At 39.5% G+C, this 251,604-nt stretch overlaps 1 protein-coding gene across 5 annotated transcripts; it reads left to right on the forward strand.

Moving 5' to 3' along the window:
* Positions 1-6,170: 6,170 nt before the first annotated feature.
* opa1 (OPA1 mitochondrial dynamin like GTPase) lies at positions 6,171-130,838 on the forward strand. Of its 5 annotated transcripts, XM_073041164.1 has the most exons (31): positions 6,171-6,263; positions 15,474-15,791; positions 16,221-16,317; positions 22,156-22,260; positions 23,779-23,832; positions 25,763-25,839; positions 27,565-27,675; positions 34,112-34,165; positions 36,025-36,129; positions 44,968-45,054; positions 47,181-47,294; positions 48,174-48,254; positions 52,152-52,226; positions 52,757-52,828; positions 53,456-53,555; positions 57,300-57,430; positions 61,862-61,934; positions 62,154-62,226; positions 68,368-68,483; positions 73,194-73,258; positions 73,338-73,414; positions 82,640-82,805; positions 85,382-85,534; positions 87,691-87,799; positions 89,556-89,635; positions 92,862-93,002; positions 94,152-94,268; positions 97,137-97,230; positions 100,548-100,658; positions 128,070-128,133; positions 130,067-130,838. In XM_073041164.1, coding segments are annotated over exons 2-31 (2,979 nt in total). In that variant the 5' UTR covers positions 6,171-6,263; positions 15,474-15,515; the 3' UTR covers positions 130,068-130,838. The 5 variants fall into 5 exon arrangements, with proteins under 5 accessions (XP_072897265.1, XP_072897267.1, XP_072897266.1 ...); XM_073041166.1 differs by lacking the exon at positions 27,565-27,675; XM_073041165.1 differs by lacking the exon at positions 23,779-23,832.
* The last annotated feature ends 120,766 nt before the right edge of the window (positions 130,839-251,604 follow it).

A 251,604-nucleotide genomic window follows, 5' to 3' on the forward strand; every position in this document is an offset into this window, starting at 1 on the left:
ATCGGTAGCTGAGCGAAGGGCGCTGAGTAGGCTACGGTCAATTATGGAAAACTCTGAACATCCTCTACATAGCACCATCCAGAGACAGAGAAGCAGTTTCAGCGACAGGTTACTATCGATGCAATGCTCCTCAGACAGGATGAAGAGGTCAATACTCCCCAATGCCATTAGGCTTTACAATTCAACCGCCAGGACTTAAGAACTTTTTAAAAGCTATTATTAATGCTTTTTGAGATAGTGATTTAGATGCATATCATATTTTTTACTGAGTTAAGTATTGTATGTAATTAGTTTTGCTACAACAAGTGTATGGGACATTGGAAAAAAAGTTGAATTTCCCCATGGGGATGAATAAAGTATCTATCTATCTATCTATCTAAAAATCTTTCTTTTATGTCTTTTTTATATCTCCTTCTAAATGTGCAATTTATAGCAATTTGTAATAAATAGTCTGTACAACAGGGCAATCAATATAGCATAGAAATACAATCGTATCAGCATGAGTTAATCATGAATTAGTGATGGCCTGGTGGAAGAAGCTGTCCCAGAGGCTGTTGGTCCTGGCTTTTATGCTGCGGTACCGTTTCCCAGATGGTAGAAGCTGGAACAGTTTGTGGTTGGAGTGACTCGCATCCCCAATGATCCTTTGAGCCCTTTTTAAGCACCTGTCTTTGTAAATGTCTTGAATAGTGGGAAGTTCACATCTACAGATGTGCTGGCTGTCCACACCACTCTCTGCAGAGTCCTGCAATTGAGGGAATTACAGTTCCCATACCAGGCAGTGATGTAGCCAGTCAGGATGCTCTCAATCGTGCCCCTGTAGAAAGTCCTTAGGACTTGAGTACTCATGTCAAACTTTATCAACCATCGGAGGTGAAAGAGGCACTGTTATGCTTTTTTTCACCACATGAGATGCTCAGTGATGTGTATGCCGAGGAATTTAAATCTGTTCACCCTCTCAACCCCAGATCCATTGATGTCAAATTGGGTTAGCCTGTCTCTATTCCTGCTGTAGTTCACAACCAGCTGGTCATTAGATGCAAAGTTCCCCTATATAAACTTCTCTCACCTGCCCTGCCTCATTCCCTAATAGCAGATCCAAGTATCACACACTCTCTCATTGGGACTTCTACGTACTGATGAAGGAAACTTTCCTGAACATATCTGATAAACTCTATCCCATCTAGTCCTGTTACAGTACGGGAGTCCCAGTCAATATGTGGTAAGTTAAAATCACCTACTATAACAACATTATGTTTCTTGCAACAGTGTGTGATCTCTCTACAAATTTGTTTTTCAAAACCCCTCAGACTATTGGGTGGTCTGTAATATAGCCCCATTAATGTGGTCTTATTCCTTTCTTATTCCTCAGTTCCATCCATGAAACCTCACTAGATGAGTTCTCCAGACTGTCCTGACTGGGCATTGTGTTACATTTTCCCTGACCAGTAACGCCAACTATCCTTTAATCCTACCCACTCTGTTGTATCTGAAACAACAGAATTCCAGAATATTGAGCTGCCAGTCCTGCCCCTCCTGCAACCAGGTCTCATTAATAGCTACAATATCATAATTCCAGGTGTTGATCCATGCCCTGAGTTCATCTGCCTTTCCTACAATACTTCTTGCATTGAGATATACGTAGCTCGGGTGATATGTCACACCGGGCTCAAACTTTTGATTCCTGACTTTGTCTGTGGTCTTATCAATATCTGCCTCCATACCCTCTCCACTAGCTGTTCTGGCACTCTGGTTCCCATCTACCTGCAACTTCAGTTCTTTTTTTCTTGTGATCATTAGACCCTGTTTGACATTGCTGATGTAGAACACTGCAAGTCTGATTCACCGAATTATTGGTGGACAGCAGGGTCAGACAGTGGGGGAGCTGTGTGGCCTTGGTCGTGGCGAGGACTAGGCTTTGGGTCGTGGTGCTGCCTGTTTGTAGTCACCCAGAAGAGATGCATCGGAGCTGGTGTGCACCACCAGAGTGCCAGGGCAATGCGGAGCGGTGTGCAAGCTGGAGTCAATTCTGCCCTCAGTGGTTGCTTGGCAGAAGTCAGGCCGAGTGGTGTTAGACTGCAGACTGCTGTATCATTCATGGAATCAGGGTCTTGGACTAAATATTTTTTGTGTGGCTGAATTTTTACTGATATCCTACACGTGCCTGCTATCTCATATGTGCCTGGTGCTGTTTATGAATATTGGTACTATGTTTCACACCTTGACCCTGAAGAAAAGCTGTTTGCTTTGCTGTATTCATAGATATTCATGTATGGTTGAATTTGAATTAAATTGAATTGAACTGAATTGCTGTACTTTCAATGGCTGGCTGCTAAGAACTGTTTGTGCTTTCCAACAACACCCATGCACCATCAATTTACAGGGTATGTTACTCAGGGACTTGGTCTACGTATGCGCTCTGGAGTAACGCTGCCTCCTTTGGCTGTATTCATGGGCATTCATTGAATGATTATTAAACTTGAACTTGAATAATCCAAGACCACAATCACACCAAGTATTCTCTCTACTCCCCTAACCCATCTAGCAGATGTTACAAAAACCTGAAAGCACGTACCACCAAGCTCAAGGAGAACTTCATCCCACTGCTACCAGACTCTCGAACGGACCTCTCGAATGATGAGATGGGATCTTGGCCTCACGATCTATCTAGTTATGATTTTGCACTTTATTGCTTACCGGCACTGCAGTAGCTTTTACCATTTATTCTGCATTGTTATTGTTTTACCTTATTCTAGCTTAATTCTCTGTGTAATGACTTGATCTACATAAGCAGAATGTAAGGGACGCCTTTCACAGTTCCTAATACCCTAGTACCAGCAGACATAACTGTAGACAACTGGCCTACGTGCTTCAAATTAAGCTGATACCACTGAGAAGCCACTGCCCCAGTGAACATCCTTCCTAAATGGGAGTTCTTATCCACCATCTTATGATTATTCACATGAAAATATAACTCAATTTAGAAAGAACCGCCCATTGACATTTGGAGTGGACTTCTAATGTTTCAGTTATGCCTCCTCAATCCATTCAAAAGCGAATCCATTGGACTACCAAAGGCAACATAATGTAGATGCTGAAAATCAGGGAATACTCAACAGTTCAGTCAGCATCTGTAGAAAGAAAGAGAGAGAATGATTCAAGTCAAAGAGCTGTATTTGACTGCCAGGTTAAGGAAGTGGAGGGATGAGTTGGTAAATTTGCTTCAAGACGTTTCCAGATTTTTCATAATACTGGTAGCTCTTGATTGGTTTGCAAACTGTTACAAAATGTTGAGCATTATTCCCATTGAGTCCAAATAGAGTTATAGAATCATTGAAAAATATTGCCCAGAAACTGGCCCTTCGTCCCATCTAGTCCGTGCCAAATGATTTAAACATTTAAATCTTGAACTGAGAGCAAAACAACATCCCAGCAGTGTCTTACCTTTACTGCAGCATTGTATACAGTATCTAATTTCCAAAATCTGAATTTCCTTTTTATTTGATGTATTCTGAACTATTTAAAAACTGTGTGCACCGAGACCTCTATCCCTCTCCTTAAATCAACAACATAATACAAGAGCATAATGGTGAAAGATTTTACAGCCAAATTATCAAACTGATACTTAGAAGCAGCAACCACTAGATGCCATGTGAATCAACATTTTATCCAGAATGATCTTTTCAAAAAAGCGAGAAAACATTTGTTTCCTTTCTTCGATGTTAATTTGACACAGGCTGTTTCCAAACAGGTCATTTCCAAAATCCAAAGTCAATTAATTTTAAAATAAAAACAGGAAATGCTAGTAACATGCAACTGGTCAGTCAGCATCTAGGTGAAAAAAGTAGGAACAAGAGGAACAATTAATTACTTGAAACATCCATTTGAATATGGTTCAGTCCAGTTCAACAAATTACCATCAGTTCTTCCAAGAAAGATTGTCTTCCATGATCCCATCATGGCCCCAGACTCAAGCAACTCTTGAACAATTTTCTAGTTTATGTGACTGATTTTTGCAAACTTATAGGTCCGTGAATGTATTCTTGAAGGATTGTAAAAATCAAATCAACATTGACTCCAATGAAATCCTGCTGATCATCTTAGGAAAAGAAGTAATGCATCTGCTATATTGGAATGTTCTATGTCTTGTTCAATTTACTGTGAAGGTTTCCTGTTCTGCCCAACACTACATCTCAAGTGCACCATCTACAGGCAGCACTCATAATCTGAAATAGCAAACAGGTAACGTCTAATATTCTGCTTGTCAACCAGAATCAATTCACATTTCCGATCTGAGAAAGGGGAACATCAAGCTAGTTTGAAGTTGTACAGAAGGTGGGGTAGAAACTGATAGGACAAAGGGAATATTTCTGATAGGGTGAGATGACAGCTACCATGTAGACAAATTGGGAAAGAATTACCTGTTTCATAGACTAATGGGGGAAGTTAAAGAGAGACAACAACACAAAGTGCAAAATACCAAGCTGTAGGGAATGTCTAACAGGTCAAAGAATACTCACGAGAAAGAGAGGAAAACTGTACAAGTATTACAGGTGGATGACTTGCAGAAATTGATCAGTTCTAATGAAAACAGAAAGCAAGCTACGTGATATCTGATTCCCCTGGTGCTCAAAAAAATCTGTTATTGTGATTGAATAAACTGAGTATTCAGAGTTTTGAAAGAATTCCAAAAATTTGAATCTTTTTCAGCGAATGCATTTCTTCTCAATTCAGTCTTAAATAATGAATTTCTTATCCTGAGGCCTGACGTCTAGTTCCAGCTTCCCCAGCCTGAGGGAAGTCTCTCAGCATCTACCAGTCAATTCCTCACAAAATGTTGTACATCTTGGTGAGATTCCTTTATGCTTCACGACCCCAGTAAGTATCGGCAAAATGTTCTCAATTTGGTTAGAACATAGAAATCCACACCACATCACAGGCCTTTCGGCCTACAATGTTGTGCCGACCATGTAACCTATTCTAGAAACTGCCTAGAATTACACTACCACATAGCCTTCTATTTTCTTAACCTCCATCTACCTATCTAAGAGTCTCTTAAAAGACCCTATTGTATTCACCTCCACCACCACCGCTGGCAGTGTATTCCACGCACCCAGAACGCTTTGTGTGAAAAACCTACCCCTGGCATCACCCCTGTACCTACTTCCAAGCACATTAAAACTATGCCCCCTCACGTTAACCATATCAGCTCTGCAAAAAGCCTCTAGCCATCCACACAATCAATGCCTCTCATCATCTAATACAGCTCAATCAGGTCAGCTCTCATCCTCTGTTGCTCCAAGGAGAAAAGGCCAAGTTCTTTCAACCTATTTTCATAAGGCACACTCTCCAATCCAGCCAACATCCTTGTAAATATCCTCTGCACTCTCTCTATAGTATCCTCATCTTCCTGTAGTGAGTCACAATGTCAGGTCTATTCATGGAATGTGTTACATTAGTTATGTGTTTCTTTTCTGCTGGGGTTACTAAAACAAATGAGTATCTTCTACCACACATAGGAACGGCAAGGGGATGGAATATGGGTGAAAGGAGTTGGAGAGGTGGAACAAGATTGCTTACAATTAATTCCAACATTTTGTCAAATTCTGAAGATAAATTATCTACAGTCCTATAGGTCATGTATGGAAGACAGCAAATAACCAGCCATATGAGTGTTTATGTTCTACTTAAATAAAAGATCCTCTCTGCCTTACAAAATTGTTCCACACGCCTGTAAAGAAATCAAAGTTTTATGAAAAATCATTGTTCAGGATATTAAACAGAGGACTGAAAATAATACAGGTTGAAGGTATTGCGTATGAAAATTCTGTTGAAGTTCACTGAAATCAATCCTTAAGGCACGATGATGGAAACAGAAGGGAAGCTAAAGTCATAAAATGTTCCTTTTATTGATTTTTTTCCATGAAGGAACTTCACACACTCAATACCTGTTAATACAAGTAGTCGCATTTCTCTTCCACGATATTCGCTCTACCTACTTTATGTTACTTACCCTCATTTAGAAATTATTTTATGAGATTTTGTAACGTAACTGAAAATTGCACACAAATCTTTGTGTGTTCTACAGGAAACAAGACCACTTCAGTTGCAGATTGCTCTCTGCAGAAAGAACTTGTGCATCAGGGGAACCAGCTGTTCCGGGCGAGGTTTGCTAGCCGGAGTTTGCACCATTGCGGAAGCGTCTGTTTGGTCCTTGTGAATGAGGCTCCGGGTAGATTGTAGATCGCTTGGTGGCCCTGCAGGTAAGAAGCGGCAGTAGCTGGGTGGGTAAGGAAATGGTACGGGCAAATTTCCGATCGCATCCCTAACATTAAAGGACGATACTTCATGCTGAACTGTTAAATGGAAAGCTCGGGCCGGCCGCTTTCCCGGGAGATACCGGGGCTGCCGCTTAAGGACAAGTCAGGCCCAAGCCTCAGCTGGTCGGTAGTGCCACCACCTACTGCCCTTTCACCGGTCCAGTGTAATTCATCCACTGAACTATCACCCTCATCGAATAATGCCGAGGCGCCCTCCTCCGCCCTGCATCCATTCCTCTTTGTGCCTCATCAGAGGTGTCGGCACCAACCCTACCCTTGCCTAACGCCCCATATCTGCGGGTGTAAATGTCTGGCGGATGCCCTTAATCGGCCAACTGTCCTTCCAGTCTCCTGATTCTGCCACTTCCAATAAAGCACAGTGGTTTATTTGGTTAATAATGGCTTGAAATAACCGTTAAGGTTTAATAGATTCTAGCCACGAAGACGTCCTCCAAATTATGTCAAAACCATTTATATATTTCAGACCAATCTAATCTTTTCCTTTGGTTAATTTCCCGCAACTTTTTTTGTTTTTGTTTAATTCCACATCTTGTAATTACATTTTTTTCTGGTAAAAAATTGTCTCCGATAACGCTGTCGGTTTCTACTGCAATATTTTTATATTTTCGGTACTTGAAAAATATCTTTAGCTGTTGTTTGATGACAACCCACTCCGTTTTGTTTAAAACATCTATTAGAGGGTTCTTTTCCCATATCATATATTGGTAATTAGAGATGTGATAGCATTCTTCAGTGAGGAAAGGGATCTTCTAGTGCAGGGGTTCCAAACTTTCTTATGCCATATACCAGTGCCATTAAACAAGATTGGGAATCTCTATTCTAGTGTCTTGTCAGATGGAAACCTTCACAATCCAGCAGCCTGTCAATTCAAAGTAGAGTAATGTGGTGGCTTTTGTGTCAGATATTGGTGAACATGCTGATGCATCGTAGTTTGGGTGAGAGCATTGGTGATTGGGAATTTCATAGGCTACTTCTGTGCCCCAGTTCACGTTCCATTTATTGTCAGTGAGCCGTACACATGTATACTGCCAACAGAAACAATGTTCCTCCAGACAAAGGTGTAGAACACACCCGCCCGCCAATGTTCCCTCTAAGGTGTGTGTGTGTGTGTGTGTGTGTGTGTGTGTGTGTGTGTGTGTGTGTGTGTGTGTGTGTGTGTGTGTGTGTGTGTGTGTGTGTGTGTGTGTGTGTGTGTGTGTGTGTGTGTGTGTGTGTGTGTGTACACATCGTTTGCTACTAGCACATGAAGGAATTTAAACTGCACAGAAAAGGTTGTCACCCTCTAATTCATTGGCATGTTAGGAATATTTCCTGATTGGACACAATCACGTTTCCTTTTCCAGTTTCTGGTGCAGATGATGTTGACAACATAGAGTTTGCGATGATTTGTCTGCAGATTTTACAATTGCCTTATACGGTTTTTACTGAAGAAGTTATTGATTCACTATGTCAAATTCCAAAGAAGCAAAGGCCGTGAAATGCAAAAGAACTGCTGTTCTTTTAAAGCGGAATGGCTTAATGAAACAGTAGAAACTGCTACATTGAAAGCCCATGAGGTCAGGAATGTGCAGCTACAAGAAATATTTATGTACAATACAGAAACTGGTGTTACCTGCATGTATTGTCGCTAAGCAAAAGTTGCTGGAAAATTTGCAAGTGGGAAGAAGTGGAGTGATATTTGAAAACTTGAGTTTTTGAAGGATTTTTTAGCAAGCAAATCACATATGAATGGTGTGCAGAAGCTCCTTCAATGCCTACTATGTATGTCTTATGAGAGTGCAGATGAATGAGAGCGAAAATGATCAAACCCAGAGGAGACCAAAGTTATTGACAGTGTTTTGCTAGCTGTTAAAATGTATACCTCTACGTATAAAATTCACTGTGCACATGTTATCTCTGGGCAAAATATTGCACAGCACAAGATTATTGCGCACACTGGTCATTACAAATTAGAGGGAATATTGCTGATAAAGTAATTTATCACAAATAAATCAACACTTTTTTGTTATTTTGTTAATTCATTTGCCCACCCAACCATTAATACTTTGAAATGACTTGGAAATTCATTCTGCATCCTCAATACACTGCCTAGTGCTTTCGTCACAATCCAAGCATGTCAAGAAGAAGTCAAGAGCTGTAGGTACTCTCCAGAACCCCAGAAGAGAAAGCATTTCACTCACAATAATTCTTGTCAAATTTTAGCGTTGGCTTTCTGTAGCTGAATTGTTTTATAAATCATCTTTCCATTCTCCCTTTAATTGAAGAGGTTTTACTTCCTTAATTAAACAGCCGTGTGGCATTATGTCATTTGAAAACTGCAAGACTCATTGGGAATGAGTCACTGCTTGAGTCTGTATAAAGAAGGGTGTAAATGGAGTGGCCATTGTTGGAGTGGGGCAGTGTTAGAGTAGTCTGTCTTTGGCTCAAAGAGGTTAGGCAAGAACAGGCTTGGACAAGCACAATCATAGGCTCCAAGTAAACATATCGCAAGTTTTTTTTTCTGTTAGTGATGCTGAAAATGTGTCTAGAGTTAGTGGTATGTTCATTATGTGAGATATGGGAACTTTAGGAGACCTCTAGTCTCCTTGATAATTGCATCTGCACGAAGTGCACTGGACTGCAACTCCTTAGAGGCTGTATTAAGGAACTGGAGCTGCAACTAGATGATGGGAGAATGAGGATGTGATAGATAGGGGCTACAGAGAGGTGGTACCCCTAAGTTGCACAAGGCAGCTACCTGGGTGACTGTCAGGAGAGGGAAAGGGAATAGGCAGCCAGTGTGGAAGACCGCTGTGACTGTTCCTCTCAACAGTAAGTATACCTACTGCTTTGGATGCTGTCTAGTGGGGGATCGACCTACCTGGGAGAAATCACAGTGAACAGATCTCTGGCACTGAGTCTGGATCTGTGGCTCAGAAGTGAAGGGAGGAGATAGTGATAGGGGTTTGTTAGTCTGGTTATTGTGTTGAGATTCTAAATTTGAGAAGGGTCAATTTTGATGGTATCAGAAAGGATCTGGCAATTCGGGATTGGGACAGGTTGTTTTCTGGCAAATGGGAGGACTTCAAAAGTGAAGTTTTGAGAATACAGTGTTTGTTTATTCCTGTCGGAATAGAAGGCTAGGATAACAGGTTTAGGAAACTGGTTTTTGAAAAATATTGAGGCCCTAGTTAAGAAAAAGGAGGAGGTACAGGCAAGCAGGAACAATTGCGGTCCTTGAGGCATTTAAGAGAACACTTACGGAAATCAAGAGGGCTAAAAGAAGGCATGAGGTTGCTCACACAGACAAGGTGAAGGATAATCTTAAGGTCTTCTACAGACATATAAAGAGCAAAAGGATAGCAAGGGACAAAATTGGTCCTCTGGAAGATCAGAGTAATAATCAATGCATAGAGCCAAAAGAAATAGGGATATTTTAACTTGATTTCATGCATCTGTATTTGCTTAGGACACAGATACAGAGTCTATAGATATGAGGAAATGTAGCTATGAGATCATGGACTCTATACAGATTACAGAGGAGGATGTGTTTGCTGTCTGAGGCAAATTAGGATGGCAGAAGTCCCCTGGGCCTGACAAGACGTTTCCTTTGACAGTGTGGGAGGAAATGCGGAAACTGGAGGGCCCTTAGCCATGGTGAGGCAACAGAGGATTGGAGGATAGCTAATGTTGTTCCATTGTGTAAGAAAGCTATTGGAAGGTATTCTAAGGGACTGGATATATAAGTATTTGGATAGACAGAGACTGATTAGGGATAGTCAACATGACTTTGTGTGTAGTAAGTCTTGTCAAACCAACTCTAGCCAATCTTAACAGATTTTCATAGGAGTTACCTGGCCAAGGCAGTGGATATTATCTATGTGGCCTTTGACAAGGCCTTGTGTGGGAGGTTGGTCAAGAAGTTTCTGTCACTCGGCATTCAAGATGAGTTAGTAAACTAGATTAGACATTGGCTTTATGGAAGAAGCCAGAAAGTGGTTGTAGATGGCTGCCTTTCTGACTGGAGGCCTATGACTAGCAGTGTGCTGGGTCTGTTGTTGTTTGTCATCTATACCAGTGATCTGGGTGATAATGTGGTAAACTGGTTCAGCAGTTTGTGGTTGACTCCAAGATTTGGGGGTGTAGTAGTCAGTAAGGAAGACTATTAAAGTTTGCAGTGGGATCTGGACCTTTGGAAAAATAAGTTGAAAATGCCAGATGGATTAATGCAAACAAGTATGATGTGTTGCACTTTAGGAGGACGAAGCAGTGTAGGTCTTAGGTAGTGAGTGGTAGAGCACTGAGGAGTGTGGTAGAACAGAGGGATCTGGGATTACAGATCTATAATTCCTTGAAATTGGTGGCACAGGTAAATAGCTCATAAACAAAGCTTTTGGGATATTGGCCTTCAGAAATCAAGGTATTGAGTACAGAAGTTGGGGTGTTACGTTGAAATTTTATAAGACAATGTTGAGGCCTAATTAGGACTTTTGTGTGTAGTTTTGTTCATTTACCTTTAGTAAGGATGTAAAGGTTGAAAGAGTACAGAGAAAGTGTGCTACTGGGATTTGAGGACCTGAGTTACCAGGAAAGTTTGAATAGGTTAAGACTTTATTCCCTAGAACATAGAAAATTGAGAAGAGATTTGACAGTGATATACAAAATTATGAGGGGTATAGATGGGTAATTGCAAACAGACTTTTTTCGGCTGAGGTTGGGTGAGACTACAACCAGAGGTCATGGTTTAAGGGGAACATGAGGAAGAAATTATTCATTCAATGTGGTAAGAGTGTGCAAGGAGCTGTCAGCACAAGTGGCAGATGCAGGGTCGATTTTAACATATGAGAGAAATTTAGATAGGTATGTAGGTGAGAGGGTTTTGTAAGGCTATGGTCCGGGCGTGGGTCGATGGGACTAGGGAGATTAACGGTTCAGTACAGACTAGATGAGCCAAAGGGCCTGTTTTTGTGCTGTCGTGTTTTATGTCTATATGACATTATCTGCCTTGCTAAAGTCCAGGCGTATGATAATAAAAACAAAGAACATCAATGTATCATTTTACTCTGGCTTAAATCTAAAGCTGCATTTGTTTTTGTTAATTATCATTTATTCAGTCATGTTAACTTACTGGAGACCACATCTGTGAAGCATTGCTATTCTAATTTATGATGTAATAGAATTTGGAACCTTCAAGACTTGCATCACAAAGTTTGACCTCTAAGTCATCAACATGGCTGCATTAAATTGGGCAGCTATACTTTAATACCTTTGAATACAAATCCACTGTTCCTTATAGGAAGTATGACAGTTGTTTTAAAATGCTAAAAGTGATCAATTTGCATCTTGGCTACACTTTCAAATAAAATTGGAAATGCTGTCTTGCGCCCCAGATCAGATAAATTTGCCATTGTTCTAGATACAGGGAGGGTGAGTGTTCAACAATGGTTTAGTGTAACTCTCTTATTCATTACCAGATTTCCACTGATGAAAGTGTTTATGTACTTTTGTCATTGGGCTGTGTGAATTTGCTTGACTTAAACTAACATAAGAAAGGATGTTATGGTTTATTATTGCACACTTGAGGAAATAATGACTGTAAAAGGGCAACAACCACTTTTTATGCTTTTGCATTCATTTTAACCCTGGGAAGTATCAATGTCAATAGGGAACAGCGGTTCAATTACAGAAAAGTGCAACATTTCAGTAAATGACAAGACGTGTAGCAAGCATTTTGTTTTAAAATTAATTCAGGTATCACATACAAATTGGTGACTGATTTCTAAATTGTAGATGTCCAAAGGGACTATCACTGGAAACTAACATGACTGTCTTAATTTGCTCAATTTGCTGATTTTGGGGATATTACAGCATCTGTCTTGCTGGATTTGGCGTGAACTGCTAAAGCTATGGCACAGTGAACTGGGCAGTTGAGTATATCTGCTCATCCCTCTTTAACAATTGGACTGAGACATTTTAAAAAAAAGAATGCTGGAGCTGAGTAAGAAGTTTGATTTGGGGTAGTTGAATTTATGATTAAGTTAGTTATATAAAGGGAAATAGAGTTAAGAAAATCAGTGGATTCATCAGGAGATAGAAAGAGACTAAGAAAAGTTAGTCAAAATTATATATAATATTCTAGGCAATTTCCAGTGCTTAGTAATTGAAGTAATGGCATTTTACACAATGTAATTGTCAACTTCTTGTTGATGCAATAGTTTATTTTCAAAAGCACATGATTTGTAAAGTTCAAAATTTGATCCTGTCAATGCTTTGAATTGTGTAATAGTCTCCTTATTTTTTTTTCAATTGGGCAGATCAGATAGCAACAATGAGCTATTCACGTTTAACTAATCTTGAAAGTGCAGAACCATGAGCTTTAAGCAGGCAATGTTCCGTTATCTATTCAACTTCAAAATAAATTCACTACTTCAGCCATCTGATTATTCAATCCATTCAAAAAGTCAATTTTACAAACAAAGAAATCAGAAGTTTCAGTGTTTTGTGAAACCCAGGGAATTACTTTAAGGTAAAGCTAACACTCCCCCCCCCCCCCCCCCCCACTGTCAATTCCTGTTGTTAACCTGTCAATCTTCAATCTCTCAGGGACTTGTACTCATATTATTTGTTGACTGTAGATGCTGGGTCTTAACTATATTTGCTGTGTGTGACTGTACGTACTGTGGTTTGCTCCTTGGCCGCAGAGGAAAGATGTTTTGTTTAGGGGTGTGTGTGGTTGAATAACCATATACAGGTTTCTCCCGCTATCCGAAGGTAGAGTGTTCCTATGAAATGGTTCATAAGCCGGAATGTCGTAAAGTGAAGAAGCAATTGCCATTTATTTATATGGAGAAAATTTGTGAGTGTTCACAGACCCAAAAAATAACCTACCGAATCATGCCAAGTATCACATAAAACCTAAAATAACAGTAACATATAGTAAAAGCAGGAATGATCTGATAAATACACAGCCTATATAAAGTAGGAATGCTTTTCTTCTATCATTGCAGCACTGTCCACTGTAGCGAAAATCTCATGCAAGCGCTCTCGGCAGCACTCGCGGCAAAAACACTCTGTGCAAGCGCTCTCGGTAGAAGCGCACTTTCTAGTAACTTTTAAGCTATGAAGCTGCCAAATCATACCAAGTAACACATAAAAATACACAGCCAATATAAAGTAGAAATAATGTATGTACAGCCTTACCATCAAGCTGAAGGTCTACCGAGCAGTGGTTCTCACCACCCTCCTCTATGCCAGCGAGACCTGGACTGTCTACAGCAGACACTCTAAACAGCTCAACCACTTCCACTTGAGCTGCCTCTGCAGACTTCTCCACATACGATGGCAGGACAAAGTCCCAGACACCGAGGTCTTGGAGCGGGCGAGCACCCACAACGTCTACACCCTCCTACAGAAAGCCCAAGCCAGATAGGCTGGCCATGTCGTCAGGATGTCTGACAGTCGACTACCAAAGCAGCTGCTGTATGGAGAGCTGAGCCAGGGCAAGCGCTCAGTTGGAGGGCAGAAGAAACGTTTCAAAGACTGCCTCAAAATGTCCCTCAAAGACCTCAACATCAATCCAGTAGCTGGGAATCGCTTGCTCTGGACCGCCCAACCTGGTGGAGCAGGACCACTAAAGGAGCGTATGCAGCAGAAATCAGACGCACCGCAGAGGCTCAGAGGAAACGCGCTGTGCACAAGGCTCGAGCTACCTCCACTTCCACTGCAGCACCTACCCTCATGTGTCCCACATGTGGGCGAGCTTTCAGGGCCCGGATTGGCCTCACCATTCACCTCCGGACCCACAGTCACAAACCCTCCACCTGACAGAAGTCGTGGTCGTCTTCGACTCCGAAGGACGAACAACAACAACAAAACACAGTGTACACTGTACAGTGAGCACACTGATGATGGTGTGTTAGGCTGAGTGGTCGGAGGTTGGGGTGGTGGGAAGTAGAGGAGACTGGGGTGTCATCTCATCGTTATCTGTTTCCATCAGGGCAGGCAGGTAACCTTCTTCTATGTCTGCCTGCCTCGATGTCAAAGGTTGAGGTTCATCGTCTGCTGTGGCTGATGTGGAAGGCTTTAAAAATGACAATATACATGACTGCTTAGCCTCGCGCATTTTTCTATTATACAGTTCTTTGTAAGCACTCAAGCCATCCTACAAATATGCCCTAAACGTACATACTCTTTCAAAATTAAAGTTATACGTTTCTGCAGTCATTGCAGTGTTGTCATTTGCAGTGAAAATCTCACGCAGTTGCTTCACGTTCAGTTCCTGGATGACTTCACTTTCGGGCCGTTTGCTACTGCGTTCGATTTCAGTTGTTATCCTTCCCTCTTCATCTGTCAGTTCTTGGTCATGGGATGCCAAAACCTCTTCAACATCATCTTCGTCAACTTCCACAAACCCAGCCTCCTTAGCCAAACTCAATATGTCCTTCCTTCATTCACCACGATTGAAACGCTTAATTATGTCTAGTTTTACGCGAAGTGTAACATCCTTACGCGCTCTTTTAGACTTTTCCGATACTGTACCTTAGAACTCATCTTGCTAATGGATGCACAAAATAAATTGACATAAAGCACAGATGCTCACAGGCATGTAATTAAGCAAAGCCAGCTAGAATGCAGTTCCAGGGGAGGAGCTTAGCTACTCGGCGCGCGCGCTGCCTTTTTTCATAACAGTGAAAGCACCTTCTGTTAGCAAAAACATGTAACTAATATAGGTCTTTCATAACAGTGAGGTGTTGTAAAGCGAACATTCGAAAAACGGGGGACACCTGTACTTGAACTTGAATTTGTTAGAAAATAACAGAAGAAAAAAGTAAGATTTTTTAAAATTTCTGCTCAAAAATAAGATGAACTTGAAATGGAAAGAAGCATTGCTGCCATTAATATTTAAATCCCACTGAGTTACAGAATGAACATTTATGAGTTCTTGTCATATCCTGTATATAGGATTCTCCTTAAGTTTTCAGTTCTTTTTTTTCTTGGAGCATCTTTTCATTTACTCTCAATCAATATCCTTTCCCATCTCTTAGACTTGACCACCAATTAATCTGGGGAAGTTCTTAACATTTTCACGGTATAAACTCAACATTGAACTCAATATATTTACATGGTACTAATACTTACTTTTCTCTCTTCCAGGCTTAGCTTGCTGGCAAGCACTGAAGCAATATTGGTTGGAAAATGAAGTTCCCTGTACGGAAACTCTGCTTACTGTCCAGAGCTGTACGCCACCTGAATGCCCCTCAAGTTCATTTGCGCAGGCTACACTGGAACTCTAAAGTTCAGTCGTATTCCACTTTCAACAGACTTTCTTTAAAGGGATCAAGGCCAGTCCCCTTGAAAATTGGATACTATCCCTATCGAAATTTCATTCTAGCCAGACTAGCAACACGACTGCTGAAGATTCGCTACCTTGTGTTAGGATCAGCAGTTGGAGGTGGTTACACAGCAAAAAAGGTATGTCAGAAGCATTTTAATTGATTAATTCGGTTAAAATTGGAACGGACTAGTGGTATTTTTATAATCAGGAGGAGACTTTGAGACTCTGGTGGCTATTGTTTCTAAGAGTTCTAAATGTATGACAGAACATCGAAAGTAAAATTTCATTCACATTTTGCATCTAAATTCTTGGAATTATTATTTCTATTGACTGCTTTTATTGATATTGGTGTTTTGGTGCTAGATCAAGCTAACTTCAGTAGTTCTATTTTTTGTAATGATTAAATTTTGTAGGCTATTTTGAGCATTGTATTTTGATAATCAAAACCAAAAGCACCAGTAACAGAGTTCTCAAGAATTCTAAAGCATGAAATAATATAACTGGCTTGATGGACGTATGTTCTTATGTTCCATGTAAAACACTTTAAATTTGATTGTTTTTCTCAGACGTATGATCAATGGAAGGATATGATGCCAGATCTAACAGAATACAAGTGGATAATTCCAGATTTTGTCTGGAAACTCGATGAAAATATTGACTTTGGTGAGCTGTTTTTAAATTCACAAGTACCAGAACCACGATGTTACATTTCAAAATGCTATTCATGCAATGGTGTAGTCATTGTTATTACTGTGTCATAATTACTAATATCACTGTTTTTGCTTTTCCCTTTGTGGTTAAAATAACATAATTTGATGGTAGCAATAGTGCATTGCCTAAGCATTCCTTATTAAACAGGTGGCTAACTTAATAGCTTTAAACTTTCCATTGTTGTTTCCTATGATCAACCGAACTATCTTGCCACATTAATATTTCCTGGGTTTTGCTTATTAGGTCAAAAAAATCCAAGTTTTGTACACTGGAAATGGTAAAACTTTTTATCCAGTATTGAGGCTTTTAGCAAACTGCACAAATTAATTTAATTAACATTTTGTGCTTGTATTTAATAAAGGAACTCATTTTAGTTTCCACAGATAGAACTGTTCGCTGCTATCCCAATAATAAGCCCTGGATCACTAGTCACATCAAAGGCCTCCTAAACCAGAAGAAGAGGGCCTTTAAAGATGGTGATCGGTTGGAGCTTAAGAGTTCAGAAGGAACTCAGAGTACAGATAAGGGGGGCAAAGGAGCAGTATAGGAGGAAGCTAGAACAAAAGCTGCAGAAAAAAAGCATGAAGGAGGTGTGGGATGGGATGAAGATCATCACCGGATACGGTGCAAAGCGGGGGGCAAACATAAGTGGAGATGTGGAGAAAGCGAACCAGCTGAACAACTTCTTCAACAGGTTCGACAGCTCAATCTCATCCTCACCGCAGAAATCCACACCAGGCTTACTTCCCTCACAGGAAAATAGCCACTCACAGGAGACCTTGCCCACGCCCAGGATTACGGCTGCACAGGTGGAAGGTCAACTGAGGAAGATCTGTACCAGCAAGGCGGCTGGACCGGATGGAGTTTCCCCACGATTACTGAGGGCCTGTGCGACGGAGCTGGGAGAACCACTACAGCGCATCTTCAACATGAGCCTGGAGCAGAGAAGAGTACCCAGACAGTGGAAAACATCCTGTATTGTCCCGGTACTGAAGAAACCACAACCAAAGGAGTTGAATGACTTCAGACCTGTTGCCTTGACGTCGCACGTGATGAAGACCATGGAGCGGCTGATAATACAGAATCTGAGGCCACAAACCAGGCACGCCCAGGATCCTCTTCAGTTTACGTATAAGGAGAAGGTGGGAGTGGAGGATGCTATCACGTATTTGCTGCACAAATCACTCTCTCACCTAGATGGGGTCAGTTGTGCTGTGAGGATTACATTCCTTGACTTCTCTAGTGCCTTTAACACCATCCAGCCCAAGATCTTAAGGCACAAACTAACGGAGATGGGAGTAGAATCTCACATGGTGGATTGGATAGTGGACTACTTGACAGATAGACCTCAGTATGTGCGGTTGGGAGACTGTAGGTCTGACACGGTGGTCAGCAGCACAGGAGCGCCGCAGGGAACCGTACTCTCTCCGGTCCTGTTCACCCTGTACACATCAGACTTCCAATATAACTCGGAGTCCTGCCATGTGCAGAAGTTCGCTGATGACACGGCCATAGTGGGGTGTGTCAAGAATGGACAGGAGGAGGAGTATAGGAAACTGATACAGGACTTTGTGATATGGTGCAACTCAAACTACCTGCGTCTCAATATCACCAAGACCAAGGAGATGGTGGTGGACTTTAGGAGATCTAGGCCTCATATGGAGCCAGTGATCATTAATGGAGAATGTGTGGAGCAGGTTAAGACCTACAAGTATCTGGGAGTACAGTTAGACGAGAAGCTAGACTGGACTGCCAACACAGATGCCTTGTGCAGGAAGGCACAGAGTCGAAAGTACTTCCTTAGAAGGTTGGCGTCATTCAATATCTGTAGTGAGATGCTGAAGATGTTCTATAGGTCAGTTGTGGAGAGCGCCCTCTTCTTTGTGGTGGCGTGTTGGGGAGGAAGCATTAAGAAGAGGGACGCCTCACGTCTTAATAAGCTGGTAAGGAAGGCGGGCTCTGTCGTGGGCAAAGTACTGGAGAGTTTAACATCGGTAGCTGAGCGAAGGGCGCTGAGTAGGCTACGGTCAATTATGGAAAACTCTGAACATCCTCTACATAGCACCATCCAGAGACAGAGAAGCAGTTTCAGCGACAGGTTACTATCGATGCAATGCTCCTCAGACAGGATGAAGAGGTCAATACTCCCCAATGCCATTAGGCTTTACAATTCAACCGCCAGGACTTAAGAACTTTTTAAAAGCTATTATTAATGCTTTTTGAGATAGTGATTTAGATGCATATCATATTTTTTACTGAGTTAAGTATTGTATGTAATTAGTTTTGCTACAACAAGTGTATGGGACATTGGAAAAAAAGTTGAATTTCCCCATGGGGATGAATAAAGTATCTATCTATCTATCTATCTAGTTTCAGAGTGATTGTGTAGTAACCAGAAGTCTTTGTCAAAAATTACACACTTCCTCAATATGGTTTGCTGTATCAATAAATGGCTGTTTTTCTAATTTAGAATGAGTATAATTGGAGGTCACAACCTACGGATAAAAGGTTGGTCAGGTAGATTAAAATGAGCCATTTACTCACAGGTGTAGAAGCACAGAAAAACAGTTACATTCTCCACTGTCTAGAATGATAGTGACGGACTATCTCCATACTATAGTCTTGCTCTCTTACCATAGTTCCTTATGCCCTTTGTAGCTAGAACACTATCAACTTATTAAGTACTGTTTTTCACTGACTTGGTCTCCACGGCCCCTGGTAGAATGCTCCCTCGGTTCACTGTTTCTGAACAAAGAAATTTCTCCTTAACTGGCACTTCAATATCTTAACATGTATCCTGAAATTCAGGTTACCCAGCAAGGAAAGATCTTGTCCATCCATCAAGACCATTTAGGCCTGTGAGAGTTTTGTTTATTTCAATATGATCTCTATTCTTCTAAATTGGTAAATTAGTTTATCATTGCCACATGTGCCAAGGTACAATGATAGACTTTATTTTGCATGCCATCCAGACAGATCATTTAATCACATCAATGCACTGAGGTACTACAAAGGCAAACAATAACAGAATACAAAATCAAGTGTTATAATTACAGAAAAAGTGCAGTGTAGGCAGTCAAAAAAGTGCAAGGCCATAACAAGGTAGATTGTGACGTCAAGAGGAAGTCTTATTGCACTAGGGGATCATTTTATAGCCTTGTAACAGTAGGATCGAAGCTGCTGGGTGGTACGTATTTTTAGTCTTTTATTTGTGTGTGGTCTGGTGAGTCCAATCTCAGTTTAAACAATTGTTCTTCCATCAAAGGGATCAGTCTGGTAAATCTTAATTACATTATCATCATGGCAAATATTCATTTGTAAGTAAATTGACAGAATGATACAGAACATTCCAGTTGTGCTCTCACTAAGACTTTCTCCCACATACTCTCAAAATCTCTTGAAATGAATGAAACATATAATTTGCTTTGTTAGCTGCCAACTATATCCATATGGTTGCTTTCAGTGATAATTGTACATCAATATTTCCTAGTCTGTTACCACTAATTACGCTTGGTTCTGGTTTTCCTACCAAAATGGACAACTTCCCTATTGCACATTAACCATATATCTTCCTAATATGTTTAAATCTCTTTGTATTCTCCTTAATACTATTCTAATAATGATATATTCAGTATTGAATATTACATTCAGTTCACTCATCCAAGTCATTGATTGTACCCTGCTATATCTCACAAGTCATCACCTACCATTTATTTCTGATGTTTTCTGTCCATTGACCAGTTTTCAATTCAAGCCAATACATTATTGCGAATCACAAAAGCTTAAATTTTGCATGCTAACCTCTTGTACTTTATCAAAGGCCTTTTGAAAGTCCAAATACAATGCATCCTCTGGTTCTCTCTGATCTATCTCTCTCATCTATTCTGTCAATTCCATGTGGTGAGGCGGGTGGGTGGGAAATCTCCAAAAGACTTTGAAACATGATACTCTTTAATAAGTCAATATTGATAACTTTTTAAGTGCCATGTTACAGGCTGGGTTATGAAAGCACAACTTGTGGATATCTGCACATATGAAAATGTTCCCATAATATTATTAAAATGATAAGTTAAACATATCTGCATACTCCTACAAACTCTATCTCAGTATTTTCCCCTCACTTTTTGTACTACTTATTTAAGTTTCTTCTTTTATATATACTTATTGTTTTTATTATGTATTGCAATGTTCTGCCACAAATCAATGAATTTTGTGATAGATGTCAGTAATATTAAATCTGATTCTGATTCTCATTATTAATAATGGCCACCTCTTGTATACTTTCATCAGGCCTAGGGATTCATCAGCTTTCAGTTATGTCTATTTCCCTAGTACTACAAATATATCTTTATTATATTAATTTCTTTCCATTTCTCCTTTACATTAGAGAAGTTATTTGTGTCCTTTTTGGTCAAGCTAGAACCATAATATTTATTTAATTGGTCTGCTATTTTCTGCTCCATTATAAAATCTCTGTTTCTGACAGGGATCTACATTAGTAAGTGAGATAGATTAGTCTTCACCTTGCTTTTTATTTCTAAATACTTTCAGAAGCTTTCACAGTACTTTTTAACCTTTCTAATTTTGTATTCTAATTTTCATTTCTTATTCAGTTATTTGGATCGTTATTGCATAATTCTGAACTGCTCTCAGTCCTCATACTTTTTCTAGCAACCTCATATGACTCCTCTTGAATCTAACACTGTCCTTTTGGGCATGGATTGATCACTCTTTTTTGTTATTGCAGCAGTAAGAAAAAACTGATCAAGTTTCTTGCATTTGATGCTCATGTTAGACATGCTGTCCATTGTAATGCTTTTCAATGAAGTTTCCAGTGTGTTGTGAATCTTAAGAAATTTCCTTCCTGAGGTGTTCTGACCCCTCAGGCAACAAATATCACTAGATCTTTAAGCTCTGAAATAAAATCATGCATGATCTAGATTTGGGTATTTTGTTTTTGCTTTGTTTTTAGCCGATTAGACTACTGTTATGCACTCTTTTCATGATTGCCTAAGAAAAATATAAATTGGCTTCAGCTTGTTCAAACTGCCGCAGCAAGAATCTTAACCAATAAAAAAGAAAAATCTGAGCTCATTTCACTGGATTTGGCATCATTACACTGGTCGCTTGTCTTCTTTAGGATCAATTTAAGAATACTCTTAATTGTATATAAGGCTTTGAATAATCTGGCTCCTCCATATATTTTGGAGTGTCTATCCCCTTACATCTCTAATCGTAATCTTAGATACGTGAATACTGGTTTGCTTAGTGTTCCAAGAGCCAAGCATAATAAGAACTGGTAATGTGGCCTTTTGCTTGTGCACCATCTGGAATACTCTCTAATAACTGAGATGGGTCAGCTAATATCGTGGAATGTTTCAAAACACTTCTAAAGACTTTTTTAATTTGACTTATTAGTAGGATTTCTTAATGCATGTTGATGTTGATTATATTATATAATCTGGCATACTTAATTTCATTTTATTCTATATAATGTTTGTTTTTACTTATTTTTAATTTTGTCTCATATTTTATGGCTGTATTTATTTATTGTCACGATCTATGTAAAGGATTTTGAGCCTGCATCTTTATGTATGAAATGTGTTCTATAAGTTATAGTAAATTTATGTAGAAATTCAGCCGCGATCTTACTAAATGTGCTAACAGGCTTGAAGGGCTGTGTAGTCTGCTTCTCAAATTTTAATTTTTAACTGATAAATGTAGGTCTGGAAAAAAAGTGAATGTAAATTTAAAGTATCGACATTGATGTATTTTTAACTATCTTTTCAGAAAAGATTAGGAAAATCTTTGATGATGTAGAACTTGCCAAGCTATTACCGGATTTTGATAAAGTTGGAGAAAGCCTGGATCATCTCAAAAGCCTCCTAGTGTCAGGTTTGTATATCAGTTGTGAAATGGGAGCCACATGTAGAAGTGTTGAATATCATGTCAGTTGTACTATCTGGTTAGTAGTTTTGGCTGTAATTGTACTTTTTGCCTTAAACATTTGTGTAGAGATTGGATCTAAGTCTTCAGTTTAAAATTGCCACTTGGTTCCTTCATCATTAACAGATCATTTGTCTGATTATATATTTTCACTGGCAGGATATCCAATTATCTTTCCTTGCTTCTTCAATTGATATTACATTTTCCTCAGATGTAATTGCAATGATTCTTTTAAAGATATCAACCAAATCCTAGAAGGCACAGTTGATGGCACAGTCAATCTGTATTTTATGGTTTCTCATCTCTCCTAACTGAATTCATTTTGTTACCTAATGCTGTCTCCACAACCCCTTCACTTTCAATGGTTTGGTTTCTCACATTTTCACCTGAGGCAACTACCAAATATCAGCTATATTTTCAAAGACCTCTGAGGTTAACCAGTATGACCTTGCATGGTAGATCTCGGGAAACCTCACCCAGCCCGGACACGGAAAGAATTGACAGATTGATAGCTCTTTCTCGATTTTGTGGGTGGTGGTGCATGGCCATTCTTAGTTGGTGGAGCGATTTATCTTTAATGAGTAATGTTTTGTGATTGGGTATTCTCCAATTGTTAAATTGCTATCCATGCATTAGATTTTACTGATTCTGACTACATTGCGAACAGTATATATCCATTGCACTCTCAATCTTTGTTGGTTAGTCTTCAATCTTAAAATCTACTGTACGTAGCCAAACTTCCTGTTGATTATTTTCTGACGACCATAACATTAGTTTTCTTTTACTTAAGAAATTAGTGCACAAGCCTCTATCCTTTCCCCTTATTTCTTATAAATAAAGATGTCTCTAATTTCCTGAGTCAATTTCCTTTTGGTTCTGCATTCTGTTCTTTCCAGAGCACATTTCAGCTTTTTCACTAGTCCTTGCCCAGCAAGCTAGATCTGATGATAAAGTTTGCAATAACAATTGTGAATAGTTATTGTAACTTATCATAATACTGTTTGGTAAATCTATTTCTATTAAATACATCATTGTAAAACATTCTTCCATTTGTATTGTGGATCTGCCGTGTTATGTACCAGAAACACTTGGTGTTCGAGTATTTTTAAGCTATTGAACATTCTTCTGATAGATGCTTATTGATCATTATCTTCATTCATTACCTATCATCTTGGATATTTTTGATGGCTACTGCTAAAAACAATATAGATGTATATATAATGAATCCAGTATAACCACATGAAGAAGAATAGATTGAACTCAAAGAAAGTGAGTGGAAAATTCTTTGCACACCTTTTTTATAAAATGACTAAAAAGTAGTCTATACAATGTAGCATTTAAAGTATGATTATTAAGTTATTTTACTGTCAAATTTAGGAGTTGTGTTTTTAGTCAAGGTGTGCATTGGGGCAGAAATTTTAAAGGTTTGGTTTATGTCTGTGTTTACATTTTGCTGACTTTTTACAGGTGAAAGTTTGTATAATGAAGTCAAAGGAGTCTCTGATCTGCTTCTGTTGTTAGGTGTGTAAATCCCTTTTGTTGTCATTTAACCTGTCATCTTAGTTTAAAAATAACCCTGATATCATTTACCTTAATTGGAATACCATGCATTGAAGGCTATTTGGCGATTAAAACTGATTACTAAAAGTTTCATTTGTTAATACTGGCACTGATAAAAGTTTCCCTTTGGGTAGTTATAGGTCATAATTTGGCACGTATTACAGTTAAAAATCACTTTTGGATCTTTACACATTAAGTTGTGAAATTTAGCCTTTATCTTCTCCATGAAGCGCCATCAGAGGGGAAAGAAAACATGTAAAATTCTATTAATTAATGAGGTTTTGCTGCACTTAACAACAGTTATTCTATTGTTTCCTTCCTATAAGAGATGTGTTTTTCAAACAGTGTGTGCTATAAAACCTTAACATGAACATTACTTCTAAACTGGCTACAAGTTTAATGACTCAGATATTTACCTCCTTTGACTTCAACAAAAAATAATGGAATGTTTTATTTGGCATTAAGCATAGTAATTTATTCATATTAAGCTCATTCATGATCCAATTGCCATCTGCTTTTACAGCGTAAAATATTTACTCCTTGTTTTGGTATTGGCATGTAGGTTTGTTTCAGAAAGAAAAACTAGAATATAAACAGAGCAGAGAGGGATTAACCAGGTGAATAAGGGCAGTATCTGTGCATAAACCTTTACTCAAAAATATGTAGTAAAGACACCAAATTATTAATATGATTAAACACCGTTATGTTTATAATAGGGGCCTATATATAGATAAATTATTGTCTTGCACGGAATTCCATTTTGTAATTAAAAAATTGCCTGCCTGTGTTATTCACAAATCTGATGAGGGTAATTGCCCAATTTACTTATTTTTGCATTAGTACATTGATGGAAAGGACCATGGACTAATCAAGTGTGCATGAGCAGTAGATAAAGGTATTTGATCACAAAAGTTCAATTTGGGTTCCATTCATCTCCAGGAATCATTACAGCCTAGGACTAGTTATGGATAAGAAAGCTGAATTTCAGAGGTGAGTCATCAAGGTTCCCCAGGAGAATTCCAGTCAACTGGGAATTGGAAAGAAACTAGCTGCTCTTTGTACATCGAAATATAATTGTAACTGCTGTAAGCTAGCTGTCTCAGATTTATAAAGTATTTCCTCAGACCACTGTTCCTTGCGCTGCAGTTTTAAGTTGCTTCATCAATGGCCTTTCCATCATCACGTCCAGAAGTGTGGATATTTGCAGCACTTAGTTCTATTTCCAAATCTTCTGCAGTAAGCGGATGCCTGCAGTGAGACCTAGAATATCTTCAAGCTTCAGCTTTAAGTACTAAGTAATATTCATGCCACTTAAATGCCACCTTACCCAGGTACAAGATAAAGACCAACTCTTCTAGAGAGTCTAACCACCTTCATTGACATTCTCATTACTAAAACCCCTCATTAGCAATATCTAAGAGATCAGCAATGGCCTGTAATTTAACCGAATTCACCACTTAAATACTGTGGCAGCTAGAATTAGTCAGCAGCAGTGTATTCTGTGATGTGTGGTCTCAAGTTAGGACTGTAATAGAATATGTACAGCTTGTTTGTTTGAGTACAGCTATATCAAAATGAAAGGAGTCTGCTTCATTGGTACTCAGCTACCTATGTGAAACATTCACTTACTCCACCACCTAGTGCACAGTGATGGCACACACTGCACAGAAGCTAGTAAGTGGCAAGCGCACAGATGCCACTCTCAATCATTTCTTCAACACCATCTCCAAAACCATCAAAGTTCCTGGAGAAACAAAGATGTGAAAACACCAAAGCTTGCAAATTCTATCAAAGACACTAACAAATTCCTGAATAAGCAAATTCCAGATTTGCTTTCAACATTCTAAAAGGTTTTTTGGAAACTAAATTAGTTCATTTTTTTGACTTCCAGATTCTACAGAAAATTCTGCTGCTATGAAAGCATCTGATTCTCAAGGGTTCGACAGTAATGGGAAGCAATACAAAAAGGCAAGTTTGGAATAAATTAGTTCATTGAAGCTTATGTTTTGATTGTATTAAATAATGAAGGATTGATTGAAACAAATTGAAAATTATTGCTGCTTCAAATTGACAATTTTAAAATTTTATTACATTTGTCAAACATGTGTTGGTAATAGAGCTCTTACTTAACCTGAATTGCTTTATCTGTTTCTGTGAAGTATTTCTGTTTTAGGTATATGGGGAATTTTTCTGAGGATGGGGAAGATTGTTTCACCAACAGTATACTGTATGAAGAAATATTGTAATTCTGTAAATTGATTTTACTCCTTTACTTTTGCCACATAGACACCCAGCTCACACAATGAAATTAAGAAATAAACTATTTAGATACTAAATTGAAATACATTCCTGATTGGGATGTGGATATTTTTGTGCAATGATTGAAGGATAATGGTGTTCAGCTACATTTTCCTGTGCTAAACGTATCTTCATCTATTTTGATGACAATTAATAAGTCTAAGGTGGTCCACTTATGCTGATAAAAGACCAGAATAAGATATAGGAGCAGAATTATGTCATTTGGCCTATTGTGTCTGCTCTGCTGTTCCATCATGGCTGATTTATTATCCCTCTCAGCCCCATTCTCGTGTCTTCCTTCTGTAACCTTTGATGCCCTGACTAATAAAGAACCTATCAACCTCTGCTTTAATATATTCAATGACTTGGCCTCCAGAGCCATCCGTGGCAATGAATTCCATAGATTCGCCACCCTCTGGCTAACAAAATTCCTCCTCATCTCTGTTCCAAATAGATGTCCCACTATTCTGAGGTTGTGCCCTCTGGTCCTAGACTCATCCATGATAGGAAGCATCCAGTCCACACCCACACTGTCTAGACAATTCAATATGTGATAGGCTTGAATGAGATTCCCCCCTCATTCTTCTAAACTGCAGTGAGTACAGGCCAAGAGCCATCCAATGCTCCTCATTAACCCTTACATTTCCAGTATCATTCCCCTGAGCCTTCTCTGGACCCTCTCAATGCCAGCACAAAAAGGCAGCAGGGTGCTTAGCAATCTCCAAATTCATGTCTGGAAAATGCAACTTGGAGTACTGGAAATCAGGTTGGATTGGGAAATTGTGAGAATAGTATTGAAAACAAAATGAGAATGGTATTGGGAGGTGAGAAGATTGAGAGCTACAAGAACTGAATATGCAAAATGAGGGACACTCCTGGAGACAAAAGCCATTAAATGTATGGTATAATGTAATGGTGAATTCTCATTAGAAAATTTTATATGTGCTCTCAGAATTATTGATTTATTGTATGTTTATTTGAAAGAGAATTTTGCAAGATGTTAGAAAACAATGTAGCTACTGTTTTTTATGTTTGCTACAATTTGCTCTGCAGTCATAATGACATCTGTAGAAGTGATGGTGTAATCCACGATCATTGATGTTTTTATTATACAGATGTTGTTTAAATTTTGCATCATTTAAGGTCTGGGATACTTTGGATAACATGACTTCCAGCGACTTATTCTGTTTTAACTTGTGCCTATATTATAGACAGGTTTTGCTGAACTCATTTGCTCTTTATTCGTGGTACCAAATGTAGCAGTCCTCTATTCATTAAGCAGTGCATACTTTCCTAGTCGTTTTATGTGTTCATTTGTCTTTTATGTTGTGTTATATGTTTTTTTTAATTTTCCTCCCTGATTACTTCCTTTTGCTCATTGAAAACTCATGGCAGGGTGTGCTTGGGGAACTGATTCTAATCCAGCAGCAAATCCAGGAGCATGAAGAAGCTGCACGCAGGGTCGCCGAACAGTTAAACTCTGGCTCCTCCCAACAGAAACGAAAGGTGATAGATTGAACTATCCTTTCAGATAACCCAGACATGGTTGCTTGGCACTGGTTTTGTTCAAGAGTGTTGTACATATTTGAATTGCTCATTGTGCTACACATTAAAGGAAATACTATGATTGCTTATTCAAAGTTGAAACATTTACACACATTGGAAATGAGTTGTGAATATATGCAAACAATTCTAACTATTTTGGATGTTCAAGAATTGTATGCATAAAATTTATCATCAATATCACTTATTATATGTACTCGATTATTCTTCCTGGATAAGTCCCTTTTTGATTGACATGATGTTGAATGTGTGGATGAAGTTCATCTATTAGATTTGAAATGGCACAGAAGTTGCAACTGATATAAACAATGACAAGTTAATGATTTTTTGGATAATATATTTTAATGCTTCATGGTGTTTTATGTACAGGCCATTTATCTTTGGGACAAAACTGGGAGAAAATTATTTCTAATCATAGTTTAGGTTTCTTTAACGAGTAACTTGTCTTCCTTTCTAAAGGCTCTCCATTTGTTAAATTAGCTTGCATTTATAGAAACTAAAATAAATAGAAGAGTATTCCAGTAAGGATTAAAAGCTGTTGCATAGGTGGAGAGTGTAGCACATGAGCTGCTCCATCTTGACCAGCTGGATGGAATATCTATTTCTGTAGATTCTCAGAAATTCGACTACCATGTATCTTAAATCTTTTACATAGAAACGTAGAAAGCCTACAGCACAATACAGGCCTTTCGGCCCACACAGTTGTGCTGAACATATCCCTACCTTAGAAGTTACTAGGGTTACCCATAGCCCTCTATTTTTCTAAGCTCCATGAACCTATCCAGGAGTCTCTTAAAAGACCTTATCATATCCACCTCCACCACCATTGCTGGCAGCCCATTCCATGCACTCACCACTCTCTGCGTAAAAAAAACTTACCCCTGACATCCCTTCTGTACCTACTCCGAAGCACCTTAAACCTGTGCCCTCTTGTGGCAGCCATTTCAGCCTTGGGAAAACGCCTCTGACTATCCACACAATCAATGTCTCTCATCATCTTATACACCTCTATCAGGTCACCATTATCTTTTAGATAATATTTACAATCTTGTGTGTACACTTATAGATGACTTACATAATTAAGTAGTGAAAGTTTGTCTTGTAAAATAGGGATATTGACTACAGCAATAAGAGACCATATGTTGTCATAGTAGCTTTGAGAGATATTTTAACATGTGTGGGTTTGTGCAGAGTGATGGGACAAGGAGATTAATATAACTTCCTATTCCTGTTGTTGCTGAATTCTTTAAAAGCAGTTTAAAGTATCTGAAAGTCTTAGGTTAGTGTGTAGGGAGGTGAAAATTAATTTCTAGTAGTACATAGATTTCTTTAAAGGTGTATATGTTGTGCACAGACTAGTAACTGGACTAGTTTCTTATTCTCTCCTAATCTACAGTTTCAGTAGGCATTGATATAAATATGCATGTGTTGTGCCTATTGAATAATTTATAAATGATTACTATCAGTACAATTCCCAGCAGAATGTTAATTATTACTTTTGTACTTAGAATTTCAGTGTCTTGTGTTTTATCATTTCCTTTTATTGTCATATTCTTACATCATTTTGTAAAGAATAATTTGTGTACTTAGTGATAATACTATTCAAGCTTAATATGAAATTGAAATGAAGAGGTCCTAAACTTCAATTTTCAATTTATTCTTCAGCTTGAATAGTATTAACACAAAGCATACACATTACACATACAGGTAGTCCCCGAGTTACAAACGTCCGACTTACGTACAACTCGTACTTATGAACTGAGGAAGGAGAACGCTGTCCGCCATTTTAAGTTGGATCGCGGTGGCGTCCGCCATTTTAAATCGTTGCCATTGACACTGTGTTGAGTGTGTAACTTTGTATTTGGCTTAAATTTTTCTTAGCAAGATTCACCCTGACCTCCCCCACCCCCACCCCCCCCCCCCCCCCCCGCCCCATTCAGGTCGGCTGGTGGCGCAGTGAGATCAGCACCGGGCTGGAGAATCCCAAGTTCGATCCAGTGACAGACCGCTCCCATGCCGGGTTGATGTCGATCCAGTGACTCCTGTACCATCCGTGTTGGGTTGATGTCGAACTCGCAACTCGACCTTGTAAAAAAAACTGCCACCTCCAGTTTAAATTTCCATGTGGAATATTGTGGAGGATCAAATACCTAAACCCAGCACAGCCCCCACTTGTCCCATTTAACCTGTCTCAGTGCGGTGGAGTTTAGGACCCGGGGAATTCAGTGCGGTGGTCCTTAGGACCCAGCGGACCTCGGGAGCCGGCGCAGCTCAGGACTCGCCACCCGCAGTTTTTCTGTTCCGTTGATGAGAAGCTATCGCAATTGAAAATAAAGTGGAAACAATAAAGCATTTGGAAAGAGGTGAAATGTCATCGGTCATTGGAAAAGCGTTAGGCTACAGTCGGTCAACAATCGGAACAATTTTAAAGGATAAAGTGAGAATAATGGAGCATATGAAAGGCCCTGCCCTGATTAAAGCAATGCAGCGGTTTAATTATTGGTATACATATATTTCTTAAGTGTTTTATATGCATAGAAAGGTAAAATATAAACTATATACTAAGACAAACGATTGACTAACTGACGCTAAATAATACCGGATGTACTTGTTCCGACTTGCGTACAAATCCAACTTAAAGACGGACTCAGGAATGGAACTCGTTCGTAACCGGCAGACTGCCTGTATAACATGATATTAGAATATGACAAAAAAAGGACATAACTATCCTGCTGGCGAATGTACAGTCTCTGGAAAATAAAATTGAAGATAAAGCAAGATTGCTGTGCCAGAGAGATACCAGGGACTGCTGTGTACTTTGCTTAATGGAAAAATGGCTCAGATCTGCAATTCCAGATGCAATATTGCCGCCTGAAGGCTTCACCGTTCTCTGCAGACAGGACTGCTCAATCTCTTAAAGGCAAAGGAGGTGGAGTATGCTTTATGATTAACTCATCGTTATGCACAAACGTGGCAGTTCTGTCTCACTCTTACTTTCCTGACTTGAAACATCTAGAGTCAAATGTCCTTTTTATCTGTCGAGAGTTTCCTGCCATCATCCTGGTAGTGGTATACATTCCACCTCAGGCTAATCAAATCAAATCAAGTTTAATTGTCATTTAAAGCATATATGGATACAGCGTGGCTCTGGGGCCAACGCGCAAAAACACATGTGCATTCAAAATAACAAGAAAGGAAAAAAAGAACATAAGTCACATTAGGAAATAAATTTTTAGACCAAGTTCCTGAGAAACAAATCCTGCAAATTGATGGTTCTTGTCAGTCCAGCCTGTAATTCCACTAATCCGCTACTGGAGGGCAGCACCAGCAGGATGCCACTCCACAATGCAAGCCGGAGGATTGAGGCATAGACCTAGCTACAACCGAGGCAACACTGCTGCCACCCCACCATACAAGGGAAGCGAGCCTACGGCAATCAAGGTCCACCTGATCTTGCGATTGCAAAGAAATGTCCCAGACAGGCAGGCACAATAGGAGTTGAGGAATGTAATCAGTAGGCATGAAACTGCTGTCTCTGATGTATTCCCTATCATTGTGAGAGATTTCAAACTGGCCAGCTTGAAGAATTCACTGAACAACTACCACCAACATATCACCTTGGACCACTGATACACCACCATCAAGAATGTTTACCGTCCCACCCCACACGCCACTTTGGAAAGTCCAATCACCCGGCTGTACCACCATTCCTGGCATTTAGGCAGAGACTAAAATCTGCAGCACCAGTGGTGAGGACCAAGACTGTCAAGGGAGGTGGAGGAGAGCTTACAGGACTGTTTTGAGTCAGTGGACTGGATACTATTGAGGGATTCTTAGAGTCTGAATGAATGCACCTCTGTTGTCACTGACTTCAAGAATGTGCCTTTGAAAACCTACTAGACATACTAGAACCAAAAGTTGCTGATGAACCAAGAGATACTTGTATGATTTTGGATCATCAGTATTGAATCCGTGTTTCAAGACCAGTGATCCAAACTATACAAGAAAATCAGGTACGACCTGGGTTTTAAAAGTGATAATACAATTCTGATTGAGGTTAGAGATGATCCATCTCTGGCAAGGTTTGCAGGCCATTACTTCCTACAAAGTGAAATCTGTCATCCTGAATGGTGCTCACTTCCAGATGAGTTCCATGCCTTCTATGCACGCTTTGAATGAGAGCATCAAACTACACCTGTGCAAATCCCTGCAGCGTCTGGTGATCCTGTGATCTCTATCTCTGAGGTTGAAGTCTGATCATCTTTCAAGAGGATGAACTCTCGCAAGGGATCATGCCTTGAAGGTGTACCTGGTAGGGTTCGGAAAAACCGTTTCAACCAACTGGCGGGAATGTTCAGGAACATCTTCAGTCTCTCACTGCTGTAGTTGGAGCGACAATTGTACCACTGCCCAAAAAGAGCAGGGTGAGCTGTTTCCAAGGCTATCGCCCAAAGTCACACATCTACTGTGATGAGGTACTTCAAGAGGTTGGTCATGACTAGAATCAACTCCTGTGTAAGCAAGGATCTGGACCCTTTGCAATTTGCTTTTCAGTACAATAGATCTGCAATGGATGCATCTTACTGGCTCCGCATTTGGCTTTGGATCACCTGGACTTAATGTCAGGCTGCTGTTTATTGATTACAGCTAAGTGTTCTACGACAATCATATCTACAGTTCTAATCAATAAGCTCCAAAACCTGGGGCTCTGTATCTCCGTCCACAACTGGGTCCTTGACATACCTTACTGGGAAATCACAGTCTGTACGAATTGAAAAAAAATCTCCTCTCTGACAATCAACACGGGCGCATCTCAAGAATACGTGCATAACTCGCTGCTGTACTCTCTCTACACCCACAATTGTGTGGCTAGGTGCAGCTCAAACATCAACTATAAATTTGCCAATGACAGAACTATTGTTGGCAGAATTGCAGATGGTGAAGAGGAGGTGTACAGGAGTGAGGTAGATCAGCTGGTTGAGTAGTGTCACATCAACAACTTTGCACTCAACATTAGTAAGACCAAGGAATTGATTTTGGGCTTCAGGACAGGGAACACATACCAGTCCTCATCACGCGATCAGCAGTGGAAAGAGTGAGCAGTTCCAAGTTCCTGAATACCAATATTTTTGAAGAATTTGGTACCCAGGGCCAAACATATCGATGCACTTACAAAGAATGCATGACAGTGGCTAGATTTCATTAGGGGTTTGAGGAGAGTCAGTATGTCGCAAAAGATACTCGCAAACTTCAACAGATGTACCATGGAGAGCATTTAACTGATTGCATCACCATCTGGTATGGAGAGCCCACTGACCAGAATTGGAAAAAGATGCAGAAAGTTGTAAACTCAGCCGGCTCCATCAAGGGCACTAGCTTCCCCCACATTGAGGACACCTTCAACAGGCGATGCCTCAAAAAGGCGGCATGCATCATTAAGGACCCCCATCATCCACGACATGCTCAGTTTTCATTGCTAACATCAAGGAGGAGGTACAGGAGCCTGAAGACACACACTCAACATTTCAGGAACTGCTTCTTCCCCTTTGCTATAAGCTTTCTGAATGGTCAATGAACCCATGAACCTCACTATGTTTTCCTCTCTTTTTGCACTACTTATTTAAATTATTTTTTAAAATATTTCTTATTGTAATTTATAGATTTTATTATTATGTATTGTAATGTAATGCTGCTACAAAGCAACATACCAGTAATATTAAACTTGATTCTGATATAATTTAAGGATAAAAAAGAGATTTGTAGCTTGTCCCCAGACGTGAAGATAATGTACCAAAATTAAATTCCTGTCATAAAATCTTTGCAGTCTTCATTACCATTAAGATCAGATGGGTTCTATAGCTTATCCTTAAAGTTCATTTTGTGCCTGATGGCAGCATGAATATCTATGTTTATTATTTCTCAACTAATTATATACTAATAATTGTTTATTACAACTTTCAATAACTGAAAAAATTATTATTAGATACAAACTTTATTATAACCAACTAGAAGTACCTAATATCCTCATTTTTTGGCCTTCGATCTTTGTGAAATCCAGGGAAGAGCTTGGGTCAGAAAATAATTGGTCTCTGATTAGTTGTCAGTTTATTTTATGTCAGTTCATTCATTTTACAAAGAAATAGATGAGATTATAATATATAGTGGTTGTAGTAAAGCTTGAATTTAATTATAATGTCATTTATGGGAAACTTTACTAAGTTTGTGATTTAATGTCATTGCACCTGAATCTAGAATGTTATATGAAAAGAATAATTTCATTGACTGTTAAGTTATTTCCAAGCAGTCAAATTTCTAGGGTTTATTTTACCATAATGTAATAATCTTTTTCGATATTTCATTTTCTTCTCTTTTTACTCAGATATCAGACAAGGACAAAGCTGAACAACTGCAAGAAGAGCTTCTGCGCACACAGGTCTGGAAAATGAATGCATTATAGATGTCACTTGTGCTGTGAGCTTTGGATTTAGACAAAATGTAGGAAACCAAAAAATGCCTTTTTGTCTGATATGATACTAAGTTCTGCCTCCAGTTATCCGACAGTATTGATACTGCAGTGGTACCATCAACAGTGGCTTACCAAGACATTTTCAACCACACATCAATTTGTGGCCTATGTCACCTGGAAAGGCAAATCATCTAGTGCTAGGGAGCACAAGTAACAAGTTAGTCTAACTTCAAAATAATATTGTCTTTCATTGATTGCCTTACTAAATGGAACTGCATACAGTCTACAGCCAGTAATAAACACATTCCACCATTGTTTTCTGAAGGACAAGAATGCCAATGTCCCAGTTAATGAATTAAAACAAGCTACTAAAATATTAAGGGCTCTGCTTCTTTTGAGGTTCACTATATGCCATTTTAAATCAAATCTACAGACATTTTAAAAGGAAGAATTCCCAGTTCTTTGATAACTGCTCTGTCTTTAAGGCATTTGTTGGTTTGATCATATGTTGCTGTTAGACTATTGGTATTTTGAGCTTTTTTAAAAAAAATCTATGGCACATCTTCCCTTTCTCTCTTGAGAATGATACAATTAACTCTGATTATCCTGAATTCTGCAGTAACCTCTCACTTTTCCACTTCTCCAAAAGTGCCTGTGCTGGATTTGGAATGATAATTTTGTTTCCCATATGACTCTGAGTAGCGGCAGAGTCTCAATCTTTAATAAATAAGTTGGCCAGAACAATAACAACGCAGTTTACAATTCATGAAGCTCTTCCCAGCTTTAGCTTCTACAGTTGTTGTAAATATCCCTGGCTTTGAAAAGCATTTAAAAATCACTAAATGGCTAATAGATTTAAAGCAGAGTTTTCACAATAAAGTCAACGAAAGCATTTTACTTTTAATTATTTAAAAATTATTACTTAAAAATTTTAAGTGATTAATTATTACTTTAATTATTTAAAATGGCCTTACTTTTGCTTATAGTCATGCAGTACTTGCTAAAATGAATGGACATGCTAGCTTAATCTCTAGGCTAATTTAGCAAAAATTCCAAACACAAATACCCCTCATAAGTACTGAGCAACTTCTGTAAGGCCCTAGGATGTCCAGTGGTTGCATGTAGCCAAGAGATTGCTAGTGAAGCTCCACCAACAATTTTTGGATACGGCAAGAGTCCTGATATCTGCTGGTCTAGTGCTGAGAAATTGCAACTATTCAGTATTGAATTGTTGGCTTTTACCAACAAAATCCAGTCTTTACTTTTAAAGCTTATTATTAGAGGATAGATAATGCCACAAAGCATAATGCTGAAGTTTTAGTGATGTGGAAGACAGAAAAAATACCGAGAGAATTTCACAATTATTGAGAAAGTCATTTCAATGTACCAATGTTATATTTACACACCTTAAGACAGCCGGAACAGTATCACTTCCAGGGACGAAATATTTCCATGAGATATCTGTCGTTATTGTTATATAATGGCATTACCTGCCCACATTATGAAAATGTTTCAGGTCACTGTTGACTGGATCAACCACATAAACATCGTTGACAAATGTACAGACAAATGTGGTGTGTATACTTGCACTATGTGAATGAGTACTGAAGTCACATTCATTGAAAGTGTTTATTGCTCATCATTTTATTTATGGAAAATTGATTCAATTTGTGGCTTTGGAATGATAAACTGTATTGTGCATTTTATGTCATTGTTCATTATCTTATAGTTATATAGTTACAAAAGAATGAACATGCTTTCAAATGAAATCTGACTTAATAAAGAAAAGCAATTATATTTTTCTCTTGCCATTTTCTTTTCCATAGTTAAAATACCAACGGATCCTTGAACGTCTAGAGAAAGAAAATAAAGAACTACGGAAACAAGTTCTTCAGAAAGATGATAAAGGCATTCATCAACGAAAAATGAAGGTGAAATTGATTTTCCCTCAGGGAATAGAAGTATTTAGGTCATAAAGTTTAAGCACTTTCACAAATCTGATTCTCATTTATGTTGATATTCTCAGTGGTTTATGATTAAAATATCTAATTTTAATCAGCCGCTGGTAGAAATATGAATATGAAGGTCTAGGTTAAGTTTGTTTTGCCTTCCCTTCTATATACCTACTCAGTTAGGGGAGTAGAGATGCCAGGCAGGAGAGTTGCATGCTCCTCTTGTGGGATGTGGGAAGGCAGGGAGACTTCCAGTGCCCCTGACGACTACAACTATGAGAAATGCATCCAGCTGCAGCTTCTAAAAATCAATGTTAAGGAGTTGGAGCTGGAACTGGATGAACTCCAGATCATTCTGGAGGCTGAAAGGGTGATAGATAGGACATACAGAGAGGTAGTTGTGCCCAAGGTGCAGGATATTGGAGACTGGGTGATAGGAAAGGGAAAGGGGTTAAGGAGCCAGTGCACAGTGCCCCTTTGGCCATCCCCCTCAACAACAAGTATAACACTTTGGATATTATTTGGGGGGGCAGAGATGACCCACAGAGGAAAGTCACAGTGGTCCGGATATCTGGCACTGAGTCTGCCTCTGTGACCCAGAAGGGAAGCGGGGAAGTGGTGATAGGAGATCTATTAGGGGAACAGACTAGAGGTTCTCTGGGCAAGGACAAGATCCTGGGTGGCAGGGTCTGGGATATCTCAAATTAGATCAACAGCCAAAAGTTGTGGTCCATGTAGGCACCAATGACATAGATAAGATGAATGACAAGGTTCTGCATTGGGAGTTCAGGGAGTTAGGTGCTAAGTTAAAGGGCAGGCCTCCAGGATTGTGATCTCAGGATTGCTGCCCATGCCACATACTAGTGAGGCCAGAACTAGGAAGATTATATAGTTTAATACATGGCTAAGGAAATAGGAGGGAAAGCATAAGATTTTTGGATCATTGAGCTCTCTTCCAGGGAAGGTGGAACTTGTACAGAAGGAACTGTTTGCACCTGAACTGGAGAGGGACTGATATCCTGGTGGGAGGGTTTATTCACACTGTACAGTGGGGTTTAAACTAAAGTTTCAGGGGGAATGGGAACTAGAATGCTAGAACAGTTAGTGGAGAGGTTGTGAAGGCAGATGTTGGTAAGACCTCAGACAAAGTTAGGAATGCAAAGGTTGAGTTATGGTGCAACTAGTGTGCTGAGCTGCGAATACTTCAGTGTAAGAAGTATCACAGGAAAGGCGGATAACAGTGTTGATGATGAGTTGCAATATAAAAGGCGGACAAAATTGAAAAGGCTGAATACAGGACTTAATTTGAATCCATGCAGTATACGGAATAAGGTAGATGAACTTGCAGCACATTTGCAGATTGACAGGTATGATGTCATCGGCATCAGTGAATCACGGAGGAAAGAAGATTATAGCTGGGAGCTTAATTTCACATTGTATTGAAAGGACAGGCAGAAGGGTGGCGCTGCTCTGTTGGTTTAAAAAAAAATTCATTAGAGCTGACATAGGGTTGGATGATGTTGAATCATTGTGCATAGAGCAAAGGAACTGCAAGGGTAAAAAGACTCTGATGGGACTTGTATACAGACCCCAAATAGTAAGGATGTGGCCTACAAATTATACTGGGAGTTAGAAAATGCATGCCAAAATGGCAATGTTATAATAGGATGGACTTCAATATGCAGGTAAATTGGGAAAATCTGGTTGTTGCCGGATTCCGGCAGGGGAATTTCTAGAGAGCTTACAAGATAGCTTTTTAGAGCAGTTTGTGGTTGAGTTGTTCTAGACTTGGTGTTCTGCAAAGAGCCAGAATTAATTAGAGAGCTTAAGGTAAAAGAACCCTTAGGGGAAGTCATCAAAATACGATCAAAGTCATGGTGAAATTTGAGAAGGAGAAGCTAAAGTCAGATGTATCAGTATTACTGTGAAGTAAAGGGAATTACAGATGCATGAGAGGGGAGTTGGCCAGAATTGATTGGTAAAGAACACTGGCAGGGATGATGGCAGAGCAGCAATGGCTGGAATTTCTGAAAGCACTTCAGAAGACACAGGATATATACATCCCAAAGAGGAAGAAGTACTCGAAAGGGAAGATGCCACAGCCATGGCTAGCAAGAGAAGTCAAAGCCAACATAAAAGCCAAAGAGCAAAATATGACAGAGCAAAAATTAGTGTGAAGTTAGAGGATTGGGAAGCTTTTAAAAACCAACACAAGGCAACTAAAAAAGTCATTAAGAAGATAAATATGGAATATGAAAGTAACCTAGCCAATAATATTAAAGAGGATACCAAAAGTTTCTTCAGGTACATCAAGTGTAAAAGAAAAACGAGAGTGGATATCGGACCACTGGAAAACCATGCTGGAGAGGTAGTAATGAGGGTCAGTGAAATGGTGGACGAACTGAATAAGTATTTTGTAATCAGTCTTCACTGTGGAAACCACTAGCAGTATGGTGGAGTTTCCAGGTAACATGGGTTAGGAATTGTGTAAAGTTACCATTACTAGAGAGAAGGCTCTTGGGAAACTGAAAGATCCGAAGGTAGATAAGTCACCTGTACCAGATGGTGTACAGCACAGAGTTCTAAAAGAGGTTATTGAAGAGAACATGGAGGCATTAGTAATGATCTTTTGAGAATCACTAGATTCTGGAATGGTTCTGGAAGACAGGAAAATTGCAAATGTCCCTTCACTCTGCAAGAAGGGAGAGAAGAGGAAGCAAGGAAACTATTGGCCAGTTAGTCTGACCTCAGTGGTTGGGAGGATGTTGGTGTTGATTATTAAGCATGAGGACTCAGGATATTTAGAGGCACATGATAAAATAATCCGCAGCCAGCATAGTCTCCTCAAAGGAAAATCTTGCCTGACCGATCTGTTGGAATTCTTTGAAGAAATAGCAAGCAGGAGAGACAATGGAGAATCAGTTGATGTTGTGTACTTGGATTTTCAGAAGGCCTTTAGTAAGGTGCCACACTTGAGGCTGCTTAACAAGCTATGAGCCCATGGTATTACAGGGAAGATTCTAGTATGGATAATGCAGTGGATGATTGGCAGGAGGCAAAGAGTGGGAATAAAGGGAGCCTTTTCTGGTTGGCTGATGTTCCACAGGGGTCTCTGTTAGGACCGATTATTTTTATGTTATGTGTCAATGATTTGGATGATGGAATTGATAGCTTTGTTGCACAGTTTGTAGATGGTATAAAAATAGTTTGAGGGGCAAGTAGATTTGAGGAGGTAGAGAGGCTACAGAAGGACTTAGATTAAGCGAATGGGCAAAAATGTGGCAGATGGAATACAGTGTCAGGAAGTGTATGGTCATGCACTTTGGTAGAAGTAAAGAAAGTGTTGACTATTTTCTAAATGGAGAGAAAATACAAAAAACTGATGTGCAAGGCGACTTTGGGAGTCCTCGTGCAGCATTCCGTAAAGGTTAATTTGCAGGTTGAGTCTGTGACGAGGAAGGCAAATTGGATGTTAGCATTCATTTCAAGAAGACTAGAATATAAAAGCAAGGATGTAATATTGAGACTTTATTAAGCATTGGTGGTGCCTCACTTGGAGTATTGTGAGCAGTTTTGGGCCCCTTATTTTAAAAAGGATATGCTGGAACTGGAGAGGGTTCAAAGGTGGTTTAAGAAAATGATTACAGGATTGAATGCCTCATCATATGAAGAGCATTTGATGGCTCTAGAATTCAAAAGAATGAAGGGTGACCTCATTGAAACCTATTGGATGGTGAAAGACCTTGATAGAGTGGACATGGAGAGGATGTTTCCCATGGTGGGAGAGTCTAAGACCAGAGGACACAGCCTCAGATTACAGGGGCGTCCTTTTAGAATGGAGATGAGGAATTTCTTTGGCCAGAGAGTTGTGAATCTGGAATTCTTTGCCACAAACAGCTGTAGAGGCCACGCCTTTATTTATATTTAAGACAGAGGTTGATAGATTTTTGATTGGTCTGGGCATAATGGGATATGGGGAGAAGGCAAGAGATTGGGGCTGAGAGAAAAACTGGCAGAGCAGACCTGTTGAGCTAAATGGCCTAATTCTGCTCGTATATTTTATTCTCTTAAAATATTGAAAGAAAGACATGTGATTTAGTTGGTCCTGTCATAATCTTGATGTGGCTAAGCACTTTACAAATAGTGATTTGTTGAAGTGGTGGTGTGGGATATGAGGTAACTAATTTATAGTTCAAAATTTGCATATGGGACATTACATAGTCTCCCTGCTAAACCAAAGTGTTGACAGATCAACCACAATGTTTTAGAATTCTTTTCTGCTGTTAGTTATGAGCTGTATTATTTAAAAATCCAGATGATCTCAGATCTACTATCATGTAATGGAAATTTGTCCTTCTTAACCTCCAGATTGGTTTCTTGGGGCAGTTAATGATGTTTTTAAGGATTTTCCAGTTTTCCTTGCCCTTTATTAACTCTTTGGCTCCTAAGGAATATAGGAAAGTTCTGATTCTGTACTGAATGTACTTCTGAATTCTTCCAGTCTGATGTCAGTGGTTTTTTGAGTGATTGTTTATAAAGAGCTAGTGGTTGCATTAAGACGGTACAAGAAAACTCATCTGGCAGACATTCCACTGCCCTGACATTGCTGGTTAGCTGCCCAGTGAGCCATGCTGCATCTTCCAGCATGGTACAAAAGTTTGACAGCTGGTGAGGCCCCACCCCCAAGCTCATTGGCTATCAAAGCTTTTTTAACATTGAGCATTAGTGAACAATTTTGACATTTGTAAGAATTCAAAATCACACAAGAATATTTTTAAACTGTCATTTCATTTTAATTTTAAAAGATGAAGTACACATAAAACCATTTTAATATATTTAAACCAACCGATTAAATCAAATAAACAGATAAATTTGCCTTTCTCATGAGAGCCATTTTCTCATTAATTGCAACACTCCTTCTCACTTTTATGGTGGAGGGTTAGCAGATGGATTTCTCTAGCCTTGGACCTGGAAACTCTGGGGGACTCCAGTGAAATTTCTGAGTTAATTCTGGAGTTCCACAGGTTGGTGGTGTTCAGGGCTGGATATCCAAAGTTCTACTAGAAGTCCAGATGGAACCTACAGAAGGCTACCATGAAAGTTAAAAGGCAGTTAGGGACAGAATCAATGCACAACAGCTAACGGCATGGTTTGCATGCCATTACTTCTCATAAGTTGAAACCTAATAGCAAGAATTGCAGTGATGCTTCACTGACCAATGAACTCAATGCCTTTTAAGTAAGCTTTGAAAGGGGAATGACACTATACCTGTGCAGCTTTCGGTGACCTTGTGATCACTGTCTTGGAGGCTGACTTCAGAACATCCTTCAAAAGAGTGAATCCACGCAAAGCATCGGACATATAAACCTGTGCTGACCAACTGGCTCGAATATTTAAGGACATCTTCAACCTCTACTGCTGTAAGAGCAGCAATAATACTAGCGCCCAAGAAAAGCAGGGTAGGCTGCCTCAATACTTATCACCTGGTAACACTCATATCTACCATTAGGAAATGTTTGAAGAAGTTGTTTATGGTTAGAATTAATTCCTATGTCAGCAAGGACCTGGAGCTGCTGCAGTTCACATACTACCACAAGACATCTACAGCAGATGCAGTCTTACTGATTCTCCACTCTTCTTTGGAGCACCTAGACAACAGTAAAGTACATAACATAAGAACATAAGAGATAGGAGCAGGAGTAGGCTAATCGGCCCCTCAAGCCTGCTCCGCCATTCAACAAGATCATGGCTGATCCAATTTTAACTCTAGTTTTCACCGAATCCCACAAGGCAACAGTGCCAACCAACAGGGCACCATGCCGCCCATTTTATTTTATTATTCATCCCGCCCAAACCCATGTGATCACCCGGGGGGAAAAAACCGAGTTGCCAATTGAGGAGAAAAAATCTGGAAAATTCCTCTCCGACCCATCCAGGCTATCGAAAACTGGTCCAGGAGATCACATGGCTGATCTAAACCTAGCCTCATGACCACTTACCTGCTCGCTCACCGTATCCCCTAATGCCATTTTTATCCAGGAAAATATCTATCTCCATTTTGAATTTATTGAGTGTAGTAGCCTCCACAGCTCTCTGGGGCAGTAAATTCCACAGCCCCACTACCCTCTGAGTGAAGAAATTTCTCCGCATCTCAGTCCTGGAACGGCATCCCCTTATTTTAAGATTATGCCCCCTAGTCCTAGTTTCACCCATCATTGGGAACATTCTCCCCGCATCCACCCGATCAAGCCCCTTCACAATTTTATATGTTTCAATAAGATCGCCTCTCATTCTTCGGAACTCCAATGAGTAGAGTCCCAGTCTACTCAACCTCTCATCATACATCAACCCACCCATCCCCGGAATTAACCTAGTGAACCTTCTCTGCACTGCCTCGAGAGCCAGTATGTCCTTTCTTAAATATGGACACCAGAACTGCAAGCAGTACTCCAGGTGTGGTCTCACCAATACCCGCTACAACTGCAGTAAGACCTCCCTGTTCTTATACTCCATCCCCCTAGCAATAAAAGCCAGCATTCCATTGGCCTTCTTGACCACCTGCTGCACTTGCATACTAACTTTTTGTGTTTCCTGCACCAGGACCCCCAGATCCCTTTGCACAGAAGCACTTCCCAGTTTCTCTCCATTTAGATAATAACTTGCTCTATTATTTTTCCTGCCAAAGTGCAAGACCTCACACTTGTCAGTATTATATTTCATCTGCCAAATGTCTGCCCAATCACTCAGCCTATCTATGTCCCCCTGCAGGGTTTCAATGTCCTCCGCACTCATTACACTCCCTCCCATCTTTGTGTCATCAGCAAACTTCGATACGTTGCACTTAGTCCCTTTCTCCAAATCATTAATATAGATTGTAAAGAGTTGGGGTCCCAACACCGACCCCTGCAGAACATCACTAGTCACCAACTGCCAGTCTGAGAATAAACCATTTATCCCAACTCTGTTTTCTGTTAGAAAGCCAATCCTCCACCCATGCCAGAATATTATCCCCAATCCCATGATTTTTTACTTTAAGTAATAATCTTTGGTGTGGCACCTTGTCAAATGCCTTTTGGAAGTAAGTGCTGTTGTGTATCAATTATAGCTCAACATTCAGTACGATCATCCCTTTAGTATTAATTACAAAGCTTCTAAAACTGGCCCTCTGTACCTCTCTTTGCAACTGGATCCTCAGCTTCCTAATTGAGATATCACAATATGTGTGGATGGATAATGATATCTCCATGCTGACAGTTCAAAACAAGTGCCCTTCAAGGATGTGTGCTTAGCTCAGTGCTTTCCTCTCCACATTCATGACTGTATGCCTAAGCCCAGCCCAAATACAATCTACAAGTTTGCAGATGACGCTACTACTATTGGTAAAATTTCAGATGGTGTTGGAGAGATGTACAAGAGTGAGATGCATCAGCTGTTTGAATTGGTTTGCAACACCTGAGCATGAGCAAGATCAAGGAAATGATTATAAACTTCAAGAAAGGGAAACTGGGGAGAACACACACTAGTCCTTGTTGAGGCCTCTGTGGTAGACAGAGTGAGCAGCTTTAAGTTCCTGTGTGTCAACATCTCAGAGGGTCTATCCTGGCCCCAGCACATTAATTTGGTCACAAAGAAGCTACATCAGTGGCTCTACTTCCTTAGAAATTTGATATGTCACCAAAGATACTTACAAATTTCCATAGATGTATTCTGGAGAGCATTCCAACTGGTTCCATTACAGCCTGTTATAGAAGCTCCAATGCATAAGATCACAAGAGCCTATAGAGAGTTGTAGACCCGCCTAGCCAACTTAGGCACAACCCTCTCAACTATTGAGAACATCTTCAAGAGGTGATGTCTCAAGAAAGTGCTGTCCATCATTGAGGATTCTCAGCATCTGGAACATGTTCTCTTATTACTGGCATTAGTGAGAAGGTATAGGAGCCTGAAGACCATCACTCAACAATTCAGGAACATCTTGCTCCCTTCCACCATCAGTTTTCTGAATGGTCTGTGAACCCATGAACACTACCTCATTTCTTTTTGCACTATTTATTTATTTTGGAACTTATAGGAACTTTGCCTTTGCACTGTACAGCTGCCACAAAACAACAAATTTCACATCAAGACAGTGGTAATAAACCTGATAATAATTCTGTTACAGTGAATATCAGCTGTCCAGCAACCTCTGCTGTGGAACAGCCCAGTTACCAGCATATTTGCTGGCACGTCAACATAAATTTTCAGTTGAAGATTTGCCCATAGTAAAGTAAAAGAGCTGAGCTAAAACCCATTGTTGTTTGGTTCTGTCAGAACCCTGACTTTTATCCAATCTCAATCGTAATTGCTACCCTTTATGTTTCACAATCAAATTAATTTCCCTAGTCTCTGTGAAAACAGATTACCTTTGATGCTAAGAACCATCTCAAGTAGAAAATTACTGGTTGGAAATTATCACCAATATTTATTAAATGTATCTGATGCAGGTCTATTAAAGTGTAAAGGCACAATGTGGTCAATTGAATAATACCAGTTCATTATATTTCATTTTGGACAGTTTATTTCTTTTACTAACACATACAAAGACCTCTAAACTACTTCTAACTAACAAAGTGAAATCTTCTCATCCATGGTATTAGATCAGTAAACTTTCCTCTAATTAGTCTGAGTTCGGAGGGAAACATCTATTTATTTGATAGTACCTGCAAACATTTTTTAACTCATTGTTAAACAGTTCAGTGTTCTAGAAGTACTTGCTTCTCTTGCACACTGTGGCGTACAATGTTAATATGTACTTCAATAGAAGAATTCTTTTTCTAGAAGTCTTTGATCGATTTATATTCGGAAGTATTGGATATTCTTTCGGACTATGATTCCAACTACAACACTCAGGATCATCTGCCGAGGGTGAGCACCAAATCGTCATCATGTTTTATTGTTTGAGTAATGTTTAGGACAAGATTAGATATATGAAAATTGATGGCACAGCCCATTTAGTATTGGCATTATTTTTCTTTGAGTAATGTTCTATGATAAAGGTAGACAATTATGTTAGTACAGGTTGAACACCCTTTATCTGAAATACTTGGGGACCAAAGAGTTTCGGATTTCAGATTTTTCAGATTTTCGAATACTTTGCATCTGTATAATGAGGTAGCTTAGAGATGGGACCCAAGTCTAAACACAAAATCCATTTACTTATTCAGCTTATACATATACCTTCAAGGTAGTTTTATATAATATTTTAATAATTTTGTGCTTGAAACAATAATGTTTATATTGAATCATCAGAAAGGTAAGCCTTCACTACCTTGGCTGCCCAGGTGGACAGTCAGTGGCTGTTTGGTATTGCTGTCATTTCCAACTCAGAATAGATAGATAGATAGATAGATAGATAGATAGATACTTTATTCATCCCCATGGGGAAATTCAACATTTTTCCAATGTCCCATACACTTATTGTATCAAAAACTAATTACATACAATACTTAACTCAGTATAAGTATGATATGCATCTAAAATCACCCTCTCAAAAAAAGCATTAATAAATAGCTTTTAAAAAGTTCTTAAATAGTTTACTAAAATACATTGAATGGTAACTTAAGCTCAGTCATAACCCCGGCACTTTAACATATCTTTCCCCTGGCGGTTGAATTGTAAAGCCGAATGGCATTGGGGAGTAATGATCTCTTCATCCTGTCTGAGGAGCATTGCATCGATAGCAACCTGCCGCTGAAGCTGCTTCTCTGTCTCTGGATGGTGCTATGCAGTGGATGTTCAGGGTTTTCCATGATTGACCGTAGCCTACTCAGCGCCCTTCACTCTGCTACCGATGTCATACTCTCCATTTCTGTGCCCACGACAGAGCCCACCTTCCTTACCAGCTTATTAAGACGTGAGGCATCCCTCTTCTTAATGCTGCCTCCCCAACACGCCACCACAAAGAAGAGGGCGCTCTCCACAACTGACCTATAGAACATCTTCAGCATCTCACTACAAACATTGAATGACGCCAACCTTCTAAGGAAGTACATTCGACTCTGTGCCTTCCTGCACAAGGCATCTGTGTTGGCAGTCCAGTCTAGCTTCTCGTCTAACTGTACTCCCAGATACTTGTAGGTCTTAACCTGCTCCACACATTCTCCATTAATGATCACTGGCTCCATATGAGGCCTAGATCTCCGAAAGTCCACCACCATCACCTTGGTCTTGGTGATATTGAGACGCAGGTAGTTTGAGTTGCACCATATCACAAAGTCCTGTATCAGTTTCCTATACTCTTCCTCCTTTCCATTCCTGACACACCCCACTATGGCCGTGTCATCAGCGAACTTCTGCACATGGCAGGACTCCGCAGAATATATGTGCTCTCGGTAAGCAGTCTTTTTTCTTGTACTTGTTCATCGTACATACTATCTGATGCAGCCATGCAGGGTTTTGATTTTCATCAGCAACGATCTTAGGAAACTCATCAATGAATTTCTCTGCTGCTTCATGATTTGCAGATCCTTTATTTCTACAAATCTTCAAAAATTTTATCCTCTGCCTTTTCTTAAATTTCTGCAACCAGTCTGCAGAATATTCACAATTACCTTCAATTTTCAGATTGTTGTGATAGATCTTTGCTTGTTTCATTATCAGCATTATGTTAAGCGGCATACGTTTACTCTGACGCTGATGAATCTACTCTTTCAATTCACGATCATGATTTTCATTTTCACTTTATGCAGTGTTTTTCTATTTTTCAGTAACTTCCGTTCATTACATATGTCAGGTCACTTCTCAGAACTGTCTGCAATACACAGGTACCTGCATATCACCTAGGAACTTTCCCAGCGCCTTGTGAAATTTTCCATTTGTGATGTCATGACAGAGCTCAAAAGATGTTTGATTGTGGAGGTTTTTAGATTTTGGAATTTCAGACAAGGGGTGCTGAACCTGTAGTAAAATCTTTCTGCCACTGAGCCATGTTTACAGATTATTTTTATGTCTGATTACAATGCTTTTAATCAGCAGAAGGTGTTTACTTCTAGGTTGTTGTAGTTGGAGATCAGAGTGCTGGAAAGACCAGTGTGTTGGAAATGATTGCACAAGCTAGAATATTTCCTCGAGGATCTGGTGAAATGATGACCCGTGCACCCGTTAAGGTGAGCTTTAAAAGAGACTTGTACTATATGACTCTACGTGCTCAAAAATTGCGGAACTAACCATGGCTATTTCTTTTGTGTTGTGTAAATTCTTAATTATGATTTGCATGTTCAATTATAGAGGCATAATTTGAATTATTTGGAATTGACATTTACATCATATTACTTTGTGAATATTTTTGAGAAAAGTAAAAAGTAATATATTCAGAATTTATTGAATTTAAACAGAATCATGAAGCAGAACTAATGAAAATACTCATAGACTATGATTATTTAGAGCACTTGAGTTGTAATGCTTTCTCTTTTTAGTACACAGTAAACTTTACATTTATATCAATTCTTATATTGATGTGAAGGAATCTTATGACTAAAAGAAGCTATTTTTAAAAGTAAGAAATTGCTGCAAGTTCAAGAAATTCAGAAAATTATCAAACTAATTTCTATTTTCCAAGTATTTCTGCAACATTTGATTTGTATTGAATAGTCAAACATAAAACTTTATGTAGAACTGTTATTCAGAATTATGCATGAACTACAATTAGGAGTGCATCGTTGATTTGACCTTTGACTTGAGTTACAGAATGATATCATTATTAGTAGACCTCACTATTTACTTTCCTCAGTTTTTCTGTTTATTTTTGACTCTTAGTTAATATATAAAAAAGTTATAACTTTATGTTACAATTAGAACATATCCATACTATAATAATCAAAATTGTTTTATGGAAAAAATGATTACACCAAAGAAGCTCAACAATAATATAACAAATTAGAAGAAAGATATTGATGTTGATGTATTTATTTGATATCTGTTCATTACCTTTTGTGGCTGATGGCTTTTATTCATTAATTATTTTTTGTGGATTTGACTTGATTCAGGTAACATTGAGTGAAGGTCCTCACCACGTGGCTATGTTTAAAGACAGCTCACGAGAATTTGACCTTGCCAAAGAGGAAGATGTAAGTTCTGATAAGGTTTTGTTTTTTTTTCTGTTATTGAGCATTATCATTCAGGATCTAAAAGGTTTTATATTCAACATTAAATCTCAGCGCTGAACTAGCTGATCAAAATGATCACACGTAATAAGACTCTAAAACCGTAAGACATAGGAACAGAGTTAGGCCATTCAGCCCATCAAGTCTGCTCTGCCATTCCATCATGGCTGATCACGAATCCCATTCAACCCCATACACCTGCCATCTTTCCATATCCTCTGATACCCTGACCAATCAGTAAAAATTCTTAGAGAATACCAAACAAAATTTCTGAGATAGAGATGTCCTCAGCTGAACATTACCTTGATTAACTTCACTGCCAGCAAATCTTCCAATAGTTTCATAGACAATATGTATAATATCTGATTTCTTATTTTGAGTACATAGTTTGTAAAGTATCCCATTCATGTTGCAATCCAAACCTTGACTTTTCCCTAAAATTTGCAATTGACAGTAGTTGGCTAACCAACTGAATTGAAAATAAATTGGTCAAATTGCAAGTGTCATCTTGTTTTTGTCTAGCTATGCTTGGAGAAGGTAGATACTAATTTAGTAAAACAAATTATACTTATGCTTTTTAAAATATTTTAAAGCTTGTTGAATAATAAAAGATGACTATATTTATGACGAGAGTTTTCAAAAATGTGTCATAAATGTATGTAATATGGGATAACTCCGTGAAATAATCTACAAGACTTGAACCTGGAGCAATAATAGATGGAACAAGGGCTTTTCATTACAGCTTTTGATTTAGAGGTAGTGATAGATACAGAGGCATGTGAAAGGAGCTAGCTAAATTTGATTTAAAAGGAACACTAACTGGGATGACGGCAGAGCAGCAATAGTTGTACTTTCTGGGAGCAATTTGGAAGGCTTAGGATAGAGACATTCTAAAGAAGAACTATTCTAAAGCTAGTATGAGACAACTGTGGCTGACAAGGGAAGTCAAAGGCAACATAAAAGCCAAAGAGATAGCATATAATAGAGCAAAAATTAGTGGGAAGTTAGAGGATTGGGAAGCTAAGAAAGCTATAAGGAGGGGAAACAATGAAATATGAAGGTAAGCTAGCCAATAAAATCAAACAGAATACCAAGAGCTTCTTCAGATACATGAAGAGTAAAAGAGAGGCAAATGTAGATACTTGTTCACTAGAAGATGACGCTGGAGAGATAGTAATGGGGAACAAGGGAATGATGGATGAACTCAATAACTATTTTGCATCAGTCTTCACTGTGGAAGACATTAGCTCTACACCGGAAATTCAAGAGTGTCAGGGCAGAAGTGAGTGCAGTTGCTATTACTTAGGAAGAAGATGTTTGGGAACCTGAAGGTGGTTAAGACATCTGGACCAGATGGCCTACACCTTGGTGTTCTGATGAGATTGTGGAGACATTTGAAGAATCACTAGATTCTGGCATGGTTCCAGAGGGACTGGAGAATGGCAAATGCCACTCCACTCTTCAAGAAAGGAGGGAGGCAGGTAAAAGGAAATTATAGGGCAGTTAGCCTGACCTCAGTGGTTGGGAAAATGTTGGAGTGGTTAGGGTACTTGGAGGCACATGACAAAATAGGGCAAAGTCAGCATGGTGTCCTCAGCAGAAAATCTTGCCTGACAAATCTATTGGTAATCTTTGAGGAAATAACAAGCAGATTAGACAAAGAAATCTCAGTGGATGTTGTGTGCTTGGGTTTTCTGAAGGCCTTTGACAAAGTGCCACAAATGAGGCTGTTTAACAAGGTAAGAGCCCACAGAGAGGATACTAGGATAGATTGTGCATTGGCTCATTGGCAGGAGACAAAATGTGGGAATAAAAGGAGCCTTTTCTGATTGGCTGCCATTGACCAGTGGAGTTCCGCAGGGGTCAGTGCTGGGACAGCTTTTTGCATTGTGTATCAATGATTTGGATGACAAAATTGATGGCTTAGTGGCCACGTATGCAGACAAAATGAAAATGGGGAGGGGCAGGTAGCAGGGAGTCTGCAGAAGGACGTAGTCAGATTAGGCGAGTGGATGAAGAAGTGATAGATGGAATACAGTGTCAGGAAATTCATGGTCATACACTCACCACCCACTCAACCTGCAAATTAACCCTTAGGGAATCCTGCACAAGTACTTGCAAGTCCTTTTGCACCTCCGATTTTTGAAATTTCTCCCTGCTTACAAAGGAATAAAAGCATAGACTATTTTATAAGTGAAGAAATTCAAAAATCAGAGGTTCAAAAAGACTTGTGACTACTTGTGTGGGATTCCTAAAGGTTAATTTGCAGGTTGAATTGGTGGTGAGGAAGGCAAATGCAATGTTAACATTCATTTTGAGAAGTCTAGAATATAAAAGCAATGGTGTAATGCTGAGGGCTTTATAAGGCACTGATGAGGCCTCACTTGGAGTATTGTGAGCAGTTTTAGACCACTTTTTTAAAAAAGATGTGCGGACATTGGAGAGGATTTGGAGGAGGTTCACGAGAATGATCCCAGGAATGCAAGAGTCAGTATATGAGAAGCATTTGATAGCTCTAGGCTTTTGCTCGCTAGAATTTAGAAGAATGAGGGGGCTCATTGAAATCTATTGAATGTTGAAAGGCCTAGATAGAGTGGATGTGGAGAGGATGTTTCCTATGGTGGAGGAGTCTAGGACTAGAGGGCACAGTCTCAGGATAGAGGGATGTCTATTTAGAACAGATGAGGAATTTCTTTAGCACAATGGTGATGAATCTGTGGAACTCGTTGCGTTTGAGGTGGATGTTGATGTGTTCTTGATTAGACAGGGCGTGAAAGATTACAGGGAGAATGGAGCGGAATGGATCAGCCTTCATGAAACAGCAGAGCAGACTCAATGGGCTTAATGGCCTAATTCTGCTCCTATGTCTTATGGTCTTGTGGTCTCTTGGTCTTCTGATAGCTGATACTAAATCATTCATTATCTTGTCAAAAATTAAGTTTTCTGTGATTATGAATGTGATAAATGTTTGCAGCCTTCAATGCATTGGGTACACTCTCCTTCATCCAGCTAAGCTGAATTGCATTTAATTAGTTCCATTCTTCTGTGTCAAATCATAATCAGTGATTGACCAGTATTGGCTTCTCTTTCCAGCTCTGCATTGTTAACTTTGGAATCTTTGGAAGTTGTATCCAATCTACATAGTCCTTGAGAAATTAACTCCCTAAACATAGTGGCCAATCTACCTCTTTCTGCTCTTTTAACAAGCTGCATAAAACTTGTCCTTACACTAAACTTTTGATTATTTTAGTATCACCTTGTGTAGCCTAGAGTCCCTAAAGTCATTAATTGTTACTCATGAAGTGCCATGTGGTATTTTGCCATATTAGATGTTCTCTTTATATGAATATCATTGAGTTCTTGGCATTGCATGTAACTTTAACAGAAGTTGAATGTATTTGATCCTCTCCCTCTTGATGCCTCTTTCTTCATTTTCTATAAATGTCAGGTGATCTAAAATTCACCTTGTGTCTATCGTATATTAACTAGAGAGTCTTTTGTTCTTTAATGAGTCTGTATAAAAACTTATGCCATTGATTCATCTTTGTCACAGCATTTGACTAACCCCATCTCTCAAATTTTTCACTAATTCAGCAAACCCAGTTCTCTAAGCTCTCTTATATTTATTCTGACCTAATCCATGTTGTCCTCCTTCCCTTGTATTGTTGACTATTTAGCTTTCAAAACTACTTTCTCAGAAATTCCCTCTATAAATATATTTGTCACCAATTTACCACTTCATTTCTCCTTTTGAAATACATTCCATGATCAAGTTTAGACCAATCTTAATCTAATATTTAGCTTGTATGTTTCTCAGCCTTTCTTCATTGCTGATTTGTTTTTCTGTTTTTGTCTATGCAGCTAGCAGCATTGCGTAATGAAATAGAAATAAGAATGAGGAAAAGTGTAAAGGAAGGACAGACTGTCAGTCCTGAGGTAAGTTGATCCAGTGTATGCCAATTCAGTTTGTACCCTAGTGTGTTTGAATAATACATTTAAGTTTGGTAGGATTCAAAAAATTATTTTTCAAAACTCTCAGTGTTGATGTTTGGATTTTCATGAAATTTTGAGCAATGAAATTATAAAACTTAGAACTATACATTATTAATAGAGTTGTGTTTTTTTTCTTAAGTAATATGTGTCTTATAGCAGAAAATCTGAATGTTTTAAACCTCAAAAAAGGTCTTTTTACAAAAACTTAAGCTTTCAAAGTGGAAGTGTGAATTGTACAACGGATTTATAAAAATTATTTGGCGCTGTAAGAATGTTCTTTTGACAATAAAATGTAACGAAATTTTGTATTGTTTAATCTTTAAATGAATTTCTCAACTATAAATTAACTGAGTTTGCCAATTATGGATGATACTTAGCAACAATTTCTGTGGGTTAATTTGATATATTGTTACTACTAAATGTACTACTACTTGAAGGTGATTGCTTGCGTTAACATTTTGTGTAATCCTTAGACTATCTCACTAAGTGTGAAGGGCCCAGGTCTACAACGAATGGTACTAGTAGATCTTCCAGGTGTTATCAGTGTGAGTATCAGAAAGTGTGCTTTTTCTGCAAAAAAAGGAAAATTGATGCATCTAGCTTTTGAACTTCATAGAACCAGGCTTAAAATCAAAAGTCCGATTATCGGAACTATATTAACAAAATCATCATTTTAGTCAATGATTCTACTTTAGAACCTGAAACAAAGAATTCACTTACCCTGCAAGATAACCTGCTGCTGTGAATGTTAATGAGCACAGAATTAAATGGAAAACACCAGAGGGTGCTCCAAGAGCGTGTTAGATAGGGGAAAATTAAGAAATAACTTTTTCTTTTGGCATTTCACATCCTGGTTTTAACTTTCATTTTTGATGAATTGCAATTGCTTGTAAGTGCTGCCCATAGCCATTGAAGAAGTTGGGAAATGAAGTTTTAGGTCTTTTTTGTTGTTGTTGACATTGGTTCTCCGTACTTTAATCAAAATGCCTCAAGTTCATGCAAGGATTACTTAATTGTATTGTAAGCCTATCATTTGAGTTTCCATTTGACATTTTAAGAGCCTGCTAACACTATTAATAACCAGATCTTTTATGTTGCGCAAAGCTTGAACCTTTCTTTTACAGTGTTCTGTTACCTTACTGAACTTTATGGCTTTTTTTCCTATGTTGAAGACGGTGACTTCAGGAATGGCTGCTGACACCAAGGATATTATTTTTAGCATTAGCAAGGCTTACATGCAGAACCCTAATGCCATCATACTTTGTATCCAAGGTAAGGATTTAAATGCATTTACCAACAGAACATTGTTATGAGAAAATATTGCACTTTCATTTATTCATTTTATAACGTTTATTACTCACCATTAATTGTCATTTAGATGACGTTAGTGAGCTGCCACCTTGATCTGTTGCAGTCCAGCTATTTGCATTTTATAAGTGTTTTGTTACTTCAAGTTCATATATGCTATCAGGTTAATCAGTCTTTGATATCCTATATTAATTTTAATGCATGTAATTAATCTTTTGACTATAATGTCTCTTGCACGATCACCTTAGATAATGTAAATGTGCTTTTTACTAAATGACAGGCACGATAGTACAACAAACAAATGCTACAAGCAAAGAGCTAAAGTTTTTAAATCTGTGTTTTGATCCTGTTGGGAGATCATGATGCTCTAAAAATCAGAATCAGGTTATCACCGGCATGTGGTGTGAAATTTGTTAACTTAGCAGTAGCAGTTCAATGCAATACATAATCTAGCAGAGAGAGAGAGAGAAAAAAATAATAATAGTAATAAAAAAACCATAATAAATAAAGAAGTAAATCAATTATGTATATTGAATAAATTTTAAAAATGTGCAAAAACAGGAATAGTGTATACTTTTAAAAAAGTGAGGTAGTGTCCAAAGCTTCAATATCCATTTAGGAATTAGATGGCAGAGGAGAAGAAGCTGTTCCTGAATCGCTGAGTGTGTGCCTTCAGGCTTCTGTATCTCCTACCTGATGGTACCAGTGGGAAAAGGGCATGCCCTGGGTGATGGAGGTCCTTAAGGATGGACGCTGCCTTTCTGAAACAATTGTAGGCTAGTGCTCAAGATGGAACTGACTAGATTTACAACCGACTAGATTTACAACCTTCTGCAACTTCTTTCGGTCCCGTGCAGTAGCCTCTCCGTACCAGACAGTGATGCAGCCTGTCAGAATGCTCTCCATGGTACAACTGTAGAAGTTTTTGAGTGTATTTGTTGACATGCCAAATTTCTTCAAACTCCTATAGCCGCTGTCTTGCATTCTTTATAACTACATCGATATGTTTGGACCAGATTAGATTTTCATAGTATTTGATCTATCCATCAAGAAATCTAATTGAATCAAATTGGTAAGTCCAAATTTCAAAACCCTGTGGCTTGAAATGTGCATTTTTCAACTTTTGTTGTGAAGTTAATTTATTCCCAAACCATCTTGAAATGTTGCTAGCAAAAATATAATAATTAGTTATATATCTTTGCAGACATGGAGTTGTGTCTGCTTTATGATAAACTTGTCATGGTGCTCAGACATGGTACTCTTGTCCCATTTCTGTTCTCCCAATCCAGTGAAGTATTCTTCACTCTACTTTCCATGGGTATTCTGCTCCAACATATTGACTGTAGTCTACATCGCACCTCAGGCAGACAGCAAGCTAGCACTTGAGGAACAAAGCAGTAATCCTTGGCACTTGTATTGTAGCAGAAACTTTAATCAGGCTATCTTGAAGAAATTTCTGCTAGCTGGTATTAACACATCACCAATGGTAGAGAAGTCAACACAAGTTCTTCAGTGGATCTAAATGAATATGCCACACACATAATTGACTTCATAAAGATATGTGTGTGCGAGTATGTACCCACAAAAATATTCTGAGTTCTCACCAGCCAGAAACCCTCGATAAACAAAGAGATTCATAATTTTCTGAGGACTAGATCTGTGGGTTACGGCTTGTGACCAAGACTTAGGGTATATGTCTAGGTATGACTTCTGGTCAGATTTGCAGTAAATGTCCAGGTAAGGAATTGTGAGTGCATAGAGGCAATTTCAGACTAAACTGGAATCACAGATGGACACAGAACAGCTGTGGCAATGCTTGCATGATGTAACTTCCTACAAAAGAAGATGGATAGCTGTCACTCAGATGAGCTCAATGATGCCTATCCATCTTTTGATAGGGAAAGCTATGACTCTATCAATAAGCCCTTTTATCTCCAGATGACCTGCAATTTCGATCTCTGAGGTCAACGTCTGGGCATCCTTCAAGAGGATAAATCCAGCAAAGGTGTCTGGTCCATATGATGTACCTGGCCAAGTACTAACAATCTGTGCATATCAACTGGCTGGAGTATTTATGGTCATTTTCAACCTTTGGCTTTGTGGTTCTGAGGCATTCATTGTTTTGGTGCCCAATGACTCAATGACAACAGTCTGATGGTACTTACATCAACTATAATGAAATACTTTGAGAAGTTCGTTATGGCATGAATCAACTCTTGTCTCAGAAATAATATGGATCTATTCCAATTTGCCTATTATTACAGCAGGTTAACAGCAGACGTGATAACTGGCTCTTCACTCTGTGCTCTGGATCATCTAGACAATAGGAACTTGTTATTTAGGATCCTATTCTTTCAAGATCTGGGCCTTTATTTCCTTCTGCAAATGGATACTCGACTTTATAATTACAGACCTACATCTGTGAAGATCGGTAACAATGTCTCCTCACTGATGTTCCAAACAAGTGCACCTCAAGGCCATGTATTTAGCCCATTGCTCTACTCTTCTATACATACATGGCTGTATGGTTAAGCATATTTCCAGTGTCATCTTCAAGTTTGCCAATAACATGTCTGCTGTTGGACAAGTCACAGATGACCAGCTTACCGGATGAAGCAAGATGGGTCAGCTGCTTTGAGTGGTGCTACCAAACCAATCTCTCCCTCAACATCAGCTGAACTAAAGAGAAGGGTAGGAGGGCAAATTTACATTAGTCTACATTGGAGGATTGGCAGTGTGGATAGTCAGCAGCTTTAAATTCCTGGGTGTTAACATATTAGATGGCCTGTCCTGGGTCCAGGACATAGATGCAGTCACTGAGAAATCGCACTAACATCTTTACGTTTTTAGGAGGTTAAGGAGGTTTGGTTTGTCATCAAATAACTCTTAACAAACTTTTACAGATGTGCTCTTGAAATAGCAGACTGGTTGGGTCAGGACCAGGTATGGCAATTTGAATGCACAGGAAAGGAAGAAACTGCAGGGTGTAGTGGACTCTGCCCAATCCATCACGGGCACACCCCTCCCACCATTGGTAGTATCTGGAGGAGACACTGCCTCACGAAGGCAACAACTCTCATCAAAGGTCCCCACCTCGTGGGTGAGGCCACCCTTTTGCAGCTACCATTGGGCAGGAGATACAGAAACCTGAAGTCCCACACCACCATGACTACTTCCTTTCAACCATTCGACAGAACTGTACTCATTACACTGCTACCACCTTAACCACTGTATACTAAAATGGACTTATTTTTGGTTCTCATTGTGTTTTTGTGTCTTGTAAAAATAAATATGTGTAATTTATGTTTAATATATTTTCCTTGTAAATGTTGATTGTATAATATGATGTGCCTGTGATTCTGCTGCAAGGAAGCTTTTTATTTCACCTATGCATATGACAATGACTTTAGTTTCTTATGGTTTCATATTTTGCATCATGTAACATATATTTATAAATATACAATTTGAAACTTAAAAGCTTCAAGTCCTGGGTCATAGAAATCATCAGTATGGTTGCTAAATAAATAACTTCAGAAGTTTAACTGAGGGATACTAGAATTCCTTAAATTCATGTAACTTGACATTTGCTTTGCGACCACTTCGAAAGAATTGTTCCTTAAATGATTAAATGGAAGGTATTTGATTGTTACATTATACTTCTGAAGTTACATGTTCACCTTCGTAACAAAGGATCTGTCTCTGTTTCAGATGGGTCAGTAGATGCTGAACGCAGCATTGTAACAGATTTGGTCAGCCAAATGGATCCACAAGGCAGACGGACCATTTTTGTATTGACTAAAGTGGATCTGGCAGAAAAAAACTTAGCTAGTCCCAGTCGAGTAAGACTCTTTTAATGTTTGATAATGTTAAAAAATTAAGTATGGAAGTAGTGCTTTCAATATTGAATTCTTAAGTTATTTCCATGTGTTGCAGATATACTTATTATCATACATGAATACCATTTATTCATTGTTTTAGCCACTCCCCCTTACCCATTTTATAACTCCCTTTCCATTTGTTAAACCAAATTATACTGTGGAGGTACAGTTGCAAGAAGAAGTTTGTGAACCTGGTTTTCTGCATTAATTATTCATAAAATGTGGTTTGATCTTCATCTAACTCACAATAATAGACAAACACAATCTGCTTAAACTAATAACATATGAACAGTTGTACTTTTCCTGTCTTTATTGAACACATTATTTAATCAATCACAGTCCAGGCTGGAAAAAGTATGTGAACCCTTGTATTTAATAACTGGTAGAACCTCTTTCACAGCAATAACCACCACCAAAAGTTTCCTGTAGCTGCTGATCAGAGTTGCACAATGGCAAGGAGGAATTTTAGACCATTCCTCCATACAAAACTGTTCCAATTCATCAATATTTCTGGAATACCTTGCATGAACAGCCCTCTTCTGGTCATGCCACAGCATCGTAATTGGGTTAAGTTCTTGACTCTGACTTGGACATTCCAAACCACAAAGTTTCTTCTTTTGAAACCATTATTTTATCAATTTACTCTTGTGTTTCATTGTCTTGTTGCATCATCCAACTTCTATTAAGCTTCAGGTGATGGACTGCTACCCTGACATTCTCCTGTATAGTGTCTTGATACAATTTTGAATTCATTGTTCCCTCAATGATGGCAAGATGTCCAGGCCTTGAGGCAGCAAAACCATGATGCTCCTTCCACCATGTTTCACAGTGGGATGAGGTTCTGTTGCTGGTGTGCAGTAGCTTTTTCATCCAAACATTTTGTTTCATCTGTCCACAGAACATTGTCCCAGAAGCATTGTGGAACATTCAGATGGTCTGTTGCAAACTTGAGACATGCAGCAATGTTTTTTTTTAGAGTAGTGGTTTCCTCCGTGGTGTCTTTCCATGAATAACATTCTTGTTTAGTGTTTTTCTTATAGTGAACAAATGAACAGAGACTTTAACGAGTTCTACAGATTTCTGCAGGTCTTTTGCTGTTACCCTGGGGTTGGTTTTCACCTCCTTAAGCATTTCACATTGTGCTCCTGGTGTGATCTTTGCAGGATGCCTATTCTTAGGGAGAGTAGCAGCTGTACTGAATTTGTAGACAATTTCTCTTACAGTGGACTGATGAACACTCAGGTCTTTAGAAATGCTTTTGTAGTCTTTTCCAGCTTCATATATCTCTACAATTCTTCATCTAAGGTCCTCTGAAAGTCGTTTTGTTTGAGGCATGGTGCACATGAACAGATCTTCCTTGAGAAAAGCAGGCTCTGTCAGTAACCTGACTTTGTGTGTCTTTTTTATAGGGCAGGGCACCTCTACAACCCACACTTTCAATCTTACCTCATTGATAGGAATAGCTGACTCCAAATAGCTTTTGTAGAAGGCATTACCCCACAGGTTCACATATTTTTGAACTTAAAATGGTGTATTCAGTATCGACGAGAAGAAATACAAATATTTGTGTGTTACTAGTTTATGCAGATTGTGTTTGTCTATTACTGTGACTTAGATGATGATCAGAACACATTTCATGAACAATTAGTGAGGTAAACTTGGTCATTGCAAAGGGTTTACAATAGTTTTCTTGCAACTGTAGCTAGGTTTTAGATTGTATGACTAATACATTCCATATTTCTCTGTTTTGGTATGGGTGAATAAAGATATATTGCAGCTAAAATAATTATAATCAAGGCAGCATTGAAAATTCTCACAAAACGAAGTATCAGAGGTTTTTCAAAAATGATCTGTTCTTGAACAAGGTCGGCAGTGTAAGCATAAAGGTGAATCTTTAATAATGCACACTCAAGGCTTGATATACAAATATAAAACCATCCTACCAAGTTATCAATAGCTTTCTTAGTGACTGTTGAGAAGTATGGTTAGCGCAACAGTATTACAGCTCAGAGCATTGTGAAGTTTAGGGTTCAATTCTGCTGCCATTCTGTATGGAATCTCTGTACATCCTCCCTGTGGAATGCATGGGTTTTCTCTAGATCATAAGACCATATGATATAGGAACAGAAGTAGGCCATTCAGCCCATTGAGTCTGCTCCACTATTCAATCATGGGTAGATCCAATTCTTCCAGTCATCCCCACTCCCCTGCCTTCCCCCCATACCCTTTGATGCCCTGGCTAATCAAGAACCTATCTCTCTCTGCCTTAATTACAGCCAGTGACTTGGCCTCCACTGTCTCCCATGGCAACAAATTCCAGATTTCCCACCCTCTAAAGTAATTTCTCTGCATCTCTGTTCTAAATGGATGTCCTTCAATCCTAAAGTCATGCCCTCTTGCCCTAGACTCGCCTAGCATGGGAAATAATTTTGCCATATCTAATCTGTTCAGGCCTTTTATCATTCTATGTGATTCCCCCTCATTCTGCTGAACTCCAGGAGCTGCCAGACATTCTTCATACAGTAACCCTTTCATTCCTGGAGTCATTCTCGTGAATCTTCTCTGAACCCTTTCCGATGTCAGTATATCCTTTCTAAAATAAGGAGCCCAAAACTGCACTCAGTACTCCATGTATGGTCTCATGAGTGCCTTATATAGCCTCAACATCACATTCCTGCTCTTATATTCTAAACCTCTAGAAGTGAATGCCAACATTGCATTTGCCTTCTTCACCACCAACTCAACTTGGAGGTTAACCTGTAGGGTATCCTGCGCAAGGACTCCCAAGTCCCTTGGTATCTCTGCATTTTGAATTCTCTCCCCATCTAAATAATAGTTTGCCCGTTTATTTCTTCCACCAAAGCGCATGTCCATGCACTTTGCAACATTGTATTTAATTTGCCACTTCTTTGCCCATTCCCCTAAACTATCTAAGTCTCTGCAGGCTCTCTGTTTCCTCAACACTACCTGCTCCTCCACCTATCTTTGTATCATCGGCAGATTTAGCCACAAATCCATTAATCCCATAGTCCAAATCATCGACATACATCGTGAAAAGCAGCAGTCCCACCACCGATCCCTGTGGAACTCCACTGGTAACCGGCAGCCAGCCAGAATAGGATCCCTTCATTCCCACTCTCTGTTTTCTGCAATCAGCTAATGCTCCAGCCATGCTAGTAACTCCATTGTAATTCCATGGGCTGTTATCTTGCTAATAACCTCATCTGCAGCACCTTGTCAAAAGCCTTCTGAAAATCCAAGTACACCACATCCGTTGCATCTCATTTGTCTACCTTGCTTGTAATTTCCTCAAAAATTGGCAGTAGGTTAGTCAGGCAAGATTTTCCTTTCAGGAAACCATGCTGGCTTTGGCCTATCTTGTCATGTGCCTCCAAGTACTCCATAATCTCATCCCTAACAATTGATTCAACAACTTCCCAACAACTGATGTCAGGCTAACAGGTCTATAGTTTCCTTTCTGCTGCCTTCCACCCTTCTTTAAATAGCAGTTTTCCAGACATTCGGTACAATGCCAGAATCCCGATCCTCTATCTTTGGCTTCCTTGTATGCCCTCTCTTTTGCTTTTACTTTGGCTCTGACTTCACTTGTTATCCACGGTAGGGTCCTTCTTCCCTTCGAAATTTTTTTCTTATTTGGAATATATCTGTCTTGCACTACCCTCATTTTTTGCAGAAACTCCCAGCTGTTGCTGTTCTGCTGTCCTTCCAGATGGTGTCCCTTTCCAGTCAACTTTAGCCAGTTCCCCTCTCATGCCGTTATAATCTCCATTATTCCACTGAAATACAGACACATTGGAATTTAGTTTCTCCTTCTCAAATTTCAAAGTGAACTCAATCATATTGTGATCACTGTCCCTAAGGGTTCCTTAACCTTAAGTTCTCTTATCACCTCTGGATCATTGCACAACACCCAATCCAGCCCAGCCGATCCCCTAGTGGGCTCAACAACAAGCTGTTCTAAAAAGCCATCCCTTAGCCCTTCTATAAGTTCTCCCTCTTGACGTTCAGTACTAGCCTGGTTTTCCCAATCCATTTTCATGTTAAAATCCCCAACGATTATCCTGACATTGCCCAGTTTCTCCAGTTTTCTCCCACAGTCCAAAGATGTACCGGGTAGGTCATTGTAAATTATCCTATGATTAGGGTATGGATAATTAGGCTTGTTGTGGGGGGGGGGGGGGGTTTGCTGGGGCAGCATGGCTTGAAGGGCCAGAATGACCTATTCTGCGCTGTATCGCTAAATAAATAAATTTCAGTGGTTTATTTGTTTATGCTTATATCCAATATTTTAATGGTTACATAGGTTATGAAGAATAGTTATTTTGAAACTAAGTGTTATATTTTGTTTATTTGTATGATATACATGTACAGATTCAACAAATTGTGGAAGGCAAGCTATTCCCAATGAAAGCTTTGGGTTACTTTGCAGTTGTTACTGGCAGAGGTAAGGCTTCATTGTATCTTTTAAAATATTTCAAATGTTACAGAATATTATTTCTACTGGCAAAGGAAACTTTTGTCAGAAAAGTGTACTGTTTAAAGGCACTTTTAAATTATGGTTAGTATAATCATATTTTTGTCAAGAAAAATGTTTTCAAAATCATTGTATTTTAATGTATTTAAATGTTGTGTAAACTTCTGTTTTTTTATTTTAATAAAACAGGTAACAGCAATGAAAGTATTGATGCCATAAAGGACTATGAAGGAGAATTTTTTCAGAATTCAAAATTATTGAAGTAAGATTTTCAGTTCTTAGCATCTTTCTTTATAGTTTGGATTGCTAGAGGGCGAGAGAAAGTAAATGACGGGCAAATCCTTTGCTGCTTCTAAGACCATATTCAGATGTGGACACATTCTATTCCATACACCTCCAAGATCAGCCCTCTTCCCAACTCTGCTCACATGTTAATGGTGACAAGTGGCTCCCTCCCTAATTGTGAGTACAATCAACAATAATTTACATGGGTGCAATTAAATTATATTTAGTTTTATATTTGTTTTATCATTCACAAAAACAGGACAAAATAGGAGCAAGAGTAGGCAACTCCTAAACCAGCCTCATCATTCAATATGATCATGACTGCTCTACACTGGCCTCAACTCATATTCTGTGCACCTTCCTCAAAACCCTCAACTCTCTGTTATCTACCTCCATTGTAAATGTATGTAATTAGCAAGCCTTCACAACCATCTGACGTACTCAAATTCCAGGGAGTTGCCACCCTTGGTGAAAAGAAATTTCTGCACACCTCTTTACATGACCAGCCCCTCATTAGAGGCTCTCCAACTGGTACAAATATCTGAACATCTACGTTGTCGGTCTCTTTTAGCATCTCCTATAGATCAATAAGGTCACTATCAATTTTTTTCTCAACTCCATGGAATACAGACTCAGACTCTCTTGCCTCTTCTTTAGGACAACACTTTTATTCCAGGAATTATCCTGGTGAATTTCTTTTGACTTCCACAAATTCTATCATAAACATTTTTAGATAAGGGGACCCAAGATGTACATAGTATTCCTGGTGTGCCCTCACTAATATCTTGTTTAATTATCACATTTGTTGGACCTGCCTGCTACCTTTTCCTGATTCATGCTCTAAAACACATATATATTTTCAGTTTCTATGCATTTAGATAATTAGTCACATTTTTAATCTTCATTCCAAAGTACACAGCCTCATTTTCCCATACTTTTTATTAAGTTGGCAAATGGAGTTTAATTCTCCTTAAGTCAGAGTTACTAGTTTTAACTAGAGCTTAAATAAAAGTTCTATTCAAGATGGAAATTGTATTCAAATTATAGGCAGTTACCTAGAGCCATCATGACAATTCTATTAGTGTTTGTTAAAACACTAGAGAAATGGTTTGGAAGACAAGGTAATTTGAACAGATTTTCCAGTGTTTTGCCAAGGATAAGATGTTCTGTACGGATATCCAGAATCTATACTTCAGCTTTACTTGTTAGGTTCAGCCTGCAGCTCCTTCTCTCATCTACAGATAATGATGGCAAAGCAATGTCACTTTTTCCCACCTCTCCATGTCCAGAGGCAACATAGTGAGGACTTATTAGGGAGAAGGCCTTGCTAGGTAGATATCCGAGGCCTCTTCTGGAAGTCCCTGATTGTCTTTGTTAGTTGGTAAGGCTAAGAATAGAGAATCACCTTTTGGCAAAGCTGGAGGCATTTTAACAGCTTTTAATCTTCTGTGCTATGCAGATGCATATTAAACTTAAGATTCCTGTAAATAAAAAATAAGGAATAAAATTAATTAAAATAAATTCAACCACTCTAAATGGTTAAAAGCACTAAGCCAAAATGTTGCTTTTAATTTGTAACTTGCCCTTATAACTCATGTTGGGAATCTATCCAACTAAATGGAGATTCTTGTCTTCCTATACTTAGTCAACTAGATTAACTAATTCATACGAACTGCTGGAGGAACTCAGCAGGTCTGGCAGCATTAATAGAAATGAACAAACAGTTGATGTTTTGAACAAACACCCTTCTTCAGAACTGAAAAGGAAGGGGAAAGTTGCCAGAATAAAAAAGATGGGGGGAGGGGAAGGAGGATAGCTAGAAAGTGATCGGGAAGCCAGGTGGGTGGGAAAGGTAAAGGGCTGAAGTGGAAGGAACCTGATGGGAGAGCAGAGTGGGCCACAAGAGAAAGGGATGGAGGAGGGGACCCCAGCACGTGGACTGACATGTTGGAATGGGAGTTAAAATGTTTGGCCCCCAGGAAGTGGCGTGTGGAGCAGTGGTGCTCGATGAAACAGTACTCCAATTAACAATGGGTCCCACCAATATAGAGGCTTCATCGGGAGCACTGGATGCAATAATCAACCCCAGCAAATTCATAGGTGAAATATTTGCTCACCTGGAAGGACCGTTCGGGGCCCTGAATGGAGGTGAGGGAGGAGGTGAAGAGCCAGGTGTAGCACTTCGGGCATTTGCAGGGATAAGTGTTAGGAGGGAGATTATTGGGGAGGGACAAATGGACAAGGGAATCAAAGGGGGTGCGATCCCTGCAGAGAGCAGAGAGTGAGGGGCAGGTAAAGAAGTGTTTGGTGGTAGGATCCCTTTGGAGATGGCAAAAGTTGCAGAGGATAACGTGTTGGATGTGGAGACTCATCTGGCAGTAGGTGAGGACAAGAGTAACTGTATCACTGTTAAGGCAGCAGGAAGGTGGGGTGAGTATGGATGTTCGGGAACTGGAGGAGGTATGAATGAGGGCAGCATCAATGGTTGAGGATGGGAACCCTGTTCTTTGCAGATGGAAGACATCACTGATGTCTTGGAAAGGAAAGCTTCATCCTGGAAACAGAAGTGGTGGAGATGAAGAAACTGAGAAAAGGGAATGGCATATTTTACAGGAGACAGGGTAGGAAGAGGTATGGTCAAGAAGACTGTGGGATTTGGTAGGTTTATAAAAGATGTAAGTCAACAGTTTGTCTCCTGTAATCAAGAGATCAAGAAAGGGAAGGAACATGTCAGAAATAGCACCTCCATCCCCTAGATTAACAAAACAGTTAATCAGTAGCACAGCACACACTCAGGGTTTGATCTTCTACTTCTTTTATATATTAAATAAAGCAGTCAGGATTGCTTTTAAAGAGAGTAGCAGCTAAATAAGATTATAGTTAACTTGTTAATATGATATGACTTTATTGTTAATATGGAGACTAAAAACTGATTTACATTATAAAATGATAATTTAATTAGTTCTTTGAATTCAAATTCTTCATTCCAATCAAACTGGAAGAGATGTTATGGCTGTTTTTATTACATTATATAAAACTAACAAACTTTGATTATAGGACTTAAGAACTTTTTAAAAGCTATTAATGCTTTTTGAGACGGTGATTTAGATGCATATCATATTTTTTTACTGAGTTAAGTATTGTATGTAATTAGTTTTGCTACAGCAAGTGTATGGGACATTGGAAAAAAAGTTGAATTTCCCCATGGGGATGAATAAAGTATCTGTCTATCTATCTATCTATCTCTATCTAGACTGTTGGCTTTGTTCTCAGCCAGTATAACTGCTGTTGCTGTTAAGTGCACATCTTGCATACCATTTGATTAACTCTCTGGAGGGTTTATTTTGTATCAGAGCCGCAGACTTTTAGTCCAGTTTTATTGTTCATAGTATTGTCCCATTTTTATCCTTGCCAACTGATTTTGTATGTGTATATTTTTTCCCTCCGTTCTGCTTATATATCTGATGTGTATGAAAGGCCTTCGCGTGTTGTAGTCCACTCTGCCCTTGTCATCTACAAGGGATAGAGAGATATGAACTTCCCTGTAGATGACCAAATATGTGGATATCACTAAGGTCTTCTTGAATGTATTCAAAATACCCCTAATTTTAAGAAAAGCATGCCCTATAATGTAACAGCATGAATAAACTCCTTAATACATCTAAATACTTTTGCTCACTTATAAATACAGATATCTGGGATGTGTAGGAGAGCAAAAGTTAAGCATTGGATGTAGTGGGCTGAGAAGTCTGTTTCTGTGCTGTATAACTATGATTGTACTCTCAGTAGCACCAAATACCTTTATAAAATGCCTAGTGGCTCTCACGTACGATCTGTTTGTCTTGTTTCCCTGTGTCCATGGCTTTTCTCAGCTACCTGCTACACTTTGTATCCTCTCTTTAAACCTGAAAATAAGTTTTCATACTAGCTCTTTCAAGTGGCTGTCTGTGGTTTTGTTTATTCAGTGTACCCTATGATTTCAAAGTAGATCACTGCTTCTCAGAATTAATAAGAAGATGAGTTTTTTTTAAGCAAAGCAATAGATGACGAGGACTTGGTGTAATGATAAAATCTAGTTGAGCAGTTTGCTGTCCATTGTTATGTCAACTCCCTTTCCAAAGAGGCACATATCTGTCTAAATTCACATAGATTCAGAGTTGTGTTTTTTGTGGAGTTTAACCAACTGAAAGTTGACTGTGTGTCACAATGGAACACCTATATGGTTCTTGCCTGACCAGAACCAACCAATCCATTAGGCTTACCACATTATTGGACATGAATGAGGATAATCCTTGACTTTCAGTGAACTTTGTAACAATCAGCCAAGTAATTTGATCATCAGCAATGCCCTGGAATATTGTGCAATTGTCTCACTCAGGTACTTAGCAACCTGCTTCATGGTGGGCTTGCTTCTGCCACATTGACTGCACTTAACCTCCTTTCAGTAGAATAATCTGCACATTATATTTACTTGCATATATTAGTTGAGTATAAATACTGGAGATTCTGTCCACCAAAACTAGAAATACCATTACCAGAAGGACTGTTACAATTAAAGAAAATGGTTCAACGTTACATTCACAAGGCATTTAAGGATGGACAATAAATTCTACCTTACCAGCATCACAGACATCACAGTAATTAATTTAAAACCTAGTTTTTGTTTTATAAAATTATATACCTGGAGTGGGTCAGTGGTTCATTTAGAATAGCAGCAGTGCCAATTTCATTTGTGCTTTGACTGTGCAATTGGTTCCTGAATATTCTTACTTGCTGACCCCAGTCAGTTGGAATTGACAAAAACATCTCCTCCACAATCTCCATCAGCACAGGTGCACCACAAGGACATGTACTTTACACCTTTGATTGTGTGGCTAAGTACAGCTCCAACAACAAATACAAGTTTGCTGATGACACTACTGTTGTGGGCTGTATCAAAGGTGATGATGAATCAGCGTACGGGAGGGAGATTGAAAGTTTGGCTGAGTGGTGTAATAATACCAACCTCTCACTCAATGTCAGTAGGACCAAGGAACTGATTGTAGACTTTAGGAGAGGGAAACCAGAGGTCTATGAGCCAGTACTCATTGGAGGATCAGAGGTGGAGAGGGTCAGTAACTTAAAATTCCTGTATGTCACTAACTCAGAGGACCTGTCCTGGACATGTCATATAAATGTAACTGCTAAGAAAGCATGACAGTGCCTCTACTTCCTCAAGAGTCCACGGAGATTCGCAAGTCATCAAAAATAGATGTGTGGTGGCAAGTGTATTGACTGGCTGTGTTATTGCCTGGTACGGAAACACCAATGCTTTTGAGCAAAAAAGTCTTACAAAAGGTAGTAGATTTGACCCAGTACATCACAGGTAAAGCTCTCGCAACATCGAGCGCATCAACATGAAACGTTGCCAGTGAAAAGCAACATCAATCATCAGAGATCCTCACTACCCAGGCCATGCTCTTTTCTGGCTGCTGCCATCAGGTAGAAGGTACAAGAGCCTCAGGACTCACACCAACAGGTTCAAGAACAGTTACTACCCCTCTACCAGGCTCTAGAACAAAAAGTGATAACAACTCTCATTCTGTTTCTGATGTTCCCACAACTGATGATCTCACTTTAAGGATTCTTTAACTTATTATTTCATGCTTTTTTTTTATTTCTATGTACTTATATTTGCATTTGCACAATTTGTTGTTCATTGATCCTGTTTACAGTAATAGCTAAATAGTTCCATAGGAACTAATCTCAGTGTTGTATGTGGTGATACGTATGTACTCTGATAGTAAATTTTACTTTGAACTTTGTTAGAATTTGTGGCTAATGTGGGTCAAGCAATTTTGCTTGCTACAGGCTTGTGAAAGTAGTCATGTAAAGCTTTATCTTTATCCTTTTGTGACTTCTACATCAGGTTTTCTTGGTTTCTTCGTAATTTTTCATTGCTGTCCTCATTTAGATTGCAAGAGAGAAAGAATTGGTTGACTTGACTGGGTACTTCTCATAAAAGCTGCAATTTGCTGGGTGGTTAATGGGAGAGCAGAAGTTGCCATGGTTGCTTTTGTATCAGTTAGCCCTCTCGGTAGTTGAATTCAGCTGGCTTTTGTGTTATTTTCTATTACAGGACAGGAATGCTGAAAGCACACCAAGTGACAACCAAGAACCTAAGCCTAGCAGTGTCGGATTGTTTCTGGAAAATGGTGCGAGAGTCAGTGGAACAGCAAGCCGATGCATTTAAAGGTAATCATAAGTAAGCACTGACTAATGCATTTATTATCAGATTCATAAAAAATAACTAGATTACAGTTTGCGCTATTCTGCTTGAGAACATTAGAATTAGGTATCTTTGTGGATGAGAAATGCAAGGAAGAATAGTTGTGAAACATACCTTTGAGAACAAGATTGACTATTGGAAAAGAAACTGAAGAATTGTCTTTTTTGCATACTTTTAGGAGTAGTTTTATGAAGAATAGGTAGTCTGAATTTTGAAAGAAATACTTGACAGTTCCCTATATGACTATCCATAGAGTTTCCAGGTTTTGTTCAGGTGTCCAGGGAAGTTTTACTGATTGTTTGCTGATTGCAGATACCTTATGGATTTAAGTAAAGTAGCCCAGAACTGCAACACACCCCATTGCCCACGATAGGAAATTGGCTCAAACCACGCATTGATGTAGTGTTCCCATTTAGTTCATTGAATGGGTAACTATGACAGAAAATATTAATGTTTTAAATTTTGTTTTAGGATGTTTTTTTGATTATTTTTGTACTTTTTTTCAATTATCTTAACACTTTAAATTCTTAACCTTGATTTAGAGAGATTTTAAATGTTTCTGATATCGTCTGGAATGCTTTGCATTGTGGGAAGCTCTGTCAATGTGTTCAAATCTAGCTCTGTGATACTTTTTGCAATTAGTTTTAAAACAGCTAATGGGCAGTCAAATTTATTCATGAATATTTTCCTCCAGTACCAACACTATTGTAATTTAAACATACCCTTAATAGTGAATTGCAGAATAAGTAAATAAAGGAGAGTTCATTTTAATTTTAGTGTTCTATAATATAAATATTAATTACCAGTGTAGGTAGGCTTCACTGAACCTTCAGGAATCAAAATCATTGACAGAAATATTAATTACTCATTATAGGTCAGATAGATGCATGTTGGGAAATTGTTGTTCCAATAGCATTGCATAGTTATAAGATTACATATTCAGCTTAAGATTTTTTTGTGATCAATTTAACAGTGACATCTAAGAAAATGTAAGGTAATGTTTATTTTTAAGAGAAGGACAAAATTCCTTTAAAAAAAAATAAAAAGCAATAATATATGTTTTGGAATCAGGAAGAACTGACTTAATAAATATAAGACTGTACATCTTGGCCTCCAATTTTGTATTTTGTGAAGTAGCAAGTTGGGATAGAAACTGAGTTAAGGAACTAAAATTTTTTTTAATGGATTAATAAACGTTGAAGGTGGTGTTTCTGTTACATTGAAGCCCTAATCCTTCCCATTAAACAGTCTTTCCTGAGGTTTTGCATTCCAATGAAGGAAACAGAATTCTGGGTCACGGTCATTCCAAGTCCAAGACTGATAGTCACTGGTGAAAATAAAACTGTAGCTAAGTGATATGGTGGTAGAAACTGAATTGTGGATAAAGTGGGGCTTGTAAACCTGTTGTAGATTACAGTTGGGGAAAAATAGAATATTCATGTCTGAAATATATAACTGAGATTTATGGAGGATAACTGGCTATCATATCCATGTTATTTTCATCAAGTATAAGGAATTAATTGAACTTTATTGAAGTTATTTTCCCGTAGAATAAGTATTTCATTCTTTTGTTATTTATGGTACTGGGAATGTACGCCCTTTCTATTACGTACGTGACAGAGATAAAAATAGATGCAATCGAAATGATATATTTTAAGAACTCAGTATTGATAATAATAAATGTACATTACACTGTGGTGGCAACTGAGGGAGGCAGAAAGCTAGGTGATTTTAATTTAGCTGCTTTAACTTTAAGTAAAAAATGGTGGAATATGGGCATTATTACTATAGTTCAGACCACTAGAAACATCAGAGGCAATTATCAGTCCGAAAAGGTAGTCAAAATGGATTTTGCAGCTTTTGACTGTGTAGAGCAGTGGTTCCCAAAACTGGCACAACCAAGATATTCCTGCTCCACTTTATTTACCTTCAGTCAGAAAGTTAGGTTTTACTTGATCTATGATGGTGTCATAACTTTTCCCTTTATTGATCGCAGTTGAGGTAGGACTTAATAGATTGTGGTTATTAATCCATAATAAAAATGGCAGAAGCAGATCAAATGAAGAAGTGTTGACACTATAGAATGGAACATCTGAAATTTGGATGTATATCAGCACTAAGCAATCAACCCTAAATGAGGCAATGAAACTGTCCAGGCTCCTTGAACATTTGAATAGAATACACTCTGGTAAAGCAAACAAGAACTGAACTTATTTTCAGTCATTTTGTGAAAGCTTTAAGAAATGGAAAACACTTCAAAACATGTTTGCCGCCACTTCACAACAAAACGGTGATGGTTTGTGTGCTTCATACAGCATTTCATTGCTAAATCTGGAAAGCTCCATACAATTGGAGAAGAATTTATTCTGCCAACAGTAAGGGAGGTTCTAAGTACAGTTTTGCATAAGTCACCAGACAAAATAATTAAAGCAATTCCGCTCAGCAGCAACTCTCTTCAAAAATGAATGGATGAAGTATCTGAGAATATGGAAGACACATTGTGCAACATACCTAGGACAACAGAATTTGCTCTGCAGTTGGAGGAGCCAACTTTACTAGGCAGCGAGTGTTTGCTTCTTGGTTATGTTCACTTCATAAAAGATGAAAGCATGGTTGAAGACATGTTATTTTCAAGGGGTTTAGAAACAGATACTAAGGAAGAGTAAATATTTTGGGTTGTTGAGCAATTTTTCAAAGAGAACGACATTCTACTCACCAACATTCCTGCTTGTGAACAGATGGGGGACCATCAATGACAGGATGCCACCGTAGGTTTATTACTTTCCTGAAAAAAATCTCTGCCTAACATATTTACTCTTCACTGTGTAATTCACCGTCATCTTGTCACAAAAAAGTCTAAGTGATTGGCTGCACAAATCATTAAATACTATTATCGCAGCAGTAAATACAATCAAGTGCCATGCTATCAATTATTGACTGTTTTGAGAGGTATGTATTGAGAATGATGAACAGTTCGAATGGTTGCCGTTATACACAAAAGTCAGATAGCTCTTGAAACTGCCTGAGGCACTTTTATGCACTTTTTGAAACTGATAAAATTCTTTGAAGACTCAAATGCTTCATTTAGTAATCAATTCAAGAATATTAGGCACAGCATTGCTCATTTGTCAGAATTATTTGCAAAGTTTAAAGAAATCATTCTTCAATTGCAAGGAAATGCTGTGAATCTTAACAAAGTTGAATCAGTTGTTAGCACATTTCTGTCCAAGTTAACCTATTTTAATGCAACATTGGCTGTTGCGACCTTTTCCAGTTTCCGAGCCTTTCTGAGTTGGAAGTGAAAGAAAGAATACCAGATGATGATCTTCAAGTATAACTGTGCCCACCTGGGTGAGCTGCATAAAGACATGTCAGATTTCACGATCCCCTTTCGATCCAAATTCCAGATTAGGTAATACATCCATTCCTGAATGTTTATAATAAGGAATTAACAGGGAGGATGGAGGAAGAACTGATCTCGCTACAAAATGACTGAGCTGAAGCTGAGATGCAAAAAATCATATCAAGACTTCTGGCTGCAGAAAAATAATCTCTGAACGCTGGAAAAAAGTTAAGATGTTCTTCATTGCCTTTCCAACATCATACTTTGTGGAGCCTGGTTTCAGTGAAGCCATTCAACTTCTTTCAAAGCTAAGAAACAGACTGAAAATTACTGAATGTTGGGATCTGAGTTCCTGAGGGGCATTCAGCTGCATCAAGCCCATTCATCTCATTGAACGGTGAAAAAGTAATAAAGTTGTAAATAGTTGGAATACTAATGTAAGCTCTAAAATTTTGATGGAAATTGTTTTTACTGTAAATAACTAAAGACATTTTATTTGTAGCTTTAAATAGATTTGAATAAGTTTGCAATTGTTTGTCACTGCTTTGAATTTGCTGATCCTATTTTCCTTCACTGTACATTGTAAATCAAAATTCTTTATTGTTTTAGTGTAATGGCTGGAAAGGGAGAGGGGTGTGCTGGGAATATGGTCTGGGATCCAAGGGGGTGGTAACCCAAAAAGATTTGGAAACCTCTGGGGTGGAGTATATTTGCTGGTCTGTGTTTTCAGAGTCATGATCAAACCAATCAAATTCAGCAGGGTGTATGAGTATAGGGGCAATTACACACAATGCAGAATGAAAAATGAAAGCTTGTTCAAATTCAATAACTTTTGATCTAACAGATCCCAGTGAGAGTTATGTTTTAATGGTCAATACTTTTTTTAAAGATGTTGTTTTGTAGTACTCTCAGTGATATAGTTCTGGATAAGTATACAACGTAACAAGTTCAATTAAGTGGTGCACTAGCTGTCAGTGTAAGATTGATCATTGTTTTAGTTTTAAAATGCTTTTATCGATTAGTTTGTAGCAAATAATATTGAGATCAAAATAAAAGTTAGAATGCTGAGTTGAATGGGGAGCATACAAAGCAGTTGTTTGAGGAAAAGTTCCAGTGGTCTGGACCTAACCCAGCAGATTTTAGAAGTGTATGATTGATTATTTACATCTTTTGTTAGTGAAGTCCATCATGTCAGTAAGATATGTTTTGGTTCATGGGTAAAGAAATTAATTCTATGTTTTAGAGAGAACCTCATTTGTAGAGAATTCATTAATGCCCAAGATAATTTCAGCATTTCATTTAATTAACTAAAATGCATTTTGTGTTATTATAGCTACTCGATTTAACCTTGAGACTGAATGGAAGAACAACTATCCACAGCTGAGAGAATTAGACAGGGTAACTTCCAATTCTTGTTTAATAGCTTTTGTATGAGCAATTTGATGCCCATATCTAATTCTCATTTTTCTTTCATTAGAACGAGCTGTATGAAAAAGCTAAAAATGAGATTCTGGATGAAGTGATCAGCTTAAGCCAGGTTACTCCAAAGCATTGGTAATGTTTATTTTAATATTGGAACAATAAATTGATTTTTTTTAATTAAAGAAATAGAATCCAATTGAGATATTGATATTTGAAATAAATGTAAGTAATTTCAGATTACTGTAATCAGTATAAAACCTGGTTCTGATTCTCTCATTTTATCACTTATTCTGCTGTGAAAGTGAATTGATTTGGTATGCACTGTATTCAGCACTAACAAAGCTCAAAGGCTCAAATACCTAACACTGAGTGTTGACAGTGTAAGTATCTGAGCTTCAAAACTAAACCTTCAAAAGTTCCCTTATCTTACAGATGGAGGTTTCATAAAATAAGGAAAAGTCATTTTGTTCTAATAAGTAAAATAAAAGCAGTGGTAACCCACTCCCCAGTGTCTTGCACCCCATCCTCAGGATACCAAAATCCTACTTGACTCCTAACTACCATTGAGTCCCAAACCTGTGGTTCTTGCACCTCAAGATACCCCCAACAACTTCAACCCTACTCTTAATCGGCCCTTATTCGAATGATTCAAATCAAAGAACACACCACAATACCCAAGGTACACATTCTTAAAAAGCAACCTTGCACACAGAATCTTTAATGTAAGTGTTCTTGAGCATGGGGCCATTATGTACCCCAGCCTCCCAAATCAGCACTAAGTTTGACTGCTCCTTCAACAACAGCTATTCTTTTAAAATACAAGGTATTGCCCATAATCCAAGTCTGGGATGAATAAAGGCATGTAAAATTAGAATGAGAGAATAGGCCAGGGCAAAATAGCAGTTAGCAGTGAGCTAATGGTTTGTTGAGAATAGCAAACACAAGAGGAGTAATTTCTTGTGCACCTGAAAACTGACACAATAATTTGTGGAGCAGTATGAATTTTTTTCTTTGCAAAATTACCAGGACATCTAATATTGTTTCATTTACATCTTGTATTGAATCCTTCAGACAGAAAAATAGATTGGAAATCTATATTCCCATGTGTAACCAAAGAATAACTTGCATCAGCATGTAATTTTTGAATCATTTTGTCCTTTCGCACATTACAGGCCTTCCCTTTCCTTTTAATTCTAAATCAGTGCTGATACCTAATTTGTAATCTTTTTTTTTACTGAAACAGTTTCAGAAGCATCACTTGGCAGCTCTTTAGGCAAAGCATCTGCAAGCACCTGGAAGAATTTATTTTTCTTCTAGAATAGCTGTGATATTTTGAATCTGCACCTAGAATCTAAATTAGCTTGATCAGTATATAAATGCAGATTACTCTTGAAAATTCAGTATTTTTATGAGTTTGGTAATTTATTAAGGAACATAAAAATGCAGCGAAGTGGAAATATACTTTGAGAAGCAGCTGAATTATTTGGTTTTAAGCCACCTGGAAGAAAGAATAACACGCAGAATACTCGAGGAGCTCAGCAGGTCAGGCCGCATCTATGGAAAAGAGTACAGTCGACATTTCGGGCAGAGACCCTTCAGCAGAACTGGAGAAAAAAAGATGACGAGCCAGAGTAAGAAAGTAGGGGGAGGGGCGGAAAAGCACAAGGTGGTAGGTGAAGCCAAGATTTAATCAATAAGGGAATTGAAATCAAGGATTATGGCGGGGGGAAGGCAGAGAGGTAGAAAGCTGCATCAGCTATGATCTTATTGAATGGCAGTTGTCATATGAAAAATAGGAACAGTAAATCACGATATTTCCCTTTGTTCCTACTTCAATGGTCTTACATCTACTCTTTATTCCAATCACAATTAAGAGAAAATCTGCAGATGCTGGAAATCCAGGCAGAAGTTACAGAATGCACGTCTGCACTCATCCCATCCTCCCTCCACCCCACCCAGGATAGGGTTCCTCTTGTCCTCACCTATCAACCCACCAGCCTCTGTGTCCAGCACATAATTCTCTGTAACTTCTGCCATCTCCAATGGGATCCCTCCACCTTCCCCTTCCCCCCTACTTTCTGCTTTCCACTGGGATCTCTCCCCACGTGACTCCCTTGTCCATTCATCCCTCTCCACTGGGATCTCTCCTGGCACTTATCCTTGCAAGCGGAACAAGTGCTACACCTGCCCCTATACCTTCTTCCCTCACTAGCAATCAGGGCCCGAGCAGTCCTTTTAGGTGAGGCAACACTTCATCTGTGAGTCTATTGGGGTCACCTACTGTATCCGGTGCTTCAGGTGTGGCCTCCTGTGTATTGGTGAGACCTGACATTGATTGGGAGACCAGTTCACCAAACATCTACGCTATCTCTGCCAAAATAAGTGGGATCTCCCAGTGGCCACCCATTTTAATTCCACTTTCCATTCCTGTTCCGACATGTCAGTCCATGGCCTCCTCTACTGTCGCAATGAGGCCACATTCAGGTTGAAGGAACAACATCTTATATTCTTTCTGGATAACCTCCAACCTGATGGCATGAACATTGATTTTTCAAACTTCCAGTAATGCTCCTCCCTCTCCTTCACCATTCGCCATTCCCATTTCCCTCTCTCGCCTTATCTACTTGCCTGCCTATCACCTTTCCCTGGTGCCCCCCCTGCTTTCTTTCTTCCATGGCTATCCTCTCCTTTCAGATTCCCCCTTCTCCAGCCCTATATCTCTTTTACCCATCAACTTCCCAGCTCTTTACTTCACCCCTCCTCCACACTTCCGGTTTCAACTATCAATGTGTTTCTCCTGTCCCTCCCCTCCCCCCACCTTCTTACTCCAACTCCTCTTCCTTTTTTCTCCAGTCCTGATGAAGGGTCTCGGCCCAAAACATCGACTGTACTCTGTTCCGCAGATGCTGCCTGGCCTGCTGAGTTCCTCCAGCAATTTGTGTGGTGTTGCTCGGATTCCCAGCATTCTCATGTTTGTGATTGGAATAAAGAGTAGATGTAAGACCATTGAAGTAGGAGCAAAGGGAAACCTCGTGATTTACTGTTCCTATTTTTCATCTGACAACTGCCATCCAATAAGATCCTGTTTGATGCAGTTTTCTGCAAGTCTGTTACCCTGTTTTTCCCATAATCCTTCATTTTAATTCCATTATTGATTAAATCTTGTCTTTGAATATATTTTTATCTCATTTTTGCATATTCAAATTTAATTGTATTCTAATGTAAGTTAGTGTTTTATTTCTTAGACCTTAGAATTTGCCTGAAGTGTATTTGGTAATTACTTATGGAGTGCATTGAGAATGAGAAGAATTGTTTTATAGTTGTGCTGGGTCAAAAAGCCAAATCTGTGATCAGTTACTCTTCTGAAATACAATACAGTAAAATAGATCATGTAATTACCCTGTGTTCGGTTTGTATTCAAACAGAGTACAAGGCTTATGGTTATTTATCTAGTGATTTTTCTCTTACTTTGTGATGAGTTACCATATTTTATTGTTTCTTTGTCTATCTTTGTTATTTCTATTTGCTTTTTTAATTTTACGATGTTCAGATCAACGGTTGATCTGACTTTTTTTCCCTATGCTGTCAATTCCAACATATACTGTACTTTATAAAAAAAGTTCATCAACACAGTTAATCCTTCTTTCCGTAAATATGGTCTAAGATGCAGTATTATTAAGATAATGAAGGGTTAAAGGCCAGTTTAATTCGTAATAGTCGTATTGATTAGTAATATAGAGTGAAATATGTTTGTTGGCTGGTAAAGGACTTGAATCTGTTCCCTAAAGGAAGTACTTGGTTGTCCTGGGAATCCATGATAGATTAGCAACTTTTCAGGAGCTGAGAAGGAGATAGATCAAAGTTGCTGAATCAATTTGATGATGAATTGTTCAGTATTTTCTTTTGTGTTCGTTATTTTATTAGTATAAGCACTGAATGGGCATAGTTTCTGAACGGGTTTGTGTTGTTAAGAATTGAACACAATGATACTTCTGGTCTGAAATTTTTTTTTTAAAGTAGGATTTTGTTGAAACTGAAATGTAGCAGTTGGCAGATATCAGTTATTGTGGATAGTCCAAAGAAATGGGAATAATTGCATGCATTGTAATATATGCACTGATGAAAGGGAAATACTGGTAAACGTGTTATAAATGTGTTTTCCATGCAGAAGTGATTTTACGTTAATGTTCCACATTAATACAAAACTATAGGATACTTGAACACTGGCTTAACTTGTTCATCTTGTGCTCAGATCTTTCGTGTCAAGGCCATATGTTGAATTTAGCCAGATTTTACTTGCTAATCCTTTCAGAAGCATTTGGGAGTGAGGAATAAAGGTTACGCTGACCAAGGTGATTTGGGGGGAAATGGTACCTCAGCATTCACTAATTTGTAATGTGCAAAGCTTTGGAACTTAAAAATACTTCTAAAGGTTGAACTGAAGTCTTGAAGTGTGTGTAACATTTATTACACTTGCTGTTCAAGAAAATACTCTGTCCTGGTTTCTGAGTTAGAGATAGCCTATGACAATCTATCCTACAAATAAAGGTAGTCATACCGGGGCCTGGGAAGACAGATAAGTGGGTAACAGTCAGGAGAGGGAAGGGCAGGAGTAAGAAGCTAGAGAGTACCCCTGTGGCTCTCCCCCTTAGCAATAAGTACTCCTGCTTGAGTACTGTTATGGTGGGGGGGGGGGGGGAACAGCCTACCTGGGGGAAGCAACAGTGGTTACGCCTCTGACACAGAGTCTGGCCCTGTGGCTCTGAAGGATAGGGAAAGGAAGAGGATGACAGCAGTGATAAGGGACTCTATAGTTAGGGGGTCAAACGCAAGAAAGAAACACGGATGGTAGTTTGCCTCCCAGGTGTCAGGGTCCAGGATGTTTCTGATCGCATCCATGATATCCTGAAGTGGGAAGGAGAACAGACAGAGGTTGTGGTACATATTGATACCAACAACATAGGTAGGAAAAGGGAGGAGGTCCTAAAGGCAGACTACAGGGACTTAGGAAGGAAGTTGAGAAGCAGGACCACAAAGGTAGTAATCTCAGGATTACTGCCTGTGCCACGTGACAGAAAGTATAGGAATAGAGTGAGGTGGAGGATAAATGCATAGCTAAGGGATTGGAGCAGGGGGCAAGGATTCAGATTTCTGGATCATTGCGACCTCTTTTAGGGCAGGTGTGACCTGTACAAAAAGGACGGGTTGCACCTGAATCCAAGGGGGACCAATATCCTGGTGGGGAGGTTTGCAAAAGCTGCTGGGGAGAATTTAAACTAGAATTGCTGGGGGGTGGGAACTGAACTGAAGGGACGGATGAAGAGCTGGTTGGCTCATAAATAGAGAAAGCTTGGAGACAGTGCAAGAGGGAGGATAGGCAGGTGATAGAGAAGGGGCACGCTCAGACCGACGGTTTGAGATGTGTCTGTTTTAATGCAAAGAGTATTATGAAGAAAGTGGATGAGTTTAGAGCGTGGTTCAGTACTTGGAGCTATGAAGTTGTGGCCATTACAGAGACTTGGATGGTGTAGGGGCAGGAATGGTTACTTCAAGTGCCAGGCTTTAGATGTTTCAGAAAAGACAGGGGAGGAGGCAAAAGAGGTGGGGGCATGGCACTGTTGTCACGGCTGCAGAAAAGGAGGAAGTTATGGAAGGATTGTCTACTGAGTATCTGTGGGTGGAAGTTTGGAACAGGATGGGGTCAATAACTCTACTGGATGTTTTTTTATAAACCACCCATTAGTAAGAGGGGCATTGAGGAGCAGATAGGCCCACAGATTCTGGAAAGGTCTAATAATAACAGGGTTGTTATGTTGGGAGATTTTAATTTCCCAAATATCCATTGGCATGTCCCTATTGCGAGGGGTTTAGATGGGATGGAGTTTTTTAGGTGTGTTCAGGAAGGTTTCTTGACACAATATGTAGATAAGCCTACAAGAGGAGAAGCTGTACTTGATCTGGTATTGGGAAATGAACCTGGTCAGGTGTCAGATCTCTCAGTGGGAGAGCATTTTGGAGATAGTGATCACAATTCTATCTCGTTTACCGTAGCTTTCGAGAGGGATAGGAACTTACAAGTTAGAAAAGTGTTTAATTGGAGTAAGGGGAAATATGAGGCTATCAAGCAGGAAATTGGAAGCATAAATTGGAAACAGATGTTCTCAGGGAAATGTACAGAAGAAATGTAGCAAATGTTCAGGGGATATTTGCATGGAATTCTGCATAGGTACATTCCAATGAGACAGGGAAAGGATGGTAGGGTACAGGAACCGTGGTGTACAAAGGCTGTTGTAAATCTAGTCAAGAAGAAAAGAGCTTACGAAAGGTTCAAAAAACTAGGTAATGATAGAGATCTAGAAGATTATAAGGCTAGCAGGACGGAGCTTAAGAATTAAATTAGGAGAGCCAGAAGGGGCCATGAGAAGGCCTTGGGGGACAGGATTAAGGAAAACCCCAAGGCATTCTATGAGTATGTGACGAGCAAGAGGACAAGACGTGAGAGAATAGGACCAATCAAGTGAGACAATGGAAAAGTGTGTATGGAACCGGAGGAGATAGTAGAAGTACTTAATGAATACTTTGCTTCAGTATTCACTACGGAAATGGATCTTGGCGATTGTAGGGATGACTTACAGTGGACTGAAAAGCTTCAGCATGTAGATATTCAGTAAGAGGATGTGCTGGAGCTTTTGGAAAGTATCAAGTTGGATAAGTCACCTGGACCGAATGAGAGGTACCCCAGGCTACTGTGGGAAGCGAGGGAGGAGATTGCTGACCCTCTGGCAATAATCTTTGTATCATCAATGGGGACTGGAGAGGTTCTGGAGGATTGGAGGGTTGCGTATGTTGTTCCCTTATTCAAGAAAGGGAGTAGAGATAGCCCAGGAAATTATAGACCAGTGAGTCTTACTTCAGTGGTTGGTATTTTGATTGGAAAGATCCTGAGGGGCAAGATTTATGAACATTTGGAGAGACATAATATGATTAGGAATAGTAAGCATGGCTTTGTCAAAGGCAGGTCGTGCCTTACAAGCCTGATTGAATTTTTTAAGGATTTGACTAAACACATTGATGAAGGTAGAGTTGTAGATGTAGTGTATATGGATTTCAGCAAGGCATTTGACAAGGTACCCCATGCAAGGCTTAATGAGAAAGTTAGGAGGCAATGGGACATTGTTTTGTGGATCCAGAACTGGCTTGTCCACAGAAGGCAAAGAGTGGTTATACATGGGTCATATTCTGTATGGAGGTCGGTCACCAGTGGAGTGCAGCAGGGATCCGTTCTGGGACCCTTACTCTTCGTGATTTTTATAAATGACCTGGATGAGGAAGTGGAGGGATGGGTTAGCAAATTTGCTAATGACACAAAGGTTGGGGGTGTTGTGGATAGTGTGGAGGGCTGTCAGTTTACAGCAGGACATTGATAGGATGCAAAACTGGGCTGAGAAGTAGCAGATGGAGTTCAACCCAGATAAGTGTGAGGTGGTTCATTTTGGTAGATCAAATATGATGGCAGAATATAGTGTTAATGGTAAGACTCTTGGCTGTGTGGAGGATCAGAGGGATCTTGGGTCCGAGTCCATAGGACACTCAAAGCTACTGCATAGGTTTACTCTGTGGTTAAGAAGGCATACGGTGCATTGGCCTTCATCAATTGTGGGATTGAATTTAGGAGCTGAGAGGTAATGTTGCAGCTATATAGGACCCTGGTCAGACATGGAGTACTGTGCTCAGTTCTGGTTGCCTTACTACAGGAAGTATGTGGAAACTATAGAAAGGGTGCAGATGAGATTTACAAGGATGTTGCCTGGATTGGGGAGCATGCCTAATGAGAATAGGTTGAGTGGACTTAGCCTTTTCTCCTTGGAGCCATGGAGGATGAGAGGTGACCTGATAGAGGTGTACAAGATGATGAGAGGCATTGATTGTGTGGATAGTCAGAGGCTTTTTCCCAGGGGTGAAATGGCTATCATGAGAGGGCACAGTTTTACAGTGCTTGGAAGTAGGTACAGAGGTGATGTCAGGAGTTTTTTATGCAGAGAGTGGTGAATGCATGGAATGGGCTGCCAGTGATGGTGGTGGAGGCAGAAACAATAGGGTCTTTTAAGAGACTTCTGGATACGTGCATAAGAGCTTCGAAAAATAGAGGGTTATGGGTAACCCTAGGTAATTTCTAAGGTAAGGACATAGTTGGCACAGCTTTGTGGGCCAAAGGGCCTGGATTGTGCTGTAGGTTTTCTGTGTTTCTAATTGCCCAGCTTTAAAACACAGAGTTTATCATAGCAATAATTATTCACTATCTGTGATCAGGTACTAACTGTGGCATGTGGCCAAGTTGTTAATGCGTTGGACTAGTGATCTGAAGGTTGTGAGTTCGAGCCCCAGCCGAGGCAGCGTGTTGTGTCCTTGAGCAAGGCACTGAATCACACATTGCTCCAGTCCACCCAGCTGAAAATGGGTACCGGCAGACTGCTGGGGGTTAACCTCGCAGTAGACTGGCATCCTATCCTGGGGGTGGGGGGCGGTCTCGTACTCTCAGTCGCTTCACGCCACAGAAACCAGCATAAGCACCAGACTGATGAGCCACAAAGGCTCGGGGCAGACTTTTTAAAAATCTGATCATGAGCCCTCTCTTACATCTTATTGAGTTGTTTTTGAAGAACCTCATATTAAAATATCAGACATGGCAATGCCCTGTTTGATATGAGAATGGCTTATCTTTCAGGGAAAATTTTGGATAGAAAATCGATCCATCTCAAAGAAAGTGCCATGAATCACTGGATGATGCATCTTACTTTTTCAATATGAAGTTTATAATGGAACTTCATGTATTGACATCCTTTTTATTAAATTTACATTAGTGATGCATATTGCGTTGATTTCTGAGATGCATACAAGTTAATTTTAGAGAATGAAAGTTAAACCTCTATTCTGGTAATCTACTTTGAGGATCCACAACTGAAGAAATATATGCCTGTCAATTATAAGCAGTTTCAGTTTAATAGTAATTATTTAACATCTTTGAGGCATTTGTTTAAAACCATTATTACTTATCAATTTGGTAAAATTTGTGTAAATTACAAGGAAATTTCTCAAGCCTTTTCCACAGGCAGTGGATGATTTTTATTTTACTTTTGAAAAAACTTTTGAGTTTGATCCACAGCGTCACTTACAACAATATTTTAACAATTGATAGTATTTGATTTAACTACATATTAACATGTTTAGATGTTGGTGCAGTAGGAAGCAAGATATGTGTACGTTTAAATATTTTCTTTGAAGTTACCTTGTCTTATCCGTAAAAAATAAAATGAGCCACAGCAATTTGACTGACTGGAGTTCTGAATTTGTTTCTAGGGAAGAAATTTTGCAGCGGAAGCTATGGGAAAAAGTCTCCACTCATGTGATAGAGAATATTTATCTTCCCGCTGCTCAGTCTGCGAATTCAGGCACATTCAATACCACGGTGGACATCAAACTCAAACAATGGACAGACAAACAATTGCCTCACAAAGCAGTAGAGGTCGGAATTGGTTTGCATCTTCTGTAATTTGCTGATATTTAAAATTGAGCAATGATTATTTGGACAATAAGACATAAAAGCAGAATTAGGCTGTTCAGTCTGCTGAGTCTGCTCTGGCATTCCATTGTGCTGGATTTATTACCCCTCTCAACCCATCCGCCTGCTTTATCCTCGTAACCTCTCTTGCCCTGATTAATTAAGAAGCTATCAAACTCTACTTTAAATATTTCCATTAGCTTGGCCTCCACAGCTGGCTGTGGCAATCAATTCTACAAATTCCTCCTCACCTCTGTTCTAAATGGACATCCCTCTATTCTAAGGCTGTGCCCTCTGGACCTAGACTCACCCACTATGGGAAACATCTCCGCATCCACTTGTGTAGGCCTTTCAAAATCTGATTCGTTTCAGTGGGATCCGCCCTCATTTTTTTAAGCTCCAGCGAGTATAAGCCCAGAGCCATCAAACGCTCCTTATACATTAACCCATTCATTCCCAGAATCCCTCTCATGAACCTCCTGTTCTTCAGTGCCAGCACATCTTTTCTTAGATAAGGTGCCCAAACCTCAAAGGTTCATTTATTATGAAAGTATGTATGTAGTATACAACTCTGAGATTCTTCTTTTCCAGTTAGCCATGAAACCAAGAAAAAAGAAGGGTAACACAATCATCAGCCGCCAAACTCCCCCCTCGCCCACAAGAAACATCAGCCCCCAATACTTCTCTCCCTGCAGAAAAAAAACGAACAAAGACATTGTCCCCCCCCAAACCCCTTCCCCTGCACGAAAAGCAAAAGGAACATTTCCCCCCACACAAAATGCCATAAGAACATCGACCACCGCACAAAAAAAACCAGGAAAGATCGGGTGAAAGCACAGAATATAAAAAAGCTATAAGACTAGGTAACAAAAAGTCCATTGTCCAAATACGTATCCATATACACAGAAAACCTCAGTAACATCCTTCAGGCATAGCGACAGGCCACACAGGCTCCCCTCTCCGGCAGCAGAGTGATCCCACCAGCAATCAGAAGGCAGGCAGCTGGCGCTTCCACATTCACCTGGATGTTTCATTCTCCCTCGTTGCCTTAATCAGCGAACAATAGAAGCTTTGATCGGCAAAATGGAGTTAAACATTGGCTCCTACCCCTCCCTCCCCCCCGCAGCCTCCTCACCTTGAGGCTCGTGCTTGCTTTTTCCCGGAATCCTCTCGGAGATAGCAAAACAGTAGCTCACCCAAACTATGTCCAGGCTGCAAATCCCAGGCTCCAACAGTTCCAGAAACACATTCAAGACGAAAAATAGATGTTTAAGACATAAAAGAAGTGAAATAAGTAGTTTTGTGGTCTATCCAGAAGATGTCAACTGAGGGAGCGTTCTACACAGGCACCCTATTGACCAGGAGATCACTTTTCACAATACTCCAAGTGCAATCTGACCAACGTCTTATAAAGCCTCAGCATTATATCCTTGCTTTTCGATTCTAGTCTCCGACTCTCTCTGATTTCCCGTTAGGCAGACAAGTTCTGATAGGCCCCCCTTGCACTTTAAACTGCTGCGTAATCTCCAGAAGGAGAAGTCTCTATTTCCCTCTGTCATCTCCTGCTCTGCAGACAAGACTTGAGTTTTGCCCAATTTGTATTTTGGGCAATTTGTTTAAAGAGAGAACTGAAAGGAATGCATTTCTAAAGAGCCACTTTCATTTGTATAGTGTATCTTTGTAAGTGTGATTTGTTTTTATACACCTTTTATCATCACTACAATGTGTCAAAGCATGTACTTAGGTTCTTTTAATCTTGCAGTTCCTTCTCACTTCCACTTTCTATCTTGCTTTGCACTCTTTCAACTTATTCTCCTCTGCTAGCCCTACTTCACCTGCCAATCCAGTTATTGAGAGTGTGATGCTAAACCCTGACATATGACAAAGCAATTACCTTTCATGTGAGAAGTATTGCATTTGTTGTCCCTCTCAGCCAAGTTCACCCTGTCCTTTCTCCATTCCTCTTATTTGTCCTTATAGAGGCTGGGAATCTGTACCTGCCCTGAAGACTTCATTTTAAGATTGCTCACATGAAATGTAACACATGCTAATTTTGTGTTTTGTAAAACATGGTATTTCCATACATTATGTTCAGCAATGGAGTTATTGGAACCAAAGATTTCTTGTTCAGAAACTGATGTACTGTAATGTGCATAATGTCTCCATTTTCCCACCAAAACACCCTCCACAGACCACTGACTGAGACAATGGTGACCAGCATACTTAAAAGTTAAATGCACTGGAATTTGTAAGGTTAATAATTGAATTCAGTGTGAGATAAATTATTTAGTCAACAATTCTCTTTTTAAGTTGTTTTAATACTTTTTTCAGATTTTTCACTCATTTAGTTTAAGCATTTATTTAAAAGGAGAACTAAAAATAAGTGTTTCTCCTATTGAGAAATTTATCTAGCATAAAATGTGCAAGCAACGTCAGGGACCCTTGTAAAAGTAGTTATTCCTAATTAGATGATTTCATTAAATGTTTAGGACTAAACATTTCAAGTAATTTTATTCACAGGCATATATTCTTGATTTCAGGTTGCTTGGGAAACATTGGAGGATGAGTTTGCCCGCTTTATGTCTGAACACAAAGGAAAAAACCATGATGATATATTTGACAAACTAAAGCAGGCTGTCAAAGATGAAAGTATAAAACGTCACAAATGGAATGAGCAAGCTGAAGACAGTCTGGTACAAAATCAGTTGATATGTATAAATTCTCCTGAATTAAAATGATGTTAGTAAGGAGTTCCAGAATATTCTGTTCAAAATTGAATTTAATTGTTTGTAGTTAGCAATATGTCACTTAAGATGAGGAGTGCTATACTTGTACTGACTAAGGATTGCTTAACAGAAGAAAAGAGAAGAGGTATAAGTGTCTCATTTCAGAATCCCAGAGTGTATTGGAGGTTCTGTGAAAGGATCAGTGTTGGGCCTCAGCTGACCCTTCATTAGGGAGAAAGATATGTTATCAACTTTGTAGGAAAAATTGAAAAAACAATTATTTTTCCAAAATTGTAACAAAACTATAGCCATCCCTCTAAAACATTTTCTTCAGTGAAATTTTAAAAATCATAAATGATGGGCAAAATATGTAATGAGAATTTTCATACAATGTATTCAGCGCACACAAGATAGCACTCTGCTTATTTAAAGAAAAATGATTCTGTAAATCAGAGATGCACCCAAAGAGTCAATAAAAATATAGTGCAAGTTTATAAAGCAAACATTTATAAATAGAGAAGACACTACTTTTCCAAATTGGGAATCCTTGCATTGCACTCACTGACTGCTTTATTAGGTTCCTCCTGTACTTACATACACTCAGTAGCCACTTTATTATTGTATCTGCTGCTTCAACCGATCCACTTGAAGGTCTGAGGTGTTGTGCATTCAGAGATGCTCTCCTGCAAACCACTATTATAACACGTGGTTGTTTGTGTTACTGTGCCTTTCTGTCAGCTTGAACCAGTCTGACCAATCTCTTCTCAGCTCTCTCATTAACAAGGCTTTTTCACCCACAGGACTGCTGTTCACTGGATGTGTTGTGTTTTTGCACCATTCTCTGTAAACTCTAGAGACTGTTGTGTGTGAAACACCCAGGAGTTCAGCTGTTTCTGATATACTTCAACAACCCCAAATGGCACCAATACTCATTCCACGGTCATAGTCACTAAGATCACATTTCGTCCTCATTCTGATGTTTGGTCGAAAAAACAATTGAACCTCTGCATGCTTTTGTGCATTTTGTGATTGGCTAATTAGATAGTTGCATTAATGAGCAGGTGTATTTAATAAAGTGGTCACTGAGTGTAAATAAGAGAGATACTGTAAGCAAGTGATTTTTCTTTTGTAGGAAGCAGTTTGGATTATAGAAGTGAGGAAACCTACTTGAAGAATGATGTATGGTTTTGGTTTTTATTCCTCAATGAAAAGGTTGTTCTGCATGTAGGAACTGAGTAAAATGGGAGTATATTCTCCAGTGTTTAATAAAATAAGAGATTATCTAATTAAAATATGACTTCATGATGAAAATAAATAGATTTATTTGGACCAAGAAGATCAAAGAATCCAGGAGAAGGGCAGGAAGGTTGAGTTAAAATAGTTCAGGTTTTAGAGCAAAACATCTTTCTTACTTAAATTCCATTTTGATCAAAAGACTTTTAAACAATTTTAATATTAAATGCATTGCATCTGTTCTGCTATTTAATATGTGTATTCAAAGTGAAAGCTGTTCACACCACAGTAAGTAGAAGGTTTGCTCTGTACTAAATAATAATGTTTTAATTGCAGCTTTGAGAAACATTTATGTATGCCCACAATTAATAAGTTTGTTTTTATTGCTCCAGTGTGTTGTCAGTTACTGCTGTTCATGTTTTTAAGGGTTCTGTTGGTCATCAGTAGGATTAAGATGGCACCCAGAAGGGAAAAAACATCTAGTGAGCAGCGAGTAGTGTTACTACCTGGAGAATGATCAGATTTATGCCCTCTTGGGTAGAGTAAATGGGGGGAAAGAAATCAAAAGTAGTTGATAAAATAGTTTTAGTTGCCAAAATGCTAAACATGTAAAAATCCAAATAAATTATGAACTGGCACCTCTTAAAATTCCTTTCATGTGGTTAATGTTTAATTTATTTTGAAGTTAATAGAATATTTTGTCTGCAAAATGTAACAGGCATTACTTTTTTAAGTTAAACTTTATAGGTATAGCATATTTTGTTAGAATGCCAATTTTTTCAATAGTACTAAATCCTAGATTATAAAATGCAAGCATTGTTGAAAATGGGTAGGATTTGATATTTTACTTCATTACCCATTCATATTTTACTATTGTTCTTATTCTTTAGCGAGTAATCCAGCACAATGCTTTAGAAGATCGTTCTATATCTGACAAACAACAATGGGATGCAGCAATACATTTCCTGGAGGAAACATTGCAGTCTCGTCTTCGAGACAGTAAGTTTACAAACATTTAATTGAATTCCTAATTTCAGCAAATGTCTTTTTAGGTTTAAAAGCTAGTTTAGATTTCAAACTTGTACTCTCTTTTTAAATTAAAACAGAAAATACTGGGAACATCCAGTAGGTCAGGCAGCATCTGTGAAAAAGGAAACAGAGTTAACATTTCAGATCAAAAAACCTTCATCAGAATTGGAAAGTGAGAAAACAAGCTAATTTTATGTTGCATATGTGATGGCCAAGGCATGGATAGAACAAAGGGTGATGTTGGATACCAATCCCACTCTGTCCAATGTACCTGTGGTCTCAAACACTGTTCCATTGAAGTCCAGCAGAGGCTTGAGGACCAACACATCATCCATCTGTGCATGTAGCAGCTTTTAGACACCATGTCAGATTCAACGCTTTAAGTTAAACTGCTTTTTTTCCTATTTGCATCAGAAGTAGTTAATTTTGAGGTAAGGTTTTCCATCTGTAATCATTAATTATTGAGTTTTTCCTAACTCCATAGACATTCCCCAATTTGATAGGCATTTCCAGCATTCTCCTTTTTGTTTCAAGTTTCCACACAAACTCTGATCTGCTCAGCTTTAGCACATCCCTTCAAGGTTAAGGTGAAGTTAGATTGATATTTGAAAACTTGAGGAATTGAGGTTCATGGGAAACTTGTCTGAAGTGGAGCTGAGACCAACATAGCTCATTCATGATCATAGTAAACTGCGAAGCTGGTTTGAGGGGCCTGGTGACATCCTTTGCTCTGATTTTCTTGCATTCTGCTCCTCTACTCTTAAGAAATTTCAACAGTTATTCTCTTATCATATTTTTTCTATTTTGTTGTGACTTCTTGTAAGCTGTTTATTTTAACAAATCCAGCTGTTTGATTTTGAATTGCCTGATTGATTTTGCAAAAATCTGAACACTTTCTACCTTGTTCCTCCCCCAGCAGACCCCATTTCCATCAATGCTATATAGGTTTAAGTTCTCCCTGCATAATCCATCCTTTTAAAAAAAAATACCTGGTATGTTCCAGTTCAGGAAATGGCTATTCGTATGTCTTACCTTTTTCGTCTTCCACAAAATCTTAGTACCACAAAATGGCCTGATTTACTGTTTTCCTGATTTGGTGAAAAGCCAGTGCACCATTTTGTCCCAGCTTCTTAACCAGGAAAACTATTGAGACTACATGGAAGTTGTTTGATGGCCTGCCTGTTGAACATTTTGTTTAGATGGGAAAATATAGGTGTTAACTGAAATAAAGTTACCTCGGCCAGATGCTTAGAAAGAGAGACAAATAGCTTGGTGCCACTTATCAGTGTGTTAAAGAAGTGCAGTTGAAAATGATGCTGCATGTTTTGGTACCAAATGCAATGGCACAGTCATCCACATGAGAGTGTCCTACTGTTAGAAACCTCAGCAATAAATCCACACTGACGTATTGATACACAACTTGGGGAGAGCGGAGATGCCACCTGTTAAATGGGATGTTACGCTAAAATACAGTATATACTGCTCACAGAAGTGCAGGGGACTTTTTCTCAGTGCCCTAGATAATACTTACCCCACATATTAACATGGCTAGAACTGATATTGTAGTCATTACCAAGTTCATCTTATGTCTGTTCAATGTTCATAGATGACTACATGTCAAAAGTGCTTAATTGACTGAGCTGTAGTTTTGAAAGGCATTTTTTAAATGCTTATCTTTTCTATTTTGTAAGCTGGAATTCTCATATATGCCCCATTATTTTAATAGCTGAATCTGTACTTCATGATATGGTGGGACCAGATTGGCGAGAAAGATGGTTATCCTGGAAATCACGATCTCCAGAGCAGGTGAGATGGAGACACTTATATATGCCATATATTTCCAGTTCTAAATTCCAGTAAAACTCACTCCATTTGATGTAAGGAAAGTAAATAAGTGTTAATGTTGATGGAAGTAAAAGAACACTGTTTCTGGGCCAGTTGATCTTGAGATCTTGATCTTGAGATTACTATCAATGCCATCTGCTGGACAATTTAGGAATGGTCAGGTTGGGCAAATGAATGTGTTACTTTAGATCTCCCTCGCTCCTCACTGCTACCATTGGGCAGGTGGTGCAGGAGTCCTGGATCCACACTCTGGGTTCGAGTGCAGTCATTGCCCTGCAGCCGTTAGGCGTCTGGACCGGCTTTACCCACCTTAACACTGAACTGACTCTGTATCCATGGCCACAGCCATCAGGCTGCTGAACTGGCTACACTCGCCTCAGCACTGAACTGGCTCTGTGGCTGTCGATTTACTTTTGGGGACTCCATGCTTCATGTCCTAAGTATTATTTGTTTACTTTTTTTTATTGTTTGCATGATTTGTTCTGTTTTTCCACACATTAGATGTTTGAGGGTCTTTGTTGTGCGCATTTTTCCGTATGATTCTATTGTGTTTCATTGTTTTGTGGATGACTGCAAGAAGATGAATCTCAAGATTGTATATAGAATATGTATTTTGATAATAAATGTACTTTGAACTTCATCAAAATCAAGTTTTCCGTGATCTACATCTTAAAACTTAAGTTTCAGATGGTAGACTTCTAAATATAGTTTAATACTTTGTGTCATGTACGATATAATGCTTTTTATAGTTGTATGCACAAATGCAATGGAAGTTTACTTGCAGCAGCATCACGGGGACATAGCATCAAAAAAGGAGCATTCACAAAAAAACATAAATAGTTACAAGAGAGAATACATTTGAAACCAAAAAAAATAACAAAGTCTATTTTGGTGCAAAGTATGCCTAGTTTTGCTAATCCGATTGAGGTTCTACTGGTTGGTTCAAGAACTGAATTGTTGAAGGGAAATAGCTATTCTTGAAACTGACAGTGTGGGACTTCAGGCATCTATACCTCTCCCTGATGGCAGCTGCGAAAAGATGGTGGAGATTTTTGACAGATGTCGTGAGGGGTTCAGGTATGGTGAAAGCTGTCTTTTTCCCTGGAAGTAATTGCTAAAAACAAGTAGGTACGGGATTAGGAACAGAGACAAAAGATTCTTAAGGGACATCATGGGCAGCTTCTTCAAAAAAAGGTCCTGCCTATTTAGAATGAGCTGCCTGAACAAATGTTTGAGGTTGGCACATCAGCAACATTTAAAAGCTTCTTGGTAAATACGTGGTAAATAAATTTAGAGGGCTTTGGGCCAAAAGCAGGTTGATTGGACGAAGTTTCTCGCAACACAGCTGGGTTGAAGGGCTTATTTCCATCCTGTATAATTCTCTGAAGTTAAACAGATCAAAAAAGATAATGATGCTGTAAAGGTAGTAAAGGGGCAGAAGTCAGGGTAGTCACTTTACGAAGTGAGAAAGTTTGGGGAGCTGAAAGATCTGAAGGTGGATAAGTTAACTGGACCAGATGGTCTACACCCCAGGGTTTTGAAAGAGGCAGCTGAAGAGATTGTGGAGGCACCAGTAGTGATCGTTCAGGATCACTAGATTCTGGAGGATTGGAAAATTGTAAATTGTAAATTGTAAATGTCATTCCACTCTTTAAGAAGGGAAGGAGGTGAAAGAAAGGAAATTAAAGGCCAGTTTGCCTGACTTAAGTAGTTGGCAGGATATTACAGTCCATTATTAAGAATGAGGCTTTGGGTTTCTTGGAGGCACAGAAAGCAGCATTGTTTCCTTGAATGTTTCAATGAAAAGAAAAGGTATTACCTGGGAAAGGGGTCTATGCTGGCCAGGCATTGCTCGTGGTCCCAATCTCCACGTGTCCATGGGGCCCTCCTCATCCGCAATGGTTGGTCTCTGCCTGCTGGAGAGTTATCGCCCCTGCGTATTTGGAGCACCCAAATCTTATACTATTCCTCATCAATTGAACCATTGGATCTCCATCTCATTGGCTCAAGGTCACCTTCGTACTGGTCATTGTACAGGGCTACGACCAACATTATTTCATGGTTCTGCCCACCCCAGCCTTGTGTATTTGTGCCTTTACACTCTGACTAATCCATACCAGTTAAATGAGGCAACCCAGGCAGAATCTTAACAAGATTACCGATTGCTGGTCTGGCATTTTACATAACAAGTAGCTACTCCTCTGAGAATGGTCTCAGGTTTATTGCTCGGATTAGATTGTCCCAGAGCAAGGATCAGTTCAGAGTCCATTCCCTTTACATAACAAATGGCTACTTGTTTGAGAATGGTCTCAGGTATAGCAGATCATTACCTGAAGCTTCCTGTGCCCACATTCAGTTGCTCTGATTAGATTATCCAAGAGCAAGAAACTGTTCAGAGTCCATGAAAACGGGGGAAACAAAGACAACTGGCTGATCTGCTTCCCCTGTCCTTGATCAGACTGAAGTTTCTTCAGACCAACAATAGAATATTTTTTTAAATTCAGAAACTTGAGGTGCAAAGGGAAATGGGATCTAGTTCAAAGTAAACAAAATATACTATCAGAATACATACATGTCACCACATACAACCCTGAGATTCCCTGAAGTTTAACATGCAGGTTGAATTGGTAGTACGGACGGAACATGCAATGTTGGCATTCATTTCAAAAGGACTAGAATGTAAAAGCAAGAATATAATGCTGAAGTTCTTAAGGCATTGGACAGACTATATTTAGAGTATTATGAGCAATTATCAAGATTGTTTGGGGAATATGTTAATTCTTTCTATTTCTGACATTTCCAAGACAGGTTATGAAGAACAGGAATGATTAATTTTAACATAGGGTCAAGACTTCTTGAATCTATGGTTGAATGTGAAGCAACAAAGTGATCAATAGTTGTGTTATTGTTGGATTAATTAGCAAAGTTTAATCCCTAGAACTACCAAGGTCAAATTTATGAGCTATTTGACCTTATTTCCAATGTCTTAACAGTCTTTGAATATTTGACAATTTGATTATACAAAATAAATATAACCTTGTATAGTTTGCTGAAACTTGAAATGCTATTTGCATAAATCAATGAAGATTTCTAATCTGTTCAGGTTCAAATTGTTAACTGATATTTCCCATTAATGTACTTCAGTGTTACTTTTCTGACACTTAAGAGAATATCTTTTTCACTGCAGCATATTCGAAATGAAACAAAAGCTGAATTAGAGCGACTGTTAAAAATTAGCGATGACCATACTGCTTACCTTGCCAATGATGAAGTTACAACAGTCCGCAAAAATCTGGAGGCTAAAAATGTAACTGTGGACCCAATTCTAGTAAGTAAAATTCACTGAATTTATATGTACAAATATTTTACTTTATTTCCAAATTAAGTGAAAGTTCGTGTATAATTTCATGTGTGCATGCCGATGTGCTTTCATACTTATTTAATTAAATAGCACATTATAATTCATAAACGGCATCTCAAAATGGGGAACATCAATAAAAGTGCAGTACGGATACACACCCTTCAACCCATCCAGTCTATGCTGACCCAATCTCCTGCTTGTTTCTATCTACCTGCACCCAAACCATATCCCTCCTAACTGCTCTTATCCATGTACCTGTACAAACTTCTCTTAAATGTCACAATTGCATTCACATCTACCATTTACACAGGTAGCTCATTCCACACTTGAACCACCCTTTAAGTGAAGCAGCTTCCTCTCTGATTCCCCTTGAATATTTCACCTTTCACCCTATACCTACGGTATGAGCTCTCGTATTCTCACTGAGGCGGAAAAAGCCTGTATGCATTCAGATTATCTAAACCCTTCATAAATTAGTATACTTCTATAAGAGCTCCCATCATTTTTTAGTGCTCCAGGGAATAAAGGCCTACCTATTCCATTTTCCCTGGATCTCAGGTCCCAAGTTCTAGTAACAACCTTGTAAATTTTCTCTGCAGTCTTTCAAGTTTATTGATATCCTTCCTGGTGACCACACCAAAAATACTTTTAACTTCAGCCTCACCAGCATCTTGTACAACTTCAACATAACATCCCAACTCCTGTTCTCACTGCCTTGATTTGTGAAAGCCATTGTGCTAAAAGCTCTCTTTATGACCCTCTCTATCTGTGATGCCACTTTCAAGGAGTTACGGATCTGTATTCCCAGGTCACTTGGTTCTACTGAACACCTCAGTGCTCTTCCTTTCACCGTGTAAGTCTTAACCTGGTTTGTCTCACCTCAGTTGTCTGCATTATTCCATTTGCAATTTGTCAGTCCATCTTCCGAACTGGTCAGGATCACACTGCAAGCTTTAATCACCTTCCTAGCTGGCCACCATACCTCCAGTCTTCTTGACATCTGCAAATTTGCTTATCCAATTTACCACATTATTATCTAAATCATTAACATGAATAAACAACAGTGGGCTCAGCAAATTATTAAATTAATTTAATCTTCAAATGTATTCTGACTAGATCAAAGATACTTGGCATCAAATTTACCGACGACACTTCTTGAAGAAATCGCTGAACCATTGTAATCTTTGCAGAAGAGGTTTTCACTATTATCAAAGGCACTTTGTGGATTCTGAGGTATGAATACAAAAAATGATAGTTTCAAAGGAAACATCTGATATCCTTCAAAAGCCAGTTCTTTTTCTTTTCTAAAATCTCACTGTCTCTCACATGGGATGTGTTAAAAATAGCTAATGACAGGATCATCTCAAATATCCGTTAGTAGAAGACACCCAAGCAAGACTTTAAACTTGACAATATGATTTCAGAGTAGGTTACTTATTGCAGTCTCTGGTTACAGATTTCAATATTTGATTCAAAATGATAATCGAGATATTACCACTGAATTTTACATACAGATCCTGAGGGATCTGCTTGAAATATTTAATGCTTCCCTCAGGATCTGCACTCAAGATGTCAACCCTCTTTGACATTATTTTGAATCAAATGCTGCTGCTAAACAAAAAATTCAGTGGTAATATATCTGATTCTGATTACATGTTACAATGCTGTGCAGACAATCGGAGTTTCTCAATGCCTTGCTTATATTAAAGAAAATTCAGGGCAAATTGTTATAGAAATCATTTAAAAATGAAATCAACGTTTTCAACTGAATTCTTTGAGCAATTCTCCTTTCTATGACAACAGAAACACAATCCCAGCTTTGCGTTCTCCATAAAAGTTGTCTGTGTTGCAAACTATCAAAGTATCTTATTAGCTGCAGTGCAAAGATTTTAAAAAATGCAGCTGTACAGTGATTACAACAAGGAAGTGGGAAGAACAAAGAGATGCAGTTAACTTTGGAGGACCACTCAGACTAGCTCTGAATTTATAAAGCCTAGTTTTGGCCTTCATTTTTGCATGAGTTTTATCATTCTGGACCTTTTTTTTTTGTCATTTATGTGAGCATTACTGGTTGTGAGCATCATTGGCTGTGCTGCAGTGATTGTGCATCCCTGGTAGCCAATGAGTTGAAGACAGTGTTAAGAGCCAATCATATGAATGGGGCCACTGACATCTGGAGACCATGTTGAGTAAAGACTTTCTCTGATTGACTCACTAACAACCTTGGTAGTGATCTTGTGTTTCTGGATCATGGTCCAGAGTTGGTTCTGGAATTGTACCTCCATATTTGCCAGACAACTGGTGTGTGAACAACAGCAAGGGCACAGCTACAGTGATGAAATAATTGTAAGAGAGGGCATCAAATTCACAACCCATGTGACTCACCAAGAGTAAGATTCAGCAACTCTAATGGCTTGTTGCAGATTGGTAGAACGTTCTACCACCCTGGAAGCTATTAAGATAACTGAGATTTCGAAACTATGATGACCTCATCCTGAATTTGCATGGCAGAAACTTCAACCTTCACTGCACTGCTTATAGGTCAGGTGGTTCTATAGGGACCAAAATACAGAATTAAGAATTCACGCTATCAGGTTCAGGAACGGTCCAATGCATGTTTATTATTAAAGTATGTATACTATATAAAACCTTGAGATTAGTCTGCTTACAGGCAGCCACAAAACGAAGAAACCCAATGGAACCTATTAAAAAAGACCATCAAACACAATGTACAGAAAAAAAAGCAAATCATGCAAATAATAAATTAAGCAAATAACATTCAGAACTGAAGTTCACGAAAGTGAGTCCACAATGCCAGTTATCACCGCAGCTGATTCAGGAGCCTGTTAGTTGCAGGCCACAGTCCTAGTTCAGCGCAGATGCATCACAGAGCAGTGAGCTGAACTCCAGCCCGTCCCTCGTCCCTGGCCATAACATCTTGATCTTTTCAATTTTGCCTGGTCTTAATTGGTCAAACCTTGGGTCGTTCCCTACTCTTGGACCTGGGCGTTATGGCTTCAATATGCTCTTGGGCTTGGGCTCCTCAGTCTCAATTCGGCCTGTATCCAACCTTTTCAATTTAGCCCGGTGCGTAGATTGGTCAAACCTTGAGTCTTTCCTTGCTGTTACTCTACAACCATCAGGCTCCTGAGCCACTATGAATAACTTCATTCACCACAATGAACTGATTCTGCAACCTACAGGCTCACTTTCAAGGACTCTTTACATTTCATATTTTCAGCATCAATTTTCATTTGCACAGTTTGTCTTCTTTTGCACACTTGTTGTTCACGAACAGTCAGTCGTTGTTTATGAACAGTTTTTCATAAAATTCTATTGTATTTCATTTTTTCTGTAAATGCCTTCAAGAAAATGAATCTCAAGGTAGTACATGGTAACGTATAGGTACTTTGTTAATAAATTTACTTCGAACTTCATAGCTACTTACGGTGCAGTCAGCTGCCATCAATTAATCAAGCATTGCAAATCCTGGCTAGTTTTCCGAGACTATCCAATGAAGCATCCATTTAGGGCCTGCCTACCAGACCAAACAACAATGGGACTTACTCTATGTGTCCGGGTTAATTCAGGTGTATGTTTACTTTAACAGTCAAGCATGGGTTGGGCCCTGAGTGCTTGGGTGCTTTATCGAGGTCTTGATGATTAACTTAGTGTTACCCTGCGCTGTGTTGTGACTGTGTTAAATGGAATAAATTCAGAACAGATCTGGCAGCTCACAATTGGACATACTGAAGTACTTTAAGCAATCGTCAGCAACAGAAATGTAAGCCACTGCAGTTCTACAGTTTACAATCCCATGGCCTTTATCTTTTCTTCACAGTCAAAGTAGGGAATCAACCCAAGTTCATTGAAAAGTGCAGGAGGACAAACTGGAATAGAAAAGGAGGAACTTGATATTGAAGTTGAATATGCTTTTCATTAGTGGTGGTGTATTTAATATCCTTGATACGGGGACTATGTGTCAGCTACAGAACATCGGTTCATTTTTCAGCACTGTGATCACTCTAGTACAAAACAAAATTGTTTGAATTAAGTTTCTTTAAATATTATCTCTGTTTTTGCCCTCCCCCATCCTAACAGCTGGATTGTAATAATGTTATTCTGTTCTGGCGTATTCAACGAATGTTGACTATTACAGCAAACACACTCCGACAACAGCTCACAAATACAGAAGGTTGGTGAACATACAGTTGCATTGAAACTTCAAGTGTTTTAAGTGTTTTGTTGAAACTTCTATCTCGCTATGTAAAACTATTTGCATCAATTTTCTAATGTAGAATGTTTGGAACTCTCAGTGGTGAGGCATGTAGATATTTCATAATCAAGACCTATCTTTTAGATCCATTTAGAGCAACACCAAACACATAAATCACTAATTTCTTGAGGTATAGTACGTCAAAATAAAGGAAGTTTTATTATGCTTTGACACAACCTTGGTTGAAGAATGCTTAGCATGTTTTACTATAAAAAGTATGTTGAAGAATTACAGGAAGATATAAATCAGTTGTTGAGAAATAACTTTTAATCCTGACTTCTTCATCTTTGAAATTTAGCTCCAGAACTCAAGTAGTCCTTTAACAACTCCATTCCTTTTCACTTGAAATTCAAATAAATAGATTATTTTGCATCCTCACAGTTTTAAATTTAAAAAAAATAACTAATGCCATTTATGGATTGGCAGAGGTTACACTTGCAAAATGATGCTTATTGAGCCATATTTGAAAAATAAATTAGAACTTATTTGATTTTCATATTGGATAATTTATATGCATTTGAATAGCCTTGATTTATTTCATTTAAATCATATATAATTTCTAAACATTTTGCACAATTGAAGGTGTTGAAGAAAGCCAACTGTTGTTGTATTCAAACCATAGAATTGAATCTAATCTAATGTGCAGAAAATAGATTGACATTGCTTAAAGTCAATTTTTGTCACTGCTGAAAGAAAGTCTATATTACTAGTGATCAAAACATTTTCTCCTGGAGATTTTGTTTAAATATTGTCAGAGACATTAACAATATTCAGACTATTTGCAGCTGGTAAATCTGTTTATGCCCTCTCATGTGATTCTAGTTATTACCAAAAGGCCACATACTTTGAAAGGTTGTGCTGACCAGTCAGAAACCAGTTTTGAGAGTGATGCTACTCTTGAAAATTGCCTGAAAGTAAAGGTGGACCTAGCCAATGTGAGGAAATTCTAGGCTACTGTATTTTCAAAGATATGTGATTAGAATTAGAATTTACTTAGATCTTACATCCATCCCACAACTTGAGGGAGTAAAAATCTTTGCATTATGACTCTGTTACAATGCACAGACATGTGAATTTAAAAGTCTAACAGCTTCTGGAAAGAAGCTGTCCCATAACCTGTTGGTCCTGGTTTTAATGCTGCGGTAGCATTTGCCAGACAGAAGCAGCTGAAACAATTTATGTTCAGGGTGACAGGTGTCCCTGATGATCTTCCAGGCCTTCTTTACGCATCTGCTGCTATAAATGTCCTCAGTGGAGGGAGGTTCACAGTCACAGATGTGCTGGACTGTCCGTACCCCTCTCTGCAGTGCCCAGCGATCAAGGTTGGTGCAGTTCCCATACCAGGCGGTGATACGGCAGTCATTATGCTTTCAATGGTGCCGCTGTAGAAGGTCTTGAGGATTTGGGGGCTCATGCCGAGCTTCTTCAGTCGCCTGAGGCGGAAGAGACACTGTTGTGCTTTTTTTGCCACAAAGCCGGTGTGTACAGTCCAAGTAAGATTGTCACTGATGTGTATACCGAGGAACTTGTAACTACTCAACCTCTCAACTGTAGACCCGTTGATGTTGATCAGGTCAAGCCTTTAATCCTTTCCTCCTCTAATCCACAATCAACTCTTTTGTTTTTTGGACGTTGAGGGACAGAGGTTGTTATCCTGGCACCACTCTGTCAGGGTGTCAACCTCTCCTCTGTAGGCTATCTGATTACCTCTAGAAATGAGGCCGATCAAAGTCGTGTCATCTGCAAATTTGATCAGCAGATTGAAGCTGTGTGGGGCAGTACAGTCGTGGGTGTAAAGGGAGTAGAGAAGTGAACTCAGAACACAACCCTGGGGGGCACCTGTGTTGAGGGGCAGAGGGGCAGAGGTGAGGGAGCCCATCCTTACCATCAGTTGGCGATCTGACAGGAAGTCTAGGATCCAGGTGGGGTGCAAGCTAATGTCTCTGAGCTTCCTTTCAAGTCTGAAGGGAGTTTTGGTGTTGAATGCTGAACTGTAGTCCAGGAACAGTATTCTAACGTATGCACCCCTCTTCCCCAGGTGAGTGAGGATGGTGTGTAGTGCTGTGGCTATGGCGTCATCGGTAAATTGATTCTGTCGGTAGGCGAATTGTAGGGGGTCCAGTGTGGGTGGTAGCATGCTGCAGATGTAGTCTTTAACCAGCCTCTCAAAGCAACTTTCCCTTGATTCCATGGACGCCTACCTTGTGGCACCTTGTTAAAGGGTTTGCTAAAGTCCAAACAGACAATCATATATCATAGGCATCACAAGTCCCTTGCAAATACCATTTAAGTTCAGGAAGATGGCCAGAAATATGTTTTTTTTTAATGTTAGTAAAACTGAAGAATGTAGACCAGACTGTTGGTCCTGGATCCAATATGTTAAATCATTTCTAAGAGGTTACTTATCAACATTTGAGGCCTTGTTTACAGAATTAAAAAACAGTTGCCAGAAGAAGTTGTGGAGTTGGGTATAGCCACTATATTTAAAAGGCATATATCCCTGTACATAAGTAGGCATTACATAGAAGGATATGATCCTATTACAAGCAAATAGCATTAGTGTCAATGGACAAAAAGGTTGGTATGGAAGTGGTTTCCGTGTTGTATGACTCTATGATTGAATCTTTGTAACTTGTGGGATCCATTTCCTACAGAATACACACTTGATTCTTTTTTTCTTTGACTCCTTTTCAGTATTTCCTAAACATTAAGGTTTCAGGTTTCAAAGACTATTAGCAGAAAATCCTGTGTCCGTGTTCATTTGCTCTGTTTAAGTTATCCTTGAGTAAGAACCGATTCACCAAACAGTTCACAAAATGGCAACTGCAAGGACGGTCTTACAACCACATGGAAAGAACAAATACTTTTCTTTTGTCTGTTTCCACTGCCCTTGCCTCATTCCAGTTAACTGATTTATAGATGAGAATTCTTTCTGGCCAACAGGTATGTGATAGGTATGTCATAAATTATTAATCTTGCCGTAAAAGTTAAGTAAGTAATCATTTCAATTTTCTGTATGTGACATTTTGTGGTAATTACTGTACTTGTTTATCACTAAGCTAGCTGCACAAGTCAGTTTGTTCCTAAGTTGACTCAAAATAATTCCACAATGTCAGTAACATCAACAGTATTTAATGACAGCAAAGTTGTATGTCTATATCTTGTGATTATAAATTAACGGAGAAAATATATCTTTTTGTTTCTAACTCTAAATGCCTTTTTTCTGTCAATATCAGTGAGACGCCTTGAAAAAAATGTGAAGGAGGTTTTGGAGGACTTTGCAGAAGACGCTGATAAAAAAGTTCACCTCTTGACAGGAAGGAGAGTTCAGCTGGCAGAAGACCTGAGTGAGTGATATTTATGTATTATTCGACTTTATCGGATTAATTCTTATTCTCTTAATTGAAATATTTTCATTAACCTATCTAAACTTTGATTTTTACAGTAAATAAGCATGCAGGCAGGTATAATGTCATATAGTTATATAACATGAAAACAGATCATTCAATCCAACTGATCCATTCCAACCAAGGTAGATACTTCAGCTAATCTCATTTGCCTAAATTTGTCCCATATCCCTCTAAAACTTCCTTATCGGTGTACAGTGCCTTGAGAAAGTATTCATTCCCACAACTATTTTCACATTTTACTGTCTCACTTACTAAATTTAAAATATATTGAAGTAAGTTTTTTTGAGCTAATCTACAAATCAATGTTCATCATGTCAAACCAAAAAAATTCTAAAGCCTGTCAACAATTTACTAAAAAATTAAAAAAACAAAATTGTGTGGTTTACACTAACTTTCCTCAGGTGCAACACTGCATATTACCTGACCAACACACTCAGTTTGTTAATGTAGAAAATCGGAGGATCACCTGTTTTGAATGAATATCTAAGAATGAATACTCCCTCTCTCTATAAGTTCCAACAGCATGGTAGATTTTCAATAGACCAAATCAAAATGAAGACAAAAGAGCTTTCAAGACAAGTCAGGGAAATAATAGCAGAGAAGCACATATTTGGGGAATGGTACAAGACATTGAACATACTCAGAACTCAGTGCAGTCCATTGTGGAAAAAGTGGGGGACAGACCTCAGCCACACTAAGTCAGGTCACCTCTCTAATCTTAGTCGCCTGAGAGGACTGCAACTTGTAAGGGAGGGCACTGTCAGTCTGAGTGAGCTGAAGAAGTCAGTGGCTGCAACTGGAGATGAAATTCATGGCTCCACGAGCTCTAAGGCCTTGAACAAAAAGGGTATTTATCAAAGAGTAACAAGGAAGAAGCCCTAGATAAAGAAAAAGCATATCCTTGCCCTTAGGGACTTTGCAAGACATCACTTCGAAGATACTGTAAAGATGTGGAAGAAGGTCTTCTGGTTGGATGAGACTAGAGTGGAACTTTCTGGCGTGAACACTTAAGTGGTACATATTGGCATAAATCTAAGACTGTGCATCAGCCAGGTAATACCATGCCTACTGTGAAGTATTGTGGAGGTAGCATCACGCTATGGGGATGCTTTTCAACAGCAGGGACTGGAAATTTAGTGAAGTCTTTTGGGAAGATGAATGCTTCTAAATACATAGAGATCCTGGATAAATACCTGCTAGCCTCTGCAAAAAGTTTAAACTAGGAAGTAAGTTCGACTTCTGGCAAGACAATGACCCAAAGCACACTAGCAGAGCAACCATGGAGTGGCTTCAGGTGAAGAAAATTGATGTCCTTGAGTGGCCCAGTCAGAGTCCTGATCTTAGTCCGATTGAACATCTCTAGCAAGACCTCAAGATTGCTGTCTACTGCCCTTCGCTAACTAACCTGGCACAACTGGAGCAATTTTGCAAATCTTGCTCCATCCCATTGTGCAAATTTAATAATCAGAATCAATTACAGATTTATCCAAACAAAAACCACTGGCTGCAATAGCTGCAAGAGGTAGTTCAACTAAGTAGTGAGCAAAGTGGGGGGGGGGGGGTGATTCCTTCGTGGGAATTTGATGTGTGCAAATTGGCTGCTGGATTTTTTTTAGCAACAGTAGCTATATTTCAGAAGTATTTCACTTTCTGTGGGGAAAGAACACACCTGGGACATCATGAATTCAAATATTTCTGTTTTTTCATCTATCCTTTTCTGAAGTTTTGTCAGAAAAGGCAAAAAACACTATTAGCCTCAGTATTACTTAAAAAAAATTGGCCATTGTGTTTTGCTCAAAAATGAATTTTTGTCATAAGACATGATTGGAACCTAGATATTCTTTACAGTTTTGATTAATCTGTAAGCACTATTAATATATAATAAGGTTACCACAGATGATGATCAAGATTTGAAATCTTCGTAATTTATCTCATGGGTGATGAAAAAAATCTGCAGTTCTGTCTCTGATCAGTAAGTGGCAGTGTTTACTAAACTTAAAATGATTCAGCCACTCAACTTGTAACAAGGCATGAGATGAATAATACTTGAATTGTGTAACTAAAATGTTTCATAATTCCTTGGTTAGTTACAACTACAAACCATGAAAATCAGTCATAGCTCTCAGTACACTCTGTTGTGTCTTGTTATTGCAGTTGAAATTGTTGAATTAAGTAATTTATGAGGGATTATTTATGCTATTTAAATAATTTGTCTCCTGTGCTATCCTGGATAATGTTCAAAGTAAATTTATAATCAAAGTACATGTATCTTACCATATATAACATAAAGATTTGTTTTCTTGTGGGCATATTTAGTAATTCCAAGAACCAGTAGTCTCTACTAGTTAGAACCATCAGTAGTATTTATGTTCTTAGTGGTATATAATTTTAGCCAGCATGGTGCACTTTTGAGCTTTTCCATACTATTTAACTGAGCTTCCCTCAGTTGCTTTAAATCTCACCAATTAATTCTATTACTAGAGTAGATAATTAAAAGGAGAGGGAGCAACTGATGGCTTGTTAGTCATATCTTCATGCCTGAATCTTAACACAAATCTGATGGATTTGGTAACTGTTCTGAGACAATACATAATATTGATTTAATAGAAATTCACAAATTTTCTCAAAATTGGTTTGCTTCATTATCTTAGTTTGCTTTTAATTGGGTGGCTTTAAATTTTCCTGGAAATAATACGATTATTTATATTGGAATTTTTCAGACATTTTATAGGGATTATTACAATTGACAAATTAAATCAATAACTAATTTTTTTTTAAATAATCAATAGATTTTCAGTTGAACAGTATGAAATTGAATTCCAGAACCTATATTTAAAGCATTTTGCTCGAGAAACTTGTATTAAGGTCTTCCGTTGGTTGGGGTCGTCCATGGATTTTACATCCCAGCTGCTTATCATGATATGCAAGCCAGGGAGTTATGACATGGAGAGTAGGCTGTACTCCATATGCAGCTCATGTAGCAGGCTTCCCTTATCCACACAACTGATGAGACCAGAGGCCGATAAAGTTTGCCACCAACAACGACACAGGAGTTGCCAGTCAGTGTTGAACTCAACGTAGGACTGCCTTAGGGACCTCAGCTCTGGATTTTTCCTCTGGGTTTACTCCTGAAGCCTTCCCCGTGAGTGGGCCGCAGGCAGCAGAGGTTTAAGATGGTGTTTTCCTTCTAGATGAGCTGCCAACCATGGCTAACGAGCCTCATTTGTCCAAAGCGACTGGTTTTAAGGTGTCAGTAACCTGCCTTTGCCCCTTCCCTTGTCAGTAGAAATAGTTCTGCTGCACTTAGTAGCTAAGCCGCAGGTGAAGGCCAGTTGCTGGATTTAGTTGTCAGAGGTTATTTGAGACACACACCATTGGGAACATTTAATAGGAGTAAGAGCTTATCTCCTATACCACCCCTAGCTATATCAGCTTTTAGGAACAGATAAATTTATACTTGAAAGCTAAATAACTAAATTTGAACATTTAGGGTCAAAACTACAAGCTTTAATTTTTTTTTAAATTGTGCTATGGATATTCTATAAGCAAAAATATTAATTCTGAATATCAAAAATTAAATATAACATTGTACATCATATGTTAATCAACAGCTGGTATTTTTTCCTAAAATAATTTGTAGTTTTTCTTGTTTTCAAAGGCTTTTATAAAGGAAAAAAAGACTTTCATCCCTATAACACCTTTCAAAACCTCAGTTTGTTTTGAAGCTCCTTATGAATAACAAAATGCTTTTGACATAACATAAGGAATGTAGCCAGCAGTTTGAGCACAGCAGATTAGATACATTGAAATATTCTTACAGCACAAATAATCTTTAATAATACTGGCTGATAGATATTGTCCATTGCTTCTCAGCTCAAATATTGCCATGGGGTCTTTTGCATGCACCAGTTGCTACAGCCTTGGATTAACTTTCTACTTTTGAAAGTGGAACACTCATCCAGTGCAATTTCGAATGTCAGCCTGGTCTAGATTTCATACTCAAATATTTGTTGCCCCTGAATTTCAGTTTTCACATTACTTGACACTAAATTTATAGCAATATTGTTTGCAGTTAACATTTACTAAACATTTAAAAAAAAATAAGATTTAGTTGTGCATATGTTAATGAACATGATTCCTTTTGTAATTTTCATAGTTTTTATTTAGTTTAATTTTAGGTTGGAGGGATTTTTTGGTCTATTTTGTTACATTTTTCAAAACATGACAATTACTTGTACTCAAAATATTAATATTGAATGACCTTATGTATAAAAATTGTACTAAGAAATTTACCAACCCCTTATCATCCACATCCAAACCTAGATACCTACTTGAACTCCATATCTGGAATTTTCTTAATCCTGAATGCCACCCATCCAGTCTTGCAGTTTGCAACACTTGCACAAAACAATGTTGAGGCCCACTCATCCTTTTTGGCATGGGAGAGGAAAATGAAGCAAAACCTGCCATCATTGCCAATGCACAATTGTTCATCTTAGTTTTTGGAGGAGGTGAACCCATCCATTTTCCCTTAAGACCTATCAGAGTCACTTAACACTCATTAAATTTATTAAATTACAAGTTTACATTTTAATTAGCCAGTGAGAATAGAATACTCTGTTCTAATGCATAATTTATTTCCAAAGACCTAAGCACAAAATCTTTGGCAGAACAGTATTGAGGGAGGAGGAGTTCTCTGCTTACATCCCATTTCTTGGATGAAATATTGAAATTTGTTTGTTTGGGTTAACATTAAAATTCAGCCTTTTTGCTTTCAAAGACATAAAATCATGGTGTATTTATCAGTTTTTCCCTCAGCAACAACACCCATGATTACCCAATAATTGTCATCCCATTTCTAAACAGTTCATTGTAAGTGAAGCATTTTACATACTTGAATGATGTAATAGTATGCTGCATTTCACTGTTTTTATTCCAGACCAGATGTTATAGCAATACAGTAGATTCCAGGTAATTGGGACACAACAGAGCCAGAACATTTTGGCTCAATTAAGTGACTGCCCCAATTAGCTGAAGTTTCATGGAAATAGTTAAAAAGGTAGTTTTTAAAAAAAGACAAACTACAGTTTAGCTACATAACAAATTATGTATTTAAATAAAATACAGAAAAAATTAGAGTACTAGCAATGCTATTATAGTACGATAAAAATGTTTATTTAATTTTTCCAGTATATGCTGTTGTGTTCTTTTGATTGACTGTAAATGAACAAAATGAGCACAGACACCTAATGCAGATAATCTACACAATGCATTGCTTTCTGCTTAACCAGGTAGTGTTGCACGTTTATAACTAAAGGAACCATTCGGCATGGCACGATTTTTTTAAAAAAGGCCTGTTTCATTGCTATTGTACATCTCATCCGCACAAAATTTTTGAACTAAGTCAGGAAGTTTGGTAGATTTCCATGTTTCTGCATTAACAGCATCAGCACCATTTTTCTTGCCATGAGCTTTCATAAATTTAATGTGCCAACATTTGTATCTAGAAAACCAACCACTTGTTGCTTTAAAGTCTTCATGATCCAACTTCTTAGCTAGCTTCTCTGACTTGTTTGCTTTTAACGTTGGTCTACTCCAATGCACATCTCATCCAGTTACAATAGAAAACCATTAATTGAAGGTCTCTTGGCCATCCGTATTTCATTTTTGGGATGTTCTGTTAGCCCTTACATAATGCCCAGTCTTCTCGCTGATTATCTTGCAGATGTATCAAGCGTGCAGTTGTAGATTTTGGCACTCCAGTTACCTCTGCTAGCTGATGATGAGTAGTGTTAGGTGGATAGGTGGCTTTTAATTTGGTTTAGTAGGGAAATTTTTCAGTTAGTGTTAAAATCTTTTCATGACATCTTCACAAGGGTCTGTTTTTAAAAAAAATCAAAATAAAAAACAAAATTATCAAAAACCAATGCTTTTTAAATCAGCGTCCATTGGCCCAAATGGATAACATTCCACAAGCACACTAAGCTGTCGCTATTTAATAACTGTTTGCTTTAAGTATGAAGTAGTGTCTAATGGCCACACAATTGCACACATCTGATGTTAGTTAGAAACTGTTCAGCAGCATTCTTCTGTCCCAGTTAAGCGGCATGGTGTCCCAAATAAACACAGGGAATCCCAGCTATTTTCTTGATTGGCTTTTGTTCTTTAAAAGTTGTCTCAAGTGAGCGGCTGCCCTGATTAACCGACAGCCAGGTTAACCGGAATCCACACTGATTCATATCTTCTCACTTACTGAAAAAGTGTACCAGGCAGTTGTACTGCAAAAGGATTGCCTGTTCTTTCAAGGAATGGTGACAGAATGGTTCTCAGTATAGAGGGAATGGCATACAATGCAAAGTGAGGTCATGTATGGAAGACATGGTTAAAGAAGTTGATTCAGGAAACAACTGAAAATCAATCTCCCATTCCATAACAGAACACAAGTTAGAGAACTTTTTTCTTTAAAAAATGTTATGAAGCTTGCTTACATGCCGAGGCTTGTTCCTTTGTGCATTATAGTTCTTGCACTGATAATGTTGCTGCATCCTAGCAACTTTGCTGCAGGAAGTCTTATTCACTGAAGCTGTAAAGAAGTCTAAAGGAAAATAAATTAAGGGCTCTGTGTTATTAATTGAGGTCTGGGTAATGATTTTGAAAGGGGAATACAAACCACTTTTTCTTTAATGTCAGCTGTGTCTATTTTAATCTTATCAACATGGATGAATAACATCTATATGCCATTGTGCCTGTAATAACTGTCTTTTTTGGTTGTTGATAGTGCTTACATGTCTGGACTTGGCAGTGGTTGAAGTTGCATAACTAGACAGTGGTAGCCACCCACGTAAAATATACAGGACACATTATATCACATAAAAGGAACACTGAGCTTAAGAGATATTTTTTATGTGTACTTGATAATGAATCTAGCCAAGTGCTTTAGTCCTCCTTGATATACATAAAGTGACCACAACTTTATTGCTTTGAATATATCAAAGTAAGCATTTTCATGGGCACTTCATAAATATTATTCTTGTTTGAGCAAAAATAAATCAGCTTTCATCATGCCAAATTTTAGAAATTGCTGTTTTAAGATAAAGCTTCCAATTTTAAATCAGGCATCAAGTCATCTAAAGTATTTTACAGCAAATGAAGTTCATGTACAGCATAATTATTGTCACTCTGTAGTGGTTGCAGTAAAGGAAATTGAATTAAATATAACTTGCTGTCCTGTGTTTAAGTATAACTGGCCCTAAGTTTGTATCTTTTGTCCTATTTGTTTCTAAACTCTGATTTGCAGTACCTTGTAATGCAGTTTATTTTAATGATCTTTTTTGCAGTTTGACTGCAGTAACTGATTAGTGAATATGGATTTCTTACTCAAGGTAGCCACTAGGTTTGCCATGTCCTTTCATCTCTGATCAGTGGGGTGGAGAAAAGCACATGAAGCCTCCTGCTTTTGTTTACTGTTTGTTGCATTGCACCACCCACGTAGGCAATAATTGTTTCTCTGTCTCCTTTATGTCCCTTGTTATGTGCCCTCTGACTTGGTTGTTAAAAGGGCAAGCCTAAGCTTGTTCTTTATCTTTCTGTTTGGGGTGCATTTCTGTTATAAGTATTAGAAATAGTTAGGTTTTAATAACACTTAGCAACAGCTTTTGTTGATGCTTTTAAGTGTATACTTATTTATGGAGAAACTCTCGTGCACCTCAGTATTAAAGTTCCTTTATTGCTAAGCATACACTTAACCTGTTACAAGCCAAGCTATGAGCTCTGCTAAATTTAACAATGAAAATCCAAGTAATATTTCATTAATATTAATATTACCAACAATCACATTTGAAACAGCAACAGGCCACTTTGTTCCTTTCCTGTTCAGCCATTTAATAAGATCAGGGCTCATTTGTTTGTGACCTTAACTTTATATCTTTATCTACCTTGTGTAACCTTTCACCCTCTCGCTCACCAAGAACTTGTACCTTAAAAATATCCAAAGACTGCTGCCACTACTGCTCTTTGGGAAGTGAGAGAGTTGCAAAGGCTGAGAGACAAAAAAAACGTCACCTTTCCTCTGTCTAACTGCTATCGACTCAGGGCATGGAAACGTATCCCAAGCTATAATCATGCCGGGCTTCGAGTACCTATTATGCTAATCCCGTTTTCCAGCATTTGGCCTATAGTCTTCTATGGCTTTATGTTTCAAGTGCTTATCTAAATACTTAAGTCTTATTAGAGTACCACCACAGCCATTCATGTGTTCCAGATTTCAATCACTGTCTGCCTGAAAATATGTTTCCTCACATCACCACTAGTCATTCCAAGTAAAACAAACCCAAGCTACCAGTCTCTTCTGTGTCAGAAAATGCTCCAACCCTCCTAACTCCTGGTGAATCTCCTCTGCATTTTCCCCAGTGCAGTCACATCTTTTGTGGCAAATAGAACTACATACAGAATAATCCAGCTGTGGCCCAGCTAGCATTTCATAATGTTTTATAAATGCCCCTGTTAAATATGAAGCATTATTTAAGATCAGGAATAATTTTTTCTAGATTCTTCCACAAAAGGAAACTCTCTGTCTGCATCCACTCTGTCAATACCTTGAGATTCTGAAAAAATTCATACAAGGCCACTTGCAGTTTTTAAGCTCAAATGAGTTCAAATGAGCCTAGCCTATCTATCCTCTAAACAATTTAATTCCTTTGTCAAAAGCAAATTTAGCAAATATGTCTTGGGTGCCTTCATCCAAGTCATTTATGTAGATTGTAAAATATTGAGGGTCAGCATTAATCCTTGATATATACCATTTGACAGGACATTGCCAACTAGATAAAGACCTGTTTATGCTGGTTCTGTATTTCTAATTAACCAGCCAGTTTTCTGCTAACACTAATATGTTCTTCACCTCTTTGCAATAAACTTTGATACAGTACCTTATAAGTTATCTACAGGAAGCCTAAATATTGTATATCCACAGGTGCCCTGTTAGTTGGGGTGAGATTTCACTTGTAGATAAATTAAAGCCTAAGAGAGTGAATAATGAACATGCAATAAAGAATTTTTAATTATCTTGACTATTAAAATATCGTAAGAAAAATTCTGGAAATACGCTTTGGTGAAATTGATAAGGAAGTTATAAACACAAGAGATTCTGCAGATGCTGGAAATCCAGAGTAACACATGCAAAAGAACTCAGCAAGCCAGACAGCATCTATGAAGAGGAATGAACAGTCAACGACGTCTGACATGATCTGCTGAGTTCCTCCAGCATTCTGTGTTACTCTTGATATGGAAGATACCTTATCCATGCCCACATATCTTTGAGTTTCATGTGTAGAAGCTGTAACCTGGTGAATACAAAACCTGTGCCAACTAACTAGCGTGGGTATTCAAGGACATTCTCAACCTCTCACTACTACAGGCTGAAGTTCCCACTTGCTTCAAAAAGACAACAATTATACCAGTGCCTGAGAAGAATGATGTGGGCTTCTTTAATGACTATAGCCTGGTAGCACTCACATCGACAGTGATGAAATGCTTTGAGAGGTTGGTCATGACGACTGAACTCCTTCCTCAGCAAGGACCTGGACCCACTGCAATTTGGCTATTGCCACAATAGGTCAATGGCAGACGCAATCTCAATGCCTCTCCACATGGCTTTAGACCACCTATACTTTACTAGGAGTTGTAGGCATGTGAACAAATAACACTCAAAAATTTCTATAGTTGTACCGTGGAGAGCATTCTGACAGGCTGCATCACTGTCTGGTATGGAGGGGCTACTGCACAGGACTGAAAGAAGCTGCAGAAGGTTGTAGATCTAGCCAGCTCCATCTTGGGTACTAGCCTACAAAGTACCCAGGACATCTTCAAGGAGCGGTGTCTCAGAAAGGCAGCGTCCATTATTAAAGACCTCCAGCACCCAGGGTGTGCCGTCGGGTAGGAGGTACAGAAGCCTGAAGGCACACACTCAGTGATTCAGGAACAGCTTGATCTCCTCTGCAATCCGATTCCTAAATGGACATTGAATCCGCCTCACACTACCTCACTTTTTTTAATATACTGTATTTCTGTTTTTGCACATTTTTAGTCTATTCAATATACATAATTGATTTTCTTGTTTATTTTTTATTATTATGTTTATTTTATTTATTATTAATTTTTCTCTCTGCTAGATTATGTATTGCATTGAACTGAGCTGCTAAGTTAACAGATTTCACGTCACATGCTGCTGATAATAAACCTGATTCTGAATCAGAGGGCACAAGACATAGTGGAACTGGGTAGTAACCACAGTCCAATAATGGAGATGAACACGAAGATTCTTTATGGCCTGTTGGACTTGAACCTCTGTACCCCAATTTTATGCACATACTTGAACGTAATCTTGACAGAATAGGGAAATTTAGTATTACATAGGTATTTTGGAAAAAAATATCAAATTCAAAAGTAGATGGATTTTTACCCATCCCAAGCCCTATAGCAACAATTTACTTCCCCAAGATTTCCTCAGAAGTTCACAGTAGTTAAGGAAGTAAATCTTTAAAGTTGTGCTAGCAGCTTCGAGCTTCATCTTGTACTGGAAGAAGATTTGGAAATGGCACTTTACTGTTTATTCTGTTTCAACAATAATTTGAAGATACTGTGACTGGAATCAAAACCTGGTGTATTATTATTTGCAAAGACAGCAATTATTACTATGAATAATAATCCATACAAAGTTCATATCACTAATCTAACCTAATGCTAATAAACCTAATCTATTTTGCCCAATCCAAACAGAAGTTCTGTATTCTAAATCCCAACTTTTTCCATCTCAAACCTGACCTCCAAACCTTACAAATTCTCCCCAAACATATCTTCATGTTTTTTTTTATTTTTTATTTATTAAATTTTAGAAAATTACAAGAATAAAAGAAATGATGAAATAGTGAGAAAAATAATATTAACCCTCCCCCCTCCCCTTAACCCTTATCTAAAGAAAGAAAAAAAAGAAGATTGCCTGGATATCGGAGGATCCCCACATGCTCCATAGAGTTCAAAATAATTTTAATCTTTATTTTTACTTTCCCCAATTACTTTATACTTTTATCTTCAAAGGACCTATGTATTTAATCCTATCTTTTGTAAGTATGGGAGCTAAATTTTCAAAAATATATTCATTTCTTAGATTATATGTAATTTTTTCAAGTGGAATACAACTACGTATGTATTTCATTATTCCAACAATCCATAGTTAAATATAAATCAGATTTCCAAGTAACTGCGATAACTTTTTTGGCTACTGCCAATGCAATTTTTATAATTTTTTTCTGATACTTATTCAATTTAAGTTTCGGTATTGTCCCTTCAATGTCTCCTAATAAAAATAATACTGGACTAAAACATATCTTCATGTTAAAAATTTCTAATCATGAGGACTTTGGAAAAAATCTTTTTAAAAATTCTGGGTTCACTATTGAGAAACTATATTAATGCACTTTTGAATTGTAGTCCTGTTATAATGTAGAGAAAAAGCTAAGTGATTATGTTGCAGTTTGAGAAGATATGCATGTATGAACAAAAATTGTTCTGTGAAGTACTTTAAAGGGGCTGAAGGCTTCAATACTAAGCTTCCCTGGTGGATAGTGGTTTACTCAGCTAAAGTCGGTGAAGATGAAGGATTTTATGCCAAAGCCTTGAGATAATTGATGAGGAGCCTAACAAGGAAATTGCAGGCAAGAAACAGAGCATACGCAGCCAGGCTTAGTCTTTAGAACCAGGTCACATCATTTAAAGTCATGGGTGGAGAGAAATGATGAATTGTTACATGACTAACAGCCTATTTACTAACCATTAATCTGAACCTGGATTGCTGGCTTCCAAAGCTTTGATGCTTTTGGCAGCATGCAGTACTTGTAACTTTTTAAAAGATGCATTGGATTCCAGTGTTGAGATCAAGTGACCTGACTTGATGTAAACTAAAAAGCTGAACTTTATGATAAAGTTAGATCCTTTAACAGTAATTTAACTTGGAGTAGTTCATATGTTCAATTCAGAATCAAAATGGAAGATTAGTGAACAGAATAGAAAACAGATCCAATAAATAAATGAACAAAGCTCTTACAATTATGTGGTGTCTTATCACATTAAATAAAATCGCACAGTTGATTTTCAGAGTGCAGCAGGTGTTTAATTATCTATTTAGCAGCAATTCCTTTCTGAAAAAGTAAAAGAAATGAATGAGCAGATGTGTTGCTATCAGTATAGAGCATATTAAATCATGACAATTTTATTTTTTTGAGAGTGATCACTTAATGCATTGTTCCAGATTACATGCTGTGTGACAAATTGTCTAAAATTTGAAACATTTCAAATAAATCTCTCATTTATCATTGGGCATTGATTAATTTCAAAACAGAGGAAGTTAACAGTTTAATTTTCTCACTTTACTTTTTAAATTGTCCAGTAAAATAAGTCATACTGTATTTTTAACAATTCCTTTGGTATATTGTTTTAATGCTATGTTGTACAAAAAAGTTGATGCTTTTCTTTACTAATCTGAGCTACCATTTATAACTTAAGTTAAGTTGACCTTTTTTAAAATTATGCTTTATTTTAGTTAAATCTCTACTGCATATTTGTTGTTCCTAGGATTGAAAATTTCTATTATTTTTCGTGCAGCTGGAATTTTACTACTTTCAGCTCAGTTTTGTTTTGTTAAATGGTTGCTTCTTTATGATTCATTTATGCAGTTCTCTACATTCATTTATTCTCTACATTCATTTGCTGTTCTCTCCTGTTTCCTCCAAAAGAACTGTTTGTTGGTAAGGCTGTGCAGTGTAAACAGTAAAGTAGTGGATTGGTCCAGGATATTGGAGCTCAGTCTGATTAAACAATGCCACAGTTTGTTTGGTTCCCTCCAAAGAGTGGTTGTTACTTTTGATTTATTATAGTCTCACCAACGCATTTCTTTGAGTTGCGCTTCCAGTCAAACATTTGACAAATGGAGATTTATGCTATTTGACAGCAGGATGGGAACCACGTTCTCTTTTGTAACGGCCGAGAAAAAAAGGGGCTTTTCCAGCTTCCAGCAATGTGTTTGTAGTCTTGACCCCTTTCATATGCTGGGAATGTACAGCCAGGAGATAAATAGCACCTCCCTTGTGTTTTCTTGACCTGCTGACTGTCCATTCACTTCCCATCTGTTTTGCAGCCTACAAGGAATGGGTTGATATAAATCTTTCTTCTTGGGAGATAGATGATGTTCTGGATCTTAAAGGGCAGCACATTGGGTGGCTTCGCTTTTTAAAAGCTCACTAGTTTTCCTCTGGGCCACATCTACTTGAAACTCTACCTTATGAACTAGGTGTTAGAAGCATAGAGAAAACAGTCGGTTCTTCTGAGGTTGTGCATAAACTTTTACTTTTCTAAAGGACTCTTTGTCAACACTAATTAATCATGGCATTGTTCGCTTTGCAATCCAACTATTAAATACATTAAAGGGGAAAATTGTTGAGTAATAAGCATTGTAATTTCAGCATTAATGTACATTTCTGGTTAAATTTATTAGATTAACTATAATACTAGACTATAGATAATTTAGGTAATAGATACTAGATATTACTAGATTATTTAAATTTTAGTAAATAACTTCTGATTTTAACATTTTTAAATAAAATCTGTCCAAAATATCAAATGTGATAAAAATTTTAATGTTCCAGCTTTTACATTCTCTTCACAAAAAGTTAACCAGCAATTGTGTTTAACATTATAAGTATGTAAACCATTATTTGCATGAAAATATCACCTGAGCCTAAAGGATGTTAAATACACTAGAAATATGAGAAAAATTCATTTGATTTTGTTCTGTATTCAGAATCTTATAACATATTATCTTAGAGAAATGGCTTCAATAATTTATATTTTAAAAGTATTACTTTCTACATTAGACTTACTCTTTCCCTTGGAAATTAATTATTTGTACTGATTTACAATTTATGTGGGGGTACATCACAAGTGTCTGATTTTGTCTTTGTTAACTGATTTCCTACTGTAATTCACACCAAAAGAGAAGGTCAAATGTGGTTTTCAGGTGAAACTACATGAGGGACCAAGATGTAACTTGTGTAGGATATACTGTATAGACATAATATAGTTGTGTTCTAGCTTCATTCGTAATGGACTAGAACTTTTAAAAACATTCAGATAAACATAATTCAAGTAATGTATATTTCCTTGTATCTGTATTTTTCACTTGCAGCCAGATGCAAGTGGCATCTTGGCATAGATTCAGAAGATTCGCCACTCTAAGTCTCAGGATACTACATCTTTTCCCCTTCATTTGCTTTTTTTTGTATTACATTACTAACTGAGTCCAGTGTTCAAAGCAACTGATAAATTATTGGTGAATTTAAGCCATTAAACTCAAAACTTCAGTTTTGCATTCAAATCCTGAGCTTTCTGACACAGTACAAAACCCCAAGAGTTCAACATGAAATGGTCCACATCTTTCAGAAGATTCTTACCAATTATAATTGGTGTATTATTATTCGCAAAGACAGCATTTACTTATTGCTATGAATAATAATCCATACAAAGTCCATATCACTAATCTAACCTAATGCTAATAAACCTAATCTATTTTGCCCAATCCAAACAGAAATGGGGAAGTGATGGACAGGTGAAAGGAGGTAAAAGGTCAGAATGGGGAATAGAGGAAGGGGAAGATTTTTTTTTACCAGAAGGAGAAATCAATAATCATGCCAGCAGGTTGGAGGCTACCCAGACAGAATATAAACTGTTGCTCCTCCAACTTGAGGGTGGCCTCATCTTGGCACAAGAGGAAGTGATGGTCCGACAGGTGAAAATGGGAATGGGAATTAAAATGATTGGCCACTGGGAAGTTCTGATTGTGGTGGATGGAGTTACTCTTGTTGGGTTCTCTTCTCCTTCCCTCCATGTTCTCACATTTTCTTCAGTTGCATTTCTTCACCTCCCTTTCTTATGCTTCAACCTTTACCTGCCGTATTAAAACTCCACATAACACTCCACTCATTGTTACCACACAGTTTAGCTTCCATGGTAGCTGCTAGGAAGATTAAGAATTCTGTACCAGGTTTTCTTTCTGTAACCATCCCTTCAGATCAGCTAAGCGAAAGGTTTTGAATTAGGTTAAAATTAAGCTTAGGATTTTTTTTAAATTAAATTTAAAGGAGAAAATACATCATTTCTTGAATGTAAACAATAGGCGTGTTATTATTATATTATTATACATGACAGTTAATTGATCAAGATTTAGGAGATTTTCAAAAATTAACTATTTTCCTTCTTTCACCAATAACTCTATGGCTTCTGAATCACAGGGTATAAAACAAGCCGTAACCTATTTATACTATAATTATTACTTCCAGTTCCATGCAAGCAAACATTTAGATTTGTTATTTAAAAAGAAATACAGATTTAATACTAGTAATGTTTTTTAGTTCCTCTCTAGCCTTTTTACAGAAAAAGAAGTCAGAAACAATTAAATCAGGGAAGGAAGGATAAAAAGAGATTTAAACAGGATGCTCAAAGTAAATTTAGTATCAAAGTACATACTGTGTATGTCACCATATGCAAATCTGCAATTCATTTTCTTGTGGGCATACTCAATAAATCCACAACAGAATCAATGATAAATCTCAAATTAGGCATTCAAGCAGTATGCAAAAAGGCAACAAAATACAAAAAGAAACAAATAATAAGTAAATAAACAAACAAACAAGCAAGCAATAAATATTGAGAACATGAGCTGAAGAGTCCCTGAAAGTGAGTCCATAGGTTTCAATGATGGGGCAAGTGAAATTAAATGAAGTTATCCCATTTGATTCAAGAGCCTAATGGTTGAGGGGTAATAACTGTTCCTGAACCTGATGGTGTGTGTCCTGAGGCTCTTGTACCTTCTTCCTAATGACAGCAGTGAGAAGAGAGAATGACCTGGGTGGTGGGGGTTCCTGATGATAAATGCTGCTTTCCTGCAATAACGCTTCATGTAGATATGCTCAATGATGGAGAGGGCTATACCTATAATGGACTTGACCATGTCTGCTACTTTTCTTGTAGGATTTTCCATTAAGGCTTTTGGTGCTTCCAAACCAGGCTGTAATGCAACTAGTCAATATATTCTCCATCAGTTTGTCACACTTTCAGATGTCATTCCAAATGTTTGCAAACTCCTAAGGAAGTAGAGGAGCTGCTGTGCTTTCTTTGTAATTGCACTTGTGTTCAGGGCCGAGGACAGGTGCTTCAAAATAATAACACTGAGAAATTTAAATTTGCTGACCCTCTCCAGTTCTGATCCTCTGTTAAGGACTGGCTTATCGACCTCTGGATTCCTCCTCCTGAAATCAAATCTCCTTAGTTTTGCTGACATTGAGTAAGAAGTTGTTGTTATGGCATCATTGGGCCAGATTTTCAATCTCTCTGCTATGTACTGATTCATCTCCACCTTTGATTCGCCTACCGCAGTGGTGTCGTCAGCAAACTTGAATATAGCATTGGAGCTGTGCTTAGCCTCACCGTCATAAGTGTAAAGTGAGTAGAGCAGGGGCTAAGCATTCAGACTGGTGGTGCACCTGTGTGTTACACACACTGTGACTATTTCATTCATAATTTATAGGGTACATTTTCATTTAATTACAAACCTAATATGGTGTCAAGGATATGTGGGTCACCAAGAGTGGTTCACCACATCCTTTACGGAGGGAAGTCTGTGAACCTTACCTAGTTTGGCCTGTTTGTGAGTACAGACATGCGGTTATGTGGCTGACTCTTAGATGGCTTTTGACTTAGCAATCCATGGTTCAAAGGTAATTAGATATAAGCAATAAAGACTGGCTTTGTATCCTATGAGTAAATAGCATAAATACTTATATCCAAAGTAAATAACATTTAGATGTAAATAATTATTCATTTGTAATTGGATAGTACTGAGAGGACAGCTATTATGTAATAAAGGCACAAGAAACTGCAGATGCTGGATTTTAAAATGTTGTTTAATGATAGTAGATACCAAAATTGTTACTGGACGCAATAAATAATTTATTTTATGTATACCTCTTTTTAAACACTACTTTTATCATCAATGATGAAGGATTTCCGCTAGCTCAGTGGTTATTTGAATAATGGATCTATGTGAAGAAGTGTCAGATAATATCATGGTGCAGGTCCCACTTCATTCAGAATGAAGTGCCACCCTTAATAATTAGAATAATTCTGACAAAAGATCCAGGTACCACAAGGGAATTTCTTATTTGGTTCAAGGTGCCACAAGGGAATGTTTAGGCAATTTTTTGTTTTCTAGTCCATCAACTGAAATTGTATGAGTTTGTGTAGAAGGTCATGGTCATTCCCAGATAGATTTAATCTCTGAGTTGTTCAAGAAAGAGCAAATAAATATCTTGTCATGGTTATGTGTCAAAATTTGATGAATGAGTGCAGAAATTTAAGGCAGAGGAATGAATTCTATTTCAACCCATCTTTCTGTCAATCTTGATGTTCCCTGACCATTCTTAAAAAGCCTGACTGCTCTGATACTTTTGTACTTTATTTTACCCCTTGGGTGACACCACACGTGATTTTTTTCAGATATCTTTTCACACAGATGATCTAAAAGGTTCTGGTGTCAGAGTTCCCAGATACCCTAAATTAATGCTTTGAATGCAGTACAGAAGTCTTCCAACTATTGATAGATCAGCTATTTGATATGGTAAGTGATAGCATCAATTTGGTCTGTAAGCTTCCTTGAACTGAATAACTTAGCCAGTTGCCTTGTTTGGTACAAGCCAATTTACATAACCCCATTGTCTTGCACTGCAACCAACGCCATGCTGTGGGCTAGCAGTCTGTCTGTGGGCTAGACAGTGCATGTTTACATTAAGAACTGAAGACTGGTTCCCATTTATGACAAGGAGCTAAGCAAAGAATATTGGTTGGAAGCTTAATTTACTCAAAAACAACTCTTTCATCTCTAGAAATGTTAGCTGCTGAGTTAGAAGGCTAAGCTTGGCAGAAAGGTCCTCTGGTCCTGGACAGTGAATATCCTCACATTATGCCTCTCCATCTTTGCTTAAGCAGTAAAGGCACATTTACTACCTTCCCAATATTTGAGAATCTGTCAAATTTTGCAAGATAGTAACCACAGGAACCACCAACTCTATAGCCATCACTTTCAAAACTTGGATATATTAATCACTGGGGTTCTTTGGATTTATTGGTTTTCAGACCTACAGGCTCCTTTGGCCTTCCTTTTCATTACTAATACTAATCTCCTTCATTCCTCTTTTCCTATGAAGAGAAATGGTGTTTGTTTAATTGCTCTGATATTTCCATGCTGCCCATTATAAATCCTCCAGAACCTGGCTCAATGCATTATATCTCCAATAACTATACTTTGTTGAATATTAAAAAAGCATCTCCTTGTAATTATCTTGACTCACATTATATTTAAGAACTCTTTAATTCTTATGCCGATATCTTTATTTTGGCCTTCCTCATAACTCACAACAAGCTCAATGTAAACTACATGAGCAGTAATTTGGTACGTTGTACTTTCAACACAAGATTAGCATTTTGTCCACTATCATACAAAACCATTCTGAACTTAGAGACAAAGAATTAGAGAGCATGTTTATCCAGCAATTTGTCACAAGTTAGCGTCCTTTAAACAACTAGTAACATATTATACCTTTTCTCTTGCTAAGGTTAGGTGTTACTAAGAATATTCAGTCATATTTGAGTTAGAGTTTGGTTGCACAGTGGGAGTGCCACTAGAACATTTAAGTAACCACAAAACTTCATTAGTTTTTTGGGACTGGCAGATTAGCCTGATTCTCAAATGCTAACCTCTGCCAACCTACTTCTATTTGTAGAGACTAAGAATCCTCTATTTAATTTACAGCTGTTGCAGGGTAATACAAACACAACAGATGTTCCAACTTTTGCAAAAGCAGGTCAGAGAACTCAGTGTAAACTGAAAGAGAATAGTCAATTCCTGCCACGTCAGTTTGTGTATGCAGGTGTGACTGAATGAGTCACTTGAATTTGATCTACAACTTTCTAATATTTTCTTGAAGATCCCCGTAACATTTTGTAATCTGTAATTATGCTGGATTTCACTGGATTAGTCTCAGATTTTGACACCTAACCATTGACAAGATACTCATTTGTTCTTTCTTGAACAATTCTTTATAAAAACGCTAGTTATGCAGCATCTGGAGTATTGCATACAGTTCTGGTCGTCCCATTATAGGAAGGATGTCGAATTTTTAGAGAGGGTGCAGAAGAGGTTTTCCAGGATGCTACCTTGTTTAGAGGGCATGTGTTATAACGAGAGTTCAGATAAACATGGGTTGTTTTCTCTGGAATGGAAAGTGCTGAGGGGAGCTCTTATGGAGATTTATAAGATTACGAGAGGTATAGATACAGACAGTATCTTTATTTCCCAAGGTTGAAATGTCTAATACCAGAGGGGATGCATTTATGATGAGAGGGGGTAATTGTAAAGGAGATGTGAGGGGCAGGTTTTTACAGGATGGTGGTAGAGGCAGATACATTAGGGACATTTAATAGCCATATGAATGTGAGGAATATGGAAGAATATAGACATTGTGTAGGGATAAGTGATTAGTTTAGTTGGCCATTTGATTATTAATTTACACTCAGACCCTGCATAACGCTAGCCGGCATTACAATTCATTACAATGAATTACATTGTGGGTATTTGATTCATTACAATGTGGGTATTGAATTCTTTATTGAATTTTTTCTAAGTGACAAAAATTCATTCTAAACAAGACTTAAAACTTCTCAAGAGCAGCCGCTATTACAATAGATATTCAGTCAGCTAATGAGAACACTTTACATACATTCTGAGCCACTCACAGCCAATCACGTATTAGTTCATGCTCTGCCTCCTCCACGTGTGTAAAAGTTCTTGCTCCTTTGCCAGTTTATTCCTTTTTTTTCCACCCATAATATCTGGAAAACAGCTTGTAATTTCTAGTGAGGGTAGTACATCTAAGGTGCCTAGGAAAAGCCTTCGCATTGGGTGTGAAACTGCTTTCTCCTGGTGAAAGCCATAATTATGAAGAGCTTCGAGAATTGGCAGAACAACGCATCCTGGGTGAATCTGAAGACACGGATGGAGAAGAGGAAACACCAGCAAGAAACCTCAGCACAAAATCCCTCAGCAGTAGCGTCATCACAATCACACAAATCATGGACCAGTTCATCGATAATGACCCTGACTGGGAGCGAAGCAAACAGGCAAGGAGAGGTGTTCTAGACATGATGTATCCACCACACGCTTCCCTCCTCTGCTGCTGTGATGTGTTGCTGCTTCACTGGTGTACAGGTTGGGCCTATTTGTGTGTTTGTTACTCCACGAATAACCGTGTATACATATATCATATATCTCGGGTTTGATTTTTTTTTATCAGGCACTCATGTTCATTTACATAGCACTCCTCCTCCAAGGATCACATCCTGGGTGTTTAAGCAGGGTCAGAGTGTATTTGTTTTGCCACAACATTGTGGGCTGAAGAGCCTGTTCCTGTGCTGTACTGTTCTATATTCTATGTAACCAAAAGTATGGAAGAGGGGAAATGAATGAATATGATATATTTAGATTGTCAAATTTTTTTGCTTATGATCTCAGACAGGTGGTTGAACAAGTTTAATGAGTAACTTGTTAAGAGTTGATTAATAGACTGAAAGCAAGGAGTTGGAATAAATGGGTTTTTCTCATGTTGGCAATCTCTGACTTGTCAGATATACTAGGGAGTTCTAGAGATGTTTAGATAGGCACAGGAGTGTAAGGAAAATGGAAGGATATGAACATTGTGTTGGCAGAAGAGATCAACTGAGTTGGCTGTTTGATTACCAATTTAATTGGTTCAGCACCATGTTGTGGGCTGAAAGGACTGTTCCTGTGTTATCCTGTTTCTGTGTTCTATGACCCATCATACAAAGTCAATAAGTGTGAATTTGAGTAGGAAATAGAACGTAAGGAGGCTAAGTGATTGAGTAAAAACATGACAGATGGAATATACTGAGAAAAAAATGTAAGGTAGTTGTGGTGCACAAAGCAGAAAGGTAGAGTAGTTGCTACAGATTGGGAAGTGTTGATTTTCAATCGCACCAATTGTTTTGTACACAGAATACCTGCAAGTTCAGTGAATAATGAGTACATTAAATATCACTGGCTTTTATTGAGAGAGGATCTGAGTAAATTATCATACTGTATTATTACAAAGATAATAATATGGTGAGACCACACCTACATTATTACGTTCAGTTTTAGTCTTCTTAAATGATATACATGCCATGGAGGGAATACTGGGAAGATTCCCCCCACTATTCCTGGTCTTCGAGAAAGCCCAAATGGTGTAATCCTACTCCTAATTCTTAATGTTGTTGTAACTTGCTGTTTTACAACAACTTTGAGGGGAAAAAAACACTGGTATCTGCATTCAGAAAAAAAATGGATTCAATTTACTAATTAGATAATCAACATAAGGAGGTTTACTGAATTGCCTTGCAAATAGAAGGGAATGAGGACAGGAATTAGCAAAGTAAATACCGTATGTACCATCATAGCTATGAATATCAATTTTTATAGCATCCCGATTTAATGTTCTGTTTGCTTGGCCATGAATGGTATTAGAACATCTGATAATATCTAGAAATATCATTGTGCATCAATATAAATGCTGTTTTCCCTTGTGTCATTTTAAGGATGGATATCAACATCTTTTATCTACTCAGGTTTTGTGCTGTTGACACTTCATGACTGCACTAAACCTTCCACCAAAAGATTAGAGTTAAGAAAATTAAACAGCAGTGGTATCATGCAGAGATGAGAACTACATTGAAACTCTAATAATATTTGAAAGCATTCACATTTACATAATGTGCTTGAAAAAGATCCCAAGATCTTGGCTAAGGGATTAAAAGAATATTCACATCCAGATCAGGAAAACAATGAAGTAAGGCATGCAATAATTCATCACTTAAGTAAATACTCTTCAAAAGACTGATGGAACAGTATTAATGAAGGGTCAAGGGTCAGTTAAAGGCCTGTGTGGGTCATAGTTGAATGTTTGCACATGATGGTTGTTATGAGCTTTCAGCTTGTGTTTTTTGTTTTCTTCTGCTTCAAAGTTTCCTCATTCACATTTCTTGCAATTTCAACACTTTGGCCTTCTCAGAAGTTGTATAATTGAATCTGTTAATTGTTTATGACCTTGCAAATAAAGACAGAATTGTACTTTATCACCAGATGCATACATATATTGTTTTATGAAGTTTATAACTTGTATAATCATTAATATCATCTTACAAATTATATTTATTGCTAGAGATCAACCACACATTGTATTAATCAAAAATAAAGTGATAATTCATCATGTTTTAAAACTGTGTCTAGGCTGAATTTTGTCACTGGTATAACTATGAGTTAGTTCAGTTCATACATGTCACCTTGGGCTAATCCTTTGACCACACTTGCCTGCTACAGAACTGCAGGACGTCTTGTGCTAGAGACCTTCATTGCACAGCTTCTACATGATGCAAAGTAGCCTGCAGCTAGCAACCTTTTCTCAGGTGGTGGAACCTGAAGCACTGTACCCAATGCTGATGGCAGTAAGCTGTCAGGAGAAATGCATCTTTCATTATCCCTGACAGTTTAAAACCGTTAAAGCCAGATGACAGATCAGCAACAAGAGAAGATCTGCAGATGCCAGAAATCCACGTAATACACACAAAATGCTGTCCTGATGAATGGTCTCAGCCTGAATCGTTCACTGTTTACTTTTTTCCATAGATGCTGCCTGGCCTACTGAGTTCCTCCAGCATTTTTTGTAATAGACCAGAATACTTTTAAATTTGAAAATACAATAAAATACTGTTAATTTTGTTGTTTTTTTTTTACCTTTTCAGTTGCAAGAAAATGTTTGTGAGCTCTTTGCGATTATCTGTTTTTTTTGCATTAATTAGTCATAAAATGTGGTCTAATCTTCATCTGAGTTACAGTAGTAAACAAACACTATCTTCCTAAACTAATAATACACAAACAATTTTACTTTTCCTTTCTTTATTGAACACATTGTTTTATAATTCACTGTCCGGGCTGGAAAAGATATGTGAACCTTTGTATTTAATAACTGTTATAACCGCCTTTAGCAGCAATAACTTCCACCAAATGTTTTATATAGCTGCTGATCAGACTTGCACAAAGGCGAGGAGACCATTCCTCCATACAAAGCTGTTTCAGTTCATCAATATTTCTGGGATAAAAAGCCCTCTTCAGGTCATACCACAGCACCTCAATTAGGTTAAGGTCTAGACCAACTTCACCATTCCAAAACACAAATTTTCTTCTTTTTAAACCAATATGTTATTGATTTACTCTTGTGTTTTGGATTATTGTCTTGTTGCATCTTCCAACTTCTACTGCTAGTGTGAGTCCTGAGGCTCTTGTACCTTCTACCTTATGGCAGCAATGAGAAGAGAGCATGACCTGGATGGTACTACTTATTGTGAAGTTTGATTTATTGAATAATTACTTCAAGTTTGGAAATTATGCATCAAGTTTACTTCACTGAAATGAGAAGTAGAATTAAGGGATCATCAGTTAAATTTCTGATGTTTAAGCTATTCAATTAAAATTAGTTAGAAACGGAGCCAGAACAAGCTTTCATAATGCATACTAATGGAATTTTAATTTGCAATTCTGTGAAGAAATCAGATGCCATTGCTATTCCAGCTGTGCAGAATATATGTAGCAAGTACCAACAACATCATATGCAATGAATGAGTTAAGTGGGGAAGATTTGATCAAAAATGAAGAAGCTTGTTAAAGATCTTTGAGTAGAATGTAATTAATCGTTTAAGCCCACACAGTCTAATATCTTTTCGTGCTCTCAATATGATGTTCCAAAAAGTACTTGCATAATTAGACTGAACCATACAATGTCATAATCATAAGCAATGGTAATTGACAGTGATCATTTTCATTCATTGCATTTGTTCTTGTTAGATAATTGCACAAAAATAAGTAGATAGATAGATAGATAGATACTTTATTCATCCCCATGGGGAAATTCAACTTTTTTCCAATGTCCCATACACTTGTTGTAGCAAAACTAATTACATACAATACTTAACTCAGTAAAAAATATATGCCTCTAAATCACTATCTCAAAAAGCATTAATAATAGCTTTTAAAAAGTTCTTAAGTCCTGGCGGTAGAATTGTAAAGCCTAATGGCATTGGGGAGTATTGACCTCTTCATCCTGTCTGAGGAGCATTGCATCGATAGTAACCTGTCGCTGAAACTGCTTCTCTGTCTCTGGATGGTGCTATGTAGAGGATGTTCAGAGTTATCCATAATTGACCGTAGCCTACTCAGCGCCCTTCGCTCAGCTACCGATGTTAAACTCTCCAGTACTTTGCCCACGACAGAGCCCGCCTTCCTTACCAGCTTATTAAGACGTGAGGCGTCCCTCTTCTTAATGCTTCCTCCCCAACACGCCACCACAAAGAAGAGGGCGCTCTCCACAACTGACCTATAGAACATCTTCAGCATCTCACTACAGACATTGAATGACGCCAACCTTCTAAGGAAGTACAGTCGACTCTGTGCCTTCCTGCACAAGGCATCTGTGTTGGCAGTCCAGTCTAGCTTCTCGTCTAACTGTACTCCCAGATACTTGTAGGTCTTAACCTGCTCCACACATTCTCCATTAATGATCACTGGCTCCATATGAGGCCTAGATCTCCTAAAGTCCACCACCATCTCCTTGGTCTTGGTGATATTGAGACGCAGGTAGTTTGAGTTGCACCATATCACAAAGTCCTGTATCAGTTTCCTATACTCCTCCTCCTGTCCATTCCTGACACATCCCACTATGGCCGTGTCATCAGCGAACTTCTGCACATGGCAGGACTCCGAGTTATATTGGAAGTCTGATGTGTACAGGGTGAACAGGACCGGAGAGAGTACGGTTCCCTGCGGCGCTCCTGTGCTGCTGACCACCGTGTCAGACCTACAGTCTCCCAACCGCACATACTGAGGTCTATCTGTCAAGTAGTCCACTATCCAATCCACCATGTGAGAGTCTACTCCCATCTCCGTTAGTTTGTGCCTTAAGATCTTGGGCTGGATGGTGTTAAAGGCACTAGAGAAGTCAAGGAATGTAATCCTCACAGCACAACTGACCCCATCTAGGTGAGAGAGTGATTTGTGCAGCAAATACGTGATAGCATCCTCCACTCCCACCTTCTCCTTATACACAAACTGAAGAGGATCCTGGGCGTGCCTGGTTTGTGGCCTCAGATTCTGTATTATCAGCCGCTCCATGGTCTTCATCATGTGCGACGTCAAGGCAACAGGTCTGAAGTCATTCAACTCCTTTGGTTGTGGTTTCTTCGGTACCGGGACAATACAGGATGTTTTCCACTGTCTGGGTACTCTTCTCTGTAATGAGGTTTAATTTGTGTAAAAACTTACAGAATTATTTATAACTATCAAACCATTATTCTGGATTATTTTTAATTCCTGTTGTAAATAGAGTCATGTTTTAAATCACCTGAGTTTATATTATTTTAATGATATTTGAGCTGCTACAAAGATATTAGTGTTAAAATTATATATCTACAGGAAGTTGTTACAATAGATTTCTGGTATAACTATATAACCCAGTTCTGCATTCTGTCAATGTCCCATTGCAACCTGCAACAGCCTTCTACATGATCCACAATACCACCAGCCTTCATGTCATCTGCAAACTTACTAACCCACCCTTCCACCTCCTCAACTATAAAAATGACAAACAGTAGGAATCCATAACAGATCCCTGTGGAACACCACTAGTCATAGACCTCCAGGTAGGATACACTCTATCTACTACAACCCTCTGCCTTCTCTAGGCAAGCCACTTCTGAATCCATGCAGCCAATTTTCCATGGATTCCATGCCTTCAGATTTTCTGAATGAGCCTACTGAATACCTTGCTGAAATCCAGATACACTATAGTCACCACTCTACTTTCAGTTTGTTTCTTCACTTCCTTGAAGAAGGGAATCAGGCTTCTCAGGCTCAGTTGGAAATAGCTTCTTATGGTTTTATTGTATAAATAATTTTGCAAGTCTTGAATGAAAATTGAATGAAGGAAAGTTAGGAATTGTGCAGTAATTTCACTGAAATATTGGCATTTGTTAGTATAATGAATTCTATATATGTGCAATTTCTTTTTAAGACCTAATGTTAATCATTTTGAAATATATACAAGCGTGTATTCAGATTTTACCATCGTGAAAAAAAGGGGCACTGTCTGGTGTCAGACAAACTACTACAAGTGGTGGTTCACATTTGCCATAGTTTCTTAAGCTAATAAAGTAAATTTAGAAGATTCCATTGTTGTTAGATATTTTTGGTCCTTTATTTACCAATACTAAGTAGTTTACAGTGAAGGCTAAGAATTTCCAGATGGATGTAAATAAGCATTTCCAGGTTGTCTTGCTATGTCAATATGTAAGGAACATTTCAATTGGGATAGTCAAGTTACTTAGCTGCACCTCAAAGCACCTCTCTCACAATATTTTAGAAAATATGTGCTGGATTCAGTACTTGAAGATGCAATTTGTCTGTTGTTTTTGAATTAAATGTAGAACCATCTGTCTGACAAAGTTCTGAATCACCATTATACTTAAACAAGGCATGATAGCTTATGACGAGAATTTTACTGTGATAGTGCAGCAATTACTAAAAATGAGAAAAGCTGGTGGGGGGTGGTGGTGGTGATAAGTTCAATGCATAGTTCAAGACAGCTGTATGGTTGGAATAAGTTAATGAAGTAAGCTTTGACAGCCAGGCAACCGCAGCAAATATTATATTAATATACTTAACGCTATGTTTTGAATCAAATATATGTGGGGTGATTTTGTGTCTAATAAAAATTAGTTACAGGTGTGATTAGTCAAATCTTCCATGGTTGATTCGCGTACTTCCATATTAATTGGATACAAGAGACCGCTGCATTATAGTTGTTCGAGTTACGGGAATTTGCCCAAAAAGAACTCGAAAATCAATGCCCAGAAATTTGAGATATGGAATAATATTTGCTCTCATGAAAAAAACAGTAAACAAATGAACACAAAACTAACTTCTCTTTAAATCTCATTTCTTGACGCATGCACAGGTGATGCAGCTTCACATTGCAAAATATTACGTTAAGTCTATTCCTGCCCTCTCATTACACTATGGTTACCTGTACTTATTTGATTCAATGTGTATTGCGGTTGTAATAATTGTCAAACTTTTCTAAATTTCAGAGAGAGTTCGTGAGATTCAGGAGAAGTTAGAAGTATTCATTGAAGCACTTCTTCAAGAAAAATAGTAAGATTTCTAATACATGAATGGGTTCTCAAAAATCAACATCTATTTGTTTAGTATAAATTTATTAAAATATTTGTATTTTAAGAGCCCTATTCTTGGCTTAATATTTCACCAATAAGTGTTTGAATGATAGTGCAAAAAGACATCCTAAGCTCTATTCCTTAAGGAAACATGAACACTACAATTATTTTCAGCTTTCAATAATGTTAATATATTGATCAGAGATTCTATGCCTAGCAGCATTGCAAGAAGTGTGCTCCAGTATTCTCTGAAGGAAAGCATTAGCATCAAGCTTCATTCTGATCCTTGCTATCCTCACAGAGGAACAGCTGCCAGTAGCTGTCAAGATATTCATATAAATATTGGCCAGTTAGCTGAAAGCACTGAAGCAGCAGGCATCTTTACAAGTCCTCTTTGCAAGTTAATATTTCCAGGAAGGGAAGAATATTGAGAAAACTGGCTGAGATAATTAACATGAAGGAAAATATAATAATTAAGAAAACTGAGTATAATCTGCTCACCTATTGTGTATATTCATTAAAGTTGTTCTGTGGAAGCCAGTTAGTAATGATAAGCAAGGAACACACACAAATTACTGGAAGAACTCAGCAGGCCAGGCAGCATCTATGGAAAAAGAGTACAGTCAATGTACTGGACTCTAGTCCGCCTGAAGGGTCTCGGCCCAAAACGTTGACTGTTTCCTCCAGCACTTTGTGTCTGTTGCTTGGATTTCCAGCATCTGCAGGTTTTCTCTTGTTAGTAATGATAAGCAACTTGCAGCTTTACAGTTATTTTATTAACAGTGGCTGGAGTTCATCACTAATTGTATTTATTTGAATGTAAAATTAATAATAATTAAAATTAAATTAATAATTAAAATTAATAATGTAAAATAATCCAAATTATGCATTTTATTTTCCATGCTACATTAAGCAAGAATTTGGTTAATTTTAGCCATTTATTCTTAAGAATTCAGTTAAACATAAGTGCAATTTTCATCATTCCATACTATTTTAGAACTGCCTATACCTTCATGAAATGCTGCATTGATTTTGTAAATGATTCCATAAATAGAAAAAAACCCATGAACACTACATAGTTATTCTTTTTTATGTGGTATTTATTTATTTTGGTAACTTGTTGGGTTTTATGTCTTTGCAGTGCACTGCTGCTGCAACAAATTTTATGTCATATGTCAGTCATAATAAATCTGATTCTGGAAAGTACCATTCTGCCTGTGCAAGACTTAAACAGTGTGTGTTTGCAGACTAGTTCATTGCAAGAGGAACAACTAAGTGGTTTCTATACTTTCTCAGTACTTCATACTGTACATTGGTCATTGAACATTGCCAACAAATATATATGTAGGATCTCTTAGCATGATTGCAGTATCCCTATGAGCTCAGGTCAATTCAGAAAGAACTAGGGATCATACCTCTTTCTTGATTTAAAAGCTAAGCTACTGGGTAAAGACAAAGATAACATTTCACTTGTTTCTGGAATGTAATTTAAGTTTTAATTCTAAGTGATCATTGATAATAGTGCTGACAGTGATCACTGATCTCACAGGCATTCATGTTGCAGATTTCACTATCAATATTTCTGTAGTATTCCAGAACTCATGATATTTATACGGTACATTGAAAGAATTCTTAAAAAATAACTTTCATATTGTTTGGATCAAATCTTTATGCATATTACTTCTTTTATTGTTCAGGCCTTGAATAGTTAATTTATAAAATATAGATTTTATATTTAAAAAAATACATATCAACTGGCACTCAGCAATTCTTTCTGATAATATTTTAAATTTACGTATTCACTGTTGTTAAGCAATAGTAAACAATTGCTAATAATACTTAAATATTCCAATGCTGATGGAACTATTTACTATTGCACTAAATTATTTTTCCCTCACGCTTATTCATTCCAGACACGGCCTTTGATCTGAAGCTTTGTGACAAGAGATGTTGCTGGAAACGGGAACCATTGGGTGAAATGCTGCAGGGAGATAAACCATTGGCTTATATACACCACAGAAGACATTACTTCATAAATTGTGTACACTAAAATCATTTAAATTCTCCTTGCATTCTAATCTTTGAGCTGAACATTCATGAGCAATGTTTTCCTTGCATTTTTATAATTTTGACATTTTCAGCACAAAAGCTTTAACTAGTGAATCAATTTTTTCTATTGTAATTTTAAATCTCCTGAAACGTTAAAATGTTGACTGCCTCAAGTATACAAGCAAGACTAAGTATCTCTGCAAGGTGAAGGCTGATGAACTGTTTTGTCAAATGTGTAAAATATTTCAGTGCAAATATTCAGATTTGGAGAAATAAAGAGCAACTGTCTGAAACTCCATTCGTCTTATCCAAGTACATTCAGTAGCACTTGTTGACTCACATGCAAAGGCTGTATCTCACAGATCCTCAAAAGACAAGAAAATTAAAGTGTTCACAAGACAAATTATTGTCTGGACTAAATTGAAAGTCATTTTGATATGTTTCCTTTTGGATCTTTCAGTGTTGTACCAAGTCTCCAGAATTTGCGCAGATGAAAATATGAATGTAAAAAAAAATCATAGTTTGTGATTTTTTTCTTTTGAATTGTCTAGGCCATGCATGATGTAATTATTGAGTCATGTATTTATTGAATGCTGTTGTATTTAAATAAAATGGAGTAACATTTTGGAAATAGAAGTGCTGACTTTGAAATGTTTCCCATGCATAAAACTGCTAAATGTGCTTCACTTGTGTCTCAAGCCCGCTCTGCCAGCTGAGCTACGGAAGTAAAAAAGGGTTAAAGTTCTAAGCACATGGTCACTAATTAGTGTGGATCATATTGAGTTTACTTGTAATATCACAGACTGTTTGCATTGCTGACAGATCATTCTCCCTGAGAAGTCCAAGTTCAATCCAACTAGTCTGAATTTCTACCACTGCCCCATTGCTGCTGTCTTCCATTTGATTGCTACAATTATGACTGTCTCCACTATTACCTTGACAAACCCTAAACAAATTGCAAAGATCAAAATTCCTCATCTTTATTTACCATCTCTGCATTCCTTGTGCACCATTTCTTGATCACTCTCCAGTGAGTATAATTTCTCTCCATTTGTTCTGTCTGAACATGTTATGGTGTTAAACGCTTTTATCGTATTCATCATATCTTCCTGTTACAACCCGAGTTCCCCCAGTCTACCATGTTGCAGATCATTGTTTCTGAAACTTGGGCCACTGAGGTTAATTGAACAGGATTTTGTATTTAAGGCAGAGATTGAATGTTCTTGATTAGGCATGGCATCAAAAGTTACGGGGAGAAGGCTGGGAACTGGGGTTGAAGATGAGATGAGAAAACGGATCAGCCATGATTGAATGGTGGAACAGACCGGATGGGCCAGATGGCCTAATTCTGCTCCTCTGTCTTATGGTCTTATGTAGTTGAGGAGCTGGTGGTTGAAGAGTGGAGGAAATGTAGTGGTAAGGAAGTTAAATGGTGGCAAGGCAATAAATGATGACTTATTGATAGTTGATGGAGGTTATCTATATATCCATGATCCTTTAGTTGTTTTCAAACTTCATTCACTTGAAGTATTTTTTGAAAAAGCATGCATTCTAACTTTCAAGTAAAGCTTAAGAAATTAATTTTCAGTGTTAAAATCTAGCATATTGGTATTTAACTCTTAAATAATGCTGTGTTCAGTTAAATAGATAGATAGATAGATACTTTATTCATCCCCATGGGGAAATTCAACTTTTTTCCAATGTCCCATACACTTGTTGTAGCAAAACTAATTACATACAATACTTAACTCAGTAAAAAATATGATATGCATCTAAATCACTATCTCAAAAAGCATTAATAATAGCTTTTAAAAAGTTCTTAAGTCCTGGCGGTAGAATTGTAAAGCCTAATGGCATAATATTTAATTATGCTAGACAAAATAATTGTAAAATAAACTGCAGTTAAGCAATAATTGCAACATGTGATTTATTACATAAATACAAATTGCTTCACATGTATTTATAGCTATTATCTATAAAGGCTATAGAATGTAAGAATATTTCTAACCTCTCTAATATTGTCCAAGCATTTATCTTTATAGAAGCTCTTCTATAGAATCTATTTAGCTAGGCTGATTTTTGCTATATTGAGTTTCAGATACTAACAGTAGAACATTATTTAAAAATATACTTATTTTGAAGTCAGTGGAAATCGGTACTGACATTGTCTGAATTTGCCTTGCCATTGCTGTTTGCATTTATTTATTAAATTATTGGTTGTTCAACATTAGGTACTGGTTACAACAGTATTGGTGACTATCTCTGTTGCAGGAAACAAACATTTTAGTGTCTTAATTGTAACCCTGAAAGGCATTTAAATAGATTCCCTTATAATTTCTGTATAATTGAAGTTTCTAGGGTTTGCCTTTCAGTTACTCAGTCATAGTCTGAATCCCTACAGAATTCCTTCATACAATACAAAATCAAAAGTAGAAAGGTGAATTTAAGAATGGTATTTTTAATTATCCTTTTAGCTCCAGCTTATCATTATATGATATGTAGACTGGTTCAACAGATGTGAGATCATTTGGTTATGACTGGCCATCTTAAGCTGAACTTTTACCCAGTGACTCTTTGCAAATGAAGTGCCCGTTCTTTGAATGTTATCAGCTGACAGCATTCAGAAGCTGGGGAGGATGCAATGCAACATTAGCATTTCCAAAGATTTGCAGTGACTAATAGTATGACTACAGAACTGTTGCTCACTTGTGTACTCCTATTATGTTGAAGACACAAAGAAGCTGAAGCCTGGTAAAGACCTGTCACATCTTGCTGTCTTGTAGACAGCCCAGAAGCTTCATCCCTTTTTTGGAAGGCCTGTTCCTTGTCCCTCCCCATCCCTCAAAGGCAGTGAATGATCTCTGAGGTAGGTAAATTTATTCAGTGATACAGAGCGAATGATTCTATTCTGACTTCATGCCTGTACCATTTGTTTCCCAGCTTGTTATAGGGATGTGGTAGTTTTCAGAGTTTTGTTTCTAATGATATCCTCACTGGAATGGAGTTAATGGAGACCTTGTCTGAACTCATCAGAGCTGAAATTCTGGTGTTACAAGCACTGACTGTCTCGGAAGTTTATACAAATGTGGTTGGAGGGGGGTGGCTTTCAGCAAAGTGAAGAGATGACATTTCCCCTGAGCTGAAAGTTAAATTTGAGTAAAGTCATACAAGTATTATTTTGCAGAAAATTCACCAGTGAACAGACGTCACTAAAAAGCTTTCCTTGGTATAGTCTCTGTTTTGTTTTCCGTAAGTGACTCTTAAACTATAGGTATTTACCAGGATCCCTAATACAGACCACTAGCTATACACGGAACATCAGATATTTGTCTGCTATGGATTCTTGTCTAAAATGCACAATGTTTTTAACGTTTAAGAAAGTAAATGCAAAACTAGCTGCATGGTGTTTTCTGAAAGCAGGCTCTATTTAACAATTGAGTAAAAAAAATTACAAATATTTGATGCATTTCTTCAATGTTTACACATTTGGATATCCTGGGAAGGCAAATAAGTTTTTAAGAAATAAAACATCTTCTATCCTCTTTATAATGAATTCCAATTCCAATATCTATTAACTGTCTGAATGCATTTGTGGTGTAGCACCTGACAGATTTGTAACTCTGCTAAATCAGATTGGAAGATTATTTAAATGTGAAAGTCAGTATCATTTGGAGCAGAAAATCTCTAAGAAGTAATGATTCAAAATGCTGCAAAGACATGTTGGACTTCATTTCTGAAACAAACCCAAAGAAAATCATGAAGAAAGCTATAAATTGCCAAGAAACTAGTTTTTATATACATATCAATACAGTATGGCCAACATGAACTTTGAAGAACTCTGGTATATTTATTTCAACATCATATTGTCCCATTCCTGCAAAAGAAAACATATGTCTTGAACAAAAAAAAACTTGTGAATAGTGGGAACTATTGCACTATGACTATAATTGATTTTTTATGGCACAATTAGTATATTTTTAACGTGATGATTGATGAATATGTCTATCATTATTCCAAAACCTTGTCTGTTACTAAAGCTCAGCTGAACCCCGTTTAAAATGGGTTGCTGAAAGGTTCAGGCATTTGACTCCCACTTTTTGGCTACCTTATTGAAAAATTGTGAGATTTAACCCACACCAAACTCCGCTGAGTTGGAATGAGATAAAGTTGGACCTGATTGAGGTGCATATATCACAATCTGTTAGCAAAACCACAGTGTTCATTTTTTCCAATAATTCTGTAGAATCAACAGTTTTTCTTTGTTAACGCCTCTCTCATCCATCCTTCCATTGGCATAACTCTGATATAAGGAGAGTGTGGAATTGCAAAATATCATGTTACAGATGGTTCACTTTCGGCTAGGATAGCATCCAACTCTTGCCACAATCTTCTCTCCTGGTATAATTTCTTCACAACATTCCCAGTCAGGAGAGATTATGTAAACTATTAAAGTGTGTCTATTGTTACGAAAACCCCGTAACCAGGTAACTTACCAGCAAAGATAGATGGATCAGCTGAGTCGGATGCTACTATTTTCAAAAGTTTTATTAATAAAGGGGCACAAAAATTAAGGTTAATACAAACATTCAGATAACATGCGTCAATACTCAATCTAAAACGCAGGTACATTAATAATCACTCAGAAATAAGCTCTTTCGTTGTCTAGGGTATATAATACTGAGTCCAATTGGAAATATAAAGAGTCACTCTGAAGTCTGCAGGCTTTTCTCTTTTGGTTTCACGTGTTGGAGAGAGAGAGAGATAAAACGGAAAAACTTGCCCAAAACATCCATGGAATCAGGGGAGCGATCTTCCCCGTTGTTAGTTAAAAGCGATCTTCCGTTGGTTCCAGCCACAAACCCCGCATTCGGAATTTAACGCACGTGGCTTATTTCAAAATGGCTTCCCGTTCCCACGGGAAGCGTTATCGTGCTTCTTGGTGTCTCCTTGGTGCGTCTGAGGGTCGTCCTCTTTCAGACCCTTCTTTATACTGCCTCACAGGATCTCAGGTGTCAATCAGGTTGCAGGTGATGCAATCTCTCTCTCAACCAGCCCACTTTGCCCGAGGGCTTTACAATGTCCCTGCGAGTTGGCACGTCTGCAGTTCCCAGGTGTCTCCTGAGAACAATGCCACAGTCACCAGCTTTTGTCCCAGTGGAATGTCTTTCCATTTCCTGTGTCCATTCAGCCTGTCTCTCTCTCTCTCTTTTGCTCTCTCTCTCGGGTCACTGACCCCCCCCTTCCCTAGGGCTCTTGCAATTCTCACAAAGGAGGGGGCTGGTATCATAACACCTCCCCTCTTAAAAAGGTTTTTACCAGCGGTTAAAACCCAGTGGTACAGTCTTACAGAAATTTTGAATCTAATACAATACAGAAGCTTTTCTTTTCACTACAGAGTAATACAGTTATACATTCAAGTCAGCATCTAAACAGTTAACAATTACAGTGCCCCTTTCCTTTAATACCTTAACCTCATGTGCCCTACTAACGCCTGGTAGCATCAAACTTCAGCTCAATAACCACCTTATTTATTTGCTTTCTTCGGCAACATAACTAAGGAGGTGTGATCTTAGCTTACATACATCTACAAAGGTTCATGCAAAAGACAAATTTTTATGCTACTTTCAAACTTAACAGTCAAGCTTCCATGGGTGTTGTCTTTATTATTCACATACTTTGTCAAAATCCCTTAAAACCGGCTTCTGCTATTTTAAAAATCGCGCCCCCATTAACCCTCGCCTTTTTTCCGGTTAATTCCCTCGTGGCGATCTTGGGCACCCTGGCGAAATAAGCTTTCGCCCGCTCCTTTCATAGGAGTTATTTTATCAGCGTGTTCCAAACTTAGACCACCCAATTCCTTAATTTTAGGCCATTTGTCGTTTTTCTCTTCAGGACCCGTCATGCTATTAGTTTCCAATTTAAGATCCGCAAGCGATCTCGCTTTGTTCAGACAGCATTTCAAATTCTGCCTTTTCACAGCACCCTCTTGAATAACAATAGCGTGTGGGGCACCTTTACATTCCAAATCAACCTGTAATTGATTCGCAGGCACCGTGTTACCAAGCCATTGTCTCTGCAGCCTGGTTGCTGCTTCTGACATCAATCCAGACATTAAATTTTCTTCCTTTGATTTGGGAATTACAGATTTCCCGTCTCCCTCCACAACAGTTATCTCCCCATTCGTAAACTCCACATTAACTCTGAAGACCCCCTTCTGTACAACCCTCTGGGAACTCACACTTCCCAAGGTTAACCCCTTTTTCCCCGAACCAGGTCTATCTGACTCACGAGGACGGCCGCCCCGTCCCCCTGAATCAAACACCTCAGACTTCCCCTGAGCTCTGTTACCAGGTTCAGCACCACGTGCGCCCCCATCTTGGACACACTCAAACGGGACATTGGCCCCTTCCAGGCTTTCAATACCCGTACCTTTTTCAAATTCTAACGTCCCCCGATCCTTCCAGCTACTCTCTAGGCAGCCCCCCGTTGGGGAAGGCGCAACCCTGCGAGCTGAAACAACCTCCTCGGCCATTTCAGCTGACTTCTCCACAGCAAGGATACCCTTCCTCTCTAAGACTGCCCTCATTTCACTCTCGGGACCATCGAGAACACCTTTAGAACTCTGAACTTCTTCAAACAATTCTGCCAAACCAGACAGATTAACCATGTCCAACTCTGGACATTTTAACAACTTTATCCGTTTCTCAACTTTAGTTCCTACCTCTAGGACCTTTCTCTTCACTAAGGGCAGGGCTATTTCCTCTCCCTTACCCCCTTTTACTATACTGCTTTCTGTTTTACCACCCTCGGAACCCTCATGGTACAGGGTCGGTAGAAACATCTTGGCCAGATCACCGCTGGCTTCATTTAAACTGTCCTCTTTCTCAGCCGCTTTTTCCGACAGGCTGCGAGTGACCGCGCATGCGCGATAGCTTTGGGTCTCTAGGGGCGGGGCCACCGCACTCGCCGGTCGGCGGGTCGGCATCATGGCTGCCCAAATCCTCCCTCCTGCTAACACACTTTGTAACAACGCGACCCACTGCTCTTGTGGCCACTTCTGGTTCACTGCCACCTTTTCAAAAAGCAAGAAATAACTATCAACATCCGTCTCCTCGAACGGAGGTACTACTCTCAGCTCCCGACCAACATTAAACCGCTCTCTCCTTAGCTCCTCCCTCTCTCTTTCTCTCCCCGCTGCCGCTCTCTCGGCTGCTGCTAACTCTCTGATCCGAATTTCAGGCTGTCTTTGCCTCTCAGCTTGATTCTGCTCGTTCTCCAGTTCTAACCCCTTCGCCAAATTTAACAAGTCTGCTTTGGCGCTCACCTCTAGCGCCGCCACAGTCGCGTTTTTCATAAATTCACACACGTCCATCTTTGCTGGTTTTTCTGTCTGGCTACCTGCGTACCAGATCCAAATTATTTTGTTTTGACTTACAATCCCGATTGACTGACCTCCCCCTTTTTGGTGTCAAATCCCGGACGAGCCCCCACTTGTTACGAAAACCCCGTAACCAGGTAACTTACCAGCAAAGATAGATGGATCAGCTGAGTCGGATGCTACTATTTTCAAAAGTTTTATTAATAAAGGGGCACAAAAATTAAGGTTAATACAAACATTCAGATAACATGCGTCAATACTCAATCTAAAACGCAGGTACATTAATAATCACTCAGAAATAAGCTCTTTCGTTGTCTAGGGTATATAATACTGAGTCCAATTGGAAATATAAAGAGTCACTCTGAAGTCTGCAGGCTTTTCTCTTTTGGTTTCACGTGTTGGAGAGAGAGAGAGATAAAACGGAAAAACTTGCCCAAAACATCCATGGAATCAGGGGAGCGATCTTCCCCGTTGTTAGTTAAAAGCGATCTTCCGTTGGTTCCAGCCACAAACCCCGCATTCGGAATTTAACGCACGTGGCTTATTTCAAAATGGCTTCCCGTTCCCACGGGAAGCGTTATCGTGCTTCTTGGTGTCTCCTTGGTGCGTCTGAGGGTCGTCCTCTTTCAGACCCTTCTTTATACTGCCTCACAGGATCTCAGGTGTCAATCAGGTTGCAGGTGATGCAATCTCTCTCTCAACCAGCCCACTTTGCCCGAGGGCTTTACAATGTCCCTGCGAGTTGGCACGTCTGCAGTTCCCAGGTGTCTCCTGAGAACAATGCCACAGTCACCAGCTTTTGTCCCAGTGGAATGTCTTTCCATTTCCTGTGTCCATTCAGCCTGTCTCTCTCTCTCTCTTTTGCTCTCTCTCTCGGGTCACTGACCCCCCCCTTCCCTAGGGCTCTTGCAATTCTCACAAAGGAGGGGGCTGGTATCATAACACTATATTCTGTTCCTTCATATGCTCCAGCTACCCATCACAGATGTGTGTTCTCCTAAATCAAGGGTGTACCACAAATAGGTGGTGAATTATTTCCATCCAGCCCATTTAAGTGCAAACCAAGATGCCTGTCCTCATTGTTCCACTACCTGCACTTGACTGAAGCAAGGTCCCAAAATTCGTACTGACAAGCCCTTTTCTGAGGTTCATAAACATTGAAATATATTCAAAACTGACTAAGATGTGAATAACATTGGAAAAGAAATTTAAACTTGAATATCTAAAAACTTAAAGCATTAGGCATTACTGAATTTAAATCTAAGGCTCAATTAAGTCTAAGGCTGTAAAGTATTTGAAACTTTATTCTTCATCTCTCCATTAAAATCTGTGGAAATGATTATCCCAACTTAATGCGCATCCAATAAATGAATTTCCCAATGTAACCGCGAGGAAAGAAATTGGCAGTCCACTCCTGGAAACCCAGAGGAGTTCATTGTCAAAGCATACTCAGAAGAAGAGTGATAAGCTCCTCTCAGGAAATTCTTAAGTTTTAGATTTAAATCACATTAAAAGTGATTCTGAGCGCTTCCTGCAAAAGGTTGAACATCTGTCTTAAATCAACAATAAAGGTTTGCAGAAGTAGAAAAATGGCGGATTTCAAAGATCTTCATGTTTTATTGATCACAATGGAAACACATGATGGGAGTATTAATAAAATGGGATAATCAAATGAAGCAAGTTTAACATGTCCCAAAAGAAGTAAAGGTTCCTGCTTCTTTCCACTAAATTATTTGCCAGTCAACTGCCTGATAACTATTAATGATATTCTGTTTTGGTAACTGAATTCTTGTGTTTCTACTTTTGGCTTTTTAGTTGTTCACTTCTATTTAGTAAATCTTTGCTTTACATGCTGGAAATAACTATCAAGTCATTACACTGTAGAGAAGAAAACTAAGTTAATAGTCTGGATCATGTTAGATTCAGAAAACATCTCAGGCTCAGCATTTGCACGCAAGCCCTCTTGCTCCCCCACTTAGCGCATCTGACCACATTGCAGTCTGCATAGTAGCATTGGCCAGCACTGTTATCTGTCCTCTACCACTGCCAGCTGCATATCAGCATAACATGGACCAGAATTTCAGACAATGACCTTTTCCGCAGAATTTCTCAAGAATATTACTGCATTGAATGTTTACTATAAGAAAGTATTGTTGTAGCTACTTCTTTCTCTAAACTGTTTGGGTTCTTTTTTTGGAAGAGTTGGTCACAATTTGGGCCCTGTGATGTTGCTTTGCATTTCTGCAGAGGTTTGGTCGTTTATATCATTATTGGTTTCACTAAACTTGCCACGACCTGTTCACTGTGTCCAAAATTGAATGCAATGTGATAATACAGAACTTGCTGCTATCCAGAATATCAGTTGAAGAAATTCAGGGATGATGTATCACAAAAAAACATGGTTAATTGGCAGTATAATTGTTGACTTATTAAAAGAAAATTAATAATTCTGTTCAAAATGGCATGTGAAACATTGTTTTTACACTGTACATTGGCTTTGTATACAACTATACTGGAAATGTTCAGAGATAATGTATGTTTTTCAGTTTTATTGATTGAAGTACAGCTTAAGAAACTGGTTATTTTCACATTGCAATTTAATGAGATTTTCAGCGTGCTGTTAAGAAACAAAGTAAAATCTGTGGTTCCAATGTAATCTGCTTTCTTCTCAGCATCAGACGTTTATACAGATTTGGCAGCAGCCTTAACTTTAGTCAAGGACAGAAAGAGATAGTGGGAATTTTATTGGACCTGTAATCCACATCTGAAGAAAAAATGTCAATAGATTAGAAGTGAAGAAGAAACATGAAGGGAATGCTTGTGTTTGAGGTTTCTCTTCATGTGGAGATGAATACTGTGGATGAATGGGACTTGAACAACTCTCCAGTGAAGCAGCTTCTTGCTAAAAGAGTTTATGGGTTACAATCTCTGAGTATTATGAGAATATTCATGACTCTTTGAGGTTAGCAGGTGAGTTTGGTCTCAACAGATCATCCTTTGGGTAAACAGTGCACAAAGACCTTGGTTACCAGGATGAAAGTGTAGCAACAGAGTTCCTGATCTACTTAAACAGGGCATACGACAGATCTCTGCTCATTCAAAGCTGAGGCATAGACGAAAGGTTTTATGTTTCAAGGGTTGCAAATAACCAACTTGTAAGAAGTCTTGTGATATTACTCAAAAGAAGATCTTTTTATTGTTGATTCAGTTGTGATTGCCATTGCCCCTGTGCACAATGTTTAAACTGAAATATATTTATGATGTGGGTTGTGGATTGAACTGATTTAAAGTGAACATAAATGTGGATTATTGATCAAAATAATTTCCAAACATTTGAAAAATAGGTAAAACAAACTATAGGAAATTATTTTCCAAAAATGCAAATTTTATGAGCTACGAAGCACAAAGATGTTGTAGTGGCTCAATGTGTAACAGTATCAAAGACAGCTTACTGTTGCCAAAAAAAAGATACCATGTGAGGGTTTTGTGTTGCCTAATCAAGAATCGATGAAAATTATTCAAACTATATTTTTGACCGTAGTATGAAATAGCTATCAGACTAATTATTCCTTGATTTTTATTCTAAAGATGCAAATGCAGTGTTACAGTTCACAGTGAATTTTGTTGCATTGTGAAACTTTAATAGATTGGGTATGATTTTGCACCTAAATAGGCACTAGTCCATCTTGCAGAAGTCATAGCATTATTTTGGCGTGGAAATTTTTTTAAAAAGAAGCAAGATCACAATTTTAGCTTATTCATGATCTTAGAATGACCTGAATAACCAATTGCATAGAACTTGAGACCACCCAAAGCTTTTGCTTTTCCAAGAACTTTCTTAAAATAATTGATGTGAAATAAAATTACAAAAAAAAGTCTGATACAAGGACCAGAAATAAGCATCACTATTTATTTTTACAAGCTTTTTTTACAAGGATTACACATTTACCCATAGGATAACTGAGAATGGTTTTAGATGTTTGCATTTAGAGTTACATTCTGTTGTTTATTTTATTGACTTATAAAGAGTAGCAATATAAATGTACATATTTTGTCTGTTTTAGAGAAACATTGTGGTTTAAAGGTCTGTTTTGTATATTGAATTAATATGAAAATTCTAATCAATAATAACAGTCTATGGAACAATATTTGTTTTACTATTTTAGAAAAGAAACTTGGAAATTTTGTCCTTGGATTTTTTTCCCCCAAAGAAAGTTACGGGAGATTTTGATGCTGTCTAGTTAATGCACAAGTTTCAGTAAATATTGAACTAACATCTCTAGTAGCACAACAGGCTGAGGTGTTGACAGCAAGCAGAAATCATCATTGTCTTCTTTGTCCTGGTGGAGTACACCGTAGTCTGGGTTCCTGTAAGGACAGCAAATTCTCTGTCAATAAACATGAGCTTTGCTGTTTTCTGTGGAGAAAATAGAACTTGCAATGTTTGCTCAAAGAATTTCCTGTTGTTATCCCATGTCCTAACAACTTTCATTTGAAGTGTTACTTTACTTGAAGTGATTATTTTAACAGCTTTTAATGCATTTTGAATTTAATCAATTAATTATTGACATTGACTAATACTTTATCTAACTTCACATTGACATTGATTTGTTTTTTGACAATATAAAATTTAAAATGCAATTTTAGTTGGAATAAGGACGGTGATCAATTAAGACTGGCGCACTTCAAGGATGTGTGCTTAGCCCACTGCTCTACTCTTTCTACACCCGTGGTTGTGTGGCAATGCACAACTCAAATGCCATCTACAAATTTGCTGATGACACAACTATTGCTGGCATAATTTCAAACTGTGATGGGGAGGCATACGGGAGCCAGTTAGTTCAGCTAGTTGAGTTGTGTCAATACAACATCCTTGCACTCAACATCAGTAAGACCAAAAATTGATTGTGGACTTCAGGAAGGGGACGTCAAGGGAACACACACCAGTCCTCATCGAGGGATTAGCTGTTGAAAGGGTGAGCAGTTCCAAATTCCTGGGTGTCAACATCTGTGAATATCTATCATGAACCCAAAATATTGATGCAATTACAAAGAAGGCATGACAGCGGTCAGATTTCATTAGGAGTTTGAGGAGAATTGGTATGTCACCAAAGACTCTCGCAAGTATCTACATATGTACAGTGGAGAGCATTCTAACCGGTTACATCACATTCTGGTATGGAGGGCCACTGCAGAGGATTGGAAAAAGCTGCAGAAAGTTGTAAAATCTGCCAGCTCCAGCATAGGCACTATCCTCTCCAGCAGTAAGGACACCTTGAAAAGGCAATTCCTCAAAAAGGCACCATGCATTATCAAAGACCCCATCACTCAGGACATGCCTTCTTCTCATTGCTATCATCAAGGAGGAGGTACAGAAGACACACACACAACATTTATTTATATTTATATGGAAGTTTAAATTAAAATTTCAACAATTGTTTTACCAAACTCTACAGGGAGAGACCGATGAGGAACACCACTAGTCTATGGGTCTCCAATCCTTCCACCAAGCGTAACCAGTTTTGCATAGCTGTAAATTATACCTGTTATGCTTGATTTAATGCAACATAGATAAAAAGCTTTTTGTTTTAAGCATTGCCAAATTTCCAAACTTCCTTTATCAAAGATAATTTGGATGTTTGACTGCCAGTCACTTGGAACCTCTATTTACCTCTTCCCAAGCCAACTTACTATAACAGAAGCAGTCAAGACTTTCTGATTTTATATTTTATCCACTGTATACAGACCTTTCAATGCTCGGTAGGTTTCAATGAGATCCCCTCCCCGTTATTCTAAACCCTAGTGAGTATAGGCTCAGAGCCATCAAACACTCCTCATATGTTAACCATTTCATTCTCAGAATTATTCTGGTGAACATCCTCTGGACCGTCTCCAATGCCAGCACATCTTAGGTGTAACGCACTGTAAGGTTTCACTGCTAATGTAATGGTTTTTTTGTAATGTTCACTGCTGAAGTAACGGTTTCTCTGTAGCAGCAATGTTTGCGTTAGGGCTGGGATTAACAGGACTGTGGATGCATACTAGCCAATCAGGATTTTGTTGCACTGTCTTGTGATTCTGGAAGCAGTTGATTTTGCGGGCTTTTGCTAGAAGGAGAGAGAGAGATAAAGAGAGAAGACACGAATGGAGAGATTTGGTAGACTGCTGGATGGTGTGGACTCGAAGCGAGGGTTTGAAGGGCAGCGACGATCGGAGGAGGTCATTGGGGACCGATCGGCCTATGAGTGAGTTCCAATTTAGTGCACAGACTGTTTTATGAGATTTGGGCCCTTTTTCTTTTATATTTCGTTTCTCTACTGACCATATAGTCAAAATAAGAGTTATAAAGCATAATCATTTAATCTCATATTGTGTACTGTTTGAAATTTCAGGGTACTGATTTGTAACAGGGGACACATCGGGCAGCATCCACCCAAACGAGATTTCTTAAGTTTGGCTGGGCAGGGAGTTATCACCCCCTATATTAAGCCACTAGGTGAAGTAAGTGTTACATAGGTAAAGTGCGATGTGACCAATGCCTTATAACACCTCAGCATTACATCCTTGCTTTTATATTCTAGTCCTCTAGAAATTAATGCTAACATTACATTTGCCTTCCTTACCATCGACTCAACCTGCAAGTTAACCTTTAGGGAATACAGGACTCCTAAGTCCCTTTGCACTTCTGATTTTTGAATTTTCTCCCCATTTAGAAAATAGACTATGCCTTTAATCCTTCTACCAAAGTGCATGACCTGACACTTCCCTGGACTATATTCCACCTGCCACTTCTCTAAGTACTTCTGTAGACTCCCGGCTACCCCCTCCACCTATCTTCATACCATGCACAAACTTTGCCACTAAGCAATTAATTCCATCATCCAAATCATTCACATGTAACATGAAAAGAAACTCTATTCTCAACTCTATTTTACTCTTTATTTCTTTGTAAAAATATGTTTGGTATCCTCTTTTATAGTATTAGCTAGAACACCTTCATATTTCATCTTTTCTTTCCTTATGGCTTTTTAGTTGACTTCAGGTACTGGTGAGGCCACATCTGGAGTGTGGCATGCATTTTTGCTCTCCTTACTTGAGGAGGGATATACTGCTTTGGAGGTAGTACAGAGGAAGTTTACCAGGTTGATTCCAGAGATGAGGGGTTTAGACTATGAAGAGAGATTGAGTCGCTTGGGATTGTGCTTGCTGGAATTCAGAAGGATAAAAGGAGATCTTATAGAAACATATAAAATTATGAGAGGGGTAGATAAGATAGAGGTAGAAAAGTTGTTTCCACTGGTAGGTGAGACTAGAACTAGGGAACATAGCCTCAAGATTTGGGGGAGTAAATTAGGACATAGATGAGGAGGAACTGTCTTTCCTAAAGAATGGTGAAGTGAATCTGTGAAATTCTCTGCCCAAATGAAGCAATGTTGGCTACCTCCGTAAATATACTGTATTTAAGACAAGGTTGGATAGAGTTTTGCATGGTAGGGGAATTAAGCATTATGGGGAAAAGGCAGGTAGGTGGATGAGTGCATAGTCAGATCAGCCATGATCTTATTGAATGGCAGAGCATACTCGACAGGCCAGATGGCCTACTTCTGTTCCTATTTCTTATGTTCTATTGGTTTTTTAAAAGCTTCCCAAACCTCTAACTTCTGACTAATTTTGCATTATTGTATGCCCTCTCCTTTGCTTTCATGTTGTCTTTGACGCCCCTTGTTAGCCACGATTGTCTGTAATACTGTTACATCTGACTTTAGTTTCTCCCTCTCAAACTGCAGTGTGAATTCTATCATAATTATGTTCACTGCCTCTGAAGCTTTTCTTTACCTTAAGTTCCCTGATCAAATCTTGTACATTATACAACATTCAAGCTAGAATTGCCTTTCCCCTGTTGAATTTAGTCACAAACTGCTCTAAAAAGCCATCTTGGAGGCACTCTACAAATTCACCCTCTTGGGATCCGGCACCAACCTGATTTTCTCAATTTACTTGCATATTGAAATCCCTCATGACAATCATAACATTGCCCTTTTTACGTGCCTCCTCTATCTCCGGTTTTAATTTATTTCCCATATCCTGGCTATTATTTGGAGGCCTAAATACAACTCCCATCATGGTCTTTTTACCCTTGCAGTTTCTTAACTCTATCCACAAAGATTCTATACCTTCTGATCCTAAGTCACCTCCTTCTAAGGATTTGATTCCTTTTTTAACCAAATGAGCCACCCTTTCTGCTTACCTGCGTGTCAGTTCGATATAATATTAAGCTCCCAAGTATGATATTTCAGCCACAATTTAGTGATGCCTACAATGTCGTACCTAGCAATCTCTCATTCCTTATACTGCATGCATTCAAATATAACACCTTCAGTCCTGTATTCATCACCATTTTTGATTTTGCCCCCATGTTGTATTTCAACTCATTCTACTGTGCAATTTTGCCCTATCATCTGCCTAAGCAAAAAGTGTAGTGGCACACATACCTGCCTGTAATACACATTGCCTTAACTTCATCTTCAATTGTAATTAGTGCTCAATCTGATTTGCTCATCTATCTTCCAAGCAGTGAGAATGAAAAATAATCTTAATGTTAAAAGAAAAATTTCCTCTTTTACACAAACCTTTCCTCTTCCTGAGCTCTTTCTCGTTATCCTGTAATTTGAATTGGTTTATTCTTGTCACATGCACCAAGACGCAGTGCAAAGCTATTCTTGCTTTTGAAGGATCACAACCTGAAACTTTGACTCTTCATTCCTCCCCATAGATGCTGCCCAGCCTGCTGAGTTCCTCAGCATTTTGTGTGTGTGTGTGTGAGGTCAGGAGACCTGGTCATACCAGGCGACCGTTTAATAGCCTTGTAACAGCAGGAAAGAAGCTGCCCTTGAGCCTGGTGGTATTTGCTAATGGACATATATCACCAAGACACAGCACTGCAGTATTCTCCAGAGTTCTGGTGATGTGGGAATTATGACAATGGCTCCATAATGCTGGGAGAATGGAAAATAAGTGTGCAAGCATTATTTATAATGCTGCTTAATTTGGTGTGCCTGGCAATCCTGCGTCAGCACATACACAACGTAGGTAATTGTGTCAGAGTTGACTTCACAAACATCTATTGCTAAAAAAAATGCCTTTAACAATCTCAGAACTAGAAATAATTCCTGCTTTTATTCTGTTTTGGTTTAAAACTCATGTCCCAGAATTGAAAAGATATTACTCATGGATGTTGCTAACCGCCCAGTATATTTGCTGTTTACTAACATGTAACAAAAATACTTTATCAGGGTATTACATCTGAGATGCACATATTTTTCAACAAAGAAGTAGTAGATTTATGTAATCTAGCTCAATTTACTTAATCTAGATTCTTAGGATTCTTAAACTGTTATTTGATGCAACTTGTCTATGTGTTAGTTTCTGACAGCAGGTACTTTGAAGAAGAAATTTACTTTGCATTCATGGGAAAATACTGGCTGTTTGAGACGAGCAATGGAAGAACAAAGGTTGGGGGAATCTACCTGTTTCATGTCTGCTGTCCCCTGACACCTGGCACAGGCCTGGTGCTGAGTTACAGCACTCAAGTGCATTCAGCTGAAACCACAGCCCCTATACAGGAGCAGCAGGTAACAAGCTTCCACTAAGTATCTCAACTCAGCTTGCCAAACAAACCTGCAGGGAAGGAAGAAAGAAATATATGCGACATTCAGCAAATACATAGGGGTGTATGGGAACCAGTAGACTTGGGATGTGCATTTGAAAGGACCTATTCAGCTCTGAACTATGCTGGTCCACGTGGCTCAAGCCAACAAAGGAAAGGACTTTCTAAAGCTTACTCTCGAGTTTGTCACTTCGTACTAAGTAAATATTTTTTTGATTTATTACATTATTATGACTATATTTGTTTAATTATTCTGTATAAATCATTTCTCCATACTTACTATTTTAACACATTTTATGAAACTTAAACATGGATGTATTAGTAGGACAAAATGTTATTACATTAGGCAGAAAGATGTAATTAAATAGGGTATCCTGGTAGCTGTTTGGAACACACCTCCACCAAAAGAGATACCGATATTTAAACATTCTTCAAACTGAAAGCTCCATTCTATAAAAAAATGTATTATTTCAGGAGAAAATCCAATTATTGCTACTTGAAGCGGAAATGAAGATTTGAAGAGAAAGGTATATTTTCCACTTATCATGGATTGAACTGTATGCTCTGACTGATTTGTGGTTGTACAAAACAATGTTTTTACATTGCTTATCCATGCCATTTCATACTTTGTTGCAATTTGCATGTGTGTCTGCCAATTTCTATTATTAAACATTTTTAAGTATCAAGTTGTATTGAAAATGTTTGAATTCAGTGATCATGCTAGACAATGTAATGGGCTTCTGTAAATTTACTTAGTTCTACATTTGCTGTTGAAGAAGTTAATTATGTGATTCCTAACAGTTTCTATCTCAGCAGAAAAGCAGTATTTCCTTGTACTAAGAAGAAAGTTGATTCTGTGCCTTTAGTTTTTAATAATTTTTTTTGTAATTTACTTAGGAAAAATATTAGTTAGAAGACCTTTAGAATGTAGAGGAAGCAGGGTGCATAAATCTTTGAAAAGGCAGTGAAACTGATAAAGCTTACTTTATAAAGGAATTGTATATTTTATTTACTGTGGGTCATGAAATGAAACCGATAGAATATTGTGGTCATTTTATTCACTTCAGGATACTGTTGACAAAATTTAAGGTGCTAAACTGGACCCTGAGACCAGATAGACAAAAGAAAAACTTGGCAGAGTTCTGAAAAAAAATTGAAGAATAATTTTTCACAAAGTAGAGTTACCTGTCCCTAGATTCATAAAAACTATAGGTTTATGTAATATCTTTGACATTCTAATCCTTTCTTCAGTTACTTTTCCCACAACTCTATCCAAGGCATGTAGATGTTATAGCACATTACAGGACCTTTGACCCACAATGTTGTGCCAAACTTTTAATCTACTCCAAGATCAATCTAACCCTTCCCTCCCCTCCTCCATAACCTTCCATTTTACTTCCATCCATGTGCCCAATTAAGAGTCTCTTAAATGTTCCTAATGTATCTGCCTTCACAGTTGCTTGTGCACTCCACACAGCCACTACTATAAGTGTGAACCCTGGATAGCTTATCCCACATAAACCCACAGCTGCTGGCTAATATTGTTCTCTGTACCTGAACTCCTTTATCTTTCTGGCTCAGAGATGGAGTTCGGTTGACAGGATACCCTTGTCATAAGAAATCTTAAATTATGAAATAAATCTAAGAGACAGTGAGATGCCCATCTTCTTATGTGTCAAGTTAAATTGTAAATTGTCTAACCTTTATAATAGACAGTCAGCATTCAAAATGTTTAAATTGTTTTGAATATTACAGTGGTATTAATTTTAGCTAATAATCATAAGTTTCTATTGATTTATATATCATTCTTATTTAAATCTTCGAACATTGGGGGTTTAAATTGAAACCTAACTTGGGAGATTGAGGACTTCCTTAATAAAATCATCAATTCAGCTATCATTACTTCAACTAATTGAGAAGGAACTTTCTTGCAAGATTTCTAGCTTTTCCTGGTTTTATTGAGTTAACCAACTCCTATTGATAATAAAAAGACAGCATGATAAAGTGTAGATAATATTTCTGTCATTGGTTATTCATGTTAGGAAGAGTTATTTTATCTAGTATTATTGTTATGTGCAGTTACTGGCAGTACAGGACCCCTGAGCAGTATCAAGCGTGTTAGGATGCAGATCCATGATAATTAACATGTTTGTGTTTAACAAGCTCTTCCAAAAGTTGCTAAATTTAAATTCCCTGACAGGCACTCAGTAACTAAATTTGCTAGTTAGGAATTGATTTTTGGCTGAAAAATGATAACACCAAAAATAATGCAGAACGTGTAAAGTGTATGCAAAAGTAACTATTTATTTCCAGGTTGGTGCTGGGATGAAGCCATGGTCAAGGAATGAAATTCTGCAGCAAATCTCAGCATGCAAATAGTTTCTAAAAAGGACTATTTCAAAGGAATATCTAATTTCTGGAATGCTTTAAAGTTTCATCCTGCCTTTAAAGCAGGTGGACTATAAAAGCAGGTAGTGGAAATCACAGTCATTTCCATTCTATGTATCTGATCAGGTACACTGAGCTATTTTCTTTAGCTTGAGCAAACAATGACTGGTTTTAAGTCAACCTTTAGTCCTTGGTGGTCTGTGACCTTGTCTTTATTAGTTTACCGTCTCCACCATTCTTCATAGAAAAGCCTGAAAAGATCTAAGGAATCTGTATGGCTTTATTCTAATCTTCCAGTACAGTTCAGGTCCCATGATAAAGATATTTATTTCACCCCCTTTATTTTTCAGTCCTTGGAGATTGAACTGAAGCTGTTTAGAAACTGGCCATTGTTTCTACTTGTGCTTGACTAACCTTGCTGAGTAAATTGATGGCCTGACTTGAGCTCTGGCTAGAGTAAATTGTCTCTTTAGGGAAGGACCAAATCTTCAATAGGATTGTACTGTCAAGAAATGTAGAGGAGGCTTGCCCAAAATGCCCAGTGGAGACGCTTTAACTTTAATAATCAACTCCAAAATAATAAGCCACAAGGGGCCAGAAAACAGGAAAGAACTGATAGTTAACATGACAAGGCAGCAAGGTAACTGAAGGCTCTGAGCAACTGATTGAGGTTGCCTGGTTTAAATGAGTGAACAAGGATTATGGATGTGTGCTGGGTTTAAATTGGCTGCAGGTGATGAGCTGGAAACCAGTGGCAGGTGACTCCTATTAGCTGGGTGGTGACAGGGAGGTGCAAATGGTCTGGATGGATCCTGTGGAACTTCTTGAGGAGCGATGGACCTAAAGTGAAACTGGATGACACCCAAGACCTCTCCTCCAGGCCTTACCCTTCCCAGTCGACCAGGTACTACACACCCCATCCACAACCACATGAATCTATCAGCTGGTGAACTGTGTACACTGGACCATCTCCCACCATCCTTGGCTCTGGAAGTGCTGGCTCAGGTGAGTTGAGTGATCCATGGACAATGGGCTTAAGGCAGGACACATGCAAGGTAGATATGAACCTGAGAGATGACGGCAGTTGGAGATGATAAGTGACTGGAATGATGAAGTGGGTAATTTTGAAGGGACCAGTGAACTGGAGTGAGAGCTTTCAGGAGTCTGTGCGCAGGGGCAGATCTCGAGTGGACAGCCTGATATTTTCCCTGGAGCAGTCTGGCTGTGTGCTACTGGCAGATGGCTTGGTGGCAGCAGGTGTGGTTGGCAGCTAAGATGGCTCTCCGTGCATTCTTCCAACCATACCAGCAGCAACCAACCAGGGCCCTGGTGAACAGGACCTCCACCATTGCCTCCTCTGCAGGGAACAACAGGGATTAGTAACCAGTGGAGCACTTCAGAGGGTAACATAACCATGGCAGAGGAGGTGTGTAGATTGTGGGACAGCTCAGCCCAGAGCAGATACGTCATCCATCTCCAAAGCACTGCCAAAACTTCTCCACTTGTTGATTGGCTCCTTCTGACTGTCCATTAGTCTGCAGATGATAGCCAGAGGACAAACTCACAGAGGTGTAGAGGAGGGAGCAGAAGGCTCGCAAGAAGCAGGAGATGAATTGTGGGCCCCAGTCCAACACAGTGTCCTGGGGGAAACAGGGGAGGTGAATCAATCAAAGACAAGAGCAAAGCGAGCCTGATGTGGGTTGAGTTGGAGGGTTCGTTAAGGTTCTTGTGGTCAGTCCAGAATGAATGTCTTCATTCTCCAAGGCCCATTTGATGAAGAGAGTTTTCCCTGTCTCCTACTCCATAACAGCACTGTATGGAGTTGAGCTTGAACAAGAAGGTGCGAGGATGTGTGTTCCTGACGAGTCCTCACTGAGACAGGATGGCCATGATGCCCTTGCCAAATGCATCCACCTCTACCACAAAAGGTCCGGAGGGGCTCTGAGAGAGGAGGTTGACTGGCGCCAAGGTTGCTGTATTGAGATGCAGAGTTGGTTGACAGTGGCGAGCAGATGGTCAGTAGTTTCCTGCTGCTTTTGGACCTTGTGCTCATGTCAGTGGACAACTTCCTTTAGGCAAGCATTGCTAGGTCAATTGCTGGTTCACCCATCCTGTCAGGAAACATAGAGGTGGCTTGACCCAAACACAGAGCAGTAGAGATGATTCAGCAGTGAGTGATAACTTTAATAATTAACTGCAGAATAACAAGCCATGAGGGGCCACAAGGCAAGAGAGAGCGCATACTTAACCAACAAGGTAACTGAAGGCTAGGAGCAACTGGCTGAGGCTGGCTGGTTCAAATGAGTAAATAAGGGCTGTGGATGAGAGCTGGGTTTAAATAGGCTGCAGGTGATGAGCTGGAAACAAGTAGAAGGTGACTCCTGTTGGCTGGCTGGTAACTGGAAGGTGTGTGCTTATGCAGGCCTGACTAACATGATCAGGTATGTTATGCTTCACCTACTGCGGTATCTGTAAACAAATACTTTATGCTTTAATCGCTGCTGAACAATAAGTGCAGTCAGGTTGACAAGTATTTTTCTCTGTAAGCATATAGTGTTAGGTGAATTCACAAGAAGCGCATAAGCATAAATTATACACAGTTTTTACAAGAAAACAGAATTAGAACAAAAAGAGACAAAGTCCATGTTAGTGGACGTGGGCATAATGTTATTAAACTGTAGCAGGATTTTCAAACGCAAGAAAATCTGTAGATGCTGGAAATCCAAAGCAACGCGCACAAAATACTGGAGGACCTCAGCAGGTCAGGCAGCATCTATGGAAAAGAGTAAACAATTGATATTTCCGGCCGAAACCCTTCATCAGAACACTGAAGTGTCAGTATCTCAGGATTTGCACCACCAGGTTCAAGAACAGTTACTACCCCTCCACCATCAGGCTCTTGAACAAAAGGGAATAGCTACTTTTTAAAATCTTATTACTTCATGCTCGTTTATTGCTATTTATTTATATCTGCATTTGCACAATTTGATCCTCACAGTTACTATTTGTTAAGTGTGTCCACAGAAAAAGAATCTCAGGGTTGTATGCGGTGACGTGTATGCACTCTGATAATAAATTTTACTTAGAACATTGAACATTGATAAATTGGGGTGGGGGAGGAGACAGAGAAAAGAGAACAAGCTGGCAGGTGATAGGTGAGACCAGGTGAGGGGGGAAGGTTGGTGGATGGGGAAGAGGAATGAAGTAAGAAGCTGGGAGGCGATAGACAGGAAATGTGAAAGGCTTTAGAAGAAGGAATCTGATAGGAGAAGACGGTGAACCATGGAAGAAAGGGAAGGAAGAAGGGAAACCAGAGGGAGATGATTGGTAGATGAGGAAAAGAGAAGGGTGAGGGAGGAACCAAAATGGAAAAGGAGAGAAGGGGGAGGTGGAGAAATTACCAGAAGTTTAAGGAATCAATGTTCATGGCATCAGGTCGGAGGCTGCCCAGACAGAATACAAGGTGTTGTTTCTGCAAGCTTGGGGTGGCCATGTGTTGCTGATTCAATTTCTCACTGCTGAGGGAGAAATTGTGTATTATTCAAAACTTCTGCTGTTTTAAGTGAGATATCCTGACTTGTGAAAACCACAGCTCCAAGTACTCAGGATGTCAGCTTTTATCTGATGACAACTGTGGTTTGGTTGGAATGCAATTTTTCTTGTTTATGAGCAAGGAATATAATAAATCAACCCATATGGTGTGAATCTGTTTTCAGTTCAGGCTGTGCCTGGTCATTGCTTTTCCATTTCATCACATACTCAAATTTACCATCTGTATGTTTATGCAAACAGAAGTATTTTAAACATTATATTTATTCAATGTCAATTGATTTAAAATCATAGTAGTTCCTGTGCAGAAGGAGGCTACTTGACACATTGCAGCCAGACTGGTCCCATCTCCATCCCATTCTCCACAGCCTTGCAAGTATTTCCACACCACATTTTTATCCAATTTACACTTGAAGGCCACAGTAACTCCCACCTAAACCAGCTTTGCTGGCAGTGCAGTTCAGATTCTAAACAGACATGAAAGTTTTTCCTCATATCCTTATTAATTCTCCTATCCTTTATCTTGTACCTGTGACCACTATAATTCTGAACCCCTCACCAACAGAACAGCCTTCTCCTTGGTGCAGAACGTCTTCATCTAAATCCACCTCATCCTTCTGTCCCTATAGTAAAGTGAAGTTGCAGCCTTTCCAATCTATCCTTGCAACAACAGAACTGTGCAAATGTCTTGGCCACATATACAGTATATAGCTAAGGTACCTAAGACTTTTGCACAGTACTGCAGTAATTTTATGTATTGCACTGTACTGCTGCTGCAAAAAAAAACAGATTTCATGACATGTGAGTGATGATAAACCTGATCCTGATATGGGTCTCTATCATGGACTGAGAGTGGGAAGGGGGCAGGGAGAGAGGAGGGAGTAGGAAGCACCGGAGAGACATTCTGTAATGATCAATAAACCAATTGTTTGGAAGTAAATGATCTTGCCCAGTATCTCAGGGCTAAATGTGTCTGTACCCGCACCACACCCCACCCCTGGCATTTCTTTTCTTCCACCTGTCACACACCCCTCCTGAGGTGCCCCACCTTCACCATTCTCAACATCTTTTGCTCCTGCAAGATATTGGTTTCCACTCCATATTGACAATACAGTTACTATGCAAAGGTCTTAAGCACACTAGATATATGATACACCTAAGACTTTTGCATAGTACTGTATACCTCTTATCATAAGGATCATTCTCATAAATCTCCTTTGGGCCCTCTCAAATACCTCCACATCCTTCCAACAGTGTGGTAATCGGAATCAAAGACAACACAGTGGTACGGAAATCAATGACAAAGTTTGTGGTTGATTTCTCTATTTTGCTTCTATTTATAAAACCCAAAATTTTAATGTCATATTAATCACTTTTTCATGCTCTCCTAAAATTTCAGTGCTTACCTTCATTAATTCATTTTCCTCCCAGTGACAATTAACATTTTAAAAAGCTTTCCCATCATTAAAAAGCTTGCTGCAGCTCCTTTGTTTAAACTCATTACCCTATTTCCGCACCTCACCTCCAACAAACTTCCTTCTGCTGTCGAACTAGTTTATAGGAATGAATGGGAAACTGTTCAACACATGTCACCTCCTGCCAGAACCAAGCTCACACCAACTTCAATGGGAGGCCAAGCTCCAAAGTATCATCAGCTCATTCAATAAATCATGTAAGAAAATCAGTCTTGGATTTAGCGACTCAAAACTAGGTCATTTACCACTTTGCCCATAATGGCTTCTAGTAATGGATTGGACCTGGAAAACATGAACCATCTGCCCTTTCTCAGGAGCCAACCCTCCAATGAAGGCAAACATTGATGATGAAATTCATAACACTATTCAATGCATTAGTAGACACTTTGGCTATCTGAGGAAATATATGTTTGAAGTGAATCTCAAACCCAACTCAAACGATGTAGTCCACCAGGCAGCAGTGATCCCTACTGTCCTTTATGCTGAGTCTTGGCCCACCTACAATACAGGTCTCAAATCAATGGAGAAATGCCAATGCTTTCTCTGCAAAAGTCTTGCAATTCCATTGGCAAGCAATGAACCAATATTAATGTCATCTTCCAGTCTAATGTCCTAAATAGTAACACTCTGGTTCAGTGGTTCTCAAAGTGGCTGATGTCACCCCCTGAAGGCAGTGGAAGTTTCTAAGGGGTGATAAAAATTAAGGAGCCTTGGTAACAAGGAGGGCAGATGGATTACAGGATTAATTTAAGAAATCAATTACTTATTATAAGCACTTGATTCTCATTGCCTCATAATTGAGTACAATGATGACATAATCACCTCATTGCTTGCTAACTCACCATCCTTTCAGATATTGCTCAAAGTGTGTTGTAGTCATTGGAAATGCAATGGGACACTTCTGTATATGGTGTGTCATTTGAAACCTGGACTGAAGAAATCATGTTTATTTCTGGCCCCAGCCCTCACATTCTTGCCATTCACTACTGTAGTAGAGTGCTGGCTTGTACAATTACCACATTCTAATTACACAGTGAAACAATTGCTATGAATTAGATATGGCATTCAATGGGGTAAAGTCTAGAATCTGCCCTTTTGAATGGTTTTGGCCACATTTCTTTAGCTCACAACCCTAATGAGATATTGCTTCCCTCCCACTTTATGTACCTTCAGGCAGAGTCAATTTTTGCCTGAGTTATTATGATGTCAGAACTTTACCTTTTATTGATCGCAGCACTTGTGGTTGGGCTGAAACAATAGCCGATTGACCATGGTCGATAATCCATAACGAAAATGGCAGAAGCAAACCAAATTAGAAAGAAATCTAAACAGTACAGTGTGGAGTACCTGTAATAATGGATTTATACAATACCAAGCAACCAACAGCAGCCAATGTGCTTGTAATATAGGCATGATATTGCTTATTTGTCAGATTATTTGCAAAGTTTAATGAAATCAATCTTCAATTGCAAGGAAATGATGTGAATCTTAACAAAGTCAAATCAGTCGTCTCCACATTTCTGTCCAAGTTAACCCTCTTTTAATGCAACATTAATCATCACAACCTTTTCCAATTTCCGAGCCTCTGTGAGTTGGAAGAGAAAGAATGAATACCAGATGATGATCTTCAAGTATACTGTGCCCAACTGAGTAAGCTGAATAAAGACGTGTCAGAGAGATTTCAGGATCTTCTCTCGATCCACTGGGTAATAAATCTATTGCTGAACACCTGTAATAAGGGATTAACAGGAAGGATGGAAGAAGAACCGATCTGTCTACAAACAAGTGAAAATCTGCAGATGCTGGAAATCCAAGCAACACATACAAAATGCTAAACACAAAGTATACTGCAGATGCTGTGGTCAAATCAACATGTACAAAAGCTGGATGAACTCAGCAGGTCGGGCAGCATCCGTTGAAATGACTGTGGTAAAAGGTCAAGATGTGCTTTATTACCTTTCCAACATCATACATAGATAACAGAGCAGTAGCAAAACTTCTTTAAATACTCCGAAGTAGACTGAAAATTACTGAACATGGGGATCTGAGACTCCTCCTGAGTTACATTCAGCCTGATACTGAGAAGCTGATATTACTGGACTAACTGTATCTCAATGAAAGGTGAAAAGTAATGAAATAGTAAACAGATTGACTACTAAGGTGTGCTCTAAAATTGTTGATGAAAATTGCTTTTACTGTAATTAAATAAATAATTGTATTTGTGCTGTAGGTTTAAATGCACTGGCTGGTGGCGTAGTGGCATCAACGCTGGACTTTGGGGCGGAAGGTCCCGAGTTTGAAACCAGCCAGCTCCCGTGCACACTTTCCATTCGTGCTGGGTTGAGCATCGAGCTAGCAACTTGACCTCATAAAGAAGAAATTGCCTGCTACAGAAACATCAATAGCAAAATGTTGATGGCCTATGCTCTCTTGTGAGTTGAAAGGCAATTTCTCTCTCTTTAGCTTTACATAAATTTGAATAATTTTTGTAATTATTTGTGACTGCTTTGAATGTGCAGTTACCATTTTCTTTCACGGTGCTTCGTAAATTAAAAGTTCTTTATCGTTCTTAACATAATGGCTGGAAAGGGAGAGGGGGACACTGGGGATGTGGTCTGTGAGTCACTGTGAGTCAAAGTTCAAATCTGCAGGCAATTCAAGTCAGTTATACAGCATAGAATCAGTCCTTTGGATACACCGTATTTACTCCAACTATTTTGTCTTCCTCCACATTCTGATTTGCCTACATTAGATCCACCTGCCTTGTCTTATCAGTCTAAAGGTCTCATAAATATAGTCACAAACAGGAGAGAATCTGCAGAGGTTGGAAATCCAAGCAACACACACAAAATGCTGGAGGAACTCAGCAGGCCAGGCAGCATCTATGGAAAAATAAAGTACAGTTTTAGGCTGAGACCCCTTCCGCAGGACTGGAGAAAAATAGATGAGTAGATTTAAAACATGGGGAGGGGGAGAGTAACACAAGGTGATAGGTGAGACCAGGAGGGGAAGGGATGAAATGAATAGCCGGGAAGTTGATTGCTGAAAGAGATACAGGGCCGGGGAAGGGGGAGTCTGATAGGTGGGGTTAGAAAGCCATGGAAGAAAGAACAGGGGGGAGGAGCACCAGAGAGAGGTGATGGGCAGGCAAGGAGATAAGGTGAGGGAGGGAAAGGAAATGCGGACTGGTGAAGGAGAGGGCATTGGGGGGGGGGGGAGGTGACAGGAAGGGAGGGGGGCCATTACCGGAAGTCCGAGAAATCAATGTTCATGCCATGGAGGCTATTCAGATGGAATATAAGGTGTTGTTCTTCCAAGCTGAGTGTGGCCTCATTACAGTGGAGGAGGCCATGGATTGATATATTGGAATGGGAATGGGAAGTGGAACTAAAATGGGTAGCCACTGGGAGATCTCCTTTCTTCTGGTGATGGTGTGTAGGGGCTCAGTAAAGCTTTCTCCCAATCTACGTCATGAGTGGCAGTTGGCATTAATCTACTTTCAGTACTGGGTACTACAGATCCCAATAGACCCACTGTTCTTAGCTACTGGGACCACGTGTGTTGTCCATGGGCTCCACTCAACCTTGGAAAGAATTCTTTCAGCCCCCATGTGATCTAGTTCACTGGCTACTTTATCATGGATGGTATAAAGAACCAGATAGGTAATAAGTGGTGTGACATTTTCATTTAATATAATTTTACCCGTGAAATGTTTGAGTTTTCCAATGCCATCCCTGAACACTGCTGTGGCATCATACATTACCTTTCTTAATACACTTTCAACTGACCCTGTTACAGGGGATGTGGCATGCAAATGGTGGATGGATCTCCAATCAAGTTGTGGTTGTCTCAGTCAATCCCATTCCTACATGCTGGCCCTCATGTTGTTTCACCACATACAAGCCCAATGTGGCTTGTTGGTTGTTGCATTTCACTGTTACAAATGTCATTCTGACAGGAATGATCTTTTCTCCAGTACAAGTTCTTATTTGGATATCTGCAGGCTTCAGTTTAGCATCTTTGAGATGCCATTCAAAGTCATTTTGTGGAATGACTTTAATTCCATTTTAATTAATTTTCCCTTCACTTCTGGTGTAAACCATCTTGCTTGTCTCTTTTTAGTTTTCACGTCGTAAATCTCAAAGCTTCTTAGTCCTGTAACACATCGCTATCAATATTTTCATCAACAGCATGCAGATTTGTGCTCTTTTTGAAACCGCAACTTTTTTCTTTTTCTCTTCCCTGTGCAGTCCATTTACTTTTGTCTGCCTCATATACTCTTTGTATGTGTTCTACTTTGTTGCATTTACTGCAAGTTTCACCTGTAAACCTGCATTGGACTGTTGTATGTGTGCCCCCTCCCTACTGGTAACTCAATTTGTTTGGCCATGGTGGTTTCTGTTGAGACATTGCAATTTTGTTCACGTTCACTTTCATTCCGGACTGCAACTCAATTGCATCTCTGTCTGCTGTTTTCATTGATATCAGCAAAGTTTATTTTGACTGATTTGGTTGGAGCAGCCAGACTCCTAAGCAAACGGTATGTTTTAAATCCAATGCATTCAGCGAAATTGGGACTCACTTCTCATTGGCTATTTCAGTTCCTCAATCCACTCAGTATACAATATCCAGCTATGTGTTGTGTTTTCAAATCCACTGATCTTTCTGATGTAGCCAGCCACTTCTGCTCTTTTTTATGATTACTATCACCCAGTACTCACTGTTTATGAACCCATGAATTCTTCCATTTTCAACCAATTTTTTAAACTTAATCACCTCTGTCTCCTTTTCTGAAAAGACTCATACTGCACTGCATTGTTTAAAATGCAAATGTCCCACTGCGCTTCAGCCAGATAGGTAGTCATCTCAGGTTCATTTCAAAGATACCCCTTCACCCCTGTTATGTTTTGTAACTCTGAAACATAAAACGTAATTGAAGGGGAAATAAAGAAATCTGAAATGTGATTCTAGCTTAGTTTTACTTTAATCACGTGGTAGCGTTATGACATATGCAATTCATGCAGTTTACATATAACCTGTAATGAATTATTTAAATGAACAAGCATGCTTAATGAAACAATATATTTACAATATTACAATTCAAATACTACTGAAATATTAAATACACAACACCATGCACCGGGAGCAGAAAGGATCTTTACACCAATCACCTCTGTAAATACTTAGTCCTTTGTCCCAAATTCAAAGTCAAAAGTTGAGTTTTGTTGTCATAGGCACAAATGCATGTAGATGCGGGTGCAAGGAAAATCCTGCTTGCAGGAGCTTCACAGATACAAATTTCCTGAAGTTACATAAATTATGAAAAACCATACAAGAAAGAACAATTAGAAAAAAGAAGCCCATTGCAGTGCAAAGTGGTCATAGTGTTTTTATTGAGTTAGTGTTGTGCAGGTTGGTTTAATCAAAATGTTGAACAGAAGTAGCTGTTCCTGCACCTAGCAGAGTGGGCCTTCAGGCTTCTATACCTTCCATAGACAGGAGCTATGGAAGCCTGAAGTCCCACATCACTTTGTACACTAGTTATAGATGAATCTGAGAGTCCCATGTTGGCCTCAGTAGCCATCTCAGAACTGGAGTGCAAGCAAGTTATCCTTAACCCCAAGAGATGCCTTAACTAGCAAAATAAATAAAAGAGAGATGGGTAAACAGAACTTAGTTTTAATGGTATTGCACCCATTCCCTTTTGAAACCTCCTTGGCCTCTGCTGAAAAGAGGGTCACACTTCTTTGGTGCAACTAATGTACCTGAACTGAATAACAGACCATTTCTCACTGCCATCATGATTTAAATTTTAAGTCAGATTCTCTCTCCTATAAGGGTGACATTTTTTTTAAAGTGGTCCCAATACAGCATTATTATACATTATAAAACCACATTGTGCATGTCAGCCTCCCTTGTACATTTCTCAGGTGTTCATTCAAATAAGGGAGTGACGGTGCCTCAAAATGCAAAGTGTCGGTACTCCCTCACACTAGGACACCTGTCCACGGGTACTAATCTGATCCTGTTTCCATCCCAAAGTGAAGAGGATGAACTCAGTTTTGATTCTGGTTTGCCTTTTGATCCAGGTACAAATTAGACCAGAAGATTCACTGTATTGTTTTGGATTAACACTCATTCAAATTCAGATGCAGTTTCAGTGTTCTGGATTGAATCTATAAACAGAATAAGCATTTGTCCTTCATACTCCAATTAAATTAACATTCTGTATGGTTTTGATGCATATTACATGAGTGCTAGAAAGGGGTTTAAAGTCCTACAGCTTGACTCTGGTCTTTCTCTACTTGCAGTTTGAGGAACTGGGAGTTCTATAGCCATGCATGTTTCTTTATGTGTTTTCTCTCAGTATATGTCTGTGCAAACCAAGTGCCATTTCTCAGCTGATGTTTATCATAGGAGAAGAAATGAATGGATCTTGGGAGGTTCAGCTGTTCAGCGTTATTATCCAGGGCCTAGCTGTTCTATAGGCTTACACTGGACCATGTATCATTTTTGGGGATGACCACTTAATTACCAAAGAGGAGCTCCCGAAACAGTGTGCCTTTCATGCTGAATCGCTGCAGATTAATGACCAGCAGCATGTTTCATTCTTACCAGCAATTCATCATCAAACACAACCAGGCCCTTAATGATTAAACTGTCGAGCTTGTGGAGCCCCTCTCTTTTAATTGCTGTTCTTAGTCTGTGACCTGAAAAAACAGTGGCAGATTCCATCACTGAGTCTAGCTTCTCTTTACTTTCCAATCTTGTAAGTTTCTTTGAAATTGCTGCTGTTACCTTCATTAAAAAGATATATAGAAGTTAGGTGCACTCTTCCATGTACAGGAACCATGTAGTTAATTTACACAAACAGGTTGACGCAACTTTTGCTATTCTTTGAGTTGCTGGATAGACTCCTGCACCAAACTTAATCTTGTTTTTAGCTGACTGAATCTCAGTGTCTAATCTGGATATATTGCCCCACAAATGATTAATTTTATGATGGGATGAGAGTCAAGTTATTAGTGTTGTTCATATATTTCTTAGGTCATTCCTGAAAGATTAAAAGTATGCTCCATCTTTTCAATCTGGTAATATAGTCATTGTTCAAATTAATGAAGCTTTCCTTGTAATTCAGTAATCTGAACATTATCGTGAATGATTGCAGAGAGCGCAGACGGTGTAGAAAACTATATTAAGGAAATTGTTGAACAAAGACAATGAAATGGAAATATCTCAAGAGAGTGCACATATTCCGAAAGCTTATGAAAGGTGCAAAAGGTGGGCATAGTCAGCCTCTGACTGCAGTAAGGATGTGGTTTACTAAAATACAGTGTGTGTAAGTTCAAGAGCATTTTACCTGTAGCTCTGACTGCTGCCATGGTAGCCTTTCATCATGAGGTGTTATGAGAGGCCAAAATCTGTGACTCTCTTACAGTTTATGTTCATCTCTCAGCCATTCAGGTCAAACACTGGCATCCTAAATTTGTAGGACATTTGTCAGAAAGCTAATGACACCCAGTGTACAGATCCCTCAAACCTCAGAAGAGGAGTTGTGCTGTGGAATTGCAATGTGCAGCCCGTGGTGCCTATAACATAAGTGGACTAACCTTCACCTAAGCTGAATATAGCTTCATGCAACTAAGATCCACTGAGAAGAATACTCATTGGTTGCATGCAATTGCCCTGCAGAATAGTTCTGCGGAACAATGCCCGAATATGCACTGGTCAAAGTTCCTTAACATTTTTGGAATCCATCTCCATTATACAGCTATTTCGTGTGTACAGTCCAACATTGAATCTTGAGCATTTAATAATTCAGATTGAATTTTCTCATCCTTTATCCCACAAAATTGCCCTGCTTAGCTTACAATTTGTATTGCTTATGAATTAGTGGCCCTATGTTAACTTTGCAGGAGACAACTGCATTGAATTGCAGAAAGAAAATGCAGGTATCAAGAAGAAACCAATTGCACTCAGCCAAGATGGTGTCACTGTAAAAGATAATAATGTGCTGCTCTCTCACTGCAAAGTGAGCAACTAGAAGCAAATGAATCATGGAAGTTTTATCACAAAAGTTTCCTTCAATTAAAAATAGGCAATGTAATCAAATTAAAATCAAGCCTGAATTGATTCACAAAAGCAATTACAAATTTAGAAGCAGAATCCAAAGCTCACTTGAAACCAGTGCCAATTATACAATGGTGTTTGACACAGTGATTATGGCACTTCCCTACATCAAGCCATGCAGAACAAGTTTGTGGAGGAGAAAAGACAATCTTACTTTATTCATTCAAGGGATGGTGGTCTCGCATACTGAGCCAGCATTTAATTGCTCTTCTCTAATTGTCCTTGAGAAGGTTAATGATGACTTTCCTTCATAAACCATTGTAGTCCTTGACATGTGGGTATACCTAGAGTACTGTTAGGGAGGTTGTTCCCAGTATTTGACCCAGAAATGGTGAAGGAACAGTGATGTACTTCCAAGGCAGGAAAACGTGTTGCTTGTGGGAGGCAACTTCCTGGTGGTGGTGTTCACATGCTTTCAGTGCCTTTGTCCTTCCACCTGGTAGAAACTGAGTGTTTGGAAGGTGTTGTCTAAAGAATCCTAGTAAGTTGCTGCAGTGCATCTTGTAAATGGAACAAACTGCTGCTACTACATGATGATGGTGGAGTGAGTGAATGGTTGTGGATGTGATGCCGATCAAGTTGTGGTTATGTCCTAATATGGTGTCAAGCTCCTTGAGTGTGATTGAAGTTGCAGTCATCCAGGTAAGTGAAGAGTAATCTAAACTATCAAGTACTCTAGATTTAATGTTTGAATTTGCATGTTTGAAGAAGACAGCATCTAAACACGCTAAAGAATTCTGGCTCATTCAAAAAACTGCATTACAGTGTCATATGGGCAAACTACAGAAGCATGGGTGGGAGGTCCAAAACTAGGCCCAAATCACACCAATGAGTTTTGTGTAAAAGGTGGAATCATGGGAAGGCAGCTGTTGTGCAAGGGTGATCATTCTTCACAAGTATGTTAGTTTAGCACAGTGGAATATTACAGGTGCAAAAGGAAAGGACATGCCATTTGTAGGTGCTATTCACTGTCATTACAGCCTTAATAGGTCATTGCTGTAAGGGTAGCACTTCTTATGGAAAACCACAAAGGAGAGGAAAGTGATGAGCCATATAAAGAGCAAAGATTAAGCAGTATATAGAGTACTGTGCAAGAGTCTCAGACACATATCTCTGCACTCTTGAGAGCAGGTTTTGTAAATATGGCGGGAGCAGACACACCAAGCTGTGAGACACCAAGCAGGTTATTAGATTCCAAGCAACTGGTTTATTGATCACTACAGAATGTCTCTCTAGTACTTCCTATTCCCTCCCCTCTCCCTGCCTCTTTCCCACTCTCAGTCCACTATAGAGACCCATATCACAATTAAGTTTATCATCACTCACATATGTCATGAGTTGATTTTTGTGGCAGCCGTACAGTGCAATGCATAAAATCACTACAATACTATGCAAAACTCTTAGGCATCCTATCTCTATCTATCTCTCTATAAATATATATCGAGGACTTTTGCATCATATTGTATGTCAACAGTGACAATCATCAAATACTTGTTTTTGGTCACCGAATTACAGGAAGGATATTAGTAAGGTTGAACGAGTGCAGAGAAGGTTTACAAGGATGTTGCCGGGACTTGAGAAACTGAGTTACAGAGAAAGGTTGAATAAGTTAGGACTTTATTCCCTGGAGCATAGAAGAATGAGGGGAGATTTGATAGAGATATATAAAATTATGATGGGTATAGGTAGAGTGAATGCAAGCACACTTTTTCCACTGAGGCTAGGGGAGAAAAAAACCAGAGGACATGGGTTAAGGGTGAAGAGGGAAAAGTTTAAAGGGAACATTGGTGGGGGGGGCTTCTTCACACAGAGAGTGGTGGGAGTGTGGAATGAGCTACCAGGTAAATGCGGGCTCATTTTTAACATTTAAGAAAAACTTGGACAGGTACATGGATGAGAGGGGTATGGAGGAATATGGGCCAGGTGCAGGTCAGTGGGACTAGGCAGAAAAATGGTTCGGCACAGCCAAGAAGGGCCAAAAGGCCTGTTTCTATGCTGTAATGTTCTATGGTTCTATCAGAAACACAGTAATTTGAAAATTAAAGGCAAAGTTATCAATCAGTAGGTAGAGTAGAACATGGTTGTTGATAGATGAGTAATAAGTAAGATGATAGATTGGAATCTTGAAAAGCATAAAAAATTTCCGATACACTAAAGTCCCAAGGTCAGGTGCAGTTTATACACATGGTCAAAATGAAGTCAGCAGTCAGTAACTAATTACACAAATGGACCAACTCCATAGGGAAAAGAGTGGCTTAAAGAATTAAAAATGATTGAGACGTTGCATTTAGTATGAGCACTTCACAAATATATCTCAAAAAGCTTCTAGGACCAGGCTGCTCAATGGAAATATCTAAGGATACACAGACTTTTCTCGTCCCAGAACTTATCACCAGGCCTGATCTGACCACTCACAGTGTCACCACAGCATGTCAATTCACACAATAATCCAAACTAGTTAATCTACTTTTCTCAATGATTTGAATAAGTAAACTAACATCTTCAGGTTTGATACAAAGCTGAAGTTGGGTTTGGAATATGAACTGTAAGGAAGAGGAATGTGTAGAGGCTCCAATGTGATTCAAACCAGTCCGATGGGTAGGCAAATCACAAATCCAGTTTAGTGTCAATAAACCTTATGGTCTTACTAAGCTGAATGTTGATAGGTTCTTGGTTAGTCGGGATGTCAAAGGTTACAGGGAGAAGGCAGGTGAATGGGCTTGAGAGCAATAATAAATTAGCCATGATGGAATGGTGGAGAACACTCGATGGGCTGAATGGCCTGATTCTGCTCCTACGTCTTATAGTTTTATGATCTTACGTGAGGTTGTTCTTTATAATTATTTCTGTCTTTAGGTTCTATTGCTTAAAAGGTGATAAATTAGACGGAGGTAAGGTGAAACATTACCTGGGTTCTTTCTAAACCCAGACAATTGTTCAGGTGGCAAGATTATAAGGAAGATAGATGGTAGTCTAAACCCAGTACATTATTTAAACTTGCCATAAACACAAGAGAGTCTGCAGATGCTGCAAATGCAGGGTAACACACACAAAATGCTAGAGAAACTCAACACGGCAGGCAGCCACTATAGAAAGGAGTAAAGCAGAGGTGTCGAACTCAATTGCACATGGGGCCAAAACTCAAAGCACACTTTAGGTCGTGGGCCGAACAGGATAAACATTTATTGAACACACTAAAACTAAACATTTTTTGAACATAAATATGAATAAAAACAGACAGGAATATTATTCCAGAAAAAATAAACTAAAACTTTAAATAACTTAAATATTTTGCTCTCCATAAAAATATCTCCTGTCAGTATTATACAAGTTAGAAATATGAGCATGCTGCAAAAAAACCTGAAAATATAAATAAAATTTGTGCTTTTCAGCAAAAGTTAAAACAACAACAAATCAAAACACTCAGTTTTCTTTGCTCTTATGCCGTTTTGTCAGAGCTGGATACTTGGCATCTTTTCTTGGCAATAAGTTCGTTTAGGTTTGGTGTAAGGTTCTGTGTTGTGGAGATTCTCAGGATGGACTGCAGGTGTTCATCAGTGAGACGACTCGTGTGTGATGTTTTGTTAATCTTCATCACTGAGAAAAGCTTCTCACACAGATATGTGCTACCAAACTTGCACAAGGTTAGGGCCGCATGTAGACGGAGCTGAGGCATTGCTTCAGGAATGGAGCGAATAAACTGTACGGGCCCTGCAGTGTCGTACTTTGCCTTTAGTGTCCCATTACACTGCAGCTCTATCAGCTCCATCTGAATCTGTACAGGTGCAGTTTCCACGTCGACGGCAAATGGGTTGCGAAGCAGCTCGAAATTAATTTTTTGTGCTTCAAAGTCACCAAAGCACCGTGCGAACTCAGTGCGAAGTGCACTCAGTTTATCAGCAAAGTGCGCATTTGGGAACATCATTGCGCCGACCTGGTTCAACATTACTTGGCAACAGGGAAAATGAGGCAAGTTGCACTGGTGCATTTGTGTCTCCCATAAGAGCAGCTTCACTTGAAATGCCTTCACTGCATCGTACATGTCAGTGATCATGCGGTCACGTCCCTGGAGCTGAAGGTTTAAGACGCTGAGATGTGTTGTTATGTCAGCCACATTAGCTCCACAATACGGGTTTACCGGCAATGTCAGTAAACATATACTCATTGGTTTTGAAAGACTCTTTTTTTCAGAATCAACTTTTCTCTTCGCCATTGTTAGGGGTTAGCTTTGACTTCAGAATAGCGTTGTATACAGCAACAGACGCTTGACGCGGGAATGTTCCCGGGTAGCCTATTGGCAGCTGTTGCGCTGCATTATGGGATCTGTAGTTTGTGTGTTATCAGCGCTTCATATCGCCGGGCCATTAATAATTAAAATAATAGATCTATCTAAAATGATCTCGCGGGCCAGATATAATTGTACGCCGGGCCGGATATGGCCCGCGGGCCTTGTGTTTGACACCTATGGAGTAAAGAGTTCATTTTTAGGGCTGAGTCCCTTAATCAGGACTGGGAAGGAAGGCTGGAAAAGCAAGAATAAAGGGGGGGAGGAGTACAAGCTAGTAGATGATAAGTTATCAAGTTGATAGCTAAGCATGTCAATTTTTTTTTAAAAAAATCATTAAACTGTTGTATGATCATAAACAAGGTTATAATCATATCCTGATAAAAAGTCTCAGCTCAAAATATCAACCATTTAACCATTTCCAAAAATGCTGCCCAGCCTGCTGAGATTTCCCAGCATTTTGTGTGTGTTGCTTTGGATTTCCTGCATCTGCAGAGTCTCTTGTGTTTAGGATTTGCTGTTCCACAGTGAAGTCTCCTCGAAGCATGCCTACCCTGAAGGAGTTTAGTTTTTCTCCTTGATAAGCTCCTCTCTCTCTGCTCCCCCTCTGTGATATCTGTTGCCCTTTAACAGTTCTGATTAAGAGTCTCAGCCCGAAACGTCAACCGTTTATTCACTTCCATGGATACTGCCTGACTTGCTGAGTTCTTCCAGCACCTTTGGTGTGTTAGACTAGTATCACTCCTCCTTTCAAAAGGGAAGGCAATGCAGTGTGGATAAGAGTGATGTTAATGTATGATGTGTATCATGAGGACATGCTCAAAGAGTGTTGCTTACATCCCAAGATGTCTGATTGGACCAGACACACCAATTACAGCTCTCTGTGTTTATCACCCAAGTCACTGTACCATCGATCAGGAATCTACAGAGACCCATACATTATCTATAGAATCTTTGTCAAATGGTTTCAGTTAGCAGCTACTGTTTCCAAACAGTCAGAAACAAACACAAAAACATTAATATCACTCTTATCAAGGACCAAATTATTCTCAGCATGCCCTCACTATCTTGTGATACAAACCAAGTCAGGTATGAAGATGATCTTGAATCCTTCCATAACACTGCAATCAAAAGTATTCAAATATTATTTTTAGTTTCAAGTAAATCTTTGTATATTAAATTGTGTTGGATTATGAAAAGTGGGAGCTCAGATGGTTCAAGTGAGCTTGCTTAGCTGTTCTAATGTGGGACAGGGAGTTCTAATGTCTGTGTGTAACATTAAGAAGTGATCATCCAGAACACCTACTGATGAACCTGCTGTCGAATTAGCATAGGTACAAAAGCAACATAGGAGAGTGAGATTTGATTCTGCTAATGATTGTCAACCCTCAGTTACCTCAGTATGACCTATCAAAGCTTTTATTTAGGCTCATAGGTGGAAGAAGAGTGCTGGCACTCTTGGAAACACACCTTAAAACATCACAAGGTGTGGAACCCTGCCATCTTCACAGTCAGTTGTATCAGTAAGGCTAACGGGAATAACGGCTACGAATTGAGCCTGAGACTGTGGCCTTGCTCTGGCTGCTCCAGGCTTCGTGTCTATGGACTTACTTTAGTTCTGAATGCTGTTGCTTGCTTTTATTGTTTGCACAATTTGTTTTTTCTCTCTCTGTGCGTCGGGTGTTTGATAGTTTTTTTTAATGGGTTCTTCAAGTTTCTGGTTTTGTGGCTGTCTGTAAAGAGACGAATCTCAAGGTTGTATAATTTATATGTACTTTGATAATAAATGTACTTTGAATTTTGAATACTCTGGTCATCCCCTTTCCTCTCATCTAGGAGAAGGAGCTGTAATGCCCAGACTACCAGGCTCAAAACACACTTTTTTATAGCTATCGGAAGCAATCAAGTTTCATATACCTTTTCACATTCTTGAACAATTAATTCTACCTCTTCCAATATTGTCACTTCAGGATTTCTTTTTGCATTACTTCAATTTGCACCATTCCATTGCCTTTGTGCTCAGTAAAGTACCTATTGTTGTATTATTACCACATACTGTAGACAGTTTATTCTGTGAATTTCAAACAAGAGATTTCATTGCACCCTGGAATAAATGACAATCAACTGATCTGAATTTGAATCTAAAGCTGATCATTAACTTTGCTGGATTCCAGCAATGGAAGTCCTTGGTGCGAGAATTGTTCTCATAAACAGCCAGGTAAAAGCAGTCCTGATAAAGGGACTTGGCTCAAAACGTTGACTCTTTATTCTTTTCAAAAAATACTGCCTGGCCTTCTGAGTTCTTCCAGCAGTCTGTATGTGTTACTAAGGAAAGGTACTTGCCTAAATGATTGTACCAGAAGAAATGATGGGAAGCATCCTTGTGTTTAGAGTTAAGGACCCTGATTTGTAGAATACCTGTGAGATGATTTTCTTTTAGACCAGCATGTAGCTGAGCCCACAATTCTGGATTGGGGGTTGTTTAATGAACAAGATTTGACCAGGGAACTTAAGGGAAAGGAACCCTTGAGAGACCGTGATCATCATATCAAAGAATTCATTGTGCAGTTTGAGAAGAAGAAAAAGCCAGATGTATCAATATTAAAGTGGAGTAAAGGGAATTACAGAGACATGAGAGAGGAGCTGGGCAAAACTGATTGGAAGGGGACACAAACAGGGATGAAAGCAGAACAGCAATGGCCGGAGTTTCTGGGGACAATTTGGAAGGTGCAGGATAGATACATCCTAAAGATGGTGAGATACTCTAAAGGGAGGATGAGCAAACTGTGGGTGACAAGGCAAGTCAAAGACTGCATAAAAGCAGAAGAGTGGGCATATAATACAGCAAAAATTAATGGGATGTTAGCGGATTGAGCTTTTAAAAAACCAACGGAAGGCAACTAAAAAAAAGCATAAAAAGAGAGAAGGGAAATTATAAAGATAAGCTAGCCAATCATATCAAAGAGAACTTAGACAGAGTAGGAGAAGGGGCAAAGAAGTGACAAATGGAATGTAGTGTAGGGAAGTGTATGGTTATGGATGTTGGTAGAAGGAATAAAAGGTTGGGCTATTTTCTAAATGAGGAAATACAAAAATCAGAGGTGCAAAGGGGTTTGGGAGTCCTTATATAGGATTCCCTGAAGGTTAACATGCAGATCAAGTGGGTGGTAAGGAAAGCAAATGCAGTGTTAGCATTAATTTTGAGAGCATATCAATACAAGAGCAAGGATGTGATGCTGAGGCATTATAAGTAGTTGGTCAAACAGCATTTGAAGTATTGTGATCAACTTTGGGCCGCATATCTCAGAAAAGACATGGAGAAGGTTAAGAGGAGGTTCATAAGAAGGGTTTTGGGAGTGAAAGGTTTAGCATATGAGGGGCATTTCATGTCTCTGGTCCTGTACTTGCTGGAATTTAGAAGAATGAAGGGGGATTTCATTGAAACCTATAAAATATTGCAAGGCCTAGACAGAATGGATATGGAGAGGATGTTTCCTATACTGGATGAGCCCAGGACCAGAGGGCACAGTCTCAGAACAGAGGGTTGACCATTTAGAACAGAGATGAGAAGGCATTCCTTTAGCTGTATAACGATTCTGTGGAATTAATTGCCACGGACAACTGTGGAGGCTAAGTTATTGAGTATACTTAAAGTTGAGGTTGATAGGTTCTTCGTCAGGGCATCAAAAGGTACGGAGAAGGCAGAAGAATGGGGTTGAGGAGGATAATAAATCGGTCACAATGGAACAGCAGAGCAAACTCGTTGGGCAGAGTGGCCTAATTCTGCTCCTATGCCATATGGTCTTATGTAGTGGAAGTGTGACCAATTCTGCTTCTTGATAATGAGCAGGATACAGCAATAAACTGACCAGCTGATCTGTTGTGCCAGCCAATGCGCTGCATGGGAAAGTTTTTAAACAATAAAAGCAGCATAAAAATAGGGCAGATTACGACTTGGAGACTGTCCAAAATAATGGAACAGAGCACCTTGACATGCGGTGCTTTTGTTCTGTTTCAGCAAATGGGAACTGTATTCATTCAGCAGTAGCTACAGACCAGAAAAAGACCAAACAAGCTTAGATAGCAGAATTTCCTTTCAACACATTATACATTGACAGGGTAAGTTGCTACTCCCAGAACACAATGTACTCAGTGTGACTAGTGAATTGTTTGGATGAAATTGTGTGTTTGTCTATTTTGCAGGTATGTCTGTTGTATAGAATTATTAGAAAACATTCCCATCAGAAGCAAGTCAATTAATTAAACAAAAATCAATGCAAGTAACAATTCCAAAATCAATATGCTGCTGATTTTCCCGGTATAAGGAGCATTAATGAGGATGAATAGGGGAAGTGGAGAGCAGGAACTGTAAAAATACAAATTCAAAAAAAGCTATTAGGAAATATACAGATGAATTTTAAATTTAATCTTTTGCACAATGATCATTTGCAAAACAGAGTTACTTTCCAGAGTAGAGATTGCTTTCTCCTGGCACAGTATGTTCAAATATCACTGGGTTTAACGGAATCCCTAATCAAGTGGTTGCAAAACAAAACGTATGAATTCAGTCAAAATAAGTGCATGATAATGTTAAGTTGCTCAATGCTCAGGAACTTCTGAAACATAACCCACATATTTCCCACCAATGCTAGCTGCCAACACCTTGCCATACAACAGAGAAAGACGTCAGTCCTGGTAAAGTCATGGTTACAGAGGAATTGTGGGGAGGTGGGGGTGTTAGAGACACAGAGAAAGGAAATCCTAGTAAGCACAGTTCCTGGTAGTTGTAGATCATATGCCCATGGGGTCCAGCAAACCCGCCTATGCCAACATAAAGCCTAGAAGGAGGTGACCATGGCAATCACTGTCATGAGTGTCAACATCCTTGCATAGTCACAAGTAATTTCATGACATCAAGATACATCAAGAGTTGCAGATCTCTTAAAGTACTGCTCACTCCATCCACCCCCATCTCCTACGCTATCCCTAATTCTCTCTCCACCCTGGATAATAGTGAGGATCTCAGCCGGAGAGTGGGATGGATGAAGGTGATTGTTAACAATTTATTCATGCCTTTTGATGTTTTGCGTTGGGTTCACCACAGTGTATGAAGGACATGATTGTAGAATATATTCCTCTTATAAATTGTTTACCACAAATACAAAACTTTAATCTGTTCTGTTGGTCATTCATATCAATGCTGCCTCTTCAGTTTTGCAAACATCCAATGATACGTAGTAGCTTCAGAGGACTGGTACCTTATTTTTATGTTCCTCCAGTGCTGCTGCTACAGATTCAACTTAAGCTACATGAACTCTAGATGTACTGCAAGTCTGGAATCTCACAGCTTCCATCACAGCTCAGCTACAGCAAGGAGAAAGGTTCTGCAAGGCAGGGAGTGGGGACAGTACACTTCCTTAGTCCCACTGAACACTGCTCAGAGGATGCCAAAACACAGGAGCTTTACCCTGCACCACACACCTTCGTGCCATTCCTGAGCACCACACACACACAAAATGCTAGAGCCAGTGATTCCTCTGTCAGAGGACAGTGGTTACGTGTCCCATGGGGGCAGTTATGGGGGTGTTAGAAGTTGTCAGAGGTGTTCAGGATTCTGGGGGGTAGGGGTGGTTGTTGCACAAGACCTGACCAACTGTTGGTAGAGCAGGCATTTCCTCTGGAACACAGGAAGAACCAGGTGAGCACTTGTCACAACACATCTGAAACTTGGCAATCTCATGCGACCTTACCAATGAAGTAGACACTATTAGGATGCATAAATTAGCAACCAAGGTGCCCGACAGTTCTCCTTGATTCGCGGCATGGAAAGGGTTCATGCAATTTGACAGTTGGGAAGTCAAGTACACCCTCTCAACTTCCTCTACAGATCTACAGAAAACAGGGCACGCAATGATAGAGCACTAACCAGATCTAAACAGTGAAATAGAGCCAATCAGTGTACCTCCCAACCCCAAGGGTTCCTCTTGAAGTGTTCAAATTGACTTCAGCTTCATATGTGCGGTCAAGAACCATCTTTGGGGATTATGAGACCTTAAATGATTGGTCAATTGCATTAACTGGAATACTATAAAGGTAGGTTACCAAAAACCAGCTCTATCCTGACTAACATTCTGATTCCATTCTGAATTCTTTTCAACATAATTTTCACTGTTGTGATCATCTTTATCTTCACCTCACCTTTCCTTTGTGTGCTGCTACCATCATTTCATCCATGTTAACTCGCTGCTGTCGTCAACATCCGATAGGCATTCCCAGTTTGTGTTCATTTTTAAATTTTCATTTAGCCCTGCTAATGATGGGTGAATACGTACAGTGTGATCCCTATGAGTCTGATGGTGATGAAGCCTGGAATTCTAATCCTGCTAAGAAACAGAAACTACAGGAAATGTGCCAATACCATGTTACGTACCTGGAGTATGGTTTTATTCCATTCCCAGCAGATCAGCCCCATGTGTCTTATTTGTAAAACTATACTGAATAATGAAGCCATGAAACCATCAAGATTGCAGGAAAATTCTGTAAAAGTCACCCTGAAAAGGCTACTTATGGTATTACTCAGTTCCAGAAGATGAAAGAAGCATTTGAAAAGTGTTGCACATTCAAGTCATTTGCCAAGAAAGCAAAAAATGACCTTGATAGTGGTCTCATTGCTTCTTATAGTATTTCCAAAATGATAGCAAAGTTTGGAAACTCTCATACACTTGGTGAAAGATTAATAATGCCTTCCGTATCAGAAGTGCTCACCACTGTTCTCAAAATGGATACCAGTATCTTAAAATCAATGTCTCTGAGTAATGACCCTGTAGCTCATCGTATTGACAAAATGAGTGAAGACATTGAGTATCAACTATGCACAGAGCTACAAAACACAGAATATGGGATACAACTAGATAAGCCAACTGTGTGAAACAATCAGGCATTGCTAATGGCACATGTACAGTTTATCAAAAATGGAAACGTTTATGAAGAGATTCCCTTTTGTAAAAAGTTAAAAACAAATAGCAATAGAGAATCAATCTACGGTGAGTTCAAAATGTATATTGAGCCTAAGCGTATTTCAATTAGGAACATGATTTCTTGTGCAACAGGTTGAGCACCATATATGACCAGTAGCCATGTTAGTTTAGTAAAAAATTATGAAAAACAAAATTCCAAGTCTGTTTGCAATCCATTGTCAACATCTCGCAGCCAAAAATCTCAGCCAGCGATTGTTTTTGAGCATGACTCCTTTAATCCCTGTTGTCAACAGAATCAACGTTCATCCATTAAATAGCAGAATATTTCACCAGTTATGCCAAGTTAAAGATGAAGAGTTTGAATGCTTGCTCCTTCACACTGAAGTGCACTGGCTGTCAAAAGGCTGCTGTTTAAAACTTTTCTTTGATCTTTTTGACACTGTGGTTAAATTTTTGCTCAAAGTAGACGAGAGCTTGGGAAACAAGAATGGACCATGTGGAGATGTGGCCAAACTGTATGACAAAATAAACTTTCTAAATATGAAACTGCAGGGTGAGCATTTCAACTTAATCCAGGCAAAAGCGCAGTGTTCATTTTCATCAAAAAATTGTAAACACGTAAGGAAAACATCGGGAGAAGAATGTTCTCACAGTTTCCTTGCATGGAAAGTATGGCACTCTCTTTCCCAGACAGTGATTTGCAAGAGTACTGCCTGTACTTGCAGCCACTCAAGAAGGATTTTCAGAATAGATTCAAGGATTTGAATGATCTGGAAATTTTGGACTGGTTAATTAACCCATTTTTTACAAGATGGGAGAACAGGAAAAGAGCTTGCAAGAAGAAATGATCAAAAATCAGAATGATGAAGCAAAAATGCTTTTCAAAAATGTTTGCTTTTGTGGTAAGTGGCTACACTGTCATATGAAGTTTCCTGGTCTTTGGAGAAGAACAAACTTGCTCTTCATTGTTGCACATGGGCATGTAAGGCTTTTGTTGTCACAACTAGAACCAGATATTTCAACTCTTGCTAAAATCTATCAAGCTCAAGGATCACATTGATATTGAAGCTGCTGTACAGTGCACAAGTACTGTGTAAGCTAGGTTTAAAGACAAATAAAAATTTAAAGCTGAATCATTTTTCTCATGTTAGCATATGGTAGATGTGATTTTACACTATGGGGACTCCAGAAAGTATATTGCATCCAAGGGGGGTGTTGGCAAGTATGAAGGTGCTTTAGGGGGGCATTGGGCTAAAAAAGGTTGGGAAACAATGTGCTAGAAGAACTCAACAGGTCAGACAGCATCTATGGCAGGGAATAAACAGTCGATGTTTCAGATTGAGACCTTTCATCAGGACTCATCAAGCTGTTCCTGAGTTATGAGATCCTTACCTACAACCAAGAAATGCCAGTTTTAAATTCAGACATCTAACATAAGTGCATAATGTTTTACCTCCAAATGTTAGAACTAGCTTCCTCTCTCTCTTCACTTTTTGAAATTGTTCTTTCTTGTCAGCCTTATGTCAATTTTTTTGTGCCTTTCCTTACAAAACAGTGGAGGTATCTATGCTTTCTTATGGACACAAGTGACATATGTAAAACGGAACCCATTCATTACCCAGCAATGGCCTGTAATTGGCAAGTAGGAAAGAAAGCATTGTGTCTTTCACATTTTTTAAAATAGGAAATGCATTTTCAATCTCAAACTTTAGCAAAGATTATACTTAAAACAAAATAATATAAACTGAACACATCCAAAGCTCCAATCAAATTAGCAGAGTGCTGGAAATGCTCAGTGGGTCAAGAAACATCAACAGAGCGGGTGGTTGGGAGAATGACCCTTACTGTACAACTACCTGTGAAATAAATAAAATCATGCACTCGGAGAAGATGCTAATGTGTATATTCAATTTGCAGTGAGAGCAACAATATCAATGTGCCTGTGCAGTTTTCAGTCAATATCAGTGCTAAGGGGAGTCATTGTGCTAAAAGAAATAGATCCATACATTACACTTCCTCCGCCTTTAGATTAATGTAACATAAAACTGTACAGTCGGCTCTCCTTATCCGCGGGGGACTGGTTCTGAGAGCCCCCGCGGATACCAAAAAACGCGGATGTTCAAGTCCCTTATTTAACCTGGTTTCTGTGCGGTGGTCTTTAGGACCCTGTGGAACCCCAGACTTTATTTAACCTGTCTCAGTGCGGTGGATTTTAAGACCCAGCGCAGCTCTGAATCCGCAGTGTTTCTGTTCATGAAAATAATCACGATCACAATTGAAAATACGGTGGAAGTAATAAAGCGATCGGAAAGAGTTGAAACGCCATCGGTCATTGGAAAAGCGTTAGGTTACAGTCGGTCAACGATTGGAACAATTTTAATGGAGCATGTGAAAGGTCCTGCCCCGATGAAAGCTACAATTATTACTAAACAACAGAATGGTTTAATTATTGAAATATATATGTTTCTTAAGTGTTTTATATGCATAGAAAGGTTAAATATATACTATATACCAAGAAAAACATTTGACTAACTGACGCTAAATAATTCCGGATGTACCTGTTCCAACTTCAAATCCGACTTAAAGATGGATTCAGGAACGGAACTCATTCATAACCCAGGGACTGCCTGTACTTTTAACTCATTTCTAGATTACTTATAATACCTAATACAATGTAAATGCTATGTAAATAGTTGTTATACTGTATTGTTTAGGCAATAATGACAAGAAAAAAAAGTCTGTACATGCTCAAACAACGAGTGCTGGAGAGAGAACTTCCGGGTTTTCCCAATACGCGGTTGGTTGAATCCACACATGGGGAACCCCTGGATAAGGAGGGCAGACTGTATATGTAATAAAATATTCAATTTCCTTTTAACAGACTATATTCAAATAAACATGCTTTCAACATTCAAATAACATGCATAACTAACTTCACGTAACTGAAGATGCTGTCTTTTGGGTGGCAATCCATTTCTTTCAGGATAGTGCCTTTGGACCTATAGAGTGGCATCAGGTGGCAACTTCCTCTGTTGCAGGTGTCCCATCGCTGTCAGTGACGTGATCACAACTGAGAGGTAAGCCCGGTGGCTGTAACGTGTCGGTCTTGTTGGATGTGTTCTTTGGCTGAGCATCCAGTACCTGGTCCACATGTATGAACTCCAACATCCGCTAGGACTTCCTGTCCAACCTCGAAGCTCCTTGCTGCTTCACTTGGCAACTGGCTGAACTGTTGCTCTGTACTTCCCTCCGTAGTTCTGGTTTCAGGAGGTCTGTGCAAGATCTCAGATTCCTGTTCATGAACAGCAATCCAGCTGTTTGATTTGTCGTCACATGAACAGAGTTCCAGTACACTAAAAGAAAGTTGCCCACCATGTGCTGTAGAGAAATGTCATCCTATTCCATAGCTTTAATGGACTTCTTGAAGGTCTGGATTAACCTTTCAGCGAACCCATTCATGGCAGGGTGGTGAGGAGCTTTGATGCCATTTTTTTTTCCATGAATAGTCTGAGCTCTTCTGATGTGCAGTGTGGTCCGTTGTCACTCTCAATTTGTTCTGGTCAGCCATTTCAAAGGTTCAAAGGTACAATTTAATGTCAGAGAAATACATACAATATACATCCTGAAGTGCTTCTTCTTCGCAACCATCCACGAAAACAGAGGAGTGCCTCCAAAGGATGAACGACAGTTAAATGTTAGAACCCCAAAGTCCCCCCCAGCTCCCCCCTCCCATGCGTAAGTGGCAGCAAGCAACAATCACCCCCTCCCCCCACCGGCAAAAAATAAGCCACCGAGCACTCAAGCATGAGCAAAGCAACAGCAAAGACAGACTTGCAGTTACCCTAAAGACTTCACGTTTCACCCAATATTCGACATACCACAGGCTCTCTCTCCCTAATAAGGGAGAAAGAGGTGTCTCCATTTTTCCGAATGTGGGGAGAATAACAAACAACTCGTTGGTTTAAGATGTTAAAAGTCTGCCACGTTGCTGTTGTTGAGCTCTGTCAAAAAACTGGGCACACAACTGCAGATATTCCAACTCCCCCGACGACACACGGGTCTTCTGTCATGACACCGACTCTTGATTCGCCCGCCAGAGCCCCGAGATCCTAGGCTTCTGACTCCGAGTCAGCATCTTAGGCCGAGCCTTTGGTGTGCCGAACAACAACAGCTGGTTGTGGAACCCCGAGAGCGGGTCCCATTCCCACAAAGAACCAAACTCCATGTGTAACTCCAGGTCAGGGTCTTCAAAAGAACCCTGAAAGGGAAAAATAGGAGAAGATAGTCCTCAGAGTGGAATCAGTCTTTGCTGAGGTGGTTGGTTGATTGAGTGGTACATCAAATGAGTATCCACAACAATCAGAAACATGGAGTTCATGAATGGCCCAGCAAAGTCAATATGTACACTTTGCCATAGTGATGACGGTCGCTCCCACAGGTGTAACTGTACCGGCATTTTGAACTTTGTCGCATCCCAAACAGCTTTTGGTCGAGTCTTCTGTCAGGCTGTCTATTCTCCACCACCACACATAGCTCCAGGGGAGACTTTTCATTTTGATTGTACCCAAGTGTCCTTCATGTGGATTTTCTAACACTCTGGTGTACAGTTTAGAGGGAAACTCAACACGAGATCTACACATCAGCGTTCTATGACATACCGACAGTTGGTCTCATCTCACTTGAACTCTGGAAACATAGGATTACCATGAGCTGCCCATCTTTGCATGGTGATGTCATAGACTCTTGACAACGTTGGGTCATTCCTTGTTTCCCTTTGTATTTCAGAATTTGTTACTGGTCCACCAGTACTGTATGGAACACTTCCACTGAGTCACAGAAAGAAGACCTGTTTTCTTTAGTTGTCACCAGTGCAAGACATGACAAGCCATCAGCATTACTGTGTTGTCTGGTACCCTTGAACTCTACGTCATAATAGTGGGCCCCAAGAAATAGTGCCTGATGTTTTAACTGGGTAGCAGTCATCACTGGGATTTCCTTCCTGGAATTGAAAATGGACACAAGGGTTGGTGATCTGTCACTAGCACAAACTTTTGTTTGTAGAGGTAATGGTGGAACTTCTTTATTCACCATACTAGATTAAGGGCCTCTCAGTTAATCTGTGCATAGTTGCGTTCTGTGCTCATCAGTGATCTTAAAGCTAACACAATTGGATGTTCAGATCCATCTTTCATAGTGTGTGACAAAACAGCACCAATGCCATAACAGGACACATCACACATCAGTCTGATGAGCAGAGCTGTCTCATTATGGGTGAGCAGTTCATCTGATGTGGTTAGTCTCTTTGTTTCTTTGAATGCTCTTTCACATCTTTCTGACTATTCCCACTGTGCTTCTGTCTTCAACAGTGCATTCAATGGTGCAGCACTGGAGCTAGATTTGGGAGAAACCGGTGGTAGTAGTTTACAAGGCCCAAGGATCACCTGAGTTACATCACATTTTCTGGTTTGGGTTCCTGCAGCATTGCTTCAGTCTTCTCTTGTGGCTTATAAAAGCCATTCTTGTCAATGATGTGTCCAGAATATGAGATTTCAGTTTTGAAAAACTCACATTTGTTTCTCTTTGCACACAGACCATACTCACTCAGTCTGGGAAGCATTTTATTTCATTATTCTTGCCAGTCACGATGATGTCATCAAGGTAACACTGTGTTCCTGGGACATCCTGGAGCATTTGGTCCATTGCTCTTTGCCAAATTGCTGGAGGTGATGCGACACCAAAGGTGAGATGATTATACTGGAACAGTCCTTTGTGGCTGTTGATTATGAGAAACTTCCTGCCTGATTCCTCGATCTGCATTTGTGGATAAGCCTGTGACAAGTCAATCTTTGAAAACCTCTCCCCGCTTGCCAGTGATGCAAAAATGTCTTCTATTCGTAGCAGGGGATACTGCACATTATGTAGCACATGGTTGATGCTCACTCTGAAGCCTCTGCATCCGAAAACAGCTCCAGCCTTCCCTTTCTTGATCACAAGGACAATAGGTGTGGTTCAATCGCTCCACTCAACCTTGGAGAGAATTCCAAATGCCTCCAAGCTCTGAAGTTCTGCATCCACTTTTGGATGTTGTGTGTAAGGCACTGGATGTGCTTTATGGAATCTTGGTGTTTCTGCTTCATCCAGTACAATTCTGGCCTTCATACCTTTGAGATTACCAATAACCTTCTCAAACACCTTTTCATGAGCAGTAAGCATCTGTGCCAGTTTCTAGTTGGTGCTACCATTTGGGCTGCAGTTGTCTGCTGATGACACATTGAGAGTTTTGATTGCCAATCTAGATGGATTTTTTTCAACCATTCACATTCAAAAAGTGCTGGCATTTTTCAACACATAAAGCTGTAACTACTATGTTTGGCCTATGTACGTCACATTCACTTTCAGTTTGCCTTTGGGAGATAGTTTTCTACCTATGTACATCTTTAGAATCACCTATGTCTTTTCTAAAGGTAACTTAGAAATTAATCTGTGGTAGTCAGCCTCTGAAATCATAGACAAAGCTAACCCTGTATCCAGCTCCATTTTAAGTTTTACACCGGACACATCTGTTGTGATCCATATGATTTTGCGGTCTGCTTCAGTAACACTATGCAGTTCTAGGCATGACAGCTCACCTTTGTCAGTCTCTGTGTTGCCTGATTCAGTTTCACATTCAGTCACTTTATGCATTTGTTTAGTTTTTAGTTTGAAATTGATCACTCTGATTTTTCTTTTGGTTGTGCTTTTTTATCTGACTTGCACACTCTCTTTGTGGCCTTGTCTGTGACACTTTCTGCAAACTTTTTCTTTGAGCCAACAGTCATTTGCATCATGGGAGGATTTACCACTTTGATTATATTTTTGGCTTTTTTCACCATTCAGGAACATTTTGTTTCACATTCTAAGCTCTTTTCTTATAGTTCTGCCACATTCTTTGCTGCTGTCTCTGAAAACATTGCAGCAGTCAATACCCGTTTGAAGATTAGGTCTCTTTCTGACAGTAGCCTCTTTTGATTGTTTTGACTATGCATGCCACATTCAAGCCAGTCCCTTAATGCATCAGAAAGTCCATCTGTAAAGTCGCAGTATTTGGAAAGTTTGTACAGTTCTGCAGTGTAAGCAAAATGCTTTCATCCTTTGGTTCCTTTTGTGAAATCTAATTCACTCAGATATTAGTAGCAGTTTTGACCTCAAGTGATTTTGCAATATTGCAACAATTTTGTCAAACGTCTTGCTTCTCAAGTGTTACTAAACTGCATAGGAGTCTATATGTTCCAGCAACCATTAAGCTAAGAAATGTGGAGACCTTCTTTACCTCATCCACATTATTAGCATTACAATTCAGTTCAACCCTCTCAATATGATTCCCAATCCTCATTGGCATTATCAAATTCATCAACTTTCCGGACTAAAGCCATTGTCATGTTGTTTTTACTTTAGCCTTGCTAGTTGTGTATCTCTCACTGTGCACTGATACACACATGCCCTTTTCTAGCATCTGTGACCACCTTCTCTGAGCTGTTTCATTCTTCCCTCTCGCTGTCTCTTTCCCTTCCTCTGAATCTTATCGTCTCATAACTGATGGTTCAGTTTGTGATACCCGCTGACATTCAGGTTCATACTCATCGCCAATTTATTGTGACAAATAAATAAAGGCATGCACTCTGAGAAGAAGTTAACATGTATAGAAACAGGCCCTTTGGCTCACAATGCTGTGCCAAACATGTACGTACTTCAGAAATTACCTAGGGCCTCTATTATATATAGCCCTCTATTTTTCTAAGCTCCCTGTACCTATCTAGGAGTCTCTTAAAAGACCCTATCGTATCAGCCTCCACCATTGTTGCCGGCAGCCCATTCCATGCACTCACCACTCTAACCATAGAAAACTTATCCCTGACATCTCCCCTGTACCTACTTTTAAGCACCTTAAAACTGTGCCCTCTCATGTTAGCCATAAGTGTATATTTACTTTGCAGTGAGAGATGCAAAGTTCATGTGCATGCGTAAGTTATCAGTCAATAATTCATGCTAAGGAAAGTCATTTCATTAAAAGAAATAAATCCATACATGTCACTTTTCTCATTTTTCCAGTTCTGGTGAAAGATGTTTCACTGCAGAAAAGGGACAGGGAGATGAGAAAAAAGGAAATATCTTTGATAGGATGCCATCCAAAGATGGAATACAGCATAGGGGAATACAGCAGTTAGGTAGAAGGAATAAAAGTGTAGACTATTTTCTAAACAAGAAGAGAATTCATTAACCTGAGGTGCACAAGGGTTTGGGTTTCACAAAAGTTAACTTGTAGGTTGTGTTAGTAGTAAGAAAGGCAAATGCAATGTTACCATCCATTTTAAGAAAACTATAATATAAAAGCAAGGATGAGGACTTTCTTGAGCCAGAGGGTTGTGAATCTGTGGAATTCATGACCATAAATGCCTGTGGAAGCCAAGTCATTGGATATATTTAAAAGCTGATGTTGATATACTCTTGACTCGTAAGGGTGTCAAAAGCTATGGAGAGAAGGCAGGACAATGGGATTGAGAAGAATAATAAATTGGTTATTATAGCAGACTTAATGGGCCAAATAGCTGAATTCTGCTCCTATGGTCCTATAGACTTTGGGTCACATGGTAATGCTGAGGCTTTATAAGGCATTAGTCAGGCCATATATTGAGTATTCAGAGCAATTTTGACCCTATATCTTAGGAAGGATTTGTTGACATTGGAAAGAATCCAGACGAGGTTTACAAGAATGATCCTGGGAATGAAAAGGTTAATATTTGAGGAGCGTTTGATGGCTCTGGGCCTGTGCTTGTTGGAGTGTAGAAGAAAGAGAAGGGATCTCATTGAAACCTACCAAATATTGAAAGACACACAGTAGATAAAGTGGTTATGGGGAAGATTTTTCCAATAGTTTGAATGTCTAGGACCAGAGGGCACAACCTCAGAACACAAAAATGTCCCTTTAGAACAAAGATGAGGATGAATTTCTTTAGCCAGTGCATGGTGAACCTATGAAATTCATTGCCCAAGACAGCTGTTGAGGTCAAGTCACTGGGTATATTTCAAGTGGATGTTGATATGTTCTTGATTAGTAAGGCTGTCAAAGATTATGGGGAGAAGGCAGGAGAATGGGATTGAGAAGGAAAAATTAATCTGTCATGATCTAATAGAAGAGCTGACTCAATGGGTTGAATGGCCTAAATCTGCTTCTATATCTTATGGTCTTAAATAATAGCTTGGTTTTATAATCCGCAGCCCTCTTTGCAAATTACAACATTCCCTCTCCATCTCTATAATCTTCACCAGCCCCATAAACCCCAGATCTACCCAATATCTGGCTTCTTGCTCTCCCTGACTAGAATTCACTTCTCTCTGCCTTCTTATCTCTTTTTTTTCTCCTTTAAGACCTACTTTAAACCTACCTTCAATTCCAGTGTTCCTCTACAGAGTCTGTGCAAATTCTGTTTGGCAATATCTACCACATGTCCAAATGAAGTAGATTTAGAAATTCATCTATGTCGGAGCCGATCTTTCTTTTCAATGAATTTGGACTATTTTCTTTCTTTAACAGCAGCAATTTCAACTTTGATTACAAGATTTTAATCTTTACAGGTTCAACTAAGTTACTCCTAACCTAGAAGGAATTTTAGAAAAGCTTTAACAAGTTGAAGCAAGAACAGTACATCCAGTGATGATCAAATCAAAATGTTCTATCAAGTTTGCTCTTCTTCATTAGATATCTACTTGCACAGGAAAATATCAATAAGTTTCAATAGATACATTTAATGTCAGAAAAAGATATACAATATACATCTTGAAATTATTTTTCTTCACAAACATCCACAAAAACAGAGGAGTGCCCCAAAGAATGAACAACAATTAAAACGTTAGAATCCCAACCCCCCCAGCTTCCCCCTCCCACGCACAAGCAGCAGCAAGACAATTACCCCCACCTGCAAAAAAGCATCAGCACCCTCCACTGAGCACTCAGTCATGCAGCAAAGCATCAATAAAGATACAGACTTGCACTACCCCAAAACCTGTTCATTCACCTGGTCTCATTTGACACACCATAAGCTCTCTTTCTCCATAATAAGGAGAAAAGAGGTGTCCCTGTTTCTGAAATGTTTTAACTATAAACTTCATAAAGATTGGATATCTGGATGTTATATTATTAAATCATCACTTATCAAACAATTTCATGTAACCTTAAAGAGGATTCAAAACTATGCAAAGTTCTCTAGGGACAGAATTATTGAGAGTAACAACCTTTTGCTTCAACCCAATAAAATTCAAACCCCGCAGTTCTGTGCTCAAGTAGCTGAGTAATTACTCTGGCACTGGGAAATTCACAGAAAACCATTTTTGCAGATGCTTTATGATTGTAACCACCTGTGCTTAGAAAGATAATCAATTCAACTTTTTAAAGTGTTCAATTATTTAAATGCAATGTATACACAACACTTTGACTTGTCATGAGCAAGATTTAGTATTTTACATTGTATGATACAAAGTTGTAATACGCATCATAATGCCTGTTCTTGCAGGCTACCTTATCTTCCGTTGCTATGGTTCATGCTTTGCCTTCGCGCATGCCTCTGCAACTTTACCTTACCTTTCACTGCATCCTTCTGTGCCCATTTCCATGTCATTCCTACACCAGATCTGATGGCTGAACCTTCAATTCTCTTGTTCCTACTGCTTCCTTCCATTGATTGTACAGATCCTCTATATGTCCCACTCAGGTTATTAACACCCAACTGATGAACAGTCCATACATTTGGATGAGCATTTGGGAGACTGCGGGGTGGACTTGGCATCATCTCCCATGTAACAGCTTGGCTCACTGCAATATCTGAAAGGTTGAGTTAAATGGTCTGGTTTAACTACAATTTGCCCTTGTTTGGTCCATTTTTCTATTTAAATATGTCAATGATATTGATTGTCAGACTATAAGACATAGGAGCAGAATTAGGCCAATTTTTCAGCTCATTGAGTCAGCTCTACCATTCCATCATGGTTGATTTATTATCCCTCTCAACCCCATTCTCCTTCTGCTCCCCCATAATCTTTGAAAGGTTACAGCTTGCAAACTACTTGGATTACTAACAGGAACAAAATGCTGTTGTAACCTTTTAAAAGAGCACCTGTACTTCTTGTCTTATCCTTAAAAGCTTTCTTTGTATTCAGAGTTTTGCTTTCTCACTTAATTCCTGTATCAGTGATTGTTCTCTAATGTGTTATAATTTAAAATCCATTGAAAAGAAAATATATAAAGCAAATTGTAGCTAAAGAAGGACAAGGGTTTGTATTACAAAATAAGTTTTAAATAACAAAATGCCCAAAATATATCCTACACTGTCCAGTAACTGACTCAGTAAGGAGTCAGATTAAAACATTACACCGGCTCTTCGCATTCTCTCCACGTCCTCTCTGTCTAGACCTTTACCCTTGCAGTTTCTTAACTCTACCCACAAGGATTCTACATCTTCTGATCCTATGTCACCTCTTTCTAAGAATGTGATTTCATTTTTTCCCAACAGAGTCACCCACCCCACCAGCTCTGCCTACCTACTGTCCTTTCGATACAATGTTTACCCTTGGATGTTAACCTCACAACTATGTCCTTCTTTCAGCCACGACTACGACTCAATGGTGCACCCGATGTTATACCTGCCAATCACTAACTGTGCTACAAGATCATCTAACTCATTCCGTTAACAGCCTGCATTCAAATATAACACCTTCAGCCCTGTAATCATCACTCTCTTTAATTTTGCCTCCATGTTATACTTCAGCTCATCCCAATGACTATAATTTGCCTTAACATTTGCCTGTCCTTCCTCACAGTCTCACGACACAGTGCATCTACTTGTTTACCATCTACCCCATCCTCAGAGCTATCACTCCAGTTCCCATCCCTCTGCCAAATTAGTTTAAACCTCCCCAACATCCCTAGCACACCTGCCCACAAGGGTATTGAAACCCTCTGATTCAGGTGTAACCCATAACCCATCCCTGTTGCACAGGTCATACCCTCCCCAGAAGAGATCTCAATGATCCAAAAATCTGAAGCCCTGCTGCCTGAATCAATCAGTCGGCAAAGCATTCTCAGCCAAGAATCATCCTATTCTTCCCCTCACTGTTGCGTGGCATAGACAGAATCCAGAGATTTCTGCCCTTAAGGCCCTTATTTTCAGCCTTCTACTGAACTCTCTATAGTCTCTCTTTAGGACCTCCTTCCTTTTCCTACCTATATCTTTGGTAAAATATGTAGCACAACATCTGGCTGCACACCCTCCCCCTTTAGAATGCTGTGGACCTTATTGAAAACATTCCTGATCCTGGCACCTGGGAGGCAAAATACCATCCGGGAGTCACTTTCACATCCGCAGAATCTCCTGTCTGCTTAGACCTTAAGACGATAAGACATAGGAGCAGAATTAGGCCATTGAGACCGTTGAGTCTGCTCCGCCATTCCATCAAGGCTGATACTGATTCCCGCTCAACCCCATACACCTGCCTTCTCGCCATATCCTTTGATGCCCTGACCAATCAGGGAATGATCAACTACTGCCTTAAATATATACACGGACTTGGCCCACGCCACAATCTGTGGCAGAGCATTCCATAGATTTACTACTCTCTGATTAAAAACTTTCCTTCTTACCTCTGTTCTAAAGGGTTTCCCCTCAATTCTGAGGCGGTGCCCTCTAGTCCCACCATAGGAAACATCTTCTCCGTATCCACCCTATACAGTCCTTTCAACATTCGGTGAGTTTCAATGAAATCCCCGCACATTCTTCTAAATTCCAGTGAGTCCAGGCCCAAAGCTTCCAAATCCTCCTCATATATTAATCCCCTCATTCTGGGAATCATCCTCGTTCACCTCCTCTGGACTCTCTCCAATGAAAACACATCCTTTCTGAGATTTGGGTCTCCTCGGTAGATATTGTTAAGAGCACCAAATTTCTTGGTGTTCACCTGGCGGAGAATCTCACCTGGTCCCTCAACACCAGCTCCATAGCAAAGAAAGCCCAGCAGCATCTCTACTTTTTGCGAAGGCTGAGGAAAGTCCATCTCCCACCCCCCAACCTCATCACATTCTACAGGGGTTGTATTGAGAGCATCCTGAACAGCTGCATCACTGCCTGGTTTGGAAATTACAACAGCTCAGGTCACAAGACCCTGCAGTGGATAGTGAGGTCAGTTGAGAATATCATTGGGGTCTCTCTTCCTGCCATTACAGACATTTACACCACCTGCTGCATCCGCAAAGCAAACAGCATTATGAAGGACCCCACACACCCCTCATACAAACTCATCTCCCTCCTGCCGTCTGGGAAAAGGACCGAAGCATTTGGGCTCTCACGGCCAGAATATGTAACAGTTTCTTCCCCCAAGCCATCAGACTCCTCAATACCCAGAGCCTGGACTGACACCCTACTGTCTTGTTTATTGTTTATTGTAATACCTGCACTGTTTTGTGCATTTTATGCAGTCCTGGGTAGGTCTGTAGTTTAGTGTAGTTTATTTTGTGTTGTTTTTACGTAGTTCAGTCTAGTTTTTGTATTGTTTCATGTAGCACCATGGTCCTGAAAAACATTGTCTCATTTTTACTGTGTACTGTACCAGCAGTTATGATTGAAATGACATTAAAAAGTGACTTGACCTGACTTGAAGTGTGGCCTGACTAGTATCTGATAAAGACTCAGCATTATCTCCTTGCTTTTATATTTTATTCCCCTTGAAATAAACAGCAACATTGCCTTTGCCTTTTTTTTACCACAGATTCACATGTAAATTAACCTTCTAGGAGTTCTGCACAAGGACTCCTAAGTCCCTTTGCACTTCTGGTGTTTGAACCTTCTCCCCATTTAGATAATAGACCACACTATTGTCTCTTTTACCAAAATCCATTATCATACATTTCCCAATATTCTATTCCATCTGTCATTTTTTTGCCCATTCTTCCAATTTGTCTAAGTCCTGCTGCCATTACATTGCTTACTCAGCACTACCTACCCCTCCACCTATCTTCATATCATCCGCAAACTTTGCCACAAAGCCATCAATCCCATTATCTAAATCACTGACAAGCTATCTGAAAAGCAGTGGTACCCATACTGACCCCTGAGGAACACCACTAATTACCTGGCCAACCAGAAAAGACCCTTTTTATTCCCACTCACTGCTGCCTGCCTGTCAGCCATTCTGCTATCCATTCCAGTATCGTTCCTGTAATGCTATAGGATTTTATCTTGCTAAGCAGCCTCATGTGTGGCACCTTATCAAAAGCCTTCTGAAAATCCAAGTAAATGACATCCACTGCCTCTTCTTTGTCCACCCTGCTTGTTTCTTCCTTGAAGAACTTTAACAGATTTGTCAGGCAAGATTTCCCTTTACAGAAACCATGTTTCTCTAACTATAGAATCCCCTATCATTACTGCTCATGCATTCTCTCCCCTTTCCTCTGAGCCACAGAGTCAGACTCAGTGCCAGAGTCCCAGTCTCTGCAGCTTCCCCTGGCAGGTAATCCCTCCCAAAATTATCAAAAGTGGTATACTTATTATTGAGGGGAATGGTCACAGGGGTACTCTGCACTGGCTGCCTATTCCCTTTCCCTCTCCAGACAGTTGCCCTTCAGCCTAGGGTTTGTATCACCATCCTTATTCTCCCGTCTCAGCTGCAGCTCCAGTTCCTCAACATGGTACCTAAGGAACTGCAGTTCAATGCCCTTCATGCAGATGTAGTTATCAGGGTCTTCCAGTGATCCCACATCTCACACCAAAGAATGTATCAGTAACCAATCTCAAAACACTAACTATGCACAAATAGATGAAGAAAGAGAAAAAATGTTACTAGAAACTTACTTAATCTTTCTGGCTGTTCTTATTCAGGCCTATTGAGCCAAAGCCTGACCACTCTAACATCACCCACTTCAATAATGGCCACTGTTCTTGTTTTTATCGGCTTTTGCCGAATGCCTCAGAGATCACTATGATTACATCCCAGTGAAAAGTTCTGAAAGGCCCCAAGCTCTTTCTAATCCTCATGCCACCTTCACCATACAAGCAACAGTTTGTGATGATTGCAGCCTGCCAATAAATTCCGAAAAGCCCCAAGTTCTTTTTAAACCTTGTGTCACCTGAGCCAAACGAGTGACAGCCAAAAAAAGGCATGTTGCTCCTTGTTGGGAGAATCATTTCCTTTAACGGAAATTCACACCAAGTTTATGTAAGACGTAAAGGAGCAGAATTAGACCTTCCGGCCCTCCGAGTCTGCTCCAACATTTGATCATGGCTGATTTATTTTCCCTCTCAACCAATTCTCTTTTGACACCCTTAGTAATCAAGTAATCTGTCTCCCTCTGCTTTAACTGCATCCAATGAGTTCGGGTCAACACTCACCTATGCCAATGAATTCTATAGATTTACCAATCTTTGGCTAAAGAAATTCTTCCTAATATCTGTTCTAAAGGGACAATCTTCTTTTCAGAGGCTGTAACCTTTGGTCCTACACTCTCCCACTAATGGAAACACCCTCTCCATGTACACTCTATTTTGTCCTTTCAATGCCATCCCCCAGATTCTTCTAAACACCAGTGAGTACTGGCCTACAGCCATCAAACACCTCTCATATGTTAACCCTTTCATTCCCAGGATCATTCTCATAAATCTTTTCTGGACCTTCTCCAATGTCAGCATATACACTATTTTCTCAGATAAAACTGCTCACCATGCTCCAAGTGCAGTCCAACCAATGCCTTCTAAAGCTCCAGCATTACATACTTGCTTTTATATTCCAGTCCTCTCAATTTGAATATGGACATTGCATTTGGCTTCCTTACTACTGACTCAGCCTGAAAGTTGATCTTTAGGGAATCCTGTACTAGGACTCCCAAGTTCCTTAACACTTCTAATTATTGAATTTGTTCCTTGTTATGAAAATAATCTATGCCTTTATTCCATCTACCAAAAGTGCATGGCCATATAGTTCCCTACACTGCATTTCACTTGCCACTTACTTGTCTATTCTCTTAATCTGTCCAAGTCTCTCTGCAGTTTCCCTGCTTCTTCAACAGTACCTAACTCTCCATGTATCTTAGTATCATCCACAAGCTTAGCCACAAGGCTCTCAATTCCGTCGTCCAGGTCATTAACGTATAACGTGAAAATTAGAGGATCCAAAATGGATCCCTGAGGAATACCACCAGTTGCTGGCAGCCAATCAGAAAAGGGCCCCTTTATTCCCACTCTTCTGCCAATCAGTCAATCCTCTGTACATGCTAGTATATTTCCTGTGATACCATGAGTTCTCGTCTTGTTTGGCAGCCTCATGTGCAGCACCTTGTCAAAGGCCTTCTGAAAATCCAAGTAAACAACATCAACTGATTCTGCTTTGTCTAGCCTACCTGTTATTTCCTCAAAGAATCACAACAGATAGGTAAAGCAAGATTCCCCTTAAGGAAATCATGCTGACTTTGGCCTATTTTGTTGTGTGCCTGAAAGTACCCCAAAGCCTCCTCGTTAATAATCGACTCTTGCCAACAATTGAAGTCTGGCTAAAGGATAATGTAAGTCATGGCCCTTTTCATTTGAATTAATCAAATACAGTGAGTAACAAATATAGAGAGATGAAACTTTTAATCATGAAATCTGAAACAATGGTGTACAGTTGCTGCTCAAATAACTTCACTTGATCAGTTATGTTGTTTTGTCAAGTCATACCAGCCCAGTCTGAAAGGAGTCAATCTTTGCAGATTCATTTGTGTTTCACTGGCACTTTAGCATCATTGCAGAGGTCTTTCTTTGGCTTAATTCCCCTCCAACAGGACAATCATTATAAGTTACATCACATGATCAAGCACACGTAGTGTAACTTTCTTGATGATTGGCTAACGTTCAGACCATTGTTAGACACTTAAAGATGGGAAAATAATTCACCACAAATTTAGAACCTCTGAGAAAAAAAAGCCAGGATCCTGAAAGCATAACTTCACCCATTTTGCACTACCCTGGGGCAACAGCTGGACCCTAGTTATTTAGACTGGGTAACTTCTCCTGATCCTGCAAACGTGGGCAGCGTCACATCGGAGGTCATGGCTGGACATGCTCTGTTAATTACACCCGGATGCTGAGACCTGCTATTTTTGGTCTCTTCATTAGTGCTTTGCCTTAGCTGACGGCAGGCATATTTAACAGATTAGGATGTATCCTCTTATTAATTTTACCTTGCTTTCTAAAGGACCACTCGTGAACTGCTGTGCTGTGTGGGAACTGCTGAAGATTAGTCATCCATAACAGTTGAGCTGAATGACGGCTTGACCATGCTCCCTCACCTGAAGAAAAGTCTGCTCATTTAAAAAATATCTTATTCTTGTCAACAAAAATGAAGAAATGCCAAGTTCATTCTTATGTTACAATTGAAACCCTGGCTGTGGTGTTTTATGCTTACATAAAGGAATTCCAGAACAGCATTTAGGATTTGCAGGGAACGATGGGTCATGCAGGAACTGACCTTGGGATAATTACTAGGCCATTACCAGCATTCTTCTTGAATGTTAACAACATCCAGCATCAATCTGTATCAGGACCAGGGTTACAAGAGCACCTGTGGAGGCTGTGGGCTTGACTGGTAGGGGGAGAAAAAGAACTTAGTGCTCTGAAACTGTAATGCTTTCCTAATGCCTTTACCATTCCTGTGGATCTTGTTTCACAAATCAAACGGCGATCTCAGAGGCAACAGCACTGTGGTCGGGTGTAAACGCGGGAGGGCTGGAACTGGTACCACCACCAGAGAAACAATTCCAAAGGAACAATTCCCTGAAGTAAAAGAAAGCACCCACATTCCAAAGGCAGAACCTGTTTTGGGGCAGATTTATTCAATCCTTTTAGCACTGACAGCTGAACAGATATCTGGTATTATACCAAAATAGTCTCTCTTAAATTTAGTCTAGCTATAAATTGAGTTTCATTGACAATCCTACTTGTTACAATAATTGACAGCAATAAGCAGAGTCAAGATATGGTTTGCATTTTATTTCCCCACAAGCTGAGCTCCCAAGAGGGACAGCGGTCAGGGAAGCATTCTCCTTCTCTCACTCATAATGATTAGCTGCAAATATAATTTTAAAGTTGTGCAAACTGTATTATCATATTCCCAGTCCAGTCAAAATACTGCTCCACGGCACAAAAGAAATCTGTTAACATGGTCCAGTGTCACCCTTCCCCCACTGCTGAAACCCAAAACAAAATGTGTGTGCATTGTTCCATTCCACTGAAAGCCCTGCTAATTCCCAAGAGAGAAAAACAACCTTACAAAATTGATATCCTCTCTTCCTTATAAATTGCACGGTAAAACCCAGCTCCTAAAAAAAAGATGGAAAATTCATGACTGAGAAATTCATTCAGCTTTACTGAAGTGCTCAAAAGTGAGGAGCTGGCAAACTCTCCAGTTTCTGTGCCCTCGGTGCACAATTTTCATGAAAGCAACTTGGGCAAGGATAAGGAAGACCTTGGAAGCACCAATCACAACAGGTTCCCCTTTAGAGCATGTTAACTGCAAGTTATTTCACAACTCTCAACCACCAGCTGAAACTGACCTGCCTGAAACTAAAAGAAGTGGCCACTGAATGCATCCACTACTGTCGGTTAGAGATGACAACATCACTCAGACACAGAAATAGGTACCCTGTCTCTCCGGTGTTAAATCTTGCATGTGGTGATATCACGTGCAATGATGTGCCAGTACCTGATTGGAGAGCACTGAGCCTGCGCGGGGTTTGTCAGAATGTTTCAGCATGTAGCGGGTTTAAGACGTGTTTGTTTATTACTGTAAATATAAGTTCTCTAATTCTTCCAGAATATGATTCTTAATTGGTAACCCATGGTACGTTTAAACAGAAGTAACATAACATGGTGTCAGAAGTGCTTCTGGAAGAGTAATATGGGAGAATTGAGAATCGAAGATAATTGAAAGAAAAGAAGAGAAAAGTTTGAACTGCAAGTGGTAATATGGAAGGTTTACTACCCCTACCAAAACTTCAGCTGACTGGGAATGTAGCTGAGAATTGGAGGATAACTGTACTTATCAGCGATCGATTATGAAGAAAAATCGGACAAAACCAAAGCGGCGCTACTGCTCCAGGTAATCGGAAATGACGCAGTAGAGGTATATAATAATTTTGTCTTTGAAGATGGAGATAATTTCAATTTAAAGTCGATAATGGGCAGATTTGAAGTATTTTGTATACCTAAGCATAATTTAACATATGAGCGATTTAAATTCTTCACAGGTGCACAGAGAGCTGCTGAAATAATTGATCAGTATGTGACTGAGTTAAGAAAGCATAGTAGAACGTATGAGTTTGGATTGCTCAAAGACTCACTTTTAAAAGATAGACTGGTTTGTGGCATTCGAGATAATGCACTGAGAGAAAGGCTTTTGCGTGAGCAAGATTTAAATTTTGAACAAGCTTTCGCGTTCTGCAAAGCTTCTGAGGCCATAATGTCACAGGCCGAAGAGCTTTCTGTTGAAAACTGCAACGTAAACACTGTAAAAAGTGCAAATATATCAAGAAATATAATAATATGTTGACAAAACCGACGGAGAGCAAGATGGCATTTGGAAAAAAAAGTCACCTGATCACTGTGCGCAGGAACACCGTCCAAATCAGTGTTTCGCATGTGGCACGCTTTGTTATAACTGTGGTAAGATTAATCATTCTTCACATTGTTGTAGAAGTAGGAAGAAGGAAAATGAAATGAAACAAGTAAATGCAGTGATTGAACGTGAGGAATTTTATATAGATGCTCTTTATGAAAATGCTGACATGGAGAATATAAGAGCAGTAGCTGCAGTGTCTGAGATGAACAAACAGGAGGCAATTGATGATGTGAAAAGGCAATGGCAGGAAGAGGTTGCTTCAATGCAAGCGGTAATGAAAGAGACACTGAGAGAATATGAGATTCAGTCTAATCACCGTCTAGAGCAAGAACGCTCACAGTGGGCACAGTATAAGCAAGAAGTGAAAGCACAAGTGAAGGAATTGAGAAGTTTTATTGAAATGATGAAGTCTCAGCATAAAAAAGAGATTACACAGTTAATGAATAAATTTGATGAAGAAAAGAAGATTCGTATTTCATTACAAATGGAAGTGGAAGGAATGAGGAAAGATACAGTCCAAACAGAAGCAGGGAAGCAGATTGCTGAGGAGGATAGCGTGAACTGCTTACCTGAAATTCCAGATTCTAACCAGGAGACATGTGAGAGTATACCAAAAAGTTTAGTTGACTTACATAAAGAAAAGCTTAAAGCATAAAAGAAGAAAAAGAAGAAGCACAAGAAGAGTCATGGCACAGATACTACTACCATGTCAACTCAGGCCTAGGGGGCCAGCGTTGACAGACTCTCCACTCCTCCCTCTCCCTCATCAGTGTGCTCAGTTCATCTACATTAGCTGCGCCACTATCTTCTAGGAGCATGTTGACCATAGTCTTGGGAGGCTGCCAGGGTTCATCCTCCCATGTTTGGGCTCCCATGCGATGACTAGGCTGGCAAGTAGCTCAGGGTGGCGTAGACAGTGCCCCACTAGTTGCAGTCTTCTCCCCTCGATTTTAGTAGTGAGTATTGGTAGGTTGTCATAGAGCTCGATGTTCATCATGTGCTGTTGCCAACTCACATCAAGAGCCATCCGGAGCATTCGTGTATAGCAACCATCTAGTGACTTTCGCATGGTCTTGGTGAGTGTCCATGTCTCACATCCGTATGTGAGAATGGACTCTATAACTGCTATGAAGATCCTCTTTTTGAGCCCCCTGGTCAGGTAAGGCATTATGAAGGCCCAGATAGTGAAGAGCCAACTTCAGAGTTTTGGTTAGCTGATATAGATTTGTTTATTGGTTAATGTTGTTATTTGTTTTTCTTTTTAAGGAAAAGAAGATGTGATTCTTCAGAGATTTAGTTATTGGATGCAGACGAGACAAAACATGTAAATAATAACAAGGAAGCACAAGATCTGTGTGAACCACTTAGAAGGTCTACTCATGTTCATAAACCACCAGAGAGACTGATAGAGACCTGTTGAATTATCTATTTGTTTTGATTAATTGTTTTTCTTTTTAAGGAAGGGAAGATGTGGTGATATCACGTGCAATGATGTGCCAGTACCTGATTGGAGAGCACTGAGCCTGCGCGGGGTTTGTCAGAATGTTTCAGCATGTGGCGGGTTTAAGACGAGTTTGTTTATTACTGTAAATAAAAGTTCTCTAATTCTTCCAGAATATGATTCTTAATTGTTAACCCACGGTACATTTAAACGGAAGTAACATAACACTGCACACAGACAATTTAGGAGGATACCAAGAGCTAAAATAGAGTGTCACTGGGAGGAGGCTGACAGAGAGAAAAATCTCCAACGTTATGCCTTAGAACCAAAATTAAGAAATGTTAATGGAGTCCCATATTTGGCAAATGTCAGAGGAAACTACTTCAAATATGAACCATTGGGAACTGAATGTTATGCCCACACTACACAATTTCACAGCCTCATCTCACACCCTGCATACATGTCCAGCTTTCCAACAAGATAAAGATATCACACAGTCAGATTTTACTGCACACAATAAAATGGATCAGAAATATTTGTTGTGCTGAATGAAGGATATCTGTTTTTCTCTCTGCGGACTCAGTCTGACCTAATAAATGTTTCAGGCACAATGTAAGGAGTGCAAATGAATTGGGACTTCACCTATGAAGACTGTTGGGGTCCCTGAGTGATGAGAAGGGAAGAGACAAAAGGACAAGGGTTGTGTCATCTGCAGTTAAAAGGAAAAGTGCTGTAAGTGGTGGGGGTGGGAGTGGGGTGACTGGCTCAATATTCATAATCTTAGAAAATAACAGCACAGAAACAGACTGCTTGGCCTATCTAGTCCATGCCAAATCATTTAAACCGCCTATTCCCATCAACCTGCACCGGACCCTCCATATCCCTCCCATCCATGTACCTATCCAAACTTCTCATTAATGTTGAAATCAAACTTGTATGCACCATTTATGCTAGAATCTCATTCTGCACTCTCATGACCCTCTGAATGAAGAAGTTTCCCCTCATGTTCCCCTTAAACTTTTCACCTTTCTCCCTGAACCCATCCAACCTCAGTGGAAAAAGTCTGCTTGCATTTACCCTATCTATACCCCTCATAATTTTGTATACCTCTATCAAATCTCCTCCCAATCTTCTACATTTCAAGGAATAAAGTACTAACCTATTCAATCTTTCCTTATAACTCAGGTCCTCCAGAGCTGGCAACATCATTGTAAATTTTCTTTGTACTCTTTCAACCTTGTTTACACCTCTCAGTAGGAAGGTGACCAAAACTTCACACAATACTCCAAATTAGGCCTCACCCACACCTTATACAACTTCAAAGTAAATATTCCCTCTCATGTACTCAGTTCTTTGATTTATAATGACCAATGTGACAAAAGCTTTCTTTACAACCCTACCTACCTGTAAATTATGGACCTGTATTCCCAGATTACTTTGTTCTACTGCACACCTCAGTGCCCTACTGTTCATTGTGTAAGACCTACCCTGGTTGGTCATTCCAGAGTGCAACACCTCACACTTGTCTGCATTAAATTCTACCTGTCATTTTTTAGTCCTCATCACAGACCACTACACCCTCAATCTTGATGCGATCTGCAAATTTGCTGATCCAGTTATCCACATTATCATCTATTGATATAGCTGACAACCAAATGCAGACCCACCACCGATCCCTGCAGCAATCCACTCGAGAGGCAACCATCTACTATCACTTTTGCTTCTCCTGCAAAGCCAATGTCTAATCCAATTTACTACCTCATCTTGAATGCCATGCAACTGAACCTTCCCATGCGGGACCTTATCAAACGCCTTGCTAAAGTCCATGTAGACAACACCCACTGTATTGCTTTCATCAACCTTCCTGTAACTTCCTTGAAAGTGTGGCTGCCCCTGCTCTAGGTGATCACATTGTGGAACAACCATGTTAAGTCCACAGGGGTCCCTGAGCTTCCTGTTGCCTGCCACTTTAATTCCTCATCCCAGTCTCACTCTGACTTCACAGTTGTGGTCATCTGTACTAACACAGTGAGGACTGGTACAAGTTTGAAGAACAATGCCCCATTTTCCATCTGGGCACATTTCAGCCTTCTGGACTAAATATTGCATTTTACAGCTTTTCCCCCCCATTTTCTTTTTGATTCTATTTTTTTCGCTCTCTCTAGGAGTAGGGGACATGTCCTGCCTGATCTGCTGGGTTTGTCCTCCTGTTCTGCATTTCCCCAAACTCCCAAGGGGCTTTATCCTGAATGTTAACTCTGTTTCTTTACCACAGATGTAGTCTGAGCTGATAGGTATTTCCAGAAGCTTCCGTTTAGGTTCTAGGTTTTGAGAACATCCTTGAATCTTTTCCTCCGTACACTCGGTAATTCCTTGCTGTGAAGGAATTTGGAATAAAGTAGCTGTACCAGAAGTGTGGTGTCGGGTATATAACTTGTTATGTTTTGTTACCTCAAAATATTAAACTAATTCAAAGGAAGATATTGGAGTCTGAAATGCGGGTCTAACTTTGAGTTTACTTTAAGCGAGGTGCTGAAAGCATGTACCAATAAACTCAAGGACACTTTCGATCCTGCTGTCATCAGAGTCTTGAATAGGGAGCTCTTGTACAATAAGATGGACTCTTGACCTCATAATCTACCTCATTATGATTTTGCATTTTATTGTTTATCTGCACAGCATGTACTCTATAGCTCTTACACTTTATTCTGCATGCTATATATGTTTTTACCCCATTCTCTTTCAAAGCACAGTGTAATGATTTGATCTATACAAACAGTCAGCAAGACACGCTTTTCACTGTATCTTGGTACACATGACAATAATAAATGAATTCCAATAATGTTTTTGAAAAAAAATAACACTCAGTTGTCTCTCTCAATTGTCCAGAAACCTTTGTAAGATCTAAGGAGACCTTTTCCTGGGCATGGCACAGCCCTCTGCACTTGCCCTGTAGTTAACGCGCAGTGAAAGCAATGTTCATGTTCGAAACAGATAGAATCCACAAGTGATTTGGCAAATAGCTCTACTGCCACTGAGAGGAAGCAGCCAAGAAAAGATGCTGTCAGTAACTTCCCATGATGTTGACTGCAAGGAAGCTTCTCTCTTTTGCTGCAACCCAATTGACTCCCTTCTTAAAAAAAAATGACTGTAATTTGATGTCTTTCATGTACCCTGGCAAGAATTCTTTGTGACAGATGTGGAAGATGAGGCTGTGAATTTATGTCTGAACTTCCACTCTGACAAGTTTTAAAGCTTCATCAAGGATTCCTTTTACTGCCAAGGCCTCATTTCTCTGTTGATATATGGCCCTTTCAACTTCTTGTCTGTTTGGGCTGGGTGAAGTTAGTCCAAGTAGTTTGCTGTAGCACGGAGTCAAGGGCACTTAAGTCAATCATTGTGAAGAATTTTCTAAGAGCTCTTTACAATGCCAATAATTCTCTAGTCTACGTCCTCAGTAAGCTCTTCTTCATTTTTGGCCCTCAGTGAACTAAGTCCTTGAGCGTTTGAGCCATTGATAATCTTTATGGCACCAGCGAGTCATGCATGACATGGCTATCAATGAGCTGCTGGATAGTCTACACTCTTTCCACCCACTATCTGTTCTTCTGGTTGAGATTTCTGCTGGGCATTCAGCTAGCAGTGAGGCTATTACCTTTTCTTTGAAACACAGTGGAGCCTCTTACCTATGAATGCCATGGATTTGCGGTCTGTTAGCTCCTGTCATTATCACCCAACTAGCCCTGGTGCTTTCTTGTAGAAAAGCCAAAGTTCCCTTCATAGAAACTAGTTATGGTGGACTTCAGGACATTCTCGATACTGTGGCTCTTGTTGACTGGGAGACATTAAGTGAAGTGCTGTTTGAGTAGAGGACTCTTTGTGGGACATAATTTTGGAGCCAGGATGACTGAATTAAAAGAGTGAGCATTCTGGTCTCTGCAGCAGTATAGTGCAGGTGACATTGATATCTTTGAGATTGCTCCCTCAGATGGTGAGACAACAGGTGCATGTACCTGGAATGAAAGTGATGCCACCAGGCTCTGCGCTGCTCTCTTTATATGAACCAGGCTGTTGGTTATGACAAGTGCAAGTTCCAAGCATTTTGTCAGAAGGATGACTTTGTTAGATTTAGCCTGCCTTACACTTTCCCCCCCAAGGTTTGCGTCCTTTCTAACTTGAGAGGATCAATTTGGGATGCAGGCCAGGCTTTTTCAAATTGGAGTAGGAGTCCTTCCTGGTCTCACCTAAAGATTCCAGGACTGGGATGCATGTGCCATTGATCACAGAGTGTCTGTCTAACTGCCTCCTAAATGTAGCAAGTGTATCTGTTTCCACGACCTCCTCTGGCAGCATATTCCAGATATCAAACACTCTGTGTTTAAAGATTACCCGTCAAACACTCTCTCTCTCATCTTAAACCTACTCACACTTCTTGATTCCACTACCATGGAAAAAAAGATTCTGACCACCTACCCTGTCTGTTACCTCTCATAAACTTATATGCTTCTATTCAGTCATCCCTCAACCTCCTTCCCTCCAGGGAAAGCACACCGAGCCCATCCAGTCTTTTCTGTAATTAAAGTACCCGAATCTTCAGTCTTCATTACAAACAGTTTTCCAATTCTCAGTGCAATAAGCTTGACTGCAAACTGATTCTTCAAACAACCGACTAGCAATTGATGATGGCTTTAAACAGTGCCAATGTGGAATTTGCTTCTGTTTCCTGGAGTGGCTTTCCTGTGCAAGGTCACATTGAGTGATAATTGTGCATAATTGCTCCAATTGTATACATGTAGAGATGACTTGTTCCAATTATATGTGGGCCCAGTGAATCCACATTGGAACTATTTTAAGACAGGTGAAGTCTCCCTATTTATTTGTGATAAAGGGAGTGTAGCAAAGATTCATCAAACTGATTCCTTTGGTGACGGGGACTGCCCAATGGGGAATAATTAAGCAGACAGGGTCTATGACCTCCTGTGTTTAGAAGGATGTCACCATTGACTCTTACAAATTTCTATATATGTATAGTGAAGAGTAGTCTGACTGGCTGCAGAATAGCCTGTTATGGAGCTTACAATGGACAGGTTTGCAAGAGGCTGCAAAAGATTGAAGACTTAATCAGTTCCGTCAGGCACAACTCTCCCTGCCATCTTTATTGAGTAGCTGAGAAGCACAAAGGTGATGCCTAGTCCAGCTGATATTTACTGAGTTCCTATGAATCATTTTCATAGAGGACCTGTCAGTTAGGTTTGGTGGAATGGTTGGTATTCAATCTGAACACTCTTCTTTGTGCATTTGTGTCTGGTTGTGTGTAATAGTTCATTATTGTCACATGTAACAAGATATACTTGTCTTGCATACTCTTTATACAGATCAAATTATTACACAGTGCATAATAATGCAGAATAAATTGTAAAAGCTACTAAAATGTGGTACAGGTGAGCAATAAAGTGCAGGACCATAACAAAGTAGTTTGTGAGACCAAGAATCTATTTTATTGTACAAGAGATTTGTTCAAGTGTCTGATATCAGTGGGAGCTGTCATTGAGCCTGCTGGTATGTGCATTGAGGCTTCTGTATCTACTGCCTGAGGAGGGAGGGGTGAAGTGAGAAAGTTCAGGGTGGGTGTGGTCTTGGGTTATGCTGACTGCCTTAGTGAGGCAGTGAGAAGTGTAGACAAAGTCCGTAGAGCAGAGGCTCATTCCTGTGAGGTGCTGAGTTATGTCCATAAATCTCTGTAGTTTCTTCTGGTCACTTACAGAGCAGTTGCCATAATGAGCCGTTATGTATCCAGACAGAAATATTGGCAAGGCTCAACAGGACATACTGAATTTGCTTAGCCTCCTGAGGAAGCAGAAGCATTGGTGAAATTTCATAGCTGTGACATTAACCTGGTAGGAGCAGGACAGGCTATTGGTGATGTTCACACCTAGAAACTTGGAGGTCCCCAGCCTCTCAGTCAGGAGCACATCAACTACCACCTGCTCCCCCCAGTCCCAGCCCTTTCTGAAGTGACCAGGTCTTTTGTTTTGTTGACATTAAGGGAAAAGTTGTCATCACATGATGACAATAAGCTTTCTATCTCCCTCCTGTGCTCTGACTCATCATTATTTGAGATTCGACCCACTACAATGGCATCATCTAAACTTGTAGATGAATTTGGACATACAGTTGTGAGTGTACAGGAATAGAGGAATGTAGATGCACCTTGCAGAGTGTGTGTGTGTGTGTGTGTGTGTGTGTGTGTGTGTGTGTGTGTGTGTGTGTGTGTGTGTGTGTGTGTGTGTGTGTGTGTGTAGGGATTTTGGAAACAAGAGAAAGAAATAGAGAGACAAAATGGAAACAAACAGAAAGTCTGGGCCATGTCACATTTCTAAAACTCCCACATGAGATGTCAGATTTATCAGAAACTTCTTTGTGATTTTCCAACACATCCAGAACAGGTCTTCTACATGTGCTTACGATACCCCTTTAAAAAACACGGAAATGAACAGCAACTTTCCAAACTACCGGGAATGATCTACTGTCTCAGGTTTCACCCGGCAATAATAACTGCTGAGGCTGTTGCTCCCTCACTTTCTGTTCCTCCTCCCCACGCAGGCCTGAGCCAGACTTAAAATTGCTGACACGTCTTCATCCATGGGTGCACCAGTTTGGCACATACAGACTTTAATGATCAAACAGATCGATACAATTCAGACAGCATTCATTGTACTAAATGAGCAATATAGTAACACCTGTGCACTGCTAGCCTAACACAATTAGCATGGGCAGCTGAATTTTCTTTGGCTGCACCTCATTCTCCATCTAGACCATTCTATGTCATCGGTCTAGGATACACTGGGGCTTTTCTCAACAAACAGCAATCTAATTCTGATTAATATTTGGAGGGGCTAACCATTTAAAAACTTCCCTGGAAGAAAAGACAATTGGAGAAAGGTCGGTTTACCTTAGTATTCATGAGCCATTTAATGGCTGTTCACACAGAAAAAAAGTACTAGAGATATGAGATTCTCTCACGCAAGAAATGAGTCAGGACAGGGGATGTGAATGCACTCTAGGTTCTAATCATACAAGACTTTAGTATAGACATGATTTCCTTTACTGATTGTTGTGTCCTATTTTAACCTTTGTTTTACATTATATGCATGTGGCTAGTACATTCTTCTTATCAACCAATCAACTGTCCAATTTTGAAGTTTAAGTTATTTAGTTCCATTAAATGAGGATCAAAATAGGAAATCCAGCATCATCACCATGGAAAAGGCTTTTAGGATGTTTGTTCATAAGCTGAATTCAGCTCACACTGTCTGTGAGCCAAAAACTCTCTCTATCATGCTGGATCACACATGATGCCCTCTCGCTCATGGTAAATTCTACTCAGCACCCTTCATCATTCCAATATGTTACCATACTAACAATCATGGCTACAAATGCTGTGTTTTTCCAGTCATTTCCATTTTTCTCCCTTTCTGAAGGAGACTGAGTCTAGGAAGGCATGATTTTTTGAGAATGTGAATGCTCTGGCATTTTATTTGGGTGGAACTGTTAACCTGAACAATGAGTGTCACCAGGTTATTCATCCATAAAGCTAAGCTGTCTCCTTTATTAAAAGTGACGAGAGGCAAGGAAGTACTGCAAAAAAATGGTTGCCTGATGAATAATTGTTCCAAGTGATCCATGGCTTAAGAAAAATAGTGATTTCTGATTACTTTCCTGTACAAACTAATGAAACAAGATTAATCAAAATAACACAGTCAGCAGGAAATGTTTCTTTAGTGCTGCTAGATGCTGTTCTGATGAATGGTGACAGGCAAGTGTATTATAAAGTATGAAAGACAAACAGGCTTAGAGATTGAATTCCAGTCTTCCATGAATGAAGAAAAATCAGAAACACACAACTGTTTGCTTTACACCATTTCACATCCTCATATAGAGAAAACATCATTGGTTAGTAAATAAAGTAGCTGGGATAAGATTTTCATTGGAACGAATTTATTCCTGTCTTTACAGACAGGAAGTACCATCCACATTTGATGATCATCTTTGTAATAGTTATAACATTTATTCATTTTCATACAGTGTAAAAATATAAATGGAGAATTACAGAAAGTCACAGACATATCAAGGTACTTTCCTGTAACTCAGTTTTATAGGGCCTCAAAGATTTGGGGTAAGTGATATGGATACTATGCAGACGGCCTCTGGGCAAATGGAATATCAGGTTTAGACCATAAAACAAAGGATACAGCATATTAGTTTTTACAGCAAACATATGGTAGTTCCAGCAATAGTTTATTTCTGATCCTTAATACATCTTGTGATTCAACTGTTGAAAGGGATTTAACCCCCTGTTGTAGGTTGTAAGGCCCTCTTTTGCATATAAGATATTATTGTACTGTGCTGCATTAGAATTCTGCCCATATGCTTCTCTCTTTGCATATTAAATTCAATCCTGTTATCCTCTGTAAGTCATAATTTCTATTTCATTCATTAACTCAACTTTTTTTTACATGTTCCAAGTGCAAAATTATTCATATTCTCTCAGTATTATTGGCAATCTCTTCTTCACCACTCTCATACTATCTTCTTGGTCTACCCACCTCCATTTTTTTTACTGCTGACCTTTTGTTTGTTGAGCTGCACATTTTTTTCTTATTTATCTCCATCTCCAAATGGCATTTATTAATTATCTTGCTTGCATAGGAAGGGCAATGATGAAATGGTTTCTTGTTTAGTTTATCATTCTCAGTGGATTAATAAGGACAATATACCACCCAGTAACAGTGCCTGTCTACTATATTAACTAATGATACCTCAGTGTATAACAGTGGGTAGATTGTTGATTATCGTGCTTCTATATAATTAATGCAGAATGTTGAATAAAAGGTGTCCATTGGTGGCTAGGTCCATTGCAGCCAAGAAAAGCTTTCATTTTCTCACAATCATAGAGAGATCAAACATGGAGAGGGACCTTTCGGTCTGTGGATTCTGTAGTGACCATCAACCATGCCATTTTTGGCATCCCACTCACCTCTCATCTACACATCAAGGGCAATTTACAATGGCCAATTAACCTATCAACCTGTGCATCTTTGGGATATGAGTCAAAATAAGTGCACTCAAAGTGAAAATCTGAACAGTGGTAGAGAGAACATGCAAACTGCACACAGAGGGCACCCATGGTCAGGGCTGAACCCAAGTCTCTGGTGGCTGTTAAGCAGTGGCTCTACCAGTTGCACCGCTTTGCATTAGCTTCTGTAGAAACTGATCCATAATAATCAACAGTATGATGAGCCAACAAATGCCATCCTGGTATATAAATGGCAATGTGATAATGTCTTTAGCTCTCAGCGGGAATTAAAGTCTCAGGCAACAGGAAGCTGGGGGCCACCTCTGCAGATTGAATGCAGGTGCTCCAGAAAGCAATCACCAAATCTGCATTTGGATCCCCCAGCACAGAGGAGACCACATAGTGGACACCAAATGCAATGCGCCAGATCTCCATCCCACTCCCACTCTGACATATCCGACTGTGGCTTCCTGTACCGTCACACTATGACTGAACACAAAGTTAAAGAACAGCACCTCATCTTTTGCCTGAGCATAATACAGACTTCTGGAAAGGAATTCTACAGTTTCATGCAACAGAATTTCTCAGCCTGTACCAGTCATCCATTTGTACTGTTAGTTCAGCTTTTGTCCTATCTGGGAATAGAGAATTCCTGATCTGCTGGGCCTGTCCTCCTGCTCTGCCTATCACTGCTCCCACTTTTTTTTGTCTATGTTCTGTCAACGTTCTCACCCTCCAATTGCTCACATTCACTCAATGGCTAGATGATCTTGTTTGTACATATCCCCATGGCCATCAGAGGAATTCTCCTCACTCAATATTCCTGTCTTGTCTTCTTTTCAGTTCTGACGAAGGGTTTCTGAGCTGAAACATACACTCAGTTGTCACTTAATTAGGTACACTTGAACACCTGCTTGTTAATACAAATATCTAATCAGCCAATTATGTGGCAGCAACTCAATGCATAAAAGGTCAAGAGATTCAGTGGTTTTTCTGAGAATGGAGGAAGAAATGTGATCTAAGTAACTTTGACTGTGAAATGATTGTTGGAGCCAGATGGGGTGGTTTGAGTATCTCAGAAACTGCTGATCTCCTTGAATTTTCACACACAGGAGTCTCTAGAGTTTACAGAGAATGGTGCAGAAACAGAAAATAACCAGTGAGCAGTGTTTGGGCAAAAGTGCCTCATTAATGAGAGAGGTCGGTGGAGAATGGTCAGATTGGTTCAAGCTGATAGGACACAGCAGTGACACAAATAACCATGCATTACAACAGTGGCATGCAGAGGAGCATCTCTGAACACACAAGACATTGATCCTTGAAGCAGACAGCCTACAGCAGTAGAAGACATTGAACATGCATTCAGTGACCAAGTGATTAGGCACCTCCTGTACCTCATAAAGTGGCCACTGAGCACAAATTCAGTTTCTCTTCCCATAGATGCAAGCTGAGCTGTTGAGTATTTCAGGCACATTCCACTTCTGTTTCAGATTTTCAGCATCTGCAGTCTTCTGTTTTATTTTCAAGAGCCAGATTTGGAGTTTAAGAAAGGCACAGACAGGAGTTACTAAGGTTGATGGGATAGGATAGAAGCAGGTGAAAGAAACCACAAGGGAAATGGGTTAGAAATAGTCCTGAGATTAAATAAGAGACAGAAATTCAAAGATTAACCAAGGAAAGACAGAATTAATAGTGCAGGAATTAATTTGGAAGAAATTGCAACTGAAGTGGTTCCGAATAGTCATCAGGCTGAGTTGCAACATAGCACAAGCAAAAGCCTCAATATAGGTGAGGGAAAAGTAGAAGTAATCAATGTTCAGGTCTGCTGTCATGCCTTGAGGGAGCAAAGATTGCAGCCAAGCCAGGAAAAGTGGCCAGAGTGGAAATGAGTATAGATTCTGCTGTGTACAAAGCCATCAAAGGTACACATAAGGGAGCAATTTAACAGACTGACAGCTGCAGAGGTATTATGGTAAATGGAGGCCAAAGGCGAGACAGTAGGGATTTAGAGATAGCAGTTCTAAGTGATTTGGGAGACAGCGTAATGGAACTCTGCTCAGTTTCTTAAACAGGTGGGCTTAGTTTACACCCATAAATCAGGTGGAACTGAGACTTGTCAGTGACAACTTTTTACTCTACTCTAAGGTTAGTATTGCAGTTTATAGAGCACGCTAAATTACTTCTAAAATTTTGAGCTCTTGTTTTAAGCATCCTTATCTCTACAGAGCAGAAGTGCCTTTGAATTCTCCTCTATGCCAGGCAAATGACATGGATGCAAGTTGCCTAGAGGATAGCTATTACCACTGCAGCATCTGTCTTTGATTTTTCTCAGCACGCTGACCCTTAATACAACTGAATAGACTCTGAGGTAGGTAAATATATTCAGTGACACAGAGCGGATGATTCCATTCTGACAAATTCCTGTACCATTTGTTTCCATGCTTGTCTGAGGGATGGGACACACTGTTGGGCTTTTTGTTCTGAACGCTTCCCTCACAAGCCCAGAGTTAATGGAGACCTTGTCTAAGTTCAGTGGAGTGGAAATTTTGCTGCAACAGACAAAAGCCTTGCTGGTCACCTCAGAGGCTGCTATGAGAAGACACTCTCATGGAAACTTTCAAAGGAAGTGCAGATAACAGAGAAGTGCCATTGAAAATTCAAGCACTCACTCACACATCTGGCTCTCAGCTCTGCTTCTCTGCTGGGAAAACGAGTGCACCAGTTTGCCTTTTACTGCCTACAAGCAGTTAGCTTTAGTAGAAATGTCTCCTAGTCAAGAAATTATTCTTATTTAGTGATGCTGATGCTTGCATCGATTATACAAGTGAACACCGACCGCTTAGATTGGAGTTGACAATGCCTCTGAAACAATTACAGATATTATACATTCTATTTTAAGTAGATTATCTTTCTTAAAGTTTTTTTTAAATAAGTGTAATAGATTATTTAAAAACAGCTCAATGGTACCATCAGTCTTTAAAAGTTAAAGGAATGGTTGTGTATTTCAGATTTAGTCTCTGTGGCTATGTTATGTCTGTAAACAAAACAGGATAATTTATTGCCTGGCTACAGGGCATTGCAATTGAGAATGGGGAGTACAACAGAGGCCAATTACCTATTTACAGGAGAGAGGGGAATGTGAAACTCTGGCTGCTCTCACGTGTGTTCTCTTAGTAACTTCAAGAACAGGCTTGGCACACTCTGGCCTCCCGAAATCCAGCTTCCCTTCTTATTCCTTGACACCTCTTAGTGCTTTGTTCCTCTTCTGTCTCCTTATTAAATATGATAGTTAACAATTCTGGTTTGGTCTATGAACAGTGACGCTGTAGTATTCTACACAAGAGTGTACTATGCTCCACGATATTGAGGAAGTTAGATATGGCCCTTGTGGCTAAATGGATCAGGGGGTATGGAGAGAAAGCAGGTACAGGGTTCTGAGTTGGATGATCAGCCATGATCATACTGAATGGCGGTGCAGGCTCGAAGGGCCGAATGGACTACTCCTGCACCTATTTTCTATGTTTCTATGTTTCTATTAGCATCATCCAGGAGTCCAACAACAGGGCACCTGGTGATCAGAAATGCATTTCAGGGAATGAGCTTTCACATTCAACAGAAGTTGGATGATAGACCTGCACCAACAATTGACAAAGGCCTTAAACTACCATTACTCTCCTGGGTGTCCTGGTGGCTTCTGGAGACATTTATTTGGGCTTTGTGTTAACTTGAAATGGGGCTTGTGGACAATGATATTCACAGGATTATGACTGCCATTTTTTACTGAAGTCTCAGGCAAACCAGCAGCTGGAGAGTAGCCATTTGCGAGTTCCTACGGTGGAAGGTTTCAAAAGGTACATTTAATATCAGAGAAATGTATACAATATACATCCTGAAATTCTTTATCATCGCAAACATCCAGGAAAACAGAGGAGTGCCTCAAAGAATGAATGACAGTTAAACGTTAGAACCACAAAGCCCCCCTCCAGATACCCCCTCCTACGCACAAGCAGCAGCGAAGCAATGACCCGCACTACCCCCCCCAGCCCCACCAGCAAAAAGTATCCTATGCTATGCTCCTTCAGCTCCACAAAACCTGTCAGGGACAAGAAACTCAAAATGCTGAAGGAACTCAGCAGGTCAGGCAACATCCATGAAGAGGAATAAACAGACACCGTTCACCGTCGAGACCCTTTATCTGGCCAAAGTTGTCTTGTCACACCCCCCCCCCGCCCTCACTCTGCACACATAGTGGCACCCATGGGCATACATTCTCCCCAGCCCAGTGTTTGTTGTGCCACCAGATACTGAGGGAGAGTATAACTCAGCTCCATCAAGGTAGTGTCCCTGCTTGAGGACTCTGCCTGATCGTGATGCCTCTCAGGACAGGACCTCTCAGGCCCTGCTGGAGAGGAGAATTGCAAGACTTAATCATGAGCTGAAAACCGATTGTTTCATGGCCCGAGTTGTGTTGGATGTCTCCGACAAGGAGCTTCAGTGCCATTGCATGAGGTTGGGCAGCACACTACAGAGTAACCTGGCAAGTGTGATCATCGACAGGGAAATTGGTGCCAGGATATCATGCAATTGCCTGCCAGGGTTTTGTGGCTTTGGCTCAAACTCAAATAATTTTATTCTTTCACATTCTGATCTGAAATGTGTTCTCTGCCTTGGAGAGACGTGTTGACCTTGGAGAAGTCCAATGGATTAAGCCTTTCCAGAAATCATTCACCGTCTGCAGCTTGCCTTCCCCCAAATCAGTAAACATGCTGTGCCACCACTGGGGAGCAGGACCTACTACACAAGTAGCCCTGTGCCAAGCTGTCAGCATGTCTAATTTTTCGACTCTCCTTCAAACTATTCTTGGCACAATGGATGCTTGTATTAGAACCCTTGCAAGGTCAAGGATCCAGAAGTCACTCACTCAGGGATGAGTTACTCATCTGGTCAACATGAAGAACAGCAGCTTTCACCAGCTGTTGTAGGTGTAGGAAATGAAGTTGACTTCATACTTTAATGAGAAAAGAACAAAAAACACTATTACAATTGTCATCATTATTCCACTTGACATTTAGATCTAATATGATTAAATACAACTTTTGAATCTACAGATCCTTGGATTATAGAAGTTAGCTAAATGGATTGCATGTTCTTAATGCAGATGAGAGAGTGGTGAACAAATTAAGAAGTACTGCAACAGCTTCACACAGGTGTCCTACTGATAGTGTAGTATTTCCATAAAACTTATTTTACTAGTGTTCTGGTTTTACACTGACTGAAATTTATTGCCTGGTTTAGGCTTCTGCTGTGTGGTTCCGTTTCCTGGCGTGGAGATTCCAGTGAGTATGGGGCCATTCAGCGAAAATCAAACCAGAGAAAAAGTCAAAGAAATTCAAGAACAAGTCAAACATCGGTGATATTTATAAAAATCTGTGTCCCCATGCCCACAAAGCAGAGCATACCTCAGTTCACATTAATCACTATTGCTTGTTTCTGATTATTATGTCAGGTTGTGGGTCTTCTAGGAGATTTTTAAGATAAAAGTGAACAAAGAGCTAGATTCTGGAATGTAGGAAATACTCATCAGGTCAGGGAGGAGCTGTGGTGAGAGAAATAGAGTGAACAATTCTTTCACAGTGCCAAACTAATTTTTTATTCTGAAGTCTCTAAAGTGGGAGATGAACTCAGAATGTTCTGTCCCACCAACACTATAATTATGCAAATGAGTTTGAAGAGAAACTTAAAAGCCAAAATCAATTTGCAGAAACCACTTGCAATTTGCGTTTGCCCTAAAACATAAACTCTCCATCAAATTATGTTTCCAGAAAGGATCTGGGTTGTCAAATATATTTAAAATGGCATGTAATCTGGTACTTAAAGTATTATTTATAACAAAAAGCAGAGCCAATAATTGGCTGAGGCTTACAGTTCATGAAAATCTTTAGTGTACAAAATATCTGTGGGCTTTCCTGACTCTTGGCAGATAAATTGCTATAGGTGCTTCTTGGTGGAATGTTCTTGGAAAATCCTGAACTTTATTGAAGGTAAATTACATTTTGCTCAAAAGTTATGAGGTAAAGGACTTTAAAATCTTTGAATTAAATCCCTTTAATGTGACAGAAAAGGGAATATTCAACAAAATTGTGTTTTAATAGCTTTTTGTTTTGGCTTAAATTGCTAAGTGAATGGATAAATGAGCTGAGATGTGGATTTAACAGTCTGAAATCTGCCTCAAGCATAGTTTTTTCTCGTTAGAACACCAGTTATTGAATAATACAATTCAACTGCAGCAAAGGAGTATGTAACAACATGCTACAGAACAAAGTAAAGCTGCCTTCCTGTGATGGCAGACAAAACAGAGTGCAGAGAATTGTTCACACTTGGGAGGAAGGCTTTTCTTCATATGGAGATGAGATCAGAAGAAGGGAAGGTTGAGCCTATGGGATTTAACAACATCAAAGGAGAAGCTTTTGATAAAAAGGGTTTATGGAATATAAATCAGGGGATTATGATGAAATTCATGACTGCACCAGACCAATAACAAATTTCAAATGGATTATTACCTCTAGATGCTTAATATATGAGAGGAAGAAAAGGCAAGGTCACGGTGCTGATATGACAAAGGCAGTGGACACCATGGCTCAAGCTATGAATTGCATATTGGAGTTTTTGTCTTTAATGGTTACAATTATACAGAATTGTCCAATCGGCCAGTTTATGGTTATACTTGTTAATCAATAGCTGTCCGATATGTTGTTCCCATTATAATTCATATATTGTCAACATAATTAGTACATATTCAAACAGAATATTTTGTATATTTTGCTAAATCATCAAAGACTGAAATTAAGTTGGGGCACCATGGTAGTGTAGCAGTTAGAGAGAGGCCATTACATCTCCGGGCATTGGAGTTCAGAGTTCAATCCCGGCGTCCTTTATAAGAAGTTTGCACATTCTTCCCATGAGCGCTTGAGTTTCCTCCGGCTGCTCCAGTTTCATCCCACAAATCCAAAGATATAAACCTGGTTAGTAGGTTAATTGGTCATTTCATATTGTCTGTGATGAGGCTGGGGTTAAATAGCTGAGTGCTGGGCAGCACAGCACATTGGGGCGGTTCCACTCTAAAATAAAATTTTAAATTTTAAGTTGTATTTTTTCAGCGGAGGTTAACCCAACTGCTTAGCATTGCTTGCATCAGCAAACATTCTATTTTTCCAGTTCATATATTGCATTGGGTAAAACATCTGTGCAGCAGAGTTCAACAAATATTATGCATTTTTGTTGTAAAACGGGTGCAAAAATGGCTATCTTTAGTGACTAGAAATGTGATTCAACATTCTACAAACCTGCTGACCACCTAGAATAGACATTTCACTCGTTATAAATGCAGATTGAGGGCTTTTTTTCAGTTTATCCAATCTGGTGACTAAAGAGAGCAAACCCGCACCTGCTCAATTCTATGTTCAACAGCTTGCCAAGCCAGGAATTGCAAAGATAAGAAAATAGCTCTCCTACACTCACCCTGATTGGCTCAGTCATCAATGCCTATAACGACATTTCACTGCCACCAAAGCTCATATTGGCGCAACCGTGTCTTCATCTTGTGCTTAGTTGACTTCAGGCTTGAAAACAGCCACGATGTCTATCTATATTGACCTAAATAGAGTTGTACTGTATGTACCTATATTCTCTAAGTGCAAGAAGTACATATGAAGTGAGTTTTCACTAAAAATTCTGTACATTGTAATTCCTTCATTGATGACTAAATTCAAGGTGGATTATAATTTCTTTCTATTCTGCTCTTCATTTTTATATGTTGAAAAGGAATTTGCAAGCCAATGACCTACCTCTCATTTATTCCGTTTGAATTAGAGAAAATTAACAGTGCAGTGTAGATAAAACCACTAATGTATTAGTAGGTCTTCACACTTTTCTGTGTAGAGAATAATGCCTTTGAAATAGAAAATACTATGAAGCCAAATTCCATCACTATCATCCTCATATGTCTTTACTCTTTGGGTCAAAGCCAACTCTTGAATAATTCAAACAATCCCACACCTCCACTAATTTTCCTGTACCCAGTTCTCTCTCATATAGGTACAAACTCCTGAGTGATCTGCCTACCATGCATTCTCATCAGTGGCAATTTACAGTAGCTGGTCCACTAAGCACCCAGTATGTCTTTGGGACGTGGGAGGAAATCTGAGAGTCCAATAAGATCCCTGCAGTTCCAGGGAGAGTGTGCAAACTCCACACCAGCGGTGCATGATGTCAGAATTGAATCCAGGTAGTTAAAGCTGTGAGTCAGCCTTCCATACCTCACTGCCGCTGTACCAACCGGACATGTGTTCTCTGGGTAATACTTCCATTTTTTGTTTGTGTGATTTTAAAAAAGCAATATGTATCTTGTCTATCATGTGAAAATTGATCTAGTGCACCCTATTTGTTACTTATCAGTGCAATTATCGTCCCAACGTAAAAGAAAACAGATTATATTCTGTACTGCAGTTAATTGTAAAGTGAAATGTGATCATTCAGAGCAAGGGGCTTTTTGAAACACCTTTCCAAATCTCATTCAGAAGATAATGGAGCACCACAAATGATATCATTATACATTGCCAAAGCAAAGGTTGTGTGAGAGGGAACAGCTAAGATATTTACAGTCAACTAAATAGTATGTAATGGCACCTTCTGGAGTGTAATTTTGCATGAGTATTAGGTGAAAATGTGTTCAGAGTCATCGATGAATCTTCTCAAACCTTGCAGTCACTGCCCAGATTCACAAAGAAGAATGGACACTGTGGAAAACATCTCTTGATGATCATCAAATTGGAATATCATGTAGAATGTTGTTGCTCTTGCACTCTGGAACAATGGAAGTGCCACGCTAATTGAAAAACTGTATTAATAAGGCTTAAATTACTTTATTTTTGTATGTTTGAGTCACAACCCAAAAGCTTGCTGCTGGGACAAGAAGTAGCTCTACTGTGATGGGTGCACTGGACAAGCCGGCGAGCACTGTGAGGGTCATGTTTTTTGACTTCTCCAGTGCGTTCAACACTATCCGCCCTGCTCTGCTGGGTGAGAAGCTGACAGTGATGCAGGTGGATGCTTCCCTGGTGTCATGGATTATTGATTACCTGACTGGCAGACCACAGTACGTGCGCTTGCAACACTGTGTGTCAGACAGAGTGGTCAGCAGCACTGGGGCTCCACAGGGGACTGTCCTGTCTCCCTTTCTCTTCACCATCTACACCTCAGACTTTAACTACAACACAGAGTCTTGCCATCTTCAGAAGTTTTCTGATGACTCTACCATAGTTGGATGCATCAGCAAGGGAGATGAGGCTGAGTACAGGGCTACGGTGGGAAACTTTGTCACATGGTGTGAGCAGAATCATCTGCAGCTTAATGTGAAAAAGACTAAGGAGCTTGTGGTGGACCTGAGGAGGGCTAAGGCACCGGTGACCCCTGTTTCCATCCAAGGGGTCAGTGTGGACATGGTGGAGGATTACAAATACCTGGGGATACGAATGGACAATAAACTGGACTGGTCAAAGAACACTGAGGCTGTCTACAAGAAGGGTCAGAGCCATCTCTATTTCCTGAGGAGACTGAGGTCCTTTAAAATCTGCCAGACGATGCTGAGGATGTTCTACGAGGCTGTGGTGGCCAGTGCTATCATGTTTGTTGTTGTGTGCTGGGGCAGCAGGCTGAGGGTAGCAGACACCAACAGAATCAACAAACTTATTCATAAGACCAGTGATGTTGTGGGGGTGGAACTGGACTCTCTGATGGTGGTGTCTGAAAAGAGGATGCTGTCCAAGTTGCATGCCATCTTGGACAATGACTCCCATCCACTCCATAATGTACTGGTTAGGCACAGGAGTACATTCAGCCAGAGACTCATTCCACCGAGATGTAACACTGAGCATCATAGGAAGTCATTCCTACCTGTGGCCATCAAACTTTACAACTCCTCCCTCGGAGTGTCAGACACCCTGAGCCAATAGGCTGGTCCCGGACTTATTTCCACTTGGCATGATTAACTTATTATTTAATTACTTATGGTTTTATATTGCTATATTTCTTCACTATTCTTGGTTGGTGCGGCTGTAACGAAACCCAATTTCCCTCGGGATCAATAAAATATGTCTGCCTGTCCACATGTACATGCATCATACTGGGAAGGAGAACATGAAGGTAATATCCGGTTACCATGTTATCAACAAAGGTCCATATTGCTAAACACACAGCTGGCTGTAGTTCCTTCAGGACACACAGTTTTGCCTGGTGGCCTGGAATTGATAAGCTATTTATAAGCCTCTTCTTAGTGCTACCATCAGGGAGGACGTACAGGAGCCTGAAGGCATACACTCAACAATCCAGGAATAGCTTTTTCCCCTCTGCCATCCAATTTCAGAGTGGACATTGAACCCATGAACACTACCTCACTGTTTCTTTTTTTCTCTCTTTTGTACTTCTTAATTTAACTTTTTACTGTAATTTATAATTTTTCCAATTATGTATTGCAATGTACTGCTGCCACATAATAATAAATTTCACAACAAATGCCAGTGTTATTGAACCTGAATCTTATCCTGAGTATGCCAGCATTGTCAACAGAATTCTTCTCTTGACCCTGGGCCTGCCCATTACTTATTTATTTATTGAGATACAGCATGGAATAGGCCCTGCAGACCTTCAAGCTGTGCCGCCCAACAACCCTAGCCTATAACAAGGTCGAAGATACATGAGGATTCTTCTGACCCATTTATGTGAATATTATCCTGATTGTTTCCGATGTTGGGGAAGTCCAGAATGAGGGGTCACAGTTTAAGGATAAAGGGGAAGCCTTTTAGGACCGAGATGAGGAGAAACTTCTTCACACAGAGAGTGGTGAATCTGTGGAATTCTCTGCCACAGGAAACAGTTGAGGCCGGTTCATTGGCTATATTTAAGAGGAAGTTAGATATGGCCCTTGTGGCTAAAGGGATCAGGGGGTATGGAGAGAAAGCAGGTACAGGGTTCTGAGTTGGATGATCAGCCATGATCATACTGAATGGCGGTGCAGGCTCGAAGGGCCGAATGGCCTACTCCTGCACCTATTTTCTATGTTTCTATGTAGTAGATACACATTCCAACTGGATAGAAGTATGAATCCCTTATTTTAAAAAGGAGGGAGAGAAATAGCAAGGGACAACTAACTTGTGGGGTAATAACGAAACCTGGAAGAAAGGACATAACAAGAAAGGACCTAGAAAAAAGTAATATGATTAAGTAGAGTTAACAGATTAGTGAAAAAAAATTGTTTGTCTGATCTACTAGAGTCATAGAATCGAAGACCTTCAGCCCAAGTGAATGTTGACCAATAGCCATCTATTAACATAGAAGTCCCTTGTGAATGGGACTAGTAGGATCAGAATCAGAATTGTTTTTATTAGCTCTGACATATGTTGTAAAATTTGTTGTTTTGGAACAGCAGTACAGTACAAGACCAGTAAGTTACTATGTGGTAAAATAAATAGATTTATTTGTATCTGTATTTAATTGGGAGGTGAATGCAAAGTCTATAGAACTGAGGCAAAAGAGTAGTGTGGTCATGGATCATACATGGATTACAGAGGCACTTGTTGTTTTGAGGCAAATCAGGGTGGCTAAAGATAGATAGATAGATAGATAGATAGATACTTTATTCATCCCCATGGGGAAATTCAACATTTTTTCCAATGTCCCATACACTTATTGTAGCAAAACTAATTACATACAATACTTAACTCAGTAAAAATATGATATGCATCTAAAATCACCCTCTTAAAAAGCATTAATAATAGCTTTTAAAAAGTTCTTAAGTAGTTTACTTAAATACATTGAGTCCTAACCACGGCACTTTAACATATCTTACTCCTGGCGGTTGAATTGTAAAGCCGAATGACATTGGGGAGTATTGATCTCTTCATCCTGTCTGAGGAGCATTGCATCGATAGCAACCTGTGGCTGAAACTGATTCTCTGTCTCTGGATGGTGCTATGTAGAGGATGTTCAGGGTTTTCCATAATTGACCGTAGCCTACTCAGCGCCCTTCGCTCTGCTACCGATGTTATACTCTCCAGTACTTTGCCCACGACAGAGCCCGCCTTCCTTACCAGCTTATTAAGACGTGAGGCATCCCTCTTCTTAATGCTGCCTCCCCAACATGCCACCACAAAGAAGAGGGCGCTCTCCACAACTGACCTATAGAACATCTTCAGCATCTCACTACAAACATTGAATGACGCCAACCTTCTAAGGAAGTACAGTCGACTCTGTGCCTTCCTGCACGAGGCATCTGTGTTGGCAGTCCAGTCTAGCTTCTCATCTAACTGTACTCCCAGATACTTGTAGGTCTTAACCTGCTCCACACATTCTCCATTAATGATCACTGGCTCCATATGAGGCCTAGATCTCCTAAAGTCCACCACCATCTCCTTGGTCTTGGTGATATTGAGACGCAGGTAGTTTGAGTTGCACCATATCACAAAGTCCTGTATCAGTTTCCTATACTCTTCCTCCTGTCCATTCCTGACACACCCCACTATGGCTGTGTCATCAGCGAACTTCTGCACATGGCAGGACTCCGAGTTATATTGGAAGTCTGATGTGTACAAGGTGAACAGGACCGGAGAGAGCACGGTCCCCTGCGGCACTCCTGTGCTGCTGACCACCGTGTCAGACCTACAGTCTCCCATCCGCACATACTGAGGTCTATCTGTCAAGTAGTCCACTATCCAATCCACCATGTGAGAGTCTACTCCCATCTTCGTTAGTTTGTGCCTTAAGATCTTGGGCTGGATGGTGTTAAAGGCACTAGAGAAGTCCAGGAATGTAATCCTCACAGCACCACTGACCCCATCCAGGTGGGAGAGGGATTTGTGCAGTAAATACGTGATAGCATCCTCCACTCCCACCTTCTCCTTATACGCAAACTGAAGAGGATCCCGGGCGTGCCTGGTTTGTGGCCTCAGATTCTGTATTATCAGCCGCTCCATGGTCTTCATCACGTGCGACGTCAAGGCAACAGGTCTGAAGTCATTCAACTCCTTTGGTTGTGGTTTCTTCGGTACCAGGACAATACAGGATGTTTTCCACTGTCTGGGTACTCTTCGCTGCTCCAGGCTCATGTTGAAGATGCGCTGTAGTGGTTCTCTCAGCTCAGTCGCACAGGCCCTCAGTAATCGTGGGGATACTCCATCCGTTCCAGCCGCCTTGCTGGTACAGATCTTCCTCAGTTGACCTTCCACCTGTGCAGCCGTAATCCTGGGCGTGGGCAAGGTCTCCTGTGAGTGGCTATTTTCCTGTGAGGGAAGTAAGAGGGAGGATGAGTAGAAAGACAAGCCTGGTGTGGAGTTCTGCGGTGAGGATGAGATTGTGTTGTTGAACCTATTGAAGAAGTTGTTCAGCTGGTTCGCTTTCTCCACATCTCCACTTATGTTTGCCCCCCGCTTTGCACCGTATCCGGTGATGATCTTCATCCCATCCCACACCTCCTTCATGCTTTTTTTCTGCAGCTTTTGTTCTAGCCTCATGGCCTAACAAAGTATCCCCTTGGACATGTGAAAAGCTAGTGCAAAAATTGCAGGGGCCCTAGCAAAGGTATTTAAAATGCCTCTAGCCAGGGCTGATGTGCTGGAGACTTGAGAATAAGCTGAGAAATTATAGGCCAGTGAGCCTGATGTTAGTAGAAGGTAAATTATTGAAAAGTATTCCAAGGGACTGGATATTTATTTATTTACTTATTTAATTATTTAGAGATACGGCACAGAATAGGCTCTTTCAGCATTTTGAGTCTTGCTGTACAGGATCACCCAACGTAACCCTAGCCTAATCACAGGACAATTTACAATGGCCAATTAATCTACTAACCGGCACATTTTTTGACTCTGGGAGGAAACTCCAAACTCTGATGTTCCAAGCTGTAGTAGCGTTGTGCTAACCATTAATATTTGAACAGACAAGGCCTGATTAAGGATAGTCCCCATGGCTTTGTGCATGGTCAATTGTGTTTAACCAATCTTATAGAGCTTTTTGAGGAGGTTACCGGGATAGTTGATGAATGAAAGGCAGTGGATGTTGTCTGCATAGAATTTAGCAAGGTCCTGCATGGAAAGCTGGTTAACATGGTTCAGTCACTTGGCATTCAGTATGAGCTAGTAAATTGGATTTGACATTGACTTCACAGGAGAAGCCAGAGAGCGGTAGAAAATGGCTGCCTTTTTGAACAGATGCTTGTGACTAGCAGGGATCGGTGCTGTTTTTCATTTACATCAGTGATTTAGATGATAATGCATTAAACTGTATCAGCAAATTTAGAGATGACACCACATTAGAGGTGTAATGGACAGTGAGTAATGCTATCAAAGCTTGCATCTGGATCTGGACCAGTTGAAAAAATGGCAGATGAAATTTCACGTAGATAAATGTGAGGTGTTGCACTTTGTGAGGACAACCCAGGGAGGGACTTACACCGTGAGCAACAGGGCATGGAGTGTGGTAGAATCTAGGATTATAGATCCATAATTCCTTGAAAGTGATATCACAAATAAATGTCATAACATTGGCACATTGGAGTTCATAAATTGAGGTACTGATTACAAGAGTTTGGATCACAAGCAAGAGAAAATCTGCAGATGCTGGAAATCTGAACAAGGGTTTGGATATTATGTTGAAGTTGTGTAAGACGATGGTGAGACCCAATTTGGAGTATTCTTTGCAGTTCCAGTCACCTACCTACAGGAATGTTATCAATAAACTTGGAAGAGAACAAAAAACGTTTGCAAGGACGTTGTTGGAACTTGAGGACCTGAGTTATAGGGAAAGGTTGAATCGGTTAGGACTTTATTCCCTGGAGCATAGAATGAGGGGAGAGTTAATAGGAGTATACAAAATTATGAGGGGTATAGATAGGGTAAATGCAAGAGATTTTTTTCCACTGAAGATTGGTGAAACTAGATCTAGAGGTCATAGGTTAAGGGTGGTGAGCGTGTAGAATGAGCTGTAGGCAGAAGTGGTGAATGCAGGATCAACTTCAACAGTTAAGAGTAATTTCAATAAGTACATGGATGGGAGGGACATGGAGGGCTATGATCCAGATTTAAGTCAATGGGACTAGGTGGAATAACAGTTTGGCATTGACTAGATGGGTCGAAGAGCCAATTTCTCTACTATTGTCCTCTATGACTATGCCTCTAAGAGGTACTGAGGTAGTGCTCAGTAGTTTGTGCACCATTCAGAAATCTGATTGTGGAGGGGAAATTTGTGCACCATTCAGAAATCTGATTGTGGAGGGGAAGAAGCTGTTCCTAAAACACTGAGTGTTAGTTTTTGGTTCCTGCACATCCCCCCGTATTGTGGTATTGAGAAGTGGGCATGTCCCAGTTGGTGAAGGTCCTTAATGATGAATGTTGCTTTCTTGAGGCACTGCCTTCTGAAGGTGTCATCTCTGCTGGGGTGGCTTGTGCCCATGATGAAGTTTGCTGATTCTGCTCTCCTTTGCAGCCTCTCTGGATACTGTCCGTTGGAGTCTCCATACCAGGTGACGAGGCAGCCAGTCAGATTGCCCTCCATTGGACGTCTATAGAAGTCCACCAGAGGGACATACCAAATCTCCTCAAACTCCTAATAAAGTAGAGCCACCAGCATGCCTTTTACATGATCATATCTGTCTCTTGTCTCCTCGATAGAGCCTCTGAGATGTTGATGCCCAGGATTTGAAACTGCTCACCCTTTCCACTTGTGAACCCTGGTGTGGGTTCTTTCAACTTTCCCTTCCTGAGATCCACAATCAATTGCTTGGCCTTGCTGACATTGAGTGCGAGGCTGTTGATGTCGTTGGTGTCACTGGTGAATTTATTGATGGCATTTGAGCTGTGGCTTGTCACGCAATCATGAGTGCAGAGAGAGTAGAGCAAGGCTTAAACGCAAACCCCGAGGTGTGCTTTTAAATTATCAAAGGCATTCGATTAGATCCCACACAAAACGTTACTCAACAAAATTACGGAGCATTGAATTGATGGTTAATGTACTGATGTGAAATGAAAGTTGATTTAACAGACAGAGAGCAAAGAGTGAGAATAAACAACTCTTTCCTGGGCTGGCAGGTGGGGCACCATAGGGATGGGTACTTAGGGCCATGGTATACACTATCTATGTCAACGTTTTGGCTTAACATCATATTTCCAAATGTGTTCCAGTCACCCAATGAAATCAGTCAGGAGCTGCAGCTAGACACATTTCCAACAGGGATAATCACCAGGGACACTCAAAGTTTCCCTGATCTCCCACGTTCTGCAGAGGAGCATGTAACTGGCCAGACTGCCAACTCTAAACACCAAGATTGCAGAGAAAAGGAAAATACTTTATCTCATGCATGGGGTACAGGAACCTTTGGTGCTACACTACCAGGTTCAGGGACATTTATTACCCTTCAACCATCGGGTTCCTGAATCTGCATGGATAACTTCACTCACCTTAACTCTAAATTGATTCCACAAATTATGAATGCACTGTCAAGAAATCTACAACTCATTTTCTTCTATCGTTTATTTACTTATGTACTTTGTCTTCTTTTGCACGTTGGTCGTTGTCGGTCTTCATGAGTAGTTTTTCACTGATTATATTGTATTTCTTGTTTACGGTGAATGCCCACAAGAAAGTGATTCACAAGGTAGTACATGGTGACATATACAATATGTACTTTGATAATAAATTACTTTTAACTTTGAAGTTATCTTACCACTACTCACTTCTGCTCTGACGCCTCAAAAGGCACAGCCTCAATGGTTACACCTCAAACACTACACTTCGCTCTCACAACAGCCACTTGAACAATGACTGTTAACTATCACTCTATTAGAATGTGCCACATACACTACGGGATGGACACCTGCAGAGTTACTGATGGACAGGTGTGTCAGAATGCACTTGGATTTGGTGAAGCCAGAGCTTTGTCTCATTATGTGCTTAAACCAGGCAAAGCAGAAGGAACTTGACACCTGAGAATGTGTCTGCCACATCAAAGTTGATGATTCTCTTTGTACATCACTCAGGGATTGCACTGAGTGTGTCATTGATTGCACTGGGTCACTCTCAATTGTGATATTTTTAAGATGACAGGCACATATTTCAAGCATTACCTAAATGAATGTATTTCACAGTCACCAACCCAACCAGACGATTTGGTGCTAGCTTCCTCAGCTTTTACCATTGCTGACATAATGAAGAATGAGAAAATGGCGTCTACTGGTAATGCTCCAGTGCAACCTGAGCCATGTCATTCACAAAGAACAATCAAGCTGCTGGATAATTTGAACTTATAAAGAGGAAACAACCACATGAACTGCAGAAAAATCCCTATCAGTCCAGAATTAACCACCTAGTTTCACACCTAGAACTAAAAGATGATAAAATGGCACTGGGAAGATAGTAAGATGACACTGTTGATACTGTCGCTCTGACTTAGTTGTATTTTTAAGTTCGTAGGGATGGTTTTGGGGACATCACAGGAAGGCAGGAGACAGGTTATGGCTTAGGGAAAGGGACGAGAGGTAGCTAGAGCTCAAGAACTGTAAATGAAGAACCTGGGCAGGAATTCATTCAATTTGGTGCACTCCATGGACGATCGTCTTCAATCCCAGAGCTATGCCGTAGACCTAAGCAAAGTTGCTGCTTGTTCTCATGCTCCTGCTCCCTGATTGGGTGCAGTCCAACTCCTTTATACTCCATTTGTACCTTATTTGTTCCTAGCTGCCCATTCCTGTAATGCCATTGAAGTGGCATCTTCATTGGACACAAATTCCTTTGTTAATGCACTTTAACACTTTATAGCACGATGAGAACAGGTTCGTGAACTGTGCTTTGATAAAACTAGACAACAGAGATTTGCATCCTGAGTACTTTTGGGTGTATCTTATGGATTTTGGGCTGCTGATCATGAAAATCGCCATGAAATGTCCCCTATAATGCACATTTTTAATTGCCTCTATTGTGACATCAATTCATAATTCAAGTCAATTAAAATGTTGCCCACAATGTCAGCTGAAAAGTTTTCTATCTTGTCCACAGATGCCTGGGTATGCTTAGGCAGGGCAGATGCTGCATGACAGGACTGGTTTTAGAAAGGTTATAATAGCATCACACACACACACACACACACACACACACACACACACACACACACACACACACACACACACACACACCATTCTATGCATGTATATCAGTTTGCATTCACGTTGATGCACATGTTCTACACACACAGCATATTGTGTGTACTCGTTATAATAAAGTAATTGTATTTTCAGGAGTATTTGTCAAAGCAAAACAGCTCGCATAGAGATATTTTTGTTATATTTTTGGCAAGTATATGTTTAAATCTCGAAGACAGAGCATGACTCCTCTTAGTAAGAAAGCTTGTGAGTTCTACTTTGTCTGTAAAATTGGCATCCAAGACAAGGCCCGGGCTCCTCGCATTTGTTTCACAACATGTGCTGTCGATCTTAGAGCTTGGGTCAGAGGTCCTCAGAAGTCACTGCTGTTCACTGTCGCAATGGTATGGCAAGAGTAGAAGGATCTTGTGATAGACTGCTACTTCTGTCTGACCATTGTGTCTGGTTTCTCTGCTACAAACAAGAAATCCATTGAATACGCCAGTCTCCCTTCAATCATGAGACCTGTGCCACATGACGATCGTCTTCTGGTACAGAGCCACCAGAGACATGGAGTCTAGAGGAGGCAGACGAAGGTGCCATGATGAAGAAGCCAGGAATGGAAAACAACACTGATACTGATACAGATTTTGAACCCTTTATGTCGAGTCAGCCTCATCTGATAACTCAATCTGAATTAAATAACCTGGTCAGAGAACAAAACACACAAAATGCTGGTGGAACGCAGCAGGCCAGGCAGCATCTATAGGAAGAAGCGCTGTCGACGTTTCGGGCCGAGACCCTTCGTCAGGACTAACTGAAACTTGGGTTTATCAAAGACAAAAGCAGAATTACTGGGTTCAAGACTGCGAGGATGGAATCTGCTGTCACCAGGCACAAACATTTCCATGAAGGATTTTGATATTTGAGACAGATGTTTCCCAGAATAACTCATGCCAAGATTAAGGAAGGTGTTTTTGTTGGTCCACAAATCAAACAGATCATCAATGACAGGCAATTTGAAAACTCCTAGAGGGACCAGAGAAAATCACATGGAAGGCATTCAAGGATGTTGTTGAAAATTTTCTTGACAACTACATGCACTAAACTACATGCAGCTGGTTGACAACATGCTTCAAGTGTACAAAACCATGAAATAAAACATGTCATTTTCTGCATTCTTATTTATATTTCTTCCTTGCAAATCTTGGCACTGTCAGTGACGAGCATGGTAAGAGGTTTCACCAGGACATTGTCGTCATGAAGAAACAGTATCTGGGCAACTGGAATCCCTCAACACTGGCTGATTATTGTTGGACACTTAAGCCAGATGTCTCAGACACCGAGTACAAATGAAAATCATCAACAAAACATTTTTAGCTTACTTGAACTATTGCAGAACGTCAGCACTGTTATAGAATTAAACGTATTGTATTCAATAAAAAGTTAATTTTGTGTTTCACCAAATTCTTACATGACACAAGTAGTCTGAAATTATATTTGTGTTCAGTTTCAAGCAGTCTATCATAATCACAAACAAGTTTCTTCTGAGGAAGCAACACTTTTGAAAATGTTTGCTGTCCAGCTCAATGCGACAAACTTTGTTGAAGCTGAGCGTGAGTTGAGAGAAGCCATTGAGAAGACGAACGATTCGCAGATTAGTGATGTCCTTCTTCAGAAAGGAATTAAGTAGATTTGTAATGCCCCAGTTGGCTCACTTCATGGGGGAACATGGGAGAGATTGTGTGAAAGGTTCTCAGTTTCACTATGAATGTACAGAACCTTGACGAACAGGGTTTTTACACAGACTTTTGCGAAGTGGAGGCTATTATCATTGGTTGTCCATTTACTAAGGCATCCTCTGATTCCAGCGACTTGGAAGCACTGACACCCAAAAAGAGGAAAGAAGACATTTGTATAAATGTTAAAATATTTTGATAATATGTGAAGGTTTATCCTTGAAGATTTTGTCACTCCTACTTTGCAATATGCAGTTATAATTATTATAGTGTTACAGTATAATAATTGGGGTTGGGATGTAGGAGCCAGGTAGGTCTGTATTGTACTTGTGTTTGTGGCATCCTCATTCTGGGTTAAGATAATTTGTCATGTGGGTTTGGTTGGCGACATATAAGCGGGTGTATTAGGAGCACATATTTTTTTGTTGACCGCTTGTCCTTGCTTGAACATGATCTAATTACGCTCGTCTCGCTCGTTTTTGTTTCACATGAATTACGGATGATTTTATTGTTGTTTTGTATCAGAGAATTAAAAATATTGCTTGAGTTGGAATTTTTCAGTTAGTTGGAAGTGCATCAAACAGTGAGACACTCACTCACTTAGCCTCTCAGAAACTTATAGTTTGTTTTCAAGTAGTTACAATGCATTTCACTGTGTGTTTTGATGCACATTGTGATAAATACAAGTACATCTGAATCGGAATCTGAACCTTTTACAGATGTAAGCTTCATACTTTATCTTGTTAACACGTTTTTGACATTTGTTTTGATTCTTGTAAGCATTTGTGTAAGAAAGGAATAAGATGAGGTAAGTTTAGGGCTCTGGGACCCTCTGGGTACTTTTGTACTGTCACCGAATATGCCATAATGTCTGAATTGACACTTCGGAGAGCTTCTCAAATGCTAATAAAAAGAAATGGCTACAAACAGTACTGGCACATGTTTGATCAGATTACAAAGCATATATACGTATATTTGGATATCACTATTATAATAAAATTCAGGTCTATTCCCCAGTAGGTGGAATGAGGTGCCTATGGACCATGATGAAAAACTTAATAAAATGAATTCCAAAAGGCTCTCCAGGCATTCAATTACATTCTATTGTTTTGTAACAAACTCTCACACTTTTTGGTATGTAGTATTGCAACACAAATTACTCTTTCTCTTTCTCTCTCCAAATGAAAAAGAATAATCTTTCAATTTTTTTTTCTAGAAACATGCTGATGCGTAGATAAATCCAGGTTTATGGACGGGTGTAATATTGCTGAGATGCACTGTAGGGATGGGTGTAATTTTGCTAAGATGCAGTGTAGGGACGGGTGTAATTTTACTGAGATGCAGTGTAGGGACGGGTGTAATTTTGTTGAGATGCAGTGTGACAGCCAGCAGGAGGCAGGCTTGCGCGGCTTGAATTTGGCACTGAATGAAGTGTTGAAACTTTTAACGTGTACCCGGCTAATTCACTTCAACTCTGTAAGCATTTTAAGTTTTAATTTCTAAGAGAGATACTCTGTGTCCAAAATACCTACATTACAGTCTTTCTTGGACCAGAGAATTGATTGCTATTTTTTCAGGCATTGTCTTTCTGGTTTCGTAACTTCATGCATTCACTGTGTGGAGGTAAGTAAATATAGCAATATAATTAGCTTTCAGTTCAAGACTGAGAAACGAGTGTGTCAACACAACATCATGGTATAGCCTGGAGACAGCAATAATGAGATAAATTAACTTACTTAATTAATTAATTTAATATTATTACTTTGTTATCCTTTCAGAACGTAAGCTGATATGGAACATTGTGTACTGTTCAAATCGTGGTCCTTTCTCACTGCTGCGTGGAATGAATGCATTAGGATCAGAATCAAAAGTGTAGCAATTTTATTGTTTTAATTTATGATTCTGTCACTGATTTCCCTTACACGATCAGCTGTTTAAACCATTGATCTTTTAATTTTTATTTTGTACCACTTTCTCTGCTTTCAGCAACCCTACTACCTTCCACTATCTGCTCCCACCTGACTCACCATTCTGTTGAACTCTGTCCCTTGTATTCTCTTTACACACTTTGCTCTCTTCTCCCACCAGTTTTCCACCAATTTTCGATTGTCCTGAACCTATTTGTCTAATTGCAATATCTGGTCTCATTCTAATACAAAATTAATTCCTTTGGTTTTTTCCCATTATATCCACTTCCCTTGCACACTCTGCCAATCCAGGTGAGATTAGCCCTTCAGCACAGGTTAAAATTTGATGATGAGATATCCCTGATGTCCAAGAGTCGGAAAGTCAATGATTTATTATATTTTTTTTAAAAATTAACCAAAATAAGCTTTATTCATAAGAAAAAAGTTACAAGAATAAACTATGCATTGTCTTTTCATTCTTACATTCATAGATAATGTTTTCAGTGTTAAATTACGTTATTTAAAACCGAAAGGCCCATTGCCACTCATTTGGCCCCTGGAGTGGAGTGATACATTAGTACAATAATTGAGGACCTTCTGCACCCAAATTGGTCCCTTCCTGTCCAGCAGCAGAAGAACCCCAAACTTTGGTCCTTCCCTACCAAGCCCTTGAAGTAGCTGCACCAGGCTTCGCTGCATCCTTCGGCAGGTACTCCTGCAGTCTAGAATGTAACTGCCAGCCGCTTTCCTTTACGCACATCTCGATGCGCTGGCAGACCAAGAGGTTTTGGGCAGACCAAAGGGCATCTTTCACTGAGTAGATTTGTCAATAAATATATCTTTTATTAACCAAAATAAACTTAATTTATAATAAAAGAAATTATTGCAAGAATAAACTGTGCAATGTCTTTTTTATTCTTGCAGTCCTAGATAAGACGTTAAGAAATGTTCAGTTACATTTCTTAAAACCAATAGCATCGTTGCCTCTCATATGGCTCCCTGTCGTGCTATTCTGCTACAAAAACTGAGGGTTTTCCTCACCCAACCTGGCCCCTCCTGTCCAGAACCCCATGCTGTGAATAGATCTGCTAAGTCTTGGTTGTGGAAAATAAATTTCTATGTATTGGTTGTAAGTGATCACACATAAACCATCTTAAGGTGTCAACTTTAGTTCACTTGTACTATTTTTCCCTCAAGCTTATTAGCTGATGATGTCAAACCCTACTCCAGTAGTTGACACTTAATGCTGTTGAGATGCAGAACTAACCTCTTGGGTAGATATTAAAAGTACCATGACATTGCTCGGACACGAAATTTCAATCAAAGTTACCCAAACAGGTGATCAGGTCCTTTATCTTCCCATCAATTTATAATCTTCCTCTGTCAAATTTGGCTTCATGATTGAATGTTACAGTGGAGGCTACACTTCAAAAGTACTTTCTTGGCTATAAAACACACAGGAATGTCATGAAAAGCGGCTTTATAAATGCCATATCTTCTTTCAGTAAGTCCTTCTCAAAACACCCTGCAACATTTGACTATGAATACTTCCAATATAGCCTGTAACCACACAGTCAAAAATCTTAAGCACTATCTTTGGTTCCTCCCGAGACTGAGCAACAATGATATGAGTATTAGATTTCTTTATTTTAGCACCACACCTGCTTCCATCCACTACACCTGAACCACATTACAGCTTCCTATTCCCACAGTGCAAAGCAAATAACAGCTGACATCTCAGTATTTAAAACGAGATGATTACTTTTCATTCAGCTTCACTTTCACCATTTAAAAAAATAATGGCATTAAGAAAACCACATGATCCAACTGTAAATGAGATGTACAGAACAGCAAACAGTCACATGAACCGCGACTATTTCTTTTTGCAGTTGTGAAGATCATGACGTTAAGGCAGCTGGGCCCAGGTGGTTTGCTTCAAGCACTAGTGAACAAGAAATTGTGTGTATTGGTTCACGGCCGGGGGGGTGGGGTGTGGAGGTAGTGAGGATAGGGCGTGTGGGGGGTAGGGGAGGGTAAGCGGTGGCAATAGTCTTAGTCATTCAATGGCTATTTTGGCATAAGCCACAAGCAATGAAAAGCCCTGCCGATATAGTTAAAAAGAAACTTAATTTGCAATTATTTGGGTTTTTTTCTTGTCAAAATCCTTATGACCTTTTCAAACTTGCGTTGCAAGGCTGCGGTTTATGAATTACTAAAATGGTTACATAGCAGTTTTACTGTGTTGGTTAAGTTAATGCACAAGAGAACAATATTTTCTAAGAGAACAGTGCTCATGAAAGAAAGGAACTTCAAAAAAAAAGACTTTGAAGTGACTATCCTATATGTGATTAGAATTTATGTGAATTGATTTGAATAAAGCTATCTGAATCTGACACATGGCAACAAAAGTTGGAAAGGCCTTGTACATATTATGTACAGCGTGAAACTGAATATTAAAGGTAATTTGTCCAAAATATATAATAGCTATGGTCTATTGAGCACATTATGGGATTGTGTTAAAAGATTCTGACTGTAAATGGAATGCAGAGTATAGTAGACATATGAGTAGGGAGCACTCATTTGCAGTTGTGATTCTCCTGACTTGTTAAAATAGCTATTACATGGATATTTACAATCCTTCAGTCTTTCTGATTACACATCTGTCTCTTGGCTCCAGCTGGAATCTATGCATAACCAGTCACTATAATGTGAGTAAGTTTAACCAATATTTATACTCCATCCCTGATTAATGAAGGACGTCACACCGTATGCCTACAAAGGCATCCTATCAACTTGCAACGCAACTTTGAGTTCAAACTTTCAAAGTGTATCACTTCACACTTCTTCAGATTGAACTCCATCTCCACCTCTCAGCCTAATTCTGCATCTGACCAATGTCCCACTGTAACCCACCACAACCTTCTACACTATCCACAACATCACCAAACTTCATGCCATCTGCAAACTTACCAACACACTGGTCCACTTCCTCACCCGAGTCATTTATAGAAATCACAAAAGGCACAAAAGAACAGATCCCTTCATAACCCCACCAGCCACTGACCTCCAGGCAGAGTACGCTCCATATACTATCACCCTCTGCCTTCTGTGGGCAAGCCAACATAGCCAACTTACCCTGGACCCCATACCTCCTGACGTTCTGAATTGTCCTCCAAAGGGAAACTTGTCAAACACTTTACTAGAATCCATATGCCCCACAACCACTGCTCCAGATTTAGCAATTTATTTTTGTCACTTACTCAAAGAATTCAGTCAGGCCCATGAAGCACAAACTACCCTCACAAAGCCATGCTGGCAATCCCTAATCACACGATGTTTCTCCAAATCTCATAAATCCTGTCTCTAAGAATCCTCTTCGATGGTTTTCCCACCACTGACATGACTCAATGGTCTGTAATTCCTGTTGTTTTCTGTATAACCTTTATTGAACAAAGGAATAACATTTTCCACCCTCCAAGTATCTGGGATTACTCCTGAGGCCATGAGGACACAAAGGTGCAACAATCTTTTCTCTTGCTTCCTGCAGCACTTTGGCCTGCTTTACGCTGTTGTCACATTTGATAAGTTCTCTCTCAGTGGTGAATATTGAAGCAAAGTATTCATTAAGGACTTCACCCACCTCCTCCATATCCCAGCCCATGTTTCTTCCTTTATCTCTGACCAGTCCTACCTTCACTGTAGTCATCCCCCTGCTCTTCACATATGTGAAGAATGCTTTGGGATTTTCTTTAACTCTACTCACCAAGGCCTTCTCATTTCCCCTCCTAACTCTCCTAAGTCCCTGAAGCTCCCTCCAGGCTACCGTATAACTTTCCAGAGCTCTGTCTGATCCTTACTTCCTAAACTTTAAGTATGCTTCTTTTTTCCTCTTTGTTAAATGTTCCACATCTCTTGTCAACCACAAATTCCTTCACCATGCCATTCTAAGTGGGACAAACCTATGAGAATTCCACGCAAGTGCTAAACCACACGCAAGTTCCTTGGGGATAGATAAATTGAGCTTGTAAGTATGAAAGGACTGAGGTTGTTATAAAATGTTCAAGGTGTTTGATATGATTTTTGTTGTTAAAATCAGAAATAAATTTACTCAATTTGTTTTCAGGGCTGTGAAACTTGGTTTTGTTGTTCTGATCATGAAAGGAAGATGTTGACATACGTGGCTTACAAAGCAGAAGACCAAATAAGGTCAGGGAGAAGGGGAAGTCATAAAATTAAGAACTTATAAATGTGACCACAGAAGTTAAACTATTGTTCATTAATTTCATTCATCATACCGGGTTCTACCAGTAGGGGTCACCCTTTACACTTGTTAAGGTTAACAGTGACCCTTAAAGCTGGTGTGAGTTGTATCTTTCTAATTCGCCAGATGTTCCTTACTTTGGCAAAACGATTGCCCTTTTATTTTCATCCAAGGTCTGGGTTTGTACACATTGGAAGCTGTCTAAAACCTTGCCCAGGAAATTATGTTTCACTCTGACATACTCATGCTCCATAATACAGAGGCCGACGCAGCTGCGCCAGAGAATGTAGTTGTGAGGTGTCTGGGCAAATAAGTATTCCAGCAGAAGAGTTGGACAATGGGGTTTTTGCCATTTTTATTCCTTTTCCAAAATCCTCCAGTTACAGCTAACTCAAGCTTTTTAAATTTTGCAAATCTAATATCAATCTGATTTGCAAATTATTTCCTTTATCTAAACTCTGCACATGAATCCATGTTCATTTTGAATAGCTGGTGAACAAGTTTACTGTGTTACCATAAATCATACACCATATTCACTAGAACCTAGCACTGATATCATTCACTCTGATCAGTGCTTCAATTTCCCAGAACTACTCAGCTAACTGTACTGAGGGAGCACTTTCACTAACAGGTTTTAGCAATTTAAGCAGGTGATTTTCCACTACTTTTATAAAGGCAGTCAGACAATTAGTAATGAGGTTCTACCTATGCCACAGGTAGAATATTTTACCCAGGGTAAAAATGTCAAATAGTGGTGGATATGCATTTAAGGTCGGGGGGGGGGGGTATTTAAGGGAGTTGTTGCAGGATCAGGCAGCCAGGAGTAGTGGCAGAAGCAGATACAATCGTACCATTTAAGAAGCTTTTAGATAGACTCATGAATAAACAGGGAGTGGAAGGATCTGGAACATATGCAAGCAAAAGCGATTCAGTTTAATTTGGCATGGTGCTTGTCCTTGGGCCAAAGGGCCTATTTCCGTGCTATGCTTATCTATGTTCTATGAATTAGTTTTAAAATAAAACAAAATTCCTTGAGAGTGAATCTCTGGGAATCCTGTAGAGCTGTAGTTTATGACTGGTGTCACTTGGGGTTCTTCACACAAGAATTTTAAGTTATTTTACAAATTTCGGATAGCAAATTTTAATTCTCAACTTTGATTTAACTAAGTTGAGATTGTAAAGAGCCAAATATGATGAAGAACATCCTGTTACAATACTGAATTTCCAGCATTAATTGAATCCACACTTCCCATAATTATCTCAGTTTAAAAAGCAATTGCAACTCTGAAACAAAAATAATGTTGCAGGAAATGCATTGCTGTGCTCCCAGCTGTAAAAATACAGGTCTGGCATCTCAGATGCAATTCAACATCTGTGCTGCAAGGAAAATTGCTTTCTTTTGATTCTAAACTAATGGAAAATAAGGAAAAAAATGGAGAAAGGAAACAGATTCTCCATACCCACAGATTAAATTAATAGCTTCAACCAAAGTAGTTAGGTATGATCTCCTTGGTTCAATTGGTATCAGAATCAGGATTAGAGTTATTATCACTGACTTATAGGACATGAAATTTATTGTTTAGCAATAGCAGTACAGGACAGAGACATACAATTACTATAAATTACAAAAATAAATAAATAATAGTGTCAGCAATAACAAGGAGGTGCTCACGGGTTCCTGGACCTTTCAGAAATCTGCTGGTGAAGGGAAGAAGTTGTAGCTGAATCATTGAGTGTGGGTCATCAGTCTCTTGTACATCCTTCCCGATCATAGCAATGGGAAGAGGATATGGCCTGAATGGCGAGCGTCCTTCGTGATGGATGTTGCCTTCCTGAGGCACTACTTTTAAAGATGTCCTTGATGGTGGGGAGACTCGTACTCAAGATGGAACCAGCTGTGTCTTCAACCTTCTGCGGCCTCTTGTGATCCTAAGCGTTGGTGTCTCTACAGCAGGCTGTGGTGCCCCCAGTCAGATCGCTCTCCAGCGTGCGTCCATAGAAATTTGTCAGAGTCTTTGGTGATATTCCAAATTTCCTCAAAGGAGAGCTGCTGGTGTGCCTTCTTCATTATGGCATCAACGTTCTGGGCCCAGAATAGATCCTCAGAGATGCTGACACCCATGAATGTGAAGCACCACACTCTTTCCACTGTTTCCACCTCTAAAAGTAGTAGTATGTGTTCTCCTTATTTCTCCTCCCTGAAGTTATTTAAGTGATTTAAGATGTGGTCAGTACGTACTTGAAGACTAAGACTTGGGGGAGAAGCAATTGTAGGGACCTGTTTCATTGGATGAGAAGATAACCTGAACCATTGACTGCCTTTTAAAGTTCAAAGTTCAAAGTAAATTTATTATTGATGTACATATATGTCACCATACACAAGACTGAGATTCATTTTCTTGTGAGCATACTCAATAAATCCATAACAGAATAATAACCATAGTAGAATCAATGAAAGACTGCACCAGCTTGGGCATTCAACCAGTGTGCAAAATACAACTGCGCAAATACAAAAATAAAGAAATAATATTAATAAATAAATAAGCAGTAAATAGCAAGAACGTGAAATGAAGAGACCTTGAAAGTGAGCCCATAGGTTGTGAGAACATTACAGTGACGGGGCTAGTGAAGATGAGTGACGTAATTGCCTTTGGTTCAAGAGCGTTATGGTTGTTCCTGAACCTGGTGCTGAGTCCCGAGACCCCTGTAACTTTCTGATGGCAGCAGTGAGAAGAAAGCATGTCCTGGGTGGTGGGGGTCCCTGCTGATGGATGCTGCTTTCCTGTGGCAGTGTTTCGTGTAGATGTGCTCAGTGGTGGGGAAGGCTTTACCTGAGATGGACTGAGCTTTTGGCATGATTTCCTGTTCAAGGGCACTGGTGTTTCCATACCAGGCCATGGTATAATTCCCACTACATGTCTATAGAAGTTTGTCAAGCTTTTAGCTCCTGTGCCAAATATTCACAGACTCCTAAGAAAATAGAAAGACTGCCCCCTGCTTTCTTCATAATTGCATTTATGTGCTGGGCCCAGGACAGGTCCTCTGAAATAATAACACTGAGGAATTTAAAGCTGCTGGCCCTCTCTACCTCTGATACTCCAATGAGGATTGGCTGATGAACCTCTGGTTTCCTCCTCCTGAGATCAAAAATCAGCTCCTTGGTCTTGCTGACATTGTGAGAGGTTGTTGTTATGGCACCAGTCAGCCGGATTTTCTCCTTCCTACATGCTGATTCACCTTTGATCAGCCTATGACCTCGATGTCATCAGCAATGTTGAATACGGCATTGGGCTGTACTTAGTTGCTTAGTGTAAAGTGAGTAGAACATGAGACTAAGCACACAGCCTTGTGGTGCACCTGTGTTAATAGACATAGTAAAGGAGATGTTGTTGCCAATCTGCCAATCTGAACTGTCTGGGGTCTGCAAGTGAGGAATTCAAGGATCGAATTGCACAAGGCTGTATTGAATCCAAGATCTTGAAGGTTGTTGATTAGTTTTGAGGGGATGAGACACACCCACCACTCTCAGAGGTAAGTTTTTCACACAGAGTGGTGACTGCATGGAATGTACTGCCAGCGAAGGTGGTAGAGGCAGATACAATAGGGTTTTTTTAAAAGACTCTTACAAATATACATGGAGCTTAGAAAAATAGAAGTCTACGTGGTAGGGAAATTCTAGGCAGCTTCTAGAGTAGGTTACATGGTTGGCACAACATTGTGGGCCAAAGGGCCTGTAATTGGCTGTAGATTTTCTGTTTCTATGTTTTTATAGTATTGAATGCTGAGATGTAGTCGATAAAGAACATCCTGATGTATGCATCTTTGCTGTACAGATGCTCCATAAATGAGAGAAGAGCCAATGAGATGACATCTGCTGTGGACCCATTGCTTCGCTGGGCAAATTGGAGCAGATCCAAGAATTGATCTGTTTCATCACCAATCTCTCAAAACCATTATTGTGGATGTAAGTGCTACTGGACAATAGTTAATGAGGCAGTTTTCCATGTTCCTCTTAGGCACTGGTATAATTGAAGCCTACTTGAAGCAAGTGGGTACCTCAGACTGCTGAAGCGAGGGGTTAAAGATATCGGTGAACACTCCAGCCAGTGATCAGCACAGGTTTTTAGTACTTGGCCAGATACCCTGTCTGGGCCAAATGCTTTTCATGGGTTCACCATCTTGAAAGCTGTTCACCATTGGCCTCAGATACAGAAATTACAGGATCATTGGGGGCTGTGGCAGTTTTTGATGGTCCCTCCAAGTTTTGGCGGTCAAAGCAAGCATAGAAGGAGCTGAGTTCACTTGAGGTGAAACCCTATTGTCCTCTATATCACTTGGTTTAATTTGGTGATCATAGTCAAGCCCTGCCACAAATATCGAGCATCTTTCATTGATTTAAATTTAGGCTGAAATTTCCACTTTGTCTGTGAGATGGCTTTCTGGAGAACATACCTGGGCCTCTTGTAATTTTCTTGGTCAACAGACTTGAACGCCTCTGATCTGGCCCTCAGCAGAATGTGGATCTCATGGTTCATTCCAGGGCTTCTGGTTGGGGAAGACTCTGAATGATTTTGTATGTTTTAATAAAGTCTGTGACAACCATGGAGTCTATTTATACCCCCATAGTCCATCCCTCCTGCTTGTTTAGTCCTCATCCAATCAGGAAGGACAGACAATTGGGTATAAATGCCACCAGACTAGACATGCTCAGGTATTGTCCCTGATGAAGATTCCTTATCTTAGTATAATAGTGCTGTGAGGATTACATTCCTGGACTTCTCTAGTGCCTTTAACACCATCCAGCCCAAGATCTTAAGGCACAAACTAACGGAGATGGGAGTAGACTCTCACATGGTGGATTGGATAGTGGACTACTTGACAGATAGACCTCAGTATGTGCGGTTGGGAGACTGTAGGTTTGACACGGTGGTCAGCAGCACAGGAGCGCCGCAGGGGACCGTGCTCTCTCCGGTCCTGTTCACCCTGTACACATCGGACTTCCAATATAACTCGGAGTCCTGCCATGTGCAGAAGTTCGCTGATGACACGGCCATAGTGGGGTGTGTCAGGAATGGACAGGAGGAGGAGTATAGGAAACTGATACAGGACTTTGTGATATGGTGCAACTCAAACTACCTGCGTCTCAATATCACCAAGACCAAGGAGATGGTGGTGGACTTTAGGAGATCTAGGCCTCATTTGGAGCCATTGATCATTAATGGAGAATGTGTGGAGCAGGTTAAGACCTATAAGTATCTGGGAGTACAGTTAGACGAGAAGCTAGACTGGACTGCCAACACAGATGCCTTGTGCAGGAAGGCACAGAGTCGACTGTACTTCCTAAGAAGGTTGGCGTCATTCAATGTCTGTAGTGAGATGCTGAAGATGTTCTATAGGTCAGTTGTGGAGAGCGCCCTCTTCTTTGTGGTGGCGTGTTGGGGAGGAAGCATTAAGAAGAGGGACGCCTCACGTCTTATTAAGCTGGTAAGGAAGGCGGGCTCTGTCGTGGGCAAAGTACTGGAGAGTTTAACATCGGTAGCTGAGCGAAGGGCGCTGAGTAGGCTACGGTCAATTATGGAAAACTCTGAACATCCTCTACATAGCACCATCCAGAGACAGAGAAGCAGTTTCAGCGACAGGTTACTATTGATGCAATGCTCCTCAGACAGGATGAAGAGGTCAATACTCCCCAATGCCATTAGGCTTTACAATTCAACTGCCAGGACTTAAGAACTTTTTAAAAGCTATTATTAATGCTTTTTGAGATAGTGATTTAGATGCATATCATATTTTTTACTGAGTTAAGTATTGTATGTAATTAGTTTTGCTACAACAAGTGTATGGGACATTGGAAAAAAAGTTGAATTTCCCCATGGGGATGAATAAAGTATCTATCTATCTATCTATCTATCTATCTATCTAGTGGTCTTATGTGTTAGGACTTCTGGTGTTGCAGGTTATATGCTGATGGTAACTGGGCAGAGATTTCTTCAAACAAGCTTGATTGAATTCTGGTTGAAAGCGGATGGTTCAGGTGGATGTTAAATCTCTGTTACATTCTTCAGGACAGTTTGCATGCATTATATTTGACCCCAATCAATTCATCAGCATATGATAATAAGCATGTATGGCAAAATGTTATAGATGCTGGAATTATCAGCTCTATAGAGAAAATACTGGAATCCCTCAAAATATCAGAAATAGTCCATGGAAGTAGAAACAGATTTAACATTTCAAAACATTTCATCTCAGGTCATTTCCAGATATTGCCTGACATGTTGAGTTTTTCCAGCAAGTTGTTTATAGTGCTGTACCTTTTATATACACGTTGGGTGTCACGTTTGTTCAGACTTTGCACTTAGAGGCACCCACACCCCTCATCCATCAAACCTTGCTTCCTGCCCTGTCAGCTCTTGAAAAAAATGCTGTGCCAATTCACTTTCAGTGGCATTTTGAAAATTGCAAGCATTCAGCTTTAAGCCCTCCATTTGCCACATTTTCTGCACCATTGCCTCGGTTCTTTATGCCCCGTTCCCCAGGGAGGCATTGTTCTCTCTCACTTTTGCCTGCCCTTTATTGTAGTCCTCAGCTCCCTTCCCTTCACCCAAGGAAGCAGACATGAACAAATATGGTGGTTTGTGGTTTGTCATTCACATTAGATCTGGCTGGGACACAATGGTACCATTAGATGCTCCTCTCATCTGCTAAAACTGCTCGCTCATCCAGGATCATTCTGTTCTGCAAAGATACCTTTAGCTTTTTGTCTATTCAAAGTCACCTTTTTAAAATCATCTCCCTTGCCTTTCCTGCCTTGTGAATAATATGTCCAAGAAACTCATGAAGTTTTGTTTGATCTGTTCCCTCTACCAGTTCCATTCCTTCCCCCAAATCACAAGTTTCTAATTTTTTTCATGCTCTCTATTTGTTACCTATAGTACTGTTGTGAATTTATCCTATCAACTCAACTCCTTCTCCTTCAACATGACTCCAACTAAACTAATGACCCAATATCCCTTCCTAGAACCTAACTCACCTGATTCTGTTATTAAATGTACAACTTCCCTAATGTTAATTGGCAAAAGGTTTAGATTGGCAGAATTTGTTAGGTGTGTCCAGGAAGTAATCCTGACACACTCTGTGGACAGGCCAACTTGAGTAGAGGCCATACTGAATCTAGTACTAGGCAGGGTACCTGGGTAGGTGACAGACCCCTTGGTGAGTGAGCTTTTCAGAAACAGTGACCACAACCTTTACCATAGCCTTGGACAGAGATAGGAGCAAATGGTATACTGTATAAAAGTATTTAATTGGGGTAGGATAAATTGTGATGTTATTGGAAAGAACTTGCGATTGTAAATTGGGAATAATTGTACTCAGGGAAATGCACAATGGAAATGTGAAGGGTGCTAAAGGAGAACTTACATGGGGTTCTGGATATTCTGTCCCATTGAGGCAGGGAAAGGAAGGCTGTGTGGAGGAACCATGGTTGACAAGAGATGTGGAGCAACCAGTAAAGAGAAAGAAGGAAGCATACTTAAGATTTAGGAAACCAGGATGAGAGAGAGCTTTTGAAAGTTGTAAGATAGCCAGAAAGGAGCTTCAGAGTATACAGAAGCAAGCTAGAAGAGGACATGAGAAGGTCATAACAAAATGGATTAAGGAAAATCCCAAGGCATCCAACACAAATGTGAAGAGGAGGATGACTACAGCAAGGGTAGGGCCAATATAAGATAAAAGAAGAAACATGCCTAGAGTCAACAGAGTTGGTGGTGGGGGTGGGGGGTGGGGGGAGGGTCCTTAATAAATACTTTGCTTCAGTATTCCCTATTGATGTGGATCTTGATAATGTGAGGACAGGCTGATATGCTGGAACATGTTGACTTCAATAAAGAGAATGTGGTGGAATTTTTGAAAAACATTAAGGTAGATAAATCACTGGGGCTGAACAGAATATAGCCTAGGTTAATATGGGAAGAGAGTGAAAAATGGCTGCATCTTTAGTGATTATCCTTGCAACATTACTGGTCTGCAGGATTTGTACCAGAAGATTAGAGAATTTCAAATGTTATTCCTTTATTTAAGAAAGGCAAAAGGGGTAATCTTGGGAAATATAGACCAGTGAGTCTTATGTCCTTGATGGAAAACTAATGGAAAGGATTCTTAGAGACAGGATTTATGAGCATTTGGAAAAGTATAGTCTAATTAGGGATAGTACGTGTGGCTTTGTGACAGGAAGTTCATGCCTCATGAGCCTGATTGAATTAAGTGATAATACAGATGGGCCTTTGTAATCCATTTGACAATAGTCCCCACAGTAGGCTCATTTAGAAATTCAGGAGGCATGGGATCCAGGGAATCTTGGTTGCATGGATTCAGAATTGCCTTGCCCTGAGAAGGCAGAGGAGATAGCAGATGGAGTGTAATCTGCCTGGAGTATTGTTCCATAAGGATCTGTTCTGGGATCCCAGCTATTTGTAATTTTTATAAATGACTTGGATGAGGAGGTGGAATGATGGGTTAGTAAATTTGGAGATGACACAAAGATTGTAGGTGTTTTTGGATAGTGTAGAGGACTGTGGTTGGATACAGTGGGACATTAATAGAATGCAGAGCTTGGCTGAGATGAGGCAGATGGAGTTCAATATGGAAAAGTGTGAAGTGATTCAGTTCAGAAGGTTGAATTTGAAGGCAAAGTACAAGGTTAATGGCAGGATTCTTAGCAGTGAGGAGGAACAGAGGGATCTTGGGATCCGTGTCTCTATATCCCTCAGATCTGCAGCACAAGTTGACAGATGGTCAGGAAGGTGAGTTAGCAATCATTATTTGGGGGAATGCATTTAAGAGCTGCGAGGTAAAGTTGCAGCACTATAAAACTCTGGTTAGACCACTCTTGGTGTACTGTGCCCATTTCTGATTGCCTCATTATAGAAAGGATGCGGGAAGTTTAGAGAGTGTACAGAGGAGATTGCCCAGCTTTCTGCCTGGATTCTAAGTGAGCACAGGCATTTCTCTTTAGATCGAAGGACAATGGGAGGTGACTAGATAAAAGGTATTGATAGAAAGGACAGTAGCACTTTGTGATTAAATGCTTTGAGAGTTTGGTGATGTAAAGTACTAACTCCTGCATGAGAAGTGACTTGGATCCATTTCAACTTGCATACTGTCACAACAGGTCGACATCAGATTCCATTCCATTGGTTCTTCACTCAAACCTGGAAAATCCGAACAGCGAAGTTGCATACATCAGATGCTCTTCATTAACTACAGCTTGGCATTCATTACAGTCATTCCCTTAAAACTAATTAATAAGCTTCAAGTCCTAGGCCTCAGTACCTCCTTATGTAAATGAATCCTCGATTTCCTCCCTTGTAGACCCCAGTCAGTTCAGTTGGTAATAACATCACCTCTACAATCTTTCTCAGAGCATATGTTAAAAATATGGGTTAAGACCTTTAACTTTACCAAAGAAAAATGGCTAGAATCACTTAGCACTTGGCACTTTAATGCAAGGGTGCTTATTAGGTATGTCAACACTTAAACTAACAAAATTTAGTAGAAATATTGAAAAATGCCAATGTTTACAAAAAGACATCTGCGAAAAACTTACAATAATATTTCTGCACTTATCCCTGTCCAGTGTAATCTCCTGGTAGCCCCTATCTCATACTAAGGGTGATGAGCTCCTTTTATTCGGAACTAGGATTTACCATCCTTAATTACCAACAGAGTTCACTTAAGACTACATGTGAATTAGACTGTGATGTACCCCACAATATAGTTACAATCATATTACAAAATATACAGAAGTATCTATATTAAATGCAGTATAAAACAACATATACACATTTACATATGCCCATTACTAAACAAATGGAATATTCCTCCATGTATGGTGAAATGCACCATAAAGTGAACCTGAGCATTAAGCCCCCTGCTCTACCTGCTTTATACTTATGACTTTGAGGCAAAACACAGCCCCAAAGCCACTACTTAAATTTGCTGATCACACCACACTGTCATGGGCTGAATCAACGGTGGAGGCAGACCAGGATACATATAAGAGAAAGATTGAAAATCTGGCTGGCTGGCTGGAAAGTACTGGATATGGCCCAGTCCATGATGGGTAAAGCCTTCCCCATGATTGAGCGCATCTATATGGAGCACTGTTGCAGGAAAGCAGCAGCCATCATCAAGGGCTTCCTCCATCCAGGCCATGCTCTCTTCTCACTGCTACAAACAGGAAGGAAGTACAAGAGCCTCAGGACTCACACCACTAGGTTCAGGAACAGTTATTACCCCTCAACCATCAGGCTCCTGAACCAGAGGGGTTAACTTCACTCAGCTTCAGCTGCACCATTGCAGAACTGTTCCCTTTGAACTGGATTCATTTTCAAATGCATCTCATGTTCTCAATATTTATTGCTTTTTTATTATTATTGTTATTATTTCACTTTTATCTTTCTTTTTGAATTTGCAGTTTAATTGTGCACCTTGGTTGTTGTCTGCCCTTCTGGATGTAGTTTTTCACTGATTGTTTTGTGTTTCCTATATTTACTGTGATTGCCGCACGAGAATGAATTTCAGGGATGTATATGGTGACATATATGTACTTTGATAATAAATTTACTTTGAACTTTGAACTTGTTCCCAGGGTGGAAATGGCTAATAGAGAGGGTATAATTTTAAAGTGATTGGAGAAGAAGGTTTTTTAACAGAGTGCTGGGTGCATGAAGTATGCTATCAGAGGTGGTAGTAAAGGCAGATACATTAGGGATGTTTTAGATATTCTTAGATAGTCAAATGGATGACAGAAAAATGGAAGGCTATGCAGGAGGGAAGGATCAAATTGATCTTAGAATAGGGCAAAAGGCCGACACAACATCATGCACTGTTCTGTTCTATCTTCTACACTCTATGTTACCAACTTGACTGATGTGTACAAATCAATGTTGAGTGTCTATAGTACCATTTGCATAACACCTAACACATTTAAAAGTTGCAAAGCACCCCTACACAAAACAATAGAATTATTTGTTATTTAGAGATACAGCACAGTAACCAGCCCTTCCAGCCCAATGATCCCATGCCTCCCAGTCACACCCAGGTAACCAATTCTCTTAGTAACTCATACATTCTTGGAATGTGGGAGGAAACCAGAGCAGCTGGAGGAAACCCACCCGGTCACAGGGAGAGCATACAAGCTTCTTGCTGACAGTGGCAGAATTGAACCTGGATTGCTGGCACTGTAACAGCATTATGCTAACTGCTATGCTCTGGTGCCACGATGATTAATGGAGCTTAGCCCAATGCATCAGTCAGCCTATACCAGCAACATCCCACAAGGAATAATATGATGAATTATCAGTTAATCCTTCTATTGTTTGTGAGAAAACATTCATCTAGGAGCTGATGGGAAATTCTAACCAATCCAAGTCCCAACTATAATAAAGTTACTACTTCCTTTTGCAAACAAAGACACAGTTTTCAAATACTAGGGGACAATGTGAATAGATCATGAGTTCTAATTGTGTATGCAGCATCAGTAGAGGTGTATTATTACAATACACTCAAACCAGCATTACAATACAATGTTTTAAATCTTGCTGGATATATACAACATACTAGTGATTGTAAGGCTAACTCTGCTAAAAGTGCCTTGAGTATTTTGCAAGTATCTGGCTTTAGACCAAACACCAAGGACATGGATAAGCCATATTATTGGAATGTAAAGTAGAAACTCTATTCAATGTTGCCTGACCCTACAATTCACAGCCATTCTCCCAGATCCTGCTCCCAGTGCTGTGTGTCACTAACCTGAGTTGCTCAGTGTGTTTTTAGTCAGGCTGTAGGGTGGTATGGCTCACAGAAACAGATTGATAGCTCTGCGGCTTGTTTCCCAGGTATGAGGCTGCTGTTGTGTGTTGACCTCTTTACACGCCAAGAGTTAAAGCTTAAAAAACCTTCCTCGGGTTATCTTACCTCACAGAGAGAGAAAAAAATGCAGTTATTATTTTTCTCCTACACTCCGCAGATTGAGGCCAAATCTCCAGGTCGGGAGAGAACCCGTTCATGACATTCCTTGGTAAATTCACAGGGGAGTTCACTTGGCTCATGAAGGAAGGGATTTCCCCTCTCAGGTCTCTCTACCACCACCTCGGTTTTTTCCAAATTAGCATTCCCTCATTTTCCCGGACCACCCAAGTGAAGTAGATAAATATGCCTTCTACAGTAAACAATAAACGCCTTTCCAGACTGCAGAACTCAGGTTTCCTAATTAGGAAGTGTTTGTACATTGTACCTATCAGGTCACCCAAGATGATTAATGCATATTCCAAATGAAGGAGGATAAAGATGCCAAGAATGAGAAATATGGAAAAAATATAGCTTTAGAAACATTTCAAAACAAAGTATTTAATCATTAACTGAGTAAACGCAATTTGATAATATCAATTCAAGAGCAAGCATCATTTGTTCTAAAAAACAAACATTATGTCAGATTTGAATATGTCTTTCAACCATGTAGCCATAAGGACAATTTCCTGACTTCATTAGTTTGTTCAGCAGTTGTTGTGTAGCTGTTTCCTTGCTGACACGAAAGCAAAGTTTAGTATTGTTTCTGTTATACTGTTGTTATAATTGGGCAAAGTCTGTAAAGATTAATTTTGTATTAATTTTGCTGCAAGTTATGGGCAGAGACCTCATTGTGCAGAAACCTTCCAAATCGTCCAAAACAAATAAACTGTATTTGACATTCAAGGAGTCAAGTATATAGACATTAACTAAATATTGCCAATGGAAAAGCACAGCCCCTTAGAAAAATAATAATTTCCTCATCCAATTCAATGGAATGAGCTGCTTAAAAGCAGCAGTGCGACTTTTAGTTAAAGAAAATGAATAAATTGAGTTTAGGAGAATCTATACAACATTATCATCCCTCTTCAGTGCTTTAGTTCCTCTCTTTATTGAAGGACCTGTCTTTGCTGGGGTATACTTGGGGTCAACTGTGTCCGAGACTTTTGTCTGTATATATCTGTGTATGAACATCACAGATGTTCATTGTAATGAAACCCAGGCCTGCAATCCCTGACCCACAAGTTCCGTGGAGGGCACATACATACATGGGCAAAGGTTGGAATTACAGACTGAGTGGTCCCAAGACCTAATGTCATTAACAGTACAACACTCACAAAATGGTGGAGAAACTCAGCAAGCTTAAGTAGCATCTATGGAAGGGAATTAATAGTTGATCTTTTCGACTGAGACTCTTCATCAGGACTGCAAGAAAAAGAGGGTGATGGGAGGAGAAGGACTACAACCTGGCAGGCGATAAGTGAGGGGTAGGTGGGGGAGAGGGGACGAAGTAACAAGCTGAGAGGTGATAGGTGGAAGAGGTAAAGGGTTGAAGAGGAAGGAATCTAATGGGAGAGGATTGTGGATCATCGAAGAAAGGGAAGGGGGAGGGGAACCAGAGGGAGGTGATGTGCAGGTGAGGCAAAGAGAAGGGGTGAGAGGGGAATCAGAATGGGAAATGGAAAAGAGAGAAGGAAATAGGTCAAAGAATTTACCAGAAATTGGAGAAAATGTTGTTCTTGCCATCAGGTTGAAGACAGAATATGGGAAGGTGTTCCTCTGCCTGAGTTTGGCCTCATCATGCAGTAAAGAAGGCCATAGCCTGACATATCAGAATGGAAATGGGAAGTTGAGTTGAAACAGGTGGCCATCAGGAGATCCTTCCTTTTGCAAAGGTGCTCAATAAATCCTTAATCTGCGTTGGTTGACAGAGTGGTCCCTCCACTCTGTCCACTGAAAAAGGCAGGAATCTCTGAGTGGCTTCCTATTTCAATTCCCAAGTCACCACCACAAACTCCAGCATTTCAGAATTAAACTGTAAAGCTTGTCCGACAGATCAAATCATTACAAGGTGCATTGAGGTAAAACAATAACAATGCAGAATAAAGTGTAACAGCTACAAAGAAAATACAGTGCAGTAAATGATAAAGTGCAAGATTATTACAAGATAGACTGTAAGGCCAATAATCCATCTTATCATACAAAAGGTCCGTTCAAGAGTATAATAACAGCAGAATAGAAGCTGTCTTCGAACCTGGAGGTTTATTACTTCCAGGCTTGCCTGATTGGGTGGGGGGGGGGGGGGAGAGAGAATATCCATGGTATGTGGGGTCTTTGATTATGCTGGCTGCTTTACTGATGCAGCCATGAGTATAGACAGAGTTCATAGCTAAGCAGTTTTATGAATTATTAAGCTATTTGTTGCAACACGGTGAGTTCATACACAGTTCTGAGGAATATAGGGCCTGTTAGTTCGATATGTCACAACTCATACAGTCTAAGCCTTTCAGTTTTGTGTTTAATCAGATACCAGCTCAGTGGACAAGCCTAGCTGTAGCATGTTCTTATGGAATCCTCCCTACTGCATTAAAAAGGTTCAACTTGAATGGCATGATAAATGTGCACATTGTCCTGACAGAACATGATGAATTACTTTTGCATGAAAGGCGTAGACTTACAAGCTGGAACTTTGGCATGATAATTTATTTCTCATTTGAGACTAAGTGGTATGTTGACAGGGATACTCCTGTTCGGGCTAATTACAGCTGTAAAGACGAGTTGATTCCCTTGTTGTGAAGATACTTTATTTTGTTTGTTGGGAGTTCTCCTGTCCCCACGAGTGGGCAATGTCACTGTTTTCCACTCAGATCCAGATTAGTATCCGCAGCCAGTGTGAACTGGCCTTAGAGACCAGAGTCAACTGCAGGAAGAGTGAGGTCATGCTCTTCAGCAAATGCCACAACTAATCTACTGCCCCATCACTGACAAGTCTGACTACCTGAAGCTGCCGGGGATCTGGTTTGGAAGGGCTGAGGATTATAATAAAAAGTGGATGAAGCAGATAGGCAAGGTGAAAGAGAAGTCAGGACTGTGGAAGTGACGCTCCTTCTTGATGAAGGGTTGAACCTGATCATCAGGGGCAAGGAGCTCTATTACTGCTGTACTTGCCACAAGTATGGCCCATACCCTACTCACCTGCCTTGGCAGTCAACCGGAGCTATCTTCCATTTCATCTGGAGTTCCAAGATGAAATGTGTCAGAAAAAGAGGGAAAAGTGCGCCCAACGTTGTCCTCATCCTAGAGGCTATCTGTGCGTAAACCAACGAACGCAGGTACCTAGTGTCACTATGTGCTGAGATTTTACCTGTCCCTGGCTTTGCACGTTCTTTTGGACATTGGCCGACTACCAGTACTCTGTGGAAAAAGTACTTTCAGGACCACACCTTCCAGCACAAGTCTATCAGGAAGTGGTCAGCACTGAATGCCCTACAGCATTGCAGGAGAAGGGCACAATGGATGCAGTGGGATGGTTCCCAGAGCAGAGAATAAAAACTATTTGACAGAATGTCTCTTTGATAGAGCTTACCAACTAATACCAAGGCCATGCAGTGAGAAGGATGCTCCCATTAAATCCTTCCTGTATGTTTTGCAATGCATGTTGCACTCAGTAAAGGCTGCGAAGAGATTCAATTACTCACCTCCTTGTGTACTGTGCATTTGCAAAGGTCTGGGAAAGGCTCCGCCTGAGTTGTTCTGTAACAGGGGACTCTGAATATCATCATCTCTGTGAAATACAAAATCTTCTTGTCTTTTAGTAGAACAAGATGCCCACAAGGGAATGCTACTGACCGGTACATGCCAGACTACAGGAATACCGGCTGAGGCACATAGTAACGCTTGGTGCAGCCAGAGCAAAGGCTTTGTGGGATAGGATCCTGCTGCAACTAGAAATTGAAGGGCTAAGCCTTGCATAAAATTCTCTAATATAGTGAAGGGCAAGATTTTTCACATGATAGTTGATGAATGTCTGGAACAACATGTCAGAAGTGTTAGATGCAGGGATAAGTACAGTATTTAAAAGACATTTGGACAATCTTCCCTTTAATTTGTAAACCCATGTTCTATGGGAACATGGCAGCCAGTTTCACTGCCTATTTCTGCCTTCACTGAAGCACTGAGGACAGGATCCTTCTAATCATGTGGAATATACACAGGCACGAATTTTAGCTGACAACAAGGAGGGATACACCGTACATACACTTTCCTTTCCTTTCCAGGACATCAAAGATGTCCTCTTTCTTCAAAGAACAGGGCTTCCCTTCCTCCACCATTGATTCTGTCCTCACCCACATCGCCCCCATTTCCCAGACATCTGTGCTCAGACCATCTTCCTGCTGCTTTAACAGCGACAGAGTTCCTCTGGTTTTGTCCTACCGCTCCATGACCCTCTGCATCCAAAGTATCATTCTCCACAACTTCCGCCACCTCCAAAGTGATCTAGTCTCCAAACGCAACTTTACTTCTTCCACCAGCACCCCCCCCCCCCCAACTTTCTGCTGGGATTGCTCCCTACGTGATTCCCTTGTCCATTCATCCCTCCCAGCACTTATCCCTGTAAATGGCCAAAGTGCTACATCAGCCCATTCACCTCCTCCCTCACCTCCATCAGGGCTCCAAATGGTCCTTCCAGGTGAGGCAACACTTCACCTGTGAATCTGTTGGCGTTGTCTGTTGCATCCGGTGCACCCCAATGTCACCTCCTCTACATTGGTAAGAACCAATGTAATTTTAGACAATAGACAATAGGTGCAGAAGTAGACCATTCGGCCCTTCGAGCCTGCACCGCTATTTTGAGATCATGGCTGATCATCTACTATCAATACCCGGTTCCTGCCTTGTCCCCTTATCCCTTGATTCCCCTATCCATAAGATACCTATCTAGCTCCTTCTTGAAAGCATCCAGAGAATTGGCCTCCACTACCTTCCGAGGCAGTGCATTCCAGACCCCCACAACTCTCTGGGAGAAGAAGTTTTTCCTTAACTCTGTCCTAAATGACCTACCCCTTATTCTCAAACTATGCCCTCTGGTACTGGACTCTCCCAGCATCTGGAACATATTTCCTGCCTCTATCTTGTCCAATCCCTTAATAATCTCATATGTTTCAATCAGATCCCCTCTCAATCTCCTTAATTCCAGTGTGTACAAGCCCAGTCTCTCTAACCTCTCTGCGTAAGACAGTCCAGACATCCCAGGAATTAACCTCGTGAATCTACGCTGCACTTCCTCTACAGCCAGGATGTCCTTCCTTAACCCTGGAGACCAAAACTGTACACAATACTCCAGGTGTGGCCCCACCCGGGCCCTGTACAAATGCAAGAGGATTTCCTTGCTCTTGTACTCAATTCCCTTTGTAATAAAGGCCAACATTCCATTAGCCTTCTGCACTGCCTGCTGCACTTGCTCATTCACCTTCAGTGACTGATGAACAAGGACTCCTAGATCTCTTTGTATTTCTTTGAATTTTGGGACCGCTTTGTTGAGCGCCTCACCATCTGCCACAAGCAGAATTTCCCAATGGCCAAACATTTTGATTCCTATCCCCAATCCCATTCCGACATATCGGTCCATGGCCTTCTCTTCTGCCACGATGAGGCTGCTCTCAGGGTGAAGGAAGAACACCTTATATTCTGTCTAGCTTCCAACCCGCATTTTGTGTGTGTTGCTCTGTACATACTCTGTTTACTGGTTCTTGGCATAGTGCAGCCTAATGGCCAGACTTTAAAATGGCTCACAAACTCCAGAAACACTGCTGGTAGAATTTCAGAAAGATTTCTTTTGGCGTAGCACAAATTTCCATGGCCTGTAGAGTACTTGCACCCAAGAAGCCAGTGAAAATAAAAGACGGTGCTGGTTTTTAGAATTAGGAAGAAATTGGCCTGAGAAATTGTTCCAGAACTAGCCCAGAGGAACATATCTAAGCTAATTTAGTATTCGTGGTAAACATGTCCGGGGTGTTCTGTGGACACCCAAATGGCCTGCTTTAGTAAATGGCAATATATACAAAAATTGTGCTTTTACTGGGGCTTCATGGGTAGTAATGTTTAAAAAGAGTTGAAAGCTTCTGACTCATTTTGCAGTTCAGCGATTCAACCCATTGTTGATTTAAAAAAAGCATTGCTAAAAATAACGATTTATCTGAAAGACATTAAACTGAGGCTCTGGCTATTATGTTATTCTGAAGGATCCCATCACATTTAGAAATAAACAGCAGAGTTATCCCCAGAGCCCAGGTAATTGTTTATTTGTGATCATCATCACCAAAGTAGCTTATGTTTATGAAATCTCACTCTGTGCATATTGACTTTACAGTAGTGACCAAACTTTCAAAGTCATTCATCAATGGCAAAGCAACTTAGCATAAGTTGAAACTATTTCTCTTTCTACAGAATCTGCCTAATTTGCTGAATATTTGTAGCAATCTCTCTTTTATATTACGAAAGAAGTCTAGTGATGAAAAAAGAGTGACTATGCTGATAGTTGCTTTCCTAGATAGAAAGAAGATTGACCTGTATAAAATGATGAGAAGCCTGCACAGGGTGAACAGAAAGCATTTATTTCCTTTAATAGAGAGGTTGTGTCAAGATGCTGCAGCAGAAACCCAGTCATAGACTAAGTTCTGTGCACACTGTGATATTTATTAAGTAACAAATCAAGAGGTGCAAACAAAGTCCACATCAAAGTTCAGGCAGAGATCAAAACATCCAGAGAAATCCAAAAATCAGAATCAGAAAAACTCACTGGCACAATCAGGTGAAAACACAGGACTAAAATACACTGAGCAATAAACAGAGAGGCAGATGATAGGTAGAGCACAATGAGACACAGGTGGCAGCAATACAGGTAATAATGAGAAACAGGTGAGGGTGGAGCAATCAGTGATACAGCAGCCGGACAGGAGCACACAGGGCATGAAATCAAACAGGAGAACATGGCAATACAAAAACACAGAGTGACAGCGAGGGGGAAACACACAAAGAGACAGAGTTCAGCTGGAGGTACTGACAGGTTGATAACTTAGGAACATCTACAGAAAAGATTCAAAAAGTTAATACTGGGACTGGAGGCTTGAGTTACTGCATAAGGAATGATTGGACAGGCTAGGACCATTTTCAGTGGTTTGAAGGAGGCCGAGGTGTGACCTTTTAGAGGCTAATAAGATCATGTGGGGAATTGATAAGGTACATGATCACAGTCTTTGTTTTAAGGTAAGGGAGTCTAAAACTGGAAGGTATGGGTTTAAGGTGAGAGAAGAAAGATTTAAAGTGAACCTGAAATGTAGGCTTTTCACAGAGAGGGTAGTGGGTATATTTTGAGCTGTCAGAGAAAGTGATAGAGGAAGGTATAAATATATTTTAAAAATACTTGGACAAGTTCAGTAATAGGAAAGATTTAGAAGGATATGGGCCAAAAGTAGGCAAATGAAACTAGGTAAGAGAGACAACCTGTTTAGCATGGATGCGTTGGGTTGAAGGAAGGGTTTCTGTGCTGTAAAATTCTATGATTCTGTAGCTCAATTGGAGGAAAAAAGTATTCAAAAAGTAATGGCACCCAGAGATAACTGCTGGAGGAATGATGGAAGAAAATCTCCCATGTATTTATAATGTACTTGTATGAGTCCTTGAAGAGCCATTAACTATCGATATGATAATAAGCAATGATAACCTATAAAGCCCTATGTTTGACTTGCCTAGATGCAATGGGCTGAATGTCACTTCTCTACTGTAAATTTCTATAATTCATTGATCAGATAATAGCCTTCCTCTAACTTGAGGTTATTATGATCAATTGGTGGTATTACTTTCCCTTCCTTTCACATTTAGACATTGCAGACTGGGGACTGACACCAGTTCTGTATTGCCTCAGAGGTAATGGAGAAGGGGTCAGATGGAAGATTAAGTACAGAATCTGCTCTTCAGGCAGAGTTCTGCTTGCAACACAGAAAAAATACTGAAGGAAGTCAACTGGTCAGGCAGAGTTTATGGACGGAAATGGATAGTCAACATTTTTGGGTTGAGACCTTTCATTAGGACTAAAGGAAAGAGGGAAGATAGAGAGTATAAAAAGGAGGGAAGGGGTGAAGCAAGAGCTGGCAGGTGATAGGTGAATGCAGGTGACCAGGATGGGGAGGGGACAGTGGAAATGGTGCCAGAAGCTGGGAGGTGATTAGTGGAAGTGATTAAAAGCTGAAGATGGTGGAATCTGATAGGAGTGGAAGGTGGAGCATGGGATAAGGGGAGAAAGTAATGAGGGAAGAAAATCAGTTAAGGGGAATGTGTGGGTGATGGAGATGGTGAAGGAGGGACAGAGACTGGATAATGGGTCCAGGTAGATCAGGAGGGGAGAGGATAGGGACAGAGGGGGAAGAGGGTTAAGAGTTCAGCTTGCCTCACTGTTTCTCCACAAACTGAACCCATATTTTTGGGTGAAAAATTAATGGGACATATTGTTCCATCTGCAATCAGTGTTTATATATTCAAATGGAAGTAAGTCCAAGACAAACACAGACCTGGCAGAAACCCACAAGGTGGCAGGTAGTTAGTCACTCAATGTCATTACACTGCATCACTGGATCTTGTTTAATTTCAATGAGGAGTTCCAAATTGCAGATAAGGAAGCAAAGGGTTATGTATGGAATATCTTATTACTTTAGTTTTATTTTTTAATTAGTGATTTAATGTGCTCTTGGCTATTTTAGCTTCAAAATTATTCATTAATATACACCTTTATTTTTATAATTAGATGTCTCAGATTGTCAGAAACATTTGCAAGATGTCAAAATCAACTAAGTCCATGAAACAATGTAATGATTAGCCTTATTTGTCATGTGTATATCAAGATGTCAAAGCATAGAGTGAAATGTGTCATTTGCATCAACAACCAACAGAGTCTAAAAGTGCGCTGGGGGCAGTCCACAAGTGTCACCATGCTTCCTGTGTGGAGCTGTACACAGTTTTGCCTCTTGTCAAAGTCTTCTAGAGCCTCAGCACTGCACCACTAGAGGGTTACTTGCCACTGAGACTTGCCATCGAACTCCAACTTAAAGACGGCCTGGGAAACAAGCCCCTTGATCGATATCAGGTGAGTGTAGTTGGGCACTGGGTTGCGATCCAGGAATGTGTCGGTGATGCCTCCATGGTGGGATCTACAAGAGGAAATGCTCCAATGCTAAAAGGAAAATTGTGATTTTGCTCTAGCAGGGAGAGTAAAGGGAAAATCCATCAAGAACCTCAAAGAAATAGCAGCAGAAATAGGCTTGCTGTACTCTTTAGTAGGACCGTGGCTGGATTTGTCCCCAACTTTATTTTCCTACCCCTTTCCCCACATTCTTGATCCCTTTAGTTGAACCACCTACAGATCCTTAGAACAATGCA

This window comes from Hemitrygon akajei, chromosome 3 (genome assembly GCF_048418815.1).
Source record: "Hemitrygon akajei chromosome 3, sHemAka1.3, whole genome shotgun sequence".
In the NCBI taxonomy this organism is placed as follows: domain Eukaryota; kingdom Metazoa; phylum Chordata; class Chondrichthyes; order Myliobatiformes; family Dasyatidae; genus Hemitrygon; species Hemitrygon akajei.

Coding starts and splice junctions, on each gene's coding strand:
- opa1 (XM_073041164.1), top strand. CDS start 15,516: ATGAAGTTCCCTGTACGGAAACTCTGCTTACTGTCCAGAGCTGTACGC. Junction 15,792..16,220: donor GTGGTTACACAGCAAAAAAG/GTATGTCAGAAG, acceptor TGTTTTTCTCAG/ACGTATGATCAATGGAAGGA. Junction 89,636..92,861: donor AATCACGATCTCCAGAGCAG/GTGAGATGGAGA, acceptor TTTTCACTGCAG/CATATTCGAAATGAAACAAA.